Below are 207,251 nucleotides of genomic sequence, written 5' to 3' on the forward strand. Positions count from 1 at the left end.
TGTTTGTGTCTGCAGTCAGAGCTGAATCATCTCAGCACCACGCTGTTCACCTTCTCCTGTTTCTGTTGTCCACTCACATCTTATTTGTGACTGACTTTGCAGTTTCCTGCCTGACTCAGGGTGCGTTTCGTCATCGCTGTAAAGACAACACTCAATTTGCACTCGACCAAATATGGCCCCGGCAGTGATCAAACTGCTCCGTGCCAGAACTTTGGTAAAACACAGGTGTTCTCTCTCTGCGTAGCAACCGTGTTTACTAGATTGTTCCTGTGAAAGACTCACTTTTTCTCCTTTTTTTCGCTTTCACACGGAACGTTTGTATTTTGAGAGCTGCAAGCTGCCCACATAGTGTCGTCACTGGAGCTGCTTTCCCAGTAAACTGTTTGGATTCAATGAGCTAATCCACCTACGGTGTTTGGCTCTGTGCCATGCAGCACACCAAACACAGCATAATGTATAAAAGGCTAAATTTATGGCAGCAATTAAATATTTACTACATTAACGACTGATTAATCTCCTGTGGCTTCTTACGAAAAACATCCACTGCGTCGGCTTAATCAGAGGCCAAGGCTCATAAAAAGTATGATTAAAGACGGTCACTGAAGCAAAATTTAGTGTACAAGTAATATCACTCGGGGCAATGCTCTAATTTAATTTGAGCTCGTCTCATAGAAAACATCCCCTTCCGACTAGATCCATCCGTCCTGAGACTTTAAAGCTGGTGTCTGCACTACATGAAAGCCTCAACACCTTGTCAAAGCACAGCTGTACCCTGCACATGTTCATATGAGAGAGGCAGCGCCCTGTCAGAGCCCTCCCCTCTGTTATTCTGTTTTTCTGAGCCATGACAGTAAACTCTACAAAGATCCACAAAAAGGACAGTCGAGGCGTCATGTCGGCTTGTCTTCAAAGAGTTATGACAAGAGAGAATCAGCGGTTAAAACAGAAAGAAAAGTCTGATAGCCATCAGTGGGACGGGGACTCTAGTAAACAGAGCGCTGAGTCTAGACCACTCGAGACGGGCATGTTAAGGTCACGCTCATAAAAGTCCCCTAGACACGGTTGCTCCTTATAGGCCTGGAGGGGATGAGCCGGAGCAGGAATCACCTGCACAGATGGGTGAGGAGCCGCTCCACTGCGAGCTGCTACTGGGCCCCCATCACACGGCCTGCAGGAGCAATAGGTTTCATATGCGGCACATCGTGAATCAGGCTCGGCTTCAAATAACTCACAGTAGACTAAACTGTGCGGTAGGTATGCAGGGCAGTTATCTTCAAAACATGGACTGCAACGTGACAGAGGTGTCATCATATAGAGGGATTTAAAATACAGAGCGGTGGAGAGGAAGTAAATCTGTAACTGCACTGGCTGATCTTGGAAAGGATTTTTTTTTAAAAATAGTCTTAAACATGCAACAGATCCTTCAGTGGCCACCACTAATTGACCTTTAGAAGGAATGCAACGCCGTCTCCTTGACTGACATTTGCTTTTAGCGGCTCCTGTGGGATGGGGCGGTGGGCTGGTGGAAGGCGATAGCGGGGGGAGATCCTCTGGAGATAAACCGCCGTGCCCCCTGTCCCTCAGACAACAAAGAAAGTGAGTGATGTTTGTCTGAAAACCAAGAGCCGCGATCCCTCTTGTTTTGATGTGTGGGCCACCTGGGATGCGGGTCTCCATCAGCACTCGGGCCCGAGGAGAGAGGAAGAGAAACAGGACTCACACAGATCTCGTCCCCAGGACAAACAATCTGAGTGACAAGCCTGCTGGAATCCCACGGAAGTCACCCAACAGACGAGGCATTCAAACACGCTGGAAAAACAAGAGGCGTTTAGGTGGCCACAAAGGGCCCCGAGGAGAATTGCACAGCAGGGTTTCCTCGATTTTTTTTTTCAAGAGCATAAGTTTAAGTCCTTTAATATCCAAACAGGGTTACCTGAAAGCATCGTGGTAACTTCATCTCAAAGATACCGAAACACGACTCCTCTGATTTTTTGAGATTTTTTTTGTACTTTAATTGCTAATTGTTTTAAATTTATTTGGTAGCTATAGTTACTTACTATAGTTACAGAATATGTGATGGTGAGGCAGCTTTTAGATCGTCTGTGCCTGAAATGTCAATAAAAAATAAATGAATGACATTTAAGGCGCACTATGTAGTTTTGAGGAAGAAATTTAAAGAGAAGAGAATGAGAGAAAAACGTCAGTCATGATTGAATAAGCGGAATAAACAAAATGTCCTCAAAGGCAACACAATATCATACTCTTTCACTTTGTTTATATTTGCAGGTCCCTTCTAAGTAGCCATCTTTTCTAACACGGCTTGCTAAAATGGAGATACATCAAATACATATGTCTGAGTTTGTTATATTTTCTTGTTAATATTGTAAATATAAACTTTCTGAGTTCGTATTTCTTTTCCAAAACTACATACTGCACCTTTAAACGTAAATTTAAAACCTACCTCTACAGCCTGGCTTTTGATTACGAAGAGTTTATAGACTTTATTCTTTTCTAGTAACTGATTAATAGTATTTTTGTTTTGTTGTTGTTTGTCAGCATTATTATTGTTTACTCTATTATTTTTTTTATAGCTTGTTAATCTATTTTATTGCATTTCTTTGTCATCATTTTCATCTGTTGTCTTTTTGATTTATTTTATGTGGTATTTTTTTGTCAACTTATTATTTCACTCTGTTCAAGTCTGTTCATATGTTAAGTCAAGTCCATTTTATTTATATAGCCTAAAATCACGATCACATTGCCTCAGTGGGCTTTACAATCTGTACGGTGACATCTTCTGTCCGTAGACCCTCGATTTGTGTGAGGAGAAACGCTTGTAGCAGGAAAAAAAAAGAGCCACAGAGGGGGGATCTCTCTCCAAGGACGGACAGAAATGCAATAGATGTCGCGAGTACAGAAAAAAAACAAAATCACTGCGTATACAAACTTCACTGACAGAATATCTGATACAAGTGGTCTGTCTTCTTATTGGCTGGTCAGTCATCTGGTGCTTTGTCCCACTTATTTAGCAACACCTCTGCACTTCATCTTTAGTTAGGACCTTTACTTGTCATTTTATAGTAAAAGTAAAAGTAAAAGATCTGAATACATCTTCAACGACTGTTTAAAGGAAGAAATTGGTGTAGAAAGTGAAAAACAGACAGACCTAAGTGTCCAGAACAGACAACGACAGAAAATATCAAGATCTACCTGCTGTGGTTCATCAATCTGTGGACGTGTTTGGGAAGTTTGTGAGGCAGCGGTCACAAGTTTCAGCGTGCCGAATCGGTTCCAGAAATAGACAAATTTGTGAGGGCTTATTTATTGTTACATCAAGAAAAATGTTTTGTTAAGTGATGAGAAATGAGAATGAGAGAGTCTGAGCGGCCAGTCTAGACTAACTGGATTGATTGGAAAGAAATGACTGTGGCAGCTGTCTGGTTCAGTGCCCAATATCCTCAATTTCCACTTCTGATTGAATTACTTAAATAAATCCAGACTGATTTAATTTACTCAAATGTGCTCGTGTATCATGATCTTTCTATCAGATGTAATGAAACTGAAAGAGTATGCGGGGACAAGTAGAACATCAAAAGCTAAATCAAGTTTATCCTCAGGTGAACCAAAGTTTAATCAAGGATTAAACTCAAGTTCAAAAGAAAAACAATAGTGACTCATAAAGCTCCACGAAGGGAAAATCAAGTGGATCAAGTCGAATATTAATTAGTGGGGAGAACGATTGTGGCATGTCGCCGCAGAGTGCGTTCACTCACTGCTTGGCAGGAGAGGAACTCGTTAAGATCAGATCAGCTTCAGGTTGTTCATTAGTTTTACAGCTCAAGTGCAAACCTGCAGGGTCACATGCACGACAGGAGGGATTCCTCAGAATCCGGGACGTCAATTGTGAGGAATCTCCTGCTGCACATCTGAAAACACAAAGCTGGTGGAAAAAAAACCCTGTAAGTTACTGGTAAATCACTGGTTACTAACACACAATAACAAGACTGTTCGTGACTCAGTGTTTAAATAAGTAAAAACAAAAAGTCACAGTTTGTTTGCTTTGGTGGGGAGGAAAAACTTCTTATCAGGCAGAGCTTGAATACATTTCACTAAATATTTGACTTTTCCTTTGTTACTTAGAGCTCCATATGTGTTGTGTTGTTTGAGATTGTTCTTAAAGTTGTAGTATCATCATATTAACTTCAGATTCTGCAAAAGTAGATTAATATTAATATTATTGTTGTTATTTATTTGCTTTCCTTCAGTGTTTTATATCGGTTCTTGTGCACGTTTAATATCTTGAAAGTTAAAAAGGTCAAAGTTGGCACCAACAGAAGCCCCTCTCTCCCACAGAAAACACTGCTCCTAAAACGCCCCGTCAGTAGTCCCGCCTTTAATTCTGTGACTTTGTGACATCACACTCAGTCATCGTGTCACACTTTTGCATAATTTAATGCCTTTCGGCTAGTTTGGCACGTGAGAATTGATTTAACACAGCTGCTCTGTTGTTGTTAGCGGTGCTGGCTCAGGTGTGTGTGAGTTGACCAATCAGACGAGACTGGGTGTTAAGGAGGAGGGGCCTTAAAGAGACAGGAGCTAAAACGGTGTTTCGGACAGAGGGGGAATACAGTGCCGTAGTTCTGGACAGTATGAGAGAACTGATGTGTTTTTTGAGTATTAAAACATGTAAACCTATTCTAGAAGTAACCCAAAATAAAACTATGAACCTGAAAATGAGCATAATATGCCTCCTTTAAAATACTTCAAACTGAAAACATTACCGTTCAACACTGATATGGTTGGCTGCTGAAAAATGAAAATATTTGCTTTGTCATGTGTATTAATCCATCAAATTAAAATAAAATTGGCATTTGGGGTGGACATCAACCATTCGTCTTGGCTCTCACACCTTCAGGATAAACAAAACTTAACAGTTTGCTGGTCAGTCAAAAAGTGCAACATTACAGAGAAAGATGGTTTATTTTGTAGTCACATTTCCTGGAAATAAGAACCAGAAATCAACTTTCTTACAAATTTCACCTTGAAATAAATGAAAACATGTGGAGTTACACAAGTCAGAATGTCAAAGTGCTGACAATTTTGTGACTTGTTGGAACCGTCGTCGAACGTATTTGGAAATGATTATTCGCTCCAGGGAACATTTTCTCACAATCTTACATCATATCGATGCATTTCCGTCATGTGTGTTTGTTTTTCAAAAGGGTGTGTGTGTGAGAGAGTGTTGAAACAGAGGAAACACCTCGAATGAACCCAAAAGTCCTGTGTGATAACTGACTGGTATATCTCTCTCTGTCACACACACACGCAACATGAATGAAAAGCAGCATCAAGGTGGTTTCTGTGCTGCGTCACTGCTCGAGGATCCAGAGCAGGGGAGCTTTCTTTTCGTAGGAGCGGCCCCTCGCTGTGAGGGGGCCGGGAATGCGGGGTGTCCCGCGTAGAGCGTCGGCTGTGGGAGGCAGAGCAGGGGTACGAGGCCCAGATGGATGTCAGGGCAACATCTGTTCCACCTCCTGGCTGGGTCTTATCAGCAGAAATGCTGCCACACACACTGGACGGGAGAAGACTGAGAGAAAGGGGAATTCTTCGCAGAGTTTAAGAAAACATGTCGTCTTTTTGTTTGCCTTGTAAACGAAAGTTAGGTTCCCCGTTGGGTCGCGCAATTTGCATTTCACAAAGCTCACAGGATTTGTTTTGTTGTGTGTGATCGTATTTGTTTGTACTTCTGGTAGGTCGTTACTGTATGTGGCATCAAACCGTACCTACCAAAATATTCAAGTCTGTCACTAAAATTCCTGTAACTTTGTTTTATTTAATATAGTTTCACATTAATCTGGAAGGAGGTTAAAGTCAAGATTTTTCAGGTAAAAAAAAAAAAAATGCTGACAAATTCAAGAATATTTGTACATGGGATTTCACTCCTTTTTTAGTTTGGAGAGCTAAAACTGCAGCTGTTTGGATGCACTAATGTTTAGTTCAGACATTTTTCCTAAAATCTGTCATTAATTTGATACTGCCAGTACTTGTTCTTGTTTTTGTTGATGTTTTATGTAACATCTATTGTTTTTGGTAGGTGTGGCTGGATTTATCAAACACTGTGTGCTGTTCTTTGTTCTTCTTTAGTTGGGCTTATCATCAGATGTGTTTTGAAATGCAGAAACAGATTTCTGTCTCTTCAGTGTAAAGAGCAGTTAAAACACGCTCAGGCAGCTACTGCTGTGCCGAGATCAAATGTGGCAAAAACCTGAGAGTAATATTTTACAAAAGCCCACATGGCTCCATTCATTCTGCTGGTTTTTAGTCCCAGAGTGAACAGAGGCCGTACAAAGGAAGAAAACAATAATGATGAAGAAAATCAAAACCAAAACGCGGAATGATTAAAAACTCTGCTGGAAGCTGCAGATTTGCAAGAATGTTAGTGGTTGGCATGTTTGAACTCTACTGCAAGCTCATTTCTTGCATGGTGTCATTCTTTACATGCTGAATTAAAACAAACAAAAACTTGCAACACTTCATATTAGTGCCAACAATTAGGCTTGTTTGTTAGATTCCTCAGTGTTTTTTCCTCCCTTCCAGGCAGTCATTAATTATCATTCATTTTAGTAAATCATAAAAATCAACTTGCAGAGACTTGAAAGTTGACTATCCATCACAGTACACATCAGGTTATTGTTGCTTGGTAATGCAACTGTGAGCGCAGGCGGATTGGAAACGTCTGGACCGTATTACCGCACAACAACAACATAACTTTCTTCTTATCTGTAAACCACACTGAGGGTCTGCTGCCAACAAGACAAGAGGAAACACCCCCCCCCTACCCAACACCACAGCCAGACACTAGCAATTAAACAGGTAGCGCAGGTAAAGGTTCAGCGTGGGAGGAGAGGACTGGCTGCATCTTTTTCAGCAGAATAAAATCAACTGTACAGACAGAAAGAGCAAGTGAGGAGGAGTGGAAGAGAGGAAGAGAGATCCCCTCACTCTTTCTTATTTCTCCCGGGAGGGCTGCTTCGCTGAGGTCCTGGCCTCTTCCCTTCCCCTGGGCATCCTGGATGCCCATGCTGAGGGAGGGCTGCTTCGGCGTGACCAAAGGGAAGCAGAGCGAGTGAGCAAGAGAGAGACAGAGAGATGGAGAGAACCTTACAGAGAGGAAAATAACAGCAAGAAGAGAGAGAGATAGAGAGGACTCAAAAAAACAGAGAGAAAGTGAGAGCGACAGGAAGAAGAGGGGGGAGCGAGACGAGCGCAGCAGCCCATGGTTTGTCTCAGGGCTGCAGCAGCTTCCAGAGCTGGTGTGCAGCAGACTGAAGAGAAGCACGTCTGCCCCAGAGGCAGAGACTGGAAAACAGGATCAAAGAGTCGCCAGGGCAACCTGCATGACACACATTGTATTAAAGCCACACGGTTAATTTGAAAGAGATGGAAGAAGGGCAAGAGGAGAAGAAAAGGGGAGGCAGAGGTAGCAGAGAGTGGAGTATATTTATCAGGAACTCCTGTCTCACTCGGTTAACTTTCCACTCGAAACTTTCTTCAGCTGCTACACTTTGACTTTGGGTGCTTTTTTTAAATAAAAGAAAAACCCTAGCTCAACCTCCACTGGCTCATCTGCGCTGTCTCAGATTTCCACAGGTCACCTTACATGACAAATCAGAGACATGGTGAAGAAAAATGTTTCCAGACGCATGTTTACATTCAACTGATGACACATTTCATAAAGGTGGCATGTAGTACAATATTCATACCTGATCTCTGAATTTCTCCTTTTAATAAACATGTAAAACATTAATAACATGAGATACAAAATTCAGTAATCGTTCTGTGCTGTACTTTTATAATAAGTCATGATAAGAAAAAGAGACATCATGGCAGAATCAAAATGTAAATAATTACTAAGACAATATTCAAATTTTTAAAACTTTAATTGCCATTTTAGACAAAACATATGATTGAAAAAAAAAATAAAAAAACAAAACAAAAAAAAACAGCTAGAGTGAATGTTTTAAAACCTTTGTGTGAGCAGATGATACGCAAAGTCCAACACTGGTATAATCCTCAGTTGACAGATTTATTTGCATTCAAGTGAATGCACCGACCTTTTCAGATTGTAAAAAACTACCTGGCTGATCTCATGTCAGGTACAAAAAGTGATTCAATCTCTAAAAACCTGACAAAATACTGAACAAAGCAACAACAACAAGACAAGCACCTAGGGAGGAGGTGTGAACATTGTCCACACACCTGTGGCACAATCAGAACCACTCGTTTTAGAGGTGTGGGATCCACACGAGGGCAGCCGGACTGAAAGATGTAGGATTCAAACCCCACTGAGCAGTAACCGGGACAGGGAGCAGAGCTGCAGTGGAGGGGCAGTGTTGGTTGGGAAGGGCTGGGATGAGGCTGGGCACGGGTCTGCGATGAAGAGCAGACAGGGAGGGGTCTTCACAGACAGTTGGAAGGCATTAGGGTGTCGGACAGGGACTTGTCAGATGCAGCTGTTGCTGTGGCTGATTGATAGTTTGTATTCCACCCTGATGGGAGACTGGAGTCGCTCACCAGTGTTAAGAGGGATTGTGTCAATTTCAAAAGGAAAAGAAAAGAAATACAGTAAAAATGTAGAAAAACAAAGAAAGAATAAACAAACATGACATTTGCTTAACACTGAAATAAAACAAAATCCTTCAGATCTCTCTACCTTGTGGCAACATCCAGCCTGGTCAATCATTGCAGTTTTTTTGTTTGTTTTTTAATCTTTTTTGGTCTTTGATTTGAAAGAATTAATAATTGTGGTATGATATATAAAAAAATCTGAACGTTGCTCTACAAGGTTAACATACAGAGCTATAAAATATATCCTAAGTTGCACATTTATAAAAGCATTCAGACTTGTTCCCGCTTTCTCCTCACTTCTCCAAAAAGTCATGTAGCACTTAGTCACATGATTAGTAGTACTTGTGTATGGCTGCACAGGAGGGTACACAGCAATGTACTTGTTTGCATGTACATAATACTCCATGGAGATACTCAGACTACACTATTCAGATTAGATATTCAGACACGGTGCAACACACCGATATGTAACTACCGTACATAACACAAGGCTTTGGACTACGCACTCCAATCACACAACGACATTCGTTGTTACCGAGTCAACAGAAGAAGCACACTTGACAGCTGTACAGTACTTCTCAGTGGAAAGAACATCAACAGTGCCCACCCAAACATCCTGTAAAGTAATTACTGGAGATGTTAAACATATCTACAGACAACCTGGGCTCCACTTTGTGTGTGACAGTGTGTGTGTGTGTGTGTGTGTGTGTGTGTGTGTTTGTGAGAGAGAGTGAGAATGTGTGTGTTAGTGTCCAATGATGGCTGAAGGAATGCCACATGTCCCACACGCCACTGGTTTAATCACAATGGCACAGACAATAGTAAACAAGATTTCCATTTCTGGCAAAGTTCGACGATTTTTCTTGATTGCTTTACATCGGGTGGGTTTGATGGCAGCTCTCCTCTGTCAGGCTGCAGTGGCCGACTGCTGCTTGTGCACACTCATCCAATTTGAAAAATGAGAGCGCAGTGAAGGGAAGATAACATACAATACACTTCTCAAAGAGAGAGGCCAACTTCTGCTTTATTTTTTTGTGTGTGCATGTTTGTGTCTGTGCATGAGTGTGTGTACATGGGCACCAGCAGGACGTTGTGTTTTCCTCGTGGTTAGCCGCTAACGTCTCTTAGCATTAGCAGCGTTAGCATCATATCCTTGCAGGCTCTGTGTCTTTATCTTCCAACAGACTAATGAACTGACCAAAGATCTCCTTCACTGCCTCCATATTGTCGGTGGTGCTGCCCTCCAGGATCCAGCGCTTCCCTCTGGCCAGCGGCTCCAGCTCAAAGTACTTCTTAACCTGCAGGAAAACAGAGAAAACTGTCAGTCAAAACAGTCAGTTTTAGCAAATGAGTATGTTAAATGGTATTTTCATGGCATGATATGATATGGCTGTGTTGTTCCTACAACAGCATAATAAATGTGGCTTCAGGATCATCATTGCTACTTACCAATCAGGTATTTGTGTTAATACACACACGAGGGAAGCGAGACTATCTAACACGTGGTTAATGTTGTGAAAGGGTCCAATTTAACCCAAACCATCTTTACCTAAACCTAACCAAGTATGTCTGTTGCTTAAACCTAACCAAATATATTTGTTGGCTAAAACGAACCAAACTGCAACAGACAAATGGTTAAGAAAAATTATAAGTCAGCAATATAACATTAAGTTCCACACGGGACATGTATCCAGGTCTCCTGGTCTCTCTATCCAGACTTTGTTGCTTTTAAGCCTTTTATGTTGCAATGACAGTCCTAGTGCAACATCAGAATCAGCTAAATTGATTACGATGTTGCAGGAACAATACCAACACAGCGATATATGATGAACTATTTACATTGGGAAAATCTCTTTAAATATCAGCAGTTACATTTTAAAAATCCTTCAGAGCTCCTCATTCAAGGTCAAACACATTTTGATTCTTTCATAAATGTTCAAACTAACAATTACATCACAAGACTCAAACCCTACATCATTTTAGGCCGATAGTAGAAGATTTTCACTTTAAGCAAACAACACCAGGTGATTTCAGTAAATAAAACATCTCTAAACATCTGGGAGACAGTAGCCAATATTATCTTGTGCTTTATTGACTATTGGGATGAAAACCTGCAGATTTTTTTGCTCTCCAAGTTAAAGCTTTAGGACGATTTTAGATCAGTATATGGTCAGTTCATGACTCGGCTAAAACAAAGTGATTGAACATGATTATCAAAATATGCTCAAAATATAACATAAGCCCCAGTTCAAACGTTGTATTGCCGTTTTCAGAGGCCACACTCTTTGTCCTCTGAGGCCAAGAACATTAAAAAGAAAAAAAAACAAGAGAACTGCGTATCATCCCTTCCTGCACTTGAAATAGTTTTCCATGCACAATGTGTTTTCTTCACATAATCACTCACAAATGCGCAAAGGCATAGCCATGAAACTGTCCAAACACTTCTTTGCATCCAGAATGCAACCAAAGTAAAGACATAAATAAATAAAATAGAACAAAAAACTAAATGAAATAAAACAGTCTTCTTATGTGAGACGTCTGTGCCTCGTTGGCTTGGCACTGCTCTTTGTAACAGTCGATTATAAAGTTCATATGCAGGCTCTTAGCAGCTCATGAGTGGGGGTGCGGTGAGGTTGAGGGGAGAACCAGAACCAGCTGTTACGTAAAAACAAATCTCAGCAGAGGGAAACAATGTCTTAGACCTCCGCTGAAGGTACTGCAGGTTGTTAGGGTTTCTGACATTTTCAAGCCGAGAGTAATGGAAGCAATTTCGTTTGCCCGACATGAGTGAAGTTCAGCCATCTCCTCCTGTTTGTCTGATAGCCAGTGAAGAATGCACAAAGACAAATGTGAACTGTCAGCAGCTCGGAGACAAAAATCTAAATGCTAATAATGCCACTGATGCAATACAAGAACAATTTCCCGCCATGTTTAGTCAGTTTCATGTTTCATCATTTATGATAATTATCAGTTGGATCAGTATATGATGAAGTATTCATAACTGATTTAAAAAGATGATAGAAAATATTCAAATTTAAACCATTTCCTCAGTTATCTTCACTTGTTAAAATATGAAGAGCTCGATGATACATTCCCACAGTCGACTCTAATGGTTTCTTGTACTGATTACTGTGATCTGGTTTTCACATTGAGTGTCTGTAAAAGGACACACGCTGGAAAGGGGACACTCATCAATCACTGCAGAAATACCAATGCTGTGAAACCATGTAAGACATTGCATGACTAGAAATTATGAGTTTAATCAAAATCTGTTTAGATTCAGATAGTATCTCTGCATATTTTCTGCAAACATGAAATGAAGATTGATGACTGAACAAATTCCTAAAATCAAAAAGGCAGATAACCGTCTTAAAAAGTCGAGTCCAATACAAGAAGACAAATATGTCTGCGCACGCTGTAAACACCACTGTATCCGCACAGGTGCCCGTCACACAGTCAAATGACTTTTCAACTTCAAGTGAAATTGCTTTTGTCTAGACCGTGCTGGGCTGTCTAGCTGTGCCATGGTGTGTGGCATGAAGAGGATGGGGAGGAGGAGAAGGAGGAGGGGGAGGAGGGTATTCTTTGTGTCTGCTCAAATCCAGCCAGCCATGCCAGTGAGTGGGAGAGTGAGCGCTGTCTCTGCCCCTGAGCCGAGTCTCTGTCCGGGTGTAATGTGAGTTTAATGACAGATTAAGTCACCTCAGCCGCGTTTGGCTCAGAGGCCTGGCTAGAAAGCCGAGCGGACCCAAACAGTGTTAACAAATCTGTCTGGGTAACTTGAGCTGCCCTAGTCCAGGCTCTAGCCCCAGACCTAGACTGTAGACGATGCGGCTGGCTGCCTGTCTGGCTGGCTGGCTCACTTGTCTGCCTGTAGCCAAGGCCCTCTTCTGGAAGACTCTGGCCCCTGCACTGGCAGACAGTCAAAAGGCCAGCAGTGACCTCTGTGCAAGTGCAGACAGGCTCAAGCTTCTCTCACTTCCCCTCCTTGCTTCAGAACACACCCATGGGCTTCTCACAGCGCGGCAGATGCCTTCTGTCGTTGGTAAGATTGATTGTATGAACCCAGATGACTTATTAAGTTTTCAGTGCAGCTTTACAGTTGTGCAGTCATGGGAACACGAAGAGCTTGAAATGGCAAAGAATCCCTGATTTATTTAATACCTTGTTGGTACGAGCACCTTCATACGGGCCACATTTCATTGACAGGGCACATCCAATTCACAGACTTTAATCCTCCAACAGGCGGACAGCATACGTCGCCAACAACTCTGTCTCAGTGTTACATGAGAGAAGGAACCCCGTGACCCATGAACAGCCGGGTGCATCCACACCGGCAGTCAACACTGTGGCCCAAACCAGTTTCTCTGAGATTAAGTCCTCCTAAGCACACTTATGCTTGCTTAAGGAATTGCGTGAGGCAGTGGGAAGGGTAAGCCACACAAGACGTGGGTTGCCAGATGGCTCCTAGGATGACCACTGGGTCATCCAGTCTAGCTTCTTCTAGGTCATACAGACCGGGGGCCTTGCCTTGTGCATGGGAGAAAGCGGCTTATACATGCATAAGGGTGTCAAAAAATCTTTAATCACCTGTGTCTGTGTCAACTGTATTCCTGCTGCTGGAATCTTGCCGTGTTAGCCACCCGGGTATACTGTTGTGGGGAGAGCCATAAAACTCAGGAAAGCAGAACGTTCTGGCAACAGACCTGAAGAGTTGGAGTGATTTCTGAATGTGACAAGTTGTGCAGAGTGGGCAGTGCAATGACTGAGAACTTGCATGAGCTGGGTTATATATTTTCATGACATTTTTCAATTACAGTGACTTTCAGCATTACTGTATTATTCTATTGTAAGAATAACTGATTAACAGAAATGTGTCACCAATTCACGCAAGGTGGACGAGTGGTCAATTAATCCCACTTTTTAGGCAATATGAAGGTTGATGTATGCATTTCCTATTTCACTACCTTCGTGTTGGTGATTTGAACTACTACACTTGAATAACTTCGTAATAACTGGCTGCCTGCACCAACTACACAGGTAGCATGTTTTAGTTTATATGAATTATGGCTTGCAGTTGTTTTTAGCAGTTACTCACATTCAGGAACAGCAAAGAAAGATTTGGCGATAAACTGACTGATGATGGAGGACATAAATTAGTGTTCAAGTATGCAAGCGACTTAATGATCTTATGAGGTAGAGGAGGGAAAAGTTGGTCAGGGTGGGAAACTGTAGGTACTTATTCTATCACTTTTGGAAATAAGTATCTGGGCTATTTGTGGGTCAGATACCAAAATAAACTTGGCCAACAAGACTAAGTTTCCTCCAGAAAGAATTCATTTTTCGAACTTACATGTTGATTAAGAGAGAAAATTCATCAATCATGTTTACGGAAAATTAGTCTGGGGGGAATGTCACTTCATTTAAGATACATCGTTAGGGTTGACAATTTGTGACCCAGTGTCTGCACAGCGAGTCAGCTTAGCTTAAGCTCCAACCCTGGCAAGCCTACTTCAGGCTCTTTAAGACAGCGGATGGGCATGCATGGCACGTGTACGCAGCTTCTTCCTGACCTGTGCCAGATTACTACATGGAATGGTCAATGTTGGCATCATGTCGAGTCAAGAGGATATCCTGGTAGAATAAAAGGAGCTTTAGCGCCTGTCTGCTGCCAGCAGAGCCCTGCTCTGGCCTCCTGACCAACTAAACACACCGGGGAGGCAGACAGAGGCAAAAAAAAAAAAGTCTGACTGGACAGGAGAGAAGAGAAAGATGCCTGAGGCCAAGTTCTAGTTATGGAGGTGCATAACGTTGGCTGCTGAGAATATACGTGAGAAAATCCCCCTGACAAAATGTATGTCCTCTATTCTGCAGTGGTGTTCAGTTTAAAACAAAATTAAGGTTCAAACTATAAAGCAGGTGTATTCTGCTCAAATGCCTACATCCTTAAGTTAAATTGAATGTGTTGATGGTAAAATGGTACACGTTAAGCCTCCTACAATCCACCTTGGCCATGTTTGGAATGGTGAATTATTCACTTCAACAATTTCCATAGAGCGATCCCATTATTTTATCTCTACCCTGTATTTTTCCTAAAGTCATTCTGGCAGTCGAGTTTGTGCCGAGTAATTCAGGTTAAGTGCCCTTCTCAAGGGTGTGATGGCAGAGATCCAAGGCAACATAGTACACTCAGTCAACATGCCATGTTCAGGATCTTTCTGATAAAAGGACCTGCCGTGCTTCAATGGTCTTGCGCTATGTACAAGAACGTATTTGGGAAATTTAAAGTCAGTTCCAGCGTTCTTGCAGAGGCTAACAGCAAAGCCAGATGGAGCAGGCGCAGCTTTGTTGGATACACACCGACAGCAGATCAGTATCGTAAAAGAAAGTTAAATGACCTGCGCTGTCAACTCTCAGTTTTTTCTTTTAGGGCAATTTCTTTTTCTTTTTTTTGGTCGAGTCTGGCTCTTGAAGTTGCCTCGGGTTCCAAAAGTCTGAGAAAAATATCGGAACTAAATTCAATAATATCAAATAATAGTAATAATCTCTTCCTGTTTAAGTAATAAGATCATAAAAGGAAGAACAGGAAATGTTCACTTGAGAAGATTTTGCCTTTGAGCCATGTTTAAAAAAACAAAACATAAAGAGGTAGCTGATAAAAAGACTTACTCAAACAGATATGTTATCCTTTAAACGTTGCTTTCCTGCAGGCAACGATCAAAACTCCTCTGTGGAGCAAAGAGAGCTTTACTCAATCAACTCATTGGAGAACCAATGATTTCAGCCTTGAGGTTTTCATTTGGACAAACTTCAGCAGGGATCCTTTTTCAACAAAAATAACATCCTTTGTCTGAGGGCTACTTAGGAGCATGTGTGCATTAAGTTACCTTTGGCAAGCAGAAAGCAGCCAAACACATTTTTATATACGGCATTAGATATTTTCAAAAGGGAATTTTTAATAGAGAATTAGCTGTAAAATAACAGTGCCTCAGTCACTCAGTGGAAGATATGGCCTCCAATGCCCTTGTCCTAATATGTACCATGACCACATGTCTATCCTGCTTCACTGTCATGTGTCAAATCCTCACCACACGAGTAAGCTATATAACTGGAGAAGGAAGCATTAGGGGGTCTAGGGAAAGTGGCATACTCGAATATCCAAGACAATCAATTACACCATCCCTTGACATGTTGGCCCCTGTGAAAATATCAGTCACTTGGAAAGTGGCCCACACTGGCGACTGCATTGAAATGGAAGGGTAATGTGAGATCCACTTACCATATAATAGATATGCCTTTGTTTGCTTTTCCGGCTTACCTAAAGAGCCTTAAAGACATGAGAAAGCCCGGAGGTCCCCAAGAGAGGAACACTTGGGAAGCCTGTGAAAAAACAAACATTGCACCACAAACTGTGGGAGGTGTCAAATGAAACAGCCCACTAGCCAGTAAGTCAAACCTAAAGCCTATTTAAGCAAGGCTGTAACACCTCGAACAACCCTGACGGTTTTCCATCAGGGGAGATTACTGTTCGTGAGCCCTACCCAAGGTAGATAATGGCCTGATCACCTGTTAAGTGAAAGTATCAGCTATAGGTGAGGGACATGACACGACCGCCTTTGTTTCCAGATTATGTGAAGTGAGGACTTCAAGACCCCCCTCTGAAGTTTGTTGGGATAGCTCTCAGGTGGCACAGCACAGAGAGAGGAGTTAAAAAGGCTTGGTATGGTCCTCGTGCCAAACCCTGCCCCATCTCGTGTGCACAACATTTCATTCAGATATCCTCTCAGGACTTTTCAAGAGCCATGTTTCCATCAACATGTTTTTATTTTCAAGTATTACATTAGAAAAAGTTGATGGAAACTGAAAAATTCGGAAAAATTTCTTTGATGTTGCTTTAAAGTTTTACAGGCTTGCTTGAGATTTTTCTTGCCCTTTTCGAAAAAAGAGTTTAATGGGAGATGGGGAACCTTTTCTGAATAAATTCTGACCCAGCGAACATTTAACTTACATCTGATCTCACATCTGACCGATCAGCCATTTTTGCTCTTCATCTTTTTCTCCTTCCTCTATTATTTTCTTTGTTTATTTGCGGTTGGCAAACAACTGGTTTTATTTCCGATTCCCAACCTCTGGCTGCATGTTGCCATTTTACAGCATGACCTGTTTTTTTTCTACTTGCTTCTTGTTGTCTTGAAATATTCATCAACTATCTGGTGGCTGAAATATTTTTGCAAGAGGTTGAAGAGGAAGCAATCAGTGGAGGTTTTTACAAAGGCCAAGGTCAATCATCAGTACATTTTGTGGTTTGCAGGTGTGTGCAAAGTGCGACTGACCCATGCAGAACCATGTACAACTTTAAAAGAACCTATGGCAACACAAGCATATAATACAAGGACCACAAACCTGAAGTCCGAGCATGGAGCGAGGGAGTGGGAGAAAGACACAAAGATATGGACTTTCAATTTAGTACTTCCATTTGTTATGGAAACGATCTAGGCTAGCCAGCACGTAAAAGCGTTTAGGCCACCCTGGCTCCAAGCCATAGTTGTAGAACTGTTGGACCAGGGAATTCTGCAGGCAACAAATTAAGACTTAAGTCCCCGTGTCACGGTGCAAAAACTGAGCTGCCTTTAGATTTACTGTCCTGTTCCACTCAGGTGGGACCATGGGTCTCCCTCAGGCTCAGTTCAGTGCAGGTTCAAAGTGATTCACTTGCGGTACACTTCTCTTCAAAGCCAACTGACCACTGCCAGATCAAGAGCCATCCTCAGAGGTGCTGTAAATCTAAGCAAGACTGCACAGGGGATGTTCTTCCTAACCCTTTCAGTAGCACAGAGGTATTTATTTTTATTTTTCTTGCAGGAGATCAGATGACTTCCAAAAACACTGGCCGCTCTTACCTGGGTAAATGACCCATGCCTCAAGTCTGGTAGTGGCAACAGCAGATGCGTTGTGTGCAGAACACACATTCAAACATACTTAAACACTGAGGACTGGGGCTAGGTGATAATTCAATGTTTATCCATTCAATGTTTATCCACTTTCAGTAGAATCATACATACTCATTCTGAGCAAACTTATCAAAACCAGATCAACACCCCCTCAGATCTTGGCACATAAAACAGGCGAACCTAATATGCACATTTGCCCAAACAAGATTATTAAACCTAAAGCCATGAGTTTATTCCTAACCATAACATATCAAAATACATTTTCTTTTGGGTCAGGTCTCTGAACAAGATCAAGGGCTGAAGATCAGAAACCAGGTGATCCGACAGTCTAGAAGCATGAATGACATTTTCAATAGTTAGCGTGCGGGTTGGGGGCAAAGGGGAAGAATAACATCCGTCCTCATGTGTAGGTTGAAAAGTAATTGGCAGGTTCAGTAGCTGGGACATGGCCCCTTCACCAGGGGTTGACCTGTGGGACAGTAAGAAATGTCTGTGAGGGCACAATATCTCGGATGTGTGTGAAGCGGGGGACGTGGGGTGCCTATGTTTGCCTTGCCTTATTACAGATTTACAGTAACTCAATTTATTAAAGGCCAAGAGCTCCCTGACAAGGAACATCTGGTCTGTGGGACTTGAACGGGTGAGCTGGCGTTCTGCCCATGCTCCCTGCTGCAGAGGCCAATGCGCCAGCACCTTCCCTCGAGCCCGCCTGCCCTCCCTCTCTTCTTCTTGTGAAGAAGGCCGCCTTGCTGTAGCAGCCCACACAGAGGGCCCTCAAAGCCCAGGAGGTCCGTTACAAGCCACCCCTCCTCCTCCAGGACCCCCCTAGTGGGACCCTCCACCCCTTTCACTCTGGGGCCCCCCTTTCACGCTCCAGTCCTGACAGTTGACCAGCTTTAAAGCTGCAGCAGGCCCCCGCTTTAGCACACAGCACGCGGCATTACAATCAAAGTGCTCCCCTTCTGCTAAAGATTTAAACCATGCGTCAAGTTGGAGACTGCACACACTCGCACACATTCACACTCTCTCACATAGACAAACAGACACACACAACACACTCTCATATGCCATGGGACCATCATATTGAAAGTCAAGGTTTCTGGGTTGTCTTAACTTTTCTGCCTTGCATACCTTCTCCTATGTGTAATGATGACCGCAGCTTAACAGTGTTTCTTTCTGTGTCAGTGCATGTGTACATGTTTGTGTGCTTGTTCTGTAAATTAATCACAGAGACGTTTCTTACTGTAAATGGCATCGGAGGGGACGAATGGGACAAAAGAGTGATCAGAGAACGAATCATAAATTGAAGGATAAAATGAAATCACGGCGTGTTTGTTCAAATACACAACAGAGATGAAATGGCAACTTTTCCAGCTGTTTAAAGTCCAACTTTAACCAACCGTGGGTTACATCACTCTACAAAACTTGTTTGTTAAATCCACACATCAGTGGTGTCTGATGAGTGCTCCCTGGGCGCAGCATCAAGAATGAAACGAGATATACTTCAGAAAATGTGTTTATTTTTATGCACTATTAATTCCCTCTGTTACAGAATGGCTTCTGACTGGTTTTAATCATTACCAGGAAAATCAGGAGTGTACAGCCAATGCTGTGGCCCAGGCCAAGCAAAAGCACTTTCATACCACAATTGTCAGGGATGACAGCTGTCCCATGTGCTCCTTCTTTTTCAATTCATTATGTGTAAACTCTATGACAGTGAGGTATTTAGGAAGTGAACAACAAAGGAGGCTGAAACAAAAGTCTTCCATCGCCAACACTTCTGTGGAGCCTGGATGAAACTTTTCCAGGACTTCCAAATTTGTAAAACATTGCTATGCCATCAAGGAACCTTTTAGAAAAAAATCATTCGTCACTTCAAGTTTTGTCAAAAGGGTTCGTTTCAATGGATGAAAATACTCCACGGTAGAGAACCCCCAGAGATTCCCAGCGTTTGATCCCTGTGAGTCAGCAATGGAACCTGGGGGTCAAATCACATGCTGAATAGGCTTTTCGGAAGTCTTGTCCTGGCTAGTGGCGGCCGGTCGTCCGACCCTGCCTGGCCGGCAGACAAAAGGGAGGGCAGTGACCACAATTGGGATGGGGGGAGATTCTTTTCTCACCCAATGGTGAGTCCGGTCTTGAATAGGGTCTGGCTGGCTGAATTGCGTTCCACACTGATTTTGAGAGTGAGGACCCACTGGGGTCAGGGTTCAGCAGCATTTGACGTGGGCTGTGGGAAAAGGCGAGCACGGTGCCCGCACAACCTGCCGACTTCCCTCTCACCCACGGTGCCCCTTAACCTCCCCAAGGGACAGACCACCAGCCCAGGGATGACAGGATGAGAAAGGCTGTATGGGTGGGAAATGGAAAGAAAGCGGAGATGAAGGTGGGCGGGAGGGCTGCACTAGTGGGATAGACAAAGATGTAAGAGAGATAAACCATCAAAGAAACGAGAAGTTTCTAAGTAGCTTCACATATTGCGCTTGGCCCACATTCTCTAGGGGGTAATCAATATGTGCTGCTTGACTGGTTTTCCAACCCTTGCCTCCCAAGGTGGGATGGATGAAGCACTGGGTACACTTCTGTGAGATCTCTCCTGACACTGAGGGTCTGCAGTCCTTTCTTGTGTAATCAGTCACACATCACACATGCAAACAGAGGTTAATAGGCACTATGGAAATGTATGCTACAGTACCTCTGAAAGTGGTTCACCATTTATGAAAGAGTCAGATATATTTACTAGCAAAAACATCTGGACTCTCTTCCTCTTTGTAGTAGAGTTTGACATGAGGCCACCTAGACTGCATGGAAATATACGTTTAGAGTTTCTCTGACAAACACATTGCCCCACACTCTGACTGTCCTGTTTTTAAATGTAATAAGTGGTGACTGATGGCCTGTTTGGACCTGGTTTTCCCATCCATCCTAAACCAAATGTCTAATATTGGACGCATTTACAAATGGTCCAAATAATTCAGAATTTTTCAGTTTTTTTTAAAGTTTCTTACCTTGACAACTCTCAAAATTGAACGTTTTTTTAAAACGGAGCCTCTTGTTGTTGTTGTGGCTTCTTATTGTTTTTTTCACAGAGGACGTCAGTTGAGCAGGCGGTCCTTCAATGTGGCTCAGGACACGTGTGTACACACTGCCTAAAGACTGTGGTCTGGGTGACTGGACCTCAAATCCTCAATGCCTCTTGAGGAGCATTTACACCTGTACTTAGAGCTGTCCACTTGCGATCGGATCATTCAGGACGCATGTTGATAGCAGGTCTAAACAGGGCCCGACAGACAAACTTTCTGGTCACCATGAGAAGAAGGAAAAAAATAACTTCCTGCTACTTTCTTTACATCCACAAACTGAAGAAGGTATGATAACCAGACAGGAGAGAGGCACTTTGTCCCACATACTAAATACAAAGATGGTCACTCTCCAGTCACTTCTTAGGCAGAGATTACAAACTTTGTATTAAGGAGGACGGATTTTGTGAGCTTCAAAGATCCCCATTTATTAATCTCACGCAAGAAATACTAATGATACCAATAGCATCACTCACATTAGCCCGAGGGGATAGAAATGATCACGAAGTGAATACCTGATGGGATTTGTCGGGCTTTAAAACATCTCTGCATTAAATTACATCATTAAAAGATTAAATCAAACAATGAAGAACAATGGCAGGATTGCAAGGCGGACTCTGGCATTTAAAAGACAGCTTAATTGTACCAGTTTAATGTTCTGTTGGAAAATCGAGCTGTCAGTGCAGTGGAGGATAGAGTCATCTTACTGCACATGGCGGGACCACTGGCTGGCTGGAGACACCTCTTAAAAAACCATCACGCGCTGCTTTACATGGAATGTCACACTTCAGGGTGCTGTACACTACACCTCATCAACTGACAGGAGGAAAATGATACACTGGCCAGAAGAATGTGGTGTTTCTCTCAGTGCTAAAATAACATGAGAGCTGTGCCTTACCGCAAACTGTACTTTTCAAATGTCTGCCAGCTGATTCATACCGTAGGTTTCCCAACTAAATGATTTGTTCGTGCCTCGTAACGTAACATTAACCACAATTATACCAAGCATGCGTTAAGTAAACCAGTTTGTGGCTACTGGCGTCCAAAACAGGAAGTTAAAAATTACTCATAAAACCAAACATCAAAAGAGTAACAGGCAGCAGAGTGTGATGTTCACTTCGGCACAGGAGTTTGTACATTATCTGGAGAGCGTGTGCTCTCATTTACATACCTCTGACACCTTGTAAAGAAGATGAGGCTCTCGACTGATGTATCTCTTTTACATGTAAACACCAGAACACTGTCACACATTTTATATTCATGTAATGAAAATAATAAGAGGAATTTAACACAAAGTCAGGTGTTGCCATTACATTACTTGTGGTATCAGTGAATATGTCCAAGAGTATAATACTACCGTCACACTGTTAATACATCCAGGCCCAACTTGAGCTCAGCTTTCAGTGTATTGTTATATCGTGGTAATTATGCTTATATAATTGCCATAGAGCCGTATTGCACTTGGTTTGAAATGAGGGACAGAGCTCAGCAAGGTCACCTGCTCCTCATCCGTTTTTCCACTGTAGCCAGCAACTTACAAGTCGGGGGTTGGGGAGGGGAGTTGGGGGTGGGGAGGGTAGGTTGCTGACCGGCTTCAGTCTAGACGGCTCAATACGCAGTTGACTTTTTAAACCCGCTTGTCTGGAAAAAGAGCAGACGTGAGGTAAGAGGGGGTGAGCTGCAGCAGAGAGATGGTGGTGCATTTTGGTCACAGCCAGCAGGCTAGACTCGCTACGAGCAAGCAGAGAGAGAGGAAGAGAGCGAAAGAGAGAGAGAAACAGACAGCGAGGCAGAGAGTGAGAGTGAGAGACGCTACCGGAGAGAGCTAACCGAGTCGCTGGCTGTGGCTCCATTGTCAAGGTCAGTGAGCCGCGGAGTAAAAAGTCACGCCACCTGACCCCCCCTCCCTCTCCGCCTGTCTGCTTTCCTGCTGTTCATCCCCTGTCCTCCCCCTCAGTACCTCCATCAGTCTCGTCTGCTCACTCAGCATACACGTGGAGAGAATCTGATCTCACCGAATGCACAAATATTCTATCGTTACACCGTCGTCATTCCAGAGGTATTTTACAGTTCATCTCGTTATATAGTCTGATTAAAGCACAAGCATAAAAAGTTAAAAGAACCATCCAGCTGCATGATGTTGCTGAACATCTGAATGCTTCCCTTTCTCTAATAAAATAGATTGTTAATTCCTTGAATGTTTGAAAACACAATGGTGGTCTCTCTGCTGATGCCTGTGTCTAAACCCTGCACCAGAAACACTTATGCAGCAGCTGGACCTTTAAAGTTTAGAGCACATTCATCTTCATTTGGCATCCTGAAGAGTGGTTTTATTGGGAAATTAGCAGATTTCAAAAAAGAATGTCTTTGAAATGCTGACTGCACTCAATTTGCAGTTTTCATTAGTCCCAATCTTTGGCAGTCTAGCTGATAAAAAATATTTGACACTGTGCAATGATCTCATCTTTACAAGACTGGCACTGAGCCCTTTTGGAAGTCCTCTTAATTATTTTTCTGCAGAGAAGAGAAGACAGATTATATTGGCTCGCTTCTACTTTTGCAACAATACTTAACTCTCTTAAGGCAAAAGCCGCCCAATGAAGGATACTGACATCTGCTGAATCATTTGACGGGGGCTGCAGCAAACTGTTACTGATTGTCTGGTGGCTCTGAATGCTTATTACTGATGATTAAATGAAAAGACTAAGAGAGGTTATAGCTCACAGACTGCCCTCATGATGATTAAGCACTGACCGTAGTTTATTCCGGCCATGAGGTATGTGAAAAAACAAAGCCGACGCAATAGTGACACGCTGTGCAGTGTTAAGAATGGCATCATTTTTGTTGTGAGCGTCAGTGTTTCTGTACAAGCCAACATGCCCCCTCCAGGCCTTTTAATGTCACCATCCCTTCCTTTCCTAAAAAAAAAAAAATTAATCAAAAACAAACAGGGAGGACCGAACACACCCATCAGGACCAATCACGACTTGTAGGGACAAAGACGCAGACGTCTGAGATACACACAACTGCACCGCACACACCCATGACTGGATCAAAATTCAAAGGGCCTTGATGGTGTCAGAGTTGTGTGAAAACAGCAATTCTGGTGACAGACTGATTAATCTTTCTGATGAGAGGTGGATTTGTTCACAGCTGACCCCAAGTAATTATGTTTCATCACCTTACTTTGTTTGACGTGTCCCCCTCTCATAAATGACCTGCAAAGACCCCAAATTAATTAAGATCCTCAACCTCTAATAGAGCACATTTAAACTGAACGCGATTCTGTCTAGTGATCAAGACGTTATTCTTTTGGAATTGCAATGACCAATCTAACATTTTAGTGCACTAGATTTTGCAGAGATGTCTGTGGCTGTTGCTGTCTGTACGTCACAGGTGGCAAAGGAACACACATTCTTCACTCAAGTTGAAGTACAGATACTTGAATGTACTGATATAAAAGTATAAAAGTTAAAGTATCCCTCTGAAGGACATTTCTACCAGTCATTTCTTTGCAAAGCTAACTGAACCTCACGTCAAATTCATATGATTCAAAGAATCTTGCTTCTGAGTATCTGCTCTGTTGTATCTTGCCAAGGTTTAGTTTCATCCATGTCGCTGTCTTTGTCACTACACACCTTTTCTCCCCATTCAAGTCTCCCCTCTCTGACTGTTTCCACGTTTTACTTCTTTTCATCTTGCTACATCTGCTGTGACTAATATGCACTGATAGGCTGAAATCAGTCTCAAAGTACTAAAGTAAAGTAACAAGCCTGTTTTGAAAATGTAAGGAGTATAAAGTACATACATTTGTGTTAAAATGTATTTGCACTTTGTTGCTTCCCACCTCTGCTGTATGCTCATGTATGTGAATGGATGTTTTAGTGTCTTATCTCTTTATTTCTCCTGCTGTACTCACATCTAAAACCAGCAACATTCCTGTTAAAAAGCAACTAACAGAAGTATTTCCAAAAATACTTAAAACTCAAACGTCACTTAACCATCTTATTTGTGAGCGATGTACAACTTTCATCCTGTTGATTATTCTAAATGAGCTGGCAATAACCGGACATTTCCACTCAGTAATGACGCAAGTGCAAGGTATTGTAAGGGTGATCTTGACAAGTCAGATAGAGCCATTTGGTAGCAGAGTTGGTCACACTGTGTTGTTCATTGTTTCATTCATTCATTTCGTCCATTGATTGGCCCTTACCTGTGCCTCATCTTCCACACAACCAATCAGCAGACACTGGGTAATTTAGAGCCACCAGCGTCACAGGCCACAATGACACACACACCATGTGCCAGACGTTTGACGAAAGTTTCAGACACTGGGCGCCACATGAGTCACTGAGCACAGCCACCACCCAATGAGTGCCAAGACCTGCAAGTTCACCATGTGCAAAATGTGACAGAGGACAGTGGTTGACTAGCCACTTCCGGCTCCCGACACAGTTTGATCAAAAGTTATCATTGCACTTTCTGCAATGTCAAGTGACTGCAATGGACACTGAAAATAGAATAACTGCTCCAGCTACAAGAGGAATGCAAAACCTATGGGACTTCTTTGGGCCAGTCTTTAACAGCTGAACATCAGAACAATGTTATTCTGAGCATGAGGAACAAATCTTTCAACAGCAACTCCCCCTTGTTTTTACAGAGTAGATAACTTTGTTAAAATTGATTTCTCTTGGCCCGCAGGCTGTCATTTTATTCAAACTGTGTTATTAAGTGCTTATAGATGAGTGAACTTCTAGGTCAAAATTTCTGAAACAATAGTCCAGTATTTACATATATTTAGGATAAAGGTCAAGCGCCTTGGTAGATTAAAGTACAATCCCTCTAATGAATTTCATAAGAGTTCAAACAAGGTTGAGAAACTCCTACAACTCCATGGTTACCAAAACATGATATACTGTATATGCATGTCTGCTGCCTGTCATTGTGTGAGGTGCAATCTTCAATCATCTTAAAAGCCTCAATTTTAACAAATTACCTGTTTTGATCATGGCTGCCAGATCATGTGCCAACAATTATTAGGAACCTCCTCACATTCATGTGCTATATATTGAAGATGCGAAGAAGGCAGACAAGATTCAGCATGAGCTGAGCTCCATAAGTTGTGCAGGGCAGGACACGCAGCATCGCATTACATACTTGGCAGTGTAACTACCTACGTACTACATGCTGAGAGAACATTTAAACTAATTAATGGCTAAAAGTAAGTGGTCTATCGGATGTAACATTCAAGTAGCCATCTGGATGTCTACCACCTGTCGAGGGTGAGTAAGAACATTATGTGGCTAGGAACGCGATGCGTCATATTTCAAACTAGTCACTGTTTACTAACTTTGGCCATTACTACAATAGTTAAAGAGCATTTCTGATAAATCAACCAATCTATCCAATTACCAGTTTAGCCATCATTTACAAATCCTTTCACACAGCTATTATCTTTGACTGTCATCATGGCTATAAGTCATGACGCACATAATTGGATATATTCAGCTGATGCACTTAGTCAAATGCAGTCAATTAATGTGAGCCTTGACAGGATGCAATATTATGTATTGTTTTACCATGTGACATAAAACCGCAATCATTCATGCCTAAATCATGCCTAAATATTGTTACCCTGTCTACACACTGTAGTATAAAATGTATTTTTGTACTTACTTCTGCTATTATGACTTGATTTGATGCTGTCTATTCATGTCCTTGATTCTGTTATTTTGACCCTCTCTTTTAATCTTAATGTGACTTCCTAGTTAAATTAAGGTTACATATACATAATTATAACACTGTATTTTTGTAACTGTGTGGAAGAAGACATCCTAAAATAAAAAGGTAGACATCTGCTCCTCCATTAATAGGTTTTGAAAATCAGGCACTGCTTAATAACAGTGCCTTTCGACAGACAGCATAACAAAAGAAAAACTCAAAAGTATCTGTTGAAAAGGTTTGTGACAAAGTGAACACTGTAATGTCCTATGTACAGAAATGTAAATGACTATGCAGAGAAAAATTCTCAAGTGACAATTTATTACCACCAAATCTGGAGATTTTTTTAATTTTTTTTTTAAAAGAACCGATTAACATATTTGCGAATATCTTTCACAGTGCTCAGACCCTTTTAGACGGCACACGAGCAGCGAGTACACAGAGCCCAGTCTGTGTTTTCTTTGAGCGAGAGGCAAACGGGGGACATGTGACATGTGTGTTAGTCGTCACACTCACAGGCGGTAGAGAGAGAGACAGACAGAGTCTTTTGAGGGAGATCATTTTGAATGAAGAAACACAATGAAAGCAGGAACAACTGATTATCATTAGATGTTAACATTTCTGGTCTATAAAACCAAAGCTCAATACAAGGCAGCCCAATGCATTCAAAACTTCAGACCCATGGATCATCACACTAAGAACCCACAACATACACAGCTCTGTTTTCTCTTTCTATTTTTACGAAACTGTGGGCTTTCCCTGGCCTGGAGCTAGGACACACATCAAACAAATAAACTAAACTAAACTGAATGAATAAATAAATAAATAAATAAAGCATGTATAATTAAGACATGGCTCTGTGTATTGTTATGTTTCAATTATTCTCTGGATTGCTCAATATGTTCATTAGCCTGTTACTGGTTTTGTCCAACAGTCTATTAACATTGCCTGAGTGCATCCAGAACTTCTATTAAACACCTTTGAGTTTGGTTCACGTTTCTTACAGAAACGGAAACAAATGTGTTGCAGTGTGCAGACGTCATATTCTGCCCAGGACAGGTTGAATGTATTAAACTAACTACGGACAGATTTTTGTGTTTTGTTTTGTTCAGTTCTACTTTGGAAATTTGGCTAAATCACTAAATCACTCTGTTTATGTATGTCATCATCATCATCATAACGTTGCATGGAGCTTGTACATGGCAGAAGAAAACATGAAGCAGGTATTACAAAGGTCAAGAGTATTACAAGTATTACAATAATCTGGATACCTGGGCAATATTTGTATTTTCAAAATTTTCCCTAATTGCATGTGAATCTACTGCTGTAATATTAAACTTGTCAGTGTCAATTTGGGGCCTCTACTTTCTGTATGACGTTTACAATTGTATAAACTACATGCTGAAATGATATGATACAATTGTATATTTGGTGTGTTACAGTGTAGAACAATGGTTAATTGGTACCAACGATCCACTGTGAGAAAAGCCTAGGCGATACTTTCAAAGGCGAGCGAACCTCTACATGATGACAGCGAGAAATGTCTCCAGTTCATGGTGTTTGTATTCATCTCCTTTAATAAATCAGCGAGTCAAACAAATGTCTAAACTGAAAGAGATAATCATACTATCACTTCATTGAGATTTCCGTTAGAAACACAAACCGTCACCGACTGTCAGAGCTATGCTGGGAAGTTCAAAATCATTATCACCAAACCCAAGGATCTAGGACACTTGTTTAAACAAATGTCCTGAATGTGTATTAAACAAAAAGACAACAAGGAAGCTGTCTGTGATAGATTGAAATCAGACCGTACCATTATTTTGTTTTGTGTGAACCAGTTTCTACAGAATCAGGGCTGTAGAATAAAAAGGTTTAACGATACAGTTGTGAAGATTAAGTGACATTTAGTGTATAAATAAAACTTTTGCACGTGCTGTTCATGATTCATTAAATGTGCAACATTTCGATCAAATGACACTCATCAGATTAATGAGGCATTCATGACGCTAACGAAATTCCTCTGAGGTTTTCGTTTTACGGTAACTGTATATGTTGTTGTGCAACATTTACTGTACCTCAAATGAACTCAGAGGTGAGAGCCTTGAGAAGGAACTCTTCTCCAGCGTTATCGGCAAATTACCTCCAAGTGATTAAGTGAGGCCTTCCCCGCGGGGAGTTAATTATTACATTTTGGATACGAGTCAAACGCACATAAATTACTAAATCAAAGTCAAATCAAATCAAAGCAGATAAAGCATAGTTTGCTGAGTGAGCATTGTTGTGGCAGTTGGAGCTGTTCCAAAACTTGGCAGTGGCTTGTTTAGTTGCACAAAGAGCTGCTCATTTTCATTGTCTGGCTGCCGTTCGAATGCTTTCATCTTTCTTTATTAAGACCCTTTGGGTCTGTCTGTTCAGATCAGTTGGACTGCAGCGTACATTTAGTACATTTACTACATTGAAGGGTAGCTCCATCAATTTCACACATAATGTGAATGGGTGTTTGCAGGTGTTGTGGAGTTCTGCTGCTTATGTTAAAAAAAAAAAAAAAAGAGTATAAAAACCTTTTGTGGCTCCAGAGGAAGCTGCATGTAATCTGATAAATTGCCTCCAGTGATGTCACTCAGTGGCTAGGTGGGTAATGTAGGTGCCATGTGTTGAAAAGCAGTCCACTGGTCTGGTTTGCACTCGTAAACCACTGTTGGACTCATTATGGACAGTTTGAAAACAATTGATCAAAGTCGATATAGCAGAACCAGAAATTGTAACCTTTTTTATTCCAGTCTTCTTCCTTTTCAAAACCTGGCTCCTACATTACCCACAATGCAATTTAACCACTCCAGTGACATCAGGGTAGGTAATTTATCTGCTTCCTTTGAAGACACAACAGGCTTTATACTACTTTTTTTTACATACGTAGTAGTACTCCTCAAGACCTGTAAATGAGTCAAATTGGTGTATTTATTATATGGTACCTGTAGTTACCAGTTACTTTGCAAATTTCAAAAATCTACAATGAGCTTATGACACGCAATGCATTGTCAAACAGTAAATTAAACCACAGTAAGCTAACAGGATAAAAAATAGCTATAGCATAAATATGCTGCTTACATATCACTACGTCAGTATTAATCTCAGTGTACAGTAATACATATATACTTATGTAATAATGACAGAATTAATTTGGCTTTTCTAGATGATAATTATGTACTTTTACTAGATTTTGAATGCAGGAGTTTTCCTTGTAACAGAATATGTTTCAATTGTGGCATCACTACTGTAAATAAAGTAAAAGATCTAGTACTTCTTCCACTATTATTTTTTGTGGTGAAGTCACTGGAGGTGTGAGTGTACTGTAACTGTTTGGTGTGTATGTCAGGTAAACAATAAAGCCTCTCATCACCCATGCATTACTTCAAAAGGCCTCAATTACAAGAGATCATTACACATAAACGTTTCCGTTAAACATGCCATTGTACGGATGTATTCAGTTTTCAGCAGTAATTGTGAGTGTTGGAATGCCATCCTCTCCATTGTCAATGACTGACAGTTCATTTTCACAGGTGATAAACAGGCTATCTTTCCACAGGCTAGGATTACCAGAGAAAAGAGGAAACAATATTGTAAATGTTGTATAGTGGAAAGCCCCTTCTGCACGACAAACACTAAAGGAGTTGTTTAAAGAGAACAGGAAGGAGGAGAAAAGCTTTTAACGTCTTTATCCATGTATTGGAAAATAAAAGATTTGTGACCTTTCCCCTAGAATAAAAGCAAAGGAAAAAGTATTCTGGTTGTGCATCTGCATCCATGTCCTTAGAAAGCAGAACTACCCGCAGCCTTCATCTGGAATCGATGCCACAGCTGCTTGTCAAACACCCAAAATCATTTGATTCACTTCCAGTAAGTGCCCGAATCTAATCAGCAGAAGCAGAGTGTTCTGAGAGGATGTCAGCGCTGAGGACTGGTCATGCCGCGGGTGCAGACATTAGGCAGACTCCCTGCGAGCTAACCCACGTAAGGTCATTCTGGTCATATCACATCAGAGACCTTTCACATTTCACCATTAGCCCTCATTAGGTCTTAGCGGGCTTAGTCATATCCCTGGACATTTTGTTTGTTCCCTCGCATTCACTGGTTAAACCTGAGGGGCAGTGACTAGACTTCAAGACTGTCATAACATGCCATGTGCAAGAAGGATGCATGCAGTGATACGGATTCACTCATCTAAGGTAAACTGCTTTTGTAATTTTGTGTTACGTAAAAAACCTTTTTTTTTTTTTTTTTAAATCAAAATATGATAAAGTTAACACTTATATGTGCCTGGTTCCAAAATTTCCTCCAATCTGCCAACCAACACCAAAAACAAGCCATACTACCAGCCCACAACTCCTTCATGGTATAATACAACATGGCACACCGGGGGAAATGCTTTCAGTCGGTGCTCACGTATCCACAACGATAAAAAAAGGATGAATAGGTGGTTTTGCAAATCTGGTACATGTCGGTGGTACCGAGACAATTATGTGCTGTGCCCACAGTTAAAGAGGCAAAATTGACAACAATTACCACCACCCACTTGGGGACTGGAAAGAATAATGTTGTGTGTGGGAAACGAGACAGATTTTCTTTCATATTTGCACTTAGCAACAGGACAAATTGCACTTCGGGCATGACAAAACATGTGCTACCAAAAACAAACACATCATTAGGATTTTGACTCTGGTGTACATTACAGTGGCTCAGCAAAACTTTGATCACATTTTGGATAAGGGGGTGATTATTTAAAAAACAAAGTTCACCACAGAAACACCAAAGCACATGCAACACTGGTAAAACCCTCAGCAAGTTAACTATGTATGTAGTGTAGTTTCATTTTTTCCCAAAATGACAGGAGAAAGCAGGAGCTAGCTAATGGAAACATGGAATTACTTTAAACGGGTTAACCAGCCACGTGGCTTTGGGACAACACAACCATTTGGCTTCAGATCACTTTAAGTATGTTACTCAGTTATTTAACTTGACTTCAGTTGTTTCAGGGACTATAAAACTGACATGCAACTACACAGTTAACTCGCTGTGTGTTATGGGAGTAACTACAATGTTTTCAGTACACACAGACAACATTTTGGCTTCTGTAAGAATTAGTCTTTCAAGTCATAATTTTGTCTTCTTTCACTCTGAATCAAATATTAGAGGGAGGATCACAGCCTTTGGTGTGTATGGGTAAACCCGTTGATCAAACACACTGTCAGAGCAGGGTTACAATAGACTTTTCTGCAGCCCTTTTTGTTAGGAGATGTTTGCATATTAGAGTAGCTCTGAGATTCAGGTGTAGGCCCCCAGGCTCGACTAATCCTGCTTGAAGTGCCCGTCCCATTAGACCGTGTAATCAGGAATGCGCTGCAAAGCAGGTGTGTTAATAATGCTTATTAAACAAATGCCCGTTTACTGCCGTCTGCTTTGGATACCTGATGCTGGTGATGTCATGACAGACATGAGAGAGGGAGGCAGGGAGGGAGAGAGGAGGAGGAGGTAAGGTTAGTGAGGAGTATTTTCACAGACTGGCGAGTCCAGACAGAGAGGCAGAGCGAAAATAGCTCAAGGGGCAAACAAGGTAACCTTTTTCAAAAGACGCTTCAGGGGGTGTCTGCCAAGTCCCACACAATACTGTCTGCAGTCAATGTCTGTGTTGCAGTTGTGTTGCACTGCAGAACAAAATATCTTAAAACGTCTCGGTGCATCGTCTTGAGGCAGATCAAATCTACTTAAACAGTCCAAAGCTGCTCATCTGAATGCCAAAAATGCATCACCGCCTGACGTGCAACCTAATATGTTCCTTTCAAAAATATGAATTTCACCCGACGATTGTGGCAGTTTTATGACCCTTACATCTGGGATTATCTGTGAATCCATTTTGGCCCAAGAATGAACCCTGTAACTCACCTCTTTTTACAGTTTAGATGAAAACAAATAAAACATAAAATATGAATCATGACAAAAGATCAGTGGACGATCCATGAGAAGAACGTAGAATAATGATAGCTGTGCATGCAAACGGATTATCAGACATAAAAGGAACAGCATGAAGCAAGGCTTTGCTACCTTAATACCCCTTTCTTACAGTAATCACACTCGTGTGTAATACACTAATGTGCAGAAAAGACTATATAGTACCATGCCATTATCAATCATTTACTGTAGTTTAAATGTGGCACCACATGCACTCAGTCATTGTAGAGTACTTAAGGTACATTAAGTATCATGACTACTGTGTCTCTTTTTTCTGATGCCTACTGTGGGGGCCATTTTTATCACCTGTAATGATATACTTCAGGTACAGATCAAGGAAACTTGAATCCTACATGTCATGAGATCATAATGCATGAATGCAGACCTACGCTCACTGCTGGTGCCTTGGATTAAGTCAAGCACAGTAACATGTCACACTGAGGTCATGGCCATCTCTTGTGTTCATGACATCATCACCGCAGATTAAACACGATCACCTCGTACGGGGCTATAATCAGATCTCCTACATGGTAACTGTTGTCGAGAATAAGGCCAAGAGGATAACGCTGCTCAATTTACTTGAAAGATGAGCATATCCATTCTAAGGCATCGCCATGATTCATGGGGAGTGCCTCTGTCGTTGGAGGGAGGGGGGCTAGGACTGTGCGACATGTCTGGACACACCCATGCCAGCCGGGACATCCCCATGAAGAGGCCACTTGGTTCTAAAAGTGGAGAGAGATGGGGCACGGGGATCAAATGGCCACTTGTTTACAGGGTGTTTGCCCACTGACATAGATAAGAACTTGAGGGAAAAGAAAGTAAGTGATGCTCGGTCTCAGTCTGACACTGAGGTCAGGGGAAGAAAAATTACAACATGACATAAAGGTTCCCCTGCTGGGAATGTTTTTGTATGTTTTCTGAGCTTTCTCCGAAGAAATTGGGGGTTTTGTGGAGGTAACAGGAATTTTTTTAAGCCTTCTAAGAAATTACTTGTAGATTTGATTGTTAAAGCGCACAAGGGTCAACCACTTGTTGAGGATGTGAACTGCATCCAAAAAACGAATCTACAAAAAGCCCAGAAATGACTGAAGTGAATGATGTGTGGAAGCAGGAGTGGTGAATTTAAGTGCTACAAAGTGACTGGCCATGCCCTCTCTTTGTGTCCTAAGGCCAGAGTGCATCCTCTATGAGTCCCCTGACGAGCTCAGGCCTCATTCATGGGTAATGTACCAGACAGGGCAGATTACTCCCCTTTCTTCATTCTCTCCGCCCAGCCGAGGAAGCACTCCATGGTCATACCGTTTCTCCCACTTTCTCTGTTGTCATGTTTGTCGACAGAGGAGCCACTAACGTGCCTGAATTTGAAAAGTTGAAAGCTGCCATAGAGAAAAATCTAGAAAAAGATTCTGGTGTTCCAGTCATGACAAGTCTAATGACCACAAATAACATCATGTATTTTTAAACCTGAGAACAAACTTAGTAACTACTAACTACTTGAACCCTGTGCTTCACAGAGGAGATATAGGCACAATCTATTCATTTGTTCTCGTTCCATAACTTCTACACACTGTTCCTCTGAGTAAACACATCGGCATCAGGGATTGTTTGAAGTGATGGTCACAACCGGATCTCTGAGACTGACTGATTGCTATCAGCTACTTGTGTTTCATTAAGTCCTTCAAGAGCAAGATTTCCACATTGGTTCTGCTCCGTGAGCAATGCTGGGACACTATGCAGTGTTTACATACACTCACTCATCCGTCTCGCACACAACGGTGATGGAGGAGTGTTGAGCACTGAGGCATTCACGTCTAGTCCATGGCCTATTTGCCTCCAATGAGCAGTGGCTGCTCAGATGCAAATAGTTGAGAAAATATAACCATTACTTGTTTCTTCACTCGCTCAAGTAAAAAACACCACTGCTGTAAAAATAAAGAAATGTGTTTCTGACAATGATAATTTGTCAAATAATGTAAAATGAAAATGATACAATTTGTAAGTTGTTACTTTGTAAGTGTAAAATTTAATTTCTCTTTACTTTGGATGTTTTCTGAGTGCATGTGTCAAATGAGCAAAACTGAGTTCAATTGAACCAGATAATGTTCAAATTAGAACTCAATTTGGCAAATTGAATATATACTTTATTTATACTTTTCATTAAAATCCATGGATTACTTCCCAAGAAATGTACTGAAATGTTGAAAAACCTCTATCTTGCAATGTTAAAGAAAGTGAGGAAAAATTCCAGGACCCGGCACTTTATCATGATCTGCACCAAAAGTTAATGGGGTTTATTCTGGGCCGAGAGCCATTTTCTATCCAAGTTTCGAGGAAATCCATTTCTGTGTAATCTTGCTGAAAAAACCAACAAACAAACAGACGCAGGTGAAAACATGACCTCCATGGTGGAGGTAATAATATTATGTATCATCACTAATCTACAACATAGTTTGTCAAACATTCACTCGGGTCAGTGAAGTGTGTTGTCTTTCATTCATTCTACTTGGATCGTGGCGTACACAGTGAGATTGGTTCACTATCACATAGCCACACAGATAGTCCCTTCTCAGGACCCTTCACCACTGACTTAGAAATTGGCACTGCCACAAACTCAGGCAGACAAAGTGAAAGAAAGTAAAAGAAAAGGAAGAGCTGGCATATGAGTAAGGTCCACAGGTTTGGCATCCAGTGGGGCTGGCAGAAACACAGCTAAAGATGGCTGAGTGCATTCCCAGCCCTGGCAAAACAAATGGAACTGTTGTTTGGGTTCAGAGGAGCTGGCCCTCAGAAAGGACACCGCGGGAGGGAGGTGGAGGGGTGGGCAGGCCAGACAGGGACAGACGAGGACACTGGAGCAGGGTGGCAGGGTTGCATGGCTCACACCACCCACATCAGCTCCAACGAACAGCATCGAACTGTTCCCAGAGGGGAAGGTTTGTGGATGAAAAAAAAAGGGTCAAACTCAGTTGAAGTCACAGCTTAAAAACTTATGCTTGTGTTATATGTGGGGGAAATGATTTTCTTTGCATCAGAGAAGGAAAGAGTTAAAAATACGATGCTAGGACATGCCATGACGTGTCGCTTTATTCCATGAATCTTGACTATGTAGCTGCCATCAAAGCGTTTTTTGTTGACATTTTCTAAATGGAGGTGACTGTAAAGATTTGTTTGGTGAATCCATTCGATTAAAGATGTGGTGAAGTTAAGACATTATACACCCTTAAATTATCTGTGAGCATAATCATGTCATATTGTCTTCTTTTGGCGTTGCTCTAAAGCACTTTTGGAGGGTAACCCTGATCACAGGAAGCTGAGGAGGAGCGTCTCATGTGGTGCAGACAGCCCAGGGGACTCATCTGTCATTTTGAGCGATTAAGACGAACAATCGAGCTGCGACAGTGAAACTGCTCAATGCAGCACGCACCACAAACAGCGATGGGCCGGCCTTGAAAAGTGTGTGGGAGTGACTTAGGAGAAAAAGATTAATGCTGGCTGAGTTTAAATGGCAGTTTAGGAGTTTAGGAGGTCCCTCGTCAGCTTTTCAGATCCTCTGGACCTTTCAGTTCAAATAGTTCAAAGAGCTAAACGTAGTAATTATGTCAGGAACGCGGCTTTGACAGAAATTTTGCAAGCAATATCACAACAGTTTTCCTTTTATGTCTTTGCAGTTTAATGTGTCTGCAGAATTTAAATCCACGGGAGACTGAAAACACCTTAAAGGGGAAAAAATCTAAAGTGATGGTGATCTGCTCAGGTTTTTTTGATGAAGAGATGATAACTTTCGATCAACTGTCATATGGTGTCCAATGCTGGCAATTTTGGGGGTTTGTAAATTATCTTGGTAAATGGACTTGCATTTATAATAGGGGTAGACCGATTATCGGTCTGGCCAATCGGTCTGACTAATCTGAATTTGCAAAGTAACTAATAGCTAAATTTATTGGATGCATGGAGTGGAGTGAAAGTATTGAGTAGCAGAAAACTGAAAATGGAAAGTACCTCAAAATTGTACATAAGTGCAGTACTAGTTTAGTTCTTAACTTTGAGAATACGATTTTTATTGTCCTGTAAATGTGGATCGGTTCCAATTATCAGTTATCCGTCTCCTGGATTACTAATAATCATAAACCACATCGACTCCTAATTTATATAGCTATTTTCCGGACTACTTACTACTCAAAGTGCTTCACAACACTTACCACACACCGATGAACAGTCATCGGGAGCAATTTGGGATTCAGTATATTGCCCAAGGATACTTAGGCAGCTGGGGGATCTGGAACTCGTACTACCAACTTTCCGATAAATGGCTGACCCGCTCTACCTCCTGTGTCACAGCCGCTCTGTACAGTACTTCCTGCACTGACTCCACAAAGCATTGCTCACACACCCTGTCTGCCACCAGTCATCACTAATTTTCCTTACTATAGTGTGGATGGCTAAAAATAAATCATTCTGTTTCCTACTGTGAGTCAAATAACCCAGTACTGGCAGCACGTCTAATCATGTCTTATGTCCTACATCTGCCTGGTCTATTCTTGCTCACCACACTCACCTTTGTTCTTTGGTCTGCATGACAAGCGAGACACGATCACAATGCGGACAGCATGCAGACAACACAACACATAAATAACATGTATAAACACACGTGACGTGGGTGGATTAATGGTTATACAAATAGCATATCCAGACACAGATCACATTTTAGTCCCAAGGGTGTGTGGGGTCCATGTGTACTGGCCAAATGAAAACAAAAAGCACATGCACTTAGACCACACTCAAAGTCTTTCTAAATATAGGAACATTTCTAATTATTTGTCATCAAAACCTACATGTAGCAACTTTACCAACCTATCCACTAACTGGAAGTGATGTGAGAACTGGTTAATTGCGTACACTCAGTAAGTAGAAAGCAGTAGTGGGTATGGGTCAGTAACCCCATTAGCATGATATGTTATCTCGCTTGAAGAATGTTTGCGATAATGCTGAGGCTTTAATCATACCCAGGCAGGATTGTGCTGCTCAAAACACCTGGCTGCCAAATCCTGCCAGTCACATCTCCATTTTTGGTCTAAAATATTTCAGAGCCATTAAATGTGCTTCAGTGTGTCTGCAGACAGGGTGGCCATGGCTGTTTACCAGCTTTGGCTCGGGCATGAGTGTGAAAGAATGGTGTTTTTTGGGGTTTTTTTGACAAAAGACTGAATCAGAACTCCCAGACTTGTTTGGTGAGGAGGCACAAACATTAGGTTCTGCACCAAATAACATTTTTTGCTTCTGTATTAGTACTGAATAGGGTTGTTCAATATTGTTTCTGTCCATGTTTGGAAATTAAGTCAAAAAGTGCAAGAATGTGGATGGGTGCCAATTTTCAAATTCTAGAGAGAGACAAAAACAAGGCAATGATTTACTAACATTATCTGCTCAATTTTCTTTTATGTTCAAACAGTCAAGCTGGTTTATTCAGCATCAGTTTAATGATCTTTCAGTTATGCTTAAAAATGCCGTCAGTCTTTCTTAATCATCCTTCATACTCTTTAGACACTGCACTCAGTATATCATTTATAGCCACTTGATTAGGCTTTTCCTTTGAAAGGGTTGAAAAACAGAAAACCTTTAAGGAAGAGAAAGTAAATTCAACCAGACCAAATAAGGAAACACTACCAGACCATCTTTTAAGCCTATATATGAAGAAAAAAATTGTGTTTCTATCAATAGAAACTCCCAAGCAAACACTGTCGTTAAAAATCATTGAGTAGATTTTTTCAATTGCAGGCTTACAATTTCTGGATACATCATGCAACTGAACTTGTTGTACCAGCTGAGGGCCCTCAAACTCTGACGCTAGAGACGCTGGCAGTGTAACAAGTTTTTACTGTAATGCTTTCCCACGGTTCTCCTGTCATCTAATTGATAGTAACAACCTGTAATACATGGTGCAATCACTTGAGTATGTCTTCAGTAACATTAAGAGAGTATTTTAAGTTGAAACAGTTCAGAAGACGATTCAAAATATAGATGGTATATATAAATATGAAATCATTCACACTAACTTTGAAGACAGAAACTGAAAAGGCATTGAACTTGACTTCTGAGTGACTGGACACATGAGGTTATGTACTGTGGCCATAATGCAAAAATACAAAACCCCACTATCAGGCCTTTTTAAATGTCTTCAGAGTAAGTTCATATTTTTCTGAAAGGAGTTTATACTTGTTGAAAAGCATTCACGGGCAAATATAGAAATTAGATCTCACTGGCATGTATCCCTGCTGTGTGGCATAACTGCAGTGCTGACAGATGTGCGCGCAATTTTATTAATCCAAAAAATGTACAGGTGTGCAAAACCTCACACACGTGCAAACAAGCCTTAACATCTGCTTGCTTCCATACCCAACATCACAAACCACCTCTTCTCCCTTTGACAGCTACAACATTCAAAACCTTAGACTGTTTACATGAAAGACAATGCTTGCCGATGCAGATGAGCACCTCCCACGCAACTACCTCACTCCTAACCTCCCTCTTGGCAGAGCATACCAATTTCCACCTGGATGGTCTTCAACTATGTGCCAAGAGGATATCACGGCAGCTCCATATCCTCTGTGTGACAGTGTAATTCCCTCTGCCCTGCAGCAATGTCTGCAAAACTCAGACAGTTTACATGTTCATGTAGCTACATTGCACTGGGGAAGAGTGATCTGCCAAGTATTCTGTGCATTCATTTGATTTCTGGCTCACACACTTTAACCCCTCCAACGTGTGCTGTCATAGGTGTAACAAAGTCAAAGGGGGAGTTGTGTTTGATCTTTCTTTCAATTCAGCGAAGGGCAACCAAAACTCACCGCTCTTGACTGATTGATTCTTCTGCTTTGTTACATTTTAATATCCAGCGCCATTCGAGTTGAGTGAAAAGAACATCATTTTAGTGCCGAGCAGCACGGTGATGGCTGAATTGGGGTACAGGTATGTATCAAGTTCCAGACATCATTTAACCCAGGTATGCAGAAAAAAATCTGCTGTAATTAGGTAATATTGTATTTCACACTTGATTACAGTACAAAGGAAAATAGTAAAATACATTTCAATCACTTAGATTCAACATTTAATTAAATCTTCTAGAACTTCAGATCACTGACAGTTGAGGTTTCTTTAATCTGTGATAAAATGTAACATGTTTTCAATCAAATACAGTAAAGTACAGTGAGCCACACTATTGTTGTTAAGATCGCAATACCTTCTGGCTAAGTGCCAGCATATTACCGTAACTATAATACCACCTACACTGCATAGATGAGATAAACTAAATACATGTCGAGGAGTAGACTGCTACATTATTCATTGACAGGGAAGTTCAGACATCAAACTCCCACAAAACAAGCAACACCTTGACTCCATGATTTCCAAGTGAGTCATCCCAACTCAGTGGAGTAAAAAAAACTGGCTATAAGGGTTCTGGGCTGCCCCCTATCGGGAAAGTAAGCCGTCCAAGAATATCTGCGAGGCTGAAGAGAGCTGACGGGAAACAGAAAGTTTAGTGGTGTGTGCATGCATGTGTGTGACTGCATGCTGGCTTTGCACTATAAAGTGCCAATCAAGGTTGCCTAGCATGAGTCAAATGATGTCACATGATGTCAAGCGGGACTGCAAGCTACAGTGTGAATCATGAAACCATTGACCCTTAAATTTGAGTCGTGCATCTTTAAATGTTTCACAGTGATCAGAGCATGTGGCTTGACTCCAGGTATGGTGCATCGAACATTTGGTCTTTTAAGGATTTAGAGTCTGTGTGTTTGCACGCTACCTTTCAATAATAAAGGTGAAAGTGTGCTAAAATGACAGATCACACTTCCCATCCGAGTCTTGACTACATCTCCACAGCCTAATTAATTTTACAGACTGGTATTTAGTCTTCTTATCTTTCAAACATCTACAAAACTGTCAGACTCCGCCGCTCTTTCCGAGTGTCTGGCAGATTGTCAGACAGCATTTCCCTACCATGCCTACATTTCTTTTTCTCAACACATTCACAGCCAACTGAATGTCTTTGGTCAGACTTGTCTTATACATGAGGACAGAAAATCCAGCACAAGGCTCTCTGAGTGCTCTGTGAAAACCCTTAAATGCGTTCCCAGACAGTGTGAAACCTGACTAAAGGATTTTTATAAATAGGGTGTTACAACCGTTAGAATGAGCTTGAGATAACTAACAATCAGCTGAAGGAACAAACAGAGGCATATGTTTTTTTCAAAACCGATTCTCCACCGTAGACACCAAACACCCCCCCACCCCCACCCCAAGCTAAGGCTATCAGACAAGTAAAGCTGCAAAAGTAAAATGACCTGGTGACTGGTAAATCTCTTGGGAGAGTTTCTGTCTGGTTTCTGGGCTCATCTATCAATCCTTGAGACTGGATTATATATACTCCACTGTTTCCACAGACCAAAGCATAGACCTGACCTCAGAAACACACAACTCAGAAAATGACAGGTTTAGATTTTAAGGAAGTGGTATATGGCCATGCCAGGTTTTATAGATGTATGTGTGCATATTCCTGAGTAACTGTTCCCAAAATAGAAATAAAGAAATTATGTCAACAAAAATGAATGTGGAACTGTCAAAAAGGGGATCCATGAAATCATAATAATAATAAAATAGGGATTTAAGAAGAAAGTTAGTTTCAGACACAAGCAGCTAATAATGTATTTTTTAATCTCCTGAACTTTAGGTCTGGGAGGACCCAGAGGATGGATCCTCTAGTTCATGTCGCCCATCCTCGTTCTCTTAAAACACAGAATGGCCACAGCGCTGTGGTCCTGCCCTCCTGCCCTGCAGGTCAGCGGACGCACCGATTACCCGCAAGTCCTTGACACAAGACAAATCTGAGTGCTTTCATCTGTGTTGGTGGGTCACCCCTCAAAGCCTTGTTACAGGATTGGCGCTCGCCAATTAGCACAATTAGCTTTTGGCAAGCCGCCGGGGGCGTCACATGGCACCAGCTTTGCACTGATGGTACCTGACAAGCCCGCAGATCAGTCATGTCTGCCATAGCAGGGGGTAAGATGGTTGCAGGATGGACAGGAAAACAAAGATGCATCTCTTGGATAAAACACACACAGTGGAGGAAATAAATACTTATTTCACTCAATGAAATGCAAATCAATTTTTATCTTTTTTTAATGTGGTTTTCTGGATTTTCTTTTTGATACTCTGTCTCTCACTGTTAAAATAAACCTTCCATTAAGAGTATAGACCGTTCATTTCTTTGTCAGTAGGCGAACTTACAAAATCAGTGAGGGGTCAAATAATTATTTCCTCCACTGTACAAAACCGCACATGTACGCAGGTCAGTGACACAAGAAAGCTCAGACGCAAAAATTAATCAATTAAAAAATAAAATGAAGATACAAGCAGAGTGTGAAATTGAGGAAAAGGCAGGCGGTTTAAAAAGATCAGAAAACAGCGCAGTCATCACAGTCACAATATTGTGAATGATGCATTTCAGAATATATTCTTTCAGCAAAGTATGATAGCAGGAAATCTTGAAAACACGTTGGTCTTGTGATGGACCTGCGTAGTCTTTCTCTTGCTTTTTTATAAACCTACACAGTCATATATCTCCAGCTGTCATTTGTCTTTTTAGGACAGGGAGAGAGTTTGTTTGTGAGGCCTGGTTTCCTTAATGTTTTATCCAGAATGCACTGTTGAGGGGCTCCAATGTCAAACTCTTTTGAAGAGATGAAAAACATTGGCAAATAAAGTGGCTTTATGGGGGGAAATCCAACCCAAGCAAGGGTTCCCTGACTTTTCAGAAAAAGATTTGTACGTGGGTACAGTATAGGAGGAGAACATCTGGAGGTGGTTGTGCCATGAAGGAATGCAGACGCTAAAACATGGATGATTTGGACAGAGTGCAGAGCATAATTATATCAGTTTGACTGTGTCTTTTGAATGTGGGTACAGCATGCATGGGAATCAGCTTGGAAAACAATACACTGGTGGAGGCCAATGCATATAGCCTACATCCGATTATCCTAGAACATTTTAATGTCCCGGACAAACTAGAAAAATTCCACTCAAATATTAGACCAACGCAAAGCATCTGTATTTGACGACCCGGGAATAAGGCTCCACGATCAACTACTTTCATCTTTCTCCAGAGTCACTTACTCCACCTGTAATACAATTCAAATTGTGCTGAGGGAGTCATTTCCACCAGACATTATGACCAGAGTGATTTAAATATGTTGGACTTCTTTTGGACTTTTTCTCCCTGAAAAATACAGGATAATGGAAAACCTGCCACTGAATGTTATTCAAATGTTTGATTCATGATCAGGTCTTGTACCAGCTCAAGACAACCCTGGTGACTTTACTACAACATCAGAGTGGCACTCAAACAGTTATATATCTCTTTGAACAACTAATGGGAAATTGTGAAGGTCAAGAACTAAAGAGCATTTATCCTAAACGATGATGCACTCCACAAAAAAATATGCCCAATCCTGAATCTGAGCTCCCAGTAAAGATCTGCAAGAGACAGACCACAAAGAAAACCCACAGTCAAGGTTGCTTTGTGGTTATTGAATAGACTTCAACACCACCAATTAAAAAAATAGTCCAGTGGAGGACACTCCTAGAAGTGAAGGCTGATGGTAATAATGAGGTTCAGGAAAGAGATGTTACCCCGAAAATATTTTGATAAAAGGAGGGTTAACAGAGGTAGATAATCAGGGCAGAACAAACATTGTCTAGTGACCACTGCCCCTCAGGTCTAAAAATAAAAGGAAAAAAGTCTGGAGCGGTCCATTAATTCCTCATCACTGATGCGGCAGGTCGATAAGAATGTGTTCCAGCATGACTACCAAGTACAGCTACGAAGTAAAACACAGGCACGACCCGTGGCCTGGATACAATTGGTGTGTTGATAAGAGTCGCAGACGATGGGCAGAGAGATAAGCAGAAGGGGAGTTCTGGGGCACTGCCGTTCTCATTTGCAGCTTTGTGTTTCCTTGGCCCTCTCCCTTTTCCTCAGCCTCGTCAGTGTTATCTCTATACCTGGCTAAGCTCAGTATCTTAGGTAACACTGTTTGAGATTTGTATCTCCCCCTCAAAACAAGAAGCCAGGAAGTGTCTTGTCTGTCATTATCACAATTCACCCAGCACTGTGGTTTTCCTCTTCACATCAAATCCATTCTTTATGGTTTCCTTCCCAGGAATCTTGTGCAAGTTTCGTTTTTTAAACCTTTCCAGCTGAAGACAGTAAAGGAGAGGAGGGGGGACCACAGCGTCTGTGTGTGTGTGTGTGTGTGTGTGTGTGTGTGTGTGTGTGTGTGTGTGTGTGTGTGTGTGTGTGTGTATCTATGTGTGGTGTAGTCGGGGTGCAGCTGCATTCCTGAGGGTGAGCAGTGAATTGACCACATAACACCATGGTGTGTGTGGGAGTGTGACACAACCAGGAGGGGAAATTGTGGTGAAAAGGTTTGTTGATGTAAAACACAACAGTTTGATATCCACGAGTGTGCGCATAAATGAGCACATCCGCACAGCTGCTCATGGACGGACATGTCAGAGCGACACACCTTGTCTGACAACACTCAGACACATCTGGAGGTCTTGAAGAAGAGACAATTTAAAAGAGAGACTTAATTATCTGGCCTGAATACCAAAGACAGTCAAATGAAAACATTCCCATCTCTTCCTCTCTTCGCGCTTCCTGTCATGATGTATCTTCTCCTCACAAAACAGGTAAATGTTTGCAATCCACATGAAAGCTGCACCAAAAGAGTGCACCAAAACACCTTCTCATCAGTTGTTAATTGCACTAGGAAGGAGCAGTTACAAAGAGAGGAAAACATAGTGACCTCAATAACTGTGTTGCAAAACTGTGATTCAAAACAAAAATCAAAGAGAAGTTCCAGCTTTAGTCAGAAGTCATTACGCACAAAACCTGTTTCAAAACAACCTTGTGTGAGTTATTCCCTGTAATCAAATCAAATGGACCACCTGAATCACTCAGACGCTCCAACCGTTGGGAGTTGTAGATGTTAATCTGCTGAAGTGATTATAAACTACGGAGACTTCTTAGGAAATAAGTCACAAACAGTGACCTCATCTAGTAGTCTGGTAATGGACAGTGTGTTGACAATACCCTGTGCTAATTGCTCATGATCAGCTGCAACAACTTTGTTTTCAGCTGTTTTTGTATCGAGCTGCAACAATTGAACACAATCAATAAATCTGTTATATAGTTCTTCCATAACTAAAACATTTAAACAAAGTTAAGGCTGTCTCACATATTGCATTGCATCATTTCATGCATCTAGGGCAGAATGTAAAAGCTATCTGATATTTATGGGTAAATGCACAAATTCATGATGATTAAATCCTGGTGGTTGAAACCAGCTGCAGATGAGGTTTGAGATGCATTCTCAGCAGATGTTGAAAACGTGCAAATGCATCAGTCTCTCCAATAAGCATATGTAATCTTTACTCCTCCTACAGTACATCAGTCTGTGGAAATAGCCACTTACAGTTGGATTTGTTGGTCTCTCTCCTTTGTCCTTGAGATAACACCAGCTTAAACTAAAATTACACTGACATTAGTCTTTGTCTCATGAAAGAAAAAAGGGAAAATAGATCCAGCAATTTCTAAGCATACAACCAAATACACACCAAGCTGTTGTAGCAATTATCTGATCCCTGATTGGTCCAACCACTGAATGACGTGTGTGGGTGAGGAAGCATTGAGCTGTATGACAGAGCGGCATGAGTTACAGCCTGTGAAGATGATACACATTCATTCATATTCTGAAAAACGATTCATTTATATGTCTGTGCCAGGTTTTGGGATAGTTGTAAGCTAAGGATAGCTAAGGGTAGCTGTTATTGCTGTAAGTAAAGTTAAAAGCTATAGACCAGAAGTTATTCTTCTTCTGGCAATTTTTGCAATTTTCAGGTGCATTCACACCTTCCTGACCTGGAGGAGGACGGACCCGATGTAGCCCTGGAAACCACAGACTAGGGATGCATGATATGGATTTTTTCAGCCGGTACAGATAGCCAATAATTAATTGCTTCTCACGGCTGATACCAATGACTCAATTTCACAATAATTTCACATTTTTATATTGTAAAAATAAGTTCATAACCTGTAGTTTATGCACCCATGAGGGTAAAAAGGTTAAGCTGTAGTGGGCAAAGACATATGATAGATGGCAAAAATGGATAACCATAAATAAATTTTATCAGGCCAATATATATCATGCATCCTTACCAAAGAGTGATTGCAATCAGATTTGTGATCTGGTCCACAGAGATGCATATATGTGACATGAGTGTAAATGACAGTGATTTTAAATAAAATCTGGATTCTATCCAGATATAAGTAATACAACACAAAATGTTAAAGGGGTTTACCATCTTATAAAAAGGTTTTCTTGATGAAAAGTCAATGTATTGTTTTCGATCGTTCACTGACAAATAAAACTCCCCAAAAAACTATTTTGAAAAATATTAGTCAAACTGTGCTTTGAGAGGACATGAAGAGTCATTATTAACCTTTATAAAAAAATGTTATAATGAGTAACTCTTGCAAACAAGTAAATACAAAACTCTCAAGTATAAAAACTTGTTATGTCAATTCCACAAGACCCTCGTCAATTAGCACCATGATGAGGATATGGACAACGCGAATCGTTCAGTCTATGAAGCCGATGATTGTGGTGAGGATGTATGTGAAAGGGTGCAGTCTGGTTGCCCTGTCACAACATTCAGTTTGAGCCCTGAAGACAGAGACAGCGTTATCCTCTTATTGTCATGGAGAGTGGTGCTTTGGAGACTTGAGGGCACAAAGGCTGAAGGAAAGTTAGCCTTAAATCTTCTTTGGGGATAGAGTTAGACATTTGCATGATGGAAGAACATCCTCAGAGGAAGGCTCCATGTTCAGTCAGTGTGGTTAGGACAGAAAATCACCTTTATGCCAGCTGGATATCAATGAATTCACTGGTATATTTTAGTGCCTTTATGTTTTATGAGGTATAGTATTATACTACCACCACCACCACCACCACTACTAATACTACTACTACTACTACTACTACTACTCATCATTTTACAGCTCAAAGGGCTTCAAAATGAGCAAAGACAGAGGAAAGAAATAGAGAGTAGGAGGCATATTTGTCTAAGATATGTGATGCAGATCAGTCCTACCGGAAATTGCAAATTGCACAACAAAAACTGTACATAAAAGGCAAGTTTGTGCGAGACAACAAAACCACAAATCCTATCTGAAACTTCCTGCGCGTGGGTGAGCTGGGCCTAAGTAAACTTTGATGGCGAAATTTACCAAGTTGTGAATTTCTGTGGTTGAGCAGTCAGAAACATAAAGGCAGTTTGCATCAAGTTCCATACCTCAGATTTGCACACACTTGTGCATGTGCACACGTGTGTATCCACACACCTTCCAGGCACATTACGCCCCCGTATCTCCACTCAAGTGAAAAAACACCCCCATCACTTTCCCCACAGCATCCTCACAGCCTTGCTAGCTCCCAGACAACATCCACCCCTGTCACCCCTTCCTCAAAAAAATCCTTGAGGAGGTCAACTGAGAGATTAAGACCCTTCAAATGGGGTCATGGAGATCAATGATCAAACAGAGAGTGCCGCCCAGCCCCCCCCCTCCATGCCCCCACTCCACCCACTTTATTTCAGGAAGCATGATAATAGAGACAAAAAGGCTGGCTAACTACTTCCCCACACCATGACCCAACCACGTTCTTAATCTCTGGCGGTGGCCCAAATCATAGCTGACAGCTCCACCAGTCACTGATCAGAACATCTCCATTATTAGTTGTGATTCTCAGCAACGTGGGAGTAAAACTAAGTCACTGGGTTCTGGGTGACTGTCTGCAAAATGCAATGCTTACGTTTTAAGTCAATTAGTATCTCTTGAGTTTACTAGAGCTGTAAAATCATGACAAACATGTAAAAAGACATTTCCTCTCACAATGGCTCCATTAATTATAAGACTTGGCAAAAACATGCAATCACACCTGTCACACAGTGATCTATTTCATCTCCCCTGCTGTGCTCTCTCATCTGTATTGTGCGCAACCAGAAGGGGCACACATGCATTGGTCAAACGAAACCTCATACATGGGAAAAATCTTTTGGTTGTGGGTTTTCAATCATTATGTGAGCCACATTCCTGTGGACCACAGGAGAACAGAACAGGCTGCATAAAAACCCAGTCAGCTGTGGGGTTGGCGAGGTTGTTCCCTGCAGAAAACATGCCTTCCAATCAGTCTCCACACTGAAGAATCAACGATTTGAGAATTTAAAGCAAAAAAATTACATTGGGAGCTTAAAAGTGAGGAAAGAGAAAGGAGGATATGGAAAGAGATCAAAGAATTAATGACACAATAGTTTGGCAGACTATAAAGGAATTACTCTGCGGCTATCTATCACATGAAGCTATGAACACTATACGAAAACAAGGTACAGAGTTGTACCATTAGTCACTGGGGCTCTAATTTTTTAAGCACAGTTAGGCAAGAAAAGGGGTAGGCGTAAAGAGAGGGATATGGCCTTTCCTGTGTCTAGTGTTTTATCAATGGAGGTGATAGTATTCTGACTCTGTAGAACCTTGTGGGAAAAGAGGAGAGAGAGCAAACATGTTAAGAAATTGGCAGGCCCTTTTTTCTACAACTCCAATATCAAGTAACTAAAAAACAGCCACAAACACAACTTTAATTCTGAACTTTAATGGCCAGAAATCCTTCTACAGGCGATCTCAATAAAAATGTCAAAAATGTGCAGAGTAAAGACAGGACAATAAAGGATGGACACCACAATGCAGAATGAGTATACGTGCCAATAAAGGGTTAAATCCACGGGGACTGGCCAACGGTGACTTCATCTGTGCAGTGCAGATGCAAAGTCTCACTTCACCACTCATCAGATGGCATTTCAGGATATGTGCAATGCTTTCTTTCACTGTCTATCACCCCCTCTCATAGTGTGTAAGTGAGTCTTCCTGACACATTCATACATACGCAGTATGTAAGTGTTACAATGTAGATTCTAGACTGGGACGCGTTGAAGTGGATGTAAAAGGCTGCAACAGCTTGTGACAACAGTACTCGCAGTGGGATTTCCACTCTATGCTCCATTAGCATAAACCAAAACTCATCTAATCATTCACAAACTGTACTTAAACATAATTATCAAGTTATAACTGAGATAAAGTCTTCTAGGCAGTTAGTGCTGGCACTAGGCAAGCACAGGAGTTTTACAGCAGAACTGGATGATTTTTCTCCTGACATACTGACAGGCTTGTTTATGCAGGTCTTAATAAGAAGTAAGGAGATGTCCTCAGTTTGGCTTGTGATCGCGTCAGCGGCGCTAAACAGTAGCCAAGAGAAAATATTCTATTTGTGAGTAAAATGATTCCCTCTCAGATAAACTGAAGGCGGAAAACATGTCGCATATGGTACATATGAAACAAACAATGTCTGCGTCATACATACACTGTGTCTGAGTGCATGTCTGCCAATCTGTTTCGATCAAAATATGGCAAACTGATGATTAATATTTGTTTGTATGCTGGTTGGTGAGGAGGTGAAAATCTGTCAGTCTGGTGCAGTCGACTTGATTTCCTGGAAATTGATACAACGAGAGCTGGAACAGTGTTTAAAAAACACAATTTAACAATAAACGCCAACCTTCTGTAATTCACTTGGTTATTTTCACTGGTGTGGCAGTAAATGGCCTCTGAGTGTATGACGCATTTGAATGGCTGCTTGTCTGTATGGTGTAACTTTGTCACAATGAATAAGCAACATCAGATTTAGCTTTGGTACACTGAAAACAGATGTGCTCCAATTCATACCAGGCACTGTTTTTCCTCACAATGGACTAAAGGATAAAGGGACTGTTCCGGACTGGATCGACTTGAGTTTATGCATGTGTGTGGATGAGTAAAGGACTGAGAGTGTGACAGAAAGAAAAGATAGTGTAGAGGGGTTTCCATTTCCGTTCAGTCATTTGGAGACTTTAACCACATTGTTTCAATGCTTCCATCTAGAGGATCTGTCAGACTCCCGCTTTTGAGTTTGGCATTTTACTGCTGTTGCCACCCCTTTTTACTCTGCTTAAAAGATTTCTTTTTTAAATTTCATTCCAGCTTTCCGGTCTTCTCTCATGTTGTCAGCACATGTCAACCCACCACGTCACCCATTGATTTGAGGACTCCCATTTTCCAGTTTGGCATTTTACAGCCGTTGCCATCTTGGTTTTTCGTGGCCAGAAGCAACCATATTCGGACGAGGGGGTGGAGCTGGGGAGGATATCCTGATTGGATCTGACTGAGAACCCGAAGACATGGTAGCAACTTCTCAGTCACAAGGTAGCCATGCCTTAAAGCATACCCTGCTTTATTGCCTATTTTACTCTGGGACCATAATTTATAAAATGAACATCATGCTATGTTGGAGAAGACTTGAAACTAGTGACTGAGACCATAAAGTCATTAGGAAACTGCTTTCTGAGGTAATAAATGAAGTGAGAAGTATGGTCATTTTCTCATAAGCTTACATACAATTGGACTTCTCTATGCAGGCAATGGAGTCACCCCCTGCTGGCCATTAGAAAGAATGCAGATTTAAGGCACTTTGCATGGGCTTCACTTTTCAGTCCCAGAAGCGCCATCCATATTTTATAAGGTCAATGGTTTCCACATGAGACAGTTCTACCCTGTGTTATGTCTTCCCTGTGACTCAACCCATGTTCTTTTGCTCTCTTCGGGCAGTGTTTCATCAGTTTTGTTCTGTCTTCCATCTCTTCCTCAAATAAGACAAGCGCCAATAGAACCAAAAAGACCTCTCCCTCTGCCTTCAAACACTGACAGCCTTTTCTCAAACAAGAGCCTCTCGTGGATGCAGTCCATTAGGCCCATCCATCCAAACAGACCTGCTTTGTTGAGGTGTTATATCAACAGGGTGACCTCCCCTCCACTCCTCCCCAGCTTCCTTGGGCCCCCCAACAGCAGGAGATTGATGTCAACAAGGAATTTTGTCCCACATTTCCTTCAACCTCGTCCAGACCCACCCTGCTCCTGAAAAACACTTGCACCAGCACAGAGGGCCCCAGTGAGGCCTTAACAGGCCCACTGAGCTGCATTACCCCACCGCCACCTTCTCTCACCCCTCGCTCAAGCAGTGCCAGAAACACCCTAAGTCCCTAACGTGACACCGTAAACAAGGAGTGCCCCAGAAAACAGCACTAGCAAATGGTATGTATGTGTGTTAAGGAAATGAGCCACCTTGTTCTGTCAACAGGGTGGTTGCTGTGAGAAGAGGGCCAACATGGAGACGTCATCTGTGTATAGTGTCATCGCCAGAATAGCTGCCAATAGAATTCGGACCAACTAAAGTTGGGCTTGTTTCATGGGTGGTGCTCATCAAATATTCACAGGAATCTGCAATGGTACTGCTGTTTTTGGAGGAGTTCAGATGGAGAGCTGTTGCAGGAGTCAGAGGGATGTTTGCAAAATCTAATACATGTTCCAATAAAACTCCACGACAACACATAACTTCATTCATCTGTGGGCCTAATCTAATTTACCAAGCTAGATCATGTATAGACCTTCAGTGACAGACGCACTTCATGGTTTTCTCTACAGACTTCCATCCATCTGTTTGTAACATTATACACCATATAATTGTCCAAGGGAATGTGCGCTTTCATATTTACATAAAGCATCCTTTTAAATTCCATATGGGACGTTTAACATGATTTACAGAAGAAAGCTTCAAAGCGTATCACTGCCAATTGAGGCTTTAGGTTTCTGAGATGACGGGAAAATCAAAACATATTATGAAACAAAGAGTACAATGTTAATAATGCACCTCAGAAGTAACCATTTGTACTATGGACTCCAATAGCCACTTTGTTTAGTAGATTAAGCCCAGAAACACAAGGAAGTAATTTTCCTTTTTTTTGTTGCTGTTTTTACATCATTATATGTATATCCCATTCTGTTGATTAAGCCACAGTAAGATAGCTATGTATCAGTATTTTACTGTTTATCAATGCTATTTCTTAAGCAAACCTTGTTTTGATTTAAATTATATCGATACTTCAAACTTTTTTTTCTCTTAATCCCGCTGCAGTTGTCATCTTGTCATCATGTGTTTGCAAGCTGCTTGGAAGTTTTAGGTGCCAATTTATTTTTGCTCCAAGCAATTAAATCTTATTTGTTAGTGGGGATTCCTCTGAGGTGCTATTAAAATATATCAGCCCTAATATGAAACTTATGTTAACTGGAAATGGTCACATTTACACAAAGTTTAATGTGTTTCAAACCATAGTTTCACCATAGTTTTTTACTTGAGTCAGGGATTGAAGGGGGACACTCTGGCTAGACCAGCAGCATTATATCCATGCATCACATATGATATACGCAAAACATTATGCATGACCTCTTGTTTTAATTAAGAGTGACTTGTCTAATAAACATTTAGACATGCTTAAAACGTTTAAATATTTCAAAGGGATTACTAAGGATGTAACCAGACTGAGTTTTCTGGAGCAAATTGTTATGGTGGATCAAAGGTTATGACTCTTGTTGAAAAGGTTAGTCTAAAGGTGTTATGGATTACAGTAATCTAAAACATTATAACAGCCTTTACTTTAAAAAAAAAAACAACTGATTATTGATGAGTGACTTATTATGAGAAAAACATAAGAGGATTGTTTGCAATTCACAATCTAATTTCGCTCGAATTATCATCTACCACTTCAATTTACCAGTTATTACAGTTAAAATTTATAATGGTGAACAAAAAATAATCTTCTCTACAAAGTACAGTATTTGTACACTTTACCCTCCTGACCTGGCGATGACCTAATGAACAGTAAAGCTTCTATGACGCAAACGTTTGAGTGAAGTAACTCCACTGGCCCAAAACATCTCAAAGTAATGTGCACTGACCCTTAGCAGGACTTGTTTACTTAGGAAGAAGCTACTGGAAATCCTAATAAATAATGAAAAGAAACATAACATACTAGTATATATATGGTGTCTTATACAAGACTTTTAGAGGATACAAGCGTAAGTGAGATTTTTTGGGTCCTGTGGAAACAGACATCACAGTACGACTGATGCAGACTTTTTCAGGTATGGATGTGGGAGCAGGAGGAAAATGAGAATGTTAACCTACTTTCCTTGAACTTACAAACTGGTTTCTGGGCAAAGAAAAACATCATTTTTGCCTCATTGTATGTTTTAAGCTTCTACTTGTAGTAACTTAGCTGTATGTATACATACACAGAGCATATAACAACATATAATATCTCATATACTGTAGTTATGCAACAAATTCAATAAGAAATGTAATGCAAGCAGACATACTCCAGAACCTAAATAAACGAGTGATATTGTATGTGTTAACTGTTTTCAGCAATGCAGCTGGACACACTGTACATCAACAGACACTTTCTAGGGTTCACTCCGAGGCCTTGCTGTGATGCTCCCAACAACCTTGCTGCTGCTGCAGAGGATGATAAAATCTTAGAAATAGGAAGTGGCACATCTTTAATTGAGCTTTTATCCTCAGCTGAGGAGACATGCTGCACTTACACTGTACCAGCAAGGCCAGTGCTAAGAGTGGTTCGCCACCTGTGTCTGACATGTACCTTGGTACTTTTAGTGTAACTTTCATTTAATATTAAGCAACTCAGCTCTACAGTAGAGCATTTTGACAACCTTTATCAATAAGTAATATGAACACATAAATATTCCCAAACTTCCTGAAGACGAACCATAAGCAAGGAACCCTAAGGAACAATGTACCTCACCAGTGGGCATAACGAGCAAAACCCTCTCAATCCTGCTTATAACTACAATTACAAGCAAATTCTAATTTACAATTACGAGACAAATATTAATTTTAGCAATGCGGTAGTGTGGGATGATGTGTGATGACTGCTAACAGCTAAAAAAACATTAACTTTGAAGCCTGTACCAGTTTTTCATTTGCAACAGCATGCTGTAATAATGTTTTAATCCGACGCAATATATTTTATCTTTATGTTTCTAAGATGCAAAGTCCCATAACTGAGTGGACTGAAGCTGCTGTGAACTAAAAGCGATAACATGGGAACCTGGGGAGAACTGAAAATAAACTCCCGGAAGACCCCTGCAGATGTTGAACAAATGTTTGGTTAACATGTGGAGGGCTTGCCCTCTTGCACTCTCCAGTGGTTGAGTGGGCATCAATTTTTTTTTGCTGCTTCATTTTTAACAGTGTGGCTTATTAGAGAACAAGCAAGGGTGAGCTTGACGTACAATAGAGGCAGAGAATCAATTATTTCTTTCATAGTTGGTCTAAAATTTAGTTTCATCTTAGCAAAGATTAATCATGAGTCACTGAACACCAAGCTCACTCAGTGACACAGCCATGAGTCAGACAGGCATGGTCACACTCATAATAACAATCAAATTTCAAACACATTACGAACAATATACACACACTTTTAAATCCATGCCAAATAAGGGACTTCTTTGCACCAACAACTGAGCCCAGTGCTAAGAGTGCGGCATTCAGAGACCCAGTCTATTATTAGACTTACAGTAGTGAATTATTTTAGTCAATTAGATGTCTGTCTCCACTGACATAAGATTTCAAAGCCTTATGTCAAGATTTAAGATCAACAACTTGACATAAATAAGTTAAACAGGAGGTATGAAAGTGGATGTTAACCTTACCATAGTTTGTATAAGAAATGGATAAAAGCAACTAGAAATTAAAAAAAATATTGTAATTGCATGTATGGGTTTCTTTTGTTGAATGTGAATACATGTAAGGACAGTGTACCTGGACAATGCATTGTCCACATGCCCAATTAAGTTCAGCTGATGGACACACTATGAAAGCAACTAGAGCAGTAACAACAGAATCCTCAGCCGCCCTGATCAACTCACTTTATGTAAGTCCTTCACAATGAACTGAAATAGACCTTCTGTCAAGGTGCGAAAAAAGCCTTTAGGCGACATTTTTCTCATCCCTCCATGCTCACGTGTGATCAGTGTTTGCAAACAGCTCAGAAAAGTCAATACTTCCAGAGATTGATGCAATGGTGGCAGAGGACACATCACGCTAAGACCAGTGGGCAAGTGTGGGCAGCTCACAGACTGGATTAACTGGCTACGTTATGAGGGCCGACAAAGAGACCAGTGTTGCTGGGCTTAAAGCAAGCAGTTTCCATTTAAAATATCAATAAGATTAGTGGGTTTCCGTGACTATAGTGGCTTGTGGCTCAAGTGCAACCAGTCCATGCTAATTAGTTTATTAAGTTAAACTGATTCAGGTGGCGTTGTAGGATTTCCTCAGATGCATTTTGTTTGGGTCACAGCAGAATCTGGCATAAAAATGTTCTCTTTATAATTTTCCACTGCAGATGTCACATCACTGAAGAGCAGCAACACCGGTGGTCTAGGCTAGGAACTGCAGATGGTCCTCTCTCCAGGCATCAGAAACATTAAGTAGGCCTCTGTAGATGATACATGCGTGTGTATACTGTACGTCTGCATGTGTGTGATTTTGTCAGTGTCCAGGAAAGTAAGGTTCCAGGTTTTTGAAACTTGAGCATTGCACAGGGAACGCTATCCACAACATGCCACTCCAAGAGGCTCCTTCTTGGAGGGAAGTAGAGTGGTAAAGCATGGCTGGCACAGAGGGAGAGGGGGAGAGAGAAGTGGGACAGACTACCCGAGTTGTGCTGTATTTCATTACTGCCTCCACTAACAGTGATTAATTCTGTCCTGAGGGGAGGTGGTGATATGACCTACTACCCCATGACCACTACATGACACTTCTACTATCCTTGAACTATTACAACCTGCCTGTTGGTGGACCCAAAAACTGCCATTTGCCTTGAGACAAAAAAAACAAACAAAAAAACATGACAAGACAAAAAAATATGTATTGTAAATGTGCTTCATCATGGTTGATGCTCAGTCAGAAGTATATTGTTTCCTACTAAGTCAATATATAGAGAGGATTAGGAGAGCAAAACCTGCCCAGAATAATATGGAGTAATCTGCAGTCATAAAGAAAAGTCACAAAGGTTTTCAAAGATTAAACGCCAAACTTTGATCTGCTGCCACTTCAATAAATAGAAAAACATCAAGGCGAACAAAAAATTAGGGGGAATCTGTCTTCCAGAGCAAAAGTTGTTTCATGGACCATTTACCACCATGGATACAAAGCATGCATCTTAGAAGCACATGCCCTACAAAACAGATGAATGTATTCAAAAAGTTGAGATTAAAATCCTGCTACATTAAAAAAAAAACCTCACTGATATTGGAACATTGTTTTGTCAGATATTTGTGTTAAATGTTTCTGTTTATACTGTCGGGATAAGTGTTTTTAGTTCAATTTGAGGGAGCAGTAGTTTCTCAAAGTTCTTTTCAGATATTCAAGCTGCTTCTTGTCCCCAAAAGTGAGCAAAGAAACACTACAGGAGAAATGCATTTCTGCTGCTTGAATCCATATTAATATTCATCTAGTCACTAAAAACAGTAACCTTACAAGGGTAAAAAGTTGGTCTGTTCATCAATCAGGATGACATTTGCATTAAAGTCAAGTCAAGTCTCTTTTACAGCACCTTGACAAAAGATTTTCCTAGGAGGTTGGGCAGTGTAATACCCCAAAAACTGAAGCACACCTTGTTGCACCACTGCAGAGGCATGACCAAGTAAACCAAACAGCATTAAGAGCCTTTTGAATTGCGGAGTGAACCTTCATCCAAGATATGTAAAGCTTCAAAGTCATACGATTGTGCCTCCTCCACAGAAGGCATGTCTGTTGAGTTCAGAAATGTCTCAGGAGTTACTCCCACATCACCCACAAAGTCGTTCCACACCAAAGTTTTTGCCTTTGCGACAACAAAAGCCACAGTCCTTCTTGACTCCAAATTCCTTTGGGCAATCCCAATTTTGGAAACTATCGGCTATCATCTCAGACAATTTAGCTTCTCGGGGTATTGGCTAATGTTTCTGGGCTTCTGGTGTAGGTAGGGAATATCCGGATAATGGATATCTAGGCCAAGACCTCCATTTTTGTGCACTGGTCATTGTTTAAAGTCTGAATAGCAACTTGAGACCAAGAAAGTAGTTCAAGCTTAGGGAGGCTAATCTCTATAAGCATATATGTTGATATGGATGAATGCACAATTATATAAAAAAGTTAATAAAAAGCTAAATCGCCAGACAATAGCCACTGTGATCCGAGATTATATTTCAGACAATGTTTTCCTTTTGCTCTCCACACAGAGTGCAACCAAAGCCTGCTTAAACGTTTTTGGTAAATATTACTCAGACTACAAACAGACAACCAATGCAACAATGCTTTCATTACCTACGTCTTGTCCATTGCCTGCAGATTCTGCATTCACATGCAGATCTACTACTGTAAGTGTACAGCAATGAGGACAAATCAAGTCTAAGAAGTCTCCTTTTTCAGCTCGACAGCCTTCCTCAACAGTAGTTTCCACCAGCAGATAATCAGGTTACTGCAATGACAGGCACTGAAGTTTCTTGCCAAAACTCATAGAAGACTCTTCAGCTATGGTGCCTCTAAACATGGCTCGAATGGAAATCCTGCTTCCACCCTCCACTGAGGTCTGAAAATAAGTCTTCTAGAGATGAGGTTGGACACTAAAGAAGTCTAAAACAAAATGCAACTCGACAGGCTATTCCAGCCCCATGGCTTCTTTGGAGTATCCACGTTGCACTCTCTCTCAAACCCACCCAGAGACTTAAAAAAAACTACACAAAAAAAAAAAGGAATAAATAAACACCAGAACTGTGAATGGGCTCGGTTACCTGGTTTGGCGTTCTTGCAGCAGGCTTGTCCTGGTGGTTGGCAAGGATGAGGAAAGGCAGTGTGCAGAGCTGCGGGTGCTGCAGGGCTGAGTGGAGCTCATTACGTGCTGCCTCAAGGTCCTCATCTGATGAAGCGCTGTCCAGCACGAAGACTACACCCTGCGACCCTTGGTAGTAACGACTCCAATATTTCTTGATGTTGTCAGCTCCTGTAGACAGATGTGATGCCATTAAGCTTATGGAGTGGTCATTATCATAACTGATGTTACTGCTGCCATGTGAAACCTAATGACAGAAATGCCAACAGTACAGATTGGACAGTGGATTTTCAGCAACCAAGTCATTTTCTAGGTTAAAGACATGTTTATTTCCAAGCCATTACTGTTGTAGTACTGTTTGAAATGGTATACAATCATTTGGTGGAAAAGTATTATGATAATATGCAGTACAATTTAAAGGGAAACATCCAAAAGTATTTATTACATTTCATTTGACCAAAATCACTAAGCTCTTCAGTGTGAATTTCAGTTTACCTCTTTTCATGCCAAATTTCCCAGTGGATGCACAAGCCATTGTTAAGAGTCTGGGTTTATTTTCAAGGCCACGCTGACATTGAGCTCAGTGAACATGTGGTTTCTTTCTTGTCTGCTAATTGGGAGCAAGAACATCCGTTCACAATGGCTTCGTTTGCAACAACTTTATTTGTCTGTATAAGTAACTTGAGGAAGAAACCAACATGCTCACAAAATGAATCACCGTGTCTGTTCTGCCATCACTTTCCCCTGTTTCAACCACCAGTCAGTCCTGTCACTGGCATCAAGCAGGCATTTCTTTTGAAGAGAAATACATTTTTATAGAGAAATGTCTACAAGCATCCTATTTTTTATTATTCTTAAGACACATTCCTGTGCACTCTCTTTAACGATAGGGCACTAGCTTAGGGTCTGTTCCAATCCTATCTGCTTTGCAGGATTTGGTAGACACTAAAAAACATCCAACCAGTGCCTTTACCATAACTTTACCCATTTCTCACCTAAGGCAAAACACTGTCATGTGATTAGCAGAGCTTTGTGGGGGCATTTCCTGATGGACTAATATCAGGACAATAAAGTCCCTTTACAATCTTCAGAATCCAGGCCCCTGTCATAGCATCTTCTCGCATCAAACACCATTTCTCTATTTAATACTCAGAAAAAAGAATCAGTCTGCATGTACCAGTCTTGAAACCCACTGGTTATTGACTGACAACGATTTAGCCTCTCGAGTCATAAACCAATATTTCAGGGCTTCCAGTGTAGCCAGAATATCTGGATAACAGATGCACAAATGTAATTGGTCAATACAACTGTGACTACAAACAGAAACCCGACTGGTTCTGATACTACAATCTTGTCCCTTGCCAACAGATTCTGGATGCAGTTGCAGATGCTGTCTGCAAACTAGACACCTACAGTACTCTGGATCTGGCCGTGCTCAACCTTTCATAACCACATCTAGAAACCTTTGCTTCAACACCTCGTAGTGATAAAATGCCATTTCTGCTCAGTATGTATGGCAGATTCTCATCATATTACTTCTCAGTCCATGAAAAAAAAACGAAACAATCTTGGGTAAGGTTAGGAATGACAGCCAGACGACAGCGTCTGCTGTCGCCCTCTATTCGTGATGCTGACAAACTCACTCAACAGCACAAAACATGATATGCTAGTCATATCCTCCATGTTACTCATGCACCTTTAGAACTGGGACATCTTGCTCTTTTTTTGGATGACTATTGACATCCATTGTGACTGACTGAACACACGTTTACCATAACTGCTGATCTCCTTTGAAGAAAAGGAGGTCTGTGTAACTCCAAAGATATATTTAAGGTGGACTGTCATTACAGAGAGACAGTGTCCCAGTTTATCCTTGACAAAGGATTAAACTTATTATGAAATGTGTACTCAGTTAGATATTTTCCTTTTAAAGATGTTCAAGTAAGGCAGGATGGAGGGGGAGATGTTTTCATTAGCTCAGCTGAATGATGTCCTCTTCACAACATGTTTTCCATTAATTTGTCCTCAATGTTTGTTTGTACACGCTCATCAAACTTGTAACCACCACACTCAAGAACTATAAAAATCCTATCACATTGCATTAGCAAGTACATGCATTTTTCTTTACAAGGTTCTACTTGTACTGGTTAAAATTATCCTCCTGCGTCTGGTGAGGTTACTTCCTTTGCAATCTCGTGACCTGTTGTTTTGCTATTGTTGCTCATAGTAAGGTTATTGCCAAGAAGTGACGAACTGTGAGGCTGGCAAATGTTTAAACATCACGAAGTGCTTTCAGTGACATTTACCTCCCTTCCCTTGTGCTCTCCCTCCCTCCCTCCCTCCCTTCCTTCCTTCTTTCCTCCCCCACTCTTTTTACTCACACCTCTCACTGGAGTGGAAAGCTATCAGACAAAGTGGCACTTGAGAGATTGACTAGGAAGTTTCTCTCATCTTTGCCTGGAAATGGTGGAATGTCAGTCACGTCTCATTGGATCTTGTTGGCAACTTCTGCCACCTATTGGTCCGACAGGAGGATTTCAAAACATGACATCATGATTCTTGGGGGATGCTGGCAGCAAAACTACATACCATAAATCAAATAAGTGCACCATGAGTAATACCTCATTGCTTTGCTAATCTCTTTCCTGTTCCTTCTCCTTTTCTGCCCTTTAACACTTTCCTTTATAGTCTCTATATATAACCTGTAATTATAAAAGGAAAAGGGAGTTTTATACTTTCCACTGAGACAGAATTAGCCAAAAGTCACGAGAGGCAAAAAAAGCATGTCAGTAAAGTCATGTGTTTTACTGACCCTGTCAAGCACTGACTCATCAGTTGAAGACTTTTTGTCTAATTTGCTCACTGTACAGATTATGTTTAATTTTCTATGAATTCAATAATGAATGACTCTGGCAAAATCAGTAACCTATTGTATTTTTTTTGCCATCAAAGTTCCCTAAACTTCTCGTGTCCACTTCTAACTTAAATTACGACTCGCATTTCCCAGAATAACTTTCAAAATTCTTTTTACTTGCCTGACACTGACACATCTGGCTGTTAGTTCACTGTGTAGGTGCAGAGAGCAACAAAGCAAACTATCATGTTAGCAATGGAAAGAGAGCAACAATTTCCAGTCAGGACAAGATATCATAAAACATATCTTGTGGCTGCATTACAAAATAGTCTACTGAGGCCACCCTTGGCAAAGGAAATTGATATCTTTTGCTTTTCCAAGAAGGATTAATCCCTGTTTGAGTTGTAAAATATTTATGCAAAATGATACATCATATTTTGGGGTATTTTCTTGTTAGTAAGAGAGAATAATCTTAACTAAAACTTAATATTTACCACCAGTGTTTGTGCAAGCTTGTTAATTAGCTATCATACAGTCCTTAACTCAGGGCTCACAATCAGCACCAGGCACCAGCCTATGCTGGTAAACTACGCAAGATGCTGGTAGATTTCCTTCACTTACCAGCCAAAGATACAATGATAATCTATTGAGTGGCTTGTACTCACTAGCCATTTGGCAGGGGGGGAAATAATTTATTTTGTACCCTAATTAAACTCACTCAAGTCCTCTTAGAAATATCTTGATGTGATAAAACAATTCTACATCGATCTATACAGATTGAAGCCCTGCGCTAACAGACAAAAAAAGAGCAGAGGAAAAAAAACAAGTTTCATATTTTGCCAGTGTAAATGTACTTGTATGCCCTTTACATGTGTCAACATTCATCAATGCTATGATTTCAACATTTCTGACAATATTACACTGTGGGAAAAAAAAGTATGTGATGTCAGTCTGCGATTCAAGAGAGAAACCCTCTCTGGGATCAAATGGATAGAAATCTGATCTGAGGAAAACACCTCGCCCAGCCATCCCTCCCTCCCTCCCTCCCTCCCTCCCTCTGCTCTCAGTCAACCATACTTTTTCAACCCTCTGTTGCAAATGAAGGCAGCCTGAAACAAGGAGTGCAATTACTTATTCCATGTACTGCACACAATATATGAATGTTTAACATGTATGCATGGTTTGAGACCTGGGAGACATGAATCTTAATGATTGTATTGTATGCTTCTTGGAAACTTGATGATTCATTGCATATTCAAATCCAACACAGGGACAACTGCTGTGTGAAACACATACCAGAGCTGTCGCTCATTACCGACGCAGTAAAGTTTCCCTGTCCATAAAACATTTCTTATCATTCTTTTCCTGCTGTGTTTTAGGAAAATAAGCATTCTGGGGATCTTATTTTCTTTTGAGAACAGCTTGTTTATTCAGTTATGGAAAGAATAAATATTTCTGAGTTTGTATCATTACCTCATTAATATTGTAAATATTGTACTTCCGAGTTTGGATTTCTTCTCCAAGACTACACAGTTGCCCTTTAATTGGTTGCAGCCAAGTAGTACATAAGTCATTTTAACATCACTATATGATCAGAAAATCAGAGTGTCATGTTTCATCTTACAAAGACAGGAACATTTGAAAAATGTAGGGAAACTCAGACATTTGCTGTTTATATAGAAATATAGTATATGCATTTGTTGTGGTGTATCTTATTAGCTTTACTGAAGCAAGTTGGTTTTTGTTGAGAGATTGAGGGGTTAGAGTTCAGGGAAACAAAAAGTGAAGCTCAAAACACGCTGTGAAAATACAGAGAGGAGCAATTTTAGGATTCTGTGGAAGTCATGATGCTAATAGTGCAGGAAGAGTTTACCGAGTGTGACAACGAGTTAATAAACCAAACTTAGAGGTGAATGCCAGTAAAACATAAGAAAGCAATTACACCGCAAAATCAAAAGCAGATAGTCTTCTTGAATTCATATTCTCTCTTTTCTGGCTGTTGTCTCAGAATTCATCCAAAAATGTAACCAGCTTGAAATGGTCTTCATTTCCAATACGAGTCAACGCAGTTTGAACCTACTACCCTGTATCCCCATTTGGTCTAAATTAGGCTACTGTTGAAGCTTGCTGTTTGTTGTTGGGTATGGATGCAGGTATGGTTTCAGATTCACAGTCAGCATGAACAACACTTTCTCATACATTTCTGCCTTCACGCTTTTTACCAGCTTTTATCTTGAACAAAACGCAAACATGTTGCTAATCAGCTTCTTTTTTTTTTTCACTCTTGAAAGTTGAAACACTGAAACCCTCTTTGAAGTCTCCCTAACGAAAAGCAGACAGTGTTTTTGAACAAAACAGCTACAATACAGTGATGGGAGGGAGCACTGGGACCAGTGAGGGAGGCCTCTAGTAATAAAGTTTGCTTACTTCATTGAGGAACAAGCTGCGGCTGGAGCTGGAGTGAGGTGAAAAACACTTCAGCTGTTGATACACCCATCAACCTGCAGTCACAGCACTGTCTGTTTTTAAGTAAACAGTTCCCGTGTGAGGCCATGCCTGAAACACACACCGATCCCTCTCATTTATGCACATAATTAACAAATGTGATTTAAACAAATGTGGCACCTCTTAATATTTGAGATAATAAGCTTTGATAGTGTATGTAAATAATTCTCTTCGACACTCTGGACCCCTCCTGGCCCCATTTATGTCATGTGCCATTGTGACTGACACAGGTGTTTAAAGTTTAAGTCACTGGTTGAAAGTTGAATGACTAATCACCACAACTTTCCCATTTACATTCCACTTTACCATATCCACATACAGTATAGGCTGCTGTGCCTATACAATATCAAGTGCACATGGATGTATACTCATTGTTGTTGCACACTTGTCGCCCTATAGTGTATGTTTTTTTCTGTATCTCCCTTGATATTTATATATTCATTTAATTTATATTATATATTTTTTTATATTACAGCTCTTTAAAACCAAACAAACTAGAGCTACAACAACTAGTCGATGAATTGATAAGTCGTATCCACAATTAGTTGCCAAATATTTGATCATAGATTCTCATTTCATTCATTTTTCAAGCGAGAATGTCAAATATTTGCCGGTTTCAGCTTCTTAAAAGCATGGATTTGCTGCTTTTCTTCGTCTTTTATGTAAGTAATTGAAGAGTCTTTCGGGTTTTGGACTGTCGATTGTAGAAAAGAAGACAAAACTGAGCTTTTATGGACTAAATTATTCATTGATTAATCATGAAAATGACTGACAGATTTATTGATAATGAAAATAATTGTTAGTTGCAGCCCTAGTTAAAACAGAGTATAAAGCACAAAAAGGATTTCACTGTAGAGGGAAAACTTCTTTTTTTAAATCATGCATATGACAATTAACGTAGTGCGTTAACTCGACTGACTTGACACTAGACCCTGCACTATAAACTTGCATTGTAAAAAATAGACGACATACTGCTGCTGAATGATTTAAACATTTTAACTTCAAAAGTTGGTTCGGCTAATGCACTTTAAGATATAAATGGGCTGTCCCTTATAGTATCTGTGATACACCATTCACCAAGTGAAATAAAAAACCTGACATCAAACAGGGTAATATCCTTGAATGAGGCCTCAAATAGAGATCAGTTACACGTTTGTCCTCAGAACTCCTAAATCAGAACAGTCTGCGACTGCCAGCATCTGCTTTAAACCCAAATGACAATTTACAAATTATTTCACTTTTGGTTGAGTCTTTTCCAGCACAAAAGAAAAGCTGCCCTGCTGGGTAAAGTAACACACACTGTGGTCCTATTTGATAGTAATAAGAACCACATTGGGTCGATGATGACTAAAGCGTCGTGATTTTGTTCTGAGATATGTTTGCATTCTTTCTTTGCCCGTTGGTGATCACAGACAACTGGTAAATGTTCTGCGATGATCCTGCATCTTGTTTGTGTTCCCCCATGTTCTCTGTTTGTGTACATGATGTACTAATAATGGTCAATATTATGGACTCTACTGTAACTCTTCTGTTTGTTGATTAGTCCATTAAAAGTAAATTAATCAGTCACACTCTTGCAAAAATGGCAAATATTTCCTGGTTCAGGTTTCTTAAATGGAATTGTTGCTTTTCTTTGACATTTATGGTAGTAAATGTAGAGTCTTGTGGTCTTGGACTATTGGTTGGACAAAGCAAGCAATGTGAAGATGTCACTTTGGGCTGTGGTGAACTGTGATGAGAATTTTTCACATTTTTAATTATTTATTTATTTATTTATTTTTACACCTTTTATAAATGATTATTCTATCAATTTCGGAAACAATCTGAAGAGTAATGGAAAATTAAAACAGTTACTAGTTACAGCCATTGACTGTACGTATGGAGTAAGGGGCGCAGTGACAAATTCAAGTTTACACAAATGACATTTACAAGCAGTGCATGCACCCCACACACACACACACACACACACACACACACACACACACACACACACACACACACACACACACACACACACACACACACACACACACACACACACACACACACACACACACACACGGTAATCTACAAATAAAAGCACATAAACCTATGAAATTGCCAGAATGAAGCAAACATCTTTTAGTATAAACTGTCAGATTAAAAACATATTGGAATAATGACAAGTATTGTAAAGACTGGCGACACTTCAAATCGAAAGCCTCAACAGCAACGAGTGGTGATTATTAGGAGCACTTCTTCATCAGCTGTCATTGCGTGGCATGAATGCACACTGTGAAATGGCCTGTCTAGACTTGACGTCATGACACACACACACACACACACACACACACACACACACACACACACACACACACACACACACACACACACACACACACACACACACACACACACACACACACACACACACACACACACACACACACACACTTTCCGCCCCGTGTCCCTGGAGGTGCCCTTCCCACCTAATCCCCATACCTGGTACCAGCTGGGTAGCAAATGTCTGCCACACTAAAGATCCCAAAATGCTAAATTTTCAGTGTCAACCACCTGAAAAGACTTCATTACAATTATTCAGATGAGTACAAAGAGCTTTCATTAACATCGTTGATACCCAGTTTTGCTGCAGTGTTGCAGCCCGCTGATTAAATGAATAGCATATCCATCTCTTCATGCTGACGATCCCTGATGAAAACACACATTTCTCTCTGGGTATCCATCTGATTACAATGTCAGATTATCTCTAAGTGAGTAAGTAATATAAGGTGCCATAGGGTTGATACTGCCTCGATGTGCCGGTCTTATATTTTGATAATCGGCTATGAGCATAGGGTGACTTCTGTCCTACCTTCCACCATATTTCTGAACCAGGGGTGGATATTTTATGTGCATTAGTGATACGTGACACTGCAGCCTGACAACTTTTTATTTATTTCGAGCGTTGAAACTGATGGCTCTAAGCAAGCACAGTCTCTGTGGTGAGAGACCACACAGTTTGTCTTTCAACGTGCACATGTGTCTGATTTTCTTAAAAATAGTCTGCAGCTGTAGCAACCAATTTATTTTGACTTTATTTATTTAAGGTCAAGCTTAAATCGGCTTTGGATTGAATTATTTTGTCCTTTCATCCTGCCACTCTTCTGTCACAGCGATAATATGCCTGTTTGCACTTTTTGTCATGCACATGCACACATGTAGAAAAACAAGCTAGGAAACCTGTTATTCATATGACTGACCACGAAATACAATTTTTCTCCAAGAAAATCTGTCTGTATTAACTGTTTTTTCTTAATCCTTTACTCCAATGAGGTGAACTGGGTTTTTTGCATACAGTATATTTAAGAAATCAGGGCATAGCAGAAAGCTGACAATAACTAGGTTATTTGAATGAATGCTTGAAGATTGAAAGAGGCAGCAGCACAATCTGGAAGCAATGGTAAAGTGAATAAGGAATGGGAGGCAGAAGGGAGATGAAGAAAACAAAAACAAAAAGCAGAGGTGAAGATGTGAAAGAAAACATGAAAACAAAGACAGCTGGGACCTCAATGACGAATGCATGAGTGAGACAAACGTATAGCCCAGTCTGAATCATTACAGGCACCATACCATCAGGGTCGTCTGCACATAAGCTGCTTTGTGCCTCTGGTTTAAAAAGGACATCTTGCGCTTCTGACAATCTGGCACAGTGCGCTCAAGGCAGGGAGAGTTAAAAATGCATTACCAGGCTTAGTAACATTACAAGTTACAGTTGTGAGTCAACTGCACTTACATGTGTTCATAGCCTGCATCAGTTTAATGACAGAGAATGGATTGGGCTCCTAAGCCAACTTCAAGTGTCATGTTAGGGTCACGCTCTGCTCTTTGGCATGCAGAGAAATCTTGCATACACAACAAAGGTATTAACCTTAACATTTGCTTGTTTCCTTTGTCCCCTCATCCTGTTTGAACTTAAACCACTTTTTTCTCCCAGATGAAATGGGTTGAGCAATGATCAGGCTTACCCTGCCAAGCAAACAGCACAGATAAAATAACTGCATTTATAAAGTGTGAAGGTTCAGCTTTTATGAGGAAGGATTTCATGTGTTAGACTTGCTCTACCAAACGGAGCAAATTCTCACAAATAGTTAATGTATCAGCATGTGTGCCTTAAATGTTTCTTTTTCTTTTATCTCCAGCACTTAAGGTCACCTGCACACTTAAGACTTGCTTTACATTTCTTACTGTAAAGGGAGAATACCTCATTGACATTTAATGGGCTTTCCGGTGGGAGAAAAAGGAAATACATAGGAAGTGCTTCACTTCTTCATGCTTCTTAACAAGCGCCTCTTCCCTTGCCTTAGTCAAGGCTGAGTGAAGAGAACAAGCCACAAAGGTATTGTGTAAAACAAGGTTTTTGGGGTCAGGAATACTGATGTCTGTGCGTCACATCTTGTGTCATTTTTCTGCATCACTGATGCAGTGCAAAATAACATAAAACTAAACCAGGCATGTTTGCTTGTTTTAAAGCCATAGGGAAACGGGAGAAACAAGAATACTGACAGAAATGGGAAGTGTTGAGTATGTCTCTTACAGTGTGGAAAGGGGTTGCTTTAATCGGAAAACGATCTGAAAGACTCATGATGAAAACTGACTAGTGGAACATTTTGCAAGAACACCAACTCTCCCGACTCCATATTTACGTCACATACATTTGGAACTCAAAGAGTACGCCATCATTCAGCCAAACAAACGGACTGCGTGTCAGGATTTCACCTTGGACAGTAAACCTAAATCCGATACTGCGCTCCAAATGAAAAGTAGTCAGTAGAGGCATCAAAACATCATGTGCTTGTTTTTACCCTCTTCAAACCATCCATAACGGGTGGCACCGTAAATCGTTCAAATTCTTGTGCTCTATGTATTCACAAGAAAAGGCGGGGGGGGGGGGGGGCAAAGAAAAAAAGAGAACAGATTTCATCATCCTTTGCTGTGGTGGCAGCCTATACTAACGTATCTAAATCAAACGTGTCATGCGTGGGACCAGTGTTTTTCCAACCACAATAATGTCCCACCAGACTGGCTTTGAACCAATCCAGAAAAACCTCTTTTGAAAACCCCCTAATGCACTCTGTCCAAATTTGGTAGCACCCTCGTTGGTGGTCCCCCGGTGCCTCTTTGTGTATGTGTGTGTGTGTGTGCGTGTGTGTGTATGTTTTTCATCTTTTCAAGAGAGGTTGGGTGAGCCTTCAAAATATACACTGCACCTGTCATGTGCCTATAGTGAGCAGAAAACAACATAAATTATTTCAACTCTCAGCAAAACAATGAATTTTCTTGTGTCACTGCACTGCTTGTAGGAGAAGGGAAAGGACTGATTTATCCCTCTCTTAAGACTCCCTTTAAGGACTGGAAGCCTCCCATTGCATTTGGTGTGTTTACAGATCTCCACCTCAAGATCCCTCATCTGTGCTTATTAAACTGCTTCCTCGAGCGCCGTACATTTCCAGGAATAACAGTGCGCAGATTGTACAGCCACTTCAAAGAACACTAACAGGTCTGACGTCTGTACTTAAGTGTCAGTCTGCGACCGAAAGGTGTGATGCTACTGGAGGTAAAAACAAACAGTGTCCTTGCGTACACAGTTTTTTTTTTGTTTTTTTTAAATAGTTAATGTTAAGAGATGAGTTTATCTCAGAACAAGTTTTTTAAAGTAAACATTTGTGTAATAAGTTAAATGATTAAGCTTTACAGGCTGATGTTTGGCACGTGTTTCTTACCTCCAAGTTCTTTTACATTCAAGATAGCATTTGGAAATGGCACTGCTTTGATGCTGAAACCTGAGGAGAAAAATGAAAATCTGTTATTGTAATGGCATAAAGAAAACATGTGCATGTGTGTATGCATATGTGTGGACAGCACATGTTAGGAGTAATGAGAGTCAACTTTTAGGAATGTTGGCTGGATAGTGAGAGAATGGTTAAAAAAATAGATTTAAAAAGATCCACTTAATCATTTGGTTTCCCCAGGATATTTGGTGTACCTTCTTCAAACCACCAGCTGTTGAACACAAAGAGGGCCGACAGCATATTTGTATAGTAACTAAAGAAAATAACACTTTGTGTGGTCCGGGTTAGCAAAACAGAAAAACAAGAAAAGCTAAACAGAAAAGTGTTTTGTTCTATGTTGCAGTTTGAGGAGGATGGAGCTTAAGTCTAAAGTGCCACCATGTAATATGTGGTTTGATTCTGCGGGTGCACACGGTGGGAAATAGTAACGAAAGCCACTGAAGGAAGAGATTTAATGTTGCTCAAATTATGCTAAATTATCTTGGTGGGAATTCCTTTTCTGGAAACATTCACAAACAGGAGGAGAGATGGAGAGACAACCAATTATGATTTTGTAAACATCTACATTTACTAATTAATGTGTTTTTTAAGCACATTACAACAGTGCAAAATCATGAAGTAAGAAGTTGGGGGAAACACAGGAGACTTTTCCCTCATTGTTCTTCATTATTTCCCTCTGTAGATGTTGGCAGATGCAGATGGTGCTGACACCTAAATCTAATTTCAGAGAAGTACACTCAATAAGTAATCGACATATTTGATCTATTACGGCCTGCTCAGTGGCAAACACAGACAGGTGTTCACTCCCTTGAACCACCCCTGTCACGGAGACATACACACCAACACTTACAGACAGGTCATTTGGGAATTACTTTATATTTAGCTTCTCCTAGTGAACGTGCACAATGACTAAATCTAAAATGGGACTTCTGCAACAGCTCAAAGCCGACTGCTGACAAAGCCAGGGGAGGAAAGAGGAATGTCCGTGTCCTTGAGGGATTGCATTGCGTTTATGGAAAGCAGAGCGTTGACTACCAAGAGAATGATGTACTAACCCTAAAGCCTCCTCTTCTGGACATACTTAACACCAGCCTCCCACTTGACCAGAAGAAAGAAGCGGAGTGTTGGCTGTTGAGATACAGCAGAGCGTTTCTGGCATGAGCGCTGGGACTTTGGAAGACATACTAAAGACATGTTTCCCCCTATTGGAGAGCTGTAATACCTGGCTAGTATTAGCAGTGACTCTAATCCAGAGGACAACATGTTCTTGAAACATAAAAGTGAAGACTGTGAAGAAAAGGAGATGGATAAACTGTGGATGCATCTATTTAAAGGAGACATATTATGCCCCTTTTTTTCGGTTCATAATTTTATTACTAATTAATAGCTAACTAATAGAATAGGGTCTCCTTTAAGTGCACATATATTGATTTTGAAAAAATTGCCCCACGTAGGGTATGTGCACATACCTGTCGTAGGTACGATGCCGTCGCTGCCCTCACTACAGAGGCGTGAGAGCAGGCTGGTCTTTCCAGCACCTGTAAGGCCAATGCATACCACGTCATACTCTGGTCTCGGCGGCGGGGGTCCTTTACAGCACAGTGCCCGGAAACACTAAAACAAAACAAATAAGACAATGAGTGCATTGGAAAAGACCAACTACACCTGGGACTGGCGGAGTAATGATTAAGATTTTGCAAATCACAAGAAGCTCTCCCCTTAAAGTGAATATTGTTGGGATAAACTCGTGTCTCTCATAAGCATTACAGCAGTCTTCTTATGATGAAGCAGGAAACCAGACTACATGTCAAAAACAGGTCTGTTCTATGAAACACTTCCAGATTGTCAGTTGATGTAAGAGGAGCAAAATGTTTTGTTTTTTTTGTTAAAAGGAAAGAGCAGTGACAAATTATAAAACCATGTGTGGTTTAACTTTTATGACTCACTACAATCGTGTCATACAGAGTAAAAGCCTTCATGACAAAAGATGTTAAGGGCATTAGGAGTGTGAGATGCATCAGCTTAGCCCAAATGCAACATGTTTTCGTGTCTATGTGTGTGGACCTTGTCTTACTGGGCCCTTATGGCGGCCAGAGGCAGACCTGTCACTCCATGAATCACGGCCTGGGACTGAGGGCCTGCTGTGAGACATTAAGAGGCAAATGCAGTGTGAACCGTGAATGAGATCTTTAAACTTGTGTGAAGAGATCAGTATCCAAAACTAAAAAGAGATCTCTTTTATTAGCAAGACAGGAACCAGTCTGGACAAGGCAGGGCAAGCACACATTCACACACACACACACACACACACACACACACACACACACACACACACACACACACACACACACACACACACACACACTCCCATCTATATCACATTTCAAGTGGCAGAACATCAACACAAGATTGCTTACTGCTCTTGTCAGAGGACGACCCCATTCAACACACTGCTACTCTGTTCAATCAAAGACTCTGACAGGAAGGAAAACACACGCACAAGTGTACGTGAACTGCTCCACATCTGTGCGCACATTCTCCAGGTGTGCTTGGGCATGCCATTACAAACATATACCACAGCGAGGAGACGCAGATACAAACAAATGAAAAGATAAACAAATAATCTGTGTCAACGTTCAAGTATCTTGGCCAAATGTTCAAGATTTAGGTTCAGGATAAGACTCTTTGAAAATTAGATTGTAACAGCAGCTGACTTCTTGAGGAAGAAGTTTCCTCACATTCGCGATTGCTCCCAATACACACACCTTCTTTCAAACTGGAGGGGAACAAGAGTGCAGCAGACAGTGTTGCAGCCTCAATTCTTACGCATACCCCTCAGACATCGGTGACCACCAGGGTCAGTTTTCAGAGCCGTGCCAAAACAGAGCTGCTGTTTGATGGAGATGTGGGGAATCTGCTTCAACAGAACCAGACGTCGGCTGAGCAACCCGACCCCCCCGACTCCTCGGTGAACCCGCCAGTCTGCTCAAACAGGAAACATTCTCCTCTTCCAGAAAAACGTTGAGATCAGAAACACACGCGCGTCAGATGGGGGGAACACATGTAAAAACCTGGTCTGATGAGGTCACTCTATTCTCTTTCTTGCCCTATTCTCCCATTGATACCTCTGCCCCCCACCCAAATTCCCTAAAGCCACATGTAAAGATTTGTGTAGAAGGTAAAATCTGCCCTTCAGCTGTCAATCCCCTGAACTGACAGTTGATCTTTCAGAGAAAGCCAAGGGTTGAGTCAAGGAGAGACAGAAGAACTATGCAAGATATATATATTAGCTATGAAGTTGCTATGAGTAGGATGGTTATTTATTCAAACCATCACAAAATGATCACATACAGGCAGGACAGTTTCCAAAGGAGCATCCAGGGCCTGACCCTGGGGTCCCTCTGTACGCAGTGGCCCCTGTGAGAGAGACAGAGATGGGAACTCCCACCTCTGGCCCTCCCTGACAGGACAAGATTGACGAGGAGAGCTTGCTCAAAAGGCTCACAAGAGAAAAATAAATATGTCCAAAGGCCTTTGCTTACCTTGAGAGGTGCCCCTCCCCTGTCAACCGCACACTCAATGAGAGACCTGAGAGTCAGTGGGCTGTGTCACTGACACTGAGAGCTCAAATGAGACTGTCCGGTGATGACTGCCTCAATAAATCTTCGAGGCATCCAGACAAACAGCTGAGATTAAAACTGGAAATTGAATTCAACATACACAGTCAACAGCTCCCTGAATGTTGTTTGACTGATTTACAGTATGTTCAACACAAGCTGGAAGTGACTGAGTTGTAAAAATATTCTCACATGTACGGTCACAAAGACAAACATGTGCCTATGGAGGCTTATCAGCTTTACTTCCTGTTTTTTTCAGGCTACATTTAAACTACTATGAGGCCCCCTGTGCATGAAAAAAGGGCAATCATAAAAGAAAACAAATACAAACTTGCAACTCCCTGCCAAAACACCCCCATAAAAAGTCTGCCATTCCTAGACTTTATTGATCGGCTGCCTCTTATAGGATTGTGTTTTGATTATGCTTCTCTGAAAGACCTGCGAGACATTACCTCACTGTTGTTGTGAAAGCTGATTAGCTAGGCTTTATGTTAATGAGAAAACACTGCTGAAGATAAATATGGCTAAAGACATAGCCAGGCTGCATTCTTTCAGATGATCCTTAAGAGATGCATGACAGAAAGACGGAACAAACAGCCCCCGGCCTCCAATTTGCAAAAGATGTCGAGACATTTAATGGGTGACATAACTGGGCCTCCTGGCAGGAGACCAGAGCTCGAGTACACAAGTACAGAAGCTGAAGACACTGCTGGTTGACCAGTGGTTGTGTAAGAATATGTAAGGGCAGCTCTATAAATCTACAGAGGCTGAACTTAATGGCATTTGGTCTCATGTACATAAAAGAGGACTTAAAAAGGAAATCAGTGGCATGAAAGGAAAAATATATACTGCAGTTCCCTTTTCTTTTTCCAAGTCGTACCACATGCAGCCTAACTAACACCACCATGGAGCCTACTGACCTCAAGTGACTGTCTGTTGATTTGCATACTGTTAGCACACAGCATGTGCATGGATATTTGGACAGGACATACATGGAAAAAGATCAAGGCACACGGTTCAGCCTCTACAAACTGAGGGGTTCAGTTGGAGTTGAAATATTCAAAGGAAAACAGTTTTGTCAATGAGTCATAACACATCGTGCTGCAAATTCACCTGACGTAGTTGGACAGAACAGGAGCCAGGCTCTTTTTAGAAAACCACTTTGTATTTTTAGAGGTAATAAATGTGGGTTAGAGGGAAGCCACTACCGCCGCAGCAGACTAGTTCGTGTTTCACTCTCGTACTCTCTGGCTACTGTCGAGACACCACAGGACAGGAAAATAAGCACTGGCATGACAGCATGTTCCAAAGTGGGGCTCCCCAGCAAGCTGCTTAGTAACACATACATATAAATGCTAATAGTAATAGAACACGCACTGCTTCTGCTCAGTGATAAAACATTAAAGCAGGTGTAAGGCATCAACTAATGTTGTTGCTGGAATACTCAGGACAATTGCATAATTAATCCAATGTCTTGCCCAGAAATGGTTCTTTTGGGATCATCATTAGTATTGTGTCAATCCAGATGTTTGGCTCACATTATCCAAACTTAATTTCACAGTTGTTATACATAATTGCTTTGTAGATGAGTACAGATATAGAAATACAGTTACAAGGTGTTAACATTGGACACTAATGCCACTGAGTTATTACAAATGTTTCCAAAAATAACAAATGTCAGGCTGAGAAATGTATTAACAATGATGAACAAGACATATGAATTTTCCATTTGAACTGATGCAGCCATAAAAAACAATATGAAATTGAGTGCTGGAGCAAGCAAGCAGTGTGTGTGATATATCAAAAAGTACAGGGAAAGAAGTGTATCTAAATGTGAAGAGCGGGGTTTATCAGTGATCTCATCAGCATCATTACTGCCAATGGAAAACTCTAACAACAATGCGGGGAAATAACGCATTCACATTAATTGGGGGCAAATCACATTTTAGATCTTTTTGTTTTCGATTACCAAAAATTCCAGACTGTGTGAAAATAAAAATTATAGTGCTCCATTTTATGGGTAGTAAGTGCCTGATGACTGAGTCACCTGAACTGGGCATATGTCTCGCCCACATTTTGGCAAAAACAAAAGGATGTTAATCTGGAAACTATGGGTAAAAGAAATCTGTTACCAAGATGGAGCTACCCACAACCACCCAAAAACCATGTGCACTTTCAATAAAAAACAACAAAGTGGGTCATGTCCTTGCTCCACACACTTCCTCTTGAAAGGTAGGATACGCATCAACTGATATGCTTGAACTGTTTGCACTCAGCCCAGCAATGGTGCTAATGAGTCTAATAATGCCTGTTAAAATCTGCGGTATCACATTTACCCTCCAAGCATTTCCAATAGCAAGGCACACCAAAAGGCAAATATGACTTCCTCCTTGGCTGCCAATTTACACAAGCTGTGTATCCTTATTCCCCAACAACAGCGGAGCAAGCGAAGGAAAGAAGAGAGGAGGAGGAGAAAAGGGAAAGGACATCCGAGACACTTGCCTCTGGGAGTCATACCCACTGTAGACAGACAGACACAGGACACGGACGCGCAAGCAGGCCGTTTTTATTTTTCCAGACCAAGTGTCGGGACAACACTTGTGTGCAGGGCTCACTCCTGACCTTTGGAAATGACAGTCCTTTATATGGGCGTCCCGACGGAGGAGCGGTGCTAACAGATATGTGTGTAATACACACCGGCCACAGTCATAACACAGGCCTGCAAAACCAGGGGTAAGCAGAGGGCGGGACACAGAAGGGCATGCAGGAAGGCAGTCTGTCAGGGATGGAAGGAAGGGTAGAGGGGAGCAGGGGAGGTGGAGGGGGTTTGCGGGCAAACGGGGGGATGGAAGGGGCACATTCATTCATCCTCATTCATCTTCTCCCCCCCTTCAGTTGTTGTTGTTATTTGCCGCTTTGAAGCTGGATGGGGGGTGCACGGTGGGACACAGTGTGGCTCAGTACAGTGAGGGAAGGGGGTGTGTGGGGCGCACTGCATGCCATTCTCGTTAAGGGGCGAGAGAGACATGCTAGACACACAAGGCAGCTCCCTGGACTCTTCCCATGCTTAGTTGTTACTGCACCAAGCACAGACAGCTTCAGCCCTGGGTCCCCGCCGCACCTCACCAAAGACCCATCACCCGTTTTCCTGCTTCATATCATAACACATATTTCAGTACAAGACGTTTAGTTGCTCAAGTCCTCCTGATGTTTTGATAACTCCTCCTCTAGCAGCCTTCTAACCACCACCGCTGCCACCACTAACCTCTCGTAGCAGCACATTTTCCTCCTTGAGGGTGCGGGCGAGATGATACTGGAGGCGCGATACTTGTAACTACATGCCTGATCGACTGGTTTCTTAAAACCTTAATTGCGAGATAAAACAAACAAAATGTGGATTTGGCAGCCAGGGCTGTGACATGCTTTCAACTGTAGCTGCGGGTGATGAAATACAAGATTTACTGCACTTCAAAAATGATGGCCAAGTGAGGACACTAAACAGGTGCCATTCATTACCCCCACATCAGAAATAGATCCCTGCACAAACACAGACACCTACACGCACACACACGCAGACACACACATATACACTGAAAGAGTAGACCGGAACATTTGGGGGATGCGCGTCACTCCCATTCCTTGCCTCAACAATGCACATCCAGTTGTGTGGAATTTTTTTGATGCAGTGAATGTTGAATGTGTCCACTGTTGACTTCAACGTCTTAAAACACAACATCACGGAGACCTACTGGACTGAAATGACAGACGTACAGCAATAATAAGATGACCCTGTCTGCGCCAGCTCAACATCTTGTCTGGTGAAGTAGACCGTGTCTTACTTAAGTCGACAAAACAACCCACAACCCATTATGCCTGCGTGTCTGTGTGTGTACGGAGAGGCCCTGTAAAGCTGATTTGCTTGTCACTGTTTTGCAGGCACATCATCCCCTTATTCTGAAGGAACATCCTTTCTCTCTCTCTTTCTCTCGGTCTCTCTCTCCTATCGCCCCCTCTACCCAACTCATTCATCCCACTACTGTCTGTCTGGTCCTCGTTTCAGAGCTTGATCACTGTTGTCCTGACGCTAAGGTGTCTGGACAAGGAGACAAGCTGGAACACACGCACACACACGCACACACACACACACACACACACACACAAACACGCACACACACACACACACGCACACACACAGACACACACACACAAAACCATAGAGTGAAGTTAGAGCGCCCCCCAGCTTTCTGCTGTAACACACTGCATCTATTGCACTGCAAAGGTAGAAGCAATGTATTGTGGTAACTCGGTTACTGTAACTGAGTTAGCTTTTTGTAATCTTCTAGTAACAAAAACTCTTTAAATGAAACAAAAGATAAAACAAAATGAACAAAATACAATAAGCCAAATAACTATTGCATTTCAGGTAAGAAAGGAGGAAATCTAGCCTGCCCAAAAACCCCACAAGAATCAAGATTCGGTTTCATCACAGTGAAAACCGACAAGTACCGCCCGCTGCTTATGAACAGAGGTGCAAGGTGGAGATTCGTAAGACTGAATTAGGTGATGTGACCAACTGACCATCTGGAGCGTAAAGTCCACTTTTTAAGAGACAACCAAGACAGGTCTAGACTATGGGGCAAGATTTTTGAAAAACAGCCGGGAGCGACCCCCCTGCTCCCTTCTCTCCCCTTCTCTTTCCCTTTTCAGTAAGCAGCGGCAGTGCTGGCCTTCTCCTATCTGGCCTGACATGGTAGCTTGTGACCCTGCGTGGTTGAGGAGGAGGCCAGATCAAAGGCAGAGGAGCAGCCTTGGAAAAACATTTGGGCTGGGAATGGACGGGATATCTGTCAGGAAGCCTTTCCCACTGGGCTCACTAGTGCTAGGGCCCAGGGATCGGGTTACCACCCAAAAACGCCGACATGAAAGAGGAAGCGACGCTAATCCGCATACATGGGGCTCTCTGTCCATGCTCCATTCGCACTACACCACAACCACCAATAATGTACATGTATCCCCTCCTTCTCCTCTGCTCCTCACTCTCTAAACTCTCGACCACTCTGTATCTGTGTGTCCCCCAAACTACATCAACCTAACACGCCCCCTAACCCCCCCCCAACCCCCCCCCAACCCCCCCCAAGCGTCTATGCACCACCATCTCACCCTCCTCCACAACCCTTCACCCTAAAAACACTCGAGCTTCATCACAGAGGATTAACAGGAAACCCTGACACAAGCCATTGTTATGGAGGCAGAGGGGGCTTGGGTGGTTTTGCCACCCCGTGTGGGTCTTTTTTTTTTCTACTGGGGTTGTGATGCTTTTAGAGAAGGAGACTGTGGGACTTCATTGCCTCAGCCTTCTTTCTAACCTCCCTGATGCACACACACACACACACAACTACTTCCACAACCTCTCCACCCAGTTGCATAGATGGCGGCTGGTGGTGGGCGAGAGTTCAGTAGCAGTAAGCAGGGGCAAAGAAATGAAGGATGGAGAGGGATGGAGCGGGGGGTGCATCTGTAGGAGGGAGTGGGATAAAGGGAGTGCTCAGGATGAGGATGGTGTATATGTGTGTATCTGTGTGGCAGAGGGGGTGGGGATGGGTGTCAGTGCTGTAAATCTTGATGTCACTGACAGGAAGACTGTTGCGGACCATTACCATAAATCTGACAAACGCTAATTTGATGGGAGGCTGTATCTGTCTGGTCAGGGACCAGTCTAGACGCTCCTATTGAGGGGTCCTACAGCGTAGCACTGTTTGTTTCCAGCACCATCTGGATGTGGCAGTAAGTGCCCGCTGCTATGGTTCACATGCACACACACACTAAGGCAGACACACAAACATATATCATAGCTAGAAATTGCACCATTCCTAAAGCCATTGTAAAAGCTTTGACCTTTATGTTCCTGAACAATAACTTGAATTAATTATTGTAATGCAATGACAGTTAATAACACTCAAGGCAAGTGGTTACTTATAATATCTACAGGTGCTATGGTCAACATTCCTATACAATAAAAACTTTTAGAGTTTACATCATTTATTAAATCAAATATACAGTAGATATTATAATATATTTGAAAAGCAAAACAGGGTGTAGTAGGGACATTATGTAGTGCACAGAAAAAATGTGCAACACAAAATAAGGTTGCCATAATGCCAGGCTTTAAACTTCCTGCAATGCCGTGGAAAAAAGGGGAAAAAAATCCTAAGCACACTTCTTTTAATAACAACCTACACACAGTGCTGAACAGAACACATACTAACACATTTGCAATAATGTTAATATATGTGTAGCCTTGGGGTGAAAATGTGATTGTACATCTTTTTTTAGAGCTTTGGTACTTTCGATACTATTGAATATGGAGATCATATCTTTTAAAACGTGGTATCAAGAAAAGTATAAAGTATCAATACTTTTGACAACGTTATTACAAAATACATTGTCCAGAGGAATTGTACTAGTTTTAAGTCTACACAAAACACTCTTCAAATTCGGTAACGGGCCACAGTAACCGAAAATGTAACCTGCAACAAAACCAGCAATGGAAAGTGCTGAGGAACCCAGATAATTACCCATTGTGTGCAAAAGATGCCATTTGTCAGGTCAGAGCAAACCTACGCCACACTCTCTCTCCAGGACATGTACTGATTCATACCAATTCCCTCGGCAACAGACTAATGCTTAAGAGGCCAAAAAAAGACTGCATCTTGTAAGAGAAGCAATTATAGCCCCGAAAAGAAGCACAACATCGAAATCTGCCCTCTTAAATATTTCATCCGCATCCATAATTCTCTGACATTTTTATGAAAAACTATTTTTGATCAAATCTAAAAATATTGTGGCACAGATTTGATTGTGGAGATTTGTTTTAGCCTCATGCCTGAGCTAGTGCTTAGGTTTGACATCCATTTTTGACATTCATAATGTCCACGTAAAATTTCCAAAATCTGTTAAGACTTGCTATTCAGTTGAACCAAAATAGATTTTCTTTTGAGTTACTGCCCTTTTATTTGAAAGAACATGTTCTCCCTCTCAACAAGCAGAACTAGAGTTCACCTGAGGAGAACCTGGGACAGATCCAAGAGCTCTGGCGGGTTCAGCCAGCACCGCACGGGCTCAACGTTTGTCCCATTCAGAGGGGCCAGGAGTGGGCCACAGCACAGACTAGGGCTGAACAGTGCTTCCCTATTGCTACTTACACTTTGTTTACTTTCAAATGTACAAAGTACCCCTCATCAACAAAGTTCACAAGCTCGCCCAACACCATTAAAATGAGAATTTAGCAGGCTGAAAGGAAGAAAGGGAAGCGAAGAAGAATAAATGAGGATGTGTTTTCTCACACTGAGGGAGCTCACTCATAGGATGGGTAGAAGATGAAACGGGTTTGATGGCTAAAGTATTGATAGGAGGAATATAATCCAAGCAGCAGGTCCACTAGACATGCTGAGGGGACTGAGGGGCCACAACTTTTTTCCCCCGACACATTTATCTGTCTGGAGGCTACCTTGGAGCTCCTGTGTGTTTCATGACATTTACTGGAAAAGTACATTAGGTAGAGAATGAGGGGGACAGCATTAAGGGGCCCACCCACGGGACTGTTTTCATGTTATCCTCAGTTTGCAAAAGAAAGCAAGAGGCTGAGGTGGTGGCAAGGCAGCTGCATTCACAGACAGAAGACACCTTTGCTCCATGGGACATCCGGAGGGTAGATAAGGGGGCCACAGAATTGAGGGGGTACCACTGGGCGCCATTATGGTATATAAATCTTGTAACTGGGAAGGGTGATTAGCTTGGCTACATTAGCATACGGCGGCAGCAAAAACTTTGGTTTCCTGGGCACAGTGTAGGGCAAAAAGATGTTTTTCCGCACCCATGTAGAGGATCAAAGCTTGAGGGGCCCCCTTTTGAAGGCCCTGAAACCAGTGTGCAAGAACCAAGGGGGGTGGGGGGCGCCCCATCTCATAGACATAAAAAGGGTGGGTGGATGGGGAGGGCACTTGTCCCACTTACATCAGTTATGGCACATTTTCATAGAGCATCTATCTATCGACCACTAACTCAATTTCTGATAAAAACAAATCTTAGGGCCCCCATTCTCTCTGAAACAAGTGTGGGAAAGTTTCGAGCTTAAGGACGTTGTCATTAAAAGAGAAAGACCCCTCCCCATCACCTATTTCTAGGCCCCTTTGAGACAAAAAAAAACCTGACGGGGACCAACTGAACAATAAATCTGTTTTTACACATTGTGCGGTAGCCTAGAATTAGGTTGATGAGTGGGGAGGGGGACAAACTGGAAAAGTCCTTTCAATGAAAACAGATTCTCACAGGATATGAAAATCTTGGATTCTTTAATGGAGTGAACCATTCCTCACATCACATCATACAAATGAGGCTGAGCCACAATGACGTGTTCAACGAGGTCATTGGGGATGTTGAGAGTGATCAAAGTGTACAGATTAAGAGGGAGGAGATGGGAAAAGCTGTTTCTGGCGATCTATGACGAACTATGGACATAGAGAAAAAATCCTTCTGTTCTACAAATCCTGAACAGGGATGGTAGATAGGCGCCTGGAGGCCAACAAAATGGAAAAGCCATTAATAGGAGAGAACCACAAACAGTGACGTCAAGAAGAGAACCGAGGGACATTTTGTCAGGAAGAGGAGAATCGTGATCCCTGAGTATTGTTGTACATTAAGGGAGCGTCAAGTGGTTCAAGCATCATAAGAAAACATTTGTCATAACGAATCAAAGACCATATTAGACCCTAAAGATGCTGGTCTCTTTAAATTTTACCTCAAGTAATAGTTACAAAATGTGTTCTACTCTCTCTTTTTTTTATCTGTCCTTTCCCTTATACACAGGTTCTTCTGAGACCTACTAGTTATGCAGTTTGGCGACAGGTACATGTGTGCAGTAAGTCCTCCCAGGTCAGGAAGCTCTAGATCTTCAGACTCCGCACTTAGAATGCATCTCAAATGCATCAGATTGACTTGTGACCAGATTTGCTTTTATCTATGGGAAACTATGATGTTTGCTAATCAGCAAAAACATACGTTTGTGTGCGGCTTTTATGGCTTTAACCATGAGCCAGCAGAATTAATTTGAATCGGACTCTGTTTGGAGGGTCTCTAGAGCTATACTTCCAATAAACTGAACATACAGTTCATCAGTGTGTCATCACATATGCTTCCAAGGTATGCTTTGGCATGTGGGACTTTGTTTTATTGAATATTTTTGGTTAAACGTAAACAAACTGATCAATTTTAACTCCTTTGTCAACTGAGATGAGTGAAATGGTGAAATACTACATTATATTGTCTTTACAGTAATGCTCATTACCTGTGTAACTACACTTAAAAGTTATAAGTTTCAGAAAACTTTCATTTTGACAAATATTTGTTAAATTTTTTGCTTAAATAAATAAAAACTAATCTATCAATTATTCATCATTGAAATACATGAAATTTACAGTAAATGTAGTTCAGATTTTACTACTTTTAAAAGGCATCACACCAATATACTTAAGAGTCTGTCAGTGTTTAACAGTGCTTTGCACAACAGAAGCACAGGCTACAACCCTCTCTAACCACACACCTCTAGTTCACACACTGTTGGCTTTCACTTGATTTCTGGTGTTTTAATGGCCAATAAGTAGCTGGTGCCACCCTTCTCTAATGATGCAAGCCAAAGACAACTCCTTGCAAACAACATTATCGAATAATTCAAGTGTATTCCCAAAGCCCCTATTTTTCAGTTACATACCAGATGCTGAAGACCTAGATTTATAACATGGTGGAGAATACTTACTTAATGAATACTATTTTGGTAGATATTCACATCAGTCCAGAATATGACAGTTATTGCTTGTACATAATGTATAAAATACTGCACTATGCCTTCTTTTAGTCTTAAAAATGGGCAAAGAAAAATGAAATAAGGAGACAATCTGTCAAAAGCATTTTAACTGAGATGTTCCCCATTACTGCAACATTTTTCCAAAAACGATAACAGACTGGAACAATAATCACCACTGCTAAGATAATTGTCTCTTATCATGTCCACACAATTATGTGTGCATGGCTCTGCATGGATTCCTGATTGAAAATGATGCTATCCGATACTGTTACACAACCCTGATATCAAATTAGCGTGCATGTTACACAATAAATTGAGTTATTAGGCAAATGCTGTTGAACAAAAATAATGAGGGATGAGACACCAAAGCCAAACATCTGGTGGTGTTTCAGGGCTGGGAAATCACAGGTCGTTCTGTGCCGTAACCTCTTTCATTGAGCATGAATCTTTGAGACTTTGGGGCGTTTCGGCACGTTTGTCGGAAGTTAACCAGACACATTGTTTTAACCTTTGCCGGAGGAGCCTCTGTCTCATTCCCAGGGGCTGGCTGTGTAAAAGGGTCAATGACTTCAATAGGCCTTCATTAAGCACAGTAAGTGTCAACAGTTAATTATGCAAATTAGGAGACCCCTCATGTGGTCATGTGGGTCCCTGGCCTCCCCCTTTCATTGCAGCCTCACACACACACAAAACATACCACCCTGCAGACACACACACACTCCATATAGCACATACATTCACTTATACACACTGTATGCCTTTCATACATTACTTTTCCTCCTCACTCATTTCTTGTCAGGAATCAGAAATGGAGTGTTATGGTGCTGATACATAAATGGAGGCCAATGAGGCCCCTGAGGTCTCCAGTGGCTTTTCTTGCCATCAAAGAACCTCCGGAAGGTTCTTGCTGGGTGAAGCTGAAAGCCCACCAAGTTCTCCTCATCAAGACTGGGGAGTAGGGGGCATCAGTGCCCCCTCAAAAACAAAATGGAGAAAAAAAAACCTGCATCAAAACAGTCAATTAGGCAAAAATGCATGACAGCCAAATTCGAACATTGTTTCTGTGATGGTAATGACAGGCCTTTCGCTCCTCTGCCTCTTCCACACATCTGATGTCTGCGGCCCCCTGATTTTCAAAGGCTGGGAAGCCATCAGTAATTAATAATCACACGCTTTGGGCCCCTCAGTTGTGACTGGCGGATTCTTTGTAGGGCCAGCCTCAAAACCCTCAAATCCACTCTCACCTACCTCTTCTCACCCCATCGTCGCCAGTTTGTGTCGATCTCCCCGGCAAATGCCTCTATCACTGCCTGCTGTTTCGTTCAGGTACATTGTTTATCCACCATTTCAGGGGGTCCTCTCCATTGTATCTTGTGGGCGCCAATTTTAACCAGCTCCCCCTCAACCCTCCGTCTAAACCCGTTCACCTCCCACTAATTGTGTCGAGATAGGGTTGTTGGGGGCTGCAGGGGTGGACAGATAATATGTCCTCCGTTGTGAGTGAACACCAATCAAACACCACCCCAAGAACTGCTTAACGCTACTTTTGCTTTTGGAACAACTTTTATTTGTTATTTTATTTCCTTAGCTTTTTTCCCCGTACAAAACAAACTTCTCAAAAACAACAGTCTCAAAGGGCTTATGTAATAGTAAATCAGAACCAGATTGTGGCCTCCACTGGTCCAAACCCACCCAAGTGAAGCTCTGGGAGGCTTCACCATGTGATACAGGTGTCACATGTTCTTTTGATACAAGCAAGAACATCTTGGTGTAAACTCAGCATAAGTCTATTCCTGAATCATACTATGGCAGATGCTCTCATGCCAAAATATGTGACGATGCCTGCATTACTGGATTTCATTTAGATAATCCAGTGACAAGCTTACAGTGCAAATTTCAAAATAAATGCTAAACACATGCTCATATGCAGGTATTATATGGTGCTTATCCATATGCAACTAGCTGGCTGAAGAATGAACATTGGCCAGGAAACAGAAAAGGTCAGTGAGGTTCAGCTGTGCCTAGCTGACCCATATGTGTGTATGCAATGCAGTCAGGACGTAGGATAGTGATGACTGTTTGTCATCGTAACATCACATTTGACATAACCAAAACAGCTAAAGTGACTTAACAATAAAAAAGGTAAAGTTAAGTAAAGTAAGTTGTATTTGTTCCTTTGGGAAAAGATCTGATCCGTGACTCAAAAATAGTTTTGGAATCCAAATCATGAGTTTGTGAGCCAATGCACAACTAATTAATCATAATGGCTTTATGTGTCTATTAATTTAGTTCACATCCCCTATATTTTGGGGGGGGGGGGGCAGGATAAGCTGAAAGCCAGAACTTTAACCTCAAAGCCATTGTTTCATCTAAAATCCAATGTGCTAGAGTACAGAGTCAAGACCACAAAACATGTGTCACTTCCCTAATACTTTGTGACTGCAGTGTACATGTGTGTGAAAGATGGTGAAGATAGGAAAGTCTATGGGCTGAACCAGGGAAACATGTGTGTGAAGGCTACCACTATACAAACTGTACCACTAAATCCCAAACGGGGAGCATTTGACTAAAGCCAATGGACTCCACATGTCTCCCCTACTTCAAAGGGGGACAAAAGATGTATTACATCATACCAGCCCATCCTCCGCCTTTAGAGGAACAGACATAAAAGTCAATATATGATATTAATAGAACAAATAAATAGCCAGGAGCAAAACCAATATTATTCAGGAACTACCATGCTGTTAGGGTTATGAACATACCCTAACCCACTATTCATGTATTATCTGCATTATCCTGACACTTACTGAATGGCCATACCTCGTCAGAGTCTTACTTCTTACTTTGCTGACTTACATTGCGATTGTAGTAATACAGAGTGGCAAATAAACACTATAAAAAGGTCTACCAGAGTTATCTCAGCCAGAAAAATGTGACTGTTGCCCTTGATAACATCAACAATCAGTGCTGAATTGCGCCTGGTAAATGGCAAAATAAATAATAATATAAACAGAGCAGATTAACAACATGTGAGACTGTGTAACAACTTGCTGCGATCCAGAAAGATCACAAGATGACTCCACATTACTAACAAAATCATACTTTACCGGAAGAAGAAATGAACACCAGACCCAAGGCACATGCACACACACACATACAGAGAGTAAGAGCCAAGGCTGGTGGATAGATGTGCGTACGGCAGTATTGCGCAAAAGGAGCTTTCATAAATGACTGAGCACAGAGGGAAACGTTTACTTAGTCAAAGACAGGAAAGAACAGACTGAGGCCAACTGTGCCATGATCCATCACAGGCCTATCCATGACATTGCACAGTGCAACTTGATTCAGAGGTAGCCTAAGCCCTTCCTGGGGCTGCCCTCCCCAGAGAGAGAGCATCCACCCTACCAACTGTGGATGAGTGGGTATGATAGGGCACCGGGAAAATGTCTGCTTGTCAGAAAAGTGCTACAGAGATCTAGAGAAACTGCATTGAAATATATCACCTGATGATAACCTGCTGGGGAGATTCAAGGTGTTTCTAATTCTGAAAAACGTTGGAATTGATTTCAGACTGCAGACCCTGAATACCCCAAAACTGTTGTTGAGTGAGGAAAAAGAAACGTTATCATCATGGTCTGGTAATCTCTTTCTCTAAGTACTCTGCTTTGTAAAACTACATGTAAAGTTAGTCTGGTATCGTTTACAGGAATGGAAATGGCACAGTAAAATATACACAGGTTAATGGTTTTCATAGAGTCACATACTTCCAGGGCTTAATCATCGATGACGTTCTTGGCCCTGTTTCACTTTAGTTTTAAAAGAGTGAAAACAATAAACAATCTTGAAGAAAAAACGGTGATCTGTCTTTAGACAAAGCCCTTTAAAATGTACACTTCTTTGATGTGGCTTTTGTACGCTATTACACATCACCACAAAAAATTCACCACTTTCGTTTGCCCTTTACTACCCAGAGGTTTTCAATACATCCTCTTATGACCATGCCGCTTAATGCCTCTTAAAACAAACCACAGTTAAGCATGTGATATAAAATCAAAAGACGAAGGGAATTTCCTTTACTGGGTTAGGTGTCCCCAGTTGACCCCTTGAGTACAATAGCATATGATTTACTTTGCATGGTACATATTAAAAGCCTTGTATCCAACAGCTTATGTTCATCTAATGCCGACGACTCCACACGTCCATACTCACGAAGCTTAATTCATGGCTGAGTGTGCTGTTAGTTAGAAAAGGTAGCATGCAGTGTATTAATGCATACATATGACACAATACTCTAAGAAATAGAGTTTGCTTGAATAAAAATTATCATATCAAACTTCTGTAGTAAATGTACAGCTGAGCTGATGAGCTGATCAGTGACTACATGGCTCCACCCAGAGGACGCATGAGTGAATTTTAAAGACTGAACCATGTGCATGAATCACACATTACATTTTTATTTTTTTATTTTACTGAAATTCAAACTTCATTATTCATATCAGTCCTGAAAACCCTTCAGCATTTGGTTTTGATAAACTTGAAAAATAACCATGAGGCCTTAATTTGCAACAAAAGCACTGGTTTCAGATCAAAATGCCTGTAGCAGTGTCCAGGCAACAGAAATATGCTTAATGCCTTAAAGCTGATCAGGAAAGAATGATACTGTCAAGTCTGCTGTCCTTTTTTCATCTCTAAAGAAATACAAGAGATAAGTGGAGGTGAAACGTACAATCAATTAATTAAAGTGGCAACAGACAACTTTCCCCCATAGCGGTTGTAGGTGTTATTATTGTTGACGCCACAATTGTTAAGACAACTGGATCGTTTTCGTTTTTCTTGTCTATTGCCAGTTTAATAGATTAGTTGATTGACAGAATTATGTATCATTTATCGGGCGAAAGTATCACATTTGCTGATTCAAGCTCCTCAAACGTAATCATTTCCTGTTTTTCTCTGTCAGAAACTGGATACTTTGGGTATTTCCAACTGTTGATCCAAAAAACAAAAACAGCTTGAAGGCATCACTTTTACTCTGATAACTTGTGATGGGTATGTGTTGATTATTATTTAACTTGCAGTCCTAGTGGTAACAACTGACTTATTGACAAACTTTAACACAGCAGAAAAATTACCACACGCTGGACAATATTTTGGGATCCTCTTCCAAAGAATTAGGCCCTTGCGCATCAATCTGTGTTGGAATGGTGTCATTCTTGCGCTAAGCTCTGTCTGTTGGGATATTAGACTGTTCTTCAAGAGGGAATGTCTCAAGCTCTTTGACAGATGAGGGGGATTTGGAAACCAAATGTACACTCTGTGCTAAACTACATCCCATAAGAGTTCTGTGAACAGCAGAGCCAGTCATCTTGGAAGACATGGAAGACAATCTTTGTCTCATAAAAACTCTGAATTTGTCTAGTCACATTTAAAGGGAAATCATCACTCTGGAAAGCAGGAATATCATGAGAGAACAAGTATTTGTACAGATGAGTGCACTGAGTCCTCGAAGTGGTCTCATGTTTCGTGCCCATTACACAATTACAGAGAGCAATCATCGACTCAATATGGCTGCCAGTTCAGTCGCAGATATTATTGGATTAAGACATCTTTTGGCTCCAGGATCTCCAGGTAAAGGTGAAAAATGACTCATCAGGCCAGTAATTTTCCATCCGTTTGGGGTGAATGTTACACCAGCTCTAAACGCTTGTCAGTTCAACTTTACTTTTCTGTGTCTCTTATGTGCATCTAAACAAGTCTTGAATTCCAGTGAGGTGAGTTGCAACCACTCGTCTTCTTTGGAAAGCAGCAACGAATACTTTTTAATCACTTCAAGACTTTTATAGACTTGTTTTTAAGTAACCCTTTCTGATGTTTTAATGTTGTGTTGTCGCCTTTAGTCTCTATTAGTGTGCTTTGTGCCTTCTTTCAACATCTCACTGGAAAAGCTGTAACCCACTTTGAAATATGAAAGAAACTTGGAACATTAGTCTCAAAGGCTGCAGGAACTGGGGTATAGACAATTTCCTTGTTTTGCTTCTTTATTGATTTGTGATCTTTTGAAAACAAATAAATGTCAGATGACTGTCAGATGTTTTAACAACAACAACAAAAAATGTACTAAAAGGCGTTAAAAAAGGACTTTGTAATTGTGGACTAGTTACTACAAAGGTTAAGTCCTTCATGTGGTGCTTCCAGTTTTTCCCAGCATTAAACAATAACCACTAAATTCCTGTGCGGAGTTTAAAGGGCTGAAGTTTTTAGATGACCACACTTAGTCTCGGCAGTATGCTGTGCGCTTTAAACAACAGACTAGTGGGGTCTGGAGTAAAAGATGCATGACATAGATGACCTCAACAACTTACAATATCTTCCCCTGGTTGTCAGCAGTGTCTGTTCAGTAACATTAGAGGGCGCCATTACCCTTTATTTGAATCAGTGCCTCAGTCAGACATACCAGGCATGCCCAGACACAAATCCTTTACTCACTTCCACAACACTGGGGTGAAGCTTATCATAAGTATGTTAGCACATCAGCACTGATCTTGGATGGAACCAGTTTGGGAGGTTTAGATGCCAATTTGATCTAAGATCTGACCATACATCAGCTAAAGTGCAACTGAAAATATTATCACATTAAAAAGCCATAGAAGAGCAGTCATTTTGAATTTTATCCTTCCAGCATGGTTTATTTTTTCTTTTCTTAAACAGCTGTTCCTGTTTTTGAAAAGGTGTAACAAATGGGAATACTGGGAATGGAAATACTATGACTCTACATCTCACTAGTATGGCTGGTAACCATCTGATATTTTTCAGTGGTGGTGCTGTATTTTTATTTTATATATTTCTTTTGACATTGTTGGCATTCTGTGGACAGCAAAGGAAGAATTTCATTGTACAGAAAAACATGTTTCCTTACTGGGCATATGACAATAAACACTTTGAATCTTGTGTCTTTGAATCTTAGTTTTGGTAATGATGGTAAAATCTATTTCATACCATGCTTTGTTCTGTTGTATCATTCAACAAAAGAAGCCAAACTTCACAACATGAATCTGTCTAAACATAAGCAACCCAACAACCCTAATACAAAAATGTCTAACATTGACCAAAATACACTTGATGTATCTGCCCTACCACCAGGTCCACATCCATGTAAGACTGAGCCTCCTTGAGTCTGTTCAGACCAAGATGCGTCGGCGCAGGGTTTATTTTTAACTCTGAATTACATATACATTATGTAGGCCGCTTACAGTTTATAAATGATTAAATGTGGGTGTATGCATCTGGGCATATCCGTACAGACATCAACAACACAGCTGCCCACATTTATCACACTTCCTCCACACAAGGCCAAAAATATCTGCGCTCATTGAAAAAATTGGAAGAGGAAACCCCTTTTTATGGGATTGGGTCGCTCTCTCATCACTGTTATCAAAGAGGATTACATCTGGGGGTAGGGACAGGCTTCAGCGGGTACAAAGTGTTGTGTAATATTTTCATCTCACAGACCAGTTAACAAATAAAGAAGCTCCTGCTCTACGATTGCATTGGTTCACAATTGCATTTCTACAGAAAACATTATTTAAAAAAGTTCATAAGACCTGGTTTTGTTCTTGTGGTGATATAGCAGTGAGTGATTTAATTGCTTGTGCTTAACAAGGATTGATGTCTATTATATGGTCCTGCAAAATAGAGCTGTCAGAAATAGTAACTGGAGCATGATCTGCACCAGCTCCATTGTCATAATTAGGAGTCCCTCAGAGATTGCATTGACTGTGGTGCTGACAGTTAAAACATTAGGCAGAGAATTGTTCCAGTTCTCTGTGACTTTACCTGAAGTCTCTATTAGAGTGACAAACGAAGTTAGATTTGTAGATATTTGTAGACACTTTTCAAAGAAAGCTTCATGTAGCTTCATTATGCTGCAACTCCTCCTGTGATCTGAGAGATGTCGGAGTTTCTTCAACTACTTAAAACATGCGTAGACTCCATGAATGTGTGGAGCTTTGTCACATGTCAGATTTTGTTGTTTAGGGATTTGTCATTTTATTCCAATAAGTAACCAAAAAAGATTTTCCCCAGGCCACGGATCAGTCCTGCCAATGGACCAATACAGCCTAAGTCCCAAAGGACAGAAAACATGAAGTGTCTTCAAAGACATCTTAGCTCGAGTGGGTGAACATGTGCAGATAGATTTATAGATATTCCAAATATAGAGAGTAATCAGAAAGAACATTTACTGTACATGACATCTTTTATCCCCTGACTGGTTTATAAGCAAGAACTGAATATCTTGGAACAATTTTGTTCTGAATCGACCCTCAATAGATTGTCACAAAACAGTGTGAAATGGGTGTTACAAAACTACTATGTACCAACATCCCTTTTCCTCTAGTTTTCCGTTTTTTAGACTATTTTTTGAGACATGACATTATACACTAAATGTCTAATCCAGTGTTCTTCAATCCTGGTCATCAGCCCCCTGCCATACTGATTCAAATGAATGGATTGTCATCAGGCTTCAGCACAGTTCGATGAAAGGCAGGGAATCATCTAAAAAATGTAAGGCATGGAGCCCCCAGGACCAGGATTTAAGGACACTTGTCTCATCCATAGATTATTAAAAAATTAGAGCTTCCAACCTGAATCAGATCACTCACTCACTGTATTTTCAAATATTTAACCCCAAAGAGTTATGCAAGAAAATAATTTTAAAAAAATAAAGTAATATTTCCCAATCATTAAGAGCTACACAACTAAGCTTTTAAATAAAAGTCAGAATTTTTTAAATCCAAGCACATTTATCTTCAGCTGCTCTTGATGTAAAATAGCAAATGCTTACAATTACAGCTACAAACTGATTTGGCAAGTATTCATCATGCAGTAATTGTCACTGGAAACTGACCCCAAGCACTGGAAAAAAATCAATATCTGTTTCTGTGGAACAATTCCAAGATAAAAACGTGTAGTGGATCAAAGTCAACATTGGAAAAAAGCTATAACAATAGTAAGTTTGGCTCACGGGTGTGCCAGCTGAACGCTGTTAGATAAAATGACAACCACAAACAGATGAAAATGTTATTTTGAAATGATCGTATTCCACCCAAACCTGCTGCTACCTTGAAGACATAAACACAAACACGGATGCCAACATGTATCAAAGGAAATGTTTTATTGATAAATATAGAAATTAGGCAGGTTCACGGCAGGGATGTTCCCGTACTGTGTTTTTCTTAAAAAGCTAGTTATCTCAAACGGCAGCTTGTGCTGTTTTCAAAAGGATAAGATGAAATATTTTGACATGTGATTTGTAGCAAACAAAAAACAAGCCACCAACAAATTTTAGATCACAGATATTGAAGTAGCACAACTGGATTCATCAACATACTGTATTATTGTAATTCAGAATTCATTAACATTAAATTGCTGTTGTATTCTCGAGGGTTACTTTTTCCTTATTTCCTTAAAAATAAAGGGGAAATTAAGAAATGTCAGACATAGTGAGGTGGTAATGTAATGCTTTTTGTCAAGGTTGGAGCTGTCACTCAGATTACTTTCCCAACCTTGCTTTTTACTCTTCATATTCGGTGAGTTGCCAAAAAACTGAACAAATATTTCTACCTCCTTGTCTGAGCTACCAGGTTCCAGCTAAAAACAAAAAAACAGGGTTGACCATCTGTGTTTTCATGGGTTATTCATACACAATAGTATTACAACTATGCTAGCAACAAAAAATTATTTTCATTATCAATCCATCTGATTTTTTCTCAATTATTTTAACAATGAATCCAGTGCCTGCTATACTTCAAAGTGTGACGTCTTCAAAAAAGACAATTTTGCTTGAAAATGGCTTAAACAATTGCTAGTTATTCAAATAGGTGGTCAATGTATTTTTTTGTCAGTCGACTAATCAATCACATGATTTTCCTGTCTCACCTCTAATTTAAATAACAATACTCATATAAGAGACAATATTCAATATCATATACCACAGTATCAATATGTAGTCCTGTTGCTGTTATAGACATAGTCACAGTCTGCATTGATTTGGGGACTAACAATGACTGGTAGACTGATTGTAAAATGGAGAGAGGCCCTCCGGCTTGGATTACTAAAGGAATTTGCAGCCCACTCATGTATTACAATGTCTTGTGGATAAGCATATTACAATATGTGCCTCAGGCCCTGAGCTTAGTGTGAAGATGGGTCCTTGTCATGTCATGGGGACAAAGACTATTGTATAACGGAAAGACGCTTTAAGGCGTCTCGCAACAAAAGCCTACAGCGCGAAGTTTCACATTCAAGGGCATAGTGAGAGAGGCTTCTGACAATATAAAATAGGTTAGGGTTGTGTAAATACATTCAAACTGCATTTCAATTGTAATCAAACCTATTTGTTGCAACACACAACTCCTTCCACACAACTGTTCGACTAATTCTTGGATGTTTGACCACTACCGTGCAGAAGCACAATGTGTTTGATGGAAGATGGCTGTTTTACTAATTATCTGCTGACGGGGGGAAGTTTCTCTGTACTCGCCTTAAACCCGATGTATATGTACGAAATTTTGCAACATCAGAACTTATTTTAAGGGCAATTGTGGTCCAATATGTTACTAGTAACAAGTCACATATTGGTAACCATGATTTGGAGACTTGAAACCTCCAGTGCAAATACACTGAGAATGGACTTTTCAGTACAGTAGAAGATGACAGATGTCTTTTAGATTCTGTTTTGTATAAATGGGAAAGGAAGCGCAGATTTAATTCTTAAGAACCTTTAATCAAAACCTTTCTTTGGAAAAACCATATCAGGCAGAAATTATACAAAGCTGATGTTTTCCTGTCTTTCCGTTCATTCACTTGCATAAAAGTCATCAATTATTTCTTGATATTCAAGATATTATGTTGATCCCAGAGGGTACCATCTTTTTAAGTCATCACAGTGTTATGGAAGCCACATTGTAGTGCTGTATGAAAAATGTACATACATTGTTAATGTTTTGTTATTTTGCGCTGTCGGATTGCAAACACATCCAAACTCATAAAAAGTAAACTGCACTTATAAATAGTTCATGTATTAGACAGAGTTGTAGAAAGATTCAATTCGGGAGCAATACAGCCTGCGGGTGTCAAAACAAATTCACGCTCAAAATCAGATTTTTGCTATCATTTTACTACCCTAACCCAATAAACAACAGCCAAAGACACACAATGTATTGCGTTTCATTTCTGTAACTTAATTAAGGAGTAGTCTAGACCTCTGATTGAAAAGTATCATGAGATTACCTATGTTGTAAATTGGCACTTAATAAAATTGACTTGACTTTGATTGATAATATTTGATGTTTTATTAAAGTTTAATTCATGTTACTTTCAGTCTTGTTTGCCGACTTTCTTCCTCACTCTCTGACTCTCTCCCAAAAGTTATAGCAACATGAAATGCACAGTTACCTTGCGTAAGCTTTTGAATTTATCTGGGTTTGATCATTGCTGGAAACCTTAAGGATAATGTCAGTACACAACTCAACAAAATAAGATCTTGTCGTTTTTAAACATTTTAACTCAGAACTCTTTCACTCAGAAGTTTCTTGACTGAAGCAGTTATTTAGTGCCATCCACACCACCCGTCATGCTTTGCCCAAATATACAAAACTGAATAATTTATTATACCATTTTAATACATGCTTGCTTTGAACACACTCTAATTATAATGCATATTTCCGTCCGCACTGTCAAGCTTCTTGGCCCACCTACCTTCCCTGTAACTGTATTATGTATCGCCTGGCTTCCCCCTTTGTTGTCGTTACAATTTTACCAATTTCTACCCCTTTTCCAGTGTGATGCTAATATTTTCCATCAATCTGCATTCAAGCAGTGCTCGAACATTGTTAAGTCAGCATTGAGTTTGAAAGACAGATTGAATTAAAACATGTTTTAAAAAGTAACCACCGTAACATTGTCAATGGCCTCCATAGGGTCAATTACCGATCTTTAGCGGGTTTACCTGCATTTAAAAAAAAAAAAAAAAAACTGCAAATCACTAACCAACTGCTTTGGCCGTGTCTTATGGACATCCAAACCCATATAGGACGTGACTGCAGCTTTACTAGATAGAACTTCACCCCTGCAAACAATCATTCATAAAGTCCACACAATGTACAACTTGATGGGCACGACTACTGCATAATACGTGCTATTGAAGGATGTGGCCCGGAAAAAAATCTGCTCCAAGTTCCTGGTATACATGGTACACAAAGGCCAAGTAGCCAATAGATCTCCTTCAGGAAGTTATTCTTTTTAGTTTCCCAAACAACCAGAGCCAAATTCCATCCCAAAATGTCCTTGACGCAACAAAACAAATCAGTAAGGACTGGCAGCCGCATTTTAGGAAACAGTGCTCGATAGTGGGTGGGTGGGTGGGTGACCCTTGGGTGAGCTCTTAATCATCATCCCACCAGGTTCAGTGGTTATTTTAAAGTGTGGGATATTCATGGCCCAGGATGGGGCAATGGCTGCTCCCATCCTGCCTTTCAAAAGAACGGAAGCAGGTTGGACATGTATGCTGCTTTCACGCTGTGAGAAAAACGGTTTATTTACTGCGCAGAAAGATTTCTATGACATAATAGGCTGGACAGAAAACAATAAATCTTTGGGATTTATGAGTCCCAAGGGCTTAAAAATAGTCTGAAGCCATTACTGCTTTGAATTCTGAAGATCTATTTGAGCTCAAGACACTTGTGACAATTTAAAAAAAAAACCTATTCCATGTTAAGATTCTTAGTAGAAATGTAGCTTTAATATCCAAAGTACTAGGTAAACAATATATATGGTTAACACAGTTCCAACACAAAAATACTCATATATAGGAGCATTTGGAGTTTCAGGTTCTTGTTCATGTTATGTTATTATCTGTGAGATAAAGTCTTAACAAGATCAGTGGATTACACCCATTGCCCGAGGTATCTTAAGATAAGAGACCTAAAAATACTTCTTCCTGAAAACAGGATGGCTTTTTTGTCTGACAATAACAACACAGTTTCAAAGGTAGGTATTGGGATTTCCTCTTAAAGCCGCTGTTGGGATTTCTTCTTGTGACCTTAAGTTTCCTTTGCAAGCAGACACTGGAAAGGACAAGTTGTGTGTTTAACTTTGTGTCACCAACTAATAAAATTACAAATGTGGTACACCATGGCAGATTGTCTCCATTTTTGATTATATGTTTAATATATATAAAGCAATATTTGGCTTCTTTTATGCAATTCTCTGCACTCTGTCCTCTGCTTTTTCACTTTCTTCTCTCTACAGAGTGGGCAAAGCTCAGGTTCATCAAACAACAGAATCCTTGGTGCTGGTAGTCATAGTGTCTTGGTCATTAACAATTTGGATGTCTTAGTGACAGGGGGCATTTACAGAGGTCCTTCCAGGTGAGATGCCATCTCACTTACCTGCCCAACTGCAATCCCACCCTTTCTCTAAATATCTATACCAAAAACGTCTGTCTATTCAAATAGGTATGACATCACCCATTGATATTTAATGCATTTTACACATAACATACTACAAGTTATGGCACAATGCAAATATGATGTCGCCATTTAAAAAGAAAGTGCGCTCTTGTTTTGGAAATTTTACATGCATATTGCATTACAAATGAGACTGTTCACACCAGAATTTTAACGTCACAGCTCAAAGAGCACCATGGTCAATCATTTGTGTTTTCCCACTTTGTACACTCACCAAGGGGTCTTTTTGAACTTTGTAGCCATTTGGCAATGTCTAGCAGTTATCTATTCAAAACCTAGCAGGCATAACAACAGTGGTAGAAGAGCTATCCTGTTATTAAGTTGCAAGCTTAGCTGAACGGTTCTAACTTGGAATAAATTCCTGAGTCAGGCTCTACATCAAATGGATTACTGTGATTTAAAAACAAATGTGCTGTATATAAAAAATAACTAACAGCTTTTAGCTGGGCTATCTAAGGAAACAAACAACAGTATGCTACACCAAAGTCATCTCATCATGCATCTCAACATAAAGCCCAACTTAAAAAAGAAACAACAGAGAGGAGACTGAACAGGATGATAATCACAGCTCTCAGCTAATATGAAAGGGTAAGAGAAGGAGTAGGCTGCTCACAGCTGATGACTGAAGACAAATATTTATCATGCCAGTGGTAACAGGAAATGGGTGAATCCTTTGCAGTGACACAGCAAGGAAACCCAGGAGACTAGAAGGAACAAAACAACCTAACAACACCCTGCCTACTCAGGTGTCAAAAACAGCCTTCAGCAAGAGCCTGATAACTGGATCAAGTGCAATGATATAGAGACACTGGTATTCTGCACTTTTTCTGAAAGAAAAATAAGTGCACAGCTCTCTTCAATTCTGGACAGTAACGTTCAACTGAATAGCAGTACACTGTACAGCAGTTGTCTTGCGTTCATGCTCAAAGTCAGAAGTATTTTCTCTGATGCAATTATTTAATTGCATGTGTGATAATTGTGTATTCAAAAAATGAACTAGATCTCTTTAAAGTATGAAAGTGAAACAAGAAGATGCTGCATTATTTTGGTACAATACTCGTTTATCTTTATCAGGTAAACAGGATGCAGGTGTTACAACTGTGGTGGCAGCTGCACAAAACAAAACTTTAAGATGTTTTTTATTCTGGTCTGTTTTTCCATTTTTACCATTTCTGTTCTTTATTTTACCATTTTGATAACCTCTTAAACCATAACCTTGTCTATAACAACCATCCACTACTATAGCATAACCTAAATGTTTAAAAAATAATAATAACAATAAGTAATATATAATAATAAGAGTCAATCGAGTCCCTCCTTTGTTATGTGCAGTCCTGTATGGAGGTGCTGCTGCAGCATCCATGTTGTTTCAGGGTTTAGGAAGTGTGCTGCTCCAATGTGCATTTAACTTCAGTCAGGTCATTATCGTTTAGCACACTTCACCCGGTTTCTTTCCAAATTAAGCATGAACCAGCCTGGACTCTTCTTGTGTGAATGATGTGGCCCGGGCCTGGGGGTTGGAGCCACCATATCAGTGGAGAAGCCATTTTCCACCCCATTAATAACATAATGAGGTGACCATGAAGAGCCTCATACGATCACTTAGAACCTTAATGGTTAAGGCACCCTGCAAAGACAGGGTCCAAAGAGCAGTAGCTATGGTACCTACAGCACATGGTAACTATACTAATATCCCATGGCACCTGCTGTTACCGACAACTTAACCAAAATCTAACCATAGTGTCGCACTGAAGAAAAAAAACATGGTCTGATTTATGATGCACTTTTGTTTTTTCGGTTAGAAAGGTAAACCTAAAAAAGATCCTTCAAGGGAATACTGTTAAAATCTACAGTGCCAGCATCTACTCTGAGCAGGGTCTGGGGCCGACTGGACTGTTGAGCTGGATGATGCAGGAGGTGAACTTGGATAACCTAGGGTGTGGGTTTTGATTTATAGTTCAGCACCAGACTTCATATGAGGGTAGCATCAGTCCAACACTAAATGGCTGTACTGAAGTTGATTAGGCCATAATATGCTTTACTATTTTCACAACATATCAGCATACATGGTCAGTGAACACGGGACTATTCAGCGCAGTATTTATTTTCATTTACTTTGATAGACAGCGTGGTTCATGGTGAGCAGAAGGTTTGCAGTAGTATTGGTTTTGATGTATGTTACCGAAAAGGTGGAGACAACTGAGCTTATTAGAGATATGCTTTATGTTGTCTTCACTACAGTATCAGAAAGTCGAAGGAGAAAACACAAGCAGCCAATCACACTCCTTGCTGTGCTATCTGCATAGCCCCAGTAGCCCCAACATGTAGTTATATTTCACATTTTACATGTAGATGCCTTACATAATGCAAAATTTTAAAAGAGTTTTTGCCTCAGAGTTTATCAACTTATAAAAACTCAGGTCATGGACATAACATGCTGATCTGATTACTCTTAAGCAAATGTATGATCTGATCAATCACCTGCTGTATCAGATGGATCCTCATGTCATTATCACTGTGGTTATTAAATGACAATTTAGAAAATTGCTCCCTATGCATGGCCCTAACAGTGTGTTGTAGCACTACTACTTGTTTTCCTTAAAGTTAAAAAGCCTAACATTAAATCATGTAATATTTAGTTTCTCTCTTCTGAAGAGAAGCGGTTTATTTCAGGTGAAGCAGTTTGAAACCCTGGTGCAAACCTTGCTGGGCTGACACTGATAACAGATAACGGTTGTACAGGGGTCGGGCAGGAGCACTGGAATATTGCAATAACAGCAAAAGTGTCATTTTCATTACGATCACATATCCATTCCTCCCCGGGATAGAAAGGTTAAAAAAACGGCAAGTACAAACAATTTGGTAGCAACAAAGAATACAACTCCTGGAGATAAGGCAGCATTTTAAGGTTATACCAAAAGAAACAAGGAGCACTGGCCGCTGGCAAATCTCTTAAGCTTAAAAAAACATGACATTACCGGATGAATGTTATGAATGAGATTTTAAAGGTTGAACATGCCTGTTTGGATGTAGAAACTTTTAGGCTAATAGGCAGGGTATGGTATTGGATGGGAGAAGCACTGATTAAACAGTAGGTTCTTGGTACTGACAAGTCATCTGCTACAGTCTGATAGGCGTTACTGACATCGTGATTACACAGACTGATGAAAAGTACTGTATAATATTGGCAAAAGTCTAATACGCTGTCTCTTCTGCTATTTATAGTGTGCACAGTGAGTGGGGGACTTTACAGAGAAGAATCGGCAGGAACATGGGAGAGTCTGGAGCGTCAAAAACAGTGAGATTATTTTCAGTCATAACAAGAACGGGTTGTTGTTAATACTGAGCTGATTCAGAGCTAAACGGCACAGCATATTGTAAATCTGGTGTGTACTGATTGATGAGGCCAATTTAAAGAAACAAGAAAAGCTTTTTCCTTATTTTCCTAGTGGCATAACTCTTTCAGCATCACTACCACTGTCAAGATCGATTGTCTGATACTAAATTATTACGATTTCGGACTCAAAAGTTTGTTTTTAATCACAACAGTATTATAAATTTGTATTACAGAGATGCAACACCACTGGTAATAGATCATATCATTACTCTCCCGCAGCATCACCCATGTCAGGGTTTGATTTTGCACACCACTGTACAGGATATTGTGGTGACACAGCAGGGGTCTTAATCTCAATGCCTGCAAGCCAATAAAAATAAACATTCCTTTGAACTTCTCCATGGAAGTGTTATTCTTATATTGATCCCCATTTTAAGCACGCCGTTATCCCACGGTATATCTTAGTGAGGGGCTGAAAACTAACTAAATTAACCCTATTTTCACATGCATGGAGTGCACCGATTTCAGAGTTTCAAATGAGTTTAAGGATGAAAAAAAATATGTATGAAAAAATACATATAATAAAAATGTTATGTTATTTTATGGGGGATGTTGGAATAGAGACTAATTGTAGCTACAACAAAAAAATAATTTACAATATTACCAATGATTCCTTTTTTTTTTGTCAGCGTGCAACATGGCTCTTGGGATAATGATGTGGTTCCCAGAAGACAAAGCCTACAGAGTGATGAGCCATCAGGTAATAAAAAAAATACCTAATTTGAGCCTTGAACAAGACAGTCCACAGCCACACGATGGCTAATTGTCCTCTTATTACAACAGGTCCACAATGGTTTGCAAAACTGCCTTTGACAATAGTCATTACCAGCAATAGTTATTATTACAACCGCGATTCCAAAAGCATTGGGAAACTGTGTAAAACAGAATGTGATCATTTGTTTTTACTATAAGCATCTCAGAAAATATCAAGGTTTCTCAGTATCAGTTCATACAGTAAACGTTATTACTATTATAGTGTTTCCAACAGAATCAGATTTTAATTGTGGTGGTGGCTGTCAGGCGGGGGTAAATTAATGAGTCGGAAACACTGTATTAGCAATACCAGTTATGATGATCCCAAAAGCTTTAGCTTAATTTCACACAATATTATGTCCTGACAGACAAGCTTTATATAAACTTGAAATATGTGTATTTTAAAAACACTAATACAGTAGAAGTCAGTACATTAAATAGGCAAATATACACAGTATGGTAACAGTCAATGCTCTTGCCACTGTAACCCTGGTAACAGGTGATAGCATCATGAGTGGGTCTGAAAGGGGCATCCTCAAAAGGCTCAGTCATTCACAAGCAAGGACGGATTGAGGTTAACCACGTTGTGAAACACATGATTGTATGAAGGATATTACCACATGAGTCTCAGGCACACTATGTATAACTGTTGTTCGTACACAGTTCATTTGCAAACGATCTGTTTTTATTTTACCTTTTACATAACGCCCCAACTTTTTGGGAATTGAGATTGTACCATCAGCCTTCAAAATCTTGAGACTTATCTTTCTACAGTCCTTTTTCAATGTATTCCATACAAACCATTAACAGCACTTCTATAGGTAATGCTCGCCATGTACTGTGGCTGTGCACAAGCTTTCTGTTAAACACTCCCATTTCCAAATAAGCCTCTCTGTTATTGTTCATTAAGATTCACCAGCTGGTCAGGGAATAACAGAGGACCTGACAATACGCAACATGAGTCATCAGCCATGGTTAAAATACAACTATCTGAAAACATGTTACAAACACATTCAAAGGGCGACAATATGCTTTAAAAGGCATTTTTTGTCTAACTCAACATGGTTACAGTACTTAACATGCACACTGATCAATAAATCAATTAGTGTACATTTAAATGTGATAATTACAGATAAATACTGCAGTGTTTCTGATCATTAATTTTTAACCACTCTCACACAAGTATCACTGCAATAACAAAACAAAAAACAACTTCATTAATATTTCCATCACTGCCTCTGCAGCTTAATATTCATGGATCCATTCATAACTGCACTGTACTTAAGACTGCCTGAACTACAACCATTTACCAAGCCAGTTGCTAGGAGCTGCAGGAAAAAAAGACCATAATCTATCTTTGTTTCTGTTCTCAGAGAAACTGCTTTCACTCAAAGACCGCTTGCTCTCTGTAGGTTTAATTTACATCTCACAGTCTCTGACGTCCACCTGTTCCACCTTAATATTATGTGAACACCCACTCAAATGAATCGAAGCGTACTCTCCATTCAGTGGCCAAGCAACAGTGAAGCAGCAGCCGCTGTCGCTTGGTCAGTATCTCTTTCAAAACACATGAAGGAGAGATTAAACCACAGCAAATCTAGCGGTATTCAACCCAGCACACACACTCTCAACACAGCACATCCCTAGCGTTCTCTAACCAGACAGATAACAGCTTGTACGTGTTTTCTTACCGTGTAAAGCCCAATCCTGCACAAGGCAAGGGAGAGCTGCATGTGCTCCGACATTGTGCTCAGCAACAAGCGTAACCCCCGGCAACAAACAAGCCAAGCCTCTGGAGTAAGTGAATGGATGGAGGAGGATCAGGAGTGTCAGGTCAACAACATGGGTCCAGCCCTTCACCAGTCAGCAGCCCGTATCCACAAGCCATCCTTCTAAATCTGAGCTTTACGGAGGGCTTTTGTACGTGTGTAGATGAGCATGATTGAAGGCTGTCTCGTGTTTACTCCGCGCGTTCATTCATTGAAAGATAAAAAACTATTGCCACGAGGATAAGCGGACAGACACAAGCTTGAGATTAGTTTGTGAGGATCTCTCTCTCCACAGAGATTAAGGTCTCAGCGACAACTAGGAATCCAGAATAAGACTACAAATTGGATTAGTCACCATTACCCACCCACACAACTATGCCCATACTGTACGCACAGCTTCAAGAAGTATGAAAACCATTGCTTTCTATGCATGGAGGAGGATGAAGGGATCGACCACTTGAGCTTACAGCGGTCGTGGGGATTTCAGTAACTGTTGTGGGACGCTTTGTTGGAAGTCGTTCTGCTCAGTGAGAACTGTGAGTCAGACTTGTTTAGTTGCTGCTACCATCTGCTGAGCAGTTACAGTGCTAGTAGTGTGACAACTAGTTCAATGGCAACAGGCAACCTAGAATTCAAATGTATTACATTTTTGAACAGCGCTAACATCCATCAAGCACCGAGTATTAAGGATTGAACAATGTTTTTTTTCAGAGCCAATGAGATACCGATTGTTAGTAATTAGATAACCCATATTTTTGGGGTCGATGCTGGTACCAATATTAAGGAGTGAAAAATTCTGGTATCTATATATCGGCCGATATACACGCATTTTTTTTGCAATGATGACACAGTTGATATCTAAAATGACATCAGTGAACTGAAACAGTTAACTACACTTTAATATTATGAATTATAATTAATTATCACACCAAGCATTGTTTTCTGCACTGTGATCTTAATAGCCAAAATATTTCATATCAGCCAATATCGACACCACATAAGCAGATACCGATATACATACAATAGGCCAATATCAGCTGATAATATCAGTCAGTACTTGTGACATGTAAAAGATCAGATAGTGTTGTGGGGCAGTGGATGCTGCATCAGAGCCAAGGTAACACATTTTTTAAATTAATTTATTCTATCAGCAATCAGACACAAAAAAACCCACCAAAACCAATAATCGAAAAAAAAAAGCTGTACATCGGCCAGGTCAACAATTGGCCTATCCCTAGCATGCTACTACTATGCTATAAGACTGCCACCCTCCTCGCTGCAGTAAAACACAGCTCTACTTGCATTTTACGACTCCAGGCTCAACAGCTGAGAGAAAACATTGACACAAACTGAGTCTGCCATGCTGTCCTATCTAAACTGGTTCTACGGGTAAGTACAAAACAGGCTATGATTTTATTACATCACATCTATAAATCCAATAATCACTACGATAAAATAAAAATAGTTTAATACACTGGATTATTCTACAATGCAGTGCATCACACTTTAAGTCTGATGCAGAACTAGATTATAATGAAGATAAAATCTTCAACCTATTGTCCAGCCAGCTGTCACTAAAAGATCAAATATGATCTTGTTTGTCATCTTGGTTTCAAACAAAAACACTAGGGCAACTTACCCTGCAGTCCAATACCCAAACTACCATACTATTTAGTATGCTAGAAAAAGATTTAATATGTCCCAATACTAAGTATGTTAAATGCAGTATTCTGACCCCAAATCCTCTGCGCAGTGGAAGATATACACACATATATCACAGTGTGTCACACAAATATAAACCAAGCCGAGAGAGCACGAACATCTGACAGCTTACTGACAGTTGACAGCCGCCACAATGACAGATGAAAGCACACTTAAGTGTAAGTACCATGTTCTTTGTGCTCCAAAGTTTTGTGCTAAGGCTGAGATGGATATAGGAGAAAGAGGGTAAAAGCTCAAGGCACACAGTCAAGACAAAGCAGTATGTCCAAATTGTATGCATACTGCAGGCAACGGTATGTACTTTGTAAGGGCAGCTGCAGTATGTACTAAAAAGTTAAAAAGAAAACGTATGTGATTCAGAACGCACCCCTAGTCTCTGGCTCAGGACCAGTACTACACAATCAAGACTTCCTGGGTCAAAATGGTCCAGAAGCATTTTTTAAGCATTTTGAGTCCAGAGCTTTTGTCACGTCTCTTTCTTTTCATCTCTCTCAGAAAACTTTCCATTGCATACACATACCTAAATTTTGTACAGTAGAGGTCTTCATTCTTAATGCAACTCCTCATGTAACAAGGCAGCACATAAGGGGCAAGTTTGACTGTAGTTATGAGTTCCTATGAAAGAACTGAGTCATTTATAGAGCTCTGCTTATCAAACTGCATTTGTTTATAACTTTTATGGACCCATCCTACAACCCTAAAATAAAAGCAGAACAATAACCCATTGACAACAAATGCCTCCACCTATCCATGTCCATAATTTGTGTTTCTACTGAGGAAAAGCAATGGGAGTGGTTATGGCCTGAGAGAAAGTAAAGGAAATGAAAGCAATTAAAAAAAACATGAAAATAGTTCACTAATGCCTCCTTAGTGCAATGATCCATCAACGAATGTGGATGCAGATATAAAAGGGATTAAAAATGCCTGTGCCTGATCATAGCATTATGAAAAAAATAAATATTAGCCATAAATATGCTCTGATCTCCAACAGCAACACTGATGTTGCTCCAGCCTGAAGATGCTGACTCACTAGCACTCTCCACAGACACAAGGGAATCACTGCATTGAGCTGCTAGCCAGCAGACACAGAATCCTGGCTGACATGTTGCTGGCAGGTTAAAAATCAAGGACGGGGGTTTAGGAATGCTGTTGTGCTCTGAAAGGTATTTCACATTGCAGCTGGAGGCTGTGCACTGTAAATAAAAGGACAGGTTTTAGAAACTGTGGCTGACTTGGCAAGAGTTTAGGTAAATATCAATTCACATCCATCCAAACTGAAGATTGAGAAAACCTGCTCTCATCAATGGATTGAGTAAATGATTAGCTTAATATCAATCCCAGTATTAAAAGCACACACCACTGCTGAAAGATTTTGTTGGTGCTCTACTCTTATCTGCATACAATAGGTCATTTTTGTTTGCCTCTGAAAGGAGCTTAGCGGAGACCTCTGCCAGCACCAGCGAGGTGTGGAACACGGTCACATAGAGGACAAAACTGAGAGGACAAGTAACACCAGCCTATCCCATAGGCGAACAAGCTGGATTCATACACTGCCAAGAACTTCCCATCAGCTTTCTTTCCTCTGTGTTCACTGGTGAGACGCCAACCTGCTATAGCCTGATGTGTGCCCTTGGACAGGAGATCAGCTCTGGGATACCGTTGGTCAGCCTAAAAAACAAGCTGGCGTCTGCTAAGACAAATGTATTTTCATGAGGTGTGATCTTCTCTGCGCAGGCCACAACAAGGGTGTGTTCTAGTAGCTGAATGGTTAAAGTGCATATCACATAACCGCAGCCTCTCTGATTCGGTTCTGGCCCGCCGGGACCTTTGTTGCAAGTCATGCCCCACTCTTTCCCCTCGTAACGCTTTACTCCTAAATACAGCTTACGTCCCCAAGATATCTGCAAACAAACATCCTCTGTTAACTCCTAACTCATGTAAACTAATGGCATCAAGCACTAAAATGCTTTGAGCATAATGATAGCAATCATCAGAGGAGATCTCATATTTCAAACTCATCATTTTTAGTATATTTACTGAGGATAACTTGTGAATGTGTCTTTTTCACAGACTACAGATTAAAGCTTGGAGGCTGGCTGTGTGCTTCCAACCAATTTATGCTGATTTTTCTTTAAAAAAGGATGAAGAGTACATGCTGTAAATTTAATGTTCTTAGATTTGCAATATGAGAATTAGCATTATTTCAAGAATACCTTCACTGAGACTATGTTGCTTGTTTTTAATGTTATGGAGGTGGCTGAACAATGCCTGTTTATTAACAAGCATCGTACCTGCTCGCATTTTACAGTATAAAAATCCAACCATGACACTTTCAACTTCGACCCGTCCAATCAGCCGAACCAGGTCTCATTTTAAAAGTTTTAGTGCTGTTCCAATCTACATACAACAACAACACAAAAGTGGAAAAAGGGACATAACAAACAGGTGGCAGCTTGCTTTGGTAAATTTCAAACTGACTGAAAACAGGTGTTTGACCAGTCAGTTTGCCCTGACAAAACTATTAATAGTAATGACAGCTGAATAACTGCCTTCTCAGCTGATGTTTATGGTATAACAGCTCCCTTTTCAGAAATATGGAACAAGTACACACAGCGTTCACAATCTCAAAATCTTTACTCATTAGCCTGCTAGTAAGTGTTGTTTTAACATAATGTGTCCATGTTATATATCATCTAGAAAAGAAAAGCTTCAGCCATTAGCTGGCAGATCCCCTGTCACTAGGCATAGTTAAACCAAATGTTACACATTCACTTTCATGTGGACAGTACACAGATCCAACACAACATGGTGAATTACGTCAAGCATTTAGAAACAAAAGTCAATTTTAAAAAAAACATCCAATGCAATAGTTTAACTGTTATCAAGAGGCAATGATATAATTAGATAAACATCACACTTTTTTACAACACTCCAAATTCATATTTTCCTTTTCTCGAAATTTTTCCTCCCATTTATGCTTTCCAAACCAACGCACTGGAGGCGTGGCCCAGCCTATTAACAGAGGAAGCTGTATTCAGTTATCTGTCACACCCATCATTACCATATGGTTTGAGGTCAATGCTTGGTGGCTAATGGTGTCACTAATCTTTGTCATAAGCTAAATTACACAATAAGTTTTTCAACACTAGACAATATGAGTATTGTCTAGTTTTTACAGATCTGACTTCCTTCAGAGCAGAGCTGCAAAAATGACCTGAATGTCATTCCACCTGAGGGTTTAGACACTCACCCATGTGTAGTGGGAATAAATAGTCATCCCTTCAGCAAATGTTGTGTAAGACTGAAGGAATAGCATACTGTGAATTTGCCTACAGCCATTAGTGAGCACAGATAATGCAGTGGAATAGTATACGACCATGCAAGCATAACAGCGTGTTAAGCAAGAACCGACAAAGGAAGTCTCAGTTTACAAAAGTAGTCTCTGCTACAGTGAAACCTCAGGAGAATGATGCTGCATGTTCTTGTATGGGATTTTAGAAATTATCATTACAGCCACAGTTTGGTTTTCTCACATTCAAAGTGCCCTCCGCTTGATGTGACTCGCAACACATTCGATGTGTCATATCTGGTGAAGTCAAAGAGTTGGTCAGTCACACAGTGCACTTGTAATTTGGTAAGGTTGTATCATGGCAACAGCTAGCACCGAATTCCTCTGTCAGTGCTGCCGTTTTGTGTGATCTTTTTTCACACTACGCTGCTGACCATGCAGGAGTACAGTCCTTCACTCTGCTCCAGCTCCCAGTTGAAACTGAATCCACCAGAGGCCAGATCTGCACTACAGTCATAATTCAAACCCCAGTTATTACCCAGCAATGTGCAGTAATTATGAGCTTCCATCGCTGTTCATCCCATACGCTCTTTTAGGCCTTACCTGACGTGAAACCATACCTTTAAGCACGCACAGGACTAGCAAAGTTTATCAAAGTTTTAGTGAAAAGCTCCTATTGATTTATAGGAAAGAGAGAGACATAGTTTTGGCCTGGGTTTTGTGCCAGGTCTCCAGTGTTTCACAGCAGGAAAGGAGGCCCTGCGCCTATGAGTGCCTGACCTCTGAGGACAGCCAAGCACTCGGCTCCGACAGTCCACATAGTTACAGCTGTGCTCTCCACAGAAAACTGTTTGTCACAGAAAATCCTCAAGCAAGCAAGTGTTTTCCTCCAAAAAGGTTAAACATGGTCATACCTGACCAAAATATACAGCTTACAGCCAGGAGAAGAACAAAAGCTGAGCTGAGGGTGAAATCAATTTCAATCATTTCATGTCAGGAGTGTGTGCTCCCTTTGGTAACAATGTCTCTCTCTCTAGACTATGAACGCTTTTTGTTTCCTCGTGTGTTTCTCCCAGGCCATACAAGCCAAAGCGACACTACACATGAATCAGTTTGTATTAACAACAGCACAACCGTCCTGGCGCCAGCTGACGGATAGAACTTTGTAATCTCGACTCAAGAAACGTCCAAAGTTCAAAGTTCCTCTTAGGTCCCGCATCTTGGGAGGCCCATTATAAACAAGCTGATAACACTGGGTGGGCAAGTTCCTCTGCATTTCACACTGTCACTCCGTCCCCCCCTTTGTGAGATGACAGGACAATGTCTGTGTACCATTTTTTCCTCTGACTTTATGAATTCCCAGGGAAAGCCTTCAGTTGCAGCTTCCGCTCTATTGTTGCACTTTTTCAGGCAGCAACCATCCCATCCCTACAATGTGGGCAAACACCCAAAAAACACAATCTCCCCCTAGGCTTAAGCTGGCACAGTGGCCTGGACTGAAATCATTTGTTTGGTCACAGGTATTACACATATGCAGGGGGGGACTAATATCTCATCTTGACTCACATCTTGACTTATCCAACACACAAGTGCATCTTTGTCCTCAGAGTTGTTTGTAAAATACATCCTCGTGCCACATTACATAGCTAACAGTGCTCAAAGGGTGTAGCTAGTTGGCCAGTTATCGTGTTTCCCATGTAAACAGATCTGAGTCTGGGTCAACCAGTTAGACCTTGTTCACACAACACTGACAGGCAAGAAGCTACAGGCTAGAGCTGACACATTAGCATGAAACATGACCCGGTGCTACAGCTAACTGTTGATGGTCACACACCTGGGGGACGTGACTGTCTTGATTGATCAGGAGCCCAAAATGGCAAAGAAACCAAAGCAGAGTTTTTTGATGGAAAACACCAGCCACACCACGTCGTTTTTCTGCTTTTACTCACCAGATAATCCATGTACTATCGCTGACCAGGCACAGCAGCACGAACTGGCTTTGTAGTAATCCCGTTTTTGCTTGAATGAGTCCAAAATGTGATGCTTTTGACCACACGTCGCTTTGTATTCCCCGCCTTTCGACAGCCAACAGCTAAATAAAAACCAACCTTTTGGTGGGTTAAAAAGCAGGTTTTTCTCGCCGTCTTCCTCACCAGCGACGCCGGCTTTGTGTGCAGAAACGACCGAGTTTGTTTACAACGACGAGGGCTTGCTCGGTACGTGTGCTTTTCGCTGAATAAACAGCCCCTCGTCCACCGGCTGACTTCCAGTTTTTATCACAATTATCAGTTGAGTGTTTGGTTGAGGAAACTAGCGTAGCCTACACCGCTACGTCACGCACGTCGCCCTGCGCACGTAGCGTGGTCACGTGACCAAACACATGGTGGCTATTTTCATTCTGAGGAGGATCCCTGCCTCAAAGTGAAAGGAGAAATCCACTTCTCTGCGTTGTACAGCGAGCATGTGCACTTTTATTTGGATTATTATTATTTATGATTGAAATATAATAATGCATAATCTCTCTTACATTGCCAGGTAGAGGGAAATACTTTGTCACGACCCCTGCTTAGTGATGTAACACCAATGTACAGATATACAGGGTTTACTCGTGAAACAGTGCAGAGGTGGCACAGCTGGAGCAATGTGATGTGACGTAACCTTGTTTATTTCGAGGGGGAAATGTGCATCAGCTGCAGCACGAAGTAGTGCAATTATAAAGAGTGCAAATGTAAATAATGTTGCAAGTGTGAAAATGGAAAATAAAAAGTAAATTCAATTCAATTTACAATTGTTTAAAACATTTCCACAAATAGATATAAAAGTGGCAAGCACCAACTTTACAACGCAATAAAACAGTGTGGAGTAAAAATAATTTGTCCTCCAGACATGTTTTGACATAAAAAACTGTGTTTTGGCTAATAATGTACAATCAGTTAGGGATATTGGGATATGGGTGCATACATGCATGTGCATGGATATGCAATAAAAGTCAAATTAAATGTGTCGTATTATTTTTGGGGACCAAAAATATCCACAAAACACAAAAAAAGAATTCAGTTACATCACAGAATAATACATCCAATATCCCTAACTAATTTTGAGTTGTGTATTTTTTGATATGGTTATTCCACAAAAACGTTCTTTTTTTTAAAAAAATCTTTAAAATTACATCTACTCCTCCTGAATCTATGATTCTGCAATATATGCCACTAGCTGATATATGAAGTACTTTACTGTAAAGCCCTTTCTCAGTGTATACACACTGGAGGCTTCACACTTGTTTTTGCTGAATATGAGATCAGGATTGGCTTTGTGATGTCACGAATCATGCTCATAGCCCTGCATCTTAAAATCAGATTTTCAGTGGGCAAAGAGAAAGTGTATACTTTCGTAGATGAATGTGAAAACAAACAGTGAAGCTTAAACATTCAGCTAGGAACAAGAAGAAAAACACATGTTGGAGTGTAGGGTGACTTTAAAGGAACCTACAGTTAAAACAAGAGTAATATGATCATATTAGCAAAAATATAATTGCATTTCCAACATAATATCTACTTATACTAAAATGTTTTGCACCACTAGGTGGCTCCTCTGTAATGAGTCTCTACTTCTTCTGTTTTCCATTTTCAACAAGTATATCAACACCAAACTAAAGAATTCGACCTTGTGCCTACACATTCATGCATTTGCAGTTTTCCAGCTTATAATCAAGCTTGAAAAAGCATAAAAATGCAACAGCCTCTGACATAAGACATTACACAATACATAATGAATGAAAGGGGATGACACATTTAAGCACAGACACAGCTCAAAGTCAAACGCTGGTTCCTCTGAAGCACGAAGGCCTGATCACAGACGTTACAGACAGTAGAAGGTAGATTAAAGAAAGGATGTGTATTTGTCAGATGAAGACGAAACATTGTGGTGTGTTTATGTGTACGTTTAAGTGTCAGAACAGCGCTTGTGTCATTTGAGAGTTGGTTACCGTATACTTCCAGTAAGTGTTCTCTCAAAAGAGACGTAAAACAAATCTAATTTAAATATACAAGGTCTGACAGTATTATATAATCTACGACACCCTTTAGTCTGCACAGAACATTTCATTGGAATTGGAAAGCCATCGTGCCAGATAGGACCTTATTAACAAGACTATAATTTGCAAAAATGATCTCGTTGGAAATAAACATTGAGCCCAGACAAAGCAATTATGTGATATCATCGTGATTAGAGGACCGGTATAAATCACAAGTCTGCTAATGTGATGCGTGCTGCATACTGAAGTAATCCCCGTTCCCTGGAGACCACACTCCTCTTCAATATTTCATGTGCTGTGCTAAAAAGGAAATCTCCCTGAACACATTTAAGTGGGAAGTGAACTGGATGTCCTCTGTGCAGGTCTGGCAGGTATGGAGGATGTGGAGAAGACACTAGAGGACTCATTGCTTTTACCAGAATATTTGAATAAAATAGTGTTGTCCTCCTCAGGATATCTGACTGAGTCCAATGTAAGAGGAGAGACCTCTGGTGGCCAGTGGTAAAATGTTTTAGTGGTTGAGTTGAGCAACTGTTTATGTTTTGAAAGAGGCTTTTGTCCAAAATGACTCACTCATCAGGAGCCAGTTAGAGTTCAATGTCTAAATCAAGCACATTTTACAAATGGACAGAAGCAGCGCGGGACCACATCTAATATTCATGGCCGACCTGCTCGACCACCTGAGCTACAGGTGTCCCCATGACTTACATGATCATAAGGCCCTATACTGACTGATCACAGGTCATATTTCATACTGAATACATTGCTTCATTTAGGTACAAATGAGGCAGCAAGAAGGTCAGGTGCATTTGTGAAAGCTTTAAAAGTTTGAGGAATCAATTAAAAGTCTGGTGATATGCTGCTCTAAATTTGTATTGAGCATGAATTCTTACATATTGCTCCTTTAAGAAAACAATAGATTGAAATTCCTAATAATGACTTGAACCAAACACTTTCTTATTTTAGATTTTTATTGTTATCATTAATATTATTTTCCCCCACAGTACTGTGAAGAATTAATGGGCCTGAAAATGATCCAAAAACAGCCACAAGGGGGCAGCATCTACCAGAGTAGTGATGACACGCCATCTCTACAGGCCTTGTTGTCTTTTCAAGTATGCAGTTTTCCCCAAGGAAATGGTTTGTTGATGTAATAGGATGTCAACAAAACACAACATGGGTGGTTTAGGATGTGCTGATCTGTCTCTGAGCAAATACAAAATGATTACTCTGAGTCATTACATACAAGAAAAATCGTGCAAAAACTTGAAAAATTTGACTTTTGGATTATATCAGTTGATATAAAAAGAAAACAACACTCAGTTCAGGATTTTGTGTTATTTTTGTGGTCTAGAATTACAATCAGTGTTCGTAAACATGCAAAGTTCACCACTGAAGTCACAAGACAACAACTTCTGCTGGTGATGTGTCACTGAAACTCCCACTGATTGGAGGGATTCAGTGTTTCTGTAAGAATTAAATTCTTCAGAGGGAGAAAAAGCTGCAACTAGTCTATGGGAAACTAAAATGCTCCATTTATATCTCATGGTTATGAGTTAGTTAGCAGCTCCATAAGGCAGGTTTTACAGACGGCCAGCCCTGAATCAGTTCCTTACTGTGCCATAACACCATTGAAATGAATGGATGGACTTTTGAAACTAAATGCTGCAATGAAACGTATTCAGAATGACAATATACATGAAAAGGATCCTTACCAACGTCCCTTCATTCTGTGGCCCCCAGTTTATGTTCTTTGAAGCTGTGTATTTGGGTGGCATCCCAGATCAGTTGATAGGACAGGGGGCAGAGTATTAGCTATTTCCTGTTAATGACAGGTAGTAGTTAAAGATTTAATTAACAAACTACTTCAGCGCATCTCATCAATAAACCATTCCACCCAGAGCACTGGAACAGGTTTTTAAATATTTAGATGGCCAGGAGACTTGTCCTGTCATTGTGTTTTTATTGCGTTCGTGTTTTATGTTTTTATGGTGCCTTGCAAAGACTTACCCCTCCTGAGAGAAGTGATCTTGTGAGATCTGAACTTCATTCTAATGAAGTGTAATTATTTGCTGGGTACAACAAACTCACACAGGGTAAAGACATTCAGCCATGTTTGTCTAGGACTGTATAACAGCCTGCTTAAATGATCAGTAGACATGTTCATGTATTTGTAAATCAGATTACATAACATTGGACTGAAGAAAGAACAGACAGTAAGGGATTTCGCTGCTCAGTCTTGAACTAACAATGGTTTGAGCGTTGAACCGTCATGATGCGAACCGGTCAGCGTTTGCACAACGACATTCCTTTCAGATGATGATGAAGTTTAACCTGATGTTCAGTCTATCATCTACACCGGTTGCGTTCTTATTGACTCGCCTCACACTTTTTGTTTGATGTAAATGAGTTACAATGGGTTTGTGATAATGCCCAGTTAAACAGGAACATCGAATCCTACTTATTGTCTTGACTGGGCATGAGTCACTGGTTCTGAATGAGGCTGCTGCTAACAACTGAGGTGACTGAGGTCATGTCCTCGTGACTTTTTCTGGGAATTTTGGGCTTTTAGCAGCCTAGTGGGCATTTAAACTCTTTGATTTACACCTTTGACATTGTAGGGTTTCACTGACTGATTCCTTCAAAATTAATTAAAGGGTTCATTAATTTTCCCATCAGATTTTTGTTCCCTTGAGTATGCTTTGAAATTGCTTTTAGATTTTACCCTGTGGAAGTAAAATTGATCATTTACAGAAAGCTAAATTAAATAAAACATGAATAATCCATTCAGGGGACCTGGAGTAATGACCTACCAGTCAGAACACTGAGATGTCCTGTATGTCATGGATTTTGGGGAATGTACCACTGCTCTGCTGCAGTATGTCAGATTAAGCAATGAACAATATAAGAAAACAGAACTTTTTATGTGGTTGAAAAAATCATCACATATGATTAACAAAAGTTTGGTATTTACTGAAAAATACTGTTTTAGGGGACAGATTTCTTTCCGTTCATGCCTGCACTTTATGGAATTTTTGCATAAAAATAGACAATGTTTTAATAAAATGTGTCTAATAATGATAAATATCATGCAAAAACTGTTGTATCATAAGCAAAAGTATGCTTTTCACTGGTATGTTATTATATATTATGTTATTGCACCACTTTAACAATGAATTAGTGATTCAATGCTGTAGCTGGTCGAGGAGGAGCTAACTTTAAATGCTTAGGACTAAATATTGTCTTCATATTGGCACATATTGGACAACACATACGCCGATTTCGATATATCCAATATTGAACCAATAAATTGGCCAACCCATAAATTCCAATTCTGGAAAAAAGCACTTCTTATCAATAAAAGATGTAATATTTAACATTGTAGCCATTCAGTATTGATTTCTTTGCACTGTTTGTATTTGTTTCCAGTTTGTACATAAATGCTCACTTGTATGGAGACATTGCACAGTGCTGGTCATTGTTTTTTTTTTTTTTAATGCATTTTTATATATAGCCTACACATATTTGTATGCTCTCAGCTTGTCTTTGGTCGGTCTTGCTGTCCTTATCTTAAGCTCTAAGTCTATTTCTGCCTTCCTGCGAGTCATTTTTGGGAAACTGTATTGAGAACAACTAAAATTAGGAGTGGAGAGGATGTGTGTAATCAGCCAGCAAAGACTCATGACCTCAGTATTTAAAACTGTTAGCACTGGCCCTGTCTTTCCCACTGTTATCTACCCCGCTCACAAAACAACTCTTGTTAATTGGGACAACCCTGACAGGCTGCTGAGCCGCTCTGTGGTGTGTTGGTGTGCACAGCAGCCTGGTCGGAGCGCTCCGGCGGTTGATTGGTGTTGTCTGGGCGGATCGCAGCCTCTCGTGGCTCCGCCCTCGACTATTCAGCCTGCTCGACGTGCGGTTGCTGCGCAGGCAGCGCGTGAAGGCAGAAGCGTCTGAGTGGGACAGGAGGGAGCCTGGAGGAGCTCACATTAGTGTTGTTGTTGTTGTTGTTGTCGTTGCGGGAAAATACCACCGCACCAGTTTCACACGCTGCAGCCTCGGGGTGTACAACACCGCAGTTCCCGCTCCAGGTTTGTCCGAGAGGAGTGACCGCTTCAGGAGGGGATATAAGCGGGGGGGGTTTTCTCACACGCCGAGAAGTTTTGTCCGCGGAGTTTCCAGAGTAGTCTCGGGTGGGCTGACTGAAGCTAGCCTGCCCCGCTGCGCTTCCCTCCCACCCCGGTCAGCCAGCCAGAAGTTAGCCCGCTGCCCCGGTCTCCTTCTTCCAGCGGTGTGGTGAATCATGGCGCTCAGAGCCAAAGCGCTGTACGACTTCAACTCTGAAAACCCAGGAGAGGTGTCGGTGAAGGAGAGCGAGATCCTCACGTTGTACAGCGAGCAGGACATTGACGGCTGGTTTGAGGGGGTGAACAGCCGAGGGGAGCGGGGACTGTTCCCCGCGTCCTACGTGCAGATCCTGAGGAGCGACGCCGCCTCCACGGTCAACAACAACAGCAGCAGCAGCACATCTGGGGACACTTACCCGGACTCCCGATACGCAAACATCCCATCCGGAGGTTTTGACGGCTCTTATAAGCCTCAGAATAAAGTTGAGAACTTTTCCAAACCGCCTGCTTTCACCCCTTTCACACAGCAGCAGCAGCAGCAGCCGCCTCAGCAGCAGCAGCAGCAGCAGCAGCAGCAGCAGCACGCCTACCAGCAGCCCAGCCAAGGGAGCGATGATGACTGGGATGATGACTGGGATGACAGCTCTACTGTTGCAGATGAACCAGGGACTGTAGGAGGAAGGTATCATGAATATGACAATGGGCCATCCACTTACAGAGTGTCAACGTCCTCAATGTCAAGAGGTAATGCACAGCAGGCGAAGAGCTCTGCCACAGTCAGTAGAAACCTGAACCGGTTTTCAACCTTTGTGAAGTCGGGGGGAGAGGCGTTTGTGCTCGGGGAGGCAGCCGGCTTTGTGAAGGACGGGGATAAGATCTGCGTGGTGATGGGTCAGTATGGTCCTGAGTGGCAGGAGAACCCATACCCATTCTCTTGCACAATTGACGACCCCACTAAACAGACCAAGTTCAAGGGCATGAAAAGCTACATCGCCTATAAGCTGACACCCACCCACACTCAGACCCAGGTGAACAGGAGGTATAAGCACTTTGACTGGCTGTACGCTCGGCTCGTGGAGAAATTTCCTGTCATATCAGTTCCACACATCCCGGAGAAGCAGGCCACGGGGCGCTTCGAGGAGGACTTCATCTCCAAGAGGAGGAAAGGCCTCATATGGTGGATGAACCACATGACCAGCCACCCTGTCCTAGCCAAGTGTGACGTGTTCCAGCACTTCCTCACCTGCAACAGCACCGACGAGAAGGCCTGGAAGCAGGGTAAGAGGAAGGCGGAGAAGGACGAGATGGTTGGAGCCAACTTTTTCCTCACCATCAGCACCCCAGCGGCTCCGCTCGACTTCCAGGAGGTGGAGAGCAAAATAGACGGATTCAAGACTTTCACCAAGAGGATGGATGACAGCACCTTGCAGCTCAACGCCACTGTCAACGAGTTCGCCCGCAAGCAGATCAGTGGCTTTAAGAAGGAGTATCAGAAAGTGGGGATGTCATTCAAGGTCCTCAGCCAGGCCTTCGAGATGGACCAGCAGACGTACTCTGTTGGACTCAACCAGGCTATCTCCTTCACTGGGGACGCGTATGAAGCCATCGGAGAGTATTTTGCTGAGCAGCCCAGCAAGGATCTGGACCCTATCACAGATTTGTTAGGTCTTTACCAAGGACACCTGGCAAACTACCCAGACATCATCCATGTCCAGAAAGGTAGAGTAACCACACTGTCACACTGACTTCATACTTTTGTTTATCATTTTGTAAAGGTTGCTTTCACAGGAGCCTCCCAGTTGTCAAATTCTTATTTATAGCTGTTATTTTTCATTGACGATTAACCTGTCAATTATTTCTTTGATTAGTCGATGAGTCATTTGTTTGTTTGTTGTGTCTATAAAATGTGAGAAAATGGTGACAAATATCGATTAGTGTTTCCTAAAGATCAAGACGACGCCCTCAAATGTATTGTATTGTCCACAACCCAGAGATTGAGCTTTCAGATTCAGTTTACTGTCACAGAGGAGTAAAGAAACCAGGAAATATACACATTTACACATATTCATATACACAAGTTGGAATCAGAGAGTTTTTACTTTTAATCACTGCAGCGTTAATGACATCAAGACACAGATTGTTGCCAACTTTGACTGTTTAGTTACATTCCCACTAGACAATGAAGCAACTATTAATTACAAAAAATAGACTAAAGACAGGATGATTTGTAAATTCAAGATACACACAATTAAAATCCCTCACTAAAAACATGTCTTCTTAAATGTTTCATAATCCCAGGGCTCCAGTTAAAATTCACTACATATACAGGTATAAAATAAAACAATATGGCACCTGTGGGATCGTAAATCCAATTTCCACAACTTTCTTTCTACCATAAGGTTGGCTGAGGTACAATCACCAGGCTTTACAGTGAAGTAATCAGTGTGTTTGTTGGCAGTAAAAAGATAAACAGCGTAATTAGTTTCAAGCAGTTTGACTTGTTTGACTTGTCCCCAGCAGACAGCAGCCAGGTCACGACACAGGCTTCTGTCTTTTTGCAAAACAAATATGCAGTGTTTGCATTTGGATATTGGTTTACGTGTTTGTCCCCGCCTGCTGAAATGGGCGGCACCCGTTTGGCTGTGTTTGATTTTCCATTACAGATCAAGTATGACACACTGGTGCTCCGGAGATGGAGAGTGTCCTACCTGGCACAGCACTGACCCAAAAATAAGATTTGCGATTGAATCCTTCATAGATGATTGTCCACATGTTTTGTGTGTCTCTGCACAGAAAGTCAATGTTATACTAATCCATGGCGTCATCCTACATGACCCTAAACCGCTGATTGTTCTCATTGCAAGGCTAAATGTCACTCTCATGAGAGGCAACGCTGTTATGCAAGAGGCATAGCATTGTATCAGTTGAGAGAAGCTCTCAATGCTGTTTACCATGTTTGAGAATGTGGCACAATTGCTTCCTTCTGATGGGGAAGAGATACAGGAAAAGGGAAACATGCAACTCAAACCACCGCCTGTGTACTGTAAGTTAAAACCTGCCTACTTTCTGAGCATTTATGTGTATGCCTTTATGCTTCTATAGAGTAGATCTCAATTTAAATCACAAACATACATCTTTAAAACCACAGAGAACTGGACACCTACCTGAAGCAGTGTCAACAGTCTAGGACACCATATAGGACATGGGCCTGTATACACTTATGAACATTAGAGGATGATGTGAACTAATCCCTCTCATTCCATGTATTATGATCAGTCCTGGTGACTCTCAGGATCAGGGTGGAAAAATAATCTTTTCATCCACCAGTCACAGCCCCCTGTGGTGTCCAGTATTTAACTTACCAGGTACATGAATCCAATGAATGACTTTTAACCTGTAATTTGCCAAAGTGACAAAGAAGAGACAAATTTTAAAGGGTCAATCAGTCCCTCAATGTCAGTTGTCTGTTATGGTATTGAAAATGGTATCAAATGTCGCATCGTATCGATTAAAGACATTTTATTTTTCTGCCAACACTAAATGGAAATAAGTGACGCTCGTCTTGTGGTGCTCGAAATGCCAAAAAACAAACACTTGGAAAACTCCTGAAACTTAGTAAATTGGCCTTTCCTCCATGAGTGGATGCAGCTTCATTCATCCTTCCGACATGAAACTGCTCAAAACGAGGTTATGGATTATCTTGAGTAACCACGTCATGATTTCTGGAAGGAGACATTGTTGTTGAGTCGTTTTAAATGTATGCACCACAAGTCGAGTGTCATCTAGTTCCACTACATTTGAGAGAAGGTCAACATCTTAACAGCCGATATCTCCAAAACTCATCAACTCACAGCAAAACAAACAAGTTGGATAAATAGCACTACTGGTAACAGGAAAATATGTCATTATGACTTTGGAGTGAACTGTCCCTTTTTAAGTTTAGCATTTTGCTGCTGACTTGTGTTGTTGACTCCCCCGCCTTGCCTTCCGTGGACATCTTGGTTTATCATTTGGCTCCCTTACAAACACTGGGCCCATTCACTCCACAATAGACAACGCTGGGGAAACGGCACAGGCTGTGTTTTGGCTGCAGCGCGACACAAACTTCCCAGTCAGCTCAAATGAAGTTCGCCACGTAGGCCGCACACAGCCCCAAATAAGGTGACGCGGGCCATTTACGCAGTCTGGCGTGATAAAGCCTCGGCCTTAATTCCATAGATTACAAACTCTTGATTTGATAGCACACCGTGGAAGACCTTGCTGCAGGCGCGACGTTGAAGGGCTTCACCACACTGGCCGACTGGAAACAGAGCTGATGAAGCCGGGGCACATGAGAGGAGAGGCGCGTGCAGCATATTGAATCCAAATTGACCCTGATCTCATCTTGCTTTTAGAGGACTGTTTAGCTTCTGTTTATTTTGAATTCGGTGGAGCCAGTTTGTTTTCATGCCTGCATTCCTTTCCTATTTAATCATTATGTGAGCAAAGGGCCCATTCCTAATTTCTTTCTATTTATAGGAAAAGCAAAAATAGATTCACGCCAGTTTATCCTTAAACTCAGTGTGTGCAAGCAGACTTTTCGTGTTACCACTCATACTGCTAGGCCTGTTAGTTAATATCTGCACGAGGCTATAAACATTTATGAAGCTGCATGGCTGCAGTACATTAAATATAGTCGTTCATGACAACTGACTGCCTGCATGTTACCAGGGAGCATTACATGCAGATACCCCCTGCAGAGGCACTTGACATTCACTTATGTTGTGTACTCACCTGAAGGTCTTACAGAACATTGCAGCACTTGACAACTGTTAATACTGCACTGAAATGACTGTAATTAGAGAGAACGGTGCATGAAAGAATAGGTGTTTTTTAATGAAAACACAGACAGCTTAAGTCTCAACTGGCATTATATCATTGTGTGGGGACGAAACTGTGCACCTGCGAGCTAAAACGTACGCCGCTCATGCACATGTCGGCCTTCTCATGTATTTCATCGAACACTTCCCTTTTCCATCCCATCTGTTGCCCCGTTTTTAAAACGCCTTTCCTGATAAACGTGCGCAGGAAATGTTCACAAGTGCCATTCTCCTGTTATGAAGTGAGCTTTATTGCTGTCCCCTCTCTCTGTCAGACACCTGATGAGAGGCTAGGCCACATCCTTTGTTGTCTCAAACCAAAGTGCACATTTCCGCAGTGGTCGCACAGAAACAGGCCAAGTGGGGCTGAGTAGTGCTGTGGTCATGCATCGGTGGAGCTTAGCCGAGAGTTGAAGTCAGTAAGAAGCTGCATTACCCCTTTTTAAGAGGTTTTCTCTTGAGGCGGTCTTGCAGTCTAATCATTGTTGCTGTCTTCAGTAGAAACCTGTCAAAACATCGCCTCTCAGTCAATTCCATTTTTAGCTCTGTACATCTGTCTCATTAGGAGCTCAGACACCAGACGGGGTTTTATTTGATCTGATGAAAGTGACCAGTGAAATCTGAGCTTTCCCACAGAGGGAAACTGAACATCACCCTATTGATCTCCAACTCTTCAGGGGCCCCATTAGCCATTAGCGTGGAGCTTGACCTGGACAATGATATTGACAACATAGCTGTTGTTGCTTTCAAAAAACGAATTGAGCTTCACATGTTTTATTTTGGTCCTAATCTAATATCGTGGTCTCGACAGCTCAGAGAAAGAGGAAGGGAGGACAGAGGTTTCATACTGTAAATGTTCAGTGTTTGCAATCCAAAAATAGTATCAACTCTGGTTTCCTTGATGACAAGTGAAGGAACTAAAAATGATTACTCGTATAGAAACTGAAGAAAGAGGGGAACTGAATATTAAAGGAGATCTAATATATTTTATGCTTTTTACCTGTCTTTCAGTGTTTTATGTATGGGTAGTGCATATGAGAGATCTTGAAAGTTAAAAAGCACAAAGTCTGCACCAACAGAAGCTCCTCTTTCCCACAGAAGAAACTGCTCCTGAAACGCCTCGCCGGTAGCCTTTAATTCCGTGACTTCGTGACATCACACTAAGTCACCATGTCACACATTTTCATAATTCCTGCCTAGGGACTAGTTTGGCATGTAAGAATTAATTTAGCACATCTGCTCTGTTGTTGTTAGCGGTGCCGGCTCAGGTGTGTGTGAGCTGACCAATCAGAGGAGACTGGGTATTTAGGAGGATGTGAAAAGTCACATCTCTTTTTTTTTTTTTTTTACAGCTCACAGTATTTGTCAAGTGAAACACTTATCAGTGTGATAACTTTGAAGAACTTCAATACAAAGAGGAACGTCCTCGATCACATTTACATACTACTATTACTACACACTACTACGCACTACAATTGTCTGTTTTTCTAATTTGATTAGTTTGCTTGAAAGCATAGTCTGCATACACAACAGATTAAGTTAATAAGTAATTAAGGTGGTAAAATGCTGTTTGGCTTGGCCTACTTCGTTTCCATTCTGACTTTCTTAATTTGATCAATTCAGCACATCACTGCGAGCTGATTTTGACTGATGTCATCAAAGTTTTATCACCAGATGAGGTGATAAAACAATGGCAGGCGAGTCAGTGAAGGCACAGATTTACAAAGACGTCAGGCCTGCCTGCTGAGTCAGTCTTTCTGCCGACACTCCTTCTGTGCAAACACCGTCTGATGTATTGTTTCGGGCTAGTTAAATGCCCTCCAAAGCACGAGCGGATGACCAGGGTGTTGAGTGATAAGATGGGGATTGCCACTGGTTTGTTTAGGTCACAGGCTCGCTGTAGCTCAGTGTTGTGTAACAAGGGATTACGTAAGAGCCGAAGCTGCTGCCTGCAGTGAGTCCAGGAGGGCTCGGTGCCACCTCCGTATACCCAGGGAGGATCTCTGCAGAGGCGTTCGGCTTTATCACTTCATGTGGTGTGACACTGCAGTATGCTACAGACCTCGTTAATCACTGCAGGTGATGCTGGGGTGTTACATCTTGAATCTCTAAAGGTTTATATCAACACACGAGCATTATCCCAAATATTAGCGATGTCAAGGGCTGCAATTTAAGCTAATCGTTCTATTGTGTCTCTGTCAGTCACTCACTGGCAGCACTCTGCAAAGCAAAGACAGCAGAAGAGGAAGCAGCGGTTCTACAACGAGACATCAGATGCTGCAATATGGCACAACTTTGTAATCTAAAAGAGGATCTACTGTAATGAAATTGGTTCATCAGATATTTTATTTTTTTTTAAATTTATTTGGCGGTAACACTTATTACAAAGTTCCCACAGTCCAGAAAGTAGATCCTAAAGTCTGACTGTGGAAGAACGCTCCCTGACAGCCAGTGAAGTATCTTGCGCTGTTGGTCGGACAAAACGAGCAATTCGAAGACTTCGCGTTGGTCTCTGGGTAATTGTGACGAGCATGTTAAACTATTTTCATGACAAATCATAGAGTAAAGAATCAATAAATCTAGAAGATTATTCAACAATGAAAATAGTCTATACTTGCAGCCACACTTGACAGACTCAGTATCTTATTGGTGGCTGGGTTTTGGCAGCTGGTCTGCAGAGCTTACTTCCAGCAGCTATAAAAGTAATGTGGCTCTGTCTGTTGCAGTTTGCTGACACATCTTCTCCGACTGAACTATTGCCTTTCTCATAAAGTCACCATGGTAACAAGTATTCCTCCTTAGTCCATTAGTGGGCTTTTAAAACGCAGGAAGCCAGAGACCCTTCAAGGTACAGTAAACACCTTTGGGATTGGCATTTAAGTCTTTGGACAGCTGTGTTTGTTCTCCTTTCCACCCCGTCTCTGTTCCCTTGTTATCTCTGCGTCTCTCTCTGTCATGTTCAGTCTGTTGTGCATTAGAGGAATTTCAAAGATCTGGGTTAAACTGCAGCTGAGGAAAGTACAGCCAGAAGGCAAACTGGGCAGATTTTGGGGGGGAAGGGCAGAGAGATGTCTTTGAGGAGGGATTTTGTCTTGATTTTGCTCTGTGTGCTTTATAGCCTTACACGTTGAGAGTTGCTAGATTTAAAGAAGAAAAAAAGGCAGCCATACATCTTTTTTTCCTCTTTTTTTTTTTACTTTAAGGCTAGACTGAAGCCAACAGAGTGCAGGGTTAGGTCAGTGAGTCTCCCATTTCAGGAAACAAGCAGTCTGAATCTGACTTTCAAGAAGAGAGATGGTGACTAAGCTCACATAATGATCCCATGACAGGCCAATACAGGAAGTTTTGCTGCATGTCTGCATGGCACAAATCTCACCTTCGCACTCCGACATCAAGCCACTGCTCAGAAATGACGATGTCTGTCAGCTTTTTAAGCCATGCATGGAGTTAAACTCGTCTTACTACATGCTGTCTTTGTCATTTTGAGCGATTACAACACGTCTCTGTTGACATCAAACCTACGTATACCAGCCATGGTTCCTGTGTTTCAGATATTGAGGCAACCAAACATTGGTTGCCTCAATATCTGAAACACAGGAACCATAACTGTTTATGCAGCAGGAACGTGCCGCATAAACAAGGAACTATGACACATCAAACGGGCTTATAGCTAGATATTTTAAACCAACTCTATGAGTATTTTAATGATATTGAGAAAATACAAAGGTGTCACCAAAAAAGGGCAACGCCTGCACACTTACTCCATTACACAAGACTTTATTTTATAAAGACAGTATGTGGGCAGGGCCTTGACAATATTATACTACCACCATTTTAATTTTTTAAGAGAAAACGTTAGATCTCATACTCTTGATTCAAATCTCTTGTAGAGGATGTAAAAGTACAAACATTCTCTACTCAAGTAGACTCAAGTAAAAGTAAGTACAGGCTCTGAAATGTACTCAAAGTATAAAAGTGAAAAGTATCCCTCTGAAGGACATTTCTACCAGCCATTTCGGTGCAAAGCTAACAGATCCTCACATCATATTAATATAATTTAGACTATTAAACTTAAAGGTAGAATCAGAAGGATTTGTCTGAACTGTTCAGACAACACACATGATAGATAGTTGATTGTTGAGTCTCATTCGCAGGACTTCAAATACCAACGTTTTAGTTTGGTAAAATGTCCCAGGCAGCAAAAAATTGAGACAAGACTAGACTGAAGCCAACAGAGTGCAGGGTTAGGTCAGTGAGTCTCCCATTTCAGGAAACAAGCAGTCTGAATCTGCCTTTAAAGAAGAGAGATGGTGACTAAGCTCACATAATGACTTGAAAAGTCCCATGACAGGCCAATACAGGAAGTTTTGCTGCATGTCTGCAAGGCGCAAATCTCACCTTTGCACTTCGGCATCAAGCCACTGCTCAGAAATGACGATGTCTGTCAGCTTTTTAAGCCATGCATGGAGTTAAACTCGTCTTACTACATGCTGTCTTTGTCATTTTGAGCGATTACAACACGTCTGTGTTGACATCAGGTTGCCTCAATATCTGAAACACAGGAGCCATAACTCTTTATGCAGCAGGAACGTGCCGCATAAACAAGGAACTATGACACATCAAATGGGCTTATAGCTAGATATTTTAAACCAACTCAGGGTTACAACTATGAGTATTTTAATGATATTGAGAAAATACAAAGGTGTCACCAAAAAAGGCAACGCCTGCACACTTACTCCATGACACAAGACTTTATTTTATAAAGACAGTATGTGGGCAGGGCCTTGACAATATTATACTACCACCATTTTTATTTTTTAGATCTCATACTCTTGATTAAAATCTCTTGTAGAGGATGTAAAAGTACAAACATTCTCTACTCAAGTAGACTCAAGTAAAAGTAAGTACAGGCTCTGAAATGTACTCAAAGTATAAAAGTGAAAAGTATCCCTCTGAAGGACATTTCTACCAGCCATTTTGGTGCAAAGCTAACAGATCCTCACATCATATTAATATAATTCAGACTATTAAACTTAAAGGTAGAATCAGAAGGATTTGTCTGAACTGTTCAGACAACACACCTGATAGATAGTTGATTGTTGAGTCTCATTCGCAGGACTTCAAATACCAACGTTTTAGTTTGGTAAAATGTCCCAGGCAGCAAAAAATTGAGACAGTAAGAAAATCCAGGCAGAGGACTGCAGAGTCTCTGCAGATACGAGACACTAACATGCCTCTTCCTCCTCATTCAGGTCTCCCTCTCTGTCAGCTGAGAACACACTTGTGGTGATGGGAAGGCGGCGTGCAATGATGCAAAATAAAAATAATGGACGATTCCCCTGAAATGCATTAAAACTAATGTAACTAGTCTGTTTGTGAGAATGTAAGGAGTAGAAAGTACAGAACTGTGTGATAAAACATAGGGAGTTGAAGTAAAAGGTTGTCAGAAAAATAAATACTCAAGTAAAGATACATGAAAAATCTACTTAAGTACAGTAGCAAAGTATTTGTACTTTGTTCCATCCCGTCTCTGATCTCTTGGTGTGAGGGTCTAGAAAGGGAAAATACAAGAGCTTTCATCTACCAGTCTCAATGTATATGAGAGAGGCTACTGGAATTTGTAAAATTCAAAATACGAATAATCTAAACCACAAAGCGACGTGAGTAGTGTTCCTCGAACGCAGAGAAGCAAAAATACTTGATGTGATGCTCGACCACCAACTATCTATAACACAAGATAATATCACAAGAGCTGCAAAGTTAATTAAAGAAGTAGAAGCTTCCCCTCTTCTTGTCCTCTCTGGCCTACCATCAAGTTCAGATAATCATTTCTTTGACATGAGCAAGCACTCAGAAATCATGTACGCACACATACATTAGCATTCATGTCACAACCCATGAAAGTCCTCTTCGGGTCCAGCTGTGACATGTAAACTTTAAGTACCAAGATCAGACAGAAGGTCATATCCTTTCAGATTCTCTGCTCTTCATCTTAATGCTTATTGCTCATGACATTTCTTCCTTTTACTCAGTTGTAAAATGTCAGCGGTTTGATAAGTCATCTGTCTTGAGCTCCTGGTGTTTTGACCTCTGCCTTCTGCTCCCATCGAACCATCTGTCTGGAAAGTTGGAGGGTAATCTTTTTTGGTAAGGCTGAAGGCTCATTCTGCAGCAAGAAAAACTCTGCAGGGTTTTTATTTAAGGAAGTAGCAGCAGTTGCAGATCACAAGTGTCAAGATGGGAGCTTTGTGAACCATCATGTGTCGATTTTCTTGCCACAAGTGTCCACCACAGTGACGATAGCAAGTACCTCTTCCTGGCAGAGTGAGGGGTGTTTTACTCTCTGTATGAGTGTGACATGCTGGATTTCCTTTTCACAGAGTGTAGTTTATTCTTAAATTGATCATTTAAATTCACTTGTAGTGATCAAAGCCATGTCTAACAGCTGAAATCAAGTCGCCGAGACGTACCTAAAGAGTGTAAGTTGTTTTTTGATGAAATATTTTGTGTGAACGGATCTGAAAATGTCGAAATACGAATGACTGTTGGCCAACTTCTACCTCTTGCACAGTTAACTCAATTCATCAGCGACTGTTGCTGTTCTTGCACGATTAACTCTTTAATTAATATTAAATTCATATAACATTTTAAAATAAATCCCTAATTTCGGACACAATCAGACAAAAGCTCACATAACTGCCTGGCTAGCTAAAGCAAAGCTAACTTCAGCCCTAAGAAGCTGACTGACTTTTTAATGTTTCAAGCTGACTTGTTTAAACAGAGAACCCTGTAAAAGAGGTCTTTAAATATGCTCTTGATGGTTATTTACGCTGTGCTAAATCACTGAGGCTAAAGCTAAAATATCAGCATCACCACCAGTTTATTATCCATGTTAATGCATAACATGGACATTAAGAAACAGCATCGTTCTTGTATGTCAGTACAAGAAACCCCATGAAATATAATTAGCCAATAAAATGCTCTATATCCTTGGAAATAAGATGTATTACCAGGTTACTAGCTCGTTCTGATAAACACACCATTTAATCCACTCATCAGAGAGTGTATTTTAGCTTTATTTGGGGGGCATCTCTCACACTGCGGCTGCCCTGTTCATTGTTTGTTCAGAAAGTGTGGAGAAATCCAAAATTAGTCAGACCTGCTGTACCTAGTTCTGTTTGCAAAGCTATTAATGGAAAGTTGTTGTTCAGGAGAGGAGTTTAGGACTCAATGATTTGCCTCACCATGACATCAGCATTAAAAATATCTTCCAAAACAGACGTGTTCACATTCAGGGTTCAGTTATCCATTGTCATAATATGTGCTTGAAACTGCCAACTTTCACTGGTAGATGGTATCAAACTGCCAACATCCCCTTAAAAGGTCGGTAAGAGGCCTTTCAAGTGACATAATGTATCAGATATTTTTTAGAGCCAGGCCTCCTCCCGTTCCCTAACTATAGACACAGATGTGGTTCTCAGGAACAAACTGTTCTTTAAACTATTTTTGGCCACTTCCTTGAAGTTATAAATGTCCTGTCAAACTGTGCTCTTGAATCTTAAATAGCAAAGATGATTAAGAATATTAATTAACTAACATCAGTCTGAAAGTCAGATGTCTGTTTGATGAGTTTGATGCAAGGTTTAAGGAAATAAGTCTCGTGCCCTAAGAGAGTTTAAAATGTGTCCTATGTGTGGTCTGTTTTCTGGCACTGGTTATTAAAGCATCTGAATGACTTCCTCTTTGATTGAACAGTGATGAAGCACTTTAAAAAATAAGCATAACAAATACAAAAGATGATCATCATTTGTACTTTCTCATTCTTGAACAGGAGCCCTGACGAAGGTGAAAGAGAGCCAGAAGCACGTGGAGGAGGGAAAGATGGACCGGGCACAGGCGGATGGCATCGACGAGCGCTGCAACATCATCTCCTGCGCCACGCTGGCCGAGATCCAGCACTTCCACCAGATCCGCGTGCGCGACTTCAAGGCGCAGATGCAGCACTACCTGCAGCAGCAGATCGCCTTCTTCCAAAAGATCACAGGCAAGCTCGAGGAGGCTCTGCAGAAATACGACAACGCGTAATACGTCGCTCGCCTCGGCCTGTCGGTTTAGACCCTGGTGATCCACGACCATGCACCTCCCTCGGCCAGCCAGTGGAATTCGGCAAACAGCCACACACACGCTGCTGAACGCTGCTCATCCGGCAGGGAGGGGCATTCAAGGAGATTACGCTCCAGTAATAATGACAAATCCAGGTTTCTGAGTGTGTTGGCCACATTTTTTGGGGACTGGATGAATTAAGGAGAGGATGAGAAATCTAATGAAGTTCGGCCAACGCGAAACACAAACAAACAGTCTTTTGCCTTTAAGATTTGACGAGAATCAGCGATAATGACGGTGCACCACTTGATCCGGTGCGTGGGTGAATTCAATCTAGATCAATGTAATGACCTGCAGAGAGAGAACCTTGTATCTGCTGCTGCCTACACATCCCTGTGCAAGATTTCATATATCAAGTGTTTTTAGCCTTACAACACAGTTTTTAAAACGACTGCCACTCCAGTGGCTCACACACTGCCTTCTGGAAACACTCAAGCCCTTCCTGGTATCTCTCTTCTCGGACAAACAGGACAAAATGTTTACAGTCTCCTCGCTGAGCAGCCGCTGTCACCACTGTCTCGCTGTGCCTTCTGATTACGTCTCTCTGGTCGTTTTTGTTACTAGTTACTAAAAAGCTTTATATACTGTATATGTAGAAATATATTGTATTTGTTTTTAAAATCCTACCAGTTTTGCAGTCTTTAAAAACAAGAAAGGACGCTGTGCTTTGAGCCAGGGCAGTGTCTTTAATGGGAGATAATATTGTTTGATTGTGCCGTTTCCACCCAGGTTTAATTTTCAACGCTCACAGTGTGACAAAATCAGGATCAAGAGAGGATTACCTGCTTTGACAATAGGAGCCCACGCCTTACACATGGCACAGCCAGCACTGGTGCTGATTTGAGCTTGCAGAATTTTAAGGGACGACTACTTGCTAAGCCGGATACCTGAATTTGTGCTGACAAAACATTGGTTTTCTGGCTTAGTTTTGGGGTAGAGGGTACAGGGTTCCTCATCTGTTTTAATAATGCAGTCATTTTAATAGCACACATCAGCTGTACTGCTGTTTGTAACCTTTATGATGCTGGGTGCATCATGAAGAGATTAACATAGAAGCAGAGACACAAAATAAATTCCTCCTTCACAGAAAGCTGTTGGTTGGTCCTGTGTGTTTTGTCAAGGACTTTAAATATGTGATTCCTCTTGTCTTTTGTCCTCTTGTCTGTCCTTTTTTCCTGGGAAAAAGCCACTAAAAATCCTGTATGTGCTGACGGGTACAACAGTCCTCAGACACAGAATTTATACGACCCGTGTAATGTGGCTACCGTACTGTTTTATAAAGGCAGGAAGACAAAGAGAGCAAGCTGTATGGCTCTGCAGGTCTCCTTGGCTGCATCCCTGGAGGACTGGTGTGCCGTGTCAATGTTTCATGCTAAGCTCACACTCGGCTCACAGATCTGCTGACAGAGCACAGCCCAGCCCGCCATCTGGGACATCTGGCCACCGTTAGACGTGCCGGAGCGGATGACAGTGAACACGTAGTGAACAGGAAAAGGTCAAAAAAAGAGCTGGGATGGTTTCTTATTAGCTGTCATCGCCAACAACTATAACCACGAGAACCAACAGTGCTTTTTGGAGATAACATTTTGTCCTCGCGCAGATGTTCTGATTCTTTCGTGCCATGCTGGCCCTTTGTTTACCATCTTGAGGCGACAAACTGTGAAGTCTCTTTCTTGCCTGACGACGAGGATCCAGTTTGACAAATTCGATGGCGAGCAGAGGATAGCAGATAACGGCAGCTTTCCCCCCGACCACCCGGTTCTGTAAATATGTTTATATGTTAATATCTTCCCACCAGCAGATTATCTATTCAGACCTCCCCCTCTGCTCTGTCCTCTTCTGTCACTGCTTGAAACCAGAGTACAGAAATATACACAAACACTGCTAGAAGAGGTTACAAGCTGCGTATTCTCCTGCCAGGATATCTAATTAAAGGCAACTTTGGAAATATATTAATTAAATGTGCTGTGATACGACTGCTACGTCCTCTCAAGCATTAGAGCTTCCTAATGTGTAGTTAATGAATCCACTTCCTGAGGGATAAGCAGCTCTGTGTGGCTGTACTGAGGCACAGCGGTGCTTCGAGTTAAACACTAACATGCTCACAATGGCAATGCTGTTTAGCAGGTATAACATTTACCATGTCCTCAATCTTAGTTTAGTGTGTTGGCATGGTAACATTTGCTGATAAACACTAAACACAAAGTAGCCGAAGCTGACGGGAATGTCGAGATGATGATGAGATTTTTACCTGAAGGAGGCACGAGGAGCAGAAGTTGGAGGATCACCAAAGTTGTTTCAGTTTACTGTGAGGGGGGACATGGATGTTTGTACCACATTTCATGACATTCAACCAAAAGTTGTGAAAAAATTCACTCAAAACTACAAATGTCACCCCCCATGGTGGCATTTGAAGTCCAGATGAGTGGAAGGCAACACACACACTGCTTACTTTATCTCTTTTTGGGCTGCAGGGAATCAAATCCCCCCCAACAAATCTAATTCCAGTGAAAAAGAGTATTTCCTGACACACTTTCATCATTTGGTTTATTTATTAAGATGTCATTTTAACATCAAGCCTTTTTAAATAAATAAATCAATGCGGGGGTGAAAAGCGTGTGCAGGAGTTACTCCTCTTCACTGGCACTTGAAGGAAAGTCAGAAGATCATCAGGGAACCCAGAGTTACACCATTTTGTGCCGATTCGTCAGGTAGGTGTTGAGATGTTTCACAGAATAAGTGAGAACTTTGACGTGCTGGTGGTCCTTTGATCCATCCATGACTATCTGACCCAATTTTCGTAGCAATCCATCCAATAGAGATATTTCACTCTGAATCAAAATGGCAGACTGACTATTGCCATTTAGCTCAAGTTGGACATTATAGCCGCCATGTTTTTTTGGAGTCTGATGTGAGTCTGAATGAGAGGGTGGAGCTGGGGAGGATATCCTGATTGGATCTAGTGACCTTACAGTCACAAGCTAGTGATGCCCTCACGCTTTATGGTCTATTTCACTCTAAATGTGGCCTTAATTGACAAAATGAACATCATGCTGTATTGAAGAAGACTTTAAACTAGCGACTGAGACCATAAACTCATTCGGAAACTGTTTACTGAGGTAATCAATCAAGTTAGAAGTAGTGTCAATTTCTCATAAGCTTCCATACAATCAGACTTATTTGTGCTGCCGGTGGAGTTGCCCCCTGCTGGCCATTAGACATAATGCTTCACTTTTCAGACCCAGATTTTCTGCCCAAATGTTAAACGAGGTACGCTAGCATGGCTGATAATATCCTGTTACATGGAGGTCCACTTGAAAAGTGCAAAATCTCACCATCTTCTTTCTCTTTCCTATCCTCTTTTTTTTTTCTAGTATAATCTCTGGATTTTATTTTCTACAAGATGCACACAGCCTATAGTAATCTCATCCCTCAGGCCTTCTGTCAATACTGCCAACGCCCGGGGAAATGGGTGCTCCTGTTTTTACATTCTTGCTCCTCCCGGCTTTAAGCCACGGTCGTTCTGAATTAACTGATACATTTTAGGCACAGCTCCGAGGAAAGGATTTTGTTGGGCAGGTTAACGCACAGCTACTTCTGCTTCATGATTGTTGGGAAAGATGATATAAACAATAACGTCATAGTGTTTGTTTTTGTTTTTTGAGACAGAGACGGGGGGGGGGGATCCTACTCACCACAGTCTAGCATGCAGGAAACAACGGCGCTCGATTCAGACTTGGATTTTTCTCGAGACAGAACAGTGTCAGCAGCTGACCGCATTCCTCAGACACAAACGTCGAGTGTGTGAAACCGATTGCCACACGAGCGCCGGAAATACCTTCCAGATGCTGCTTGGAGGGGAAGGGGGGCATGATAACAGAGCATGACACAAGTGTAATCACTAATGGGAGAAAACATGAAGGCTTGAGTGTGATTCTCTGGAGGATTTGTTCTGGGAGAGTTTGTAATCGAGGCAGTCGACGCCTGTCAGCTGGAATAAGGAACATTCACGTGTCCAAAATAAGTTGTCATCGCTGCTCCTGTGGGACTTGGCTCTCCTCCTTTTTGGACAAGCAGTGGCTCTCTGGAATTTACTGAATGTAACCCGCAAACACTCACGTCATGGTGTCGACCCAAAAATGAGAAAACCTGGCCGAACCCCTTCCCAGCTGCTCATTTACTGCTCTCACAAGGAAAAAGTGATTTGAAGGCATATTTCCACCTCTACAGCATCGGAGCTGAAAAGCAGCTTTCAGTGAGCTTTTTACCTCTTGAGAATTTGTCTGTTTTCATGAGACTTGTCGAGAAGTGGCTTTGTTTGCCTTGGGAAGCAGAACCCAAGTTGAGAGAAGCACTTTAATGGCCTGGCACTGACGCCACATATAACCAGGTTGTTTTCATAAAGACTGAATCAGTGTCTCGAGATCCTTGGCAAGATTACACCTAATTCCTGTGGCACCCTCCCTGTGCAACACTCAGGTCTGATTCCTCGGTGAAACCAAGAGTGTAAAAATCTGGCTCATTTCCATTTGCACAAGATAAAATGCTTCCTAACAAGACACCTGTACGTCCTTTCACACCTGCTTTCCTCAATTAATACACCCTCAACCCTTCACCTCAACCCTACACTTACACTCAGCTCATGACATAATTTCAAAAAATGCCATTGTGAGTTCGAGCCCGACTTCCTCTCACTGCTTCAGCTGATTAAACGCTACATTATAATGCCAGGAAATGCCCCGAGGCAAACCTCAAAGATTTCATCCCACATATTCCGCCTCGTAGTATAACAATATTAAAAGAGGAAGTAGAAAACCAAACACAGGATTTCTGTTTAAAGGAAATGGTTTGTTTGAGATTGCAGGACCATATTTCAAGTCAAGGTGTGACTATGAGAAAACAGAACGTTATTATTGCACGGTGTGTTGAAACGGCTGCGTTGGTAATCCCCCACCCCACCCCAGTCACACCGAACATGACCTTGAAGCAGTGGTTCAACATTTTGGAAAACATGCATGTCTGCAAACGAGAAGGTCGCTACTACTGTCATGACTGTAGGGTCATTATGAAGCTAGGGCCAGTAGCCCATTAGCTTAGCTTAGCATAAAGACTGGAGGCAGAGGGAAGAGACTCTGTCCAAAATTAAAAAATATTCTTCCCAGTAACTCTAAACTTCACTGGTAACACACATCTTGTTTGTTTAATCTGTACGCAAACCTAGATGTATAAAGGGACATGTTGTGGTTTTATGGGACATTGTGTTCTACTTTTTCTTGGCAAACAATGGCAGGGTGCAGTCTAGTCACTGTCAGGTTGCCAGCAAAGACACTATGCAAACACGTTGGGCGACTGGATGTGGCGTCATTTCATTTCTGTTTTAATCTCAACACCTGCAATGGCTGATCTTTTGGTCACTCGGAGGCAGCAGAAACAAGCTGTGAACACCTTTTCATGCACCAGAAAGATGTGTGTTGTGCTTCTGACCACCTGGTGAATCAAAGCATACTTGCCATTACTCCTAATTTTCGGAGGAGCCTCCCTGTTTTTCTGTTTATAACCCTGATGTGCTTCCTATTGGTAATTTCTCCTGTTAATCTCCCAGTTTCATCGTGATACAAATCAAAGGAGCGTTTCTCATTTCTGTGTGGGAGATGTGTCACGGAACCTGGCAACCCAACCCGGAGGCAGAGGTGAGCATGCACAAACAACCCATAACTTTGCCTGAACAACACTGTCAGAGCCTCGCGAGTGAACCAAAACAAAGTCCAAAAAATTTTGCAGCTGGGCAAACCAAAACAATGAGCTGAAAGACATTAACATGCTGTGCGTAGGTGACAGGAGCTGCAGTCGGTGACCCTTCCACATTCGATTGATCCATTGTTAATATAAAAATATGAAATTTTAGCCGCTTTAGCACACAGGCATGTGAGTAGTGTCAATCTTTTCATCTCACTCTAAGCAAAATATAAAATCTCAAACGGTTTCTGTAATAGTCAGGCTGGAATTTTAATCATGAAACTGATGTGAGTGCTAAACCAGTGAAACCACAATCCAGAACGTCACACCGTGCCAGTGGAGACGTGCTTATCTCCATATTCATCACTTCCAGTGTGCATCTTGAAAAAACACCTGCACATTTAACAACCGACTGCAGCAGCGTCTCGTTTCGTGTTGCCTCGGGCTTAAATCTGGCACTCGAGTGTCGCGGTCGATCGAACCGTTCATTACAACATTATGATCCCATTTCAGGTGTTGTAGCTCTTCATTCGTACAGTGCTGGCACTAAACAATAAGATGCAGGTCGATTGTGTGCACTTGCTGAGATGGATAAAATCATCCTCGCACAAAGCACACACCCCTCCCTCCCCTCCTTTGTCTGCACATGGCAGAAGCAAACTTCAAGTGCTGTTTCTCTTCTGTCTGAGTTTTCTTTCTTTTTTTCTGCAGAGTTCATGCTTTTGGAATGTGAGGCGTTTGCCTGTACTCAGCATATTCCTGCTGGAGGGGGATTCTGGCTGGATCTGTTTTCAATTACAGTCGGGTCCGTGCTGGCCTTTGATCAGAGTCTGGGCCGACGGAGGCAGAGGGGAGACCCTGTCCTGACACAGCTGACAGACGCAGGAGCAGAGGGGATGCTGAGCACCGAGGCTCTGGGGCTGAACAGACCTCCGTCTCTGGGGAAAAAACACAGAACCACTCCCTCGAACGCTGACTTCTTGTTACAGCCCCAGAGGTACAATCCCTTTATGAAAAACAGTGTGTATGTGTGTGTGTGGTGAAACACGTGTTCAGTACTTCTGGCCACTTGTTTTAAATTGGTCCCCTGTGAATTTTTCATTATAGCTCCACTTTTTCTTAATCTACTTAGCATTAATGAACTGGGAACTCCTTTAACTGGAGCTGATCATTTCCATTTCAACATGTGCTACAACTTAAAATACATATAAAACAAAAGAATTGACATTTGACAGGTGTGGAAGACGACTTCTTCAGAAACTGCGTAACTGGAACATCTGGTCAGTGTGGTTATCTTCTGACGGTAGATGACTCGACAGGAGCTGGAAGATGAGGTTAAACATGTTCCTCTCGTTTAAAGCCAAGATTACATCAAACGTTCTTCTTCTTTGGCCGGATGCTCAGCACGCAACATACCTGAAAAGTTAAACTCTGTCATGAGGAAACTGAAAGCACCCGATTGTTTTATAGGCAGGTACAGTGTGTGCCGGCGTGTTATCGTACTGTGATGTAAGTAAGTCTAACAAGCACTTATATCACTCCCAAGAGGTCACATTGCTTGGCAGGAAGTGAACTGCTCACCGCTCCACTACACTCACCACTCAGTGAGTGTGAGCCTGTGGGGTGAGTCCAAAATATTATGTTGATTTTGCTCCGTGAAACCTGCTGAAAACAACTTTAACCCGAGTCAAACCCACATTAGATAATGACACAGCAAAATTAGAGGCACTTTTTGGTTTCGCAGGAAGCCTGATTGGACAAACACGTGGGCCTGGTCAGCAGCTCCCATGAGATCATCCACTGACCTCAGCACAGCAGCACCCTGCCCATGCAGGGACGAGGCCCCTCGTCCTGGAAATGGCTCAGACATGCTACACCCTGCTTATAAAACATTATTTCAGGCTAAAATCACATTTCCTGTGTCTAAAATTCTTGCGCTGGTCTTAATCTAACCTAGAATGAATACGGTACGGTTTGAAATAGCAGAAGAAACACAGGAAAAGATGCTACATTTGGGTTAATATGGTACTGGCATAATGACATCAACATCCTGCCAAAGACACACCCAACGTCAGTGTTACTGGAAACTGGGGGGAAAAGTACAGATGTCTACTAATGACTTTGTTTGCCAGTGAAAATAGTTTTCATAACTTGAGGCTTTTTTCCGAGCTTCTCCATTACTAAGCTACATTCTTGTTATTAATCTTTTTTTTCCAGTTTTCCTTTTTGTTTCTTTACGTGTTAATTTGAAGTTATATGTTGTGACGACGCTGTACTTGAAGGGGAATTGTGTTTTTTTTAAACCTGGGCCCTATTGATCCGTACATGATTCATACCTACCAGAAGTTTTGGAGTCGGTCCAGCAGATTGCCTCAGCTGCGATGTAATGCTTCGGGGCAACTCCGACTGTCAAAGTCACGTCCACTAAAGGTGCTTGTTTCTGCCTCTGACAGGCTGAGGTTGTCTCACAACATTAAAGATGGAGGATTGTTTGTTGAATAATAAGATATTTTTCTCGCTTTAGGAGAAGTCTCGATCCAAAATCTCCCGAGAGGTGAGCTGTTGCAGGAAGACGACGGTGGATACGTGAGTCAGGTGGGAGAGAGGAATTTGGAGTTTACCGAGAGCGACTGCCAGCAAGAACTCACTGAGACTGAGACTAGTGTTTCTGGTGACAAAAAGGTTTTAAAATACTGGAATTCCCCTTTAAGGTGTGGTTAGGTTTAGGGCAAGAAAATCCCACTTGGTTAGGGTCAGGAAAAGATCATGTTGTGGCTGTTTTCTCGCCAAAAAACACGACTAGACAACGTTTCATCAGAAACATCCAGTTGTGTTGCCACAAAGAAAGCTGCTTGCTTTACACACAAGATATTGAATGGGAAGAAATTTGCTTGAGGCACGCATGGTTTCAAGGGGATAGACATCTTTGAGCCAGTTACAATACAGGAATGATAAATACATTTTCAGCCCCAAGAAAAGAAAAATGAATCTATTTCTCGTCTGTTGAGCAGCAATTTCGTATGGTGGGATTGGAACCACCAGCAGACCCCTAAACATTTGGATAAAAGAAATCTTCTACAAGTTTGGCGTTGGAGATGTTTTTGTGTGTTTTCTTGTTTTTCAATCAACGGCAGTGCATCATGGGAGTTGTTGTATTTATTCAAGGAAACAGAGGGGGACATGCTTTGTGTCCTGTACCTGCAGAACGTTCAGGAATGTGGGAGCACTCTGCATTCTTTAGCCCCGGTTTTGTTTTTATAGCCCTCACACAGGAAGCTCACTCCGGTGGGGCCTCATTCATGTAGTCTGAAAAACGCTGACTGCCCTCCCACCCCCACCTCTCTGGCTGCTCTCCAAGATAGACACACACACACACACACACACACACACACAACACAACACAACACACATTTTTTGTCTTTGTGGGCCGCTGTGCATTCTCCCCTCCCCCTTCCCCATCAGAGAGTTTCATTTATAGCTCTAATTACAATAAACAAGCAAGAACAACTAGGGAAGAGGCCACTTCCCTCGCTCACACAATTATTATCTCACTCGGGGTTAGATGAACCACCACGAAAGTCTGTCAATCATATAACCCGGGCTAAGTATTTTCTTGTTTTCAAAATAAACCTCATGGCGGTAAAGAGCAGGTTTCTTATCGAGGCCATCGGTGCGGAAATCCGAAGAAACGTGAGATTCCCACCGTCTCTGTTGTCGAGCTGACTTTGCTAAAATGAAATTATAATTGTGAGAGACTAGTTGAGTCATCTGCACTGGGAAGACTTGCTCAAGGTCATGCAAAAACCTAAAAACATTAATATTCATATTCCTAAATTGCAGCATCTGTTTAACATGATTTTGTCATTTTACTGTCAGGTCTTCATTGACTGTTTTCTTTATGCCTAAACAAACTAAATAAACAAACTCTCTTCGTTTCCATTACTGAATAAACTGAATAATCAAACTGACCTTAAAGAACAACACAATGTCATACTGTTTTACTTTGTTTACATTTGGCGGACCCTGCCACCTTTCTAGTTTCAGACAGTGTTCTGGGGACCTTACTTTCCTCTGAGAACAGCTTGTTGATTCAGTTATGAGGTATAATTACCTCATTTCTTCTCTAAAACTACACAGTGCCCCTGTAAAGATATAATATGTAACATTTCTTAATTAAAACGTCCAAAAACGACTCGACCTCTGGTGTATTTTATTGAGTTGTGTACTTACACCATCTCAAGTGCTTGCATCAATGTTCAAACTCAGAGATATCTGTAATGTTATTCAAGGTAAGCGGTGTGATTCATTGGTCGCCTGTTGCTGGGAGAAAGTCAGACAGCGAGGAAGGAAGTCGGCGAATGTGACTCAGCGTAACGCGAATAAAAAAAGGTCCGTGAACATTTCTGCATTTCTGAGGTTTAATCTGCAATGGTGGATGTTAAACAATGACGACAACGAGTCCCACGATTCTACGCTTCTTACATCTTTTGTTTAAATTGAAATACCCCTAGAGGCCTGTGAAATGTCGCTTATTTCAAAGGACTCCCCTCGTTTTTCTCTCCATGTGACTCACTTGTCCTTGTGTATATCAAAAGAAGAACACACACACACACACTCTCATATAACATCAAGCGCACTCTCACTCTTTCCCTTCAACACACGCACACTGTGCTGACCAGCTAACAGCCCTCTTTGTCCGCTGCCACCCACAGACCGCAGTCGGCCACAGTCATCAAATATGGGCGCTGACATGGACTGCTGGTGGTCTGACCTCTCTTACACACACCTCCTACTGTACAGGTTCATTGTTCGCTGGCTCACACACGGACACGGATCAGTGTCCGTGAAGCTCCACGTGCTAGCGCCGCTGAGGATTTGATTTTGGCTCATGATCCTTTTCACACATCAATAGTCCCATCACATCACATCTCTCCTCTTACGTTGATTGATGAGAATATGCTTCACGAGGGACCCCGTGCAGCTGCAGCGGGGCCTCGCCGAGAGCTCAACATCAGGCCGAACATCTGATGCATGACGTCTGTCTGCGATCCCACTGTGGATGAATCTATTGACTGCGCCTGACAGGGAGTTGCCAAATCAATGAGCAGTGGGGCACGTGGGTGTTGGCCGCATGTGCGTTTGTGTATGTGTGTTTGTGCTGCGTGTGAACGAGTGTCATCAGACGCAGACAGATATTAGATTATACAGGAACACTGAGCTGGTTTGACTTTGTGTTCCAGGAGGAAAAGTTTCAGGCTTCAAAATCAGGTAAGATGAGACCAAAGTTAAAAATGTGAAAGTATTTGGGGCCCAATTATTAGACATCTTAATTCTCCTGGATCTCAGTGGGAAGTCCCTTTCATGTGATATCCAGGTGGGACATTGTTTGTCTTATATGTTGTTCAGGCTGAAACTTTGATGTATATACGGCGTCTCTGTCTGGTCTGGCTTTCTGTGGTTGTCTTTTATTGTTGTTGTTTTGTTTTGTTTTTTAATGTGTGGTATGCTATCATTTTGTTTGGTCTGTGTGATGAACATATAATAATAAAAATAAAAATGGGTTTGTATTCAATTTAGCAAATCCTGAAGTCCTACTAAGACAAGTCAAAGGGTAGCACAGATCCACATATACCATTTACCAAAATGTGTCCAAACCAACCAAAGAGACAATAAAATAAGATGAATTACCACCAGTGGGTTTTTCCTCGCTATATATTACTTTCACATGAGCATGACCTGCTTCTTTCAGATCACATCAGCCGTGTGCAGAGCAGAGAGGAAAGCTCTGCTGCCAAAAACCAGAGAAAAGCCTGTCAATGAATCAGGCAGCTAATCCTTTCCCCCAGCAGATGAGAAACGCAAAAGGACCCAGTTTAGCAGCAGATAAAACCGCGGCTGATACTGATGCCACTCGGGTGAAGAAGCTCTGGGAAGAGAGAAAAATAATCGAGACTGCAGAGTGGCTTCTTTTTTTTTGTTTTACTTCATCGTTTGTGCAACAGTGCTTTCTCCTAAAAGGCAACCGCGATGACTTTCAACACCAGCACGCCACATTCTGAAACCCTCTGCAGTATTTTACGGGCCTTGATTAGCTTTTATGAATAAGCTAAATGACACTTTGTGGACGATGTGTGCGTGGCACTTCAGATGCACAGACATTGTTATTCTTGCAGTAGTTTATAAGATGAGGGAGAGAAAAAAAAAGGGAGTGTCTTTAGAAGTGAAACAAAGTCGTTGTAAAATGCAACCAGCGGTCGATGTGATTCAATTAACCATCTGGGTTCGTCTGTGTGGAACCTTATTAAACCAGACGAGCCGGGGCTGCTTTGTCTCCTCTTGTAGGGTGCCATTGTTCTGTAACCCTCTGCCCCACAATTACCAAGCCTTAAATTACAATGATCACTCTGAGATCTAATATCTGAGGGCAAGAACTCATCTTCGCCAATTATCCCTCCCTGACTCTCTTTCTCTGACTCTCTCACACATACTCTACATCGAAAAAACTGTGTTCGTCGTCGTGTAAGCTCACTCTGAGTGAGCGTTGAACACTGCAGACAGCTAGCCTAATGATAATTTAAACCCTGACTGCTCTGAGTGTCCGACATGTGACCGTTTCCTGCCAGACATCCACATTTTGTAACTTTAAGTACCATGATGTCAGCATTTTCTCTCCACTAACTTCCTCTGGATGAGACTATAATTTGACTTTTGTTCATGGAAGTACAAATCAGTCATACTTAGAAACATGCAGTGTTTGGGCTGAGTGCCAAATTTGGATGAGCATAACTCACAGTTTTCTCACGCATCAGTGTAAACAATACAAACAATATCTCTTTAAAGTTGTTTTAATTCATTTATCCTCTGGGCATCATGAATGTCTACACTCATTTGAATTAGTTATAAATGCAAAAAACCCGTGTAATGAATTCTATTTTGTAATATTGTATCATTGCATAAGGAGGCATCATAACAGATGAAAAAAATCTTATATCTGATGATTTTAAAGTCGAAACTAATGGTTGGAGACGCCTTTAGAAGGAGATATGTTTTATCAGATGGTCAAAGCTGAAAAAGATCTCAGATTACAGCAGAACAATGTCATGTCACATTGTCCGACATACCCACAAAATATGTAATCAGTAGTGACGTGACGTAAGCATGCTAACATGATGAACTAGTATGGTTAGCATGCAGACATTTGTATTTAACTCAAAGCACCACTGTGCCAAAGTGCAGCCTCACAGAGGCGCTACCATGGCTGCTTTCCAAATAAACGGATCAGTATATTAAAGAAAATCTGAGAATGCAAAACCTCTTACTGCTTTACATGTTGTACTGTAACTTAAAGGATAAGTTCACCCAAAAATGAAAATTCAGTAATTGTTTATTCACCACCACCAAACATCACTGGAGCTTCAAAGTTAAACAGCGTTATAAAAACTGTAGTAGATGGGGACTTGTTTTAATACTTTTTTATTTTTTAAAAAGGAGAATGCTGCAACACTGTTTTTCTGTGAAGCTCCAGAGATTTTTTGTGGACTTGCATGGGGGTGAGTAAATAATGACTGCATTTTCATTTTTGGGTGAACTTATCCTTTAAGTTCCTTGTAAGATGTCTTGAGGATCAATATAATTTGGATAAAAAGGACCAAAATGTAAGATAAATGTAGAGCACTACAGTTCCTGTTATATTACAGTGTAAATGTGACCATTAAAAGTTGGACTTGTATCTGATATTCTTCACGTTCGCCTCCGTCTCCACCCTTTTTGAAAGCCTGCTGCGTTCCACCAGGCAAAGGACCGTAAATCTGACGTGACATGCAAAACAAACCATGCATCTCCGTGAATGATATCAGGCAGTAAGTAGAGTGTAAACTGGCTTGTTATACTCTCTTGAAAATCTCGGTTCAGTCTTTCAGATCATAAGCATTCCTCTACACTGAGCATGCGTCCGTATACATGTGTGCATGATTTCACTTCTACCCATCTGATGTTTCTTTTGCCACAAATAAACAATGTTGGTTCGACGCTTTGGGATTGAGGTTAGGACTCTTTAGATTCAGATTGGGGAAGTACAGACAAGCAGAGACTGACTTTGTGTTTCTGTTTGTGTGTTTGTGTGAAGGAGTGAGTGGGTGATCCAAATCTTCTAAATCCTGTCTCACGTTGAGAAAACCCCCCTCCCTCGTGTCTTTTTCAAACCTCCCTGATACCTCCTTCATTGCCATATTATCATCACAGTTTTATAATCTAAAATGTCCTGAGAAGCTGTGATTGCGACGAGGCAACAGCCTGATAGCAGATGTCCTTGAGCACAACACAAGATCTGTTTCAATCACGGAAATAACTGGGAAGTGGGCAGTGATTCAGGGGTTTGAAACAAAGCGAGTAAGACACCACACCAGCACGGCCTTAGCCTAACAACAAATCTCTGTCTGCCCTCTGTCGGGATGGGAATGGTGAAGAAGTTAAGCCATTGTATCAGTGAACCTCTTGCGTGCTCACAATTAAAAGCACATTTTGAGTTCAGACTTCTGGCTCTGCACACAACCGCTCTAATGATGACCTGAACAATTTTCTGATGTCCGTCCGGAAATGTGTTGGAATTTCCTTTTAACAAATGGCAATGTTGTGGTTAACACCAGTATCCTAGTGAAGTTCCTGTTGGCCTGACATCACCGTGCTAAGTTTGCAACTCACATGTGATGCCATTGCTCACCCCTGCCATTAGCTCATTTACTGTCAACAAGGCCATTCAGCACAGCAGCACTGATTGTGTACGAAGAATGAGCTGGGTGCATATTTGATTAAACACCTTCCTCCTGACCTGTACAATAATCTTTAGTCAACACCTGTGCACATGTGACAGACATCCTTAACATCCGCAGCATTTAGTGTGTTTGGGCTCAGGAGAACAACTAATTGCTTCGTATGCAGGATACTGTGAGTCATGTGGACTGACTCACGGCTGCAGAAGACGATCCTCGTGCTTTGCCAAATTAAATTACGTGTTTACCTTCTGAGCTTTTTAGAGGACATTCGCTTTGGCAGTGGCACACTGACAACACCTCGTGCAGATCATGTGAAAGAGTTCTGCTGTTTTATTGTTTTCGGATGTGAGAAACTCACAATTTAGGTAATTGCAGGAAACCGGGAGAAGAGATGATGATCATTAATCTTTTTCTAATTGGTTCTCTGGTGCATTGTATCTTTTGTTGCAGTGAGCACGGTGCCATTAAGAGGGGGGCAACAGGCTGCAACTACAGTCTAAATTACAGTGATAAAGAAAACTGCCAAAGATTCATTTAAGTGGAAGAAATAAGGGATAATTTGGACATTATAAGTCAAAAATTGCACAGGTTATACACGCACACAAGTCCTTAGAAATGTTTTTAAGTGGTTTATTAAAAATATGGTATAAATAAATATGACACTTCGGGTTACATCATTCAAATGAGACGGAATACACTGGATAGACTCTTCAGTACAAAATGATTTCATAACTTTTTTCCCGTGACAGCTGTTTCTCATCTCCCATAGCCTTTAATTTACAGTAGATACATTATTACAGTGTCAAACAAGAAAATGCCTACAGTAGATAATGTCAGGAATCAGATGACACAAGTGTTAAATAATCAATATAAATACCAGCACTCATTTCAGTCAAAGATATTCGCATTGTCTGTCAGTGTTAGATGTATAAGATTGACTTTAAATAGTTTTAGACCCAACTGTTGGGAAACTAGAAAACAGATTACACATAATGCTTTCTATTTGAATTTTAATCACTGAGGTGAAGGTGGCAGAATACAGTGTAGATTTGTTTAATATTTAAGATCAGTGCCTTGATTTTTCGTGCACAGTTGTTGAAAATATATAAATACTATGCATAGTAAAATAGAAAAACATAAAAAACAGTGTTAACATCTTAACCAGTGTGTTTTGATCAGGGCTATAGAAAAAAAACCTATTGTAATAGTGGTATAAAATCAGCAATTTTAAACTCCCATTTCGATATACAACCACGGTGGGGGCCTTTTGTGACAAAACTTAAAATAAACAATCAATTCATAACAATACATGCAACCCTTATTAATGGTACCATGAAGTAAATGACTGTTAACAAAATACCTGAGTTTACAAAAAGTCACTATACTATAATATATAATACATAACCACAATATAAAATCTGCACAATCAATTGAAATGCTTAGCGAGGACATCTTTATGGCCAGTGTCAGTCTTAGTAATTCACAGTTTCAAGCTGTCATTAGTGTCATCTTCCATTCTCATGATCAAAACTCACAATGGAAGTATTCAACGTGCATGAGGACCAGGTAACAATGTGAGCAATTAAACATACATTAGGCACCAAACATAGGTTATAATTTACCACAATGACGACTGCTTTGTAAATGCTCAAGCGAACAAAGTCTATCCCACCAGCTCAATATACAGCAGTGGTTGGTGTTGGATTGTAAGCCAGTGTTTCAATGGACTCAAAGAAAACCCAAAGCTGTCCTGATTCTCATTAAGGTATTGTAAAGGACTGTGGCCATTGTGGTTTTCTTCTTGATCCTTCCTTAAAGCTGCATGAATCAATGTTAATATACACAACCATTCACATACGGTATTATGGCCTTCTTGCTAAGTTGCTAGCAAACACTACACATGTGTAAAAACACTAATTACACATCCAGCAAGAGCTGAGTTTCTGGCCATACGGTGACCTTTAAGCCTCCGCCAACTCTACAAAAAATCTTGATCTTGAGCTTATTAAGTGTTTGATTTGCTTCCTTAGGTAGTTGCTAAATTTATCTATTTGCCACTGGGTGATTGCTGCTTATTGCTGCCGGAAATGGGGCTCATGAGTATGAGAGTGATGAAACTGAACCTTACAGTAATGTGCTGTCATAAACAAATTAGTGAAAAGAGGAAAAAAGCTCCATGAAGCTGCAGAGTTAGGTGATAATTCTCAGTTTGTCACTATGAGCGGAAACGTACACATGGCACTGTTACTTGATTCAGTATTAATACAAAAATATTGGTTGATGCAGCCTTAAGCTAATAACCTACAACAGCAGCCTCATTTGAAGGGGAATTTCAGTATTTTTAAACCTGAGCCCTATGATTACATACTTTTGTCTGTCCATTATTCATACTTACCAAAAGTTTTGGAAGTGGTCCAGTAGATCCCTTCAGTTGGCAGCTGCGACACAGCTGTGATGGCTGCAACACAATCTTTTGGGGCAACTGCGACTTACAAAGTTCTGTCTTGTTTTTGCCACTCGCAGTCTGAGGTTGTTATTGTCAGTGTCTGACAACATTACAGAAACAATTCATCCAGAGATAAACCTTTTTGTTCAAGAGTAAGATCTCTTTTGTAGTCAGACGCACAAGTCTCGCTCAAGGAGAAGTCTTGCTCTGAAATCTTGCGAGATCTGAGTTGTTGCAGGAAGACGACAGTGGAAACATGAGTAAGAGTTTTCTTTCAAAAGTCTTGGCAGAATATTTAGCCTATTTTGACAATCTAGATGAGGCAACAACTGTGACCAGAGAGGTGATCTACTAAACCTAAACTGGAATCTGAAAACTTTTGGTGTGAATAATTTTAACACCAAAATACGTACACATAGGGCCCAGGTTTAAGAAATACCGAAATTCCCCTTCAGTACACGCAACCTCATTTCAATCTGGTATCAAAGTCTGTAACAGTATTCTCCAACACGTTTAGCTACAAGTTGTTTCGTGGCAGATCATACCCAGTACTGACTCTTCTGCAGAGTGGGAGTGGCTGTTTGAATTATTTGGGAAGATGAAGTCGGAGAATCATTACTCCAAGAACTTATGAACATGTGTGAATCAATTGTGTTGTAAGCTGAGCCTTGATTTGGTGTCATTAACCGATCCAGAACAGGGCTACCTGGGCAGAGGTGGTTTAATGGAGTGACAGTCACTGTGGGAACTGTTGTGCTCCTCTGGGTTTGGCCCTGGTAGGACTGACTGCTTTGAAGACCATTGGAAGATGGTTCCTTTTGTGCGGTAGTGCTCTGCTTCCTTTGCCTGTGATGTCGAAGAAAGACAACCAGGACCACAAAGATGATTACGAGCAGCAGCAGGGCCAGCAGTGGTAAGATTACCAGGAGTGGATTGGAGGTTTTTTGAGGGTAGGACTCTACGCGTACTGGTGTGTTCCTAAAGGGAAAATCCTCTGCTCCACGCGTTGGTTTGCCAAGAGTTGTACTCAAAATGCTAGTTCTGTTAGAGTTTCCCCATCGGTTGCGTCCCTTGAACTTTAGCTGGTTTTTACCTGGCTGCTGGGTGGAGAGGAAAGCTGTAGAAAGGACTGATGAAGCAGTTCCATTTCTGGACGTCTGTAATGGTGTCTGAGGAACCGATGATGTGGTTGCGTCAGGACTCTTTGTGGTTGGGAAAACTGCTGGATCATATGGCACGATTGTAAAGTGTAACTCCCCTTTAGCAGGCTGGATGTTATCAGCTTTCAGCACAAACACCAGTGAGTCATTTAGCTCCAGAACTCCTGTCATGTTGGCATTCAGCTCCAAGGCTATCTTCTCCTGCATCACCTCTTGAAAGGTGAAAGACTGAGCTGGTACCGCTTTTGTGGACATTTTAGGTTTTGTCTGAACCACCTTCCCATACTTAGGATGGGAGATCATCTCAAATACAGGGTCACTATTACTGATATTAGCCAGTTGGGAGGCATTTAGAAAGCTAGTGTTGAGTCTGACAGCAATCCCATTGGGGATCCTCAAACCCTTACCAACCTTGATCAAAGGTCTGACAGTTATGTTTAGCACTTGGCCGGTCAGATTGGCCTCTGAAGTGAAGGCAGTGAACTCAAAGCTGTCTTCTGCAGAGGAAAGGGAGATCATATGGTAGGACAACCTTCCAGACTGGAGATCCTCCTGTTCGAACTGTGTTACCGCTTGGTTGTCCTTCAGAAGTTTGCCAAAGTTTGGAGGCCGTGTAATCTGGTAGTGAACGGTGATGTTTTTCCCATTTGACTGAGCAGCAAGGCTGTCCTGGGTCAGTGATACTGACGTCTTGCCTTGCTCCAGTGTCAATCCAGAGTAGTTGACCAGAGAAATGGTGATTTCTGTCACTTCCAGGTTGAAGAGTTTATATATTGGTTTATGATGGCCATCTGTGACACTGAAGTAAAACACCCCCGAGACGGAGCTTCCATCATGGATGAAATAGACACTTCCGTTATTAATTTGAGCTTGGGTGAAGGCCACTATCGACTCGTTCAAACTTCCTTGAAGAGCTAGGTAACCATTGTTTGGCTTACTAATCACAGAGAACTTAATATCATCAGGAGGATTGTCCAAGTCTTCAACTTTGAGATTCTCAGGCCTGAGGGCTACTGTATCTCCTTGTACCACCCTCAGACTTGGAGCTTTGGTTTTTAGCAAAGGTGGCTGATCATTTACAGGTGTGACTGTGATGTTAAAACGCTCTTCAACAACATCATCGTCATCTTGAGGGCGCTGCGCTGTTTTGCCCTTGGGATTTATCCATGCGCTGAATAAGAAAGAATCATGAGTTGTCTCCGAGTTGTCGTGCTTGTAGGTGATACCGTATTTGTTAACTATGAACTGGGAGAAATTTGGTTTCTCCTTGGTGAGGTTTCTCTCACCCACCACTATGACACCATGCTGAGGCAGAGACGTCACCTGGAACCAGACCTCATGGGAGCTCCGCTGAGGTGTCGGAAGCTTAGACATCAGGTTAGTGGCATCCAGCTTGGATTCATCAATGATGACACTTTCTCCTTCTGTTACCTCAGCACCTAGCACCAGGCAAACATTACGTTAATCACAGAGAAGAAACATTGTTAAACATTTTTAAGTAATAAAACTATAAACAACAGCCAACTCAGTGGGCTTTACCCATGCTAGTGGCATGGCTTGAGGGATGGCAACCTAAGTCTGTTGGCTGATTGGTCCACACCTTGGTCCAGGTCATAATATCTAAACTATTGGATGGATTGCCAAAAAAATGTAGACATCTGTCGTCTCCAGAGGATAAAGCCTGCTGACTTCACATTACCTATAGCGCCACCATTTTGAGTTTCACAAACTGTATTTTGTCACTTCCAGTTCATGACCAAAAAGTAATGACGTTCCCCTCAGCCTGAGATGTACTTTGGGTTTAGGGCTAATTACAAGGTTTTGTATGACTTTCAACATATTAAATCTAAGACTTTTAATAATTAATTAGGTCAGTTTCAATTGATTTCATGCCCGTGCTGGCAAAAGGATATGAGGAAAAATGTGAGTCCCAGGATTACTTACAATATAAATGAATTTACTCTTTGGTGATGCTCCCGATGTGAATACTGAACGACTTTGTGTGATGGCAGGCATTTTATGGAGGCTTTTTTACTCCCTACGTGACTGAATTGCCTTAATAGTATACCCAAAGTTCCTAATTTGAGCATTTTCTTGTATAAGGTGAAGCAACCAAGCTCTTAATTCAATATTCCTGAGTCATACTTACATGCTTGGCCACATTGGCTGCTTGTGTAGTGCGTGGCAGCTGCATTGCTGAGCTGCTGTTACTCACTCGCATGCGTGTGTCCACATACATACATAAACATCAGTTTACATGGAGTTTGCTTTTGAATAATGAATAAATGCGATGACGCCATTTTCCTATTTTTGATTTTAGTCCTTTTGAAGCACCTGTAGAAACCCTGTAATTAGCAAATGTTAGCAGGCTAACTCGCTAACCTAAGATGGGTAACAGTGACAATTATACCTGCTTTAAATCAGAATGTTAGCATTGTTATTGTGAGCATGTTAGCACCATTGTACAGCCTTGAAAAACTGTAGTGTGACTGTAGACTGTTCATACCTGTGTTTGCAAGCAGGACTGTCTTGTGTTCAGGTCCAGTATTCTCATAAGAAATGTCTATTTTGAAGGTCTGGCTGTCCAGAGAAGTGGGCGGTGAAGTAACAGAGAAGGTCATGGAGTCCATGGCTTCCCAGCCCACTGACTCGATGGGGGTTTGAATGTACACAACCTCTTTCCTGTTTACCTGATGTACAAAAACAGCACAGATCCTCAGGCAACTGCGGGTTTAATCAACTGTATAAACACTTCAGTGGCCTTAATAATTCTTCACCTTTCTGAAAGTCATTAGCATATATAAAATGTCATCACTCATTTAAAACTGCTTTGCTCAGCAGTAAATAAAGTACACTGAGAGTCGCAGCTTTAACTGTGTCGGAGCATAATCCATCAGAAATAATTGATTACATAAGAGCCGTACATTTCCCATTTAGCTAAAGAAGCAAATTTCCTGAATGAGGATGCAGAATATCAATTATTCATATTGTGGAAATCTGCCAACTTTCCACATGAATGGAGGAACTCTATTTACTCTCAAACTGGCCCACATCCCTTTTATTTCATTTCAACACACTGCGTTGTGTTGACATGACCTCCAGTTGTTCACTCACCATGTCTTGTGTAAAAGTGGAGATTTCCACTGTTGAATTATCAGGGTTCCTCATCACCAGACGTCCAAGTTTGGGATGACGAATCACAGTGAATGTAATGACGCGGCTCGAGGTGTTGCTGATGTCATTGGTCACTACTTGTAAATCCTCATTTGTGATGGGCGTAGACGAGCCTGGAGGAAAGACGTGAAAATGAATTAGGAAAATTACAGATGAAGTGGATTGGATAATCGATCACGAAACTGTCTTTGCCAAGAGAATTTGTTTTTTCTTGTCTGGTATTCAGTTTACCAGACCACACTGTTAAATCTCTTGTGCTGCTGCGTCAAATGTTGCAAGTTTTCCCCTCTGGAAGCGTTTCACATCTTTTTGACTCCAAATTATGCAAAACAAGCTCTGGAAAAGACCGACGAGAGTCCTTTGATGTGTCACATTAAAGCTGCACTGCAGACATCACAGACTTTTTACAGCACTGTCCAACTGCAGTGCGGGGTGTTACATAAAATACAAACAAGAAATTAAAAGTGGATCAGCTCCTTGTAGGCACAGAAATCTTCCACTCGTGGAAAATGAGAAGAGAAACATCTCCTGTGCACGATGATAGGGGACGACTACTGAGAGACTCTTTTCTCTATAGATGAATTTCACAGATTTCCATAGCTCTGCTGCCACTGTGGGGATTTTACGTTGCCTAAAAAAAGACTGAAGATAAATGATAGAAGGCAATGATGAAGGGAAGAGGGGTCGAAGCACAGTGAAATTCATTCATCACTTGTCGTGAGCACTCCCACCATCCTTGTCTGGCTCTCATGGGAAATTTCTTCAAGGAAGAGGGAGATGGGCTTTCTCGTTTTTTTAAAACTGAAAACCCTATCTTGCTCTAAATCTGCACATGATGGGTTTTTCCTCTACTGTCAGCATGTAAAACGTAGAGAATATAATCAAAATACGTTAAAATACTTTTGTGAGCTGTTTAGTCCATGCATTAGAGATGAGATAAATGTGCTATACATTGTGGGAAACATGCTGCAACCACTGTTCCACAAGTTCATCTTTTTGAGGCAATGACATTTTAAAATTTTGAATAATGATGAAAGGTAATAGAAATAAGACAGCAACAACATGAAACCCATGTTGAATATTGTTTGAGCGCCACTATACTCCATCGGAGGTACTTGTCAGATGGCTGAACAGCTGAGAAACCCCCTCTGACCAAACCTTTCCGGCACTGGAGTTAAATAGGTGGAGTCTGACCATTTCTGGTACTTTCTGAAACCGATAACCTCACATTTCACCTACTTCACGCTGCCAGCTGTGCAGAAGTGAAAAAAGCTAGGTGTGTTTGAGCTTCTCATGTAGGTCTCCTTTTTGAGGTCATGAGCAGCAGGGGTTAGCGACTGCCAGTAAAAGCTGTTTACGCTGGGTTCCCCCTCTCAGGTGACATACAATTGTGAAGGTTGTTCTGGCTGTATGTGGCCTAAATAGATGACCTGCCGACACTACTCAGGGATGAAAAAGGTTTCTTTTATTTACAATTAAAGTGGCTACAAGTAATTTTCATTTTGTGTTGATTCTGGCGGCCCCTGTGGACAACAGCCTTCCTTTTCTCATTAACATCTTGAAGGGCTAGTGTATGCATTGGCTCTGAAAGCTAGGGAAAGAAAGACATAATTGTTGGCTGGATGCATGGCGATGAGGTCATGTATCTATTTGTGGCCATGTAAGATCAAAAACTTTAATATGAGGATAGTAAAACAAAGTAAACTTAATTGAAGTGCCGTACCAACAGACTACAGAGCAGCTGCTCCCCTCAGACTGTAAGATCCTCAATTCATTGCAAATACAACATTATCATATCAGCTGTTTAAAGGAAAGGATTGCTACAGAGGCTAACATAGCATTTCTATTTTATGTGGAAAGCACAACACATTTGCCTTGAAAGAATTGTGAGTAAATGTCCTTTTATGAAGAATCACTTTGGTAAGTCTGGTGCAGTATTTTGCAGGCACCACGATGACTTCCTGTCAGAACGCTTTCAGGTAAACGCTGGTTTCTTAACGAGCCACATGCAACCATTTAGTGAGGAGTCTTTGCACAGTTTTACAGACAGCACCCAGACATTTGAGGACTTTGAGGAAGAGGAGGAAAATTTATCTCACCTCCACAGTGTGAAAGTGTTTCATGTCACCCCTCACCCCATCAAAACCCTTCATTGTCAGTTAAAGCTTGCAGCCCAACCACCCCCATCCCCCTCCCTCTGCCCCGCCTGGCACAAAGCACAAACAGGGCTGCCTCAGACAGACAGTGGCACAGCTTTTCAAGTACCCACTCACCCTGTGGCTGGGAAGCTCAGCAGAGCGTGCCAGTTGGCAGTTTCCTACCCTCACAATATCCTTTCCAATCTAACTCACAAACCAGACCACTGGAAATCTCAGAAAACCTTGAAATGTGTTTGAGGACACAGATGACACCCAGTGGGCCTATTTTTAGCTCCTGAGTATTAAAAGTAGCAAAAACGTTAAGTAATAACAGCAGCTGATTCACCAGTCTGGTATTTGGGTAAAGTAATGACTTGGCTGTTGGAAAGGTGCTGAATTATTTAACCAAAAGGGATTGCAGGCAGCGCTTTACATGAATGCAGGTTGAATCTTACTAAATGCAGCAAATGAGAGAGCAATGTGTGACCAACACACACATGCTTAAAACCTTCAGCTAAGCTGTAACAAAAGAAACTAAAAAGAGGAATTACTTTGCATATGGATATTAATGGAACAACTAAAAATGACAGGGAGACAGAAATACTTTCTGTTTCCATAAGGCACCGGTGTTCATGACACAAAAGCCTATAAATAACTTTAAAAAAAAAAAAAAACCCTAAGAAAAGATGATTATAAGCACAGGTGGAAAGTAAAGTTTGGCTTTTTTAGTGTGCATGCGTCCGAGTGCGCAAATCCATGCAGCCTGTTACATCAGCTCCTGCTCGTTTTTCTATTTTTCCCCCAACTTTTAGCTTTCTTCTTTCACTTTACTCGTTTTAACTTTATTAGTAACTTCTTTAAGCTGCACCCTCTCTAAACATTCTGGTAGGGAGCGTTCTTTATGTTTCTTTTGCCGTGGAAGTACACACGTAACAGGGATCAATAACGTACTATTCTGATTCTGGTTTTAACGATGATTTTCGTTATTAATTTATTTGCCAATTATTTATACGATTAAAAAAATATTTTTTTTAAAGTTGCAAAAAACTTAAAAAATGCTTCTTATGTCCAATCAACAGCCCAAAACCCAAAGACTCACTGTCATAACTGACACATATCTTAGAAGCTGGAAACAGCAAGTGGCATTTTCGCCACTTAATCGCTTAATTGACTAATAGTTGCAGCTCTAGTGTGACTTGACAAAATCTAGTTGCTGATTTGAAGGATGTGTTACAGTAAAGGACACATCTGGTGATAACAAAATATCCAAAAATACATTTATTCTACTAACAAGTGTTATCTGTATAACTTAAACCTGATGCTGCCTATTTGTTTGTTCAACAGACGTCCATTGTTGTCCAAAAACTAAAACAATGAGCCACACTGTTGCACTGGGTGACCTGTTCCTTCATTGAGTTTATTTTTAATCAAGTCAACAAACATCGTTCTGCTGTAACTGCTTGAGCATCAAATATGTATTTAACCGTGTTTGGAAAAGTCCCCACCGAATCGATTATTTAGTCCACTTTGAGTAAAACTTATCAAAAACAGCAGCGTCCATGTTTTAGTATATTACTTTGTCCCTTTTCAAAGTTAAACTACATACTTGTGACCTGTTTTCACGCTTTTATGCTTTGCAGAGTACCACAGAGTATAGAAGAGCGAAAGGAAAAGAGATGCACTCGCACATTATTGTTTGCTGACAATAATATAAATATAGCCTTTAATGATAAGTCTCTACTCTGAAGGTTAGTTTACCTGGAAACACCTTGAGTGGACGGTTTATCTCCAAACTGAGGACTAAAGCTCTGGCAGTAATGCTGAAGATCTGCCTGGGAGTGAAGTTCACACCATCGTTGGCCTGGAAGTTGAATCCTCCAGACATGGCACCTGGAAATGCAATGAAACAAAAAAATTAAATCAAAAGCTCCACCTGTCGAGAAGCCTCCGAGGCAAAGTTGTTAGATTCTGTCCGCCTGCCGTGAATAAAGAAACAACTGCATGTAGTTTTGTGAAGACATGTTTTCATTTAGTTCTTGGCTGGAGCAAATTTACAAATAAACTGCGTCTGGTCCCTGCTAATAATCATAAAGACGTACCAGATGCTGCTTTCAGGAAACTACAATGTTAGCTACACATTCTCAATAAGGGAGTGTTCAATCAAATCAACTGTCTACACTAGTGTAGGTGTGTGTATAGTATGTGTGGTACAAAGAGACATTCTTCAACATATGGGACACACTATTATTATAACCTTTCCTTGCGGTACAGGAAAAGAAAAAGTAGATAGGAATCAGAGCAGTAAGCAGAAACCTGATATGACACCACCAAATGTTCACAGACCTTCTCCACCATTTTACATCAGAGTTTACTGACTATAAAAGATTATCACCTCCAACCTGGCTTTAGTCCAGTCTGTCTGTATCAGAGTAGTAAATAATTTAACGGCTAATGAAAGAAATTGCACATTGTTTCTGCTGATGATTCACTGTGAGTTGACAAAGCAACTCGAACCACTAGGAACAGCCAACGACGCCTTCTACTGGACACAAAAGGAACAACAACAGCAAGTTATCATGAGCCTTGAATTATAAAAACTGATCACATTTGGAGCTAATTACAGGGAACATTTAGGACTTGTGATTGGAAAGCAGTGTCACAATATGAGAAATAATCATTTTACAGTATTAATGCATATTACAGTAACTCATCACATGAGACAAAACATCCCACATACAAAAACAAAAATGTCAAACATCTCTTTTTTTGTTTCTAATTACATCATACAGCATCTTCTCACATTGTTTAATCAACCTGTCATCGTGCAAATGAGTGAAGGTAAACGTTTTTCTTTTCACTCTGTGGCTTTTAAGAAAGGTCCCTCGCTAGTTAACCATTTTGAGATTTAGGATTTTGGATAGGATCGAGCACATGCTGCTCCAAAGACAGTTTTCTTCTGGCCCTTGATGTTTAAATAGGTCTGGTTATAGCTTTTTTGGCTGATATGACCAACCAGCAGAGAAACTCAATACCTCCCAATCTGCAGTGTTAACAGTCACAGGCCTGATCTGGTCCAGATACTCGTTGGTCATCATTCCAAAGTATTATTAATTGTCAAATTGATTAATCGACTAACCGCTGCAGCTCTTACCACCTGTATTTATGCTGTTTGTATAAATGCAAAATAAAAACTTTATTAAACATTTCTGTAAAAGTAAATTAAAGTATTTTCTGGCTCCTCAAAAATATTTTTACCTTTGTGAACAAACAGTAGCTGTCCCTGGTCTATGTGTGCCTGGGTGAAGTTGAGCACTTCCTTCATGGGGGCGCTCTTCAGGGCCAGGTGTCCGTTACTGGGTGGGGTCACCATGAAGTGTAGCTCCTCTGGGGGCGAGTCCAGGTCCTGTGCCCTTAGATCCTCCGGCCTGATCTCTGTCACTGAGGACACCCAAACCTGGACACAAGATGGACATTGTCAGAACAGGTGGCATCTGTAATCTACATGACAATACAGACCTCCGGGAAGAAGGGAACAGATTTGCTTTGTTTGACATGACTCATGATGTTATTTGACAGCCAAATGCGAGTTTGACATTTATTTGGATAGATGGAAGGAATTACCGTCACAGTTTGTTGACATTACAGCTTGTTTCCATTTGTGGATGCCAGTCTTTGAATAAAAAAAACTTAAATATGATTGTCTGTCGAATAGAACAGGATTATGTCTCATACTTTATGTAACACCTTTTCTCTGCACAGATAAGAGTCAATTTAAAAAGGAAAAGAGACACATAAAGACCAGTGGAAACAGCTGATGTGTCCTTGACATTCATCACCACATACAATGCAGCCAGGACGCTGTGGGTGTGAGCTCGAAGGCAATTTCACGTATATTTCTCTCTCTTGCCTTTCTCCCGTCATTTTCCACTGTACAGTTTATCATCCAACAAAGAACTGAAAAATAATCTCTGACTGAGGCGCCTAAAGACGGCAAGACAATAACAACCTATGGAAAAAATGTCACTCTGAGCATCACCCAAGTCACATTCAACAACATAATTCAAATGGAGGACATCTCAGGACTAAATATAGCCATGCAGACTGTAAACACAGTTGGATGTACTGCAGAGTGTTCGTGAGGCGCAGTTAAGGTCCTGCTTCCATGTAAATTCAAAGGCCTCGAGCTGACATGATGGAACAGAGGAACTCATTGAGACACAGAACACAAAGCTACTGAAGCGTGCAGAGACTTGACAACAAAGGATGAGCTTCTATAGTCCAGACCGGAGCAACTATTGCATAATATGATGTCACTGTCCCTCATACAGGTTGTAATTCCATAGTAATTACTGAGAGGATGAGACAGAAATCTGCTTTTTTCACAGCAGACATTTATACTTTATCATAGCAGGAACAGCACAGGTGTTACAACATTAACAATGTTTCAGTAAGTGAATAAGACTGAAGCATGATCATCAATTTCTATTAAAACCTGTGCTTTTGCGACAAAATGTCAAAATGCCTGATCCTTGAAAACACTTCTATATAAAATAAATAAGACAAATGCCTTTTACATGTGGTCATCATACAACTGTACTCGGATTCAGTTAAATTACCATGGCACCTACTGTATTGTAATAGTTTGCTTTTTGCTTTTGAGGTTGGGTGAAAATTAAACCATCATCATCATTACCTGATTTTTTAGCCACATTGGCCTCAGGGAAATGGAAACAAGTTGTGTGACATACTGACATATAACTACCTCATCAAGTTGATAAAGAAAACTTAATCACTGAAGTGTATTCATACTACTAACTCTAAGTACTGTATCGTAGGCAACTGGACTCTGTAAGGACACTCCTACACAGAGTTTAAAAGCCTGCAACTCCCCTCCAGCTAGTTAGGACTGAAGAAGCCTCTTGGATGAGAAGTGAAACGTCTTCAAGAAACTGAAACACGTCCAGTTGCCTACGATACAGCACTTAGCATGACTTCTGTTTATGTACTTTCTCATGGGTAATTTGCTTTGGCAAAGTAAAAGTCTGTTTTCGATTCCCAGTAAACCTGTTTTGAATCAAAGTGAATTGAAAACGTATCCTTACATATTCGCCAGATAGAAAGCAACATCACTTGGAGTTGTTTTTTGCGCATTTGTGTGATTATATACACTGTATATTATCTCCATGTTGGTCTGCATTAACTCCTGAGAGAAATATCTGGCTCTTCAGCTGCTCAATGCTCCACAATATTCACCAGCTGGCTGCTAACTACGTTTGTCTGACTGTGCTGGTGAGCTGTGAGTTTTAAGAGCTTTTCACTAAAAACAGCTGCCTGTTGTGGTTGGAAACGACACTGATAGGAGATGTAAGTGAGAACCGAAACCATAAAGTCGTGGATCTTGAACCCAAATGTGAGATGCTCTCTTGAGCTGAGAGGACGGCAGAGTGGTAATAAATAATTGCAGGTTCAACACTATGAGGGATACCTTTCACATTATATGTAGTCACCCATTTTTTTAATTAAAATATTGATTATAGCAGCTTTAAAGTCACAATAAATGTTATCAATAGGTTTGGTTGGCTGCTCTGGAGTGTTTTCTCATGTACCATACATCTTTATTTATTCATAAATTACAGATACATTTCCTGTTAGAGCTGTTTTTAACAGGCCACGTTGACGTGCTATGCAGCCACAAGATACGTAGCATTTAAAAAGGGTATGATCACACCAATATCTCAACGATCACACTCGCAGCTTTTTTCCCACCGTTGTTCTGTTGACAGCTGGATGACGTGAGAAGTTGATGCACAACAGTTGCTGCAGCCTGCACACATCACACGATACATGAGAGTGTGATACAATTTGATTGTAAATAGCCATCAATGTCCCCAAAAGTCCCCAAACTGAAGGCTGAGGTGTAACTCTGGCCTCTTACTTGGCTGTAAAAAGTGTTGGTCACTGGAACAGAAGCATGGGGGTACTATTTTAATTAGCACCAGTGAAGCACATCCATCCACCACACGGGACACCACCCACGTGTCTGTTAACCAAGTGGGAAATGACTTCACGTCCACTGATCTCCCACTAAACAGGAAGTCACAGCATAGATGGGTTTGGTGAGTCTGATGAACAACATCAGTGTGACTCACTGTGTTCAAAGAAAAGACATATGAGATCAGTTTGCACAAATTGCCCTCCCGTGGAGTCGAGATCAATCCCTCAAACATGACGGGGTGTCTACCGCTCATCAGACCACTGACATAACGCTCAGGTACAAAACAAAGTTACACCTTTGATCTTTCTTAACGAATCCCCATGAGGCTTTACTGCTTAACCTCGACTGTTCTGATGTCTATTTGCTCAGCCGTGTTTTTTTTTATCTCAGCTACACACAGCGCATTTTTATTTTGACTTCCTTCCTTTAATCACATGTTGCTTGGTCTCAAGTTTCACCCCTTTTGTCAGAAAATCATTTCAAACAATAAGACAGGAGACTTGCAGCCGTATGAGACTACTCCATGAACTTTAGTCATATTTTAAAATCCTGGCCAGTCTGCCAAAATAGTTGTTATTATATCTTAATGTCTGTCATAAACCTTGGAAAATGGTAACAAGTCAGAAGAAGGTCACCTATTAATGCCAGACCTACAAAATCAAGACATTTGTTTTTAATTAAAACATGTCAGCAGATTGTTTGATGACATAATGATAAGATTAAACTGAGAAATCATTGCATGATGTTTCTTTTGTCTGTATTGTTTGTTTCGATTTTGTCAAAAGGACGAAATGGACTTATCCATTTTACAGTAGATTTTATTCGGTGCTGCACTGATATCTAGTGTCTACGGGTTTATTCAGCTTTTGCCAAGCTCATGTAACATGTAAAGATAATCTCTGTGGCACAGTTCAGAATTAAAAGTGTCCTTTTTAAATAATGATTCGGAAAACATCACATCTGTTTAAAAACTAATATGTTCCAATGAATGATATGACAGAGACGTAACTCTGTGATTGTAAGAAAACCTGTACATCTCTCAAGATCTTCCACAGCAAAGCACTGACATGAATTGCAGTGGTAGAGAGCCACCTTGTGGACGATCAGACTTCAGTTTCATGCCACCTAACATCAAGTAAAACATGATATAATCACTACTGATCGCATTGAATAGGAAAGATTACAAATATGTCCTAACTAGTTTGTCCAGCTCCTTTTTAAACATATTCTCAGAGTTTCTGATTAAAACTACTTTAACCAAGCTGGCTTCACAGTCCTCTTCAGTGCAGTTAACTCAAGAAGTTGCTCTTCTCCGAGTCTGCAGGATCCCAGAGGAATTTGAGGCATTTGGGGCAAAGCTGCACAGACAATAGAGACCTACACTTCAGCCTCTCCTTCCAGCTGGACCTCTCCCAACTCTCGCCACTAAAGCTGACTGAGCACAAGTCAGCACTGCTCAGCACATTGACACACACGAGAACTGTGCGTCACATATTCACAATGTGTGTGAGCAGACAGGTAGTAAATAAGCAGTAGTGTTTCTTTGTATGCACAGAGAGATGTGAAGTAGATGAAAGTGGAATGATCTGAAGCCATGTGGTCGCAGCGTTTGCTATTTCCAGGCCATGCCATCATGTCACTCAACACTAGGATGCTGTGAAATGGGACTCAATACAAGCAACATATTTTTGGCAGCAAGACCTTATGTCCGTGTTGCGCCTGAGGTTTATTTTCCATTTGATTTAAACTCTTTTGTATTCATTAGGAGCCTTTCAAATCATTTCCAGTCAACCCAAAATATGCAAAATAGCAGCAGCTCCCTCTTCAGTTCACCGAAGCAGCATTGCTTGCAACTGACCCACTAAAAAGCAGCTTTATTTTCAAACTAGGAGAGTCTGTTTAACAACTTAACACCATAACAGACCGCCCTACAAGTCCAAGGCATCTCTAAATGTATGTCAACGTCTGTTCTGTGCTGCCAGCCACCCTAGACCCTCCTCCACATAGCAAACATAGTTTCCCTCATCCAGCCAGCCAGGGCTACTTGCAACACTGCCCGCATGAAAATTGTCTGACAGAGCGCTATGGTGCCAGACCTGCTGGTTAAAAAAAAAAGTCCAGAGTTTAAATTTAGAGCAGTGCAGACTCACCCTGAGGACCCTGTTGGCTGTAATAACAGGAGGCTCATCGTTGACAGCTGTAACCTGGATGTACACCGTCTGGGGTGCACTCTGCTTCCTCAGGCCTGTATCGTTGGCTACCACGGAGAAGTTGTCAGCTAAGGTTTCGCTGCTGTCATGGACATAGTAGATGAACTCGTGTTCCACCTGATTACAGAAGATGCAAATTATCAGGGTATACTTGTAAGCATTTGATCAAAAGACAGGTATAAAATGCTACAATTATTTGTGACTCTCGGGTCACTCTCATCTATTACTGCATATAGAGACAGAAACTTAACACATAACCGCTTTGTTAAATTTTAGAATTAATTGGGAGCACCAACATTAAAGAAAGAAAAAGCGAGGTCAAGAGATTCTGGCTTGGGTAGGATTAAATGAAAAGGGGGTCAAGCCAGTGTAATGCTATTTTTACAGCCCTTTCATTTTAAATTTTTTATTAAGATTAAATTTTAGGTTATAAATATTGTGAAAAAAAAGCTGGTTGATAAGGACATGAGCTCTGTGGCTTCACTATGACTTTCAGGCCTGACATAAATACTGCAATAATTATAAATCAAATTATTTATGCATCAGTTGACCAGTCTAAGCAAACTATGCTTAATATTGCTTTACAGTAATTTAATTAAGAAGGCATTTCAGCTTGTCAAAATGCCTCTAAATATGGGTCAATTTTGGGAGCATCCTCTGCTCTAAATAATCCCATGACAGTAAAATGAGATGACAGACATGACATCTGTGTCTTCAGAGATAGTTATGAGCATTGAAAGTATAAATGCCACTCTAAATCAAATCATTTATCTCTAATTGAGCAACGTTAAGAGAGCCTATAAAAATATCTCACCTGCCTCCTGCTGAAAGAGGTTATGGCCACACCGGGTAGCCGGGAGTGCTCAATGTGACCGTGCTGCGGGGGCTCAGTCAAACTATACAGGAAGTTGATTCCAGCGAAGTGTCGGTTGGTAACTTTGAGCAAATCCTCGGTGAGTGCCTTGGAGGCGCCCTCGTCCAGTGTGATATTAGAGACCTGAAGTGGGATGAGGCGTGGGATGATGTCAACAGACATCCTAATGTCGTTGACATCAGTGACCCCGTTGGTGGCATCGAGGATGAAAGTGTCGTCGACTTTGCCGGGCTCCACCTGCATGTACTGGATGTTCCCACTGTTAATGTCCTCTTGGGTAAATGTCTTGACAGGGGATTGTTTGGTTCCGATGTAGCGCTCCTTGACAAAACGCCGGAGAAAGCCATGAGACGGGGCTACCTTGACGGTGAATACAATCTCAGATGGCAGGTTGTCCTCGTGAGTGACCTGCAACAATCAGAAAACATATTCACTGGTTACATTTGAAATGTTCCATGTGTCACTAAAGTTTAATTTTCATTTGCTCTTAATGTTACTTGGCATCACTGTAAAATGTAAATGCAAACACTGGTCAGCATTCGGTTTCTACCTTTTCAGTAGCCTTAAAATTTAAAACTGGTCTTCCACCGTAACATTAGTGTCAAACTGTCCTTTAATTACAATTAAGTTTATCTGCCGGATGTTGTTGCCTTGTGATACCAAAACTACGCCATGAAAGTTGTTTGCCTAATTTTTTTTTCAATGCTCATGTTAGGTTTGGAAGCGGAAAAGAAGAAAATGTTTAAAATGAAACATTGTCTGCATATAAACAGATTTTTGCCAATATCTGATATGCCGATATTTTCCAATACCAATATATATACGCACATATCTTATTTTATCCCAAACTACTTGCACATAACATAAAGTCTCTCCTGTAGTGGAAGTAACATATCATTAAACCTCCTCTTATCAGGGCTGTCCACAAACGACGCAGACATACAACACTTTGCAAAATGTCACGGACAGAAAAAATACCTCAATACTGATATTGCAACAATAATATTTGGATGAGTATTGGTACTTTCACAAAATATTAACGCAATGACATTAATTTAATTAAATAATAATGTATCTAATAAGTTCACTTTACAGTAATGCAGCCTTCAAAATCAGGAAAAGATAAGTCTTATACTTACACGATACAATGGTGTACAAAATATAAGATGATATACTATCTCATGTTATGATAACCATATACAGTATATAATAATTTTGCCCAGCCCATTGTGAATCCCTAATTGTTATTAATGTCATAACTAGAATTTTCATCAGTATTATCCTCTGTAGAGAATACAATTGTGTGATCACTGTTCAAACAATTTTAAAAAATAAAGAAAATTTGGTCACAATGGTATTTAAAATCTTAATAAAAAATGTGATTCTGTAAGTTGAATAAAATATGAGAGCATCTGTCTTCAAAATAGCCATCATGTTGTTTAAATGAAAATAAATGCTGCATGAACATTGATGAAACGTCAATCCGCCTGTCTGTCTACTAAAACACTCACCTCTAGTTTAGTTTCGTCGATCTTCGCTGGTTTTCCCTCTTCTACCAGTAAGCTGTTGTGATGCTGCACAATAGGTGGCCTCTGATGACTTTCCAGGTAAACCTTCACATTAATCCTTACTGCAAGCTGAAGACCTTTAGCTTTCACTGTTAAGTTGAAATGGTCTCCCAGGTGTTTGCTGTCATTGTGCCTATACGAGATGAGCCCATCCTTTAAGTCAGCCTGTGAGAATGAGTCCACCTTTGTTTCACTGCGGTAAAGTCCTCCATACTTTGGAGCCTCATCTAATTTGAGAACGACCTCCTGGTCATCTCTGATGTCCAAATTTGATATGACACTAAAATTACTAGGAGAAAAGGTTACTGATTGGCCCTTCTGAACCAAGAGGCCAGTGTTGTTGCCAACCCTCAAGAAAGGGTCATGTGCACTGATGTCTAAAAGGCTTGATATAAAATGTTTTCCATCGGAGACAAAGAGCACAAACCTGCCAGTGCTCACACCTTTGTGAATGAACAACACTCGCTTTTCTTCCAAGTCCTTCTGTCGAAACTGGAACAACCGGTGAGTAGTGTCATTAACCAGCACTAGGTCTCCCATCGGGATCCCACGTCGAGTGTAAATCAACTGGCCATCATCAAAGTCAGAGTCTGCATCATGATAACGCAAATCCTCTATAGTGAGTAACTTCTGTCCATCCCTTACTACATGGAAAACTTTATCAATAACACGTACCGGCTTTTGGTCATTGAGTAACTGGATAGAAATATTGAATGTTCCTTCTTTGGAGCCGATTTCATCTTCTGCAATGGAAGATTTGAACCCTTGGCTGGTGGAGGCTATGAAAGTGAACTCATCTTGTGTTGTTTCGCTGTCATCATGGATGTACATTATACGTTCCTCTAAGATATCCTGATTACTGAAGGTTAAGATATTGTTGTAGCTAGCATTGGAATTTGACTGACTAATACGGGCTAGCTTTCCATGTTTGGGGCTGTTTATGACTGTGTAGTACATATCCTTTGTACTCAAAGTCTCCGCAAACAGCTCATTTTTTGTGATAAGTTTACTTTCTCCCTCCAGGAGTGAGAGGCCATCATTTCTCGTAAACACACTGTTGACATCCGCTTTGATGGAAAACTGGAAATCATAGTTTTGTGACTGAGCATGTCTGGAAACAAGCTGAAATTTGAACCTGTCACTGGTATCCTCATAAGGCCTGTCGACTAGCTCGTAATGTACTTTTAGATCTGTCACATCTCTTTGGCTAAAGGTTGAGTTCTTCTTCAAGACTGTGGTGTCGAGCAGGAGTTTACCTTTCTTTGGTATTGTGAGAACCCGAAAATAAAGGTCATCCTCTGAGATTGTCACACCTTCGGCTGTGGCGAAAAGATGGTCAGAGTTTAGCGTTACTTTTCTGACTTTATCAATGTCTATCATGACATTCCTCACTAAGTGGTACTTCACCCACTTTACTGTGATTGGGAAGAGAATCTCAGTGGTCGCCCTTCCAGCCACATTAACTTTGCTCTTAAAGAAATCATTGGCGGTGGATGTCTGGATTTCTTGAAAAGTGCTAACATACCTCAGGCGCTCTTTTTCTAGAAGCCTTTGGGAAAACGAGTCAGTATGCCTCCATTCACCACTTGAGTGAAGTCTCTGGAGTTCTCCATACTGAGGGGGCTCAATAACATCATAGCGGATGTCTACAACTTGTTTCACAGCATTGGTTTGCACAGCCAGCTGCTTTGAACCAATTATAGCTGACTCTCCTTGAACAATCTCAATGCCTGTGTTGTTGGCAATCTTATACTCCAACGCTACAGCCATGACCCTAAGAACCACAGTGTTGCTCACCTTTTCCCCATCGCTAACTCTAAGAACTATCCTTGAGTTTCGAACCCCTGTGTGAACATAGTACACCCTTAGTTCCTCCAAGTCTAAATACGAGAATGAGGTCACTACCTTGCCAGGGTTGTTTTCTAATTCTAAATATCCCGCATCAGCGTTAAGGCTCCCGAGCACAGAAAAGACAAGGTCGGTGGAGGGACTGTCAATGTCTGTGGCCTTCAGAATATCTGTGGTGAGACGTTTCTTTGTGTTCTCCAAGAGGACAAAGAGATTTCCTTCAGGGAGACTTAATTCAGGTGCATCATTGGTGGGTGTCACAGTAATATTGTAGCGGTACAATTTGTTGCCCTTCAGATAATCAGGAACTTGCTTTCTACTGCTGGAATAAATTGAAAACATGAAGAAGTCATCTGGTTCCTCAGAGCCTCCATGGATATACATCACTCGTCCATGCCAAAGATCCAACATACTGAAAGTGTTCTCCTCTTGATCTTGATCAACATCAAGCCTTATCTGACCACGAATTGGTTGCTCCCGAATTCTGAACATGATCTGAGACTGTCGAATGCCAAGCTTCTTGAAGTCTAGAAGTACCTTGACATGTTTGGCCTCGAGAGATGCTCGACCACCTTCCTGGACCACAAGGTTTTTGAGCTGCACAAAATTCGAGCCATACCTTCGGTCCATGCCTCTTGCTAAGGTGGACATGTGAAGTGACGGTGTTGGTGTCACCAAGTGAAAGAAGGATCTTGGAGCACTTGTTGGACTCATTGTGGTCGATGGTTCTGGTTCTTTCTCTGGCTCACAACCAACTGAGATATCCTTGGTGACTACAGCATTGGACAGACCCATCTTCACTTTGTTAACTTCAATGCTCTTCAAACATCCTTTAAAGGAGCCTCCTCTGACTCGTCTTCCAGACACAGAAACAAGTCCGGCCTTTCTCACTTCTGCTCTGGTGCTGTCATCAATACCTCCAACAAAAAGATAACCTTTAAGCTGAAGCCCCTTGGAACGAGAGCTAATGCTGCTTTTCACCATTTCTCCGTCAACAGTGAGCTCAAGGCTTTTTGAACTGAAATTCAACTTGATAGAATGCCATTTCCTGTCACTGATGAATGTGAGGGAGCGAAGCTCGGTTTTCGTTCCACCTTTTCCAACAATGGCCACTGGCAAACCCTCCTGAATCTCCACAGCAACAAAGTCCCCTTCTCTGGCTGAACTGTACAAAATAATTCCCTCTTTTGCCGAAGTGTGGACAACACATTCAAATACTGCTTCTTGCTGGGTGCTCCATGTTGGAAGAGAAATATAAGCCCTGGAGCTGAAGAAGCTGATAGGGTCCTCCTCTGTGGCAAAGAATTGAGGACTACAGCCTAAAGACACCTCATAGACATTCTTAAATCCAGTGTATGGCCTCAGTGATGACAGCAGGTCGTGTTCGTTGAAGACCACATCCTCCATGCAGCCTCGGAAGCCAATCGGATCTCTGGGGAGGTAACTTCTATCCAGGCCTCCTGAGCCTCCCACATAGATACCATCTAAAACCTGGAGATCGTGATGGGAGCCAGGCATCTTTGCACTGGTATGAGAGTTCTTGTCTACAGTCAGAGTGATATTTTGCTGCACATGGTAGATCTCCACAGAGTGCCAGGCCAAGTCGTTGAGCTGAGAGCCTCTCTCTGATTGTAACACTTGCTCCCCCGGTCCAAGGTCAAGCTTCAGCTAAGAGAATAAACAAGGAACAAAATATAAATGCACATACTGATCTGAGCAGAAATTCAATTTAAATTCTGGTTTACCAGTTTAGAAAATATCTTTTTTGTGATGTCCCAATTTAGATTTGATTACTGTTATTGTTTGACACGTTCACAGCATGTCTCTAAGAATAATAGTGTTGGTCAGTTGGTTCATTACACTGAAATATCTTGATTGGTTGAAATTTTGGTTGATGTTTGTGCTTTTGAGTCAAATGTCTCAACAACTATTGGATGGACTGCCAATAATTTGATGGATGTTCATGTCCTGCTGGGGGTGAAATGTAGTGAGTTTAGCGATTCCTTAACTTTTTTATCTAGCACCATATGAGGTCATATTAAACTAAGATGAACATTGTACACATTATACCTACTTACAACACCTACTTACTTCTTTTATAAACATATACAAATATTAATATATCATTACTATTCTTTATTAAGCATTTAAATATTTTTTTTCTATAAGTCATGAAATTATGACTTATTGGAATTAAAGGATTAACTGTAGACACTGTGACACGTGGAAAGGAAAACACAGGATTTAGACTGTGATGTCACATTGTTTTTATAACACTGAGCTTTCTCTGTGATTTAAAGCAGGAAGAGAACTATTATCTCTTTGCCTTTAGCTACGTCCTCAGAGCATCATGTCACCATCTCAAACTACTGCTGCATTTAGATGACGTGCTTGTCAAGGCTTGCTGCTGAGTCCCCGCAATTCATGCACGGGTTTCCAGGGAGCAAACACTCATGACTGACTCACATGGAATGAGACCCCAAGCCCGAGGATAGCTTGTGCAAGTGAACAAAAAAAATATTTGGTGACCTGTGCCAGTTTAAGGAACAGGGAAGAGCAGTTCACTCCTCGTGCTCACTGAAGTACGACAATGTAACACAGTCGACAGAGTGATTCATTCCCGGTAGCACAAGTCAAACACGAATAGAAGCTTAGTCACGAGGAATTCTCGAGTTTGATGCACAAAAGCTATAATGCATATCTGAGGACTGTGTTTCTCATGAATGTGTCTGCATATTAAAAAGGCTTCCTACAGTACATCTGTCCATTCTGTATGCCGATTTATCTTGGCAGAGCTGCTTACAGGATGCTTGAGAAGCAGTCTTGAAAGGACAAATGTATTTCACCCTTAAATCCTCCCAGCAAGGCTTGTGTTGTGGGCTAAAAATAGTACACCCACTTGGGACACAAACCCATCCTTAATCTCTGAAGTGTGCCCAAAGTATACATATTTGTAATTAAATCAGAAATTAACGTCGAAAGGTGTATATTGTATGCTATTGTATGGTAACTATTGTGGCAAAGTTGATCTATTGTACTGCTGAAACACAGTTTCACACTTTGAATTTTGACATTAAAGCGGTCTTATCATAGTTTAGGCTCTAATATGGAATTCAGTACCTTGTAAATCTGAATTTCAACGTCTTTCTTTTCACCTGACTAAGCTTTGAAGGCCTATTTTAAGGGGTACACCTTGTGTTTGAATTGAGTCAAGCCAGTGTAGTCACTCAGCAGACACATTTATGGCTGCACAGCGACACAGCATCATCGCAGTCTTGATAACAAAAATACTGCACAAAGTAAAGAATACTATCTTTATATTAAGGCTAAAATTATTAGTCGTTTAGTCGTTTAATGGTTCAACAGAAAAGTTGTAATTTCTGTGATTTTTTTAGCAAAAATGGGAAACATTTGTTGTCTTCAGCTTCTCAAATGAGGATTTGGTTCTTTGTATGGTTTTATATAATTATATTTTGAATAGAGTCAGTCATTTTTTTATAATTATATGTCATTTCATGGAATAATGATTAATAATAACAAATAATCAAAATCTAAAATATATATTACATTATATTATAAAGTGATTACAGGACCAGACAAGAGTATACAAGCAGCACACTTCTTAGATTGAAAGGTTTTCATAATCCGAGAAAAATTTAACTAACATACATATCATAATGTTATCAGTCAATAATCAAACGATTACTCAAATACAATAAAACACAGATCTGCTGCTTTCATAATATCCTAGATGCCACTGTGACAAGTGATTGGTATGGAGTAAACACTCAGCTGACACCACGCAGGCTTGTCTGCTTGTGTTACTGTGCTGAGAGACTGACACTGTCAACTGAGATAGAGCAATAGCTTACGGTGGTCAGCGTGTGTGTCTTTTCATGCGCGTGCGTGGTCAAGCACAGAGATCTGTGTGTATTGTAAGCCTGTACATATATGTGCATGTGTGTGCTCATGTATGGTTGAGCACATATACTCATGTGCCGGGGCCACGGATGTACCCACCTGCAGGCGACCAGCATGGAGCTCTAGTAGGAAGAAGTCGGTCTGGCCAGCGGCGAGAAACAGCAGGCCGTTGGTGCTGGAGGTTCGGAAGCGCATGCGGAGTGTGTTATGGTCGGACGACTCCGTTGCCTTGAGCTGTACAAAGCCATCGCCATAGAAGGAAGCTGGAGACGGAAAGATTGGAGAGAGATATGCTTTAAAAAAAAAAAAAAAAGGAAAGAGAGAACAAGAGGGAGAATGTATATGTGTTCAAATATGGTGTTCACAGTCTTTTGGCAGCTGTTGAACCCACGCTTTGAAAGTGAGATGAGTATGAAGAAAAACTGGAACGGAAAGTACAGTAGCAGTGAAAACAGCAAGCGCAGAGCAAGTCAAGTCAAGCATTGTGGTCTTATTATAGCCAACATGTGACATTTAGATATAAAAGCCAGCCTAATTATCATCTTGGCTGTTCTTTACAAGTGGAGAAGACTGTGTGTATGTGGAAAGCATGCTCACACACACACACACACACACACACACACACACACACACACACACACACACACACACAGCTTTCTAACACTGTGCGCAAATTATACCTCACCTGATTTAAAGGAATGTTTTTAAGACTCTTTGGTTCTGCTGAGTTTAGCCTTCCTGGTGGGCCAGTTGAGTACTCAACCGTGATGATTTACATGCTAGCATAGCACAAGAGTATAATTATGATGCATTAAAGGGTTTGAATAATAATCGCCTATAGGATGAAACAAAAGCCTGTGTATTTCGCCTGAATTGCAGGTTTATGTTTCCGCTCGTTTGTTGTGTTTGGGGAAAGTTCCTCCTGGATTGTCCAAAACTGTAGGAGTGACATCGCTGATTTTTAAAGGTATTTGACTTTAATGCCACAAAGGCTGTATACAAACTGGATGTGGAGGTGGCTCGGAGGGAGTCAGACATGTTTGGGCCTGTCCTGCCCTGACAGGAACCTTCAACCTGAACATGAAGCGCTCTGACGTCCCCACATTGTCTCTGGCCCCATGTTCCAGGAAGAGCGCAGCGGACGGACCCAGCTGTTTCTTCTACCTCACCTCCCAGCCATCTCACATCACCCTGTAATCTGGGCTAACGTGCTCTGAAGCTTTATCATCTAAAGCCTCTGTACCCAGGCACCACCAGTTCATCTTCTAATGAGTCCCACGCTTCCTCAAAAGGTTAACAATCATCTACGCCTCTGTGAAAAAACATGTCAGATGAATTTAGATGTATTTATCTTTCATGGCTGAGGGCGAAAAAATGGACGACTGTTAATGGGCCAAAGTGATGAAATGGGGAATATAGATTCAGTTAATGTGAGCTAACGCATTGTTCTCACTCTCAAAAGGGTTAATGCATAATGGGTAGTTAGCTTGACCAAATCCAATCCGTATGGGCGGGGCAGTACAAATTAACACAGTTAAACCAGTAAAGCATGTAAATTAACGCTTCAGGCACATCAATATACAACCATCAATCAACAGGAGCTGATTGCAGAGAGATAACGAAGATCAACTGCATCAAAAATAATGAATCTTCTGATAACATGTATACGATCTCATACTTTCTAATAATATATATGTATGTGCAAAATATATATATACACATAAACATATTCATCCATGTAAAAAAATTCTGTTTCTAACTCATATTCAGCATTGAATGGTAAAGTACCAACTCTCAACTGCCCATGTACAGATGTCATATTTTGTTATCCTTAACATATACAATTAAAGTTTATTATTTTCTCTAATTGTCGATGAATTATTTTGTATTAAAATGCCAGAAAATAGCGAAAAATCACAATTTCCTACATCCCAACGTGACATCTTCCGATGTCTTGTTACGTCCAACCAACAGTTATTAAGTTTACAATCACAGAAGAAGAAACGCAGCAGATTCTCACAATAAAGCAGCTTGAACTGCTGAATATTTTGTTTGAGAAGTGACTTTGAATGAATAATTAACTCACAGTCCTCAAATCCTCAATCCTTTAATTATTAATGACAAAATATCTTACCAAAAGCATAGCTGTAAACAAAGTGCGCAGGTCGTTTGACCAAGATGCATTAATTTGTTTATCACAAACAAAAGTGTCTCAGTAGCTGCACATGTTTTTCAGTGAACCTCAGATGGTTGATCCCATCTAATGTTCCCCACTGTAGCCAGCTCGCATGCATATTTGTGCACACAACCAAAAAATAATTTCTATTGTTTGATTAAATTAAATTTACTGTCATTAACTGACCCGTCAGGTGTAATGTGCGTTTAACAACCGTTACAGCCGGAAATAAACAAATATATCAGCCCGCAGACACGCGCAGCATCCAGCATTACCTATCCTCGCTGTGGCCCTGAGTCAGACTGACTTTATTTCTCATTTATACGACATGTTCATTCATCTGACTGGCTCTGTGTACATAACAGGGGGGGAAGGCATTCCCAACAACTGGCCAAGAGGAACGAAATGACATTTTTCCCTTAAATTCACAAGGATGGGCATGCACGCTCAATTGTATTTTAGTGTTGTCACGATGACGTCATCATTGAATGTCATGTTTAGTTTAAACTAAAGGGTCTCCCACACAGTTCACTGCCCTGTAGGGGACTGGATTCTTCGAGTGCTGTCAAAAAACACGCCAATGAGGTCAATTAAGTGTTTGGAAGAAAACTTGCTTCAGCTTTTCACATGCTGAAACACGGCCAATTTTGGGGAGGGTATGTAAATGAAAGAGCCTGGAAACAATGCCCTCTGATAAACATACCCGTGTACACCTGACTGTGTGCCTCAGGAGACAGAAACAGGAGGCGTTTGGAGGGTGTTCTGTAATCTACATGGTTGCAGGGGCAGTTTTCTCTACGCCGGGGACATTTTTTGGGTGAGATTTCCCAACAACAAAGCTGCTGACCTTTTAGCGAACACAGTTAATTTGAGGGGTACGACTAGTGCTTGTCACTGCCTGTGTGCTCAGTTTATACATCAAAATCAGAGATGCAACTCGACGGAAGTGCCTCTTTGCTTGTTTTTTTTTTGTTTTTTTTAAATTGGGTGACTGTCGTGACTCTCTGTTGCTGATGCATTGTCCACAGCCTTGGACGTGGATGTTTCAGCAGAGGCTTATACGGGAGCACGTAGGATGCACACGATCTGAAAGGCACTGAAGTAAAACAAATGTCTCTACTGTAACTATTTTCAATGAAGGATATGGTGAGTGTGAGTCATGGTGAAATAATTCTTGATTATCCCCGGGGGCAAAGCAGGGATGAATGCTGAATAAGATGACACATGCCCAGGATCAAATCAACCAGAGAGGCTAATGCATGCACACACAGATATATATGATGTACATCTGCAGCTGGAAAAAAAAATAATCCACCTTAGACCTCACAAGGCAGCGACGACTGTCCCTCTCTATGATTTTATTTGCTGTTGTCACAGGCGGATAGTTCTTCCAGTGCAGTGGGCATCACAGTGCCATGTCTGCTGCTGCTGCTGCTGCCTCTAATAAACTGTAATCCTGTGTGTGTGCACCATGCATGCACACATTATCCAGTCTAATGCCAGCCATTTATATAAGGTAAATATTGATGTTATTAGCCTTATTAATTTAATAAAACATCAGTAAAAGCCGAAAAAAAAGAGACTCTGTGGCTGGACCTGCCTGTCCTCAGTCACAATACTGTTAGGTGTTGCATTTAAAGACCTGTGAACTACAACAGCACGTACAGAAAACATATATAAAATGGTACTTTGCCTGCCTTTGGACACACACTCATGATGTTACAGTATTACAGATGTAGTCCGCATGTGAAGGAAATCACAGCCAGTAAGAAGAGGCAAATGGTAATGTTTACGACCATTGAAATAGGTATTTATAACCTGGGAAGTAGCCTTCAGGGTGAAGTTGTTTCCCCAGTAAACTACAAACACTGCAACAAACTCGACAAAGTTAACCAGTCAAATGAAATAATTAACAAACTGTCACAGAAAGCACCGTGAATCTCTCTTTATGAGTGCATGTCGCTTGTTTCATTGAGAAAACAAGAAGTTGTATTGTTACCTCCGGACGCCAGCTCGAGCAGGAGCGACCACCAGAGCAGACCGCGGAGCCACAACTTCTTCTGGGTGTCCATCTTACTTCTTCTCCCGGTGGAAACACTAATGTTAGCGGCACTGAGCGGTTACATATTTACAGACCTGCGCTCACTTCTTCACGCCTCAGCACCGTCAGACACACAACAGCCACCGCTAACTAGTCCCAGCAAATGGTGTGAGAGTGAGAGAGAGGCTGAGAGACAGACTGGACTGTGAAGCTCCGCCGTGCTGCGGGTCCTCCGTAAACTCCGCCTCGTGCGCGGGCGAGTGCGTGTTAATCTCAGTTTTCAAAATAAAAGCGAGAAGGAGGAGGAGGAGGAGGAGAAGAAAGAAAGAAAGAAAGAAGAAGAAGAAGAAGAAGAAGAAGAAGAAGAAGAAGAAGAAGAAGGGGGAGCATTGGGAGAAGAAGAAAGAAAGAAAGAAAGAAAGAAAGAAAGAAAGAAAGAAAGAAGAATAAGAAGGAAAGAAAGAAAGAAGGAAGAAGAGGAAGAAGAAGAAAAAGAAAGAAAGAAAGAAAGAAAGAAAGAAAGGCAGGAGAAAAAAGAAAGAAAGAAAGAAGAAGAAGAAGAAGGGCAGGAGAAAAAAAGAAAGAAAGAAGAAGAAGAAGAAGAAGAAGGGCAGGAGAAAAAAAGAAAGAAAGAAGAAGAAGAAGAAGAAGAAGGGCAGGAGAAAAAAAGAAAGAAAGAAGAAGAAGAAGAAGGGCAGGAGAAAAAAAAGGAAAGAATGAACGAAAGAACGAAAGAAGAAGAAGAGGTAGAAGGAGGAGGAGGAGGAGGAGGAGGAGTGCTGCAGGTCAATTCAACCAAACACCACCATAGGCAGCATAGCTCATAAATAATCTGACTTAGTTAGCTTTTATTAGCCGTCATGTAAGTGCCAAGCCCACAAAATAAATCAAGCTGAAAGTGCTGGGCCTATTTATTAATCGGAAGTTACGATGTTACACAGGTTTTCAATTATAGTCTCACTCGAAAAGCTTCATCAAATTCCCAGTTCAGTCATTTGGTGGCTGTAATAATAATAATAAATCACTTAGTAGCTTTAATTAAAAATTTCAGAGTGGCTGCATTTATCCTGACTTGCAATTGAACAAAATAAATGGTGCAAATGCTGTCTTTAAAGGTGCAATAAGTGCAAATTTTAGTTGAAAACATCCTAAAATGGACTAAAACTATAAACAGAGTTTGAAAAAACAATAGTGTTGATTATGTTACAGAGTTATCCACTTAGGTTAGCATGCTAGCCAGCTAGCCCCGTAGCATCTCCTGTGCTGGTGGTGTAAACACCGAAACTCCCCTGGTGCTCCGAGCTCCCACTCTGTACTGCTAACTGCATGGCTAACTGAGCTAACTAACTAGCTGGCAGTTACAGTTAGCGGGTTACTCTGGTAATATGCTGCCCCATATTTGTTTAGAGTAAGAATTTGACATCTGGCCACTTCTTACATATTGTTGGCAAGTAGTGTGGCATTTAAAAAAGAAGTAGAAGTAGCCTAAGTATTTCAGTGTTATGGTACGGCCCACTTGAAAAAACATTGTAGATTATGTTTAGTATAATCTACGCACCACTTACATTCTAATCTGTAAAGGAAAATTATGAATATTACAGCAATTTACAGTTGATCTCTACAGCAGTCTGTAGCCACAGATGCATCTTTCACTGATATTGTAAAATGTATCATTTAGTTTATCTAAGAGGGGACACGGCAAATTAATAAAACACATGGTTAATTCTTTGTAATGTCTGTCCTTGAAAGGTGCTTTATATAAATAAACATATTGTTATTACTATTGTAATACATTCTTAAAAATGCCAGAATTAGCCAAAAGGCTCTCTTTCATCTGTGGTCCCCGGGCCAAGGTGTTGAAAAGGCTTCCTAAAATACAACAAAGCAAAGAGACAGAACAAGCAGAACAAAACTGGGCACAAAGCAATATGTCACACGGCATGCAGTTTAAAGATTGGAAAAAGAAAGGCAGCTGTTAGGACATTAAAGCCAGTGATGACATATATACACTACATATAGAACGACATGCAAACAAGCAGAACACAGCAAGTTCAGTGCTGACATGTTTATGTATTAATCATCTACTCTCTTGCTCATATGTTCAGATTGGATGTAAATGTGTTCATATTTTGCATTAACAGTTAGATTTTTCCCTCAATAAATTCTGTACATTGTACTTGTGTATTTTAAATGTTTTCAACCAGATTACTACCATACTGATGCTATATATTTACTATAGTAGTATGTAATATGTATAACCAATTCAGATACAAAACTTAAAGTACGAGCATGTGCTAAAAACAAACATTGTACTTGTGTTAAGCATAACAATAGCAATCTAATGTCTAATTTACAACAAGACAAGTGTAAAATGCTTAATTAGTTAATAAAGACAAAAGGCAAAAAAAATTATCAATTCCTTCATGTGGATTTAATTGGTGTAGAATTAAACAGTTATTCAAGATATTACAGTAAATCAAGAACGTTTCATGTTATGAATCCTGGACATTTCAGTAGTATGCATTAGTGTGCTTTAATTGTTTTCTATAATACTGTTATTGCTTCACATATGATTTCACTTCATGTTTACTGATTTTACTTTACTGGAATCTTTATAATGTCACCAATAAGAATGACATAAGAATGATGTTATTTATATCGGAGTCCAGAAAGCAAAGTTGTTGTTTTTTTCGATTATAGATTAAAAATCAATCACATGCATTTCATGAATTTACTCAAATACAATCATAGAAGTGTGCAGATGCTAAATCATTATCATGGAATAACAACCAAAAACATAAAGTTAAACTCAAGGCTAAATATGATTTATTTTGAGGTATTAGAGCGGAAACTGTAAACAAAGTAAGTTTATGGCACAATCAGTAAATATTAAAAATGAATGGATGTTTTTCTGATCTGATGGGACGTCAGCAGGTTCCCATAAGTTTTCTGTACTCCTGTTTGACGCAGCTGTAGATTGGATGGTAGAAGCGCCTGTCTGACACCATGAGGTCGGTGACGATCTCAGTGTGGTCGACTCTGGGTAGCAGGTACAGCGACGCCTTAATGGACATCGAGGTGAGGAGCTCAGAGAACTTTGTGGAAGATTCAACAGGAACAATAATGTCACTGGTCCCGTGGAGCAAAGCGAACGGAGGAACTCTGCCCGAACAGAAAACAAGAGAAGACCGTGGGTGAAAAATGTTCATGTTCAACAGATGCAACAGATTTCATAAACATCACTGTTGGTAAATCCAATATCATTTTATTTGTGTCACCTGCTCAGTTTGTCCTGGCTGAACTCCTTCAGTATGTGTGTTGGTGAGTAGTACGGGAAGTTCTCCACTCCGTTCATGGCTTTGTGCATGGTGGAGACGTATTCAACTGCTCGCATCTGCTCATGCTCATAATGGTCCATGATGTTGTACACACCGCTCAGACCTGTCCAGGAAATACCGGAGATTAACAAAGTCTTCACCAGACTGTGTTTCAAATTAAACTTTGCTGCCCTCAGGTCATACGATAAAAACAAGACAACAATTCAGAACCCAGAAACACAAAAAAACGAGTTTTCTTTAGCGTAAAACGTGGTTGACAACTGCGATTGAAACTTGGTGATGCACTGTACAGAGATCCTTACCAATAACTCCTCTCAACGCCAGTGTAACGTCCCTCTGCTTGCTGGCCTCTATGAAAAGCTCCTCTCTTACATCGATGAGGAACAGTGTGGTCAGAGCACACAAATGTGCACCTGCTGAATGGCCAATTAACACTATGTTGTCCTATAAAAGACAGAAAACAAGACGCCAACAACACTGGGTAAGTTCAAGTTCAAGTCAAAATGATGTAAAACAAACATATCTAACTGAACAAGTATTTTAATTTGTTGGTGAAATAGAAACAGATTTAACAGTTTTTATCTGACAGTTTTCCTCAATTTCCACAGAATACTTCAGATTTCTTACTTTGTCAAAGTTGAACTTTGGTCCACTCTCTTGGGCCCATACCAAGCAATCAGCAATATCTTGGACCATCGCTAAAACGTTCCCCTGGCGATCAGATGAAACCAGCTGTCAGCTCAGATACCAGAGTCACACTTATGATTACATTTCTTATCTGAAGTTTGGGTTACTGCAGTTTCACTCTCACCTAAAGTTCACAGAGTTCTGAGAGGTACTTCTGTCTTCCAGTCATCCATGCTCTACATACAGTATGTGCTATAAATCTTAAATAAGAACGCCTGTAGCTCATACCTTTGGATAGGTTACGTAATCAGGACAAATGACCGTTGCACTAAGTTCTTCAGCCATCTGCCTGGCCAGCAAACAGTAAGTGGATCTTTCTCCGGAGCCCCACGCACCACCGTAGATGAAAACCACCAGTGGTGCAGGCGCATCTTTAGACATGCCCGCATTTGGAGGGTGGTACAAGTCCAGCTTGTTGCATCTGCGGCCAAATGTGATGCCCTTTGAAGGGTCCAGACAGACAAAAATGTCAACTTTAACAGGCAAATTTTCAAGGGACATTGAATGGTGAAAGAGACAAACATAACCGTGTGATTATATTATTTGAGATATTTACGGATGTGTCTCATGGCTATCATACAAAGACACATAAACAAATGAATTGAACAACTTATCCTTAACACACCTTTTCATAATGCTTGCGGTTTTCATCATTCTTGTACCACGACTTCCACTGAAAGTAAAGTCTTCCATACTGGAGATATTTGAGAGTTTCCAGTACAGCTCTGGTCAAACAGTATATTCGCCTGATGGAGAAACCAAACATGAAACAGGGATTTAATAACCAGCTCTTCTTCGTGAGTACATAAACTACATCAGTAGTATTTTCAAAGTTACCTTGGTTTCAGTGCTTCTATGTACTTCTTATATCCAGGCTTGCTGGGCCAGCCATAAAGCCACTGAGCAGCAACAGAGATGGAGTATGGGAGGCCCACCAACATGACACCCACCGTCACAGGAAGTGACATGTGTTGTTTTAACGCAGACCTTCAAAAGCAAAAAAAATAATAATAAAAAATTAAGATATTACTCTTTCAAAAGATATGCCACTGTCAAAATGTTGTATTTGAGAGGCTCTTACATGTTGTGGCTCTGTCGGTCTGTCTTACCTACAAAAATAAAGAGGTAAAGGACACTTATCACTTGTTCTATGGTTATCAAACACACCACAGGTGAATGTAAAATGATAATGAAATGCAGTGCTATACTGTGGTTGCAGTTTCCTGAAGCACTTTCAGTAAAAAAGTTGTCTTCATCCCTCTCCAGATTTTTAACTCTTTGGTTTATCAAGTGAGAGCTCAGATAGACAGTTTCACCATTGAACTTCTGAACCAAAATCAATGTATTAACGTATTAACATTTTTAATTACACATGAATTACTGAGCTTCGCTGCTGGCTCGTTGGAAAGTTAACCATGAACATTACTACTCACTCATTAGTAGTGCTGGGCGGTATGGATTTAAAATAATATTGTGATATTTTTAGGCCACATCACCATATACAACATCTACCTCGATGTTTTGAAGTCTTCCTTCTTTTGACCAAATAGGTCCTACTTACATATCAATATTGTACCAATAATGTAGGGGTGACTATTGATACTTTAACAAAATACTAACACAATGAGGTTTCTGATCAGTAATCATCAGTACTGTGGACTATATGACTAAGAGGGTAAAGGTAAGTATTAGAATAAGTAGAAGATTACATCACGTTACTTAAATGCAGCCTTTAAACCAGGAAAAGACAACATTTATGACATATTACGACAATCAAAGACGATATAAAGTCTCATATCATGATAACAACATATATTGCCCAGCCCTACTTATTAATTCACATTTCTAACTGCTTGATTGTTTATTAAACACTCTCAAGTGTTTTTCAGAGGGTTTTTCACAACATGGCAACCCAAGTGTTTTCCTAATTGACAGCTTCAGGCTTATAGAGCATTAGTAGGTAGTAAATAAAGCATTTATAATAATACTAACAGGTTCAGAAAGGGTGACTCAGAAAGAGGTAGAGGTAACAGTTTTCTTTAGCCTATACGTGTACCAGGACGCCACCTAGTGGGTTTTTATACATTTTATGGCAAGGCTTCAAGCTTCATCAGTGCTACTTCTACTCGGTTTAAGAATTAATAACACCGAAATATCATAGATGAACCTTTTAATAAGGGCTGCTAACAGTAACCTGCATCATAAACTGGCGTTAGCTAACGTTGGCTATGTGCTACAGTGCGTCTAACAATACCATCAAACAAACATCTGTTGTTGTCAGCTGCTTTTATTTCACACTGTCGGTGTTGACTAACGTTAAGTAACTAAGCGAAACGGTGGAAGATTTCGATGTGAACACATCATGCAAACAAAAGAGCTGCTGAAGATAAGTTAGCATTTAGCTAGCAGTGGAGTTTTCCTCAGCTTGCTTATTATTTGCTTCAGAAAAACAACGAGAAAGGTCGAGAAAACACAGGAAGTCAACGCGAACATACCAAGATGTACTCATTAAACGCCCTACATGCCGAAGCCAGTGTCTCGGGATGTTGTGTTATTGATGTTGTGATGTTGTGTCAGATCGATGATGCTGTGGATAACCTCAGCGGACCACCGAGCTGTCCTCCAAAAGCCGGTGCCTGACACATACAAAGATGAATGCGGCAGCGCGGGAGGAGAATCTGCGTTCACTTCCGCTTTGGTAAAAAACCTACAGAGCTACCCGTGTTGTGTAGAAGCGTTGTGAATACTAGCAGGTATGCTGTTTCACTACGAATGAAATACATTATAATTTACTTACTTACTTAGTCATTCACTAATTTAGGTACAAGCGGAAGTGCCCACATAAATAGAATTTGATGTCGCACGGCCTCCTTATCGGTCGGAAAAGACAGATTTCTATCTTGTCGTAGTCAACATCTCTGCTCTGATACCCCGGAAATACATACTCAACAATGATCCCCCTTCATAAACAGCAGAGATTGTGCTTGTCAGGCTTTTTGATGGTAATCTTGCATTTCTTTTACATTTTCTTTTGCATTGGAAATTTTAATTCCATGATAACTCAGCAAAGTGCATCTGCTAGGGAAGACCGTGAGATGTGGTTGAAAGCCTCCCCCCAAAAAACTGCTAGTAAGTGGGCTTTAAGGTTTGTTTTTTTTACAAGTTTTTATAGTTTTCCTTAAGTTAACTAAAGCTGTGAGCTGGGTGGAACTGAAGGAGCTGCTAAATTATATTTATGTTTAATTTGAATTAGTAATCGGATCTTTAGTTTTTTGTTTTGTTTACTTTTTGTCAAACTATATGATTTTATTTGAGGGTCCACATCTGGACAGGAAGGCTCGTACTGAGTTATGTGTCGAGCTGGAAGTTATTGTTAGAGTGTGATAATCAAAAGCATCATCACTGTTTTAACTGTCTAATCGAAATGATTCATTATGGATTTAATACATGTGAAAGACTGATCTGAAGGGCCTTAATGTTTCTAAAATGATATATATTATTCAGAATTGCAAATGTATTGACACACACACACACACACACACACACACACACACACACACACACACACACACACACACACACTAATACCTTGGTATGCTTATCAGTCAGCTCTGTTGCATAAGTCCAGTCTGGTTGTTTCCACACATAATTGTGGTCAATTATTTACCCCTCAAACTTCTTGCTACATAGCACTGACCATAACAATAAATGATCTTGGGATTTTCCACACAGAGTTGATGAAAGCTCTCATGACCACTGCTCAGGTCACAGTTTGAAGTTCATAGACATGGATAGCACAGTCTTCAGATCCAGTTATACATCCTCATTCCCACATCGCTTCAACATTTGACAAATGTTTAGAAATACGAGAGTCTGAAAAGTGTTTCATAATGACACTGGGCTTAATATATGTGAGCGCTTTGCTAGTTTTCTCTCTGTTTCCTTCTAGCTCTAAGTTTGACTGTGCTATACTTTGTCTTCCAACTCTAACCCTTTTGGGGATTACAAAAAATATATATTTTTATTTTATATGCAAACTAGTTGAACAATCATGATTCTGTTAGCAATAAAAAAGATGTTATAAGTGCCCCCTGGTAAAAAAACAAAACAAAACAAAAACACACTCTTAGACTGTGAATCCAATTTTCTTGTAGCTTGGGAAATCATTTTTACAATACCTCTGGTCTAACTGATTTATCATCACAATTAGTGAATCTGTTGTGTTTTAAAAAATCTTTTCAAAACTGCTTCCTGTAAAAACTTCAAGAAACAAAACTGCTGCTGCCTTCAACTTGTATTGAAGGTGTAGCTGGCTGCTTAACAAAGCTGAGAAATGGAGATACGTTTAGATTTCTCAGTCATGAAACAGTCATGGGACACAAACATTACCAAAAAACATACTCCCTAATGTTAATAATGACTACAGAGAGGATGATAATATTGTAATTGAAAACATCTGTAATACATCTATATCAATATAATGTGTAATATTACTTTTTCAATGTTCATTAGTATTTACAATACTGCTTTTACAATATCAGATGCAATATTACCTTTGATTACATTTTAATGACATTGTATATACTACCTTTTCTATTTAAGTTTTGATTGTGGTTTATTTATTTTTCTTTTTTTAACATTAGTCTGTTGTGTTTTGATGCTGTTTCTTATTTTACTTTTCTTCACTCTTGAGCAGATTATCTCAATTTAACTAACAGTCGGTAAATCTGAACGTTCAAACTATGTAATCCTTAAATAATCAAATGTAATTGGTGTAAGAGTAAACTAAGGGATTACTTTTGTTGATTACAATTTGAAAAACTTTAACTTTTCACTGTTCCTGCCGAGGAATAATGTGTCGGTAAGCTTGTAGAGAGCAGCACTGCCGGCTCATGTCCAGCAGAGGGGGAAAGAATTCTTTCTTTCGTTGCTTCTTGAATTGTAGTTTAATTGATTTCTGAACGACTTGCCTGCAGTAAATCAGCCAGATGGTATCTACCCTAATAAAAGAGACTAAACACAAGAGAAACAGATGTGAATATAAATCAGTAATGATTGTTTTACATGAGAACACACAAGGCTGCAACTCAAAATCAGAAATAGCTTTAAGGATTGTTCCAACGGTTCTGCAAGTTTGAGCCCTCAAACTTCACAAGTATGATACAATACTGCGCGATTATTTAAAGTTTTTTGCAATTTCATCCTCACACTGTATGGACTTGAATAAAAAGCAGTGGCTTCTGTTTCATGAAATGCAGTAAGTATTTATGATGTGTAGAAAATTGAAAAACCACTCAAATGTTCCAGTATGGAGTAATTTAATACTATACAGATATTGTTTTATTACCACACATGTATAAATCCAATTATCACACACTTGTGGTCTATTAAAGCCCACCCAGCACTTAATCGGCCTCTGTGAATTCACAATGGGTACTGCAGTGCTGGACAGAGGTTTCATTGGCCGTGACCATGGAAAACCTTGGATTCAACATTGCAGATTCATTGAAAGCAGAGCAGCGTACGAGGGCTGACCGGCCCGAGGGTTATTGTTATGCTTGGCCCCACCGAGCGGCGCCTGCAGCCCTGAGTGGGTGTGCGGTTTGCTCCTCCATCTGCCGCGATGTGGGGAGGCCCAGGTGCTTTTTCAGAAGCCACAGTGGAAACAGAGCCGTTGAGCGAGTGCAAAGTCAGGCATTCAGCTGGCAGTACGAGCGGAGTCAGCCCGTTTTAAACGCTGTGGTGAGAATTCACAGAATTTTCCCGTACCTGTTTAAGAATGGTATTATCCTTGAGGGAATTATTGTATGCATAGTGGTATTAAGATAATAACAATTGACGTACACATGGCTGTACGCTGTGTAGGCGTAGAGGAGACTAAAGGGATCTGTTAGGGTGGAAAAAGTTTGAAATGTCATTTTATTCTGTGGCAAAGTTGGAAACAATAAGAATATGTGATGGTCCTCATCTGCCTTTAGGTCTGTAATAAGGACAAATGAACAAATCAGTGACAAGATGTCACAATCATCACATTATTTGCTTTCTGAGGCTTTCAGATCAAATCAGAGCTCGCTGATTCCTCGGATGCTGCAGGGAAGCCATCACAGTGCATGTCCTTCAACAGGAAAGCCCAGCCTCAGGCTATCATGGCTGCAAACAACTGTCCTACTGACATGTCCTACTGAGCAAGACGATGAATCACCACCAGCTGCTGTAGAGGGTACCAGCTTGTTCCTCTTCATTCATTCATATCAAAAGATTAGATCAGATTTTGACTGTCGAAGTCGGCTTCAAAGTTCTCCTGCGTGATCATAGATAACACTTGCTGATTTCATGTATATGAGATGCCAGTTGGAACAAAACCACGATGGGATGAACACAACAGATTTGTCACGTAAGCTTGCATGTCTAGGCGCATTATCAGTGCAGCCGTCAGACGTTTCATGACGTTATGCACTCTACTTCAGAGTAGGATTATTCTTGTGCATTTTTAGCTAATCTTTAAACGCTCGACACCTCAAGGTGAGGTCTTTAAGAAGATTGAATTTCCAGAATATCAAGAAAATAATCCTCCCTGTAAAATAACGATGTGTGAGCAGCTTGTCACCGTGCCAGGTGACAAAACCAGCGCTCGATCAGAGGAGTTTGTGCACAAATAGAACCGGAAAGGCTGGTGGTACTGGTTGTCCCTTTGAAATCAGAGCGGCGCTCGGGGAGGATTGCGCTTTTGTGATCCGCTGCTATTCAACAGTTGGAATTAAAAACCCTCAAAATAAAGTTCAAACATATCCTTCTTCCTTTAAGTAGCAGAGTCACCTGCAAACGTTGATGTCTGATATATTTCAGATTTCTTAAGGTTCATAAAAGACATCTCAGGCATGAAGTGGCTGGTTTCACTGGAACCAAATATTTCACATATTTTCAGGAAGTCCACGACTTCTGGTGACTCATTGTGGGTGTTTTACGTTAAACAGGAGCTTCCTAGTCTGTGTGTACAAATATAGCAAAGGGAGTGCCAAAAGGATTTCCAATAGGTGACTCATATGTAAACTACACTAAACACTACACTATACAAAAAAATACACATTCTGGATAGTTCTTAAATAGGAAAATATCTTTATATGAGGACTTTTTTGAATTGTGCAATCATTTTTGTGAAAATGATGACGATGATCCTTGATAGATTGCACATGGAAACTCTAAACTGCAGGAGGAACAGCATCACACGCGCATATTTTTGCAATTATTTGTATATATATTGACTCGTGCCTATACAGTATCTCTGCAGTTGAGCCTGTGTTTGCTGGTGTAAATGTGTACACACTGGCCTGTTTACTTCCCCCCGCTGTGACCCAGTCCCCTGAGCCCCTAAGTGATGCGTGGCGCCGAGCCAGGACCCAAACATGCTGCTTCTGTGTTTTCTCCCCCCACTTTCCCTTCCATCCGCTGTGCTGCACAACCCCAACTCAGTCGGAGTCACAGAGGAATTCTGCCCACAGTGGGCTCGGGATCTCAGGACACAGAGCCATCTTTTCACGGGGACTTCACAAACACGCCAGGCCCAGAAAGAACCTCCCTTTGACGGAGGGGAACCATGGAAACTGGCACTGACCACAAGGCCCAGTTTCTCGGTATCTCTGTGCCCGGAATCACACCCGAGTCCCGCAGACGCCAGAGGAGCAGCGAAGACAGAGGTGTTGGCGTTCAGAGGGTGATGCGTTTTTTTCAGGGGGGCCCTCTGATTGATTGGAGAGAAACAGAGCGGCCATTCTTGTCAGATGCACCGGATGAATGTTAACAAGCCTGTGAGGATGCTCAAGTGTGCATTCTTTAGAAAAAAGGAGTGGAGAGGTTTGGCGAGATAAGGTAGTTGATGGGGAAACTGACTAAGCAAATAAATCAAAAGTAAGTGTGCACGTGTCCGCGTGAACAGGTTGAAGGGGTTCAGAGGTACCTTTGCTGCAACAGATTGGTCTTTATATAGTTCAAGCTCTTTGCAGTGAGCGAGGAGTCAAGTTTCAGTGCGTCATGTCTCTTTCCAGCTCTGACTGAGTCAACAGAAGGTAAGAGCTTCCCTCCAACTTGCAGCCCTGAAAAACTCTCGATAATTCAAAACCTGACATGACTGATCACCTTACAGAGCAGTGCGTGTTAAAAAAAAAACACACATGCATGTGCGGGGGTATGTTACCTAACAGCTTACTTAGCAGCTAATGCTGCATGTCATAATTACATGAAAACATCCCGTCTCTGCACATACAGTGTCTGTCATGAGTAAAGCTGATATATTGACTTATTTAAGAGTCTTTTCAACCATTATCATTATTGGATGTGATGGTCCACTTCCCTTGAAACCTGTCTCATTATCTGTTAATTCATTTACTTAAATATATCATATATATCATATATAATATATATTATTAGTAATATTTTCTACTATTGAAAATGCTCAAACTGCTAAGACCAATTAATTTTTATCCCCTGTGGGAGACATGAGTCTGAGACATCTTAGTCAAGCACCATTCGTGCAATCCATTTGAGTCCTACTGTACTTTCTAGAGGACATCCTGGGCTTTCTAGTGATACCACACTTGTGGGCAAGTGGCAAACGGAGCACATGGACTTTCTTTTTCAAAATGGCTGCCATCGCAGCGTCCACATTTTATAGCAACAAGAGAAGAGAGTGGTCAATTGTTTTGCAGATATGATGTTTCTGTTGCTAATAATCAACTTGTTTCCTCAATGTAAGCGTCTTAACTTCAATTTAGTAAGATTTCTTACTAAAAGGACTTACAGGACTTACTAACTCCTGTTTTGAACCAATTTCCATACTTCAGGAAACACAGGGCTGAGTGGATTTTACTCAGAAATGTGGAAGGGGAGTCAGACTTAGAGCTGTCAGGAGATGAGGTGGAGGAGGTCCAGACAGTAGAGCGGGAAGGTGAGGTGATGAGGACTCATCAATTTTGGATGAGCCACCCAAGTGACGACACCCACCGTCCACTATTATAGATAACAAGCATTGTCTAAGCTAGGCTTTTTAGTTACACACACACACACACACACACACAGTTGATTATCAGTTAAAAGCTTGATTTGACCCTGTTGATTTCTATAATTAATAATACATTTGCTAAAAGTGCATTAAACTATCCCTCTCCTTTTGCTATCAATCAAGCTTCAACCCTGTTGTAGAGGAGATTACTTCACAGGACAACCCTGGCCACAACCACCAAGACCGGGGGCTCTGATTACTTCAGACAATACATAGACGACCAAGTTTTTGAAAACATCAGAACAGAGAACACAAACCAGCAGGAGGTGCTCATCTCTGGAGTAAAAACCACTCCAGAGGAGCTGACCTTCTTTGGCATATCAATGTATGTCTCGTATACCCTAGGATCTGGATATAATGGGCGGCAAAGATGAGGGTCCCAGTTATAGTCAATTAAATGAATCGAGACAGATTTTTCAAAATTAGGCAGTCCATCAAATTCATAACGATCTTGATGGTTCTGATGAGGAGAAAAAGAGGTGAGACCTATCTTGAACAGAGTGCAACAAGGCTGCCTCGATCTGCGGAGACCAGGTAAGGCTTGTGTAGATGAGCAGATGACTCACTTCACAGGCCGCTGTCCTGTATGGCAAAACAAAAGAGAAACAAAATCCCACCAGACTGAATGCATTTCTGCTTGCCAGTCCAAGTGGTCTGGTGCTGGATTTTGAAGTTTATACGTTCACTGACCAGAAGCTGGTAATCAAGCTACAAAAACAAGGAAGAGATACATCCAAAATGGTTGTCAGAAAACCATCAGAGGTTGCCGTGACGAAGTGGCAGGACAATAAGGCACTTCTGATGGCCTGTTGTTGTGACTGAGTACAACATAAACATGGGTGGAGTTGATTTGTGCGACCACATGATCAGCTTTTACCTGATGTTCACATGATAAAGAATACAATATCATTACATTACATCATTAAAATACAAGGGACACATTTTTTTTCTTTCAATCACAATACTTAAATTATCTGAAAAAAATCCAAATATCAAGACCTTTTTTCTTCTGGGTCTCAGGAGGATCAAATCCACTGTGACTGCGTATAAATAGACTGACACCCTGACAGATCAGCTGTGTGTGTTACGTGTCTAAGATCACGGCTGTGCTCCTTTCTCAAACTGTAACATGCCTCGCAGCTGCATAACATTGTGTTCTACTGAGTCTTAGGGAGGACACTGCTGATGTTTTAGATTACACTGGCCTATATCACACTTTACTGTAGCTGCACTTGAACCATCTTACCCTTCATTCACGGACGGTCTCATTTACACCAGTACATTCCCTAAAACCACTAAAACATTGCTTTACCTTACTTGTTTTCAGGATTTATGCTAATAAATTTCCTTCTTTAACTAATCCAGGTCACTCCACATGGACGGCAACTAAATGTTACAACCTAAAACAATGTTACAAATTACATGTGAACAAAAAATGTAATTTACAACCAAACATTAAAGGTGCTCTGTGTTGTTTTGGAGAAGAAATTCAAATTCATATTACTATTCTAACAATTTGGTAATAATACAAACTCTACAACTCAAATATTTTAATTTGATTAATAGTTTTCCATAACTGAATAAACAAGCTGTCCTCAGAGGGAAAAAAGGTCCCCAGAAGAGTGTTTAAAGCTTGAAAGGTGGCGACCTAGAGGGTCCTGCAAATATAAACACAGTAAATGTGGTGCTTTGTGTGCTTGGATGACATCACAGCAGATCAGAGGTAAGGTAGCATGAAAGCATTCACACAATATGCGCAACGTTGGAGGACGAAGGAGTAAACGGGGACTCGGCAGCACGTTTCTGCCCTGGGCTCCTCTTGGCAGGTTAATCCAGTCATACTCATAACAAGAAGGATCTGGCTTTGATGTTGACATTTCCTCCAGCTGCAACAGATGTTCAGGGTTGGTGAGAGGCTCTGGAGACTCTGATGTGTCAGATCCAAATTAAAGATTGGTGATCTGTCCAGTGTGTCCCGCCTTTCCCTTAGTGCCTGCTGCGATTGGCTCCAGCCCCCTACTTTAAGTCCTTGGTTCCCAGAAACCCTCACCAATCTTTCCAGCTGAATTTTCTTGTTGAAAAGCAAAAAAAAAAAAAAAAAAATCCAAACTGACGCTCTCACACAAAGGCTTTAACAGAAATGCTGGGTAGCAGCAGCCTGGTATGTTTTAATTCGGCACCTTTTGTTTGCTTTTCAGCTCCTTGCGTGCAGTGTCCACAGCTCAGATTCTTTCCACAGCTCGTACGAGTATCAAATACTGTGGATAAACATTCTTTTCGAATTGAGGTACGCTAATGTATTTTATAGATTTTTTACACAGAAACGTCAGTGTGTAATTCCAGCATAAATACTGGTGTTAGTTTCACCCAACTATCCCGGCTTGGCCTTCAAACTGCCTCGTACAGGATTATTTCAAACTGGACTCTTCATTTGTCCAGCGACCGGATTCCTCACAAAACCCCATGGGAACTAAAACCTCAGTGAAGTGTACAGGGTCAGCCAGTTAATGACTCCAGCACTGTTCTCTTTGATCTACATCGTCACGGAGCGATATCTGTAAAGGCTAACAATGAGAGACAGCGCCGACACGTCAGACACTGAGCTCAGCCTCAGGCACGCTGACATTTAGGTGGGTGAAAGTCGCCCAGTGGAGAGAGAGGGCCTCAGTCGGACTCAACATTCAACAAGCAAAATATTTGGCACTTTTATAGACCCCCCCCCCGGTAAAAACTAAAATACTGTAGTACAGCTAAACAACTTGGAAGTTACTTTAAATGATGTCTTTACACGTCACATGTATTTCTAGTACGGTCCCAACCACTAAGCAGCCTCTGTGGTTTCACCAGGTTCAAATTGACCCACAGCTTCACTAAACAGGTGAGCAGAAGCAATCAGTAGGGTTCATCCACATGGAAAATTAAATGTCCATCTAAAATCTTTATGACAGTCCATGTAGTTGTTGAGGTGTTCTGGTCCAAAGTGGTGGACCGTCTGACAGAGGTTCATTTGTAACTGGTGTACATGATCATGGAAACTTATGCTGCACACCTAGCCTGCTCCGGAGCAGGTTATATTCGAGGTAAAACAGATCAACACGTAGATCAGACGAGTCGATCTGTGTAAAAATAACCCGACTTTAGAGTCCGTGCAGCTCATACGCCAAAGGTCAGTTTTGCGTGCAGGTAACACATACGATCCTTCTGTGGAAAACATGTGCATCCAAATATAGCCCTTCTCGACATGAGTTAATGGGAAGTATTGACACATCGTCTGCATGCGTGATTGGACTTCGGTGTACGCTGCACCTGATTTCAAAATGTAAAGTCCTTATTTATAAACAGATTATTGACAAGATCCCGTGGAGCACAGATCGTGAGATGTATCCGGGGCTGGAGTGTTCCTAGAAGTGCTTTGGCTTTTACCTTTTGTTGGTTATGTCATTTTCTTGATAGCTGCCGTAACACTAAACGTCCCCTTTGTTACGAGACAAAGTACGCTGACAAAAGAGGGTGCTCATTGTTTGGTCACTACCTGCATGGACACAAAGTTAAGCTGCACAATTCTCAGTGGCCTGGATAATTAAAGGTCAGTCCTGTGGAGCTCATGTAGAAATAATCATACAGCACAGACGGACCCTTTGATGCTACACTGGCTTTAATGCAGTTACCTTGTGAAGTATTGTTGACCACAAATGCTTTTGCACATGACTTATGGCCATTACTGCAGCACTGAATTAGGTCAGACTCCTGGATCTTCACGGAAGGAAGGGGCTCATCCTGTTGACCGACAACCCCCTGATGCCTTAACCCCATCGTCCATCAGGCTACATAACACACAAAGAACAGTGCTTTTTGTTTCTTCATTTAGAAGTCTGTATTCTTCTATTATTGTATGTTCTCCCACTCCCGGGAAGTTAACCTGTAACAAGTAAGCACATAATACAATCGCTCAAACATTAAGCATTTAAGCTACATTGGGAAAAATCTGGATTGATTTGTCAGGTTGATAACCACCGTGTGTGACCCCTTTTTGTGGTTGCAGCTCTCAGGTTGGATGAAGACACGTGTGTTGGACCCGTACAGGTCCCGGGTCAGGTTTAAAACAAGATTTACTTGCTGAACAGGCAACATTCAAAAAATTGGCAGAGAACACGAATACGTCGAAGCCGGACAAGAACAATATGGCAGCACAATACACAATCTAGCTAAGGATTAGTGTTCGAGCGTAGTCAATGAGTGACAGGTGTGGCTTAATGTGAGAATGAGGTGCAGGTGTGAAGGTGGGTGCGGAGATCTGGTTGAAGTTTGGAGAATGGGAGAGACAGCAGAAAGTGCCTCCGTCTCACGTGCATGAGTGCCTCACTTAACATCTGAACAGTCCAATGTTATGTGTACACTGAATGCGCGAGCGCCGACTCAACACTCTTACCTCATCCGAGGGTCACAAAGCCTCCTTTGCAAAACATATGTGTGTTTAAAGAAAAAAAATACTGGATTTTACACTTGAGGATGGAGATTAACATCCAACCCGATCCTGCATAAGAACATTGCAAAACCTTTAAAACACAGGTAACTATTTAATCCGCCACGTAAACTCATTGCAGCACATGTTTCTCACAGCTTTGGAATTTAGGACCACAGTCACACGAGGCCAAACATTGAGAATCATTGTGCATTTCCATAATCTTTCAGCCACGTCACACCTAACACTGAACACAGTGTTCCTCCTCTGCTGCTTTAAATATTTGAGTCTTTTGCAGGGAGATTGTATAAAACTGTTATGAACAACTCTGCGGCTCACTCACTGTTCTGTTCAGGGAGTTTAGGAGAATAACATGAGCACGTACTGAGATATAACACCATATGTGTGTGTATGTGTGTATCCACGCATGAGATTTTTTATTATCCCGTCGCAGTTTCTCAAAATGTTTGTCTTGGTAGTGATATAAGGGATGTGGACTCTCAGTACAGTACAAGCAGGAACAAAGTGAGAGCACAAACTTCACAAAAGGCCCTGTGCTGAAATGTCAGAGTCTGCTGAGCTGAGGAAGTTTCACCTTCGTAGAACTCAATCTACTCTCCCCCTGATAGTTACTGTAAGTATCAACACTGGAATGAAACGATACCAAATTTCCAAAGAGTGAATTTTTCCCATTACCTCAGTGAGCACGTCAAGGTCATTGATATCGAAACATAAACCTGCCCCATGAGCAGATACTGGTAAAATAACACTGTGTGGTTTATTATCAGAGACGCAGGGGTCACTGCAGTGTCTCATCGCATGTTGAGAAAGGTTACAAAAAGGCCAAAAGAGGATTCAACTGTCTACACTTGTCCTGTTTCCTGATGACTTCAGATCTGTCGCAACTGTGGCATTCATAAATAAACTCTTTTTCCTGGTTTTCTCAGGCTTGGTTTGAATGTTTGTGTGGTTTGTTGATATCTTTTGGAGTGGTTGTTAGTGTTGTATGTTCTTGTATTTGATATGATAATATATAATAAAGGTTATAGTTTAATGCACATATGTTTGGTTATTTTATACTTTATTACTTGTTTATCTTATTTTTACTTACTCTTATTTTGGGACCCACTGTAATATCTCTCTAGTGTGTTCTTGGTCTCATTCCAGTTGGATGTGGAGGCATCCTTATCCTGGTCAGCTTCGATACGAAGGAGCTTCCTCCAGATATCCAAACTCCGAACCTTATTCATACAGATCAGCCCAGCCAGAGGAAACTCTTTCCGGCAGTCTCATTCTTCCGGTCACTATCCGAAGCTCACGACCATACCCGAAAGCTCTCTCTTCACCACAGTGGTCCGGTAATACACCATCGTTCTTGATGACTGAAATGTGGTATATTCATACGACTGCCTTACCTCTACATGTTTCTCCATTAAAGGTCCAATTTGTAAGAAAGTAGATTACTGAGTCTCGTTCCCAACTTGTCAAATACTTTGGGTTGGCTGGTCGGGCTGACCAGTGACCCAAAGTACGAGATCTCTCACTTTATCTCTCTTGAACTACTTCACCTTCTGTCCTAAAGTTTCCATTTAATCAGAATTTAGAAGAAAACATTCAGACAAAAGATAAAAGCCCCTGACTGCTTAGACTTCCCAACATTTTTTGCTTGTGACCCTTTAAAACAATGGTGCAGTTACTACTTGCAATTTCTTATCACTAACTGGGCATAAATTTACCACTTATAACCAGTTCAATCACAGTCATGTTTTCCTTTGATTTATTTTATTAGGATGTTAAGTTCAGAAGAAGTAAAACTTATCCGTCATTTACAAGAAAGGGCAACAATTGGAGGAAAGACTGTAGCGTGTTTTTCTGCCTTCCTCCTGCACTGAATCATCCCAATCGCCTGGGTATAAAACCACTGACAGCTAATTCTGACCCACTTATTATAGTTCTGGGTTTTTCATTAGCTTTCATTTATTTTCATTGCGTTTTTATCATTTGTTTTCAATTCAGTTTAGTTTCAGTTAGTTTGCTCATTCGTGTTCATGTTGTGTTTATGAGTAAATATTTATTGTTAAGTTTCACTTTTGGTTTTATTGTTTAGTAATTTGTATATAATATGGTGGAAACTACTCAAGGGGAAGACCCTTTGTGAAATCGACTGACTCACAGTCAAGTAGACATCCCAGTCTCAATAAACATTTGCACCGGTGCCCCCTCAGACTAGGTGTGTGTCACCATATTGACAAGACAAAGAAGACATTTCCTGTATATTTTTATATTATGTTAGTAGTTTTGTAAGTACACAATTATTTCCACTTCAGTTAAAGCTCGGATTTGTCAGAAATGTAATTTCTGAATCTCATTCCCAACTTGTCAGAGACACTTTCGGACTGCGATCCCAAAGTGTCAGTATTTGACGAGTTGCGAATGAGAATGAAACGAAAATCAAGTTTCTTACAAATTGGACCTTTAACTGAAATACAAATCAATGTTTTTTCACACCTAGCAACTCTAATAACCTTGGTCTGACCAGGTAGAGCTGAGCCTGACAAGCTGAGTCTCATTTATGCTCCCCTTATGTACAGAAATAAATACTTCCGTCTCAAACGATGTCACCAAGGCCTAAAAGTAAATGTAAAATGATCTACTGTTTGACTCTGTTAATAGAATAATGATGCTTCCAGGAGCATAAGCTTGTGAACGCTGAGGTGATGCCCTCCAATGCTTGCTGATGTGGCCAACTGTGTTTCCTAAAATGTGGCTTGAGTGTATCAACGCAGCCAAACTGCTCTCAGAAATCCACCACGAAGAGCTGCAGTTAATTTCATTAAATCAATGAAGCCTTCTCAAACTAATTAGCGAGTGTCCATTTTAAAAGAACTTGAACGCGACCCCCTTCACAGACAGAGAATGTATATTTTAAGACCAAACCTGTCAGATGAGAGATGGAAACTGAGAGCGGACACAGTGGTGGGTGGCACTGGTGTCAAATGTCAGCACAGTTAAGAAAAAAGGTGTATTGGGAGTACTCCTCAAGAAGCAAAGGATTGGAAAGACAATAAAGCTGAGGCTCCTTTTGACCTTTTTTCTTAGAAATAAAGAATTGAAACTGTAAAAGTTTCCTTTCTTTTTCAAAGGTCGCATTGAAACAGACTAATTCAGTGAGATCTCGCATCCCTTTAGTGGAAACCCCCCACAGGATTACACAGACAGGAAGAAGATGCCAGTCCCAGAGTCCCAAATCCAATAATACAATGCACAATGAAGGAGCTCAAAACTAAAGGGCCTGTTATGCAACTGTAATATATTTTCCATGTGAATCACATTCAAAGTGGGTTTTTTTCTTCATATTTGTGTGAATTACACAGTGATATTACATTTTAATGATAAAATTACAACACATTATGTGTCCCGAAATATGTGTTGACTCCTTCCATATATTAATATGTAGTTTTAATAAATTACTATATATTTTTAATCATATGTCAATATATGCTTGTAATCCTGAGGTGATCTTAACTTCAATCTTTGATAAAACATTTTTTTTGGCAGTCATCATGAAGTCACACTTGGTCATCAGCACATATTGCATCATTTCCTGCTCGTCCAAACAGTAAACTACACCACATCGGTGTGAGGGCTCCCTCAGTGTGTTCACGCCTCAGCAGGACATCACCTGATCCTGCGCCTCCCTGCACACCTGTCGCTCATTAAGCTTTAATGTGTATATACCAGCCTCCCCGCTCCTGTTTGCTCAGTGGCTCAGCTGTCATCACATGACATTCACGCCTCCCTAATGTTCAGTCCTGGAAGCCGTGGTCTTCTTTTACAGTCGCTCATTCGCCTGATGTATACAAATTCTGGCCCTTTTTTTGGGGGCGTGTAATACTTTCACACTTTAATAATAGGCTAGAGTAGGCTACACATGAAAATTCCTGGACACTCACACAGATTGCTTGATTTTTGAGCTGTATCAGTGGTCACGGCCGTCCCACGACGCAATGCAGACTCTATTCCACATTCTCTATAATATTACCTTTTATTAAAACAGTAAAGAACAAACATTTAAATTATACTGGCTGCTGATCAGTGCAAACATTTAACTTTTGGGTTCCAAAAAACATGAGCTCCATGTGACATTCACTTAAAACATAAATCATGTGGTTTACCAACCTTTACTCATACTTTGCCTCAGGCCACACTTAAACTGTTATGGTATCTCTGTGAACTATACAGTATGTTGCGTAAACATTGAGACAGTGAGTCAGTCTGTAATGTCATTCCAACAATTGTTTCATGATGCAGGCTTGTAATTTCATGTTTTAATATCCACTTTCTCTCAGTTGCTTTCTATATTGAGAAATCAGAGTCAGAGATGGACTTTAAGGGGTTGAACGCTTTCAGTTAAAGCTGTAGGTTTTTAAAGTTTTTTTATTTAAGTCTCTTCTATTATATTCTTTTCAATAGGTCTCCTGGATGTGTTAATGATCACAGATGAGGCCTTTACACAAAACACCTATGGGGAAATTAAAATCTCTCCACTCTGTAGTGATGGATGGGAGTCTTAAATATCAGAACATCAGCCATGTTTCCATAAAATGTCAAGCAAGTTGTAAGCAAACTTTTGAAATTTCGCAAAAAGGAAAAAGAAAAAGTTATGTACTACTATAACGCATCAGCAGACAGCGGAAACAGCTGATCAGTCATGCAAGTTGAATGTTCGCTACGTCAGAGTTTATTCAGATACAAAAACCACCTCAAGCGAGCGAACAAACTTTTTTGCGAATTTTGCCGTTTCCATAAAAAATTCTAATGCGATATTCTTCAAAACAACTTTTGTGAGTCTGGCACAAAGACACAGTCGTGGTCCGACTGCAAAAACTTGTTATTGATTGTTGATTTTGTTTTTAAAAGGCTGAACAGTATTCTGCAATTCTCTAAATTAACTAATTAACATCCGACACAATGACATGAACGTTTTCTACTAAAATCAAAGAACTCCACCACCAGACAACAATTGTTTCTGATCAGTCTGAAATGTTTTCTGTCTATCCGGACTGTCAGCATTGTCTGCAAGTGCTTGACAGCCGTGGTAGCATTCTTGTCTGTGAATGTGGTTTACAGGCATAAAACCACATGATGAAGACTGAGGACAATAAAAACCAAACAGTCAGGATTTCACGGCAGCAATTTCAGCGAGTTCACAGAGGTCAACACCAAAAGTGTCTTTCCCGCACCAACAAACGTAACTTCATCTTTAATATCCAGTGTACAACAGCTCAAGAACAAAGAGTAGGAGGCTGAAAAGAGATGGCAGATGTTATTTGGTGCTGGAAAACTTCAAAAGGGATCATGAACAATACAACAACTGACGGCCAAACCCTCAAATTAACAAATAAAAGCAGGAACAAATCAACTTAAATCTAAGCAGAGATGTTTGAAAAAGAAAGAAAAAAGCCTTTCACAACGTCAGTTATGTCGTTTTAACTTTATCCAAAACATGTTGGATTCTTTCGTGTCGAAATGAAAAGTATTTTTTAGGATCAGGCGCATAAGTACACACTTCTTAAGAATGACATGTTTTGCAGTACACACATGTGGACACAAACACACACACAAACCAGCTGGAGACTTCCTGACTTCCAATTGGTGAGAAGTGGTGTGATGTGTATGAGGTGACTGGGGTGTGTGTGTGTGTGTGTGTGTGTGTGTGTGTAACAGGAGAGTGTGTGTGTATTTGCAGTTGCGTGTTTGGCGGGTGGTGTCAGAGGGGCTTTGCGTGGCAAATAACACGACAGACAGAGTGGTGTGATATCAAGTCTATCTCTTAGACGGCTGCACACACACACACACACACACACACACACACACACACACACACACTCACACACACTCGTTGTGATAACCCCCGGTCGGCTGGGAACCCTCGTCTGCAGCCAAACTTTTTGTCACAGGGAACAAAGGTGTTAAGCACGCCAATTTTCTTTCTGAATGATCTGATCTGATGAGCACATTCCTTTCCGCTGCCGATATTTCCTTCATTATATAATCAAGCAGAGAAAAGCTACATGTGCATGAAGCTGTTGGTAGTAAATCACATCTTATCCTCAGATACTTTTTGTTAACAGCTGTTGAGTCAGAAAATGCAGTTTGTAATGTTCTATTAGGCATTTTATGTCTTTAACAACAAGCCCGCTACAGACAGATGGCTGAAAACTAGAGGAGAGAAATGACACATCTCTAATAGGATCCAAACCAGGGATGTTGAATCCTAAAGTCAGTGGCCTCAACCTCCAGACCGCCAGGACACCAAAACAAAAGTAAGTTTGGATGTGTTGGACGAGGGCTGTTGGATATAGTGAAAATACACATGGCGGTGTCCTGATATGCAATCAGTCATACATGTTTAAATACCAAACCCAAAACTCTGTTTCGATTAGTTTGTGATGACATTTTTTTTGTCATCAAATTTTTCTTAATCTTTTTTTACCAGTTTTCCGATCGGTATGTCCAACTTCCAATCTAAAAGTGTTCCAGTGCATTTTGGAAAAACTTTAACGTGTGCTGCAAACTGGTGTTTGAATGTGTGAACTTCACAAGCAGCTACAGCAGCTGATTTAACAGTAAAGGGCACTTAAAAAAAAAGACAGGACGAGTCGGCCACATACTCCCAAAGACTTCTATGGGCACAGATCTACTGTAAGAAAGTAAAAATGACAATTACAAATTGTATTTTTTTGTTTAACAAACACTATATGAAGTAATAATTGATGAAGAGGTAAAAAGTCCTTTTTCACTACGTGCGCTGCCGTACTGCTGTGATGTCATTAATGTGTGTTTATGTCGGCAAACTCGGGCTACGTGGATCTTGCCCGAGTACAATGGAGTGCACCATAAGCATACTGAATATATCTGCATACTGCATAATGTGACCTTCTTGTCTTGAAGGAGACAAGACCCAAGTATGTAAAAAACAAACAAACAGGAAACACTGAACATGAATAAATGAACAGCAAAACATGACTTAAGAAACATGATGAGCTGCGTCATTGAGGTCACGGTTAGATCCATTTCACCAGTGACAGTTAAGTGAGGTAATGAATGTACCACGCCGCATAAGTGCTGTTACCATGGTTACCTGCACATAAGTATGGGCTATGTATACTTAACAGATTTAGAAATGTGGTTCACTGTTCACGGGTTGGCCGCAACTTTGTTTGAGGTGTCCTACTGTGGGATTTGAACTCATTCCTGTCAACCAATGAGAAACAAGTATGATTACAGTAGATTGACCTTGTCACCACTGCACCTTAAGGCCCCGACACACCAGGGCTGCGGCCAGTTGTCTGGCATTGTCAGGACAGTCAGTGAGCGTCCCACACCATCTGCGGCAGCGCTGATGGCCAAGCTAGTTGGCCATCAGCTGTAGTCTTTGCAGCGTGTTCAGGTGCAGCTTCCTGGCCGAGATTAAGGAGACCTGAAATGACACGACAGTCAACCTTTTCTCCGGGTTGTATGGGAGGTGAATCTTGGCCAAGGTTGGGCAGAGGACACATCTTCAGTAGTGTGCCCTTGCATCACTGGGTGTTTCAGCCTTTTACCATACACCCTCCGTAATGGGGGATGATCAGCCCTCCGCTTGTGTCCTGTGCTCAACTGCCTCCGAAATTCACCCCTAAGTGGTACTTGGGGCCCAGCACAGGTCGTTCAGCTTGAGCCAAATCCAGTGGCTGCTTCTTTCAGCCGCCTCTGAGACTGCTCTGATGGTCTTCTGCAGGGCCTGACCGTGGCTTCCTAGATCCACCTGATGGTAGAGGATGCCACAAATCCTCTGCATCCCACTTCAACTGGATAGACGCTGCTTCACTTCTGCTACTAGTTCTGCATAGCGCAGCTTCTTACGCTCATAGGTCACCCAGGAACTGTGAGCTCTATGAGGTAAGTGAGGTTGGTGGAGGCGATCTCTGGTGGGAAAATTAGTTTCTGTCTGCAAGAGTATTCTTACGAGGTAAGCATCCCTGACCATGAGTTTATGTGGGGTTTTGCGCAGGTATAATGTGACAAAAGAGCCAAAGATTTTAATTATTTCACTCGCTAAATTCACCACACATAAGCTCAATATGAAAAACATTAATTATCTGGCAAGCCCTAAAACATGAAGATGTTTTTACCACATTGCCTTCAGCCTTGTCCCTGACTTCCCTTAGATCCGGGATTTCCCATAAATTTTGTCTCTCTCACGTGTTGTTTATATTACGTCTCCCCAGGACGAGTGGAGGAAGTCGTGGAGGAAGAGGATGTCTGCGCCGCTCTGACCTGACTGGATAGAAAGACCTTAGAAAAGGAAGTGTCCTTTTGTCTTTATGAACAATCCAGCAGCATTCGAAATGACAAGTCATCCCTTCAGGCAGAAACCAGACAGGTTTTGTTTGTCATGTAATTATTGTGAAATGCCTCTCCTGCTCATTATAGCACTGAGGCGAGCGGCTCAAAGTGCAACGAGTGTGAATTAGGTCTGTTCTCTGCATGTTTGGATCCTTCTGTTGACCTGGTTGCACATTATCGTGCATGAAGCAACAGGCAGCAATACCAGACCTTATTTAGCACTGCTATGCACTCTAATTACATTTAGATGAATTCAGGGACCTTTCTATAGTCATATGTAATTTTCCATGTGACTTGTTGTGTCTAGTGAGGGCGGGTCGGAATATTTCTAAAGGTTTTGAAAACTTAACTTGCTGTTTTTTCTAAATAAACTGGTCAAAAGTCTGTCGATGAAAATAAAAACTGAAGTCACCAAACGTCGCCAGAAAAAAACCACAAGAAGGTGTTTCAATATTTGTAAGTGCGAAACCACTGGATGTTTATAACATGCTGTTGGGATTATTTTAACAAGACGTTGGGGATTTCCAGCAGTTTTGTGTCGACACCACCAGGTTAACCAAAAACGATTTTTTTCTAAATCTAACCAAGTGGTTACCAAAGTTTTTGTGCCTAAATCTAACCAGACCACAAGGACAGCGTGTCACAATGTAAAATTGCAAGATAAAGAGATGTGAAGTATCAACATATCCTAGCGGTTGGGTTGTGCTTTCATTTCATTTTTCTCATCAGTCTTGAGTCATTTGTAGCTTTACGTCAAAAGGAACTTAAAGGTTTCATGAGCTATACAAGTAACCGACAGGTGATTTCAGTTCATGGATTTCATTTGCATGTCAGTAGCTTCACGGTATCCTTTAAAAGGTGCTGTTGACTTTCAAAATGCTAAATCAGAAGTCGTTATGTTCTTTACTTTTTTGTTAAGTTTTATACTCAAAATAAAGGATGAGAAATAACAATACCGAACTAGACTTACACACAGTCATACTGGAGTCCAGTCATCAGATGCAACATTGAAATGAAGCGTACCCACCTGGGGCACTAGGACAAGGTTTTCACTGAATTAATATGTATTTGATTGTATGCTTTGACAGGCTGAGACGCTCTCCTGCAGTGAACACCACCTTCTGCTCCAGTGTTGGATCACAAGGGTGCTGGAGTTAAAGTCTGCGCCAGAAACTTTTAATTAAACCTTTAACCAGCAGCAACAACAGAAAAAAACACAGTTAATGAAATCTCTCAAGTCGCCAGAATAAAATCTGGTATTGTACATTTCTGCAAACCATGTTTCCTTTGTGTCATATCAACATTCACGTGTCATATCACTGACTTGAGATGACTTTCACGGAGGGGATGGCTGCGGTGTAACAGGGGAGTGAGACAGCTGCCAAGCCGGAGACGCGGTTTCAACATTTGTAAGAGTGAAACCACTTGGTAGTTTTAATTTGACGTTGGGACATTTTGTCCTAAAATATATACGTCAATAAATTGAAGTATCAAATAATAGTGAAGACATTTCTTTACTGTCTTATTTCTAACCTAGAATGAGCTCCACCAAACTGTGAGACCTACCTCTACAGCTTCCTCATATTCATATTCATCGACTCTGCGGGTCAGTGCCATGTTCCTTAACTCTAACAAATTAAACACACAAACAGTTCGTGCTTTGTTATGTTTGTGCTGTGAATGGTATGAAGTGTTTGTTGGTTTGTGGGCATCATTCATTTAGAGGTGGACATCTGTGGGCTCATGTGTTCTCCAGCTGTCCTGTCACAGCCCTGCAGCACAGTCTTCAGTTAACCGACATCAAACGCTTCCTCACCCTCCTCTCATCTTCACATCCTCCACATGGGTGTGTTTGGTGCGTGAGTCACTACTGTAGGTATGCAAAGGTGTTACGCTGCAGGACGGTATTAACCTGCCACACTCTGTGTAAAGGTGCATCCCTTTAAACAACATGACTCTGCCTTGTTGGTTTCATCGCTCTGTGAGCTCAACTAGAAAATAAGAAGTCATTTCCAAAAGCAGATATTTTACATCACAATGTACATCACAGACTGAAATCATCAGCTAAAAATGTCAAAGAAACCAACTCATCTGGTTTGCTGAATTCCCCTAAATATCCCAAATTTTGGGGTCAGCCTCTTCCGATGAAATCCTGTTTACAAGTCGACGGAATAAACACTTTGGTAAACTCTTTCAGTTGTGAAATGAAACAGCAATGGATGAGTTCCTGTCTTCAGGCATGTAAATAAATATTTTTCTCTCCAAACTGCACTAAGAACTCTGAGCCAAGCATGTTGTTTCAGACTCAGTTTACAAGCATCCTGTCTTCATGCAGTGAAGAGACGGGAGGATCTGGACTGGCTGGCCTCTTTTGTTTCAAAGACACAGTCGCTTTCAAAAGTTATTGCATCGTCAGTGTTGACAAGCAGTATTCTTTCAGGGTGTCCAGACTTCCTAACCGATTTGATACTTCCTGTAATGTCGAAGTATAGGTTTTTACATATCATGTCGAGTTTCTCACTCAGATATAATATTTTTTATTTTACTTGGATGTTTTAGGGTTGGTTCACCCAAATTACACCAACACAAAAATAGTAAAAAAGATATAAAATTTAGTTATAAAGACAAGACAGCGCATGGGAACTCTTATTTTGAAAAGATGCTGAATTTCTAAAGTGCCATGAGAGTTAGCGCGACTTGGTTAGCATTCAGCCCCAGAGGGCGTTACTGAGGGAGGAAAGAAATTAGCTGTGTTGCTTTTGTGTCGCACTGGCCTCCCTTTCCATCCCCCCTCTCGAGTTCAAGTACAGTTGCCTCTGTAGATTTTGGGGCAGGACATTTTTGTCAAAGTTTATGGCCTGCTGGGCTGTTATCCTGCATTGCTCTGTGCACAAGAGCATAGCTTGAAAAAAATGTGACTGTTAAAATAGGGTTTCGACTTCCTAGCATCTTGGCTTGATGATTCGAATCATCGATGTTTAGGAGGCAGCCCTGATGGAGACCAAAACAGAGCTAAAAGGAGAACCAATATGGGCTTTCGAAGAAATAGGACTTTACAGGAATGCTAATATGTTGCCAATGTTGCTCCGTTAGCAACATTAGCAACATTACCAGATGGATAAATAGGTCGCTATTATCAGTAAACGATTTGAGGGGGGATGATGGGGATCAGTCCCGTTAGCAAAATGAGCAAAGCATACCCCCACTAGTCTGCCTGACTCATTAATCCTGAGACTGAGGTGTGTCCTGGTTACGATCTTTAGCCGCGACCATGGCTCTGACCCAGAAAAGGCCCAAAGCACTCACCTACTGATCATTTTTTTCCGCATATAATTGACCACAACTGACCCAATTCATTTTGATCAGTCGCTGGACTGGAAATCAAGTGAACAAAATATAAAACAAAAATTACAAGCAAGGACTGAAGCAATTCTTTAGGTGATAGAGACATATTATGAGTTTTCCTCTGAAAAATACCAAGAGTATCCGTCATTTTGGGATCAAAAGTAGATTTGGTGGGGAAATAACTCATCACAGCCACTTTCCCACCGAGTGCTGGCGCTGGATTTGACACAAAGTCCCTTTGTTTGGCCAAGTGCCGCACATTCAATGGCTAACATTCAAAGCGAGCGCAGGGTCACGGTTCAGGGATTAGGGTCAGTTTAAAGGTTTGATGGAGGAGAGCGAGGAAGGGGTCAGGGTTAAGGTTTGAACTGGCATGGGGGGACGGCCCCACCACACAGGGAAGAAATGTGTACATGCCTACAAATGAATTTGGTTTGAATGCTGATTTTATGGTCCCTAGTGATGTTTTCCAAGGGATTACTTTCCTTGCCATAGCTGATTAGGCTGACACACCGCCTGTCACATTTGAATGCCTGAATGGTGCGACTGAGAAGGAAGTTATTTGTTAAACCTCACTAACGGATGCAGCAGACTTTAAATATTTCTGAATCAGGTCTTTGAGTTTCGATTTAATATATTTGTAAATAAATATGGTTTTGTGTCATAAACACGAGCCCTGATCTTTTTTTTTTTGTTTGATCAAAACCTTTCCTGGATTTTCTGACAATTAATAGAACAAATCTGGGATCGTTGCTGTGTCTTTAGTGAAAACGTCACACAGCTGTTGTAACACAGTGACTGAAGGAACAGGAATGCACAGATCGATGTTTCCACATGCTCTAATGCTGCTTATTTGAAAGGCATGTTCTTGTTGTGAATGCAGCATTTCAGCCACGCCAACACATGCAGACACGTAGGGAAATCTCAATGTCATTGAACTGGAGTAACCCTGTTTTAAGGTGAGGCCATACCTCTCAGCCAATCACAATGGGAACTAGAATCAGGCACCCTTCCCTGAGCCAATCAACACGTTTGTGCGTTTTTCTCCCCCCGCTCTCTCTTTTCTCTCTCTTCCCCGTCTCCTTTTCATCCTTTCTGAAATACTATTTCATGAGTAACAGCCCACCCCCAGAGGCGGAAATGGTTTACCATTTGTTGGTGTGTGCCAGTCAGTCACTTTTTGTTTCTCCTAAAGCTCTTGTCCTTGTATCTCTTCAGCTTGTCTGCCACTCCATTGTGTGCTACTCATTCATTCACAAAATACACAATACCGGGGGAAATCCCTCAACCTCCGAGGCCATTTCGCTCATGACTATGTCTGTGTTTGCACTGAACAGGAGTGTCTCCCGTATATTGATCCTTTGCTCTTTGGAGAGGTTGTGCTCATGTCAGGAACCTTCTGTCAGTGCGAGCGTGTACTCAAGTATGCGCACAGATGTCAGTACAGTGTAATTCGAGGTGGGAGAAACTGTCATATGCCTTCAGGAGTTGCATAATCTATGCCAAGCCAAGTACACAGCTGTTTCTGTTTCTTACTCAACTCAGATTCCCACAGAATACCATAACATACAGCGAAGCTCATGTGGCCCGTTCCCATACATCAGGTGGATGGGAAGGTGGAGAGGCGAGCTCGTCTCGATAACAAGTCCTTGTTTTATTTGGAGCGAATCTTTGGAGGGGAGTAACATAAACCTGCGTTCGGAGGATCTGTTTTTAATCTGACACGGAGGTAAAAAAAAAAAAAAATTGGCAATTGATGGGAAAGAAAAAACGGTGACAGCACTACAAGTCAAGTCCATTTTCCTTTACAACATCTTACATCCGCAGACCTCCAATTCAGGTGGAAGAACTCCAGAGAAAACGCTTTAATGGGGAGAGAAAGGGGAGGGATCCCTCTTCCAGGATTAACGACATGTTGTGAATACAGAGTAGACAGAGATAATGGTAGAACCAGAGTATGGGCAAACAAAATGAAAAGATTAAGAAACACGACGACAACACAACATACAAGCGAAATTGTAATGGCCAGAACTAGTTCACCACATGCATGAGAAAATAATATAAGCTTTATGACTAAAACTGCTCTCTGATTTATTGTAGTTTGATATGACACAGTTCCCTGTCAACATGAAACTCCCTTGTCGTTGCACAATTTGCAAATCTGGGAGTGGAAATTAAATTCTCTTTCATGCAAAAAAAAAAAAAAAAAAAAGACAGACTTGAATCTGTCGGGTACTGATGCTGTGGACACTGAAAAGGGTCTTGGACAGCAGAAAAAGCTGTAAACAATCCCCCTCCCAGCGTTTCCCTGTGGTAGTCCTGTTGGTGTCACTGTCGCCAGCAGCCAGACTACTGTCCAAACCAAAAAAACAACAACTGCATGACCAACTGTATAAACCCCACTCCTAGTGCTATGAAAAGGCAGAGTAAAACACCCAGTTGTTTCAATAACTGTAACTTACTGATCTAGTCGAAAGAAGCTCCGCTGGTGACGGGGAACACATATCACGGACTTTGACACAACACTGGCGCTCGAGTGAACGTCTGTCTGTTACCTCCCTCTTCGCCTTCTTTGCCTCCTCCATCAGCGGGGTTCAGTTTCTTTTGCAGTGCAGCACAGTTTTTCCAGTTCTTCCGCTGTTACGTGGGGATAGTGACCTGGGAAAACAATGTCTCGCAACGCAGACCTGGTGGCGTAATGGGATCTTCAGTTTTTTTGGCCTTTTCGTGGCCTGGTGGACCAAATATCATAGTGAAAGTAAGGTTTAGAGGGAACCGATCTATATGGGGATAATGTCCTTCTTCTACAGAAGTAAATGCTGATTGCACAGTGTCATACTGTGCAATCAGCACAAAGATTATGGTATGGCTAATGCTAGCCCCCAGGAACAGAGCCCCCAGGAACAGAGCAAAGACTTGTTCAGCAGTAAGCACCTTCCATTGGTGTACCCTCTTGTAACCTTGTATCAATTTCTCCTTGATACAGCCTTAAGGCTAATCTGTCAGCAAACAGATGCCTATGTGCACATGCAGGAAACACTATGCAACAATAGCATTAGCTTAACTTAACATGTCTCCACCAGTTCCAGAAGGAAATACCTTTAAGTGCTCCACTGTGTTCGCCAGGTAGTGGCTAACTTTGTCTCCTGCTTGGTGCTCAGCAGGTAGAGCGGGTTTTTAAGAGCTTAGTTTCTTGCTGGGGCTGGAAATGTGATTGCTGAGAGTAATGAGGCCAAAACAATGCACTGAAAGATGCTAAAATGCTCTGTATATCTGAGGGAACTCATCAGTTTGAAATATTGACTTCTCACGCTTACAACGTCAATACTTCTCACCTGGTTTGTCTGTTCTTCCACAAGGGTGTGCCTCAGGTTTGAACTGGTGATTCATCTCTAACATAAGCAAATAAAGCCACAATATAGGGTGGGACGTCTTTGCATATCGACAACAGATTAACAGAAGGCTCTGCACTGACAGACAGAAAACTCTGCAGTAAGAGGTTTAAAGTTGGTTGCTACATGGTGATTATTTTAGAGACGGGGAGCATTTACCCTAAATTAAATTAAACTTAAATGACGTGATGAATATATTACTTCATAACCTGCGGCACTGTAATATAGCCCACAGGCTATTAATAAAAAACATGGTCTGCTGCAAAGTTAGAATTAGGCATTGGTCTCCAGGCTGCTGCGATTCAATAGTGGCTCCAGCCTAATTTCTTCTCCTGTTTCTGATTCAAACTAAAGGAACGACCCGTCCAAAAGACACAGACACATCTGCTTTTCTTCCCATTGTCTTCTCTTTGTTACGTGCTTTTAATCTTAGAAATCCAATGCACATGCACTTTGTGGATCAAAGAAAATCACTGTCCTTTCTCAAGTCACTGCTGTCCTCTAAATGATTAGTTCTCCTTCGTTTGACTCGCTGTGGAAGACGGTGTCCTTTTCTTTGACAGTTCGACCATTGATTATCATCCATTAATCAATCTTGTAAGATTTTTTTTTAAGCTTAAACAGAAAACTGTTCAAGCTGATCCAGCACATATAAACAGCCTTATATCACTTCCTGTGTGATAGGAAGAAGTTTTTAACATTAGCTGGTCACTCATAGCAGTAGCTCCAGCGTCCATTGAGTTTCTCACAGTGGTTCATATCGGTTTAGCACCAAAAAATCCACACTGGATGCTGCTACCTACAAGCCTTGTCACACCTGGACCACTAGTTTAATTGAAAAGACTCATCCAGTACCAGCCAGCCAAACCAGGGAAGGAAGTAATGATATGACTACTGAAGAGCAAACTGTTGAACCTAACAACTGCTCTTCCCAGCAAAATTTCCAAGGAAATTATTAGGAAGTTGTAGGTTTGTGAAATGAACTGTTAAGTGATTATTCTAAATTATTGCCACATTTAAAGGATTGAAGCGTGTGGATGCCCTCTCTGCACCGACTGTCTCTGTGTCCTCCCTGCTGTCTTCCCAAAGAAATGAATGTGTCTCTGGAACATAAAGTTGGTATTAAAGGATTAACAGTAAATCCTCATTCCAGACCAGCGTAGCTCTGATGAAAAGTGAAGTTCCCTTTGAGGTGGGATCTGTCTGCAGCTGCACTGAGGTTTGATCTGCTGTACAATCTTCAAATCATATGAATCAAACCATGTGACTTCAAAGCTAAATACCTTCATATACGCTTCACGGATTTGATCACAAGCGTCTCTGACCCGAATCGCTGCCAGAAAAAACTAATGTCAGCCCGCAGGCTACGGTCTCATAAGGCTTTAGTGAGTATTTAAACGTTAACGTGTCCTTTTTTACAGAGCAAGCCAAGAACCACACGCAGATTAGACAAAATTAGAAGAAATAGTAAGTGTTTTGATCGCTGCCTTCGTCATAAAGCTGCTTATTGCGTTATGTAGACAACATTGGTGTCGTAATCATGAGAGCAGCAGACTGTTCAGGTACAAAAGAGCATTTTAGAAAGGTGACTGGCCTTAAGTTACCCACGGCTGACGTGCATAAAACTCATGGTATCAATAATATTGTGATTTGAGAGTGAAAACCAACAGTTAGAGGGCTGATTGTGCTGATATGTAAACCGGAGCAAGCCAGGTCAAAGCTGCCTCAGCTCTTGCTAAATCCAAATAAATGTAACACAGTCAAAATATTGTAAACTCATTTACCTGAGCCATAAACACAATCGCACCCTCACTGTCTGCTGACCTGCTTTCTCATGCCCAGACTGTATGTATAAGCTGATTGAACTGGAGAAATAAAGCCAAATCAAAGTGCCAGCTCAGAAAAACTCACCCTGTATGTATCCTATTGTAACATGTGAGAATTACATAAATCCCATTCTCAGCAGATTATAGGGGTTTTTTTCAGCTAGAAGGGCATTTCTTTGCATTCCTCACTTTCGTCTGGCTCGTTCTCACGAGAAAGTCTCAGCCTACACTTCTGAAAAGAAGCGGCAAAAAAGACTTTGTATTGTCCTGATAACAGTGACGTTCTCTGTGGTGCTGTGGGAGAGATCCAGGATGTGTACTGCTGAGTGAGGAGAAGGACGCATGGCAATAGCCGCGTTTCCCTCAATGTATTTTTGAATGTTTTGATATTTTGCGTCAGAAATGGTTGAAATAAGAGGGAACATTTAAAAAACAACTCTCTCTGTTTCACAAAAAAGGAGCGTCTAACTACTGATCAGTTTCCGCTGTGTGTCTTTCCATTACCTGCAGTGGTTATTCAGCATGTTTTAGTCATGTAACATCTACAGTTACACCATAGGGAACTCATTGTTCTGGGAACAGTTGTGTCAAAGATCATGTTGTCATGCTGCATATTTACCTATTTATTTCGGGTTGGACGTGCTATGACTCAGTGTGAAACTACGCTGAAGTTTTGTCGTACTGAGTAACCTGAATGAGAGAAGGAACTCTCTGTTACACCTGCTCATCCTCGCCCTCTGACCCTGAGTCTGGCAGCTGAAAAGGCTTCAAAACTGTAAATCTGTTTGCTGAACTCCAGTAACACTTTACTCCCGGTGAGGCACTGAATTCTTAGTGTTTACATTATCACCCACTGTTGACTCTCGACAGTGAATCAGCTCACTGTCAGGTATTTTCAGGTGACTTCAAACAATCTATGTGTACTTTATGCTCACTGCCGACACTGAGCAAGCTATTAAACACACCTCTTGAAACCTTTTTATCCCTTGTACCTGTGTCCCACGTTTTGATTGGCTATAGTTTTCGAAAGTCAAATCACTGCAGGACAGATGCTTTTGGCGTGCTTCCCTAAAA

General features: G+C 41.1%; 4 protein-coding genes across 5 annotated transcripts; 1 reads left to right on the forward strand and 3 right to left on the reverse strand.

Moving 5' to 3' along the window:
- Positions 1–9,624: 9,624 nt before the first annotated feature.
- On the reverse strand, positions 9,625–108,749 carry arl15a (ADP-ribosylation factor-like 15a). 2 transcript variants are annotated; one of them, XM_084360357.1, is made up of 5 exons: positions 108,391–108,749; positions 69,982–70,126; positions 68,444–68,503; positions 57,288–57,496; positions 9,625–9,926 (listed from the first exon to the last, which is right to left on the reverse strand). In XM_084360357.1, exons 1-5 carry the CDS (start codon positions 108,400–108,402, stop codon positions 9,774–9,776), a joined length of 579 nt encoding a protein of 192 aa, XP_084216483.1. In that variant the 5' UTR covers positions 108,403–108,749; the 3' UTR covers positions 9,625–9,773. The 2 variants fall into 2 exon arrangements, with proteins under 2 accessions (XP_084216483.1, XP_084216484.1); XM_084360358.1 differs by lacking the exon at positions 108,391–108,749 and adding an exon at positions 101,353–101,448.
- Positions 108,750–114,345: 5,596 nt separating this feature from the next.
- On the forward strand, positions 114,346–128,710 carry snx18a (sorting nexin 18a). Its single transcript, XM_084360810.1, has 2 exons — positions 114,346–116,320; positions 127,292–128,710. The coding sequence occupies exons 1-2, from the start codon at positions 114,778–114,780 to the stop codon at positions 127,543–127,545; spliced, it is 1,797 nt and encodes a 598-aa protein (XP_084216936.1). The 5' UTR covers positions 114,346–114,777; the 3' UTR covers positions 127,546–128,710.
- Positions 128,711–142,746: 14,036 nt separating this feature from the next.
- On the reverse strand, positions 142,747–171,862 carry cspg4ba (chondroitin sulfate proteoglycan 4ba). Its single transcript, XM_084359257.1, has 10 exons — positions 171,640–171,862; positions 167,564–167,727; positions 161,639–165,211; positions 160,068–160,535; positions 159,194–159,370; positions 154,304–154,502; positions 152,807–152,938; positions 148,851–149,023; positions 148,243–148,426; positions 142,747–147,175 (listed from the first exon to the last, which is right to left on the reverse strand). Exons 1-10 carry the CDS (start codon positions 171,710–171,712, stop codon positions 145,116–145,118), a joined length of 7,203 nt encoding a protein of 2,400 aa, XP_084215383.1. The 5' UTR covers positions 171,713–171,862; the 3' UTR covers positions 142,747–145,115.
- Positions 171,863–174,086: 2,224 nt separating this feature from the next.
- Positions 174,087–178,335, reverse strand: LOC311260725 (uncharacterized protein). The gene is made up of 9 exons (XM_084358895.1): positions 178,202–178,335; positions 176,788–176,815; positions 176,544–176,693; positions 176,332–176,452; positions 175,935–176,147; positions 175,647–175,730; positions 175,322–175,463; positions 174,960–175,122; positions 174,087–174,843 (listed from the first exon to the last, which is right to left on the reverse strand). Coding segments are annotated over exons 2-9 (1,110 nt in total). The 5' UTR covers positions 176,790–176,815; positions 178,202–178,335; the 3' UTR covers positions 174,087–174,608.
- Between the last annotated feature and the right edge of the window lie 28,916 nt (positions 178,336–207,251).

This window comes from Pagrus pagrus, assembly GCF_965226575.1.
Source record: "Pagrus pagrus genome assembly, chromosome: 8".
NCBI classification, from domain to species: domain Eukaryota; kingdom Metazoa; phylum Chordata; class Actinopteri; order Spariformes; family Sparidae; genus Pagrus; species Pagrus pagrus.

Excerpts from the sequence above, each read along its gene's own strand:
- arl15a (XM_084360358.1), bottom strand. The coding sequence starts at position 101,406 with ATGTCGGAGCACATGCAGCTCTCCCTTGCCTTGTGCAGGATTGGGCTT. Across the intron at positions 68,504-69,981 it reads CGGCATCGTACCTACGACAG|GTTTCAGCATCAAAGCAGTG; the intron begins GTATGTGCACAT and ends TTTTCTCCTCAG. Across the intron at positions 9,927-57,287 it reads CTGCAAGAACGCCAAACCAG|GTTAAGAAGTACTTTGAGCT; the intron begins GTAACCGAGCCC and ends GTTTTCCTGCAG.
- snx18a (XM_084360810.1), top strand. The coding sequence starts at position 114,778 with ATGGCGCTCAGAGCCAAAGCGCTGTACGACTTCAACTCTGAAAACCCA. Across the intron at positions 116,321-127,291 it reads CATCATCCATGTCCAGAAAG|GAGCCCTGACGAAGGTGAAA; the intron begins GTAGAGTAACCA and ends ATTCTTGAACAG.
- cspg4ba (XM_084359257.1), bottom strand. The coding sequence starts at position 171,712 with ATGGACACCCAGAAGAAGTTGTGGCTCCGCGGTCTGCTCTGGTGGTCG. Across the intron at positions 159,371-160,067 it reads CCTCTTTCAGCAGGAGGCAG|GTGGAACACGAGTTCATCTA; the intron begins GTGAGATATTTT and ends TTCTGTAATCAG. Across the intron at positions 148,427-148,850 it reads CCACTTTTACACAAGACATG|GTAAACAGGAAAGAGGTTGT; the intron begins GTGAGTGAACAA and ends TTTGTACATCAG.
- LOC311260725 (XM_084358895.1), bottom strand. Across the intron at positions 176,148-176,331 it reads ACCGCAAGCATTATGAAAAG|GGCATCACATTTGGCCGCAG; the intron begins GTGTGTTAAGGA and ends GACCCTTCAAAG. Across the intron at positions 174,844-174,959 it reads AGCCAGGACAAACTGAGCAG|AGTTCCTCCGTTCGCTTTGC; the intron begins GTGACACAAATA and ends CTGTTCGGGCAG.